This window comes from Vulpes lagopus, chromosome 23, assembly GCF_018345385.1.
Source record: "Vulpes lagopus strain Blue_001 chromosome 23, ASM1834538v1, whole genome shotgun sequence".
Classification (NCBI taxonomy): domain Eukaryota; kingdom Metazoa; phylum Chordata; class Mammalia; order Carnivora; family Canidae; genus Vulpes; species Vulpes lagopus.
This window is the reverse complement of record NC_054846.1, coordinates 57,594,104-57,835,878: the sequence shown is the minus strand read 5'-3', so window position 1 is coordinate 57,835,878 and position 241,775 is coordinate 57,594,104. Positions and strand designations below refer to the sequence as shown.

At 43.5% G+C, this 241,775-nt stretch overlaps 5 protein-coding genes across 14 annotated transcripts; 1 reads left to right on the top strand and 4 right to left on the bottom strand.

The window, feature by feature from the left end:
* Positions 1-9,476: 9,476 nt before the first annotated feature.
* COL8A2 (collagen type VIII alpha 2 chain) lies at positions 9,477-29,274 on the top strand. Of its 5 annotated transcripts, XM_041738674.1 has the most exons (4): positions 9,477-9,585; positions 16,264-16,307; positions 24,577-24,769; positions 25,726-29,274. In XM_041738674.1, exons 3-4 carry the CDS (start codon positions 24,592-24,594, stop codon positions 27,642-27,644), a joined length of 2,097 nt encoding a protein of 698 aa, XP_041594608.1. In that variant the 5' UTR covers positions 9,477-9,585; positions 16,264-16,307; positions 24,577-24,591; the 3' UTR covers positions 27,645-29,274. The 5 variants fall into 5 exon arrangements, with proteins under 5 accessions (XP_041594608.1, XP_041594609.1, XP_041594606.1 ...); XM_041738675.1 differs by lacking the exon at positions 9,477-9,585 and having other exon boundaries at positions 16,252-16,307; XM_041738672.1 differs by lacking the exons at positions 9,477-9,585; positions 16,264-16,307 and adding an exon at positions 18,827-18,950 and having other exon boundaries at positions 24,580-24,769.
* Positions 29,275-30,277: 1,003 nt separating this feature from the next.
* On the bottom strand, positions 30,278-35,627 carry ADPRS (ADP-ribosylserine hydrolase). Its single transcript, XM_041738676.1, has 6 exons — positions 35,374-35,627; positions 32,712-32,808; positions 32,326-32,533; positions 32,022-32,206; positions 31,605-31,705; positions 30,278-31,044 (listed from the first exon to the last, which is right to left on the bottom strand). Exons 1-6 carry the CDS (start codon positions 35,582-35,584, stop codon positions 30,752-30,754), a joined length of 1,095 nt encoding a protein of 364 aa, XP_041594610.1. The 5' UTR covers positions 35,585-35,627; the 3' UTR covers positions 30,278-30,751.
* Positions 35,628-35,919: 292 nt separating this feature from the next.
* TEKT2 (tektin 2) lies at positions 35,920-39,231 on the bottom strand. Of its 2 annotated transcripts, XM_041738749.1 has the most exons (9): positions 38,847-39,231; positions 38,627-38,752; positions 38,251-38,456; positions 37,387-37,530; positions 37,198-37,312; positions 36,989-37,096; positions 36,762-36,905; positions 36,538-36,617; positions 35,920-36,411 (listed from the first exon to the last, which is right to left on the bottom strand). In XM_041738749.1, exons 1-9 carry the CDS (start codon positions 39,000-39,002, stop codon positions 36,198-36,200), a joined length of 1,293 nt encoding a protein of 430 aa, XP_041594683.1. In that variant the 5' UTR covers positions 39,003-39,231; the 3' UTR covers positions 35,920-36,197. The 2 variants fall into 2 exon arrangements, with proteins under 2 accessions (XP_041594683.1, XP_041594682.1); XM_041738748.1 differs by lacking the exons at positions 36,538-36,617; positions 38,251-38,456; positions 38,627-38,752; positions 38,847-39,231 and having other exon boundaries at positions 37,387-38,243.
* A 7,430-nt stretch (positions 39,232-46,661) lies between these two features.
* On the bottom strand, positions 46,662-170,498 carry AGO3 (argonaute RISC catalytic component 3). 4 transcript variants are annotated; one of them, XM_041738193.1, is made up of 19 exons: positions 170,220-170,498; positions 144,135-144,306; positions 127,744-127,864; positions 123,477-123,685; positions 122,270-122,406; positions 93,514-93,648; positions 89,441-89,528; positions 89,165-89,312; positions 88,627-88,746; positions 85,698-85,820; positions 85,239-85,372; positions 82,280-82,464; positions 77,583-77,742; positions 76,371-76,461; positions 71,504-71,698; positions 71,032-71,166; positions 67,885-67,986; positions 60,836-61,035; positions 46,662-59,867 (listed from the first exon to the last, which is right to left on the bottom strand). In XM_041738193.1, exons 1-19 carry the CDS (start codon positions 170,236-170,238, stop codon positions 59,759-59,761), a joined length of 2,583 nt encoding a protein of 860 aa, XP_041594127.1. In that variant the 5' UTR covers positions 170,239-170,498; the 3' UTR covers positions 46,662-59,758. The 4 variants fall into 4 exon arrangements, with proteins under 4 accessions (XP_041594127.1, XP_041594128.1, XP_041594129.1 ...); XM_041738194.1 differs by lacking the exon at positions 170,220-170,498 and adding an exon at positions 134,667-134,731 and having other exon boundaries at positions 144,135-144,273; XM_041738195.1 differs by lacking the exons at positions 122,270-122,406; positions 123,477-123,685; positions 127,744-127,864; positions 144,135-144,306; positions 170,220-170,498 and adding exons at positions 112,649-112,730; positions 114,030-114,091.
* Positions 170,499-176,510: 6,012 nt separating this feature from the next.
* AGO1 (argonaute RISC component 1) lies at positions 176,511-212,254 on the bottom strand. Of its 2 annotated transcripts, none has more exons than XM_041738510.1 (19): positions 212,003-212,254; positions 206,875-207,058; positions 203,736-203,856; positions 203,121-203,302; positions 202,596-202,732; positions 202,237-202,371; positions 202,000-202,087; positions 201,228-201,375; positions 197,387-197,506; positions 196,890-197,021; positions 196,628-196,761; positions 193,126-193,310; positions 186,861-187,020; positions 186,586-186,676; positions 185,132-185,326; positions 183,116-183,250; positions 182,473-182,574; positions 181,528-181,727; positions 176,511-181,288 (listed from the first exon to the last, which is right to left on the bottom strand). In XM_041738510.1, exons 1-19 carry the CDS (start codon positions 212,025-212,027, stop codon positions 181,180-181,182), a joined length of 2,583 nt encoding a protein of 860 aa, XP_041594444.1. In that variant the 5' UTR covers positions 212,028-212,254; the 3' UTR covers positions 176,511-181,179. The 2 variants fall into 2 exon arrangements, with proteins under 2 accessions (XP_041594444.1, XP_041594445.1); XM_041738511.1 differs by having other exon boundaries at positions 196,899-197,021.
* Between the last annotated feature and the right edge of the window lie 29,521 nt (positions 212,255-241,775).

Below are 241,775 nucleotides of genomic sequence, written 5' to 3'. Positions count from 1 at the left end.
GAGTCAGAAGAAAGGAGAGGGGTTCCTTGCTGGCTCAGTCGGTAGAGCATGCGACTCTTGACCTCAGGGGCGTGAGTTCAAGCCCCCTGTATGGTGTAGAGTTTACTTAAAAATAATGACAATGAAAGCCAGGTTGGAGAAGGTTTGAGAGAATAAATAAAGACTAAGGGTACCCAATTTTTCTTCTTTTTATAAAAGATTTTATTTATTCATAAGAGACACAGAAAGAGGCAGAGACACAGGCAGAGGGAGAAGCAGGCTCCATGCAGGGAGCCGATGTGGGACTTGATCCCGGATCACACCCTGGGCCGAAGGCAGGCACAACCACTGAGTCACCCGAGCTGCCCCCAATTTTTCTTTCAAAGACTTTTTGCTCTTTATAAAGAAGAGCTAAGGGGGTACCTGAGTGCTTCAGTCGATTCAGGCTCCAGCTCTTGATTTTGGCTCAGGTCTCGATCTTGGGGTTGTGAGATCAAGCCCAGTTTTGGGCTCCCTGCCGTGCAGTAGAGTCCCTGCTCGGTGGGAAGTCGGCTTGGGGTTCTCTCTTTCTCCCCCTGTCCCTCCTGCTTATGTGCACACATGTGCTCACACTCTCCCCTTCTCTCTCTCAAAATAAATCTTTAGAGAAAAAAAAAACCTAAGAAGTAGGGTAGTGTCTAGAGACAGGAAGTCAGAGGAAAGTTAAACCCTGTGATGTTGGGTACGATCTATTGAGTGCTTACCGCATGTCATATTAACACTTTACTTAATCCACAATAATTCCATTATTCACAGTGATTGCACTTTTAGAAGACTGCAAATTGCCCGAGGTCATTGAGCCATTAGGTGGAGAATCTAGGGCACCAAGCCCACGTTCTTAGTCCTGATGCCCAGCTGGCACTGAGGGAGGAGGGGAGCAGTGCTGCAGCCCACTCTCCCAGCCTTAACGGAATTTAGGAATGCTTTTCGGGCACCCGGGCAGCTCGGTTGAACTTTGGACTCTTGGCTTGGCTTGGGTCATGATTTCAGGGTCATGAAATCAAGCCCCATGTTGGGCTTTGTTTTGTGCTCAGTGCCATCTGTCCGTCTCCCTCTGCTCCCCCCCTGCCCCCAAATAAATCTTGAAAAAAAGACCTCAGGATCAGAGGTTGTCAGACCATATTGGTAGCATTGTTCTTGGAGACAGTCTAGACCTTTGAGGTCCAGATACTCAGGTTTTTGGGGTGGGGGATGGGGTCCCCAGGCTCTTCTCAGGATTAGAGCACAGGCCTGAGGTGAGGAGAGTCATTATAGATGCGGGGGGTGTCGGGGTTGTATAGGTTAGGACTGGGGTCTGGGACACCCAAATAGAGGCAGTTTGCACACAACCTGCCTCCTCCAGCTGGGTTAGGCCACTAAAGGATAGGGAAAGGTCACCTTTGTGTTCCCAAGTATAGGGACACGCCCACGGGGATCCTGTCCTTCTCTGAGCCTCTTTACCTTCCACTCCAGGTACAATTTGAGGCCTTAGGGCAGGTACCCCCTTTGGTCAACTGTATCCTTAGCACCCATCATGGGGCTGGGTCCAATCACACCAGAGCAGGAGTGAATGAAGGAAATTAAGGGAACGGATGCCGGGGCCCAGTTGTGGGAGCACCGTGTGGTATCCAGGCTCCACGGAAAAAGTGAGCGGCGCCACCCTTTCCTTCTCCGGTGGGTGGGGGGATCTCACCCTTCCTCTTCTAGCTCCACACCTACTTTCCGGCGGCCCAGCAGCCGTTTGTACGGTATGAGGTGTTAGATACTTCCTTTCCCGGAGTTCAGCACAGGCCGCACCAGAGTGGGCAAGCAGTGGAAACAAGGCCCCCTTGGTGATTTTTCCCAGTGACAGCCCCACAATTGTGTGATGTGCACGCAGATGCTGAGGGAAGGGAGGGGCTGCAGACCACGGAGCTGTTTGGAACATCACCTCGTCATCTCTCCCGAAGGAGCCCAACACACAAGTCCCAGCAACCTAACCTCGGCCCCCCCCCCCCCCCACCGCTGGAATCACTGTGGATTGTATAGGCCTCTACTTTTACTACAGCTCTGAGGGGGGAGACAGCCCCCCAGGCTAGGCCGCGCCCCGCTCCCCACGTTGCACACCTGCAGGAGGGGCAGGTCTGCTGCCTTTATAGGACGGGCTGAACGCTGGGGTCAGCAGCCTGCTGGCAGTGGAGATCTGGGGCCCTAGGGGCCCTGCTGGTGGCCTTTGGGCTTGGCACCCGCTAGGTGGACCTCAGAGAGGTGTTGCTCTGCAGCCTTGGGCCACCAGGGGTCCCCAGATCCCCACTCTCCTATCCCAGGGTGACCCTTGGAGCCCTGCTTTTCATAATTTGCTGGGAGACGCACCTGATGGCCGGACTCCAGAGGCTGCTCAGGACCTGGAAGCGCCCCCTTCTCCCCCTTCTCCGGGGCTCTCCCTAGGGTCTGACAGCAAGGCTTGCGTGCTACCGGGCCCGAGGACCTGCCTCCTGGGCCCAGGGCAGTGGGAAGAGCCCTTTGTGCGTCCCCCGGACTCCCCTGCTGGCCCTAGTTGCACACGCTAGCCCTGAGCCCTCCCCTCATCAACCCCCTTACTTCCTGAGTGGAGCCCAGAGCACCAGAACTGGCCCCCTCCCGCCCCACGCCCCCCCCCCCCCCCCCCCCCGGTAACATTTCCTCGGTGGCTTGGCCTCCCCTGTATTTGTGCTGGGCATCCAGAGAAGGAGGTGGCAACAGAAATTGCATTAAGTAAAATTAAAACAGTCTCCTAACAAGTAGTTCATTGTGGACGGTGGGGGGGGGGGGGTGCAGGAAAGCATCCTCCCGTTCTCTGGGAGCTTAAGTGCTACCATGTGCTGCTCCCTGGAAGCCAAAGGGCCGGTGGGAGGGGCGGGGAGCCTTGCTGTTACCGATCCGGCCTTTGATGGCGCGCCAGGCCTGACCCTAGGACAGCCGAGGGCCACTGCCAGGGGAGCTGTGGGACTCAGCGCATTCCTGGGGGTAATTTACGCTCCTGGCAGGAGGAGAGGAAAGTTTCTACTGTGGGGATGGGGGTGGAGGAAGGGCGCTGCCGAAGAAGTCAGGGGCTGGGTGTTGTGAGGGGCAACGGAGGAGCCAACGGCAGCAGGCAGCACCGTCTTACCTCTGCTGGAGCTGGCTCGCTCCGCTGGTTTGGGTGGAGGCCTCCTCCAGGAAGCCCTCTCTGATGCATCCGGAGCTGCAGAGGAGCAGCCCCTCCCTCTGCGTGGGCCTGTCCAGGTACAGCCCCCAGGGGCGCCCAGAGAAGCCGCTGCTCTTCCCTCCTGGCTCCGGAGCCTGGCCTGTCAGCCATGGACACAGCTAGGACGGAGCCGGGCTTGGGAGGGCCGGGAGGAAGAGGTGACGGCAGGAGAGGGCGCGCGAGTGAGTGTGGATGACAAATGTTACTCGTAGCAACAGCTAGTATTTATCGAAGTGTGACTAGGTGCCAATCAGCGCCGGCCTCAGAGCCTCGCATGTATTTCTCCTTTAGCCTTCACCACGCCCCTACCCCTGTGTCCATTCTGAAGGTGGGGAAACTGAGGCACGCCGCTGCGGCCTAGTAGGTTCAGGACTCAAACCCAAATCGTCCAGTATTGGACACCAAGCTCTGCGATATGTGTTCTGGGTGTAAGTGTTTGGGTGTTAGTGTGCGTCTGTCTCCTTGTGTTCCTTTCATTTAACAAAACTCCTTCGGGATCCCTGGGTGGCGCAGCGGTTTGGCGCCTGCCTTTGGCCCAGGGCGCGATCCTGGAGACCCGGGATCGAGTTCCACGTCGGGTTCCGGTGCATGGAGCCTGCTTCTCCCTCTGCCTGTGTCTCTGCCTCTCTCTCTCTCTCTCTCTCTCTCTCTCTGTGACTATCATAAATAAATAAAAAAAAATTAACAAAACTCCTTCATTTAACAAACGTGGAGCCCTGTGCCGGGGGCACTGGGCCAGGGAGAGGCTGGTGGCTGCTGTCGCTCGGGGAGCAGCCTAAAGCAGGGGTGGTGGCAGGGAGGGGACGAGAGGTAGAGGTGAGTCCTGACTCTGCTCCTTACTGGCTACGTGACACTGAGCAAAGGATTTGAACTCTGAGCATCGGTTTTTTTCCGTCTGATTATGGGGAGGTCCGGTGGCTCCGTCGGTGAAGCACCTACCTTCGGCTCAGGTCATGATCCCGGGTCCTGGGAGGAGCCCTGCACTGGGGGAGCCTGCTTCTCCCTCTCCCCCTCCCTCTGCCTCTCCCCCTGCTGTGCTCGCTCTCTCTCTCTCTCTCAAATAAATACATATTTTTGTAATGGGGATTATAATAGTGCTTACTTTACGAACTGTTTTGAGGATAAAACAAGATGAAGTGTGTGGAGTTCCCTAACTGGCAGGTAGGATTATTAGTGTGCTGTCTTGGAAAACTACTGCACGTGCATCTCTGAGGGGCTCAGTGTGTGCAGAGAGGAATTTTGGGAACCCAGGGCTGGGTCTGCAGTGTTCACCCCTGCATCCCCAAGCATCCAGGGCTACTTTTCAACATGAAGTAGGTGTTCAGTAAATGTTTGTTGACTGCACATTGACTGAGAGTGAGGAGGAAGTGAGAAGGGCCCCTAGAGGGTGGGGAGGTGTGGACCTCCACCGGGACCAGCTACACAATTTATGGGGCTCAGCGCAAAATGAAAATGTAGAGCCCCTTGTTCGAAACTCGTTATGAATTTCAAGATGACCCAGCGGAGCAGTAAACTGAGCCCGTCTGAGCGGGGAGCTCTGTGTGACCACACAGGCGGGCATGGCCGCGAAGCCAGCCCTGGCCTCCATTTGTGTGAGTCCCCAGCTGTCCCCAAGCCCAGATGTCCAGGAGAGAGTAGAAGCAGACTCCAAGCACGGTCTGCCATGCTTCCCGGCCTGCCAGAGAGGAGGTGAGGAAGGGAGGGCAGGCCAGGGGAAAGCAGAGGGAGGGCCCAGCGACCAGCAGACTTCCTCCCCAGGAGCCCTTCCAGAGCCAGCCCTCGGCCCTCCAGCCCTTCAGGAGCTCGCCACTCCCCCCACCAAGCCACCAGCTGGGGCCTTGGGTGGTCTGGGCACATGTGGTCACATTTAGACATTGATTGAAGCAAAATTGTTATAAGATTAGAACATTGAAGGTAACTTGAATTTCCACCGCATTACTGGGATTTTTGAGGATGGGGCTGAGAGATCCCCTGGGGTGGACGTGAAGGAGGTGGCGGGGGTTGCAGGAGGGTCTCTACTTCTCTAGGCCTGCAGGAGAGGCCTCTGGCAACTGAAAAGAAGTAAGGAAGGCGAGACAGAGGGAAGGACTTCCCAGGACTTGTCAGTCCTCCAGCAGATGTGCAAGTTGGGGGGGTGGGGACAGGGGGTGGAGTGCAGAGTGGCCAAGGCCCTGGTGCAGCAGGAATTTGTCAGCACCACAGCCCTCCCCAGACTATCTGCACACCCTGGGCCACACATCTGTGCAAACATCCCTCCCCCGTCCTCAGCTTGCCAGACAGATGGAACGGTGGCAAGAGGAAGGTTCCATCCAGGCCCTCCCGAGGCTCCAACCTGGGGTGCTTGGAGCCTCGAGAGTTTTCTTACTGGCAGATCAAGATAGAAATTTAGAATGAATGGGGGAATCATGGTAACAGCAATAAAGATTATGCACATTAACTGAGTCACTTCTATGCGCCTGGCCTGTGTAGACTTTATATTAAGTCTGTCTTCCAAGAGGCCCCGCGGCACAGCGGGTCAGCCTGGGAGCCAGCTCGCCCACTTCCCAGCGATGTCACTGTGGGTGAGTCAGTTAACCCTCGGCACCTCAGTTTTTCCATCCACAAAGTGGGTCCTGCGATAATAGCAACCTCAAAGGGTTTGTGAGGATTAAATAGTGCCTGGCGTGGAGGAAGAGCCTTGGGAGACTTCGCTGTTATCTTTCGGGACTATCATTATCCCTCTTTTAAAGAGGAGGAATTTGAGGTTTGGAGAAATGAGGTCACTTGCCCACAGTCACAGAGAAACAGAACTGGGATCCAAACCCAGGTCTGCTCGACTCCTCAGCCCATGCTCTGAACCATCGGGCGGCTGCCAGCATTGGCTCCGCCAGGGGCTGCGCTAAGCAGGTTACATGCCTCGTCTGGTTCATTTTATTTTTCTTATTTTTTATTTCTTTTTTATTATTTATTTTATTTATTTTTATAAAAGATCTTATTTATTTATTCATGAGAGACACACACAGAGAGAGACAGAGGCAGAGACATAGGCAGAGGGAGAAGCAGGCTCCATGCAGGGAGCCCAACGAAGGACTCGATTCCGGGTCTCTGGGATCACACCCTGGGCTGCAGGCGGCACTAAACTGCTGAGCCACCCAGGGGACCCTCATCTGGTTCATTTTAAACACCCACCTCATTTGATAGGCCTGCTCAGGTCTAGACCAGTCCTTTAAAATTTTTTTTTTATTTTTAAATAATAAAATTAAAAAAAAATTAAGTAAGGGGGCCTGGGCGGCTCAGTCAATTAAGTGTCTGTCTTCAGCTCAGGTCATGATCCCAGGGTCCTGTGTCGGGCTCCCTGCTCAGCGGGGAGTTTGCTTCTCCCTCTCCCTCAACTGCTCCCCCTGCTTATCCTCTGTGTGTGTGTGTGTGTGTGTGTGTGTGTGTGAAATGAATAAATAAAATCTTTATTTAAAAAAAAAATTTTTTTTAAAGATTTTATTTATTCATGAGAGACACAGACAGAGAGAGGCAGAGACACAGGCAGAGGGAGAAGCAGGCTCTGTGCAGGGAGCTTGACGTGGGACTCGATCCCGGGTCTCCAGGATCACGTCCTGGGCCAAAGGCAGCGCTAAACCACTGAGCCACCCGGGCTGCCCAAATAAAATCTTTAAAAAAAAAATTTTTTTTAAGTGATGTCTGTGCCCAATTTGGGGCTCGAACGCACAACGGCAAGATCAAGAGTCACATGCTCTCCTGCTGGAGCCAGCTGGGTATCATAGGAGAGTCCTTGAATCATCTCTGCCAGCCTAACTCTTGTGGCTGAGGGAGCTGAGGCCCAGAGAGGGGCAGTAATTTGTTCAAGGCCACACAGCAGGTGACCCCTGGCAGAGCCGACCCTCTGCTACCCAGACACCACCAGGGACAAAGCGAAGGTGGAAGCCCCTGGCGACTGGGACGGCCTGGCCCAGAGGTGAGCCCTGATGGGAGAGTCTGCGGACATCTGGCTCTAGGACACTCATTTCCTGCCTGGAAGTTTGCTATGCAAAGTGCTGGTGGACAAGCAGGCAGCTGTGGCAAGGTCATGGCGAGGCTGTGCCAGCCTCTGTGCGGGGGTGGGCAGCTGAGCCCCACCAGGAGAGTCCAGTGAACCCCAGGGCTACGGGACAGCAGGACTGGGCCCCACTCAGGCTCGTAGGGGGCGTTGAATGAGGGAGCTGCGCTCCTTCCCCCTGCAGGGCATTTGGCAGAAGAAGAAGAGAGGGGGTGGGGACCCCGTGTGCCACAGAGCATCAGGCCCCAAGGCCTCAGGGAAGTTCGGGGAGTGAGTCAGGAGAACCAGGGGTGGGACCGGCAGGGCCAGGGCGAGGGTGCGATGCTCACAGGACCCCTTCCTCAGCACAGCCACCCCATCGCCTGCGCGCCTCAGTTCCCCCTCCTTCACTGAGCACCCATCATCGCTCTAAGAGCGGCTCGCACTCAGAGCTCTGCTCTCGAGCATTGGGGGGTTTCATCCTCACAGCTACCCCCACCCCCGAGCTTTGCAGATGAGGAAACGGAACCCAGAGAGGTTAGGTGACTTGCTTAAGGGCGTGCAGCTGGGGACTGGAGCACTTGGACTTGAACCCAGGCAGTCTAATTCCAGAGTCCATGCTGTCAACGTCCGGCCCCTGCTCCTTAGCTCCCCCCCCCCACTGCCCCCCCTACCCATCGGATCCCTATCAAGGGCCTGGTTCTCGAACCAGCTCTGGGGGAGGGCGCGGTTCTCCACCCCAGCCAGTGTCCTCTCAGGTCCCCGGCCAACCAGCCCCCTCCCCTTCCTAGGGCACTGTCCCGGCCTGGGCCCCTGTGGTCCCTTCCAGGGTGCCTCCCCCCGGGAGGCCAGAGCCAGAGACCTCTTGCAACTCCCCCCCCCCCCCAGTCAGAGGAGAAGGACAGGAGTGGGCCCAGGCCCTGGAGGTGGGCAAGGGTGAGAGGCCCCACGGAGGAGCGGTGGGGCTGCTGTGTACCTTGGCCGGGGGACAGCAAAGCGGGAGGTCCTTGGAGGGCAGGCGGGAGGAAGGGGAGGGGACGGTGGAGGTGGGCCCAGACCCCAGACAGGCTGCCGCTGGCCCTCCCTGCTCCTTTCCTAGAACTGTTGACGGCTCAGCCATTTCCCGCTTAGAACACGCACACGCACACGCACGCACCCCAAGCCCCCTGCTCCTGGCCCCAGTTCATCTGACCTCCTCCACTTCACTTGCTGCCTCTACCTCCCCTGAGGCTGTTCCTTTAGCCTCTGCAGCCTGGCTCCTCCCCTGTCCCCCCCCAACAGTCCCTAATCACTGGTCCCAAAGATGCTTTCCTGTGACACCTGACCCTGGGGGGAGGGGCACTCCCTGGCCTTCTGGAACACTCCATGCCTTTGCCTTCTGAGTCACTGCTCTCCTGGTTTGCCCTGTCCCCTTCCTGGTCTGTTTTGCTGACCCTTTTCCTCTGCATACCCTTTGAATGTGGGGGTCTCCCGCATCCTGGTCCTGGCGTAGGCTTCCTCGTCTCCCTGCACACCTTCCCTAGGCATAGCCTAGGTGGCGTCAGTCATCGGTCATCGGTCATTCGGTCATCGTCTGTCACCACAGGCCTTGAATCTCCAGCCCCCGCCTCTCACTTCCCTTATGGATACATGGAAACCCCACAGGCATGTTCCACGCACCGGCTGACCACCCTCCTTGCGGCCCACCCCGCCCATGCCTAACCTCAAACCTGGGCGCTGTCCTTGCCCCTCCTCCCTTCACCCCTGTCCTTGCCCCTTACCCCTACACCCAAGTCCTACCTGTTCCACCTCCTTACCTCCTCCCCTGACCCTTCCCTCCAACCCCCACTGTGTGGACTAGCCCCGATGATTCTAGCAGCGTCCTCCAGGGGGGTCCCGGCCTCTTGTCTGCTAAACAGACGTGGGGGGGCTCTTCCTAAGGCACAGCCTGACCGGGTCACAGCGCTCCGCCCCAGCTTCTGCGGCTTCCCGGTCCCCTGGGGGGAAGTGCGGCCAGCTCCAGCCGGGGACCCCCCAGGGCAGGCCGCGGGCGGGCCCAGGGAGCCGAGGGGAGCGGGGGCGCCGTCGAGGCCCGGGGCGCAGGCCTGGCGGAGGCTGCGGAAAGAGGAGGGAGGGAGGAGGCAGGAGGGAGGAGGGAGAAGGCAGGAGGGAGGAGGGAGGAGGGAGGAGGGAGGAGGGAGGAGGCCCCGCCCCCGCCCGCCCGCCGCGCCCCGCCCTCCCCCGCGCACCCCTGCAGCCCGCGGGCCGCCGGCACAGGACGCGGAGCCCTGCCCGACCCCGACGGCGCCCAGCCCGGAGCCCGCGCGCGGGAGCCCCGGAGGCCCGGGAGGGAGGCCCGCGAGGCCCGCAGCGGAGGCCGGCGGCGCCCCTGCAGGTAACGGAGGCTGGCGGGGGGCGGGGGGCGGGGGGGGGGCGGCTCGGGCCGGGGTGGGCGCTGGGATGCGTATGCCCATCCCCATCCCGCTCCCGCCCGGCTCCCCGCAGGATCCCGGGTACAGGCTTCTCCTCCCTTCCCCTCCCGGAACGGAGCGTGGCGCCCCAGATGCTGAGGCTCCTCCGGGCACACCCCCACCTGGGGAGCCTCCCTCCCCACCTGTGACCCGAGAGCCACGCGGCTGCCCCGCTGGAGGCGCAGGACAGGACGGGCTGGGCTTAGGGTCCCCCAGCCCCAGCCCCCCCGGGCCCCCAGCCCGCCCTCCCAGCTCCCCGTCTCTCTGCCGTCGGGCTTACTGGCCCCCGTCCAGACCCCTGGTTTGCCCCACTGGGACCTGTAGGGCTGAGAGGACTGCCGCCCAAGCGCCCCTGGGTGTCTGTTCCGAGGCTGGGGACACAGTGGTCCCGGGAGCCCCAGGGCCAGTGGCGCTCGGCAGCCAGAGGAGCCAGAGGGACTCGGGAGTGGCCGCCTGGGGAAGGCAAGCCCCGTTGAGTCCGCCCGTGTGTGTGTGTGTGTGTGTGTGTGTGTGTGTGTGTGTGCACCTGAGTGTGAGCCTGTCGGGGCGTGGGGAGCAGTGAGCGTCTGCCAGGGTGTTGGGAGGCTGTGCGTCTGTCGTCTGTCCGTGTGTGCTGGGGTGAGCCCCCCGGGTGTGTGACAAGGTTCCCGTCGGCCCGCGGGCCCTGGCAATGCCGTGGGCCTCCGGTGCCTCCGGCCTAGAGCTGTGCCTGGGCTGGTGGCGGGGCCCCGCCGTCCTGGGAGCGCCCCTGGGGACAGTGGCCTCCAGGGAGCCGCCCCAGGCGTTTGCAACGGTGGGCGGCTTGGTGGCAGCGGCTCAGGCAGCCTGGGGGTCCTCCCTGGCGGGCCAGCGAGTGAGCCGATGCAGTGTTCTCTGGGGCCACTCTAGACCCTGGATGGGGCTGGGGCCTGGCGGGCACGAACCCCGCGGGACGGCTGGCAGCCCTGGGCAGGGCCTGGGCGCTCCGCCGGCCTCCTGCTGGGCCGTGCACACCAACAGATCCCCGGACAATCCCCCCAAAACGAGGAGGGTGCACCCCAGACACACACAGTCACACGCGGCTACCCTCCCTCCCAGTGACGGTGACACGCAGCCACACATGGGAACCTGCTCTACTGAACACACACGGCCACGGCTGCTAAAGTGACTGGGCAGGCGTGTGCGCACACGCACACCCAAACTCCTACAGACACACGGCAGGCCCCCCACAGCCCAGCCAGACATACTCAGACAGGACAACACACGCACGCACTCTCTCACACTCACACTCAGACACGGGGTCTCTTTCTCCGGTTTCACTCTGTCCATTGGAGTGAAAATGAGTGTTTCCGCTCTTGGGCTCAGTGGAAGGGGAAAGAAACAATGGAAGTAAATGTGTCTGCTAGTGAGAGGGAGGGAAGGATCCCGAACAGGGCTGTTCGCCTAACTGCCCCCCGTGCCCCAAGACCTCCCCTGCCCCTGCTCCGAGCCAGGCCCAGGGTTAGCAGAGCCCCAGTCTCCCAGCCCTGCTGGCCCCCAGCCCCTGCAGACCCCCAGTGGCAGACATGGGGCTCTCCTTGTGGGACAGTGGGGCCTCAGTGAGTGGGTCCCATCTGTGGCCCGAGGCACTTACAGAGTTGGAGTGGAAGCCAGAGAGGCATAGGGGCCTCTCATATGGGGCGCAGCTGTGTCTCAGGGTGCCCATTGAGGTCCACGGCAGGGAGGCCCCCTGCAAGCCGAAGTGCAGACGGGAGGGGCTATGAAGGAGGCAGCACCACAGAGGGGACTTCCGAGGAGAACGTGGACTTTGACAGGTGCAGGGGGTGGAAAGGGCGATTGGAAGCCACCCCGGGCAGGGGGAGCAGCAGGTGCCAAGGTGTGCAGGTGGGGAGGCTCCTGTAGGGGACAGTGAGTAATTGGTGGCTGACATAATGGGGCAACGAGTGTGTGGGGGGGAGGGAGTGAGCACTGCTTTGGGGTCAGGTTTCCAAGGGCGTTGACCAGAGAAAGGATGCAACCTGGGCGTCTCTGTGGCTGCTCTGGGGGCCTGGACGAAAGGAGATCCTACAAGGCCAGGACCTCACGGAGGAAGCTGGGCCGTTGGAGGGGAAGCCATGGGGGCTGGGGTGGGTGGTTGCCATGGGATGAGAGAAAGAAATAGATGGAAAGGAGGAAGGGGAGAGACTGGTGAGGCCTCAGTGACTGGCCGTGGGGGTGAGGAGAGGGTGGGCCAGGACCTGTGTACCGGGTGACTGTGGCCTGTCCCCAGATGAGGCAGGTGAATATGGGTTTGGATGTGGGTTTGGCCCCCCGCGCCTGGTATGCTGAGATGGCGAGGGGCTGGGTGTCGAGCGTGGCCATGAGCTGCAGGGCGTAGTGCCTGGGAGGCCTGGGGTGTGTGCGGAACCCTGAGTGGGTGGTGAACCCAGATGTGCGCACACGAGTGCCCAGACATCAGCCAGGGGAGTCACACTCCCAGGAAGGGAATTCCGGACCCACTCTGTTCTGTGGGTGCTTCCAGGGTGCTGGGGTGTAGACCATGGGTCTTGAGTGCAGGCTCGGCTTCCCATCTCTGGTAGCCTCAGTTTCCCCATCTGTAAAACAGGAATGCGAATGCTTGTCTCTGGGGTCATTTTACTTGCAGAGAGCTAAGGAGTGGCCCCGAGTCACACACCTGGGACTTTCACCCAGACTTCTGCTCAGTGTTGTTACCCCTCTCCGGGCGGATCCTGGGACGGGACGTGGGAGGACTTGGCCCTGCTTCCATTCAGATTTTTGGAAAGGTTTGAATTGGGAGGTGACCCTCCCCATGCAGCCTGAACTGGCGGAGCTTCCTGGCTCCTGGAGGGCAGGAGGGGGGCGGGGTTAGTGCCTCGAGCCATGGGGTATCACGGGCTTGTCTCACGGGTGGGCTCGTGGAGACTCCTAGAGGAGCCTGCCTGAGGCCTCACAGCAGCCAGGGCAGAACTGAACCAGCGGCCCCGAACCCGGCCTCAGGCCTGCTTCCTCGCAGAGGCCGCCCCACTAGCAAGGCCCATCGGAGACTTTGTCACCCAAGCTTCTCTAACATAAATTCCTTCTGTCCCCTTGAAGGAGGGTCACATTAAATTTATTGGGCACCTGCTGTGTACCCGGTCCTCTGTTCACAGGTCTCATTTGGTCTTTATCGCAATGCTGCAAGGCAGGAATCAATGGCCCATTTAACAGAGGGGAAAGTGGCGGCTCGGTCAGCAATCGGGCCAAGTGTCGCCCTGCCGAGTGCCGCATTGGGATTCACTCCCAGGTCTGTGCGGACGCCTGGCTTGTGTGGGTGGTGTTTTCTAGTATCTAAGAGCTGCTGTGGTCCTGGCGGGCCCTACGAGGGAGGGCGGCCCCTGGAAGGAAGGAGCCCCAGTTCCGGGTCTCGATTTTGCCACTGGCTGCTGTGGGACCTGGGGGGCTTCTCCTCTGGGGCCCTATAACCCCATGTATGAGATGGGCAGGGGTGCCATCGGTGGGGGAGTGGAGGGGTCATCTCTCTGTTCCCGGAGGATCCCAGGGGCGCGGCCCTGCGACGTCCATCCCTGTCCCATCCCTGTCCACACTCTCGCCCTGTGTCCGGCTCCCTGTCCCCACCGGCGGCTGCTGGCGGCCGTGCACTCTGCGTGGGCCCTTCAGGCCATGCTCCTCTGACAGGCGACCACGGCTCAGCTCGTGGCAAACATTCTTTTCATAGTTCCGGGAGCACAGCAAATCCAGCCGCTTAGCCAGGAATGCAGAGTCCCCTCCTGCAGCGGCAGCAGAGTCTGGCGGGGAGGGGGAGCTCACGGGAGGGGCCAGGGACCCCGCCCCCCCCAGGGCTCCCTCAGCTTAGCCCCAAGGGGGGACCAGCCCCCACCGGCTGCCTGGGTGATCCCTGGGTCTTCATCTGTGAGACAGAGTTTCTGATACTAACCCCGGGGGGCTTCGTGGAGGCAGCCAGGTGATGATAACTATAATAAGAATAGTGAAATAATAGTGAACGTTTATTGGACGTTCCCAGGAGGCAAATTCGGCAGGAAGGTCCCTCTATGAAATGAGCTCGCTTCATCTTCGCACCTGCTCCAGGAACAGGATTTGATCCCATTTTATGGATGAAGCTGCTGAGGCGCAGGCACGGATGATGCTAGCAAGGGGTCTGGGGCGGGGAGTCGAACCCAGGCCGCTGGGCTCTTGACCCTGTAGGATTTTTCAATCGACACTCAGCCTGGGCCTGCTCCAAAAATGGGGGACTCCCCCCATGAGCGCATCTCCAGGGGAGACCCACTGTTCTGAAAGTTGGGGTGGGGCGGCGGGCGTGGGACCCTGGCCAGCCTCTGCGGGGACCCTTTGCGGAGAGGCTGGTGAGGGGCGGGGGTGCATACTGTCCCCCCAGCCTGGCCTGGAATTCAGCTGGCAGCGGGCGGGCTCCATGCAAACAGGAGATGTCGCCAGGGGAGGAGCTCAAGGAGATTAGGGAAGGCTGGTGGCGGGTGGAGGTTAGGAACAGGCCCCCTGAAGTGCGCTCGGGGCGCTGCCCTGGCACACCTGCCCACCCAGCCCAGCGTCCCGTTTTGGAGGGAGCCTGGGTCACCTGCAGGAGGTTCCCTAGGCCCTCGAGGGTTGCCTCCGTCGTGTCCCCAGCCCTGCCTGTCCCCAGGGCCAGTGGGTGCGGCTGGCGCACAAGTGGGGTGGAGGAGACGCGGGCACGGGGCCCCGGGGCTCCAGGGCAGGAGGCTCCAGGAAAACCAGCTGTCCTGGGTCTGGCCCCAAAGTTCAGATCGGGCCCCTGTGCGTCCCAGCCCCATAACCTTGCAGGATGGATGTCACCCCCCTGGATCTCACCACTTCCTCCTCAGAAGAACGCACAGCAATTCCCAGCTCCCAGGGTTAGGCTACAGTTGGGTGACATGATGCCGGGAGCATGCCTAGTGCCGTGTGTCAGGTGCATGAAACGTACTTGGGACTTAGCGTTGTCACTAGGGGCTCCGGGGGTGGGCTGGGGAGCCAGCGGCAGGTGGGCCCCGTGTCTCTGTGTCTGACCCGCAGGCCTCTCCCGGGGGGCTGAGCCCCGCTAGCCCTCCTCACTCCGAGCATCCCTCGTGGTGCGGAGGCTGAGGGGCCCGGGGGGGGCCAGCAGCCTGCGGTCCTAGGCAGCCTCTACCCTCCCACCCCCCCTGTGCGTCGTGTGCCCTTGAGCCAGCCGGGTGACCTCTCCGTCCCTTGGTTCCTCCAGCTCTAAAAGGGGAAGACAGTTCCTACTTCCCTGGGCCGTCGTGAGGATGACAGGAGATAATCCACGACGGGACCCCAGCACCCGGCTCTTCGTAGGTGCACACGGAGCAGTTGCTGGGATTCGTTGGTTCTTCTGTTTCTTTGTTTTAATTTTCCTCGTCCTTTGGGGGGGCTGCAGCGCTCGCACGTTCCTGCCGTCCCCTCGGCCCTGGCCACCACCCCAGTAAATGGCCAGGTCAGACACCTGTCACTCCCGGGGCCTCCTGGTGGGGCTGGAGGTGGGGGCCCCAGAGGCCCTCCCATTCAGCCTGCACCTGCCAGCCTGCGCCCTCGGGGGAGCCCCCTAGCCCCTGGGGGGTCGTGTTCAGTGGCCAGATGGAGGCAGGTCTTGGCCGAGGCGGAGGGGAGGCCTGGGAGCTGCTGGCTTCGGCGTCTGGCTGCTTGTGCAGCAAGACACAGGGCCGAGTGTCAGAGTTTCCATGGGGGAGGCAGAGGCGAGCTCGCAGCTAGGGAGAGAGTGACGCTGCCGCTGGCCGCCCTGCCAGGTGGGCTGGCGGGGTGTCCCCTCCCCACCCTCTTGGGAGTCGCATCTGGCCTGGACGACACCTCGGCTTCCTTGTGCACGGTCGCGTGACATGGACCAGGCGTGACTGATGGAGGCAGGAACGGGGACCCGACCATCCAGGCCCCATCACGCGGCCCCCCCACTCAGCAACCTGTGGCCTTCCAAAGAAACGTCAGCGCGGCCTTCGAGGCTCCTCCCTCGGTGGCCCCGGCATGTCCTCTGAACCCCAGGGCGCTTCTGGACCTTCCCGGGTGCGCGGGATTCCTTGTCTGACTTGTCAGCTGTTCAGGCTCCTAAGCACCGTTCAGGATCCACATCCCATCCCCCATCCTGTGTGCAGCCTCTGGGGAGGATTCAAGGCAGAGGCAGTGTCCCCTGCTTTGTGTGCCTACAATGCAGGGCGGGGGGTTGTAGCCAGTGGGGTGAAGGCCCAGCAGGTTCTCTGTGCGGCCTGGGCTCCCCACAGCGCAGGAGCTTCCTCAGATAGGAGCCCTAGCCTGTGGCAGGGGTCACCTGGCCCAGGGTCCGACAGCCAGTAGGGCCTTCTCAAGCTGGATCCTGGTGCGAAGAAAGAGCTTCCTGAGCCTGGGCCCTGGGGTGGGAGGAACTCTGTCCCCACAGCCCAGCACCCGCGGGCAGCTGCCAAGTGTGCCTGGACTAAAGGGAGACAGTGCGGGGGCGGGGGCTGACTCCATGAGGTGAGGGGCTGAGGTGCCAGTTTCCAGCAAGGGCTCCTGCAGCAGGGCCTGAGTGGCTGTGGGTCAGGGGCATCAGGCTTCCTGGCTTCTGGCAGCTTCCTCACTGTCTCCCTCTTTCCTGTCCCCAGGCTTTGGCTTTGCCGGGACCTTCAGAGGCCCTCCGACCTGAGAGGTAAGCTGGATCTGGGGGCACACCTTCCTGACATCCCCCCCACCCCCCACCCCCACTCCCGCACTGTCCCCCTTGGGTCCCTCCCACTGCCCCCGAAGCCCCTCCCAAGCCAGGCTGTCCTAGCATCCTAGCATCCTAGCAGCAGGTGACCTCACCTCCCTGCTGCTGCAGGTGACCTCACCTCCCTGCTCTGCAGGTGACCTCACCTCCCTGCTGCTCTGCAGGTGACCTCACCTCCCTGCTGCTCTGCAGGTGACCTCACCTCCCTGCTGCTGCAGGTGACCTCACCTCCCTACGGCCTGGGCTTTAAAACCTCAGCCCAACTCGGAAGCAGCTTTTTCTCATTTGTGAGCTATTTCGCCCCGGCTCCTTGGCGCGGCCCGTGTTTGCTTGGCCTGCCCCGGTGCAGTGGCCTGGCTACGCTCCCGCCGGGCCCCCTCCCAGCCCAGCCCGGCTCCTCCTGCCGCCGCCACTGATCGCGGGGAAGCCGCGAAGGCTCTGGAATCTTGGCCGGCTCGCGGAGGCAGCGGGCGGCGGGTGGCGCTCCGGAAAAGGCTGCAAATGTGAACCAGAAGGCAAGGGATTGGCTGCCGTCAAGGCCCTGCCCGCAGCCTGGGGCTCAGGGTGGCTGGGGCGGTTGGGGGGGACATTTCCATGTTCAGTCCTGCTCAGAAGTTCAAGGCTTCTGCTGGGAAGTGAGCGATGTCACCAGCTGAGGCTGGAGCCCCTTGGCAGGGAGGACCGGTCCCCTGGCCACCTGCCTGAGGACACATTTTGCCCTGAGTCCTGCCCTCTGCTGGGCCTCCTCCTGGTTCTTCTGCCCCCAGCTGGCTGTTCCCACCTCCCTGGAAGCGGTTAGGCCTCAAGCTGCCCCTCTCAGGAGAGCGGGAGACTTCTCCCCCTCTCAGAGCCTAAGAGGCCGACCCGATCCCCCGTGGGAGGGAGGGAGATTCGGCCCAAGCCCCCCCTGTGCCCCAGGCCCAAGGCCCCCCTGTGCCCCAGGGCTGAGCAGGGTGCTGGAAGGACCCCAAAGACCAGGGGGCCCTGTGGGAAGCCATCCTGCAGGCGGGGCTGGAGGTGGGAGGGGGTTGTCGGAGGCCTAGGCTGGGGCACCAGGCTGCAGACCCTGTGAGCACCTACTGTACCCCGGGCAGGGATGAAGTGGGGGGTGGAGAAGAGGTACCCCGGAGGAGGAGCTATTCCACCTGAGGGAGGCAGGGAAGGCTGCTCGGAGGAGGAGGCATCTGAGCTGTCCTAAAGGAATAACATGCTGGCTTCGAGGACAAAGGCAGGGACTCTGGGCAGAGAGGCCTGTAAGGCACAGGCAGACAGGCGGGTAGAGGGAAATGGAAGGTTGGGGTGTCTGGGTCGGAGGATGCTGGGGCTCCGGGCTGCGGTGGCGCCTCTCGCCTTTGCATGCGCTGTTCTTCCCAAGGGGGCGGCGTCGGCCCCCCTGCGGCCCCAGAACCCTGGCTGGTGAAGCCCTGGTCTTATCCCCTATCTGTGTCTCTCCCCATCGAGCTCCAGACCCGAAGTTTTGTGCCTGTGGGGGGCCTGCCCCCGGGGGCCCCCGCCTTCCCTGCCCAGTGGTGTGCTCTGCTCTCAGTTGGAACGTCCCCCGTTACTCCCCGGGGCCCTGGCGCTTCGGCCTGGCCCCCACCTCCTTAGGGTGCTGCGTCCCAGACGGGGGTCCTGTGGTCTGCGAGCCTCACCCGCACAGGTGGGGGTGTTGGGCGTCTGGGCAGAACGGAGCCTGGTCGGCGCGACAAGCTGGGCGGGGAGCAGTGCCCCGGACCATGAGGTGGCCCCCAGCCTGGCTGCTCCCCGCCACCCCTCAGGCCCCAGATCCCAGGCGGCTCTGGTCTGGGAGCGATCCTCCGGCCTGGGCCCTGAGCTGTGAGGGGCCCAGCGAGTCCTGTTGGTCCCGAGGTCCGCGAGCTCCACGAGTCTCCACCCAAGGAGGTGAGACCCAGGCCTGACGTTAGCGTGGGCATTAGGGCCACAAATGCTGGCCTTCCAGAAGGTTCCATCAAGTGACTGACAGCCAGAGACTTACAGAGCCTGGAACACAGGGATCCAGGTTCAAGGACATGGGAGAGGAGAGGGACAAATGGGGTTGTGGAGATGAGCAGAAACGCAACAGTGAGAGTGGATGAGGTGCCTGAGAGGCACAGGCAGGTGAGCATCCGGGTTCAGAGACACAGAGACCAGAGGAAGGGGACAGGTGGGCACACACCCGCGTGGCTCCTGTAGCAGGTGGGCTCCCCTCCTCCCCCTCCCCCTCCTGTCCTCCCCCTCCCCGTCCTCTCCTCCCCTTCCTCCTCCTCCCCTCCCCCTCCTCCATCTGACTGTCAGTAGGCATGCCCCACTTGTGAGCTCAGGGTTTTGCCAGGCTCACCCTCAACCGCCGCTCTCCGTGGGGCATATTCGTTGGTCCACGTCCAACTGGGTCCGAGCACGGCCTCCTCTCCCAGGAGGTCCCGCCAATTGCAGCATAGCATAGGATTCACTGAGTCGGTACTAGGGAGCCAGAGAGGATCCAGAGCAGGGGAGGGCCGTGCACACAACTGTGCCCAAGCGTGGTCCACACACAGAAGAGAAGCTGAGGGTGAGGGCAGGAGAGACGCTGCTATGATAATGCAGGTGAGGATTTGACAATGTAACATAACGGCTGGGAGGCACCTGGGCTGTGTATTGGGAAACTACAAGGTCTGTAGAGACTTTGGGGAAGGAGGGGAAGGAATAAAAGTGAGAAAAGTCGAGGAGAGTCTACAGGATTGGATTGAGGGTGTACAGATAAAGGAACAGGGCTGTCCTGCACAGTTGTGCAGGTTGGTTACTGTACAAGGGCACCCGGGAGAGGCAACGAGAGTACCGACTGTGCTGGAAGGAGGGCAGTGCTAAGGCGTTGTGCAGGCTGCAGAGACGCCTCACAGCCCTGCAGGGATGGAAGGTCAGACTTGATGTCCAGTATCTGGCCTGGGCCCTTGGGAGCCGGAAAGAAGCAAGTAATGGGGACAAGATAGTGACAGCAGTTGTGGTGGAGGCATGGGGGGGGGCAGCCGGTGAAAGTGCTCAGGCTCAGGTGAGGACGCAGGTAGAGGCAGATGTGGGAGCCCTCAGGGGTGGGACAGGGACTGGGCTGGTGACAGCCGCAAACTGCAGGGGAACATCCGGAGGAGAGGTGACGCCGGACCCAGCAACTTGGGGCAAGCCTGGGTCTGCAGAGAGGGCAGGGGAGAGGCCGGAGCTGGCTCCTTGGGGGAGCCTGGGTCTGCACAGAGGGCAGGGGGAGGAGGGAGGAGGAGCCTTTCCAGCAGGGAGGGGAGCAGGGCCACAGGCAGGATTCCTCGCTGGGGGCAGGAGGGGGTGAGGGTTAGAGACTTCCTGTCCAAGAGCTTGGCTGAGGTGGCTGGGGAGGGGTGAGGGCGCTGGGGAGCTGCGGTTGGCCGGTTGGTTGGCCGTGTGAACAGGAGACGGGTGCACCCACAGACAGTGGGAGGCCCTGACACCCCTCCCGTCTGAGCCTCAGTTAAGGAGGACAGGAGAGGGCGCCCCAATGCCCAGGATCTGGGAAGGAGGGGGGCTGTAGGGGGAGGCCTGGCGAGTCTGGAGCTGCCGGGCTGGGCCGGGGTGGGCACCGCGCCCAGTGGGTGAGGACGGCCGCTCCTCTGCTCCTGTCTGGGGCCCGGGCTGCATCCTAGTCCTGAGCAGCTGGGGGACCCCTAGTCAGGCAGGGAAGAATTTTCTGGAAGGCCAGAAAATTGGCTTTGAGACTTGCCTGAGGTCCTGGCCTTTGGCTGGCAGCCAGTCACCTGAGTGTTGGAAGAGGAAAAGGTGCTGCTTTGCAGGAGGAGAAACTGAGGTTAGATGGAGGAGATCGTTGCGGCCACCAGGGCCGGGGGACAGAGCGCACTTGGGGGGCCCACTCAGCTCCCCTCTGTTCACCCTTGCACTCGGGAGGACACTGGGGTTCAGGAGGTTAAGTCACTTGTGAGTCGCACAGCCCCCGGGCGCTGCGCCAGAGCAGGGCCCTGAGGGCTCCCCGGGGCTGGACCCCCAGACGGAGGGCCTGTGGGGTAGCAGAGACGGGCGGAGGGGCCGGGACAGGGGGTGGGGGCCCGAGGTTGGGGGGCGGAGGGGGAGGCTGAGCGGGGAGGCGGGAGGCAGCAGGGAGCCGATCCCTGAGAAATGTCTCCACAACAGGAAGCGCCTCATAACATACCTGTGGTTTGGCCACAGGGCCCTGCTGCCTGCTCCTCGCCTGGGTGGGGGCAGGAGGGGCTGGGGCAGGGGGGCAGGAGGGTAGGAGGGGCTGGGGGGCAGGAGGGCAGGAGGGGCTGGGGCAGGGGGGCAGGAGGGGCTGGGGCAGGAGGGGCTGGGGCTAGGAGGACAGAAGGGCAGGAGGGATTGGGGGCAGGAGGCGCTGGGGGCAGGAGGGGCTGGGGCAGGGGGGAGGAGAGCCTGGGGCCGGGGGGCAGGAGGGGCTGTGGCAGGGGGGCAGGAGGGGCAGGAGGGGCTGGGGCAGAGGGGCAGGAGGGGCTGGGGGCAGGGGGGGCAGGAGGAGCTGGGGCAGGAGGGGTTGGGGGTAGGAGGGCAGAACGACAGGAGGGGCTGGGGGCAGGAGGGGCTGGGGCAGGGGGGCTGAGGCATGGGGGCGGGAGGGGTCGCCCCAGCCCTGATGGGGCCAGGCCGCAGCGCGCGTGCTCCCCGGGAGCCTCCTCCATGGGATCGCAGGGCTGGGGTGTCTGCAGGGCAGGACCCTGAGGCCGGGCGGGTCACCGTCAGCGGGCGCCCATGGCGGGCTCTGTATGGGGCCACCTCCGCCGGCCACGCCCCAGCCTGGTTGGAGGCCCTGGAGCCCACGCCCCACCGCCCGGGGAGGAGGCCCAGGCGGCCGCAAAATGCTGACTTGGGCAAAACGCCGTTTTACGGGGATTTGCTGAAAAGGGGGAAATCCCCGCTGAGGACTTGCAGCTGTGCAAACACCTTGGCCTCACGATGCCCCGGATCAGCGCCTCCTTGCGCACCCACCTCACCCGCCTCACGCCTGCCAGCCGCACCCAGGGTCACCCGAGAGGCTGGTGGGTCGCCTGAGGTCCCAGAGCAGAGCCCCAGCGCCCTGCCTGAGCCCTGACGCCCCCGCCTGGCCTGCTCGGCTGTCCTCAGCCCAGGGCCTCTGACGGAGGCCAGCGTGAATGCTCCCCCTTCCCGTCTAGTCCGCGCCCCTGGCCCGGGGAGGGGCTCCTGGGGGGTGACACGTGTCCACTCAAAGGGAAGGACTGAGTGACTTTAGACTTGACAGTGACTTGAGTTCAGTCGACCTGCGCAAGCGGCCCTGCGCTGAGCACGCAGTGGGGACACAGTGACACAGCCAGAGGGCCAGGGCCCGACGGGGCGGGCACCCCGTGGGCTCCGGATGCCCAAGGATGTCGAGAGTCTGCCTGCCGGTGCGCGGGGCCCCAAGTGGGGGAGCCGGGGCCGGGGGGGACGCGGTGCCCGTGAGGGAGGCGGCCGGGCTGGGGCCAGTGTGTCCCACGGGGGGCGCCGTCGCCCTGGGCCACCCGCGGGCAGGCTCAGCCACCTGGCCTCAAGGCTGCGGGCTCATGTCCGCCTGGCCCTCCAGGCGCTGGCCTGCTCTCTCCTCACACCCGCCTGTCTGTCCGTCCGTGTCTGTCCTGCTGTCCTGTCCCCTCTGCCCCACCCTGGAGTCCTGACGCCCATGCTCAGACCCTGGCTGCCCGCTGGCGCCCTTGGGCACCTCATAGGGGGACAGGAGTGGGGGGGCTCCTGCTTCCCAGGGGCCTTGTGGGAATGAAATCACTGAGCAAAGCCCCGGGTCTGATGGTGGGGGTGGACCGGGAGCCTGATCCCTCTGGGGTCCTGCGGCCGGCCTGTCACCCTCGGTGGCAGGAGTTGCTGGGACACGGCCAGGTTAGGGAGCCCCAGGGTGAGGCAGGGAGGCTTTGCGGCTGGCGAGGACGTTGGCAGGTGGGGAGCTGGGGGGGCTCTGCCTGGGGTCCCCCTGGACTCGGGGTCTGGCCCGGGGGTCCTGCCTGCCTGGGCTCCCCCACGTCCTCTGCCTCAGGGCCCTTTCCAGCCAAGCCTGAGGCGCCTGCAGCTGCCCTGCGCACCCACAGGGCACCGGGCACCCACCGGGCCAAGCTTCTGGCTGGGTGGCTGGGTGGCTGGGTGCGCGGGTGCGCAGGGGGCCGGTGCAGGACGGCCCTGCCCCTCCCGGAGGCTGGGTAGGGGCTGGGGCTCGGGAGCGAGACGCCTGGTTTGTGGGCGCTGTGAGGCTGGGGCGAAGGTTAGGGCCATACCTCCCTCGGCCTGAGGGCGCCCCCGGCTGTGGAGGCCCATCCTGGCAGGATTCCCACGGCCCCGCGCCTCCCTTTCGCCATCTGTAAAGTGGGCCTATAAGCACGTGAGCCTTGGAGCGCATCGAGAGGGCTCTGGAGGCAGAGCTGCAGCGCCCTGGGTTGGGGAGCCCCAAGGCGGACGTTCCTGCGCGGGGCGGGGGGGGGGGGGCTCAGGGTAGCTCCAGGGACCTGCCTGCCCGAGGTCACCACGCGGGTCGCTGGTGGACACTTTCGTGGCCTCCTCGCCCCGCGTTCACTCCTCCCACTGTGTGACCTGGGCTTGGGGGAGCGCGGGGCGGCACCTCCTGACCCGGACCCAGCGCAGCACAGGGGGGCCTCGCTCCCCGCCTGCACCGTCGGGTGTGCACCCCCCGACCCCTTGTTCAGTTGGCACGATGTGCAGAGGCCCCTGGGGGTTAAGGGAGCCCGGGGCAGGGGGCTGGGGAGAGGGGACTGTCCTCGGATGTTCAAAATGCTCAAAGTGCCACGTAGTCTCTCCTTGCAGTGTTGAGGGGTGAAGGCACCATGTCCACAGCACAGCCGCCCTGGGGAGCAGCTTGTTAGTCCGCCTTTTTTTTTTTTTTTTAAAGATTGTATTTATTTACTCATGAGAGACACAGAGAGAGGGAGAAGCAGGCTCCATTCGGGGGGCCCATGCGGGACTCGATCCCAGGACCCCGGGGTCATGACCTGAGCTGAAGGCAGGCACCCAACCCCTGAGCCACTGGGGCGTCCCTGTTAGTCCGGCTTTTTACGAATAACATCTTGGAGGCCCTCTGGGTGCCTCAGTTGGTGACGTGTCTGCCTTTGGCTCAGATTGTGAGCCCGGGGTCCTGGGATGGAGCCCCCACATCGGGCTCCCTGCTCAGTGGGGAGCCTTCTCCCTCTCCCTCTGTGATATCTCTTGCTCTCACTCTCTCTCAAATAAATAAAGTCTTTTTTAAAAGTTAAAATAGAAATAAATAAATAAATAAAAGTTAAAATAGGGCAGCCCCAGTGGCTTAGCAATTTAGCACCACCTTAGGTCCAGGGCCTGATCCTGGAGACCCGGGATCGAGTCCCATGTCGGGCTCCCTGCATGGAGCCTGCTTCTCCCTCTGCCTGTGTCTCTGCCTCATTCTCTCTCTCTCGCTCTCCCTGTGAGTGTCTCTCATGAATGAATAAATAAAATCTTTAAAAAATAAAATCAAAATAAGTCAAAATAAGAAATGTATTGAGACAGTTCCCATGCTGTACGGCTGGCCCTTTTACTGTGCTGATTCAACAAGTTTGTTTGTTTGTTTGTTTGTTTGTTTATTTATAAAGATTTTATTTATTCATTCATGAGACACAGAGAGAGACAGAGACGCAGAGACCCAGGCAGAGGGAGAAGCAGGCTCCATGCGGGGAGCAGGACGTGGGACTCGATCCCGGGACCCCGGGGTCACGACCTGAGCCCAAGGCAGGCGCCCCACCGCTGAGCCACCAGGTGCCCCACAGACTAGATTTTAAAAGGCCTCGGACGCCACCCAAGCACCGCAGCGTCGACCGTTCCGGGCGGAGACCCCGAGGCGGGGGGAGACCCCGCAGGCAGCACCCCTGACGTCACGCGCAGCCCCGCTCGCTGCCTTTTGCGTCCGGCAGCTCTGTCCCCTGGGAAATGGGGCTGAGGGCGGTAATGAGCCGCCGCCGTCAGGGGGCGGGGGGCACGGAGGGCGGCGGCCCGGGGCAGCACCGGCCCAGGGTGTCAGGCTCAGCGGCGGGGGGGCGCGGGGCAGGGGGCTGCTGGGGGCGCTGGCGTCGGGCAGGCCGGGAGCCCCGGGGCGGGGGGGCGGGGGCGCAGGGAGCGGCGGCCTCGGTGCCGACCCGGGAGCCCGGGAGCCCGGGAGCCGCGCCCGCCCGCCTGACGCCCCGCGGTCCTCCCGCAGCAGGTCGGCGGAGCCATGCGGGGGCCTCTGGCGCTGCTGCCGCTGCTGCCGCTGCTGCTCGGCTGCGGGCCCCGCGCGGCCACCGGAGGCGGGGCAGGCGGCGCCGCGGGCTACGCGCCCGTGAAGTACGTGCAGCCCATGCACAAGGGACCCGCGGGGCCGCCCTTCCGCGAGGGCAAGGGCCAGTACCTGGGTGAGCCTAACCCCGCCGGCGCCCGGCAGCCCCGCCCCCCTCCAGCCCCCCTCCTGCCTCCCACCTCCCTGCCCCGGCCCCCGCGCTCTCCCCCCACCAGTGCTCTCCCCCCACCAGTGCTCTCCCCCCACCAGTGCTCTCCCCCCACCTCCCTGCCCCACCCCCCGCGCTCTCCCCCCACCAGTGCTCTCCCCCCACCTCCCTGCCCCGCCCCCCGCGCTCTCCCCCCACCAGTGCTCTCCCCCCACCAGTGCTCTCCCCCCACCAGTGCTCTCCCCCCACCTCCCTGCCCCACCCCCCGCGCTCTCCCCCCACCAGTGCTCTCCCCCCACCAGTGCTCTCCCCCCACCTCCCTGCCCCGCCCCCCGCGCTCTCCCCCCACCAGTGCTCTCCCCCCACCAGTGCTCTCCCCCCACCTCCCTGCCCCGCCCCCCGCGCTCTCCCCCCACCAGTGCTCTCCCCCCACCAGTGCTCTCCCCCCACCTCCTGCCTCCCGCCCCCCCCCCCCGCGATCTCCCCCCACCTCCCTGCCTCCTGCCCTCCCAGCGATCTCCCCGCCCCCCCCACGCGTTCCCTTTTCTTCCTGACACCGCTCCAGGGCTCCAGGGACCCCTGAGCGGCCTGGAGCGGGGTGCGCCCCAGACAGGGGTGCTCTCCCGCGGGGCGGGGCGGGGCGGGTCCGACTGGCTCCGAGGAGGGCTGCTGGCGCCACCTGGCGGCCACTCCACCTCCAGGTCGTGCAGGGATGAGCGTGACCCCAAGCTCCCCCGGGCGCCAGGCCTGGGCAGGTTGGGTGCTGGGAGCCCTTGGGAGGGCCTCTGGACCCAAACGCCTAACCCCACCTGCCGCGAGTGCGCGGAGGGGCAGACATGGGGGGACCCCGCGGCGGGGGTGGATGGCCCCGGAGTCTGCACCCGCCAGGCCCCTGACTGCCCCTTCTCTCTCTCTCCCCCCAGAAATGCCTCTACCGCTGCTGCCGATGGACCTGAAAGGCGAGCCCGGTCCGCCTGGGAAGCCGGGGCCTCGGGGCCCCCCTGGCCCTCCTGGCTTCCCAGGAAAACCGGGCACGGGAAAGCCGGGGCTGCATGGGCAGCCTGGCCCCGCCGGCCCCCCTGGCTTCTCCCGGATGGGCAAGGCTGGTCCCCCAGGGCTCCCAGGCAAGGCTGGACCCCCAGGACAGCCAGGGCTTCGGGGGGAGCCGGGGATTCGGGGGGACCAGGGCCTTCGGGGGCCCCCAGGACCTCCTGGCCTCCCTGGACCCTCAGGCATCGCTGTCCCTGGGAAGCCAGGCCCCCAAGGGGTGCCGGGGCCTCCAGGGTTCGGGGGGGAGCCAGGGCCCCAGGGGGAGCCTGGGCCCCCAGGTGATCGAGGCCTCAAGGGGGATAATGGAGTGGGGCAGCCAGGGCTACCGGGGGCCCCAGGGCAGGGAGGCGCCCCTGGACCCCCTGGCCTCCCTGGTCCAGCTGGCTTGGGCAAACCAGGTTTGGATGGGCTTCCTGGGGCCCCTGGAGATAAGGGGGAGTCGGGGCCTCCCGGGGTGCCAGGACCCAGGGGGGAGCCAGGGGCTCTGGGCCCAAAAGGGCCCCCTGGAGTGGATGGTGTGGGGGTCCCTGGGGCAGCGGGGGTGCCAGGACCACAGGGCCCAGCAGGGGCCAAAGGGGAACCAGGAGCCCGGGGCCTCCCCGGCCTGATAGGCCCCACGGGCTATGGGGTACCAGGACTGCCAGGCCCCAAGGGGGACAGGGGCCCAGCTGGGGTCCCAGGACTCTTGGGGGACAGGGGGGAGCCAGGGGAGGATGGGGAGCCAGGAGAGCAGGGCCCACAGGGCCTTGGGGGACCCCCGGGACTTCCAGGGTCTGCAGGACTCCCTGGCAGACGTGGGCCCCCAGGGCCCAAGGGGGAAGTGGGGCCTGGAGGACCCCCAGGAGTGGCTGGTATTCGGGGTGACCAGGGACCTACTGGCCTGGCTGGGAAACCTGGGCCCCCAGGAGAGAGGGGACTCCCTGGGGCCCATGGACCCCCAGGACCAACTGGGCCCAAAGGTGAGCCAGGTTTCACAGGCCGCCCTGGGGGACCGGGGGTGGCAGGAGCCTTGGGGCAGAAAGGAGACTTGGGGCTCCCCGGACAGCCCGGCCTGAGGGGCCCCTCAGGAATCCCCGGGCTCCAGGGCCCAGCCGGTCCTATCGGGCCACAGGGACTGCCGGGCCTGAAGGGAGAACCTGGCTTACCTGGGACCCCTGGAGAGGGGCGAGTGGGGGAACCGGGAGTGGCTGGGCCCGTGGGGCCCCCGGGGGTCCCTGGCTCCCCAGGCCTCACTGGCCCTCCTGGGCCTCCCGGGCCCCCAGGGCCCCCGGGCGCCCCCGGGGCCTTGGATGAGACTGGGGTGGCCGGCCTACACCTGCCCAACGGCGGCGTGGAGGGCGCCGTGTTGGGCAAGGGGGGCAAGCCGCAGTTCGGCCTGGGGGAGCTGTCGGCCCACACCACGCCCGCCTTCACCGCCGTGCTCACGTCGCCCTTCCCCGCCTCTGGGATGCCCGTCAAGTTCGACCGGACTCTGTACAACGGCCACAGCGGCTACAACCCGGCCACCGGCATCTTCACCTGCCCCGTGGGCGGCGTCTACTACTTTGCCTACCACGTGCACGTCAAGGGCACCAACGTGTGGGTGGCCCTGTACAAGAACAACGTGCCGGCCACCTACACCTACGACGAGTACAAGAAGGGCTACCTGGACCAGGCGTCGGGCGGGGCGGTGCTGCAGCTGCGGCCCAACGACCAGGTGTGGGTGCAGATGCCCTCGGACCAGGCCAACGGCCTCTACTCCACCGAGTACATCCACTCCTCCTTTTCGGGCTTCTTGCTCTGCCCCACATAACAGCGCGGGCGCCCTGCCGCCTCGGCCGCCGCCTCCTTAGCGGTAGAGACCTCAGTTACAGGAACCTCCATTTAAAGGAAGACACCAAAGGCTGAGCGGACGCGGAGGCAGGGATGGCCGTGGCCGTGGCCCGAGGAGGCTGGCCTGGTCCCTCCCTCCACGGGGCCCGGTGGTTTACAGGAGGGGCTGGCCTGCGCTCCTGTCCCCCCGCGTCTGTGCCGCGTGGGCAGGGCCCCAGGACGCTCAGCCCAGTGGCCGGAGCCCCCAGCCCTCAGGTGGTGGGTGGGGAGCTGCTGCTTCTCAGCTCCGGGCCGAGGGGGACGGAGCCCCCAGGGAGACATGGCCCACGCCTTGGCCCTCCCTGCGCGCCCTCTGCCGGGGCTCTACCATGCCCCTGGCTCCGCCAAAAGGGGTTTTGCATGGGGGGGGAGCAATGGGTGGGGGCATTGAGGCGGCCCGTGGGGACACTCTGCCAGGACTGCAGCCCCGGGTGATGCGCTGGCATCACGGCAGGTGCAGGCGGGGGCCGTGGGAGGGGCACACCCCTCTTCTGCTCCGGCTGCGACCGCAGGGGAACACCAGTGCCTGCCCTTTGTCCCATCACCTGCGGGGGGACGGCCCCCGGCCCCCGCCGACCCAAGCTCCCCGAGCCCGGAGCCTCCGCCCCGGCCCTCGGCCCTCAGAACAAGGTGCACAGGAGCCTGGGACGTGGGTTCCCCGAGGGGCAGCCTGCGGGCTTCCTCTCCTTCCCCCTGCTCTATGCGGGGTGGAGGCCTCCGAGGCTGAGGCCTGAGGATGGGCTCCAGGAGCCCCCCCTGCAAGGAGCAGAGTCCTGAGGTTTCTGCCAGTCTCTTAGGCCTCCCCAGGCTGGGCCTGGCCCACCGCGCCCGTGGGACCCAGGTCACCTGTGGGGCCCCGTCTGCTCGGCTGCCCGCGGGGGAGACGGGGTGGCGGCGGCTTCTGGTTCAGAGCTGCGCCCCGGCCACGCCTCCCGACCCGTTTCCCTGACATGGGCTGCCCGTGCACAGGGACACCCGCACAGGCTCCAGCCAGGGCTCCTGGCGAATCCCGATCCCGGGACCCAGGGGAACCAAGGGGCGTCGAGCCAGCCTGGTGGGGCCCTCGCTCCGCCTCCCCCGGGCCGAGGCCCGGCCATCCGGGAGGCCAGGGAGGGGCCGTGGTGGGGAACTTTGCTCCCAGGGAGCCCGGGCCGGTGCAGGACTTGGTTTCTGCCGAAGGCCGTTCCGCAACCTCGCGGGAGGGGTGGCCAGGGTCCCCGGAGCATCGGGGGATGTCAGTCCCACGTGTCCACTTGACGAGCTTTGATGAGCGACGCCAAGTTTGAACTATGAGAACTGCAGCAGCTCGGCACGGCCCGGGCCTGACCCTAGGGCGTTACGTTGTTAAGATTAAGGTTTGAATGTTTTCCTTAGTAATTTCATGTCTAACTTGGTATAGGAAGCTTTGTGCTCTGCGTAACCTGTCACGTGCCCTGTGTCACAGAAGATTCGGAAAAATGCACTTGGGAATCGAAAGAAAAAAGAGGGGGGGCACTTCTTTTTGAAAAGAAAGACAGCAGTGTTGACTGACTGTATGGACACAATCTCAATAAAACTTGTCGTATAAAACAGCCATGCGGGCCTGGAGCTGGGCTGGGGCCCAGGGCCTCCCGGCTCTGGCTCAGCGCTCCTCTCGGGGAGCGTGCGTCCCTCGCCAGGCTCCTGTCACCAGCATATCAGGGGAGCTCCGAGTGAATGCCAACAGGCATGATGCAACTGAAGCGAGGCGGTGACTGGAGCTGGGGGTGATTCACGCTCCCGCCGAATATTCTGGCCGGCTCTCGGGCAGTGGGGCAGGACAGCAGGCTCAGGGGCCCGAGAGCAAGTTTCAACACTTGATACAAATTATGAATGAAATCCTGCATCTGTAACCGGGAGCGGGGATGCGCACGGCAGGAGTGGGGGTGCCGGCTGGGCGAGCGCGCCAGCCCACAGCCGCGAAGAGCAGAGCCCGGGCCTGGAAGCTTAGCTTTGGCCCAGCCGGCAGGCCGGCGGCAGCACAGCGTGCCCATCGGGGGAGCACAGCGTGCCCATCAGGCGGGCTGCGGGGCCACGTGGGCCTCGCTCTCCGCGGAGGCCGCCAGGTGGCCGGAGGATTAAGTGGAGAGGACAGGCCTCCTCCTCTTCGGCGTCCCTGGCTTCGGACGAATCACTGCAACACTTCCTTTCAGGCCAAGGCCTGCCTGGGGCCCAGGACACAGAACGAAGCACACGCACGCCGCCAGCCCACGCAGGGCACTGACGCGATGCACCCACCTCACCTCCTCACCCAAGGGCAGGCAGTCAGGTGAGACCGGGGCCCTGAACCCGGGCCCAGGCCTATTTGGGGAGCACCCTATGAAGAAGTCCACCCCTGAGAGCAGGGACGCAAGGCTCGTCCTGCCCGCCAGGCCGCCTGCGACGACCTCCCCAGGAAGCAGCCCCAAGCCGGCTCTGCCCTGCCCAGCCACGACGCCCGGCCTGTGTTCCTGGCTTGCAGGAGAAGGTGGAGTACCGGGTTCAAGAAGGCCTAGGTGTGCGCTGGGGCGGGGGGAGGGGCGTCTGTCCAGGGCAGAGGAGAAACTGGCAGCAGTGGCAGAGTCACCATTTATTGCTGTGACCTCGGCTGGTGACAGCCCCTGCTGGCCCCGGGGCCAGGTGTGTCCGGAGGTCCACCAGATGCAGGTGCCGGCCTCCCGGACCCCGAAACCCCACTGCACAGGGGCTCTGCCCAAAGACACGCTTCTGGCAAGGTGGCCACATCTCGCCAGGGAGAGACGGTGCCTCTGCCCTTCACTGCCCCCACGTAAGCCAGGTAACGCCGCGGGCTCCCTTCCACAACCACTCTGTCCTGATCCGTCCGTCCACCGAGCAGGTGGGTGGGCCCCAGGCTCTGCACTGAACCCCGACCCCGTTCCAGGGAGGCAGCGATCCTCCACTCGAGGTCCAGCCCCGGCCCTGGGGCCGAGCTCCGCCCGCACTGCAGGGGCCCTGCCAGGACCTCAGTGTCCCCAATCTGAGCAGGAGGCGGGCCTGCTGGGCACGGCGGAGCCCCGGCTGCTGCGGCCCTCATGGACTCTTCTGGAAGAGGCGGTGCAGGTTCTGGGCCAGGACGTCAGTCTCCTCGTAGCCCTCACAGCTTTGCTGCCAGCTCTCTGGCACCTGCTCCATCCCATAGTAGGCACCAGCAATGGCCCCGGCCATGGTGGCTATGGTGTCGGTGTCCCCCCCGAGTGAGATGGAATAAATGAGAGTCCTCTGGAGGCTGTTGAAGGCAGAGGGGATCTCGGGGTCAGGCTCCATGCAGCGCAGGAAGCAGTAGATGGCGGTGGGCACAGATTCGAAGGCAGCAATGCCGTTGCCTGTGGGGAAGCCACCGTATGGGGACCCTGCACTCTCCCGCCCCCTAAGTCCCCAGGCTGCTTCTGGCCACGCCCCAAGGCGGTAGGCTCAGGCTGGGCTGTGACGGAGACCACAGGCTCCAGAGTCAGACTACCCAGGTTCAAATCCTGGCTGTCCCTCCTTAGCGTGGGACCAGGAAAGTTCCCTCGTGGCTAAGATTCCGGTTTCTGGGATTGGATTCCTTGGGCAGGGAGGAACAGAGGCAGAGACTCAGGGCAGGTGTGGGGGTGAAATGGGCCATGGGCAGGGCGCCTGTATGGTGCCCAGAACCCAGCACAGGTACCAGCACCCGCTGCCAGAACTCGTGGCCCGTGGCCATCCCCGGGGACATTCACCCGTAAGGCCCAGGAGCGACGGCGGGCGCGGAGGCGCTGTGCCCACAGCCCTGCTGAGGGCTGCACAGGCTGGCTCTGGTCACAACAGCCTCGGGCAAGAAGTGAGGGAAAGGGCACCCTCTGGGCTCCTGCATGTCCCCCAGCCCAGGACGAGCCCGGAGGATGACGGGGGAAGGGCTACCCACCTAGCTCAGACACCACCTCCTCCCTGGTCACCGAGTCCTGCTCTAGAAGAGCGCCAATCTTCTTCAGGCGGCTGGAGTAGGGATGCTCCTCCATGCCCAGCCTGTGAGTCAGGGGTGAGGAGTCAGCGAGGTCGGAGGCGGCAGGGGGGACGCAGAGAGGGGGCGCAGGGGGGATGGGATCAGGCTGGCAGCCAGCACAGCTGTCCTGACAAGAAGCCAGGAGGACTAGGCCTGAGCCCTCTCATCTGCTGCTGCCCTAAGGGCCTTGGGGCGGAGTCAATGCCAAGGGGCTCCTCCCACCCCTCCTAAGAGTCTGCAGTGACAAAAGGGAAGGTTCCGGGGATGGGGGCAATGCCCGAGGACCCCATGCTGCAGGCCTCCCGCGGACACCCAGCTTGCTCCATCCCACATGCTCACTCCCTGGCATCCGAGACAGACTGCGCGTCACTCTCTAGCTCTTCCATGTGGCCCAGGAGCTGCTCGAGGAAGTGCTCACTCGACGACTCCCCCTGCAAAGCCAGGTGCACTGCCAGGGCCTGCAGGATGGCGCCGTTGTAGCCCAGGGAGGAGGCGTGGGTCAGCTGGGCCGACAGCCGGGCAAACTAGGGCAGAGGCAGTGGGGGCAGAGACGTGCTGTCACAGAAGCCGGGCTGCGGGGCGGGGGACGAGGGGGAGGGGGCGGCGGGGAGGTGGGAGCCAGAGGCCAGCCCGCCCAGCCTACCTTCTGCACATCCTGGACGCTGCTATAGGCCAGGGAGATGCCGGCCACCCGCATGGCGCCCCCGTTGCCGTAGGAGCCCTTCCCGTTGAACTGGGCGCGGGCAGGCTCAAAGACGTCGCGGCACTTGGGGCTCAGCAGCTTCTTGAAGACGGTAATGACCCCGGCGCCATAACCGCGGTCGGGCTCTTTCTTGTACTCCTGAGCAAACCTGGGGGAGCCGGGAGCCGGGAGTGCGGTGGAAAGGGTGCGCGTCGAGGCAGGGGGCTCGGGGACCCCAGGGACCTGTCCCAGCAGCCCCAAGGGCGTCAGTGTCCTGCGGAGGGAGGGGGGTCCCAGCACGCACTGCCCCTGCTCTGCCCCCCGCCCCCCCGGACGGGCATCCTCACCTGTGAGCCATGTCCACCTCGTCAAAGGCCTCCTTGGCCAGCAGGGACTGCACGAGGGCCCGGGCCATGGCCGTGTCGTCCGTGTAGTACAAGACTTCTGTGGGGAAAAGGGGGGGGGGGGCGAGCGTGATACCACACTGCAGGGCTTCCAGGCGGCGGCCTTGGCCTCCTGCTTTTTGTCCGTCTTTTTTAAAAGCAAGCTCTACACGCAGAGTGGGGTGTGACCCCACGACCCCAAGATCGAGTCCCTGCTCCACTGGCTGAGCTGCCCAGGTGCCCCAGTCCCCCGCTTTTCTTTACCTCCTCCGGGATGCCTGCCGTCAGCCCCTCATGGCACCCCACTTCCTGGGATCCAGGCCTGGGGAGCTTCAGCAGCTCTCCATTCCAGGTCGCCGACCTGCTGGCTCCCGAAGGAACCTGGTCTTCCCCCATCTGCCTGCGTGACCCTAGCCCTCCTGCACCACCCCCACCCCCCACTGGCCTCTTCACACAGCCAGAAAATTCTTTTTTTTTTTTTGCTAAAGATTGTATTTATTTATTCATGAGAGACAGGCAGAGACACAGGCAGAGGGAGAAGCAGGCTCCCTGCAGGGAGCCCGATGTGGGACTCGATCCCGGGACCCCAGGGTCACACCCTGGGCCGAAGGCAGATGCTCCACCGTTGAGCCCCCAGGTACCCCAGAAAATTCTTCCTATAAGCAGACTAGCGATTTCCACATCTCACTCTGCGGCTCCAAACTCAGGTGTCGGCTGCTTTCAGAATTAGGCCGGCCCTGCTGCTCGGCATCCAGAGCCCTTTCCCAACAGGCCCCTCCGTCCTCACCTCCCTCGGATCCCACTACTCCCCTCCACGTCCCCAGAACCAGCCGCACAGACCGCTCCTGGGTGCCTGGGGGGTGCTGCCCTGGGCCTTGCGACATGGCAACGGGGCTGAGCCAAGATGTCCGAGGAGGCCGTGGGCTGGCAAGGGCTGCTGGGACTTGGCTTTACTGACGGCAGAGATGCTGCAGAGGCGGCGGCAGCCCTTGGCGGGCCCCACCCCTCCTCTCTGGACTGCGAGCCTCCTTCCCTGCTTTTTCTCTTTCACTCGTGGGAGACTCCCATCCTAGCTTCTTTTTTGATTTTTATTTTTTTAACTGAAATCACTTTTTAAAAAATTTAAACTCTTCCCATCACGCGCCCTTCTCAGGCCCCGCTCCCACGCCCCCATCCCGGCTTCTCTAGAAGAGGGGTGGACAGGCCTCTAATCCACAGCCTCCCCTTGACCCAGGAGTCCCTGGTCCAGTCCCACCCACACCAGCTCCCTGGTGGACCTGGTTCTTTCTTCCTCCCGCCTCCTGTGCCCTCAACCTCTCCTCGTGTGAAGTAGCACCCATTCTCCCTTCTTTGGCCCCTGCACCCTGCTTTGCCCCCGGGAGCCATTCCTCGGCCATTCTCAGCCGTGACTAGGGCGTGAGGGTTACATCCACTGGCCTCCTGTGTTCAGGGGTGGACAGATGGCCAGGCCAGGCTGAGGACGGACTGTCCTCCGCTGGCCGCTGAGCTGGGAGCTGCTCGGGCCACCCCGGGGAGGCTCTGCCGGGGGGGGGGGGGGGACGGGGACGTGCATCTGAGTAAGGAGAGGAGCTGGGGCTTGAGGACGTGGCTCGAGCCCCGGGATTCAGCTCCACGTGAAGCCACATCTACCTGGACTTCAGTTCCGTCGTCACCGCCATCTCTCTCTGCTTAGCTTGTTCTGCGTGTCCCGCTACTTGCGTCTACAAAATTCTAAATCACCCATCAACCTAAGACACTTTTCCCTCAACGTGAGAGCAAAGAGGAAATTAAAAGACCATGCCCCCACCTTTCCCTCAACCGAGGCTCCGGTCTCTCTTCCCATCAGGCCAAACCATGCCAACCACATCCCTTCTCTGCGAGCTCCGAGGCCCACCGAAGTCCCACCCCGGGCTTCATCACCCTCCTGAAAAGGGCCTTCGGAATGCAGACGGGCCCTCTCCTGCAGCGGACACCAGCGGCCGGGCCTCACCTTCACCTTCTCTCCGCTTTGTGCATCCCCAGACCCCCCCCTCCAACTCCTCTCCAACCCTTCCCAGATCCAGCTCCTTTGGCTCCTCGGGTTCTGAGCATCGGCCCCTCCTCCTTCCTGCGGTACCTGCAAAACCACCCCCGCAGACCGAGACCTGGCTGCGCACCTGGCTGAGCACCTGGCTGCGCCGCGGAGGGAGCAGCGGGCTCGGGGACAGCGCTGCACAGGCGCGGGTTGGGCTAGAGCAGGCCGCTGCAGGGGAGCCGGCAGGACCACGGGGCAGAGCTGGGCCTCGGAGGGCCAGGTGTCGGCCGGCCAGGTGTGACGCGGCCGGCCAGGTGTGACGCGCGAAGGAATTTGGCTCTATCCTGAGGGTAAAGGAAAATCACGGCAGAGCTGCGGGCGGGGAGGCCGTGTGCGGAGGACGGCCTGGCGGGGCTGACTCGGGAGACCTGGGCCCCACGGGCAGCGGCGCACTCGGCGGACCCGGCGCCAGGCGCGAGAAGGACGCCCGGGGCCGCTCGCGGGGCTCCGAGGACCGGCTTGCCAGGCCCGGGCCGGGGACCCTGCGGGGCCGGAGGGGCTCGGTCTCAGCCCCGCCCCCGCCCCGCCCCCACGTGGCCCGGCCCCGCCCACCTGTCCGCGCGCTCCCGGGCGAGCTCGGGTCCGGCTCCAGGCTCTGGACGTGACGCAGCACTGACGTCAGGGTGACGGTGTCGTGCGCCTCGTACAGGGAGCCCACGCAGTCCCCGAGCAGCGCGCCGGCCAGGCAGCCTCGAAAGCGGGAGAGGGAGCGGGCCGCCCCGGCCCCCGCGCAGCCCGCCGCCGTCATCGCCGCCGCCGCCATCCGCGCCGAGCAGTCGCCACTTCCGGCGCGGCCAGCGCACCCCACGGCACCGCCCCCGCCGCCCCACAGCGCCGCCCCGCGGCCCGGAGCCGCAGCGCCTCCCCACCCCGCCCACAGCGCCACCCCCCGGCCCGGAGCCGCAGCGCCTCCCCCCTCCCAGCGCCCACAGCGCCACCCCCCGGCTCGGAGCCGCAGCGCCTCCCCTCCTCCCCCCGCCCACAGCGCCACCCCCCGGCCCGGAGCTGCAGCGCCTCCCCCCCTCCCCCCGCCCACAGCGCCACCCCCCGGCCCGGAGCCGCAGCACCTCCCCCCCTCCCCCCGCCCACAGCGCCACCTCCCGGCTCGGAGCCGCAGCGCCTCCCCCCACCGCCCACAGCGCCACCCCCCGGCCCGGAGCCGCAGCGCCCTCCTCCCCCTGCCCACAGCGCCGCCCTCCCCCGGCCTCATCGAGAGGCTCCAGGGGCGCAGAGCTGCTGAGGGGCGGCGCTGCTGCCCGAGCCCGAGCCCGGGGCCCCTGGGGACGGAGGAGTCATCAGGTTCGGGAGCTCCTAGCTCCTCGCGCGCAGGAGGCGGCACATTTATTAGATGTGACCCCCCCACCCCCTACCCCGCACTAGACCGTCTCCAGCGGGCAGGTTCTGAGCGGACTCAGGGTGCGGTTCGTGGTGCGGGCGAACGTGTCCACCTGCGGCGCGAACGTCGCGGCCGGCGTGGCCAGCTTGCGGCGGGTGTCCATACACTTGGCGTCCAGCAGCATGGAGCTGGCCTTGCAAGCGAGGTCGGCCTGCAGCCTGGCCAGGTGCCGCTGCAGCGCGTCCAGGGCGTCCCTGGAGAGGAGGCACGGCGTCCCATCAGCCCTGCAGGCTGCGAGGTCGGGGCTGGGGGAGCCAGGAGGCAGCCCGCGGGGGGCAGGGTCTCCCCCCACCCCCACCCCCACCCACCCCCCAGCTTACTGGGCCTGCGCCAGCTTGTGCTTCAGCGCAGCGATGGTTGCCTCTAACTGGTGAACCTCGTCAGTGAGGCCGTGCTGAGCCTGGAGGCCGGGTGGGGAGGCCGGGTCAGCGCAGTCCCTGTGCCTCCGGCACTGCCCGTCGCCAGCACCCAGCACCCGGGCTCCTGCCGGCAGCAGGTGCAGGGGGAGTGACCTGAGGACGCGAGCCAGGGGGTCCCCGCGCACCTGGTCCCGGCACAGCTCCACGTTGGGCCGGCGAGTCCGGGACTCTAGCCGGGTGTGGCATAGCTTCAGGTTCTGGAACTTTCTGCGCAGATCGTTCTCCAGGTGCCGGATGTCCTCCTGCAGCTCGGAGATCTCCTCCAAGGTCTGTGGGGACAGAGGCACCGGTCGCCCCCCCATCCCCAACGTGGCAGCCCGCCCGGCCTGGGGACTCCGCAGACTGGGCTCACGTTCTTCTCCTGCCACCTGAGCTCGCCGTACACTCTCTCCATCTCCCGCAGCCGCTTCCTGAAAGCGAATTCTGTGGCCACCCTCTGGGCTTCGAGCTCATTGTTGGTCTGGAGAATGGGGTGGGCAGCCCAGCGGAGGGTGTGAGCCAGGGCCACCCCAGGAATGGCCCGCGCTGGGGCAGGGGGCCCACGGGGGACCCGGGAGTCACCTGGGAGATAGTTAGGGCCATGGCCTCCCGCAGCTCCACCGCTGCTTTCATCTCAGCCTCCGCCCGGCTCCTGTTCAACTGGCTAAAGCCGTCCCACTGCTGGAGAGTGGAGGAGCTGCAGGGTGGGGGGGGACGCGGTCAGGGCCCAGGAGGCCGGCAGGACACGGCCACGGCCCCCAGGCTTCTTACCCGTCGGGGACACGGGTGGGATCGACCTTCAGGGTGATGTTGGGGGACATGAGGCTGAGGGACAGGCAGCCTCGGTCGATGTCCAGAGTCTCTACCTTGTCCCGGTGGTCAGCGCTGAGCTGCTGGCGGGCTTCCTGCAGGAGGCTGGGGACGCAGGGGTGGCACGCAGCGTGGGGACACCACCCCCGGCCGGGCGCCCTGGACGCAGCCGTGCTCGCCCCGCTCCCACAGACACATTCCCGGGAAGGGACACAGGGGAGGTGGCAGGTGGGGGCAGGCGGGGGCAGGTGGCCCAGGGGCGCCCGGGCGGTGGGGCCTGTGCCCTCGGTGCAGGCCGTGACCCGGGCCGGGATCGAGTCCCCCGCGGGCTCCCCACGAGAGGCCTGCTTCTCTCTCTGCCTGGCTCTCTGCCTCGCTCCGTGTCTCATGAACAACTAAATAAACCAAGGAACACAAACAGACAACGGTGGCCTAATGCAGGGTCTGGGCAGCGTTCTGAGCCTACGACTAGGCTGTGGGACAAGCGCCACCATCGGGTTTGGGCTTCGGGCAGAGCGGGGTCAGGAGGAGCCTGAGAGCCAGTTGCTTATTGTCCACAATACACGTGTCGCCCGTGAGACCCGCAGCCTGGGGCTCCTGGGGCGCAGGGGGTTGGGAGTCTGACTCCATTTCACTCGGGTCCCGATCTGACGGGCTCCTCGCTCAGCGCGGAGACGGCTCGCCCCTCTCCCCCTGCTCCTGCACCTGCGCGTGCGCGCTCTCTCTCTCTCTAATAAATAGACTTGAAAATCTTAAAAAAAAAGAAAAAAATGACAAGCAAGCCTTCAAGTGCAGGTGAACGCGGCCAAGAGGGCTGCCCCTTACCAGAGCTTCTCGAAGGCCTGGCTAATCCTCTGCTGTAGAGCCTTCTTGGTGGCATCAATGACCTCCACCTCTTTGTGCAGCTCTTCCTCCACCGGATCCTTCACCACATCAATGTCGCGCCGACTGTCCCTCAAGGTCAGGCACTCGACTGCGACATCCAGAGGCAGGTTCTTGGCCTGCAAGTTTTGCTCTGCGGATTCTTTCATCTAGAAAAGAGAGGGCCGGGGACACTGGTGGGGCCATCCCCCGGGAAGCAGCCCAGCCCCGCCTTAGCAGAGGGCCGTGGAGTGACTCGATGGATGCGCCCCCCCAGATCCCCGTGCAGGGGGGAGGCGGGGAGGTGCTGGCGGCTGGGTCTCCAGCCCGGACTCCCTGCCTGTGTCAGGGCATCGATCTCCGCGTCCAAATCCGTCAGACACTTGTCCAGCGTCTCCTTCCAGCGGTTGATGCTGTCGATCCTCTCTGCCAGCCGAGTCCTGTTGTCATGTTCGTCCCAAATGGTCTGGGAGAGACAAAGCCGGAAAAAGAGAGTGCTGCGGGGCGCGGCCCCCCCCCCCCCCCCACTGCGCCACAACCCCCGGTCCCTGGCCTCCAACCTGGTTGCTGGTCTCATTGCGGAGGACCCGGGCCTCCTGGCGGATCTGGTGCGAAGCCTGTCGCTGTTGCTCAGCGTTGGTGGCCAGCAGGTGGCTGTTGGTGTGCCAGTCTGGCAACCGGAACCGTTGACTGGGCTTGAAGCTCGGTGTGGCCATCGCGCGGGGGCCAAGGGACAGGGCACGGTCACAAAAGGCGGCTGGAGAGGGAACACGGGGCTGCAGGCCGGCTCTCAGGAGATGCTCACCTGCGGCGCGCCCCCTTCCTGCAGGCCCCGGGGCACAGCCTGGCCTTGCTCCTGTGTGGGAGCAGCAGTGCTCCGGAGCCCACCTGCAGGTGCTGGCCGGGGTGAAAGGGGACGATCGATGGGCTCCCTCCGGATGTGAGTGTGAGTGTGTGAGTGTGTGTGAGTGTGTCCAAGCCCTTAGTGGGGCTGGGGGCGTGCCGGGCAAAATGACCCAGTCGGCACTCCTCCTTGCAGCGACCAAGTCTTGCGGCAGGTTCCCTGCTTCGGGCAGACCCTGGGGCTGGAGGCGGAGCCACTTCTCCCTCCGGGAAGGGGACGCGCATTGGCCCGGGGGTGGGCGGTGGGGGCTGAATCCGACCCCATCTGCCCCCCAGGAGGGCGGGCGGCTGTGTGCGGGTCCCCCCTGGCAGGAGCAGGGCGTCCTCTCCGTCCGCGGGGTCACCGCCCTGGGTGAGGGTCAGCCAGGGCGGGGAGGGGAAGGGAGGGGGGAGGGACCCGCCGCCCCTCCGCTCTTGTCTCACCTACGCCCGGTGTCCAGCGTCCCCAGCGCCGTGTTGGGCGTCCCGGTTGCCAGGCAACCCCAGCCCCGCCCCCCCCGCAGGCTTCAGTTGGACACGCGCAGGTCGGGGCTTGCGGCCGCTCAGTTGACACGGTGCACATTTGTGCTTTGATATCAGTTGTGCTTCGACACGGTATAAAAAGAAAAATTGCAAAAAAAAAAAAATATAGTGCATAGAAAAAGTACCCCCCGCCCGGGGTCACGCCTTGCAGGTCTCCTTCCAGAAACTACGGCAGAGCCCGCATCCTGCCCTGGACGCAGAGGGCCTCGGGAGAGGCCGCAGCCCCAGGAGCGGGGAGGAGGGTTTTGGGGGTAGGGGGATGGGGGATGGGAGTGGGGGGATGGGGAGGTCAGGAGCAAAGCTCAAGATCCAGCCTTTTTCTTTGTCTTGTTTTAGGTTTTTTATCTTAATGCCTCTAGGGTTCACGTGCAGAGCGCTCTTAGTTTCAGGTGTAGGATATAGTGACTCAATGAGTCCATACATCACCAAATCCAACCTTTTTTTTAAGATTTTATTTATTCATGAGACACACACACACACAAACACACACACACAGGCAGAGACACAGGAGGAGGGAGAAACAGGCTCCATGCAGGGAGCCCAGCATGGGATTGGATCCCAGGTCTCCAGGATTGAAGAACCCCCCCGCCCGCGAGTGGGACAAGGCCTAACCCTGAGGCAGCTCATCCAGGCGCCTCCCATGAATTCAAGTAACAAAAACATTCTGTTTTTGCGAGATAAAAAAAAGAAACTATCTCCCTTCGCCCTGACTGGGAAAGTCCCTGAACATGGTCGTGCTGACCTTCAAAGAAATCAATGCTATGCTACTCCCGCGGTTTTTTGCCTTTAAAAGATGCCTGTAATTGCTAATCGGGGCTCTGCCACCTCGGAGAGCCCGTTTGCGCAAACGTCCAATAAACCCTCTTGCTTGTTGCATCTGCCTGTCTGGGGTCTGAGTCTCTGGGGCGTCCACCGGGACGCGTTGGCACCCACGAGCTAGGGTCCAACAGGATCACACCCTGGGCCGAAGGGAGACACTTAACCGCTGAGCCAGCCATCCAGGAGTCCCAGGAAACTTTTATTTTAATTAATTAATTAATTAATTAATTATTCATGATATAGAGAGTCAGAGACACAGGCAGAGGGAGAAGAAGGCTCCATGCCAGGAGCCCGATGTGGGACTCGATCCTGAGACTCCAGGATCGCACCCTGGGCCAAAGGCAGGCGCCAAACCGCTGAGCCACCCAGGGATCCCCCGAAACTTTTGTTTTTTATATATATATTTTTATTTTTTAAAAGATTTTATTTATTATTATTTTTATTTATTCATGAGAGACACAGAGAGAGCGAGAGAGAGGCAGAGACACAGGCACAGGGAGAAGCAGGCTCCATGCAGGGAAGCTGATGCAGGACTCGATCCCAGGACCCCAGGATCAGGCCCTGAGCTGAAGGCGGCACTAAACCACTGAGCCCTCCCCAGGCTGCCCCAGGAAACTTATTTTTAACAAACGCTTGCGGGCAGCCTTAGCTCTGTATTCAGTGATTGTGATGACGTCTGGTCATCTGGTGGACTTTTCTAGAAAGAGCCCCATTTGCTCATGGGGATCCCTGAATGGGACACACATCTGTCTGAGCAGCGGCTTACACTTCAGTTTCCGGCAGAAATGCACGTCGTTTGAGCGTTCAAGGTGCACTACCGTGGGGGTTGTGCCCTCGATGAAGCGGTCACTCCTCGCACGACCATGGAGCATAAGGCAGGGGATGAGCTTGCCTGGCGTGAGTCTGGCCGGGTAGGCTTGAATCTACGAACCCCATCAGCATTCTCATGGCTTGTAAGGGATACTAGAGGTCTAGACCATGAAGCAAGACTTTTTTTTTTTTTAAGATTTTATTTATTTATTCATGAGAGACAGAGAGAGAGAGAGGCAGAGACACAGACAGAGGGAGAAGCAAGCTCCATGCAGGGAGCCTGACGTGGGCCTCAATCCCGGGTCTCCAGGATCACGCCCTGGGCTGAAGGCGGCGCCAAACCGCTGAGCCACCCGGACTGCCTGAAGCAAGACGTTTTAAAAAAAGATTTTATTTATTTATTTGAGAGAGAGCCTGAGCATGAGCAGGACGGAGGGGTGGAGGCAGAGGCGGGAGCAGATGCCCCGCTGAGCAGCGAGCCCAGTGCGGGCCTTGAACCCAGGACCGGGGATCACAACCTGAGCCCCAGGCAGACGCTTAATGGACTGAGCCACCCAGGCGCCCAAAGCGAGACATTTTTTAAACTGGGGGGGAGGGGGGGAGGGGAGAAAGAAAAAGAAAACCTCGAGAGAGAAGAATGTGAACTGACAACTTTTCTTTTTCTTAAGTGATTGAGATTCAGCCCAGGGAGAGCGCAGGGCCTTGGCAGCAACAAGCCATTTTCTTTCAAAATCTGTGAAGTGTGATAATATGTATCTTCTCTGTTCTCAGTTTCCTCCCCCCAGGAAGTGTCAGATGATCTAATTTGGTGAGTTCCACGATCGGGCTCCTCTGAGAGGCACGACTTGTGTCCAACGGGCCGAGGCCGAGAAGGCCTTGGCCTGCAGGTTGGTGGCTGGGCTCGGGCCACGGTGACCTGGCGCCCGCAGGGGGACCGCCACCCAGCGCCCCTGCAGGTGGCCTTGGACGCTGGCTCCGGGTGTCCCGATCCGCCATGTAGACTGACCCCCAGCCCTGACGGTCGCTCCCCCTGACCGGTAATTTCCTGGTCCCTGGAGAGACTTCACGTAAATTAGTTTTTCTTCTGCTTCCTACTTTTTTCAAGTGGCCAATCTCTGACAAAACGGCAGTTCCCATTTTAGAGTTGACTTGAGGTTGCTTTCTATTTAATTTTTTTTAAGATTTATTTATTTATTTATTCATGTTAGACATAGAGAGAGAGGCAGAGACCCAGGCCGAGGGAGAAGCAGGTGCCCCGCGGGGAGGGGACTCGATCTCAGGACCCTGGGGTCATGACCTGGGTCAAAGGCAGACCCTCAACTGCTGAGCCACCCAGGGGCCCGTTTTCCATTTAATTTAAACCTCACAGGAAAATGGGCGTAAAGACAATTCACAGGATGAGCGATTATTTCGTTCCTCCTTTTCTATTTAGCAGCGTGTGAAAAATCAGTTGTTTCCAATATGCAGAAATACCAAACTGAACATCCTAAATAAAAGCTGTTCTATTTCAGCCTTTCTTCCCTTCTAAGCGGAAAAACAAAGTACAAATGTGAAGACAATTTTTTTTCCGTTTTCGGTCTTCGTGGTCTTGCACGGATAATCACAGTGAAGTCCTCGACGGCCGATGTGCAGGGCACGTGGGGGCGAAGACCCCAGTCGAGGTCTCTAGTGCAGGCCTGGCCTTCCCTCCGGGAACCGCAGTTTTAGAAATGTGACAGCCGTGCTTGTGAACATGTTTTTTCAAGCAACGACAACTTGGTGTCACATGAAGATTTTGCTTTAAATTGGACCTGGCTTTGGCTAAGCACAGTTGAGTAACCGTCCTCCAAAGTCTGGTGGAAGATCTCGAGGTTTTATGTAAGAGTTGTTTGCCAGCAGGGCTGGGTACTGTTGTCCCAGAGTAAAGTACTTTTTTTTTTCTTCTTAAAGTAAGGTCTATGTCCAACGTGGGGCGTGAACCAGAGTTAGGTGCTCTACGTACAGCCTGAGCTAGTCAGGGACCCCCTGTCTTTTTTCTTTTCCTTTTTTTTTTACCCAAAGTGGTGGAAATACTTGATCTCTCTCACGCTGGCTATCTTTTTTTTTTTTTTTTAATTCATTTATGATAGTCACACACAGAGAGAGAGGGGGGCAGAGACACAGGCAGAGGGAAAAGCAGGCTCCATGCACCGGGAGCCCGACGTGGGATTCGATCCCGGGTCTCCAGGATGGCGCCCTGGGCCAAAGGCAGGCGCCAAACCGCTGTGCCACCCAGGGATCCCCTCACGCTGGGTATCTTTTTCTTCGTTTGTACATATTCTCCAAAAGGACCTGCTTGACTCTGGCCTTTTTTCCAGTTTATTTTCAGCTGGTCTTGCACTTGTGGGTTTTGCACAGCTCGGTAGTCAAGTGGCTGCTGCTCCCAGCACATTTGCCCTGGAGGTTGAAACAATTTTTGTCCCCCCTCCCCCTTGATTTTTCTCTTATCTTCAGAGGCTACTCTTCTTGCATAAGAAAGACAAACCTCTCAGTTAAAATGAATGGAAAGAAAAAAAATAATAAAATAAAATGAATGGAAAGTAGCTTGCCGTATTCAAAGTAAAATGTTAGGTTTTTAATGCAGATTTTCAAATATCTAAAGGGACTTAACGTAGACACTAGTCATAGTTTTGTATTAAAGGTTTAGACAGCACCTCCTACTAGATTTTGAAAAATACTATTCAAAGGGATACCACCGATGGCAAACTTTTGTAATCTAAAATCTTTATGAAAGTACAAAAATAAATTAGAAAAATTAGACTCGGGATCCCTGGGTGGCGCAGCGGTTTGACGCCTGCCTTTGGCCCAGGGCGCGATCCTGGAGACCCGGGATCGAATCCCACGTCGGGCTCCCGGTGCATGGAGCCTGCTTCTCCCTCTGCCTGTGTCTCTGCCTCACTCTCTCTCTCTCTCTCTCTCTCTCTCTCTCTCTCTGACTATAAAAATTAAAAAAAAATAATTAAAAAAAAAAAGAAAAATTAGACTCATAAAACAAAATATGTAAAGATGGTTATACAACCTTAATGTTACATTTGCATAAAATACGAAGAACATTTTGAATTATGTGTGAACGATGGTGGTTACTGAAATCCTGTCTGGGGCAGCAGCAGAACTATTCCTATGGTCCTACCTGGGGTACCAAAAAAACCCCAAAACCATTCCTATGATTTGTTTTTGGTATTGGTTTTTTGCAAGAGAATGTGCATTTAGCAAGATATGAGTGATACTGTACGTTTAGCAGTTTCAAGTACTTTGGGCTATTTCTAAATCACTTAGTAAAAAAGTCTGTTAACGGTTTTGTTTCAGTTGAGAATCAGATGTCATGTTAGGCTTCGTGATCCTAAGCCTCTAATGTGTCAGTTTTGTTTACAAACACTTTTTGAATCCAAGCATTATTCTTACCAGGAACTACTTTATTTATTTATTTATTTATTTATTTATTTATTTATTTTTTAAAGACTTTATTTATTAATGAGAGACACACACAGAGAGAGAGGCAGAGACATAGGCAGAGAGAGAAGCAGGCTCCATGCAGGGAGCCTGATGTGGGACTCGATCCCAGGACCCCAGGACACACCCTGGGCAGAAGGCAGGCACTAAACCGCTGAGCCATCCAGGGATCCCCAGGAACTATTTTAGTAGAGACAAATATGAGAAAAGTGCTGCTCTATAAAAGCATTGCAAAGATCTTTATAAAACTGTGGAGATTGTAGAAGTAACAAAAGTGATGGAAGGCAGGCAAAGAATCATCTTCCTCCTGCAGGTAAGACTAAAGTTTGTCCTCTTTATTTATTTGTTTATTTTAAATAAATTTATTTTTTATTGGTGTTCAATTTGCCAACATATAGAATAACACCCAGTGCTCATCCCATCAAGTGCCCCCCTAAGTACCCGTCACCCAGTCACTCCCTAGATTTGTCCTCTTTAATGATAAAGACTCCCCACCCACCTCCCCTAGATTTGTCCTCTTTAATGATAAAAACAGCAAATATGGTAAAAATGATCACATCCTTTCCTGGCATTGACCGATAAATTTTTCTTTTAAGATTTTATTTATTTATTCATGAGAGATGGGGTCGGGGGGGGGGGTGGCGGCAGACACAGGCAGAGGGAGAAGCAGCCTCCAGGCAGGGAGCCCAATGGGGACTCGATTCCAGGACCCCAGGATCACGCCCTGGGCCGAAGGCAGGTGCCAAACCACTGAGCCCCCCAGGGATCCCTTGACCGATAAATCTTAATTTTCTAAAAGCCTCTGCAAGGTACGCAGGTCTCAACAGCCAAGAGGAATCTGTCAAATGATCGGGCAACACGGAAACCACGAGAACTGAGAGCTCGAGAGGCGTGGGCCGCGGAACTCTCCTTTGGGTGGCTCCTGGCTCCTGCGCTTAGACGTGGGGCCCTGAGGACCCTTTTCTACGAAGAAAGCTTCAAGCCGCTGAGCCCAGTGGAACTGGTTTATTCTATCCGTTTGGAGCCTTCATAACCGTCAGAGCAGTGGGCTGTGGGCCTGTACCTGCTTCTTCCTACCCTTGCCCGTGTTGTGGGAAAGCCTCTGATTTTTCAGAGCATGGTCTCGGAGTCCTTGTTGTACCAGTTTCCCCCATTGACCTGTATGCACTTGGGTATAATTATTGATTTTTTGCAATTTTTCAATACCAGCGTAGTTACTGGGCAGAGGCTGACATTAGGGTGGATTCTCTTCAATTGATCGTCAAACTGATCAACTGACACCTTAGAGTTAAAAACCCACCACCCACCAGCATCTGATGGTCAGCCAACTAGTTCTTGGTGTTGGTGACAAGATCACAAAGTGTACCGTTGGGGTCGTACAGAGTCTGGGGACGTGTCCCCGGGAGAAGGCTGGGTGGGGAATACACGTTAGGAGGAAAGGATTTTCTGGAAGACAAATAGGCTCAGTGGAAATTATGAAGAGACAAGCCTTTCTTCTTTTCAAAGCTCCGTGCTCACCACGGGGGTCAAACTCATGACCTCCAGCTCAGGAGCTGCGTGACGGCCTCCGCCTCCGAGTAGTGAGCTGTCCCCAGGGGAGGAGCACATCCTCAAAGGGACGCTCTCATTTCCTGTCCCAACAGCCCTACTAGTGTCTCCTTTTAATGGAGGAAACTGAGCCTTAGAAGCACCAAGGAACTTGCCTGGGGGGCTGGGGTGGCGGGGGGGGGGGGGTCACGCAGTCAGGGTTCGGGGCAGGACTGTGTGACTGTGCAGGTGTTGATCGTGGCCACCGCACAGGTCGCCTCCCTGTACCTGAGCCAGAGGAGCTGTAAGGATGACCAGACACACAGTTTGGAGCAAAGCTTTTCTTTTTATTGCAATTATTAGTGAAATTTACACTTCAAACTGAAGCTAAGCAACACTAAAACTATGATCATCATTATTTTTTTTTAAATTAAGGATTAAAAACAAATACAACACAGAACCCTTCCAATGTGCAGAACGGCAGAAAGAGAGGAGTGGTTCTGTCACGGGGCATTTTAGTGACAGTTTGGCTCAAGAAGAATTATGACAATTTCTTTAACAGAAAATATTGTAAGTGACCGAACTGCTTAAAAAGCATCTTCTTCAAGCTTCTCAATCTCAACCATAAGTATTTTGTAGTCATATTTTTTTTTTTTTGGGGGGGGGGAAGGTAACTGTTAACTGAAAGTAGAAAATTTGCTACCAAACTTTAATTACCGAAAAAAGCACTTTTGTTTAAAAACTTTATTTGCCTTCTGCTCATCATGATTATAGTATTCAAGGAATTAAAATGACAACCAAACCCGAAGCCTGGCCCCCAAGTACACAGTGATAGGATCCGGCGTTTGGTGTTTCCGATTACACACCGATTACATAAATCGTAGTCCGCTCCCACCTCCACTTCCCTCTTAATAAAACGTGGCCGTCACGTTGTGTATTGTTCAGCGTCTTCTCTGGTCTTAGAGCATGTTACAGATTTAGACCCCATTGTTTGAACTGGTGTTAACTGTGTAACCAAACATTAACAAAGAAAGGCTTATAAACATTTTTGAAATTCTGCAGTCTTTGTATTAGGACAGTAAGTTGTTATTTATGAAAAGCCAACAAAAAAATCTAAGGCCAGACCAGGTGTAAGACAGGATGGGGAAGAGGAGGAAGGTGGTTTGAGAGAGTCCATCATTTTCCCATGCTGGACCTTGGTTTCAGCAGAAATATTTGGCAAGAATAGTTAGTGTGGAAAAGGAGGATGGAGAGAGAGGTTACTCTGATTTTGTGTAATCATTCAGTTTCAAAACATACTGATATCAACCCCCAAAAATAGTTCACATCATCTGCAATACAAATAGGCACACACGGTCAAGATGGTTAAAAAGTAAAATTTAAAAGGCTATTTGTCCATCTGCAGGACATTTGCAGGTGGTCCCACCCTCCCCACATGTCCTATATTTATTTACATCTTACTTTTTCAGAAAAGCCCCCTTTAAAAAGAGTGCTATTTCCTTCTCCATTACTTAGGGTTTAAAAAAAGCAGCAATTATCTGAAGTGGGAGCAGTTAGCAACGCTTTAAGGGTGTGCATTTGTGTGTGATATAAATGTTCTCTAGAGTGAGTTGTCAGATTACACTGGGATGGTTATATTACAATTTTAGTCCCCCAAACACGAAAGAAACACATTATTTTTTTTCTATATAAATTTATGTAATACACAGTGTTATAAACATAGTTTATACACACACGCCCCCCACACATCCCCACCGCTTCCCACGGCCTACGGACGCATCCGTATACTAGGCTGCAAGAACGATCTTCACTCACAAGATGCAGTAATACTTTTATGGGTGTCCCCGTAACTGAGAAGACACGAAAGCGACGCGTTAGGGCACAAATTGCTTCATTGCCAGTATTCCTGATGTACCCGTGTCCTCAGCTGTGTCACTCAGCGAGGCGGACTTTGCGTTCATTTTCTAAGCCCGGATCCCCCCAACTTTTCCCTTTCGGTACCTGTAATTCTCATTATCCTATAAAACTGAGCCGGTACCCCCGATGCTAGTGAAGAGCTGGGAAAGCGCCACAACGAGGCGAGGTCAACACCTACCGGTTAGGGTAAGAGTTGAAGCGTCCACACCCTGTGCACCTGAAATGCATTTTTTTCCCCCTTAACAAACGAAAAAGCAAACAAAACCCCCCAAGCTTGTCTGTTGCAAAAAAGGAATTGCCTACGCAACCTGCGGTCATGTGCCCTTTATTACTTCCTAGAATCAGGAGCCCCTTCCCTCCCGGTCGGCCTGTCTCAGTCTAAGTGTGTGTGTGTGTGTGTGGCGGGGAGTGCCGAGGAGGGCCAGAGGGCCAGACGCCACCGCAGAGGCTCGAGAAGGAATTAGGATGAAGGAGACCTTTCTCCTGAGGCTGAACTCCTACGGACACGGTGGTTAGAGAGGAAGGCTCGAGTGCCAGCGAGTGAGATGCTCCCCCTCCCTCTTACAGACCAGGCCCCCCCCGCAGATGCCCAGGCCCGACAGGCCCCGCCCGAAGGCCCAGGCAGAGTGACCTTCTGATCATCTGATGGTTTTACCACATTAATCTAACTCAAGATACAATCGTACCTGCCATAGCACCACGACAAGGAGTTTGGTTTTAGAAGGGATACTTCTGCCCAGGACTATTAGAGGAAAACTCAGCCCGGGCATGTGGCGGGGAGCAGCAGACAGGGTCCGCGTGCAAGGGCACAGGCGCCAGGACTGATAGGATGACCCACGGCCGTGACCGACATCGGCTGGAGGCCAAGCGGAGGCGAGCCCCTCGCTGCTGGGTGCCCCTGGCTCCGGAGAACCCGAGCACGGGCACAAGCGTCCCCCGATCCTTACAACTCGGTGAGGTAGGTGAGGGCGGGCATGATCACGACCCTCGTACGGGGGGAACGAGGCCGGAGAGACCGAGGGGCTCGCCCTACACTCCAGCCCCCTTTCTGCTCTCAAAGGCAACACGTCCCTCAACAGTCTTTTCCTAGTGGCGACCCTCTAGAGAGTTCTTGCATTCCAAAATAGCTTCTACTTTCTCCCTTACAGCCCAGGCTTGACTACGAATTGGGTTAAAACTTTTTTTTTTTTTTTTTTTTATATATATATGGAACTGTGTGCGCACCAGGAGGCCTATGGGAGAGATGCATCCATGTAACTGAACTCTGAACAAATCAACACGTAAATTAGGAGTAGAGTCTTAAGTGTTCGTTGAATATAATTTTGATATGTTTAAGAAGCCGTGTCAGAATAAAAATCACAAGCATTTTAAAGTTTAGTCTGTCTGATTCATGAAAACCAGAAGCTACATTAATTTGCCTTAAGAATATGGGGATCTCTGTTAGAGAAGGTTGAAGTATTTCTTTTTTTTTTTTTTTTGGTTGAAGTATTTCTTTCAATAGTTTTATCACTTTAGCATATTTTTGATATATATCCTGTTCACTTTATCACTCTAGCAAAAAAATAAATTATGGCTACAGATCATATCTGCAGCATTAACACTTTCGATCTTAATCCTCACTGTACGAAGTTAAGTTTCCATCTGTACACCAAAGTTACATTCTAAAGATACTGATTACATTGTCTTTTTTTAATTATTTCTCCCCCTTATTTTTGAAAGAGAAGGAGAATGAATATGGGTCAGGGTGGGGAGAGAATCACACAGTTCATCAATGGCATAAAACATCGATTATATCACAAAACAGAATGGATGGCGCTCAAGCAGAACAAGGAATGGTACGTTCAAAGGAAAGACTGTGGAACCCAAATATGAAAAAAGCGCTCAGTCTCTCAACCAACCTATAACTTGTGGTGTGTGATCCTCCTTCCCCAAATATTTAAAAGACTGTTGTTTACTCATAGTGGAATTCTGTACAAATGACTTTTAAATGCTTTCCCTTTTCCTTTTTTAAAGAGGAGAAAGGGGTTACACCCTAGGCTAAGAAATGAGAAAGCCCCTGGAAAACATCTTAAGAATCTTCTTTCAGGGATAGAGTTTCTCGTAATGCTTACTTATTCCTGGTGTGAGTCAGAAAAAGCGCATGCACATTTGCAGGGCTGTCTCCAATAATCTGGGATCACTCCCCTTCTTTAAACAGAGCTATTTGCCGTTCATTACCTTTGGAGATCCGAGTGTGTTGCTACCAAACCCAAAGCTTCCTCTTGTTAAGCAACCTGGGCGCGAGTTGCATCCACTAACCTAGCTGAACCATGTGAAGCAAGATTCCCCTTCATTACAACGTATCTGTGTTTCCCTCAAATCTTTCACCAAAAACATTTTCTTTGCAGGAAAGGCTACCTTGTCTGGAAAGGCCTGTTGGGCGTTTTCTATGCAAAGGGAAAAGCCATATCGGTAGCGATGCCAAGGCTCTATTTAAGGATAAAGACTCCACTTAATTTCTTGGTTATAAATTCAGAAGCAACTTTCAAGATTTATCGGACTTAAAGAGAAGAGATGCAGCTTTAGGTCTGGGACAACAGCAGCAGATCAATTTAGGTTACAAGGAACTCTTCTCAGGTCTCTTCTGTAGGTTCATAGAGAGCAAATCCCTCTTTTACAGTGTGGTTGTGAGAACTAGGGAAATATGACATCCTTAGAAACCTACAGCCGTGTCAGGAGAGAAGCCTTTCCCACGTTCCCTCGCTACACACAGCTCACAATGCCACCAGTTCATTTCTTTACAAAGACCTCCTGTTTCCACAGGTTCTTAGAATAAAGATAGTCACATCTGCAAGATTTAGTAGAAAAAGTTTTTCCTTGTTTGGTTCTAAAAATATTATTAAAGGCCCAAATTAAGGAATCTTCCAATTAAAGCATGGAATAAATAAGAATGGAAAGTTTTAGGCATTGAATACCAGAGTAATTGCCTTCTCTAATCTCTGGCCACAGCCTGTTAAACTTCAAACATAAAATTATAGATGCGAACAGTTAATTTTTGGAAATAATAAAACCCAAACTAGCAAAGTTCTAATGACCAACACATCCATCTGTTTTCTACTCATATAGGACTGTTCACGACAGTTCTTTTTTAGGATGAGCCATTACTTACTGCACAAGTTATTTCTTTCTTAGGAGGTGGACTATAAACAAGAACAAGCCACCAAGTACTTCACTGTGGTAATTCAGAACTGATGCCAAGTACTCCTTGATTTATGGAGCCAACAGTTAAAAGAGAAAAATAAGCTCTATGTGTCAGGTTCCTATGAATTTTCAGAAGGAAAAAAAAAAAAAAAGAAATGAAGGTCTATTTCTACTCAAGCTTGCCTTAAAAATGTTGGCCTGCAAGAATTACATGCCTGTCAACCTAGAACAATGTTGAAACATAATGAATAAAACTATTAATGTTATAAGCACAATAAATATCCTCAAGAGGTGTCATATACTTGCAACAAAAATATACCTTGACTGCTTGAAACATACTTAGTAGCAACAAATTCCTATAACCAGAGTACCAGTCTTCAATTAATACTTAATGTGGGGGTGAAGGAAGTAGCTGAGAATAGTACATAAAAAAAAAAAACCCAGAAAAACAAAACCAAAACTACTGTAACTGGCAAAAATGCAGAAAATACATGACTAGTGTCTATATGACATCATATACTGATTCACTTTAAGTTTAAAAATCTTACATAATATAAAAATAACATTTTCCCAATTATAATTACTTGAAACTTTCTCATTTACCCCCTCAGCAGAAAGAATATAGTACAGCAAAATGTCATACACTGAGCCGTGATAATTTAGAATTTAAAGCTCAAGAGGATGGGATAAAATGCATCTTTTAATTTCTTACAGAAAAGTGGCTTACCAAGCAAATCCACAATGTAAAAATACTATGGAAATATTTTACTTGCTTAAGAGAATTCACTCTTTTCACATGCCTTTGTAAAAAGTTAGTGTGCACTGTAATACAAATAATCTTATCTATTCACTAGCAAACTGGAGTGACCACAATTGCTTGAAATTAATATTTTACAATCAATATTTTTCACTGCCTTCTAATTGCATCCATAAGTTATTACTTAGATTTTTTAATTCACTGAAATTCGGTATTACTCAGTCTATCTGCTCTTCTACCCGGATGCCTGTTTCTTCACTGATGCTCAGGGTTGAATCAACTTTGAAAGTATGCTAGGGAAACAATCAAGGTCGCAAATCTCTCATTTACTGTAATTATGGGAGCGTGGAGGAAATCTCATTTCAAAGTCAATTATCAATGACTTCGCGATCATTTCTTATGTTTCCCAGGTCTATAAAAACATCATAATCCTAATGCTGGATGATGTGACCATTTAAGTAGTTTCAATGTTGTTCAAATTAAAAAAATAAATTTAACAATCATTTATTTGACAAGCTGCCCCCAAACTGCAGATTAGGTAAAATAAATCCAATTGGTTAGTGTTAGTTTGCTACTTAAGGGAAAGAAAGCTGATTTACAGAAAAGCCCCACCTCCCCTCCACATTTAGAAATCTGTCTAAAGACTGTCTTTAATGCCCACTATATAAACATTAAATATTCTAAGTTAGAAAATAGTGTTAACGGTTTATTGGTAAAAATCCAAACTCTAGACTTTATGGAATTAGTAGTTTGGTTGGTATATTAACATTCCATCTTAATCTTTGCTAATATTACAAAGAAAGAGAAAAAGCTAGAAATATCTATAAAAATAAAATACCTTAAAACCAACATCTAAGCAAAATATAAAAGTTGCACACAAATTGCCAATAAATATAAACATCACAATAGAAAAATTAATATTAAAAAAATAAACTCATAATTGCTATTAAGACATTATAAAAAATGAAAAAGTTTAATGTGCACGTATATTTGCAAACAGACACAGTACACTCCAAACAATTGATATAATTTTACTATCATTATTACATAATGCAGCATACAAGGTTACTGAGGTGTGGTGTTTTTTGTTTTTAGTGTATTCTTTTCTGGAGAAATGCTCACCAAATTCACAAGCAAGAACTGGTTAGGTGATCATTTACTGCTGTTTACTAGTACTAGTAAACAGTCCAGGGGAAACCTGTTTTCTGGTAGATTAAGTCTGAATGGTTCTGCTACTACCCTTTATATTGCTTATTTCCTCCAAAGCCCAATTTTGCACGTTGCATTCTTAATTAAGTGACCATACCCTTTTAGATGTACTGTCATCATTTTTCATAGTTTTCCCCCATGGTTAAAAAAAAAAAAAAAAAAAAAGAGAGAGAGAGAGAGAGAGAGAATCACTTAAAATATTTCTTGGTGCCTAAAAAAGAGAATTTCCCTAAACATACAGATATAATCACTTTTTTTTATCTTAAGCTAATTTCCATGGTGACTTGTCTCTCCTTTTATATATAAGCAGTCTTCTTTAATAAATATTAATTAGGAAAATGATGCCAACAGATATTTACAGAGGGGTCAATCTATGCTGGGAAAAGAAAAAAAGGTAGCCAATGATATGTAATTCCCTGGCAAGTTACCTTTGCCTTCGGGCACTCGCAACTATACCCTATACTCTTGTTCAGAAGTTGAGCAGATTTGCTGTTTTATGTGCCTTCTAGATTACCTTAAACACAGCTGAGAACTGAAAGGGTTAATTTTGTTAAAAATTTATTTTTCAAACTTACAAAATACATTTGGTGAGCATTTACCTAGATACTTTACTGAATAAAACCTTTATACTTGGTTCCCTTGGACCAGATTCAGGACAACGGATAACATTATTTATATGAAACTGTCACACTCTTGGAGTTCTAAAATAATTTATCTTTTAAATTTTTAGTCTCGTGCTATTTGAAAAATAAAAATCTACAGCACCATCTTCTGAAAAGGCACTTTCTAAGAACCGCCTTGCTTTAAAAAATGATTTAAAAATTTAATTCAGCGTCTACCCTGAAGAACATCTTTGCTTTACTGAGACCCTAACATAGATACATTAGGTTTTGGTTACTTCAGACATTGATTTCAAGAAGGAAGGGAGACCAATGGCTAGAGAGAATGATTAACAGGATCTTAATTTTGTCACACTCTTTGTTACCTGATACGTCACAACAGGGTTTCTTATTGGTAAATCTCAACCTTCCATATTAAATTTATTATCTATCTTTAATTCAAATTAAAATATTTAGCTTCCATACTTTAAGAGGATTAGATTCTTGAGGTTTAATGAACAATGTAAAAATCTAGAGTACTATCTTTGCTGGGTAAAGAAAAATAAAATTTAACTAGCAGTAGGTATTATTAGCACAAGCCTTGACCATTATTCGTTAAAAAAAAATTATTTTGATCGACATGGAAAATTATAAACTGAAGTGTACCATTTTTAAAAGTAGGAAAAAGTCAAAAAATATTTTTTCCCTTTGAGATATCTATATAGAGAGAGTGGGAGTGAGAGGGGGCGAGAGAGATTAATTTTTTTCCTCCTGAGAGTCAGCTTAGGTTTCACTAATCATGGTATTATTTCTAACACTGTCACTGATCAGGAATGTTTTTAGTACAAGCAGAATCTTTTTTTTTAAAGATTTTTTTGAGAAAACTCATTTCCACATTTCTGTTCTGATTTTACACATCTATTCTTGGCTTATTTTATTTTTTTACTTTGAATCCTATAGAATCACGAAAGTGCTTTATATGATCAAATGGGAGGGATACAAGAAAATAAAGACAGACTGTAGAGTCAGGGAGGCCTCACTTGATATATATATAAAGTCTCCCAACTATTATTATTATTTTTTTTCTCCCAACTATTATTATTGAAGCTTTAAGACATCCATGAATTCTCAAAAAGAATGTATAAAGGATTAAAACTTTTTATGGATTAAAAAAGCAAAATAAAGATGCCAAGCCAATGATGTCTTTTTGCAGCTTCACTGATAACTCAAAAAAGATAATTTAAGTGGCAAGTTACTGATGGAGCAACCTATCTTTTAAAAATACTCAGGAAAACATCTAACAGATGATCTAACCAAATATTTAACTCAGGTTTAATAATACTGAATAAAAACTATACAGAGTTATCAGTTAAGCTTTCTGGCATAATATTTCTATCCAGTTTGAAATACCAGGACTGTTACAAATTCTTCTAGCTGAATCCAAGTGGCTAGCTTGATGGATGTCATAAAAATCACCACCCTTGGCAAATTCATGTTAGCCTCTGAAAACACCAACTTTCTTTCAACAATGGTCTCTAATTCTGGGACTATAATCCAATTACTTCGGATCTATTACCGTCACTCTTGAGTGTTGACCTCTTTCTTTCTTTTTTTTTTTTTTTGTTGACCTCTTTCTTAAACAGAGATCCTCTGCCAGCCATTTCTACTGAATGGCAACTCAGATTTAATTTCCTCTAAGTCTGTCATACTAAAATCCATTACATAATATACAAGTAAACATTAGGCAGTGGTGGGTCATCAGAGAACCTAGTTTGGAAAACTAGTATTGGTCTTTAGAAGGCTAGGAGTCCCTATGCTAGAAGGTAGAGATGAATCTTTTATCAAATGCCTTCCAAAACACCCGGTACATTCCTACTAGAATCCCTTCTAGACTCTTTTAGGAAGAGAAATAAATTAATAGATTACAAACAGGTAGATTTCCATAGAGGAACTTTTTTTTTTTTTTTCTGAGTAACTTGTTAAAAGGTAAAATATTAAAAAATAAAGGGCATCTGTACTTCTGTGAAAATATGCCAAAAACCAGTACTGAGGAGGTTGAGGTACCCTTTTGCAAAACCCCTAAAGTAAAAACCCACACGTCTAAAACAAAGAGTATCCTAATACTATATTGAAACTAAAATGGCAGCACCCTTTGTTACCTTATTTCATGTTCTTAATCTTATTTAGGAAAAAAAAAAGGGGGGGTGGTATCTAATACTAGCCTCCAATCCTGCTCATCTCCCTATTGTTTAGTGCAGTAACTGTCAGACTCTACATAATTAAATAAATATAGCAGCTACAGTATTATGAATGTATGGTCCTCAATGCCAGTAACTTGATACTGTAATAACATATATCAGCACTCTACCCAGACACATTTGCCATCCAGAATATACATTAAACTCCCAACTCTTCTTCACATGAAAATCAATTATACCAGTGGTTGGGACTGACATTTTAAAGTCACTCTTATGCATCATAGAAAACAGCAGACCAAAACTTAGCATTCATTATATAGTTTAGTGAGCAAAGGCAGGAACAGAAAGGTCATTGTTGAGTTTCATGACCTTTAAATCCAAAACAATCTTTAAAAAATTTTTTTTAATAAAAAAAGATCAAGAATTCTATACCAGAAGTGCAATAATTAAAACAAATCTCAAAAAGTATTTGCCACTTAGTCTTTTATCTTAAAATTCTAAGCACAAGGTTTCTTTTAATTAAGTTTGATATACCAATTTGTTAGTAAGCAAAATATACTATACATATTCTTTCAAGTTAACCAATCTTAAACTAGCAATGTGAAACTGTAAGAAAGAAACCCTAAAAAAGAACTTACTTTAAAGGTAAAGCTTTATATTTAAAAAAATGGTTTTTCCTCAGTAAAAGTCCTAAATAGATTTAAATTACGGGTTTCATTCTAGCACATGGAAAGCTAAGTAACTGAAAATTAGGTGAAGCAGTAAATAGGAAAAAGGTATCTACAGTTCTTCCCTGGGCCCTACAGTTTTCCACATAAGTCTGTGCAACTTCTATTGGTAAAGGAAGGTATATTACTCATACTGAGAGAGCATACAGCAATCAAGTTTTTACCATCTAGGATATACTGTTTTCTTTTCCTAGTCATGTTCCTGACTATATTCAGTGAAATTTCAATGTAAAAAAAAAAAATACATGCTTTATAGGAAATTTTTGTAGGAGAAGGGGAGGGTTGGGAGAAAAAATGTATATACTATACAAATATTACTTCATGTAAAGAGCTTTGAAACAGTGTTGTAAATTGCATTTCAGACACTTCAATAATAAACATACAAAATACAGTACTTTCTTAGTTTTCTGGCAGAGGAACGAAAGATTTCATACCTGTTGGAGGACATGGGCTCAGATTTTAGGCTCAAAATACAGTAAATTGGCAAATAAGAGTGAATTATAGGTAAGAGAGAAACTAAAGAACTAATCCATTTGTTATCATGTGCAGATGGAATTCTGAAAGGTTTAACAATGCCCACTGGAAACAATCTGTAGTATCTATACTCTGAACCAGTGCAAAAAAAAAAAAAAAAAAATTAAAATGCAATTTTCATGAGTCACAAAGTGCAAAGCTCCCCTGAATCCATGTTACTGATGAACTCGATTTTGACAGCTCTATAATACTTTTTAATATCTTAAAGTGAATGAAACCAATAAAACAAGTTTTATAAAACTTTTTCCACATTTCAGTGATTTAACTTATTTAAAATGATCAAAGTCCTAACTTCCTTTGCCATCATAACCCTAATTTTAAAAGGAAAGTTACACTGCTGATAAATTGGCAAAAAAATGTTTTTAAAGTATCATTTTACATTTTCCTGATTAATTTTAGTAAATGAAAATGGGCACCTAACCAGTATGATTGTTCAATAAACACGATCTATTTTCAAAGAATTAAATGTCTTCTAAATCTTAAGCTATTTTTGTAAGTAGGCTCCATGCCCAACATGCGGCTTGGACTCACAAATCCAAGATCAAGAGTCACATGCTCTAGTGACTGAGCCAGCCAGGTGCCCCTATTCACCATCATTTCTTAAATCAAAGCTCATCTCTGTCTCTAATATTCAATGTCAGACTCACTTAGGAAATTCAACTTCCTTCATTTTCATTTTGATTTTTAAAAGACATTGCTTTAAACTTGAAAAATTACAAAAAACTTTCCTTCTGAAATTAAGGCTGTATTACTTTGCCCTTTTAAAATTATGGAGGTGCCTGTTTCTCCCACTATCTGTGGTAAAGATATCAAACAGACACAGCTTTCCTTTAAAACTGCTTATTGCACTAAAAGACAGCAAAAACAAGTTGTCAGTTCTTAAAATAAACATGATTACATTTCTATAAAAGATGTTGCCAATACAGTTCTCTAATTATTAAAGCACTATTCTAATAAATATAAAAGAAAAGGAAGCTGTACTTCAAAACACATACATATATGTTTATATATACACACATATATATAAAAATATATATATATGAAAATCACATTAAGGTATGAGAGGCAGGAAGTAAACTAGCAAAAAAAATTAAAATTAAAAAAATCCTCAATAACCCCTTCTCTCTCTCCACCCAATTTCAGAGGCCTCAACCCTAAAGAGTTCCAATCATTTAAAATATTTGCCCTTTATAAAAGCTATAAGGGATTTTCACGTATAACCCATAGAAACAGAAGGTTTTAGGATACATATCACTTATAGAGGGAAATTTTTGAGTTACAACTTCTGACAAGGTTTTATATTTATAGCAGCTTTAACAAACTAAAGAAAAAGAATAGTTTAAGGTTGCTACTGCTTATGTACACATTGCACAAATGGCAAATGTTAAGTTCGGAGCAGGAGGGGGCAGACAGTACTCTCACAGAAACATTATATATTATATATATATATATGTATATATATATATATATATATATAATAATTTTGTTTCTTAAGAAAGCAGTATCAAGAGTTGAGGACTTAGAATTGTGTATGAGACAAGAGACAGGAGTATGATGTGCAAAATAAAAATAAAAATCTAGTTTTGCCATGCTTTATATCCAAATGAACTAAATACATGAACATCTGAATGTCACTGGTAGCATTAAGAAAAAAAATGTAGATGATGAGGTTGCAAGGGAGGTAGAGAGAAAAATCAAAGTGGTGGTGGGAAGATGATAAAAGGGAAAGTTCCCCAATGGAATGAACTATAAAATACACGCACAGACATATATATCTATTAGCAATGTAGATCGAGATATATATGCATATGAAGTATACATGTATATATTTAAAATATACACAGATACTTTTTACAAGAATACACGAATGCACATTAATTTTTTTGCACACATAATCGTGAACAATCACTGATTATTCATGTAGGTGTGTTTTTTTTTTAAAACTGTCATTTACTTTTTCTTTACTTTTTTTTGCAAAGATAGTTGTGCTGCCAAGCAACTTGAGGTAAAGGCATTAAAAGGGTTAGACTACAAGAAAGTGAAAACAAAACAATGGCGATACTTCCTAAGGAGACCGCACAAAAAAGCAGTTGGCTGGTTTCATATTGCATAATGGTGCTGTGTTCCTTGATGAAGTAAACAATCTTCCTTGTATCAACATAAAAATCAGACCCTGGTCCCCACACAGTGTTGGTTGCTGTATGGCTGGAGGCATCCCCACTCAACTGACTCCACTGGAAACATATGCTGTATGTCGATGCATCTTTCAGTTCTTCCTCTCACAGAATATTCTTGGACTTTTTAAGCAAAGTACATTGTGCGTAAGGTATCTTGGTGAATCTGTACAGCCTTGGCGAGAGCTTGTGGATCTCGCCCGTTGCTCTGTCCTGAAACATGACTTCCTTCAGCACTGTAAGAGAAGTGGCAATGAACACAAAAACAAACCCTATTCTGAAGTAGTAATTTTGAAAAATAATACTTGTAGAAAATTTCAAAAATATTAAAAAAAAAAAGACGGGTATAATGAATATCACCCAGGTTCAATAATTATTAACTCAAGGCCAATTCTGTTTTACTTCTCCCACCGCCCCAGGATTGTTTGGAAGTAAATCCCAGGCATACTATCATTTTGTCTATTAGAAACAATCTCTCCTTTGAATTTTTTTTTAAATTTTTTTTTTTAAATTTTTTATTTATTTATGATAGTCACAGAGAGAGAGAGAGGCAGAGACACAGGCGGAGGGAGAAGCAGGCTCCATGCACCGGGAGCCTGATGTGGGATTCGATCCCGGGTCTCCAGGATCGCGCCCTGGGCCAAAGGCAGGCGCCAAACCGCTGCGCCACCCAGGGATCCCTCTCCTTTGAATTAATCTGGTAAAGCAACTAAATCACTATACCAGTCTAGTACTAATAAGCCTAAAGTGCACATTTTATTTTTATTTTTTTAAAAGCTTTTGTCAGAGAGAGAGAGAGAGAGCGAGCATGCACAGAAAAGCAGGGGGAGAGGCAGGCAGAGAGAGAAGCAGGCTCCTCGCTGGGCAGGGAGCCCTACGTGGGGGCTCGATCCCAGGCCCTAGGATCATGACCTAAGCTGAATGCAGATGCTTAAACTGCCTGAGCCACCCAGGTGCCCCTAAAGCGCACATTTTAATGGGAACTCTTATCTTGGGCACTCAGTTCTGCCTACTGCTGCTTTTCACATGGATCAAAGACTCCTCTAACAGCTTGTGGAACTTTAATTCTAAATGGCAGTACTTTATGGTAAACAGGGAGGTACACACATGGAAACATTTAAGAGAGATTTCCCAAGAAAGTCCTAACATGCCAACCATATGTGGATTTAGGTGAAAATCTCTATTTGTTGTGCTTTTATATTACCTGTCATGTTCTTTGTCCACGAGATGATATCTGGCTCTGAATGCCACCAGGTGAGCATAATACGCTGGTGCAGGGATAGAAACAGATCGTGTACAGCGCACATAAGTGTGGCAGAGCTGGTAAGTTAGCAGCTGAAGTTCATCTGCAGTAAAGCAGTTATCATCCCATAAAACATGATAGTGTGAAGGACGGCTGGTACCCTGTAGAGAAGGCAATGGCATATTTTATTGATTTCTAAGCTTTTAAATAAATACTCAGGACAGACTAAGTTATATAAAAAAACTAGCTTTGTACATTAGTACAACATATCCTAATTTAATAATCCATTAAAAATATTTAATTGACTCTGGGAATATAGCCAAAAGAAATGAAAGCAGGGACTCAAAACAAGTATCTGCATACCCTTGTTCAAAGCAGTATTATTCACAATAGCTCACAGGTAGAAGCAACCCAAGTATCCAACGAAGGGTGAATTGATAAATAAAATGTGGTATACACACACACACATATACACACACAATGGACCATTACTTGGTCTTAAAAAGGAACACATGGATGAACCTTGATGACATGATGCTAGAAATAAACCAGTCACAAAAGGACAACTACTGTAGGACTCATGTGTATGAGGTAACTGGAGTAGTTAATTTCAGAGAGAAAGTACAACGGTGGCTGCCAATGGCCAGGGGAGATAGGGGGAGTTAGTGTTTGATGGGTACAGAGTGTCAGGGAAGGTGAAAAAGTACTGGAGATAGATGGTGGCATAGCTGCAGCATACCAGACTTAGAAGTCATTAAAACTGTAAGTGGATGTTATGTAATTTTACTGTAATAAAAATCCCAGAACATTTATTGAGTTCCTCTGTATTACTTACTATGTTGGTTAGGTATTACAGATTCAAAGAAAAATTGAGTCAACAAAGTCAGTTTTCCCTTCTTTTGGAAACTTAATTTAGTAGAGGAGACATAGCATCTATAGTTATAAACCAACTAGAGTCCTAGTGGCACTTAGTCCTCCACGAGAATACCAAAGAAAGTAACTTCTTCACCAAGGGGAGACAGAGACATGGCCTTGTTTAGGTGGTTAGGGTGAGGGCACAGCAGAGTAAACAGCCTTACCAAAAGCACACGCAGCGTAACATTTCATTGTATACGTGAGGAATCGTTAATTAACCAGGACGAGCAGAGCATGGGACACGAAGGAAACAAGATGAAGTGTCGAAGTTTGGAATCAGACTGAATGACATGCCCAGGAATCTGGACTTTGACCTATAAACAGCACGGAAAGTCCTACAGTTTTTAACAGGAGAGACTGCAGGTGTGATGAGATTGGAGTTTTAGAAAGTTACAGTAATAACATGGAGGCTGGCTCAGAAGAGGCAGGAAGATACCAAAAGCAAGGGAATAGCCAGGAGGCTGCTGCGTTAGCTCGAACATGAGATGACGAAGGTGTGAAGCAAGGAAACGGCAATGGCAAAGGAGAAAAGGAGAAAGATGAGCCAATACTTTAGCAAATATTTGAGCATTATTTGTCAGATACTGTGCAAAATTCTGGGGATAAAATTCAAATTATTACCAAATCTTATCCCCCCCCCAAATTATATGCTTATATGGCATTTATTTTTTTATTTTTATTTTTTTAAAGATTTATTTATTTATTCAGAGAGAGAGAGAGAGAGAGAGAGAGAGAGAGAGGCAGAGACACAGGCAGAGGGAGAAGCAGGCTCCATGCAGGGAGCCCGACATGGGACTCGATCCCGGGTCTCCAGGATCACACCCCAGGGTTCAGGAGGCGCTAAACTGCTGCGCCACCAGGGCTGCCCTTATAAGGCATTTAGATTGTACATTCACACATTCACTATTTACTGAACACTCACTATATGCCGTGTCCCGTATCGGGTGCCAGGCAAGCAGTAATAAATGAGGAGGAGACATAGATGTGAGCTCTGAATGACAAAGGAGGGCTTGTGAGATGGGGGAAGTGCATTTCAGGCATAGGGAAGAGAGAGCAGAAACCTTACCTATGTGTGCTTCATTCGGTTCTCTATCACTGTTCTTGTCCCAATCACAATCGTCTTTTGCCTGAACTATGTTAACAGATTCCTAGTTTTACTCCTCAGTAGAATTTGTACATCAGTAGAGGGAATTAACACACACACACACACACACACACACACACACCCCTAATAACATTAACATCCAGCTTAAAGCCTTTTAATGGCTTCCCAATGCACTTTGACTAAAATCCAGGTCCCTATCTATGCCCCACAAGGCCATACATCCAGCCCAGGCTGGTCTCTCTAACACACCTCCATGCTGTGGTCATATTTTCCATTTGATCCCAATGCATAATGTTTTTTTCCACCAAAGAGCCTGTACGTGCCTGTCAGGATCCCCCTACCCCTTTTTTTGGCTTGGTTAACTCCAACTTACTCCTCTAGATCTTACCTTAAATGTCATTTCTCAAAGCTTTTTGTGATCTCCCAATCTATATCAGGTCCCCACTAAAATCTCTCTTCCTATCCTTATTTTTCCTTTTATTGGGCTTATCCCAATTTATAAATATGTACTTGTGAGATTACCTAGTATATGTTGTCTCCCAATAAACTATAAAAGGAAGGGATTGTATTTATTTGTTCACTCTATACATGGTATCAACACCTATCTTCTAGGAGGTAGACACAAACCATCTGTTGATTGAATGGATGAATAGCCTCTGCCTTTTGGGACCTTACAGACTATGGGAAGGAGGAGAGAAACTGGTTAAATGCTGTCTAATTAATGCAACAAAGAGGTATACATAGGGTGCTCAGGCAGTGCAGAAGATGGGCATTTGTCTTGGGAAAGGGTACAAGAAAGGCTCTGGGAAGACATGATACCCAAGATGGGTCTTAGAGGATGAACCGGAGTAAGTTAGGGAAGGAATAATTAAGAGAGCAACATGGGCAGGAGAGAGTTATGAGAACTACCTAAAAACAGTTGAGTGGCTGCACTCAAGGTGTGTTTACATGTGTTTGTAGGTGTGAAAGGGAGGAGACATAGAGAGGAAGAGAAACAGAGAGTGAAGGAGGAGGAGGAGGAAAGAGTGGGAGAAAAAAGCAAGATAGACTGAGGGTGTAGCAGAATTGAAGGGAACAGGATGCAGACATTAGGAATTGAGTCTATATGTTGTCCTAAGAGAATGAGACTTTACCTTCAATGGCTATGAAGCATGAAGTAGATGAATGACAGGGTCTTACCTATGTTTTAATTAACCTAAAGGAGAACAGATTAGATGAGGACAATTCGGATCATTCTGCAACTGTTTTTTTTTTTTTTTTTTTTAAAGATTCTGTTTATTAATCATGAGACACACAGAGAGAGGCAGAGACACAGGCAGAGAGAGGGAGAAGCAGGCTCCATGTGGGGAGCCCGATGTGGGATTCGATCCTGGGACTCTGGGATCAGACCTTGAGCCAAAGGCAGTAGCTCAACCGCTGAACAACCCAGGCATCCCTCATTCTGCAATTGTACAGGAGGGTAATAATGAGAGCTGGAATTAAGCAGGGGGAAGTGCAGATGAGAAGGGTCCGAGAGTGGGAAGGTAAATTCCACAGGGCTGAGGAATTGCTTAGATAGGAGTGGCGGGTGAGTCATACATATTATTGGAACTTAAACATTTAAACCAAACCAAGAACAAATGGAAAGGCAAGATAAAAGGAGAGAAATGAGTGTGGAAGTCAAATGGCAGATGGTTCAATGAGTGAATGACAACAGTATTATGTTACAGAGCTGAAGAAAAAACAGTGGCATGCTGCTGTAAAAAAAAGAGAAAAGAGCCAAGGGTAGTCTTTTCTGTCTTAATGTAAACATTTTATAAAAGTATAAATATACATAGAAAAGCCCATGGATCATAAGTACAGAATGAGGACTGTTCACAAAGTGAAAATACCTATGAAACTAGCAGCAAAATCAAGAAATTGAACATTAACTACAACCATAAAGCCCCTTGGTGCCCCTTTCCTGGTCATCACACCCGACCTACCCTGCTCTTGGTAGCCAGACTTTTCACAACATAGATAACATTAAGGATTAGGTCTGCTTTTAAACTTTATAATAAATAGCATCATAGGTTATGTGCCCTTTGGGTCTGACTTCCTTGGTTTGACACTGTGTTTGTGAAATCCATCCACATTGTTGCATCATTCTCTTTGTTGTAGAATACTGTTATATAAATATACACTATTTATCCAATCTATTGATGATTGGCATTTGAACCATTTGTAGTTTTTGACAATGACCAGTGCTACCATAAACATTAATGTACTATCTTTTGGTAAACACAGATATACATTTCTGTTGGCTATCCTGGAGTAGAGATCCTGGGTCACAGAGCACACATATATTTAATTTTAGTGGATAATGTCAGACAGTTTTTAAAAAATGTTAATTTATACTCTCATCAGCAAAATGCGAACTTTCAATTGCTCTCTACCTTTAATACTATTTGTCTCTTTAAATTTCAGGTGAGTGCCTTTAGGCTATTGTTTTTTTTTTTTTAATATTTTATTTATTTATTCATGAGACACAGAGAGAGAGAGACACAGGCAGAGGGGGAAGCAGGCCCCTTGCAGGGAGCCCGATGCAGGACTCGATCCTGGGTCTCTAGGTTTACGCCCTGGGCTGAAGGCTGATGCCCAAACAAAAAGCTGGGCAGCTTGGGTGGCTCAGCGGTTTAGTGCCGCCTTCGGCCTAGGGTGTGATCCTGGAGACCTGGGATCGGGTTCCACGTTGGGCTCCTTGTGTGGAGCCTGCTTCTCCCTCTGCCTATGTCTCTGCTTGCCTCTCTCTCTCTCCCTCTCTCAATCTCTCATGAATGGATAAATAAAATCTTAAAAAAATAAATAAATAAAAACAAAAAGCTAAGAGCCTGCTGGAAAGAGAGACTAGCATCTCATACCCCAGTTGGACATTTCCTGAGTTTAGAGCCCATAGGCCCACTCTGCCAACTTCAAAGGCGAGAATTCCTAGAAAGAGTTTTGGGAGCCTAAAGGAATGAACCTCAACCTTGAGGCTGTAGCATCAGAAAGAATGAGAATAGACTACAGAAAGACTTGTGTCAGCTCCTACTAGCAGGTTGACAGTCAGGAATACCAGATGAGTTAGAGTCCAAGAAGAAGGAGGGGAAAGAGGTATCTCAGAGTCAGGCTATGGTCTCTACCCTCTATTCAAAGCTACCAGGACCAAAGCTCTAGCTTGTCCCAGGCAGGTGAAGGGTCGAAGGGAGTAGCAAGCTTTGACTTGATTTGTAAATTTATGTTTTAAATTTGAGTGGGGGGATCCCTGGGTGGCTCAATGGTTTGGCCCCTGCCTTTGGCCCAGGGCGTGATCCTAGAGTCCTGGGATCGAGTCCCACATGGGGCTCCCTGAATAGAGCCTGCTTCTCCCTCTGCTTGTGTCTCTGCCTCTCTGTGTGTCTCTCATGAATAAATAAATAAAATCTTAAAAATAAATAAATAAATAAGTTTGAGTGTAATTTTACCGTAAAATAAAATGGGTAAGGGAGAAAACAACACCAATAAAACCAATAAAAATATCAAGAAGCTATGGAATTTGGCTAAAATCTTGAAGGATCTGTCAATTACTGATAAAAATAACAATATGAAAAAAATAATCTCCTATACTGGTTAGAAACAATTGGACTTTTAATTCTAGCTTGTAAAAAATAAGGGTCCTGTTTTTGATCTGAGAATTTTGAAAATTTTAATAAAGCTGGGAAGATGTTTAAAAACCAATCTTTAGTCCCCGTGAACTATTCCTTGTTATTTGCTGACTAAAGCAGTTTCTTTCTTTCTTTTTTTTTTTTTAAAGATTTTATTTATTTATTCATGAGCGACACAGAGACAGAGACACAAGCAGAGGGAGAAGCAGTCTCCACGCAAGGAGCCCAATGTGGGACTAGATCCCAGATCCCAGGATCATGCCCTGCACAGAAGGCAGATGCTCAACCGCTGAGCCACCTGGGCATCCCTAAAATTTCTGGTTAAATACACTATGGAAACAACCCTGTCGTTAAAGACTTATAATGATCACTTGCATATCAGTGGCATCCAAAAATTATAGAGGGAAAGCTGTCTAACCAACATTTTCAGAATTCATCTGAACAGAGTATCTTTATTCTCCTCTATAATATTTATTGAGAAGGCAGGGCAGTAGTGTTCTGTGGGATATATGGATAGAAACACTGAGTTAAAAATACGTGCTCCAATTTTACAGATTTTATCTCTGGAAGGTACTTTTAACTTTTGTTTTGCTAACTGACTGTTACTACCCATAGTGAAAAGGAACAACACTGAAGAGGAGCAGATATTAAGACACAGATAAATGAGTGGGATAATAATTTTAAAGCTATAAGAGTGGAAGGGAGCTTAGTGTTATCTACGACATACAAAGCCTTAAGATACAGCTGTTCAGTACAGTACACCTACCTACAATTTGTTTTAATCAATGGCAAGTAAGCTAAAATAGCTTTGGGCTACATTCTCTCAGACAGCTGAGGAAGGAGGATTTACTGTGCTGTTATAAAGTTCGAGAAGCACTGAATTAAAGCTTATGTTCTCTACCAAGTTACAAAGCTAACAAATTAACAAAATGGTTTTATGAAAAGACTAAGACTCTTAAAATGACTTAACTGAAACTTTAAGCTCTAAATCTACAGTGAAACTCTTTGGCATGCTCAATACCTGCCAGTAAATGCCAACATTTTCTGTTAAGTATTATCAAAAGAAGCAAATGTCAAAGGAAGAATCAGGTGTATTAAAATTTTTTTAAGTTTTGGGGAAATTCATTCTATTAGACTACTTATATTCTGGTATTGTCATAAAAAAAAAAGTGCCTTACTCTAGGTAAAGAAGAAGACATTTATTTACTGTAAGTTTCACCTTATTTCATGTGGAAACAATTTGGAGTGCAGAGAACAGTGTTTCTTTCTCCTTTCTCTGAGATTTAAGAAAATACACATAAGAATGGTACTTCCTTCTTTTGGGAATATTACCCAAAGAGTAGTCTTACCTGTATTCCAGCATGGCTACAGAGGTAAAAATCAAACTCATACGGGTGTGTGATATCCGTATCGACTGTTGTTCCAGCTGGGATATTGCCACTTCTTCCAACCTAGATTTGTTTGGTCAAAGTTTAAACAAACAGGACAAAGGTAAAGAACATATCTGAAAGCACTTTTAAAAATATATAAATATATAGCCTGACCCTGGGTTTCACTACTTTCAGCTTCAAATATTACTTGAGCAGGCATTAATTGCAGACCTTAGGCTAGTCCTGGTTCCTATTCTTACATGTTGCTGAAGTGGAAGTTGCTAAACAACAGAGTTACTAGTATCTACTGGTGCTTAGCTAGGAGGTGATCCCAATAGGAGTGGAACACTTAAAATTTTTTTAAAAAAATTTACTTTAAAAAAAAAAATTTACTTTAACTGCTTAAATTTATGGTACCTGGGAATAGCAAGTGCTCTTGAATGTGTAATTTTTGAAAACTAGCATTATCCTTGGAGAACACTGTATTTTCAGAGAGAAAGAATGCTGACAATAATATCAATCGTAGTTACCATTCGTTAACGATTCACGGGCCAGGCACTTAACGTACATTATTTCCAATCCTAAAAATCCTGTGGGTTAGGTATTATTCCCACATGTTTGGGAAGCTTGGGCTCATGAATATGAGATAATTTGCTGAACTGCAAACACAGAACTCGGAGTCAAACCCTATTCCTTTTATTTCATAGTAGCAGTTTTGACATCTTGTAAGGAATACAGCACCTTGCACAGCTATGATGTGAATATGAATGAAATGGTTCAAAATTTCTGATAACGAAAGCCTTCTAATAAAACACTTTAACATGCGTATGTATACTCACCTGTACTTCCCTATCTCTAAACATGTTTAAAACAGTATCTCTAAGTCTAGATTTATAAGGCTAACAAATTAGAGACTATTTTACTATTCAGGTATTCTTTCTGCATATGAGGGACTATCAGGTAATGGCTTGAGTTATAGCTGTGTATACCAGCTAGCCTTCACCAAGCACAAAACAAAGAAAATAGTTCATAATCAACTAATTTATGCTTATTCTTAATACATAAACCAAATTAACACATAAAAAAGTTTTACTCTTAGAGAAGTAGGAGGATGAGTTCTTATCACAGCTCCACCAATTTCTAGTTATACTATCGAGGGCATAGTTCTTTACCCCTCTATGTCTCCGATTCCTCATCTATTAGTAGTAGTAGTATTTAGAACAAAGGTTTAGAAGCAGACAAAATGAAGGAATAGCAAGACTAAACATCAAATGCTAGTAATCATTAAATCTAATTTCAGTTTTCCTAATTCTACGTTTGAAGACACATTTGGTTTTCTAGGTACAAAAATGTACCTAGTATTTTGGGGGTCAAAGGTCTCACTACTATTAGAGAGGTGCTATGTGATTCTGAGTACTCTGGAGCCAGACTGCCTGACCTGAGTCCTACCTCTACCAATTACTAGCTTTATAACCTTGCTCTTTAACCTCACATGCCCCAATTTCCTCCTGCGGAAAATGATGATAATAACAGTAAATAAATACTTCATGGTGTGGCGAGGATTAAATGAGTTAAATTTATGACACATGCCTAGAACATGTCTATTATTTTTGCTATTATTTCTTTTATTTTATGATTTTTCTTTTTTCTTTTCCTTTATTATGACTACCATCACCACTACTCTACAACTGCTAGCCAAACTTTATTGAGCGCTTAGTATGTGCCAAGCACCGTTCTGAGTACATTACATATTTTAATTTACTTAATCCGCTTAACAACCCAATAAAGGAAAATATTAGTATCACTCAAACCTTGTTGGGAAGGAAATGAGCAGAGATGTTAAGTTACTTGCTCAAAGTTACATGGACAGTGTAACCAAAGACTAAACATATACCAAAGCCAAGATATAATCCTCTCTCCTTCAGTCTTTTCTGTTGAACCCTTTACCCAAGGAGACACCAACACTTGCAGTCCTCAGATTTCTCTGCTCCAAGGTTTGAAAAATGGGAGCCAAGCACAGAAAATGACAGCAAGACTGTTATACTTGCTTATGCTGCATGCAGAGAAAAAGATTTTCCCAGGCATTTATCCCTTCATTTCTAATTATAAAAATACAGTCATACTACAAAATATAAAAAATAATTCTGTGAGGGATGCCTGGCTGGCTCAGTTGGTAGAGCATGTGACTCTTGATCTCAGTGTAGTGAGTTTGAGCCCCACACTGGGTGTAGATATTACTTAAAAATAAAGAAATCTTTTTTTTTTTTTTTTTTTTTTTAAGATTTCATTTATTTATTTGACGGGGAGAGAAAGAGCACAAGCAGGTAGAGCAGCAGAGGGAAAGGGAGAAGGAGGCTCCCCGCCAAGCAAGGAACCAGATGTGGGGCTCGATCCCAGGAATCTGGGATCATGACCCTGAGCCAAAGACAGATGCCCAAGTAGCTGAAACACCAGGTGCCCCCAAAATAAAGAAATCTTAAAAAAAAATTTTTGTGAATTTTAAGGGAAACATTTAAAAGTTGGTTTGCATGAATTTCTACTAATCACTCTACAAAGTCCCTAGTTGCTGTTGTTTTTTCAAAGATTTTATTTATTCATGAGAGACACACACACACACAGAGAGGCAGAGACACAGGCAGAGGGAGAAGCAGGCTCCATGCAGGGAGCCCAATGTGTGACTCCAGGATCATGCCCTGAGCCAAAGGCAGATGCTCAACCACTGAGCCATCCAGGTGCCCCAAGTCCCTAGCTTTTATAAGAACTAATTTTTACAAGATATTTTAAAAAATAAATGCACCTTTCCCCCTCTGAACATTTAAGACATATAGGGTTAGAAAGAACAATTTTAAAACTATGAGTTTCTTCACAATAACAAAAAGCACTAAGGGGATTTTGAATACTTGGAGTGTTAAGAGAAATTCTAGTAAGTTAAAGAGTAACACCCCCCCCTTTTTTTCTTTTTTGGTAACACCCTATTTGATGCTTCTTTACTCAAAATCTGCTATGCTGAGACCGGCTACTATATATAGGAACCTCTGATGTTGGCAGAGAGTCTTTGTTCAGTGCTCTATGAACTGTGTGAGATAAGCTTGTTTTATAATAGTATTACAACAGATGTAAGATTACCCTTTCTGTCCTATCAGCACAAAATAATCGAGTGTGATGTCTCTTCTGAACTACAATGTAGGTTATTCCAGGTTGATAGTCTTTCTCCAAACTGATGCAGGCTTCTCGAATTGCTAGTAGTTCATAATATAATACCTAGAGGAGATGAAATGGAAAGATATGATATAGTTAGCTGTCCTCTTATATATACTTCAAAGTAAGATCATGATTTAGTTTCAGGACTTCTTAATCTTATCACTTTATAGCTAAATATACTTCTCTATTCCATTTTAACTATTATCAGAGCATGATCTTAGCAATCAAGGGCTATTAACTCTACAGCAAACATTTTAGAAGAGAAAATCTAAGAAGTATCAAATTTTGACTTTAGGAATTCTCAACCTAATTATGACTTCTAACTTCAGAACTAGACACACATTATAAGCACAGTACGTGATTTAACCAAGCCATGATGAAGTCCCAGGCAACCAACCTGCCTAAACTGTCCCTCTGAAACACCATCCCGATAAAAGATGATACGAGTAGGTTTGAACCGAGTTGACTTATAAAACTGAATGAGAAGTTCTCGAACCATGGAGGCCAAGTCCTGGATGATCTCCTGTCGGGGTCTCTGAACTCTTACTGTGGCACAGTATCTGCTTGGGTGGGCATCCATACTACCTACAACCTAGGTTGGAAAAAGTAAAGAAAAATAGAAATTAAGACAATCAAAACTACATTAATATGAATTATTCCACAATAAAAAAATGGAAGAAAAATACATGGATTTCATCTAAATTTGTAGTTTACTACAACCTTATTATTTATTTTGAGAGTAATAAAAGTTTATTTTGAGTTCATTTTGAGAATAATAAAAAAATCAATATTTCCCAGGGAAGAACAGACTAAAAGACCCACTACAGGGTTAAAAACTATTTTCTGGGGTGCCTGACTGACAGATGGTAGAGTGTGTGACTCTTGATCTCAAGGTCATGAGTTTAGAAGCCACATTAGGTGTAGAGATTACCTAATAAAATCTTAAAAAAAAAAAACCCAATACACTATTTTCCTGTAATTAGGCTACACTTTACATTAAAATTTTTTTAAAAATATTTTATTTATTTATTTATGAGAGACACACACAGAGAGAGAGGCAGAGACACAGGCAGAGGGAGAAGCAGGCTCCCTGTAGGGAGACTCGATCCTGGGACCCCGGGGTCACGCCCTGGGGCGCAGGCAGGTGCGAAACGGCTGAGCCACCCAGGGATCCCCCCCAAAAATCTGTTTTTATTTTTTTATTTTTATTTATTTTTAATTTATGATAGTCACAGAGAGAGAGAGAGAGAGAGAGAGAGAGAGAGAGAGAGAGAGAGGCAGAGCTAGAGACACAGGCAGAGGGAGAAGCAGGCTCCATGCACCGGGAGCCCGATGTGGGACTCGATCCTGGGTCTCCAGGATCGCGCCCTGGGCCAAAGGCAGGTGCTAAACCGCTGCGCCACCCAGGGATCCCTGTTATTATTTTTAAATACTACGCCCCAAATGGGGCTTGAACTCATGACATTTTTTTTTTTTTAAGATTTTATTTATTTATTCATGAGAGACACACAGAGAGAGGCAGAGACACAGGCAGAGGGAGAAGCAAGCTCCCTGCAGGGAGCCTGAAGTGGGACTTGATTCTGGGACTCCAGGATCACGCCTTGAGCCTAAGGCAGACACTTAACCACTGAGCCATCCAGACATCCCTCAAATTCATGACCTTGAGGATCAAGAATTGCATGTTTTACTGACTGAGCTAGCCAGGCGCCCCATGCTTTACATTTAATAAGATTCTAATTTATAGATGTTGTTGGTATATCTGAACATTAGTAAGAAAAGAGACAAAAAGACATTCATAAGGAGAATAAAAGGAGATAAGCGGATCCATTCAAACCCTGGATTTCTCTTTATATCTTTTCTACATTAGTAAACCACCCCAGAAACCATACTTGAGACTCTGACATCATCTTAGAACTATTAAGCTTCATAAACTTTAAAAGAATTTTCCCTCCCTTACTGCAAGGTCATAGACCAGAGTCTTGAATCCACAGTCTCTCTTTTTCTCTTTTTTAAAGAGTTTATTTGGGGCACCCAGGTGGCTCAGTGGTTGAGCATCTGCCTTTGGCTCAGGTTATGATCCCGGGGTTGTGGGATCTAGTCCCACATCAGGCTTCTTGCAGGGAGCCTGCTTCTCCCTCTGCCTATGTCTCTGACTCTCTATGTCTCTCATTAATATATAAATAAAATCTTTTTAAAAAAGTTTATTTATTTGATAGCATGCACTCGTGCGCATAAACATAGGGAACAGCAGAGGGAGAAGAAGCAGGCTCTCGGCTGAGCAGGGAGCCTGATGTGGGGCTCCATCCCAGGACCCTGGGATCATGACCTGAGCCAAAGACAGACACTTAACTGACTGAGCCACCCAGATGCCCCCTCCATAACCCCTCTTATGGGCTGTGCTTGTGTTTTGCATTCAGTCCTTAAAAAAGTTAATCTTGGTTTTGAGAGCAGCTATCTTAATTTTTTCTGTGTGTATACTGTTTAATATTATTATGTGTTTGGAGTAGAGGAAACTTTGAAGTACGAACTTAAAAAAATTCACCTTGACTATAGTTACAGACTTACTGAACCATGGATTTTTTATTTTTTTAAATTTTTAAAAGATTTTATTTATTTATTCACGAGAGACACAGAGTCAGAGAAAGAGGCAGAGACACAGGCAGAGGGAGAAGCAGGCTCCATGCAGGGAGCCCGACATGGGACTCGATCCCAGGTCTTCAGAATCACACCCTGGGCTGAAGGTGGCGCTAAACCACTGAGCTACCCGGGCTGCCCAGCATGGATATTTTTAAAATGTCTACACATCATTCTGATCAGAGCCAAGGCTGAGAACCAGCTAGGCACTCTGCCTCCAGTTTCTCTTTCTTCCAGAGTAGTATTCATACCAGTGCTTCAAAAATGGAAGTCTGCACCCCCATTTACAGTAGCTACAATGTGAAAACAACCTATTCATCAATGGATAAATAGATTTAAAAAAATGTGGCATATATACACAGTGGAATATTATCGAGCCATAAGAATGAATGAAATCTTGCCACTTGTGCAAACAGGGATGGACCTTGATGGCATTATGCTAAGTATAAAAAGTCAGAGAAATAAAAAAAAAAAAAGTCAGAGAAAGATAAATACCATATGACCTCACTTATATGTGGAATAAAACAAAAGAACCAAGCTCATAGATACAGTGAATAGATTGGTAGTAGCCAGAGGCAGGGAATGGATGATGGACAAAATGGGGAATGGGTCAAAAGGTACAAACTTCCAGTTATAAAATATATTATGTCACTGACACGGACTGTATAGCACGCAGTATAACTATCATTAATAATACTGTATTAAATATTTGAAAGGTGGTAAGAGAATACATCTTAAATTTCTCATCATAAGAAAAAACATCTTAGGGCAGCCTGGGTGGCTCAGCAGTTGAGTGCAGCCTTAAGCCTAGGGCGTGATCCTAGGGACCCAGGATCGAGTCCCTGCAGGGAGCCTGCTTCTCCCTCTGCCTGTGTCTCTGCCTCTCTCTGTGTGTCTCTCATGAATAAATAAATAAAATCTTTAAAAAATAAAAACCTTAGAACTATGTATGGTGACAGACATTAATCAGATTTATTGAGGTGGTCTTTTATTTTTTTAAATATATATTTTTAAATTTTTATTTATTTATGATAGTCACACACAGAGAGAGAGAGAGAGAGAGAGAGAGAGAGAGAGAGAGAGAGAGGCAGAGACACAGGCAGAGGGAAAAGCAGGCTCCATGCTCCGGGAGCCCAACGTGGGATTCGATCCCGGGTCTCCAGGATCGCGCCCTGGGCCAAAGGCAGGTGCCAAACCGCTGCGCCACCCAGGGATCCCGAGGTGGTCTTTAAAAAATATATACACACATTGAATCATTGTGCTACACACCTAAAACTAATATATGTCAGTTATATCTCAATTAAAAACAGATAAAAAAGTACCTCAAAAAAAGTACCTAACTTTCTGTCAGTAATTTTATGCCTTATTACTTGAAACCAAAATAGGGAAAACTTGGGCAGCTCTGGGTGGCGCAGTGGTTTAGAACCGCCTTCAGCCCAGGGTGTGATCCTGGAGACCTGGGATCAAGTCCCACGTCAGGCTCCCTGCATGGAGCCTGTTTCTCCCTCTGCCTGTGTCTCTGCCTCTCTTTCTCTCTCTCTCTGTCTCTCATGAATAAATAAATAAAATCTTAAAAAGAAGAAAAAAAGCAAATTTCCTCCACTAATGAAAATAACTCTGGAATCTTAGGCGAAAATTTTAACATTAGTACAATTTTCGTAGATAAATAAGATGTACTAGATTGTTAAAATTTATGTAAAGATTATAATGGGTGACAGAAAAAATACATAAAAAGTCTTAGTTTAATTTCTGAAACTTACCAAATATGCCTATAATATGTTGACATTTAAAAAAATGTTGGCAATTGTTAAAAAGCAAGCCATTTCAAGTGGGGTAAAAAATTATCTGGCTTTCTGAAGTTTGTAACAAATACACTTAGGGGCGCCTGCCTGGGTAGCTCAGTTCACTAAGTGGCTGACTCTTGGTTTCTGCTCAGGTCACAATTTTGGGGTCACGAGACAGAGTCCACTGATGGGCTCCACACTCAGTGTGGAGTCTGCTTGAGATTCTTTCCCCCTCCCTCCTTCCTCCTCCTCTGTTCCCACCCTCTGCTCGTGCTAGCTCTCTCTCAAATAAATAAAATCTTAAAAAAGAGAAATATACTCAAAAGAACTGACAAGGAAACTTTATCAAATATAAAGGTGGGCAAAAACATAAACGGCAAATGTTAAAAGTAGGAATGGCAGTATTAAAACAAAGAATTCAGGTGAGAAAATATTAGATTGGACAAAGGTAGAAGATATTTTACACCGAAAAAATGCAATCTACCAAGCTCTTATGTAATGCATCTTTCTATAACAAAGACACTACTGAAATACATAAACTCTTGGAACAAAAACTAGCTGAAAATGTATAATCATAGAGAGGTCAAATAGATAAAGTAGGAAACAAAAGATTTGAGTAATACAATTAATAAGCCTCATTTTATAAATATATATGTAACTGTAGTCCCCAAACCAGAGAATGATCATTTTTCTCAAAAATCTAAAGAATACTGAAAGTTGATTCTAGATATTTATATATTTATAAAAGTTGGTTTCAAAGAGATTATCACTAAAATTCAAAAAGCTGAAATCAAAATGTTGATCATCTACACTTTAGACAAGGTAAACCTGCCTAATGACACTCACAGCAGCAATAGAAGGCTTCTTCCCATCACCAGCTGGTGGATGAGTGACATCTGCTCCCAAAAAGATCACTGGTTGCTGGAACACAGAAGGTCTTAAACACATTTTTAAAAAGAGTTAGATAATTCATTTTTCATTATGCATTTATCTGTTTATACTACTGCAACACAACTGCAAGCTGCTGACATAGCGAAGAGGTGGTCTTAACAGACTCCCTCAAAGGCCTGAACTAGTTTTAGTCTCTGAATTTCTAACTCCATGAAATAAAAGCAATCACAATGGGTGTATGAAATATCTTATTCAGAACAATCTTCTGCTTTAAGCAGTGGTGCTTAAGGCATATTCTTCATAACAGGCATAAAATGATAAACTTCCTCATATTAATCCATGTTTGTATCAATCTTTCTGTAATCTACTTACATTTAAACTATGTAATCTTTCAATGAGAAAAAGAATCATTAACCTTTACACTAAAAAGGATTATGGGAATCTACTACTGCCTCTCCTCTGGCCGAAAGTATAAATCTGAGAACATATTATTTTAAGCAGCTAGCTGTTCATCTTATTTTAAAAAACTATACCCTTTAAGATTCAAATGAGTGTCTCTCAGTTTTTGGCCTTGTTGATAAAATACTATATTCGTCTCATTTATGAATCTCATCTATTTAACAGAACAGGAAGTAGAGGCAGCATGGAAAAAGAGAAAAAGAGGGCTTTTGTGTCAAACACACATGGGTGGATCCTTATTCTAATGCTGATTTGTAGTGCATACTGGTCAAGATATTTAACTTTGGCGGGGTTCATATGGCTTACATGACTGATTTACTTAATTCATATGCCCCACTCAAGACCATCCCTTCTTTCCTTACTTGCTAGGTGAGTAGCCTCATAACTCTGGGTTGAAGAGGACTATCAAATAATGAGAAAATCCTTCAAGCTGAGGTCTCTCTTTAGTGAGAAGTAAACAAAGCTCTCAATACTTTCTAGGTAGGCAGGAGGTTCTCGGCATATACTAAATAAAAATGGAAGTGGGAGGGGATTTTCACAAGGAACCTCTTAATCTTGCCTGAGACTTTTTTTACTAAAATGTTTACTTATCTCTCATAGTAAGAATCATCAAAATTGTCTCTTATACTGATCTTAGGTATGGCAATATACAGAAAAATTAAGATATAAAAATAACTAAAATTTAATTAAGTGGTTAGCTTATCTTACCTTTGATGAGGTACAAGAATATTATTGATCCCTCCGAGTTTAACATTTATCTTTAGGCACAGGTTTGAGAGAGTTTGAGGGGATGTTTTTATTACATTCTTCACTTGGACACACTGTGTGGCCATACCCAGAAGTGTATCTCCTACACGTTTCACTTCCGCTATGGAACAAATGCAAATACCACTAGTTAAAAAAACTGTCAACTTTTTTGAAAATTAAGCTACTATACTTCCCCGCTTGAAATACATCATTGTATTACAAGACACCAAAAATTTGAACACTACTAAAACAACGCTGCTAAAACTTAAAGTGTATTGCCTTGAAGATTAGCTTACATATTTAGTGATTATTTCCCTAGTTGTTTTCTTTAGATAAGAAAAAAAAATATATATATATATATTTTTTAAAGATTTATTTATTTATTTGTTCATGATAGAGAGAGAGAGAGAAAGGCAGAGACACAGGCAGAGGGAGAAGCAGGCTCCATGCAGGGAGCCCGACGTGGGACTCGATCCCAGGACTCCAGGATCGCGCCCTGGGCCAAAGGCAGGCGCTAAACTGCTGAGCCACCCAGGGATCCCCAAGAAAACATATTTTTAATCATAAAAATAGTATAACCATAATAACTGAAAAACCAGAAAGAAAAATATACATAATCCCTTGTTAGTGTTTTATTGTACTTTCTTCCAGTAATTTCCTCATTTATGTTATTTTAAGGCAGTTATACTCATAGTATATTTATAACTTTCAATCTTATTTCCCAACTTTTATTATTATTTTTTATTTTTATTTTTTTTTAATTTTAATTTTTATTTATGATAGTCACACACAGAGAGAGAGAGAGAGAGAGAGAGGCAGAGACATAGGCAGAGGGAGAAGCAGGCTCCATGCACCGGGAGCCTGACGTGGGATTCGATCCAGGGTCTCCAGGATCGTGCCCTGGGCCAAAGGCAGGTGCCAAACCGCTGCGCCACCCATGGATCCCATCCCAACTTTTAATTTAAAAATAGAGTCTTTGGGGGCCTGGGTGGCTCAGTCAGTTTAGTGTCAGCCTTCAGCTCAGGTCATGATCCCAGGATTGGGGGATCGAGCCCCACATCAGGCTCCCTGCTCAGCAAGGAGTTTGCTTCTCCCTCTCCCTCTGCTCCTCCCCCTGGTCGTGCTCTCTCTCAAAATTAAAAAAAAACAAAAAAACTAGAGTCTTTACAGTGTACAGAATTGGCTGTAACTTTCCCCCCTCTTTGCCATTATATCTACCAGAAAGAGTTCAGTGTAGATACCATTTTTCTTATAAAATACATGGAAGACTTTTTTTTTTTTTTAAAGATTTTATTTATCTATTCATGAGAGACACAGGGAGAGAGCGGCAGAGACACAGGCAGAAGAAGAAGCAGGCTCCATGCAGGGAGCCCGATGCAGGACTCGATCCCGGGACCTCAGGATCACGCCCTGGGCCAAAGACAGGCACTAAAACTGCTGAGCCACCCAGGGATCCCCCATGGAAGACATTTTAAAGCCAAACTTACATTCTATTTTGCAAATTGTCATTTTTACTCAATAATATAGTATATTCTGAATCTTAATATATAAATTACTCTTATATGTAATAATAGCAGTTAGCCTGTTTTTTTTTTTTAAATTTTTTTTTTAATTTTTATTTATTTATGATAGTCACAGAGAGATAGAGAGAGAGGCAGAGACACAGGCAGAGGGAGAAGCAGGCTCCATGCACCGGGAGCCCGACGTGGGATTCGATCCCGGGTCTCCAGGATCGCGCCCTGGGCCAAAGGCAGGCGCCAAACCGCTGCACCACCCAGGGATCCCAGTTAGCCTGTTTTTAAATGCCATTTTTCCTAACCAGTCATACACTGATACATTTTTTGCTTGTTTCAGGTTATCATTATTTCAAACAATGCTACAAATAATATCCTTGCATATTTATTTTTGTTTTATATAGAGGTATATATTTTCAACATTTTATTTTTAAAGATATTTATTTATTTATTTATTTATTTATTTATTTATTAACTCATTCATTCATTCATTCATGAAAGACAGAGAGAGAGGGAGGGAGAGAGGCAGAGACACAGGCAGAGGGAGAAGCAGGCTCCATGCAGGGAGCCCGACATGGGACTTGATCCTGGGTCCCCAGGATCAGGCCCTGGGCGCTAAATAAAGGCGGTGCTAAACCACTGAGCCCCCAGGCTGCCCCAACATTTTTGTATCAACTGACGAATTGCCCTCCAAAAAGGTTTATTCATTCATTCAACAAAATATTTAATGTGCACCTAAGACATGCTAGTACTGTGTAAGGGTCTAAATATATAATGTCTCTGAAGATGATATACAAACGGCTAATAGGCACATGAACAGATGCTCCACATCACCAATTAAGAAATGCAAATCAAAACCACAACGAAATACCACTTCACACTCATTAGGATGGTTATTATCAAAAGGAAATAAAACAGAAAAGAAAAAAAAATAACAAGAGTGTTGCCAGGATATGGAAACAGTGGAACTCTTCTGTGTTAACTGGTGGGAATGCAAAAAGGTACAGCTACTGTAAATAAAGCAGATATTGTTGACCTGAGCAGCACCATCAATTAACTGAATCTAAAAGACATTTAAAATACTTCATTTAATAAAAGGATATCCTTCTCAAACTTACATAGAACATTCAGCAATTGATTTTGGACCATGTTCTGGTCCAAATACGTACCTTAACATATTTAAAAGAATAGAAATCATACAAAGTATGGTCTGAGACCACAGTGGAATTAAACTAGAAATCAATAACAGACAGCTGACTGGGAAATCCCAGTATATTTGTACATTAACATAATTCTATGTAACACATGAATCAAAGAATTCTTGAGAAATTAAAAAATATCTTGAACTAAATGGAAATTAAACACAATTTATCAAAATTTTGTGGGATGCAGGGTACCTGGCTGACTTGGTAGAGCAAATGACTTTTTTTTTTTTTTTTTTTTTGAGCAAGTGACTCTTGATCTCAGGGGTGTGAGTTTGAACTTCAGGTTAGGTATAGAGCTTACTTAACTAAGAAATTTTTTTTTTTGGTGTGGTGTGTGTGTGTGTGTGTGTGTGTGATGCAGTAAAAGGAGTGCTTAGAAGGAAATTTATGGTATTGAATTCAACATATTAGAGAAGAAGAACGATCTAAAATCAATAATCTATGTTTTTACCTTAGGAAAATAGAGAAAGAAAAAAATATAGACGTGAAACAAGCAAAAGGAAAAAATAATAATGAGAGCAGAAGTTAATGAAATTGAAAATAAGAAATCAATAATCAGGGGTGCCTGCATGGCTCAGCTGATTAAGTGTCTGCCTTTGGCTTGGTCATGGTCCCAGGGTCTTAGGATGGAGTCCCACATCGGGCTCCCTCCCCCTGCCACTTCCCCCTGGCTTGTACTAACAAATAAATAAAACCTTAAAAAAAAAAAAAAAGAAAAAAAAAAAAAAGAAATCAATAAAGAAACCAAAAAGTTGGTTCTTTGAAAAGATCAATGAAATTGACAAACGTCCAGCCACACTAAGCAAAAAAAAAAAAAAAAAAAAAAAAGAAAATATGAATTACTAATTTAGAAATGAAAAAAAGGTCATCACTTGGTTCCGTGGCAATTTAAAGCCCAGGTGGCTCAGTGCTTTAGTGCCGCCTTGGGCTCAGGGTGTGATCCTGAGGTCCTTAGATCGAGTCCTGCATTGGGCTCCTTGCAGGGAGCCTGCTCCTCCCTCTGCCTGTGTCTCTGCCTCTCTCTGTGTCTCTCATGAATAAATAAATAAAGTCTTTAAGAAAATATTATGAAAAAAAAATTATGAACAATAGTCCACAAACTTGCTAACTTACATGAAGTGAGTCAATTCTTTGAATGACACAACCAAAACTTATATAGAAGATATAGAAAATCTGAATGGGCGCTTTTCTTTTACTTAATTAATTTTAAACATTTTATTTATTTATTTGAGAGAGACAGAGAGAGTGAACACAGCAAGGAGGAGGGGTAGAGGAAGAAGGTGAAGCAGAGCCTTGGCTGAGCATGAGCCCAATGGGTTTAATTTCAGGACCCTGAAATCATGACCTGAGCTGAAGGCAGATGCTCAACCAAGTGAGTCATCCAGGTACACCTCCTAATGCTATTTTATAGAAATAATTCTTTCCTTAAACATTGTCTTTTTTTTTAATTTTATTTTTTGTATGTTTTTTTAATTGGAGTTCGATTTGCCAACATATAGTATAACACCCAGTGCTCATCTTAACCATTGTTTTGTGATGTCTCTCTTACTAAAATTCTTCTCACAGCTCTCTTCTCAGACTATTTAGTTTGCTCTGATTTGTCTTTTTTAGGGTAACAATACATGGTTTTATTTATTTAAAAGATTTTATTTATTTATTCATGATAGACATACAGAGAGGCAGAGACACAGGCAGAAGGAGAAGCAGCCTCCATGCAGGGAGCTCGATGTGGGACTCGATCCCAGGACCCTGGGACCACGATCCAAGCTGAAGGCAGATGCTCAACCGCTAAGCCACCTAGGCACCTCCATACATGGTTTTAAATACTGTAGCTATTAAAATATGTTTTAATGTTTCAAAGTTTTAGGACACGTTTTAGCAAAATTCTAAGAGGACTATCAAGTACTTGAGGAGAAATGTAATCTTAAGATATCTTTACCATACACTGGCGTCTTTCCTGGAAGGATGACAATAATGAGCTGTAGCCCAGAGTAGGTGTTTTTGAGATGCCGGAACATGGGCTCCACGCTGTCTGCCCCCTGTGCATATTTGCAGAAGCAAGGCTGGCCCTGGATGGGCATCCCTGCATCCTTGGAAATCTTCCGCAGCTGGTCTGTGAAACCCCTAGAAAGAGAAATCACTAAAACTAAATCCTTTGTCGTCCATACCTACAAAGCAGAATGGAATATTTGAGAAGTGAATGGAGAACAAAGCAAAGATTTGTGTGCTCCATATATGAAGAGGTCACCAAGACTACTGATATTAAAGGTGGTGGTGGGTCAGTTATGTATTGTGCTAAGTAAGAATACTGCTACATAATTAGGTGGCATTCTGTAGTTTACAAAGGGCATTAATAACAGAGTGTGCTGGTTGAGAGTTCAGTTCTAGAGTTAGCATAACAGGTTTCAGTTCTAGTTCTGTTACTTGCAGTATGAAATTGTAGGCAATTTTTTTCAGTTTCTCTCATCTGTGAGATGATTACTTTATGATAATGGGATTACCAATCCATTATAGGGTTGGTGGAAGTATTAAATGAGATAATACAGGAACTCAGCAAACAGTGGCCAAGACATAGTAAGAGCTCAATAAATTTAAGCTTAACATTCTCTATTTGATCATGATGACATTCATAAGGTGGTCGGTGAGGTACTATTCCCATTTTATAGATCAAGATACAGTTTCAGGTACATAAAATATTTGACTGATGTAAAATGGTTAGATAAATGGCAGAGTCAGAAGTATGATCTAGTCCAGAGTTTCTTTCTACAATATTAGGAATCTAAAACTAGGATGGCAGGAAAGATTGTATTCTCAGAAAAGATTTTTAAAAATATATGAAAACAACATTTAAAAACAAATGAGGCAGGCGGCACTTCAATGTACTTTTAGCCACATTAAAAACAACAAAAGACTAGTAATTTCATATTTAAACAGAATTCTGCATATAGCCCCAGATAAATAGTAATGATATGATTTAAAATGATTTAAAAATCACTTTGTTTTTAAAACAAATAAGGTCCCAAGTCAAGGATCTGAGTTATCTTTACTCAAAAACACTCATTCCCTCAGAGATGAAGTTTATAGGAATTCCCTTCTTCTCTTTTTCCATATTAGTGTTTAATTCAAGAAGTAAGAAGTGGTATATTTTCAGTCAGCCCGAGCAAGAGCCAAAAACTGAAAGATTGAGTTCTATCAAGCCATAAATAACAAATGTAAAATGAAAAGAATAACTCTAAGCCTGAAAAAACTATTGGGGATGTTTTCTTTGGCCTCTGGAGGTCAAGCAAGATGATCACAGCTTGTAGTAAACTGTTCTTATGACATTCTACTTGAGAGCAGGGAGGTAAAAACCTTGAAGAAAAATGTGTATTAAGTGAACCTTAAAATATACATATACATATACATTTAGAAATTAGGAGCTCATAAAAAAAGTAAACAGAATTAAATAGAAAAAGTATTTTATTTTTTATAAGACAAAGCAAATTCTGAATTGACCTGGTTGGTAAATTGGCCTCTATATCTTTCAAGAACTATTCATTATAGGCATACTTTATAGGACCTATTAGTGGAAGTTTAAATTAGACAATCATTTTCCTAAGAAAATCAGATTTTAGAGAGATAAATTTACACAAATAATCACAGTACAATTGTATTTTATGCAGAAAATGGCAAGAGCAAATAGAGAGGATACTGATAAACTAGTACGCTTGTAGTTACGACAATTTCCAACATCACAAATCACAGAAGATTGGGTATTAGATAAGTAGGGATAGGAAGGAGACATTTTCAATAAAGAGAATGACTGGAAGGAGGGAAAAAAAATGCCAGGGAGATAGAAGGAATATAGTGCTCAGTTTCTTTGTCCAAAATATGGGAAAAGGGGCTTAAGAGGCAGGTGAAAAATTTTCAAAGTTCTACTGATTTTTATTGTTATTCCTTGTTAAGAGAAGCCTGAACGTTTTGGATGGGCGGTGGTCACAAGTGAAGCTGGTACATTTTCATGATAGCATGGCTCCTTAAACAAGAATGACAGCAGAAACCTTTGAGGTTGCCTAAATCTCAAATGCTTGAGGGTCCCAGGGAGAGGAGACAAAGAAGAGAAGCCAAACTGATAAAAAGAATGAAAAAGACAAGAACGGAGTCAATGTTAAGAAAGTAGTCAATTGTATCTAATGCTGCACAAATTTTGAGAAAAATAACGGCTGAGGAAAGACCATTAGAATTGATAAGCACAAAGATGTTGGAGATCTTCCAGAAACAGTTTCTGTAGGGACTAGGATTTCAAGAAGGGTGAGAAAATAGAAGCCTGGAAAAAGTTAGGTAAATTGAAAACTGACAAATTTTTTGTTTTAAATTTGAACAGAAGATTATTGAGTACTTACATGCTGAGGAAAAGAATCTGGGGAACAGAGAAAGTGGTGGAGATGAAGGCCAAATTTTTGAAAGCAAAAAGTGAAAATGAGGAGTTAAGTCACTCTTTCAGGGAGCTCAATTGAGAAATAAGGATCTTCCTTAATCCTCATCCAAGAGATAGGTATTTTTATTTCTAAAAAGGTGAAAACTGAAGCATAATGAAATGAAATAAGTTATTTATGGTAATAACACTACGCAGTGGCAAGGCTGGGAATTAAACCTAACCTATTTGCCATCAAAAGCCAATGATGCCCTCATACTACATAAGCCAGACTGTTAGGGTGCCTGAAAGAATGAATCAATGACTTTACTAAGGAATAAGAATATCTCCATTCAACTATGGGGAAGAAACATTTTCAAAGATTCAGTGATTAAATATATGCCATATTGAGGCAAACTGGTTAGAACATTGACTGAGGAGTTTAAAATTGAAACAAAATTTAAATACACAAAGTTCCCCAAAGCAAACTAACGACATGCCTTACTTCAGTATTTCTTCTCTGCACTGCCTCTGTGTGGCAAAGCAAGCTATAGCCCACATTTTTATCTCAACTCCTGTGTGAAACTGCTTCCCCCGCATGTCCCATACTCCATGGCTTGGTGTTGCTACTGTCCGATTCTACAGAAAAAGGAGAAAGGGAAATAAGGCAAAAAAGAAACACTTAACAATTTATTTCACTGAGTTGAAAACCATTTTAAATTGCTGAATTAATATATATCTTATATTCTACATGTAATAAGCTGCTCTAAATCAGTATTACTTATATGTTGTTTTATCATATAGACCAAAAATTCTAAATTCAAGCAAAGATACCTTGAAACAAAAAAGTACTTCTGGAGGAAAAAAAAAATCACTTTTGCAATCTCAGACTTGGCTAGGATGCTCTTCTCTCTGTAAACAGAAACTGTATGTTTATAATTAAAAAACTACCAAGAGGTTTTACCCGTCCTCCATACTGTAGCATAGGTGCTGGAAGTACACGTCCGGTTACATGGGCCATTTCATCCCGAACTTTAAATTGAAACTCTTGAACAAATGGATCTGTTTCATAATTTGCACTTCTTACCTAACAGAAAAAATCTGTAGTTATTTTCAGAATTTCCCACCAAGTTCCTGCTTCATTTATTAGAAACCTCTGTTTTCTTTTCTTTACACTGTGCCCACAATGTTTTGGATCTAGTCAATGATGCCCTAATCATAGGGCAGGGGATCTTAACCTGGGACCACAGATCATGAATGGACTATAAGAAGTCTGTGAACCTCCTGGTAATTTATAAAAATTTGAATGTATTAGGTTGAATAATAAGAAACTTCGACTATTTACAAGCTGTGAAGATGCCAATTTTATATGATAAAACCTAATACATTTTGGAGAGGGTGGTCTGGAGATTACAAGAGAAAGAGATTCCTGCCTAAAAAATGTTAAGTTTTAGAAGATCCAGATATATATTATTAAAATTTATTTTACACAGAGTTTGATGGCAAATATTGATGATTGTAAGGCTTTTTTCTCCTAATTCCTTGATTTACAACTTACATAAAATTATTTGAATATTTTCAAATAAAAAGTAGCATATTATGAAATTTACTTAATGTGATACATTGAGACAGATAAGAAAGCAAATATGATATAGATGATAATTTTTACATAATATATCTATAGATACAAAGATAAAGAATTTATTTTTTATTTTTCTTTTAAGATTTTATTTATTTGACAGAGAGTGAGAGTCAGAGAGATCACAGGGAGAGAAGCAGACTTGCTGCTGAGCAGCGAGCCCAATGTGGGGCTTGATCCCAAGACTCTGGGATCATGACTGACCTAAGCTGAAGGCAGATGCTTAATCAACTGAGCTACCCAGGTGCCCCAAGACTTTTTTTTTTAATTTAAATTTTGTTAGTTAACATACACTGCAATACTGGTTGATAAAGAATTTAATTCAGGGATGTCTGGGTGGCTCAGCGGTTGAACATCTACCTTCGGCTCAGGGTGTGATCCCAGGATCTGGGGTCAAGTCCCACATCAGGCTCCTTGCTTCGGGAAGCCTGCTTCTCCCTCTGCCTCTCTCTTTCTCTGTGTCTCAGGAGTAAATAAATAAAATCTTTTTTTTTTATAAAAAGAACTTAATTCAGTATAGACCTGGACCTCAGAATATAATTTATGTTTATAGCATGCTATATAGTAACTGTGTTTTTCAAAAACATATTTACTTAATCTCAGGATAAAAGTCAAACAAGGTTACAAAATGAAGGTGGTGTTCAAGTGTTTAACAATTCATTAAAAAAATACCTAATATAATCTAAATATGTAAAAACAATCTTCCCACAATAAGCAAGAACGGTTGTTTTCTAAGTTAGGCACTAATACTTCCTCAAGCTTAAATGCCATTCATTTCCAGTGTATATAGTCATAGTACGGTTACAAAGAATAACTACTATAGTATAAAAATGTGCTGCATGATGTGCTTGGTGTTAAGTTTTATAATTAATTTCCACAATAACCTTAAACTATAAAAGGAGATCTTTATAATCTTTACAGAGGATAAATCTAAAGCTTAGTAAACTTAAATGACTGGCTTAAAACTATCTAGCCAAGCAAGTGACAGAGAATCTGAAACCACGTATGTTCTGATTCTAGAGTTCCTACTATCAATCATGACACTAGTGTTCTGGATGCTATAATTGTAGTAACAGTAACAGTAAGTAAGTGAAAAAGACAGACTTTGGACCCAGAGCTGTTAGATTCCAAAGCCTGTGCTTTTAACCACAGTACGATATTTTCTCTTTGGATAGACAAACTCTCATAAATGAGTTAGAAGTAGTTATGGAGATTTTATCTAGAGATAGTGAGAGGGTTAGCCTCTTAAAGGTTTTAAAATCCTGTCATCATAGATCAGAAAAAAATCCATAAAGAAAACCAACCCATATTCTCCTAATTAAATATCATGTAATAACCTTTTTTTACTCTTTATAAAATCATACAGGAAAAAGGCTCCTTTTCCCTCTAACTGGCTTAGAAAATAAAAGGGCCAGTTCTATAACCCCTTTATAACAGTCTTCACTACTACCCAAATAATATTCCTATTTCTAGACTTCTTTCTCTTCATTCACACAATTTAAATGGTATTCAAGGGGCGCCTGGGTGGCTCAGCAGTTGAGCATCTGCCTTTGGCAGAGGGCATGACCCCGGGGTCCTGGGATCAAATCCCCATCAGGCTCTTTTGTGGGGAGCCTGCTTCTCCCTCTGCCTGTGTCTCTGCCTCTCTCTGTCTCTCTCATAAATAAATAAATAAAATGTTAAAAAAAATGGTATTCAAAAAGAGACTAAGATAAGATCAAGGTGCCTCTTTTCATTTTGCTTTATTCTATCAGTTTTATAAAGTGGTACTGACAGTCTTCCTATCCATTTAGAACAATGACAAAGCATAGAGATCCTACATGTTTGGAACAGTCTCATATATCTTTATTCATCCTATACAATCACCAGTCTGAAACTGGGGGCTAAGCAATCGTACTGAGGGTTAAGACTCACTAGTCTTAATTTGTCATAATACATTGACTTTTCTTCCTTTTCCCTTTCTCTTTAAGGCAGGGGTAATAAACTGCCAGTTCACTAAACTGAGACATTGGTTCTGAGAGCATCTGTTCTAGATCTAATTAAAGAGCTTCGGTTTAAATTAGAAGGATCTAATCCTTCTCACAGAATCCATTAAGGTTCACCCGTAGAACACCACTGGATGACTTCTTCCATTATTCCTTTTAATTCTGAGTCTGTGAAATGGTAATAAAGTATGAGCTGATAAGGACATGGCCCTTAGTAGTAGCTCATCCTAACACGTTTTTAATTCCCATTTCTAGGGTCAAGTACTAACCAATCTGCTAATTTCCTCTTGTCTATCTGGTGCAGATCTTGCTGTTGCTTTGATCATAGTGGAAGTCTGATTGTCCGTTAGCTTCTTGATACATCGTTGCCCTGCCACGATATTACAGACCTACAAACAGAAAAAAGTTTTGTACTACATGCATATATCTTTAAGTCTCATTGCCAATTACAAAAAAAAATTAAAATTTTAAAACCTACTTCACTAAACTGCTTCTTTTTAATATCATGCAAGTAAAAAAGTAGTAAACAATACTCCTTTATACTATGATTATCACAGGGTGAAAAGTACACTGGATAAAAAAAAAAAAAGAAAAGAGGTGTACCAAAATGTTGACAGTGGTTACTTTAGAGTGATAGGATTATGGATGAAAATTTCCAAATTATTTCATTATGAAAAATTTAAAATAAAATAAAATAAAAGTTCAATCTCCAAAATAAATGTGAGAACGTAAAGTAAGTTATATGCCATAAAAAACCCAAAAGAATGATGAACAAGAGGATATTAAGAAACAGCCTAAACACATTACTTCTAGCGGCAGGTAGGTATGTTTCTGTTCCTGCCCCACTTGCAGACAAGGAAGGTGTGGGTACTTGAGCTGAAGAGTATACTTTTCTCTGAAATACTGTGCTACTGTTCTCTCCACAGTTTGCCCGTTTTCCAACTGTAAAGGAAAGCTGGAAAAAAAAAAAAGTACGTATTAACAACTCTCATCTCAGGATGGTGAGCAAAACTCCCAGTCCACACTAACTAGAGCAAGCTGCCTCACATCATCTCTGCTCTGACAAACACCAGCTTTTCTTACGTTTGATGACTGGCAGGCCTTCTTGTTACATTACAAACGCGGTATTTCCGTCTCATTGTTCCACAATGAGTCACTTCAACCTTCAGACCTGTTCCCAAAAAGAAAAACTGAGGTTATAAAACTGTCACATTTCAAATATTTATAAAGCCTGTTCGTTAGTATACAAACTCAAATTCTAAACAGACAGAAAATCTGTGATGCAGGTAATGTTATATTAATAAAAGATTTTATATATAACGTTGCTAGTAAGGATTACAATCATGATAGATCTAACTCCAAACATTTTCCCTATCCTATCAGGCTCTACACATTAAAAAACAGAATCATAAAATTGCAAAGCCTATAGAACAGGGGGCAAAGTTCTGCATTAATTAAAAAAATCTGTCTATCATAAATCTAGGTATTTATGCTGGGACAGGGAAGGAGGATTGAGAAAGGAGTTTAATAATTCTCAACATACTCTAATTTTCAAAGTATGTGATATTTGAATAGCCCAGTCATCACATAGTGACTGAAGATTAGATTTTCATGAATCTCAAGAAGGAAGTCCTTCAAAGATTTTCAAAGCAGGAAGAAAAAAAATTCCAGGCCCTTTTAACAGAAGCAGAGTAAGTTTTAGTTGAACTATAAGACAGCTCTCTCTTACTACTGACTATCAGAACTTAAATGCAACCAAAAAAATTCTTAGGGCAGGGGATCCCTACATTCTTATGGAATCACTGACCCCTTTGAGAATCTGAGGAAAGCAATAAACACCCAGAAAATTACATATACACATAATTTAGCATATGATTTTAGATGTTCCTGGCCCTTGCAGTCCATCTGTGGACCGCAGGAGTTTGAAGATCCCAAGCCTGCTTTAGAAAGTGAAGCAATGGTTTTTTAAACTACTGGTTAAATTCTGTGGGATTTCTTAAGCAGTGCTGTCCAATAGAACTTTCTGAGATGATGGAATGTTCTACATCTATGCTAATATGTGATCACTAGCAATATATGTTATGGAGAACATTAAGTGTGGCTAATGTGACTAAGAATGTGAAAATTTATGGAATTAATTTAAATAGCTACATGTGGCTAGTGCTACTGTATTTCCCAGTGCAATCTTGGAGCTACCTAGAAAAGAGTTAACAAACATATGGTGGGCTTTTAGATAAGCAACTCCATTACTATGGCCAGGGCTCCAAAGGAGTAGATGAAGGACAACTTTTAGTTTCCTGATAGTATTTATGGTTATTACTTTTGCATTATTTCCTTGTTATATTTGTGATTCCTATTGTGCAGTGGTTCTCAACCACAGGCAATTTTCCCCTCCAAGGAACATTTGGTAACGTCTGAAGACATTTTTAATTGTCATGACCGGGGGCATCCATCTAATGGATGCTAGGTTTAGGGATTCTTGGATCCAGGGATGGTACTAAATATCCTACAATGCATGGGACAGCACAACCTCCCACCCCAGGCCATAACAAAGAATCACCCAGCCCAAAATATCAATAGTGGGAAGGCTGAGAGAAACCCTGCGACAGTGTAACTTATTTTCTTATCTAATTACTAACTGGAGTGCCAAACACAAAGTTCATTTATAGTAATATTTTCTTCTGATATATCAGTTCAAATTAAGATGTTAAATGAACATAGTGTCACTGTACCAGATTGGTACGGATTTTTCTTTATAGGTACTCCTGATTAATCAGTGATAACTAGTTTTTATTAGTAATTGCCTCTGTATTATAAAGGAGACTAGAACATATTATAGAAGCAATAAAAGGCTGTAAAAATTATGTTCAGAAATATTATGTTTTAGAATTTTTTTCTGTTATCTATACCACTTAGCAATTTGTTTCCAATTCTTCCTCTGAATTAAAGAAGCTATTATTAAGATTCTAATAGCCTAAATAAGTTTTTACCAAAAATAAATTGGTTCTTTTATAAACTTATGATAGTTTTACCATACACTTTCCCCAATATTTCTGTTTAACCATGATGAATAACTATACAGAGGAATCACCCTAAAGTTATTATTAAATATTAAGATAAAAGTTTAACTGGAACCAAATGAATGAACTAAGGGAATCTATTTATTATAGCATAATTTGTATCACTATTTAACAGGTATCATTAAATATCTTATGCTAGCTAAAAATTAAGCCCAAATATATAGCACAGAACACATAACTGTTTTTCCTGAATTTCCATGGTAGGATTACATGATATATATTAAAGAACTCTTTTATAAAACAAAACAAAAACACCCCCAAAAAAGTCAACCAAGCCTTTCTGACTTTGAATGGAGGAAAAAAAACCCATCAGTTGTTCAGTCAGATCCAACTCAGATTTTTCTACCCCAAATCTAGGGTCATAGGTGCCTAAGGATTTGACCCAACCCAGGGCTTAGCAAAAAGTTTAAATTTTAAAAAATGGACTAGATATTTCTCTGCCCAGGTCCCTCCCGAAACCCTCCATCCAACCAAAAAAATTTTTGGCTTTAATAAATCAAATATTTAACCTATAAATTTGGCTTTACCTTCACTATAACATCAACTTTATAATGCTTTCTAGTCATTTTTTCAGTCATTTCTTTGGGCCCCTGAGCAGTTGAAGTTAAGATCGAGTCCATGCTCTTCGGGCAGCAGTTTCATCCTTGTTCTGTACATCTTGTATTTTCTGTGATAGAGTGGTGATATGAGTTGATTGCATAGTTACCGCAAAATAATGTAAGTGACTTCATGATATCAGAGGTGGTAACTAAGCAGCAACTCCACTGGAAACCATGGCATTTTGATGATCACACATTAATGGTGGGTAATGCACTAACCTCTCGACAATGCTAACTGTGCAGTTAATACAGATTATGAAAGGACAATGGTATGGTTGCAATACACTAATATGTAATACTTCATTATTGTGGCATTTAAATAACTTGAGATAAATGGATGCTCATTTTCAAAGCAGGAAGGATTTTCCTTTTAATGTTTTATTACAATGACTCTCTCTCTCCTGGGTATTGAATGGCAAAGAATGAATGATTACTGGAGCAAGCCGGATGCACTGGGCTATTCTAACTGATTTGGGGAACTGAATGTCATTCAAACCAGAAGCTGAAAATTATCTGCAACAGTTAAAATCTTAAAATAAAAAAATAACTATTTCTGATAATTTAATACTTAATATAATAGAATTTATACTACTCATTCTAATGAGAGAATATCTAATTTTTCATCATGACTAAATAATAAAAAACTACAGTGGAGTCACATCTTACTTGAGGATTAGGTTCTAAGTTGTGATTAAGGTAAGAATATCACAAAATCAAAATTACTCTTGAAAAATTCCTTTAATTACTGATAAAGTACAGTGTTTATGGGTTTGCATATGAAAGTATACATGTATATTTAAATGTATATAGAAATCTACACTTAAAGATGAAATAAACACAAATTTTATATCACTATTAAAATTATTTTTTCTTTCTAGAAGACCATGTAGAGATGAATTTATATTAGTAAAATATACATAGGATGCAACACCACTGTAGAGATTTCAGCTACTAAAATATGCAAGATCAATGATCAACTATATTATGTACACAAAATAACGAAGTTCCAGCTCTAAAATAACACATGAAACAGGCTAGCCCCGTGTCCATAAAGTTTCTTTTTTTTTCCATAAAGTTTCAAAGGAATAAAATATTCTATTATTTCAGAAAAATAAGGAAGTCATTATTTTAACATATTCTAAAATAATGACTCCAGTTCTGATATAATAATTTTTTTGGAGTAAGTTTCCTACTTTTAATGGTATTATAGAAGCATTTTCCCATGAGACACTCTTCTTATACCTTTAGCTACTAATATAAAGTATTAATGAAAAATTAGCTGGTATCAGTATTAATTTCATTACTTGACCTTTCATTCAAACACTAAGATGTAATGGTAATGAATTTAATGTAACATTTTATAATCTATATTTTCACAGATGATGTTACATGAATACACTTAAATTTTTTTTTCAATAAGAGCTTGTTATATTCATGCATTTTAAAGTTAAGTTGTTCCAAATGCTAATTAATTCACCTTTTATCTCTTTGGTGAATTTTACCCGATGAGAATCAGTCAGAGGTCTTGGTTGCTCATCAATATTATGAATGTCAAGAACTTCACACATGAACTGAATTACAGGTTGTGCTTTATAGAAGGCAGTGGCAGAAACTAAAAAGAAAAACACAAATAGTATGAATGTTTCCATAAAACGGATTCAGAAATTTGTGTTCAGTTTCCATAATTAATTACAGAGTTATATTTATCCTTTATGTATACTTATGTATATATAAAATACCATTTCTGAATTGAGTAGTTTCAATTGCATGGGTGTCTTAGTGGAAGACAGGCATGAGAAGAGAAAAGCCAAATTCTACAGTTTTTATAATCTAGCTTTCTTCATGGGCAACTAATACCATTCTCTACTACATGTACAGAGAAGTGTTCTGGGTATCAGACAAGACCTGAAAGGGACATATGCCAGAGCCCCTTAAGATGAAAAGATAAGGTATCATTTCTTAAAGCTTTCTATGCCACCCTGGCCTGTTAATCTATCCTAGTGAATGCTTTCCCTGTCTTGTAACAGATCTAAGACAGTGGGGGGGGGGGGGGGGGGGGGGGGGGAGAAGACAGTGGTATTACAGGTAATTGGTGTTAATCCAAACTATAGGAAGTAGTAAGTGAAGAGTATTTGCCCAATGTCATCCAGTTACAGCTGGTAGTTCTGATAGTCAACCACCATGATTTCTCAATCCTGGGCTTCAGAACTGGAAGAGCTTCACCAATGGTTAACCTGTTAACCATCACTCATTTAACACATACTTACTGGGGGCTAATAGGTGCTATAAAGGCACTGAGGATACAATGAAAAGCAAAATCAAAACCAGTAAGAAGTTAGCTACACACTATCATTTTATTTTTCTGCTTAAAAAACATCTCTATTGTCTGCTGAGCTAAGTATAAACATTTTACATGGTGTTTTCTTTCCATCTCCTTGATTTAAGGATTAAATGTCCTCCACAAAACATCCCTCACCTCTGGGAGGATGTTTATCAAGGCTTTAATAGTAGTTATCTCAGGATATGTGTGGGTGGTGAGGCTACTATGGATATTTTTTATTTTCTTCTTTTTAATTTTGTATCTTCATTTATTATACTGATGACTTATTACTTTTTCCTTTATTACAGAATATATATGAATGATGTCTCATCACAGAAAATTCAAATATCGATGTATAGAATAAAGATTTCCTTCCAACTCGACTTCCACCCCTCTTCAAGTATCTTTAAGAAATAACCATTATGGAGGCACCTGGGTGGCTCAGTGGTTGAGTGTCTGGCTTTGGCTTGGGGTGTGATACTGGGGTCCTGGGACTGAGTCCCGCATCAGGCTCCCCACAGGGAGTCTGCTTCTCCTTCTGCCTATGTCTCTGCCTCTCTCTGTATCTTTCATGAATAAATAAAATCTTAAAAAAAAAAAAAGAAAGAAATAACCATCATCATGGGGTGTCTGGGTGACTTAGTTGGTTAAGTGACCAACTCTTGGTTCCTGCTCATGACGTCCAGGTTGTGAGATGGAGCCTTGCATCTGCTCAGCGCTCAGTGCACCATCTGCTTGAGATCCTCTGCCTCTGTCCCTCCCCTAGCTAATGCAGGTGCATTCTCTCAAATAAATAAGTAAAATCTTAAAAAAAAAAATCATTATTAGTTAGGTATGTATATATCCTGCTATTTTGTTTTTTTTTCCTGATATTTTGATATGCACTTACAAAGATAAGAATGTACATGCTATTTTTTTTTTTTTAATTAAGGAAGTTCTCCACTCAATATGAGGCTTGAATTCACAACCGGAGATCAAGTTGCATGCTCTGTGACTGAGCGAGACAGGCGCCCCCATGCAACTTTTTTTTTTTTTACATGAGATCAGATAATAAACGTTCCGTGACTTGTTTTATTGTTTTTTAAATTAACAGTATGTCTTAGAGATCTTTCCATGTTGGTACATTCTTTTTAATGGCTTCATATTATTCCACAGTATTGATGCCTGATAATTGAGTATCTTTTGCTCTTAATAAAAAAGAACACAAATGGTAAAACATGAGAAGCACTATTATGGGCTTTGATCTTTTTTTCTCATTATAGATCTTATAGATCTATCTATCTATCTATCCACACACACACACATATATGGAACCATATCATTCTCTTTCACAGCTACACTATATCTTATTACATGGATATACTTCATGTTCCTAATGATGGATTAAGTTGATGTTTATTTATAAAAAAGATTTATTTATTCATGAGAGACACAGAGAAAGAGAGAGAGAAACAGGCAGAGGGAGAGAAGCAGGCTCCATGCAGGGAGTCAGATTCAGAACTTGATCCCAGGACTCTGGGCTCAACCATTGAGCCACTCAGGCGTCCCACATTGCTTTTTAATATTATAGAAAATTTTCTAAGAGATGTCCTCATATAATCTTTATACCCAAAGTGGGGTTTGAACTCAACACCCTGGGATCAAGAGTTGCATGTTCTTCCAACTGACCCAGCCAGGCACCCCAAATTGTATTAGCATTCTAGATCTCTTATTTGAATCCATAGTACTTTCAAATATGTATGTATTAGGGGCACCTGGGTGGTTCAGTTTGACATGGAGCTCCAGTGGCACAATCGGTTAGAGCACAGTACTTATCTGACAGTCAGTCTGCCTCTTAAGTTTTGGCTCAGGTCATGAGATCAAGTCCTTTCTCAGGCTCCAAGCTCAGCAGTGGAGTCTGTTTGAGCTTCTCTCTCTCTCTGCCCCTCCCCACTGTGTGCTCTCTTTCTCTCTCACAAACAAATAAATCTTAAAAAAAAAAAAAGTATACATCATGTTATTCTATTAAAAATGTGAGACTATTTCTGTGTAGTAAAAAAAGCTGAGAGGATGCATATCAAATAAGCACATACTGCTTCTGGGTTAATTTTTTAAAAGTAAATAGGTAAAGGTAAATAAATATGTGGTAAGTAACATGCTTCTTTGCCTTTCCTTTAACCCTACAGGTAAATTTTCTTCACTGGATTGGTATACTAGCATTCCCAACTAGTATGTAAAAACAAAACAAAACAAAACAACTAATATGTCTTACATCACTGAACTGTAACTACTAAAACAAACATTATTTATCTTTTTTAACATTCTTCAATTATTTTTCCTTACTGTTTATACCACTGTGTTTCTAATCATTTTATTGTTTATCATCTTTACTGTTTTTCATCTGGGCAATTCAGATGAAAATTAAAGTTAGTTAAAAAAAAAGTTCCAACAAAAAATGAGTTGAAATCAGTGATTACAGCTGAATTAGGAGCAAACTTCAATAAGCAAAGTTCTGCTTCTCTCCATCAAATCCTTAACATTTTATAAACCTACATGTATATGCATTTTATTCATTCTTGCTTTTTCAAAAATAAGCTAATTTTAATTGAAAAGAAATGTTTATGTTTGACATTTAAAAAAATATGTTAACAAAACATACCATTGTGGTGTAATTAAGGAAATAAGCATACAATTATATCTACAGATGATGGTCCCTAAAAGGCAGTAAATAAAATTCAGCACCATAGCTAATACTCAAACTGTATCAGGATCAAAAAAGAATTTCCTTAATTTGATAAAAGTTATCTATCAAAAATCTATGGTAAGTTCAACTTCATTTATTAGGAAGTTCTAGCTAGCGCAGTAATATAAGTTAGAGAAGTAAAAGGTAAAAAGACTGGAACAGGAAAATTATTATTCTTCACAATATATGACTATCTACACAGAAAATCCAATAAAATCTATAGATAAATTAGAGAATGAGAATTCAGCAAGGTTGCTACTTAAGATCAATATATAAAAATAAATGACATTCTTGTAAATACTGGCAAACAACTTAAAATGTAACAAAAAAGGGATCCCTGGGTGGCGCAGCGGTTTAGCGCCTGCCTTTGGCCCAGGGCGCGATCCTGGAGACCCGGGATCGAATCCCACGTCGGCCTCCCGGTGCATGGAGCCTGCTTCTCCCTCTGCCTGTGTCTCTGCCTCTCTCTCTCTCTCTCTGTGACTATCATAAATAAATAAAAATTAAAAAAAAAAAATGTAACAAAAAAATACAAGTCACAATTACAACAAAAAACAGAAGGACTTGGGATGGAATCCAAACAAGGTATGTATAAGACCTATAGAAGTAATAGGTATCCTTACTATTGGAAGATATTTCCTAAGATTTAAAAAATGTCATAATATACTCTATTCATGTAAATTATTCCTAAATTAATCTGTAGATTTAAAGCAATTTCAATCAAAATACTGACAGGATATAGCCCCCTTGACTTCTGGAAATTAAAAAGAAAATTCTAAAATTAACAACATAAGGCAACAAAACAAGAACAGCCAAGGCAATTTTTAAGACTAAGGTCTGCTCTATCATTCATCAAGATTTGTTAGAATCCCACTCAAGTCAAGACACTGTGAGGATAGAACACAGACCAGCAGAAGAGACTTGAGAGCCTACTATATACACTATATATAGTAAATATATATACAAAAAGAAATTTTTTGTATATATACAAAAAGAAATTCCTGTTGAGAAAATTAAATATAAAAAGAAAAATAAACATTTAGAAAAACTTATAGAATATCTTTATGATCCTGGAGGTAAGGATGGATTTCTTACCTAAAACAAGATACAAAAACTACAAACCAGGGATGCCTTGGTGGTTCAGTGGTTGAGCCTTTGGCTCAGGTCCTGATCCTGGGGTCCTGGGATAGAGTCCCACACTCTGCCTAGGTCTCTCTTTCTCTGTGTCTCTCATGACTAAATAAACAAAATCTTAAAAAAAAAAACAAAAACTACAAACTATTGAAACTATAACAATTTCTTAAAATACACAAACTATAAATGAGTAAAATTTTAAGAAAAAAAACTACGAAAGAAAACTGGAAGAAACATACAAAGTAAAACAAAACAAAAACCAATCAAATCCCCAGGCTATAGATTAGTAGAGGACATGTGTAACACCTGTAACAAATAATTACTATCCAGAATATGTAATGAGTTCCTACAAATCAAGATAAAACAATAAAAGTGGCAAATGATATCAGCTGGCATTTCATAAAAGAGAAACCTAAATGTCAAAACCTATAAATTTTCAGGAATTCTCTTATATGTTATTAAGGAAATACACGTAACAATACTGACTTATCATTTTACATCATTCAAGACCCAGAATACACACTGACAACAAGCCAATGGAAGAATGAAAGTTCTTGTATAGATTGTAGGCATATATTGATACAATTAATTAGGGGAGCAAACAGTTCATACAGCAAATCTCAAATATGCTTAGTTTTCAATCTAGCAGTTTCACTATATTGAAATACACTCTAGAAAGAAATTCCCTATCTGCAAAAGAAGGCATGAGTAAGTGTTTTTTCTTAACAGAAAAAGAAAACGAAACAACCAAGATATCCATTAGTAGAATGGATAAATTTAGAATATATGTATACAATTAAAACTGATTAGGCAGGTAATAAATAAAATTGAGGAATAAAATACAGATGCTACTGAGAGGACTTTGATGGAAAAGGAGATATTATCTACTACTTAGATTGCCAGGATCTAAATATGTGCAATTTATAAATACAGAAAAAAAAAAACCACAAAAAAGAGACTATGTTGAGAATACCAGTGGGATACTTTTAATTCATCAACACAGATCTCTGAATTTATTAAGGCCATTTAAATTTCATTAAGGGTTTATAATATACTCTACAATTCTCCTGTATCTTTTAATAGATTAATAAATAATAAAAATTTTTGTTGTTGGAAATGCATCCTTTAATTTTTTTACTGTTCGTTGCATGTTTGTTTTTTTAACTAAGTTCATTTTCGTATTTTAGAATAATGAAAAAAGGATAGGCTATAATATAAAATAGACACAGATTTTGATCCTAGGTCCAACACTTACTAATTATTATTTCTCTGAACATCTATTTGTTCATCTGTAAAATTAGAAGAATACCTACTACTCACAGCATTAGGGTAGAGATTCAATGCAAAGTACCTACTTGTACCCAGAACATGATAGAAACTCAATAGAGCTTCTTTCTGTTCTCACTTTTTTTTTTTTTTAAAGACTTTATTTATGTATTCATGAAGAGACACAGAGAGAGAGAGAGGCAGAGATACATGAAGAGGGAGCAGGCTCTCTGTAGAAGCCCAATGTGGGACTCGATCCCGGGATCCTGTCCTGAGCCAAAGGCAGACACTCAACCGCTGAGCCACCCAGTCATCCCATTCTGTTCTCATTTTTGAAGAACTGTCTACTCATGTCACTTGTTCACTGATAGATTTGTCTTAATTCTAGGCAAAACCATTTTGTTAATGTAAACTAACTCCTTGAAGAGATTTTATGGGAGAATGTTCCATGAAGAAGGGATTAGAATTCTTAAGTTTGGGGAAGTCTTGCTCAGTGGTTGAGCATCTGCCTTTGGCTCAGGTCGTGATCCTGGGGTCTGGGGATTAGTCCCATATCAGGCTCCCAATGGGGAGCCTGCTTCTCCCTCTGCCTATTTCTTTGCCTGTGTCTTTCATGAATAAATAAATAAAATCTTAAAAAAAAATTAAGTTTATGTTTTACCATTTCCAAAGCCAGAAAATAACAGATATGAAAAACAAATATTTGCCGTATTTAAAATAACTAAGAATACCAAATGAGTCCACGTCCAAATGAACAGTACAAGGTAGAGCAGTAAATAATATTGGTGCTGGTAAAAACATAATCACAATTATTTTTTAATGTACACCTACAACCTCCTAAGAGGTTCCATGGTATGGATGTTATCTGCCTCAATTTTACAGGCTTACTCCCATGGCTCTGAAAGTAGGAGATAAGAATTTAAGACTACTCATTACATAGTGCCTTTTTATGGTTATATGGTTTATAATTAGTAAGCACTTAAGAGACACCACATTAAACATCCTTGTATTCCCTATTATCACCTACCAAAATATTATTAACAGAGCACTCAGGAGATATTGACAGATTAAAGAATTGTTTTATTTTTTCTATTTTTAATATAATGTATCACATATTTAGTAAAGTATATAAAACACGAATGTGTCACTTAAAGTATTATACAGTAAGTATCTACAAAACCAGCAGTGGATCAACAACTAAATATTGCCAATATTCTAGAAATCTCTTCTCTAGCCCCTTCCCAGTCCTTAACTTCCTGTTTCCTTTAAAGGTAACCAAAGTCCTGGTTTCATGGTAATCATCTCCTTTTCTTTAAATTCAGAACATAACTACAGATTCCTAAATAGTTTGGTTATCTTAGTTCTTGAACTTTATGCAACTGGAAATATAAAGCATGTAGTCTTTTGAAACTGTTGCTAAGAACTGTCTCTAGCTCATTGATTTTAAAGTTTTTTTTTTTTTTTAAATTTTTTTTTAAATTTATTTATGATAGTCACAGAGAGAGAGAGAGAGGCAGAGACACAGGCAGAGGGAGAAGCAGGCTCCATGCACTGGGAGCCTGATGTGGGATTCGATCCCGGGTCTCCAGGATCGCGCCCTGGGCCAAAGGCAGGCGCCAAACCGCTGCGCCACCCAGGGAACCCCTAGCTCATTGATTTTAAATGTAAATAGTTTCTTCATTTCCACTTCTCTAACACTCTGGTAAAGAAATCTAGTTTACTGGGGTGTCTGTGTGCCTCAGCTGGTTGAGTGTCTGACTCTGGATTTCGGCTCAGATCATGATCTCAGGGTTGTGATATTGAGCCTCTGTGCTGGGCATGGAACCTGCTTGTGATTCTGTCTCTCACTGCTCTAAAAAAATAAATAAATAAATAAATAAATTAGATTTTTTTAACAGAGGGGAGAGAAGGAACAAGCAGGGGAGAAACAGACTCCCCGCTGAGCGGGGAGCCCGATGCGGGACTTGATTCTAGGACCCTAAGATCATGACCCGAGCTGCAGGCAAACACTTAACCAACTAAGCCACCCAGGTGCTTGCTTTTATATATATATATATATACACACACATACATATATATTATTTATTTATATTTACTATATAAACTACACACACACACACAGTTTACTATTCTAACATTGGACATTGGTGTTAGTACTTTCCTTAGTTACTAGAATATCATGAACATTCCTGTAATTGTGGTCTTTTTTGATGCACATATACATGTAATTTCTCTAGTAGAAAAGGCTCGAAGTAAAATTGCTGAGTCATGAAGGATATGTATCTCTAATTTTCCTAGACAAGGCCAAATTCTTTCAAAGTGGTTTTAATAACTGACCCTCTCATAGGTAGTGTATGTGATTTTTGTGCTCAAGTCTCACTGTCAGTACTGTGAGACTTGAATTTTAGTCTTTCTGTGGTTTATATAGGAATACCTTCCTTTTAAAAAAGGATTTTCAGCCTTACATATAATAAAATACACCTTAAGTATAAAGTTCAATGATTTTGAATATGTATACATTTATGCTATTACCACCCCAATTGCAAAAGAATTTTCCATCACCCCAGAATGTACTTTCCTGCCTCTATGCAATCAGTTCCTTCCACATCTGCCCTTAGCAAACACGCATCAGATTCCTTTCTTTTTTTTTTTTTTTTAATTTTTTAAATTTATTTATGATAGTCACACACAGAGAGGGAGAGAGAGAAGCAGAGACACAGGCAGAGGGAGAAGCAGGCTCCATGCACCGGGAGCCTGATGTGGGATTCGATCCCAGGTCTCCAGGATCGCGCCCTGGGCCAAAGGCAGGCGCCAAACCGCTGCGCCAGCCAGGGATCCCTCAGATTCCTTTCATAATAGATTAACTGGATCCAAAATTTTACATAAATGGAATTATGTATATAATTATATATATCATTTTAAGTTTGGCTTCCTTTGCCTGTTTTACTTAGTTGAGATTAGTTAATTAACTCCGATTCATATTGCTGCATAAATTAGTAGTTCTCGCTCTCTCTCTTTTTTAAAGTAGGCTCCATGTCCAGTGTGGAGCCCAATGCAAGGCTTGAATTTATGACCCTGAGATCAAGACCTGAGCTGAGATCAAGAGTCAGATGCATAACCAACTGAGCTGCCCAGGTGCTCCAGCACATTTTTCTAACTGCCAGGTAGTATTTCATTGTATGAGATTATAATTTGTTTCTCCAATCACTTGTTTTTTAGAGATTTGGGTCATTTCCAGTTTCTAGGTATTATGAAAATATTTTTTTTTAATTTTTATTTATTTATGATAGTCACAGAGAGATAGAGAGAGGCAGAGACACAGGCAGAGGGAGAAGCAGGCTCCATGCACCGGGAGCCCGACGTGGGATTCGATCCCGGGTCTCCAGGATTGCGCCCTGGGCCAAAGGCAGGCGCCAAACCGCTGCGCCACCCAGGGATCCCAGTTTCTAGGTATTATGAACAAGCATATATGCAAAGGAGGTCATACCAAGATTTGTGCACACACACAAACCTTGGTATGACCTCCTTTTTCATTTATCTTGGGGAAAGGCCTAGGAATAAAACTGGTGGGTCATAAGGCAAGAGCATGTTTAACTTTAAAACACTATGACAAAATATTTTTCCAAGTGGTTGTATAATTTACACTCCTACCATTTCCAGTTGCTCCACATCTTTGCCAACATTGGTATTGCCAGTCTTTTTAATTTAGCCCATGTAGTGGGTGTGAAATGATATCTCATTGTGGCTATTTGCATTTCTCAGATGAGCAATGATGTTTAACATCTTCTCAAGTGCTTACTTGCCATTCACACACATCTTTTGTAAAGTCCCTGATTTTTTGACCACTTTTTAAAATTGTCTAGTACAAGTTTTTCATATATTCTGGATACAAATCTTTTGTTTAGATATGTTTTGCAAATGTTTTCTCCCAGTAGTTGCTTGCCTTTTCATCTTAAGTGTTCTGAAGAGGTTTTCATTCCAAGGACATGAAATTGTTCACTCCAAGGACATGCATATTTTTCCTGTTTTCTTAGCAAATTCCCAGCTTTAGTTTTAGGTTTTGGCCTGTGATATATCTAGAATTTGGGTATGGTGTGAAGTAGGGGTTATGTTTATTTTTTTCATACACATATCCAGTTATTCTAACATGATTTAAAACTATCCTTTCCTCACTGAATTATATTGTCCCCTGTCAATTATCAATCAACCACATGAATGAGTCTATTTTTATATCTATTCGAATTGCTTCTCAGCCTATGATAATGTAAGATTAAGAATCTTAGAAAAAAAAGATCAAGTATCTTAGTATTTGAATCTATTCTATAACTCATTTTACAGGTCTTTCACCCCAATGTCACAGTTTTGATTACTATAGCTTTACAGTGTATCTTTAAAACCAGGTAGTATAAATCTTCCTACTTTGTGCTTCTTCAGAATGTTCTTGGTTATCCTAAGTTCTTTGTATTTTCATATAAATCTTAAGACTCAGTTTGTCAACTTAATATTTTTAAAAAACCTGATGAGATTTCCATTGGGACTATGTTGAGTCTATAGATCGATTTAGGGAGAATGGACTTTTTTTTTTAAAATGATCTATTATTGGGATCCCTGGGTGGCGCAGCAGTTTGGCGCCTGCCTTTGGCCCAGGGCGCGATCCTGGAGACCCGGGATCGAGTCCCACATCGGGCTCCCGGTGCATGGAGCCTGCTTCTCCCTCTGCCTATGTCTCTGCCTCTCTCTCTCTCACTGTGTGCCTATCATAAATAAATAAAAATTTAAAAAAAAAGATGAATAATAGATCATTTATTTTTTTTAAATTTTTATTATTTATGATAGTCAGAGAGAGAGAGAGAGAGAGAGAGAGAGAGAGGCAGAGACACAGGCAGAGGGAGAAGCAGGCTCCATGCACCGGGAGCCCGATGTGGGATTCGATCCCGGGTCTCCAGGATCGAGCCCTGGGCCAAAGGCAGGCGCTAAACCGCTGCGCCAACCATGGATCCCTTATTCATCTATTCTGAAGAGAGAGACAGAGAGACTCCTGTGTGAGTGGGGGAGGTGGTATAGAGGTAGAGGGAAAGAAATCCCCAGACTCCTTGCAGAGAGCAAAGCCTGAGGTGGGGCTTGATCCCAGGACCCAGAGATCGTGACCCAAGCTGAAACCATGAGTTGGATGCTCAACCAACTGAGCCACCAGGAGCCCCATAGGAAAAATGGACATCTTAACAATCTGAGTGTTCTGGGCAGCCCTGGTGGCTCAGTGGTTTGGTGCTGCCTTCAGCCCGGGGCGTGATCCTGGTGTCCTGGGATCGAGTCCCATGTTGGGCTCCCTGCATGGAGCCTGCTTGTGTCTCTGCCTCTAATAAATAAATAAAATCTTAAAAAAACAAAACAAAACAAAAACAATCTGAGTGTTCTGATCCAAGGACATGGTATCTTTCTCTATTTATATCTTCCTTATTTTTCTCAGGAATGATCTGTAGCTTTCAGTATAGAAGCTTTGCATATCTTTCTTTAAATCTATGCCTAAGTATTACATTTTTGGTATTATTAGGAATGGTACTTTAATTTTCTAATTGCTGAATGCTGGTATTATTTCTTGTTATACTGCTTGTATGGATTTTTGTATATGTTGTTAGTATTCTGTGTCCTTGCTAAATTCATCTATTAATTCTAGCAGGGTTTTGTTTGGGAGAGGGGGTAGCTTAGCATTTTTTAATGTAGAGAATTATGTCTCCTCCAAAGAGGGATAGTCTTATTTCTTCCCTTACAATATTATGTCTTTATTTTATTTCATTTTTTTACCACACTGCATTAGTTTGGACCTCTAGCACAATATTGAATCAAGTAGTGAAAAGTATCTTTGCCTCGTTCTTGAGCATTCAATCTTTGTACCTTTTATGATGATGCTTGTTATGTTTTTCTAGGTGCTTTTATCAAGTTGAAGAAGTTTCCTTTTATTGTTAGTTTACTGCAAATTTTTGTTATGAGAACGTTAAAATGTATCAAATGATTTTTCTATTGAGTGGGTTATACTGTTTTTGTCAAGTGTCTATCACAAGTATACTCTAGCCGCATAAAACGAGTTGGAAAGTTTTTCCTCTGTTTTCTGATTTTGTGAAAGATTGGTACTATTTTTTCCTTAAATGTTAGATAAAATTCATCAGTGAAATCACTGGAGTTTTCAAGGGATTATGAACTTAATAGATACAGAGCTATTCAGATTACTCTTTGAAATCAATTTTTGTAAAGTTTTGGTAATCAAATAATTGATATAAATTCCATAATGTTTCCTTACTAATCTTTCAATTCTGAGGAATCTTTAGTGATACCCTCTCTTTCATTCCTAATACTAGGAATCTGTTTTTCCTATTTTCTTTGATTTGTTTTGCTAGGATTTTATTAATTTTATCAAAAGAACCAATTTCTGGCTTCATGCATTTTATGTACTGTTTTCTATTTAATTTTTTGCTCTGACTTTATTATTTCTTACCTTCTACTTAACTTGGATTTTTCTTTAGCTTAAGATAGAAACTTTGTGTGATACCTAGCCTCAAAGATGTCCCTAGTAAGTGTCTTTCCTACACTGAATATGCATAACTAATGGGATATTATTAAAATGGCAGAATGTAACTTTCAATGCTAGGCCTTAAAATCATTATTATGGATTACCTGCTCCAGAGAAAGATACCCACAATATTGTGAGGACACTTAATCAAACCTATAGAGTTTTCCATGTGGTAGGAAACTAGGACTTCATCACAAACTTGTTATCAACTGAGTTTTATAGATATTAAACAAGACTTAATCATCCATGTAAACATTTATTAAATACCTACTCTTCATGGTCTCCCTTATGGGTTCAAATTTAGAGATGACCCAGACAAAGCCTCTGCACTTTAAAAATAGATTCTGGGTTAAAATAGATTAAAAAACAAGAAGCTCATTTCATTCCTTCCCCAATCCCCAAACTCCACTATAACTATGGTGAGGAATTTTAAAATAATCTTAGAAGGAGTGAACAGAAAAGAGGAAATCCATCAACATTTTAGAAGATGAAAAGCAAGTGGACAATAACTGACATAGTAGATCCAAGAAAATGAAATCTCAAGGTAGCTCTGTTGAGAAAGATAAGAACCAATGGCATTTACACTATAAAATCTTCAAAAGGCATGAGAAGTGGCAGCACTAAGTGCCTCTGAACTGGTGACAGAATGGGGGAGATGCAGAAAGATAAAGAGGAAAGCTGTTTGTGAAACAGGTAGAGTCCTAGATCCCTTGTCTAGCTCCACATTGCTGAACAACCATCCCTTTGTCATCCCTGCATGAATCTGGAGGTTTATTCTCTGGGAAAAATAAAGGAAAGGCTCTTTGGAGGGAGCATGTCAGGCACAGTTGAAGGCATAGGACTGCACCAAAAACAAGGGATTAGATAGCTATAAACATTAAATGCTGAATGTAGACATTCTCCCAAACAGAATGTCCAATTTGGCTTCCAGAATGTAGACCATGAGATTGTTACTCTTGAGGTAGGAGCTCAGAACACTCATCTCTGACCAGCCAAGCAAAGAGATTTGAGGATACAAATGTAGGTCCCCTAACATCAGCGCATTGAAATCACCCCACGATGAAGCTCACCCCACAGATGCACTGATGCATTCAGAGTATCTAGTCAGTGTTTTAGACTCCCTATGAATCATGAGTAGATACTCAAGGATAGCGTATTATCTGAGGAAAGCCTCCAATATGGAAGATAAGAGATCAAAACAAAAGGAATTTGGGTGAAGCATAAACATGTACTGAAAAAAGAAAGCTCCAGAATAAATTATTCTCAGTGAGCTAAGAGAGGATACTGCAACTGTGAAACAAGAATAGTACAGCACAACATTTAAGGAAAAAAACAAAAAACAAAAACCAAAAAAAAACTACTAGAAGAACATTAAGAGCAGAAATGAAAAAGTGAATAAAGGGTTAAAAGATGAAGTTGAGGAAATTTTCCAGAAGGTAAAGCAAATTAAATGAAACAAAGACAATGGATACATACGTAAAATAAGTACATTTTATGGTATGTACAAAAAAAATCTCACTAAAACTCTTTAAAAAATGGAGCACTGCTTTCAAATCTGTGAAGGAATATTATTTCCAACACAGAAACTCAGCTAAACTACCATTTAAATTTGTTTTCAAGTGTGTAAAGTGTCACAATATTTGCCTGTTGTGTACCCTTTTCTCATAAAACTTTTGAACATTAAAAAAAGGGCAGGAGAAGAAAAAGGATGTAGGAAACAGAAGATCAATAAAGGAAAAATACAAAATTCTCCACAGGGTTAGTGATGTGTGATCCAAGAGGACGGCTCAAACATAAACTTGTACGAAATATGAAGGGCAAACTCACTGAGACTGAAATAGGGTGAATTAAAAACAGAGTGGATGGAGACTGTCACTGAGATTTCTGCTGCCATTATTTTGCTTTTGTAATGTGAGGATAGTCTAGGTAAGCCTGACACAGATATATTTACCTTGCTTAGCTAGACCATATGGTGAAAAGTTCCTGTCCTGCTGCCTGAAATCAGACTCTCATTATACCCTCAAGAAATGTTCTGCTTTCATCTACTGCTGAGAAAACTCATTTTAATATTATAAATTATTTCTTAGTCTTAGAGATCTTATACCTGAACTCAAACATATGAAGCAAACGACACTATTATTGTGATTAATAAATTACTTAATACAAATATGTTTTCCTTGCAAACGAAGCATATTCTGGGTGAACTTCTCTGACTCTTATGCAGAATAAATTACAATTACTAAATTCTACAACAATATATATATATTCCATTTTCTTTTAGGAGTAAATAGTGACTGTTTTACAGAAGGATACTCTTACTGTAAAGCACAGAAAGTAAATAAAAATAACAATGTTTTTCAATTCAGATGTTCCTGGGTCTGAGATCTGTCTGCCCAGAATCTTGCTTCTTAGGGATGCAGTATAGAGTTATGAATATTAAGGACATGACTTTGGAGTCAGAAGCTGGCTTCTATCATTTAAAAGTAAACTGTGAATTTGAGCCTTAAATATAAGCTACAGTTTTATTCAAAATAGGTTTAATAGGTTATATTACATTGTTAAAATCAAAAGCAAATGAATACCAGCCTTGAAAATTCCCTGAGCAGACAAAACCAGTTTAGTCATACAAGCAAAGCTTAATGTAGCTTATCTCACAAGCCCAACTTGGTCTGGGTCATTTCTTGCTCATGTCTCTGAAAATCATAAGCAAAACTTACATTGTTTCCCAAGATTAATAACCACTGACCAACTCCCTACCATTTAAGAAAAATTTAATATTATAAACAATCACTGAGGAATTACTGCTTTCTCTCCATATAAACTGTTTTATGATATTTTCCTGAGCGTCATTCCATGTTTTGGGTTGAATGCTCCCAGTATGCAAACTGTTTTTGGTGTGTGCACAATAAACTTTTATTAATTATTACTATGGTAATTCATTGATTTTTCTTCTGTTATTTCTGAACTTTTCACAAACACATAAATTATTTAATATAAATATTAAACTATGTGAACTTTAGAAAGAGAAAGCCAATTTAGAGAGAGAAAGTTTACACAGATTTTCTCTCTCTAAACTTAACTCATACAACTGTGGTAGAGTTCATATGAGATAATTAATGTAAAATGCTTAGGATTCTATCTGTTATATAATGAGTGGTAAATAAAACTATTTTAAGGGAAATACAACTAATAAATACCAATTCACTGTGATGGTCTTAAAAATGCAAGCTGCAAATGAGTTTGGCTTAAATGCAGGCTAAACTAAAAATATATTCTCACATATCTTCCAATCCAAGTTATCAGTGATAGTAAGGTACATCAATATTTTATGTATCCTAAAAAAGAAACATCAATTAAAGTGTGACAAACCATCAACTGCAAGACATCTCCCAATTTCAGAGATGACGAAATGTGAAGAAAAAATATTTTTGAATCTTAGATTGGTAAAATTACAGTAAGTTTAACTACATAGTTGAGAAAATATTAAATACCACAAAAGCAATCATTTTGAAGACAAGATTAAGTCACATCATTAGAATTAAATTTCTCTCTGTTTTAGAGTAATTTTCACACTTCCTTTTTTTCTTCCACTACCAATTTCACCTAGAGGTAGGTAATCTGTCACTTTGGAGACTAAAATGGATTCCTGTTATGTGCTCCCATTGTACTCAGCACTTCCTCTTCATAATACTTGTATTGCTCAATACTAGTGTTTTCCAGTAGATTTCAAGTTCAACAAGCGCTGTTTTGTTCAGAACAATATACCAAGCTCAAGGGATGCAAATTCAAATCACACAAAAACAAAAAAGGGAAACATAAACAAGTAGGCTGGTGAGCGCAATATTTTCACTCATTATTTTTCATAGCAGTACTACATTTTACTGGCAATTAAAACTTTTAGGCTTTATTTTCATTTCACTAACATACCATAGATCTTTTTTAAAAAATGCTATTTTCTGACTTCTTTACTTCACAATGGCACCATAAGTTATTTACACTTTGTTCACAAAAAATTAACATACTCTCACATTTTTCTTGAAACGTGCAGCCCTTTATCTCTTCTCTCTATGCCAACCAACCTATTCCATTCTTCTTCCTTCTTCCTAAAGGTAACCACTATCCTCAAATTGGTGTGCATTTGTCTCATCTATGTTTTTCACAGTTTTACTGCATATTTATGTACTCAGTATAAATTTGTTTTAAATTTACATAATAACCTATCCTTTTAATATCTGCTACCCCTTCAACACTGTTTTTGGGGCAGCCTGGATGGCTCAGCGGTTTAGCACCGCCTTCGGCCCGGGGCCTGATCCTGAAGACCCAGGGTCAAGTCCCACGTCAGGATCCCTGCATGGAGCGTGCTTCTCCCTCTGCCTGTGTCTCTGCCTCTCTCTCTCTGTGTGTGTGTGTCTCTCATGAATGAATAACATCTTTAAAAACAAACAAAAACAAAACAAAAAAACCCACAGTTTTTAATGATAATCTATGTTGATATCTGTAGATCTGGTTCACTCAAATTTAGTTGTCATACAGTACACCACAATATCATATAATAATATATGTACTCATTCAGAATGCTTTCCAAGGAAACACTGATAATTAGGCTGATTCCAATTTTCTATTAACAAATAATGCTTCAAGTACATATGCAAGCTTATGGCATGCTACGGATTTTAAGATATGTACAATTTCATCTTTTCTAGATACGGAAAACTGTTCTCCAAGGTTGCTGTACCAAATCATACTCTGACAGTGTGTGAGTTCCTTTACTTTGGTATCCTCACCAACATTTGATATAAGACTTTAATTTTTACAAACCTGATGGGTATGAAATGTAATCTTTTATATTTCATTTGCATTTTCCTGATTACTAATGAATGAGAATCTGATATTCATGTGTTTACTGGTCATTTGGGTTTCCTCTTTTCTGAACTACCTGTTTTCCTACTGATCTATCCTTATTTTTATAAAGCTCTTGGGTGTATTTGCTGCAAATATTGTCCTAGTATTTTAATTAACTTTATGATTATCTTTATAACATACAAGTTTAAAAGTTTGATGCAGTCAAGCTTGTATTATCTTTTATAATTTACATTTTGTATTTTGTCCAACATTAGAAATATTCTATTTTTTTTCTAAAAGAATTTTAAAGTTTTGTATTATGGCTTTAGGATTAAAATACACCTAGAAATAGGGGTGCTTGGGTGGGTCAGGTCATTATCCTAGGGTCCTGGGATTGAGCCCTGCATTAGGCTCCCTGCTCAGCGTGAAGCCTTCTTCTCCCTCTCCCTCTTCCCCTCCTCCTTCCCCTGCTCTCTCAAATAAATAAAATCTAAAAAAAAAAAAACAAAAAAAAAACCTAGAAATAGATTTTGAACATGACGTGAGATGTGTTTAATTTATTTTTTCATGTAGTTAACTTTATAAACACCATTTATTAAACATTCTTTCTTCAATGATATGAAATGCTGCCTGACATTTTACTAAGTTTCCATATACACATGGCTTATTTCTAGGCTCTGTATTCTGCTTCATTGATCTGTCCCTGTGCTTAAAGCAATGTGGAATAATAATCGTTATAGTTTTTTTATTTTTTTATTTTTTAAAGATTTATTTATTTATGATAGACACAGAGAGAGAGAGAGAGAGAGAGAGGCAGAGACACAGGCAGAGGGAGAAGCAGGCTCCATGCCAGGAGCCTGATGTGGGACTCGATCCCGGGACTCCAGGATTGCGCCCTGGGCCAAAGGCAGGCGCTGAACCGCTGAGCCACCCAGGGATCCCTCATTATAGTTTTAAAATAAAGAGGGGAATTCCTCCTTCTTTATTTTTTTTTAAAATTATATTGGCTATTCTTGGCATTTATTTTTCCATATAAGCCTTAATAGGGATGCCTGGGTGGCTCACTGGTTAAGTGCCTGCTTTCGCAGCCCAGGATGTGATCCTGGAGACCCAGGATCCAATCCCACATCGGGCTCCTTGCACGGAGCCTGCTTCTCTCTCTGCCTGTGTCTCTGCCTCTCTCTCTCTATGTCTCTCATGAATAAATAAAATCTTAAAAAAAAAAAAGCCTTAATATTTACTTATCAAGTTTTATGATATACTCTATTTGAATTTTATTTAAAATTTCATTTAGAGATTAAATTGTAGAAAACTGACATCAAATTGAGTCTTCCTAATTTCATTCATTTAGATTTTCTCTTATGTCTTTCAATCAAATTTTTTATTTTAGAAACCTCTCAAAAATCTCTTACTCCTGTGTACCTCCTTTTCAATCCAAACTCTTGATCTCATCGTATTTGTTAAAGCTTGGCTAAGGCATCACATACTCTTCCAAATATTCTTCTAACTTTCTAGGATGATTTAGATGTTCCTCCTCTATGCTCTTAGTTTTACCTATTCATTCTTTCCTTAATATGACCCCAAATTGTGCTAAGCATGGAGGGTACATACACTGGTGAATAAGATGGACAATCCCTAGCTCTGTGGAGTTTTCATTCTAACAGGAGACACAGAACAATAAACAGTTATAATTCCAAGTGACATGTGCTATATTAGAGGGGGAGTACACTGTGCTGTGGGAATACATAAAAGAAATACCTAACTCAGACTTGGGGGATGGCTGGATGTGGGGGGGAGAAGGGTGTCAAATACTGCTTCTCAAGGAAGTAACGTGTAGAGTGAAACCTGTAAGAAGAACAGAAGTTAGCAAACACAAAACAACTAAAATATCATAGTCCTGACATCCTGGCTTTACTCTTGATTTTACTGGAAAAGCTCCCACTGCTTAACTGTGAAATCATCTAATCTTTGAATATGTTTCCTCCCTTGGCCTCCGTTACACCACTTTTTTTGGATCTCATACCACCTGTGATAATCATTAACTGCTCACTGGTGCTTCTTCCTTCCTTAAATGCCACTATTCCCCTATGGCTTTATCCTCCTCATTCCTGTTTTTTATCTAAATATTATTCCTAAAGAAGTTTTTTCATTTCTACAGTTTCAAATATGGATTTATATACTGAAGTGTTCTCTAACTTTTGCTTCCACCATCACAGATTTTCATATATGCATTTCTAACTGCACAGTAGTATCTATCCATATGTCTGTCCCATAGGCTCTCCAAGCTTTGGACATATTAACATTCGATCTATTTAATATATGATGCATATCGCCAACTAATCAGCAACAGCAGATCTATCTTCCAATTCAATTGCCAGCATCACCATTCACACTTAGAATGAATCACTATTCTGACTGTATGTTGGTGAGTATGCCCTTCTTAGAAGCTAGTTTATAATACAGCAGTCACAGCCTGAAGGGTTGGGAACATGAAGGTTGTTTCAAAGACTGAATAACTTTGCAGGGCACATATGTTTTTGTTTTTTTTTTTTAATTCATTAACTTGGCAGGGCTACTAGTTGTCAGCTATTCAAACATTAATCTAGTTATTGCTGTGAAAGTGTTTTATAGATGTAATTAAAATCCACAATCAGGTGACTAAGTAAAGGAGATTATCCTGGATAATCTGGGTGGGCTTCGTTCAGTCAGTTGAAAGGCTTTTAAAGCAAGGCTGGTGCTTTCCCAAGAGAGACAGAAGAGGATTTCCACCTGCGAAGAACAGCCTCAGCTCATGCCCATGAGTCCCAGTCTGTCCTTCCTGACAGCCTATTGTAAGGATTTCAGACTTGCCTTCCTAATCCCTACAAACTGTGTAAGCCAAATCTGTATATATAGATCTCTCACTGGTTCTGTCTCTTTGGTTGAACCTGACAGATATACCAGGTTTATAGTTTATTTCCAAAAACAATTTCTTCAAAAACCTAGTAAACCTTCTGATCTACTCATTTCCAATCAGTTCCATGTGCCAGTAACTATACCCAAAGTTTTTTTCTGGACATGGGTCTTAAACCTACTTTTTCAACTTATTCCTTATAATATGGTTCCTTTCTCTCCATCCCACATTAGACCATCACCATCTCTTACCTGAACTAGTGATTGAAAAAGCCTCCTAACTGGCTTCTGAGATTAGTTTTTTCTCCTCTATCTATTCTCCACACTGCTGCCAGAGGTCTCTTTCTGGAAAACAAATATGATCATGTCACTATCCTTCTTAAAAACTTTTCAAGTCTCTCTACCTACAGAATAAATTTGTTTTCTATTTCATTAATTTCTGTTTTTAACTCTTATTTCCTTCTATTTGCCTTGCATTTATTTTTTATTTTTATAACTTATTGAGATGAACACTTAGGTCATTGATGCTTTTCTTCTTTTCTAATAGGCATTTTAAGGTTTTAGATTCTCTCTAAGCATTGCTTTAGCTAATCATACCAAGTTCTGATATGTATTATTTTCATTATCCTTAAGTTTAAAATACGTAAAATTTTCTTTGTGATTTATCTGACCAATGGGTTATTTATATATTATTTAATAATATCCAAAGCTAGACTTTAAGTTCCTGTAGGAAAATAGCAATTTACTTCCAAATTTTCCTACTTTCCTCCTAGAACCCAATACAACAAAGAGAATGTTTTTAAAAAGAAAAGAAAACCTTTCTACATATTTGGTGAACCCAGGAGACAATAAAAATGGAAATGCCAAATTATAAGTAAAAATGGCCCAAAGTACTAGGGGCTGGTAGAGCCTTTGCAGGGGAGAGGACAAGTATGAAAACAGCCTGGCTGGGGAATAGCAAATTTTCACTCCCAGAAAGAGAGGATCCTATCCTAAGTGGGAACTACAATGTTTAGAACGGAGACTGACCAGGGGAATCTCAGAAGTAAGTAGAAAAAGGAGGTGTAGAAGTGCCATGAGAATGAGGAGAGGGTGGTCTAGAAGCGACAGATCTCAGATACTATGACTCCTCTAAAAGTAAGCCAAGTACTTTTCATCTGTCATTTCAAACTTAAATGTTCAAAGAATGCCACGAAGAACTCCTATATACCCTTCACAAATTCTCTATTAATATTTGAGCAGAGAAACCTGGGACCACCCTGCTCCCAATGTCCTGTTCCTCCTCCCCATCCCCCTCCAGAATCTTCCAATAGGTGGCTTAAGAAAGTTCATCTAATTCAAATATGAGTAATAAAAAAGTGATAAGTATCCATATGAAGAAACCATAAAAAAAGTAAAATCGTATGACATCCTTGACAAAGAAAACTCAACAAAAAATTATCAAAAAGTAGATGAAAACTGTGAAACTACATTTTAAAAAATATTTTATTTATTTGAGAGAGAGCGAGAGAGAGAGCGCGCATGCACAAGTAGGGGGAAGAGGGAGAAGCAGGTTCCCCAGTGAGCAGGGAGCTTGACAGGATGTGGGGCTCGATCCCAGGACCCTGGGATCATGACCTGAGCAGAAGGCAGATGCTTAACCAACTGAGTCACCCAGGCGTCTCTGAAACATTACTTTTTAACATGAATTCCAAAAAATTTTTTTTTAATATTTGAGAGAGTATACAAGTGTGTGGATGTGCACGCAAAAAGGTGGGGGTACGGGGGCACAGAGGGAGAGGGAGAAAGAGAAACAAGCAGATGCCCCACAGAGTGTGGAGCATGACGCAGGGCTCGATCCCAGAACCCTGAGATCATGGCCAGAGCCGAAATCAAGAGTTGGTCATTTAACTGACTGAGCCACCCGGGTGCCCCATGAATTAAAGAATTCTTAATATAGCTTTTTTTTTTTTTTTAAATATAGCTATTAAAATCTCAGAAGGGTGCCTGGCTGGCTCAGTCAGAAGAGCATGAGACTCTTCATCCTGGGGTTAGGAGTTTGAGTCCCCAGTTGGGTGTAGAAATTACTTACATAAACATTTAAAAAAGGAAAGAAAAAAAAATCTCACAATAGAAAATTAACTCAGGGAAGAGATAGTCAATAGGAGGAAGAAAAAACAAAAGTACTACGGATCTGATTCATGAAAGAAATGGAAGAAAAATATTTTTAAAAATTGGAAATATAAGCACATGGTAAAAAATATACTACAAAAGGCACAGTAAGGAGCAAACAGAACAGTAATGTTTTAAAAGAAAATTTAAAAATTAAAAAAAAAAGACTTGAACCTATATTTTCAAAGGGAATTCTTTGAAAACTGACCCAAAGTGGTCAATAGCAACAAAATAAATCTACTGAAATAAGTGTAAAAAACAATTTTTGCAATCAGACCAAAAAAAAAAAAAAAAAAAAAAGCAGATCCCTCCTGGGGAAAAAAAAAAATCAAGCTGGTATCATACTTCTCTACTGAATATCAATGTCAGAAAACAGACGATTACTTAGAAGACATTCAAGAAAATATAAGTCAATAATTTTTTAAATAATTTATTTGACAGAGCGAGAGAGAGAGAGAGAGAGAGAGAGAGAGCGCGCACAAGCAGGGGGAGCGGCAGGCAGAGGCAGAGGGAGAGGCAGGCAGAGGCAGAGGGAGAAGCAGGCCCTCCCCTCCCACTGAGCAGGGAGCCTGACAATGCGGAGTTCCATCCCAGTACCCTAGGATCATAACCTGAGCTGAAGGCAGACCATTAACTGGTTGAGCCACCAAGGTGCCCCTATTAATTAATAATTTTATTGTCTTAGACAAACAATCCTTCAGGAGTAAGGCTATAGGCAAATGGTTTTCAGTATGTTAACACTTAGTTCTTAACTCTCCTTGAAAAAACAACTGAGGACAAACTCACTAATGGATGATAGGAAAAGTTTCAGGAAAAGGACTGACAGCACAAATACACATAATTGTAGATTTAAGAAGAAAACCAATGGATATATACAGGTGACACAATGGAATGCAACTCTTAAATGCTCTAATAATATAGAAATAATAATATATACAAATAAATCAATGATAACAGAAAACATAAAAAGCACAATGAACTCACTGGTTGTACCTTATAGTAATAAACAGGAGTCAATGTTGAAAGTGAAATAGTAAAAGTTTAAGCAAAATTATAAAGAATAAAATAATGCTATATTTGCCAAAATTAGTTAGTAAAGAAGAAGGAGGAAAGAAGGGAAGGAAGAGAATAAAGCTAATATAATTGTTATTTAGTAAGGAAAAAAGACTCTGCTTTAAAAAGAGCTAAAGATGAGTGGTTAGCATAGCACAATATACAAACTTGTCCATAATTATGTTGTACACTTGAAGCTAATGTAATACTGCATGTCAACCACACTTCAACAAAACCCTTTTAATATCAAAAGTATTATTTAAAGCACAGAAAACAGACCACTTGAAATTTCAAGAACATATATAATCAGGAAATATAAAATGTGACAAACTAAGACTAAGCATGTATATCCTCCCTATCTATCTGGCTTAACTCATCCATTAAAAGAAAAAAGCTTTAGACTGACCCACAAAGCAAAACCATTCTATACTATCACCGAGATATATCTGTCATTCAGAAAATATTAAGAAAGGAAAAGTTAATAGATAGGATAAGGTCCACAAACATATGGATTGTAATTGTTTCATTAGATTATGCAGACTTTTAGTCCAAAGTATAAAAAGAAAGTCACTTTATCATTGTAAAGGGTATAATTCACAACAAAGAAAACAGGTATATGATATATGCTCTTAATAACACAGCAGCAACATTAAGAAAGCAGAAATCAAAGGAGATATGAAGGAGAGAGAAACACAATAATAACAGAAATTTTAAAATTATTTCTCCCAGTCTGAGAGAACAGTAGACAAAAATAACTCAGAAATGATCTAAAACAGCATAATCAAAATGGTAGGCACTGATGGATATTCATTTAATTCTACTCTCATAGTTGAATATATCTATTTTCAAACAGCTATTGAACCTTCACAAAAATTGACTATGTATTAGATGACAAAATATATCTCAACAAATTCTTCCTTCCTTTCTTTTAGAAAGATAAAGAGAGAGAGAGCGCGCATGTATGTGTGAGAGCACCTGTGAGCAGGGGGAGGAGCAAAGGGGAATGAGTGGGGAGGGGCAGAGAGAAATAATCTCAGATACTGCATCAAGTACAGAGCCTGATGCAGGGCTCAATCTCATGACCCCTGAGCTGAAACCAAGATTCAGTCACTTAACTAAGCCCCCAAGGCACCACTAGACTCCAAAATATACCTCCACAAATTTTAAAGGGAGAAATACAAGCCCTATTCTCTGATTAACAACCCATAAACTAGAAATTTATAATAAAATCAGAAAATAACAAGTTCTTCAATCTGAAAATTGAAAAAAAATCAACATTTGGGTAAGAGGGAAAATGCAAATGAAATTTGTGGTGTTTCTAGACAGTAATAAAATTACATATTAGAGGCTTTCGGATATAGCTAAAACAGTGATCAGAAGAAAATCCATTACTTTATTTTTTATTTTTTGAAAATCCATTACTTTAAATAATTTCATCATTAAGAAAAAATGAAAGCAAATGAGTTACTAATATGGCTTAAAAAGTCAGAAAAACAACTAAAATAACTAAAAAAAATAGAGGAAAACATTTATAAAGCTAAAAGCAGAAACTGAGAATTTAAAAACTAGAAGGCCAGAGAGCTACAAAAAAAAAAAAGAAAGAAAGAAAGAAAGAAAAAAAATGATGTTTTAAAAACTCTTTTGCTGGGGAGCTTTAGGGAATGGTGAAATCTGTTGTTTAAAGTACTACCTCTCCCAGGAAATATGGAATAAAAATTGGGATTTATTTAAACTTTATTCAAAGTTTTCATTAAAATATAAATAAAGAAGTACTCCTCTCTTAAGAGTAAAATGGACAAAACACAAATACAGAAAATAAATGGGAACTCAGAGAAGTAGGCATTATTTCAAAAAACAAGAAAACTACATAAAACTCTCTATAAAAAATCACAGATAAAATTATTTTTTAGTAAGATATAACCTCCCAAAACTGAGCCGCAACAAACTCATTTTCACAAAAATAAATGGAAGTTTTCAAAGAGCAGTACTCTACCTATCAGGCAAAACACATTACGCCACAAGATTTTATAAAATTCTACCAAATCTTAAAAGAGCTGACAAATTTAATACTATTTAAAAACTGTTGTACATTTTAGAAAATGAAAACTTCTAAAAATTTTATGAGATATACAATTAATACCAAAACTTGAAAAAGATTACACAAAAATTATAGATCTGATGATCAAACTTACATTGATTAAAAAAATAAAATATTAGCAAACAGAATACAATATCACATTAAAAGAATCCAGAAACACAAATTTGGTTCAGTGTTTGTTAAAAAGACAAAATTCAACACCCATTCTTGAATAAAAGTATTTAATAAAACAGGAATTAACAGATGCTACTATACATACATGTATCTTACTTAATGTAGAAACCTTGGGAGCATTCCTTTCCATGGTAAGGAATAAAGAGGATGCCAACTAACTACTACTGCTTAACATTGTCTACTTAGTCAATATAATCTGAATAAAAAAATCAGAAGGAAGAGGTAAACCTATCACTATCTGTAGATGAAATGATTATAACTTACTTAGAAATGATAAGAAAGTTACTTGAATAGCTAAACAAAAATGAATTTAATGAGGCAGAGAGAAAAAGGTATACAGAAGTGAAAGGCCTAGGTGGCTCAGTTGGTTAAGTGTCTGCCTTTGGCTCGGGTTGTGATCCTGGGGTCCCAGGATCAAGTCCCACATTGGGCTCCCTACAGGGAGCCTGCTTCTCCCTCTGCCTCTGCCCTCCTCTGTCTGTCTCTAATGAATAAATAAAATCTTTAAAAAGGGGGAAAAAAATGTGGCAGCCCTTCATTTATATAAGCAATAACCAGTTAGAATCTATAAATCCATTTAACAGCCAAAAAAAAAAAGGAGGGAGGAAATATGTGCAAGATACATGCAACTTCTATGTGAGGAAAACTTTAAAACACTCCTGAAGGAAACAAACATAACCTTGCACTAATAGAAAGGTACAGTGTTATCTTGGACAGAAAGACTCAGTATCTTAAAGATGCCAATTTGTCTTAACAATTTATAAATGTAGCAAGATTTCAATAAAAGTAACAGTCCATCCTCCCACACCCACTGGTGTTTCTACAGGCTTACATGAAAGAATAAATAAGAATAGCATGAAAAACCTGAAGAGAAAAATGAGACTAGCCCTAGAAGAAGATATTGCAAGTCATAAAAGAAACGATTACTATATTTGTTTGTGTATATAAATTTACCATCCCCCCATCAATAAAAACATAAATTTCCACATGGCAAATAACAAACCCGTACCAAAGGTTAAAAGACAAATAATCAGGGATAAATGTCTTTCAAAACACAAGGGGCTAATCTCCTTAATTTAGAAAGCTCTCAGTAAATGAGAAAACCAAAAATCCAACAGAATAAAAAGGGCAAAAGACATAAACAACTAATTGAAAAAAAAAAAAATAAGGTGACCCTTATACATGTGAAAAGATGGCCAAATGCAAAACAGAAGTACATAAGGAAATGATTTCTTGCAAACCCAATTAATAGAATCTAGAGTTTGACACTTCTAGTGGCAAAGGCACAACTAAACAGCTAGTTTCATTCACTGATGCACAACATTTAGAACTTTACAGAAGGCAATCTGCCAATGATCAGAATTATAAATATATTTGCCTTTGACCCATTAATCTTCCCACCTGAAATCTATCCTAAAGGTACATCTACATATTTATAGGAAATGGTGTTATGAAATGGCAAACAAAACAGCCGTAGTATACATCGAAAGAAGACTTGTGAGATATAGCTCCTCAAGGGCATATCTCCACAATGGTAGAAGCAACTGAAAATAATGCAGAAACTATGTAGTGCTCTGAAAAGATCAAGGGATCCTTGAAGGAAAGGCCAATTCCAGGTATAGGGTAGGAAATGTAAGATGAGCCTGAAATATCCTGCTGTGCCAGAAAGCAAAAAAGCTATCAAAGACTAATAAACTGTTAATAGGACATTGTGATGTCCCATATAAGAATTCCATCTAATTCAAAAGGAGTAATAGAATCAGAAAAAATACCACGTGGTAATCACCAGTGAAATAAGTGATTTGGGCAACAATGATTATTGAATAGAATATTAGTAACTGAAAGGTTGATTGGGAAATTTACAATGGAGAGATCAGGCCTATTGACCTCTGAATCTAACAATCAATGGTAGTATCACTAAAATTGGAACCACTAGATACTGTGTGCCTCCTAATATGATACAATATGAAGCATATATAACGTATTCTGAACCAGGACTGAATCAAACTTCTAGGGCCAATTTTCATTTTCAGGAAATATATGTATTTTGAGGAAATACAGAGGAACAAGGTAATGACACCACAAGAACAAAGACAAACGTGGATTTTTGGATATTCTTAGGACAAGTGACGGAGTTTCTCTAAAAAAGTCAATGAAGTTAAAACAAAAAAAGAAAAAACAAAACAAGAGGAAGGAAATAGGACTACTAAATTTAAAAAAGCCTATCAGTCAAACATGTTACGTGGATCTTGTTTGGATCCTGATTAGAACAACCAACTAATAATAAAATGACATATTTGAGACAATTAAGGAAATCTGATTATGGACAGGGTATTAAAGGCTACAAATAAATGAATATTTAAAATTTTTTACATATGATAATGGCATTATGATTGTAAGAAAACACCCTTTTTCTGAGGTAAAGTAGTGGAGACAAAATAACTTACTATCTGGGATTTGATTTAAAAATACTCTAATAGAGAAGTAAATGTAGAAAGTTTAAGGAAAGGTGGAAAGCTCTTGACAGTTTGCAGGCAGGTGGCATTTTATCATACTATTCTCCCTATTTCTACATATGCTCAAAAATATTCATGAGCTAAAAATGCTTATAGCACCACTGTAAGCATCAGCTGTAGGTATAACACCTGGGGTCACCAGGACCAACAGACTTTTCCTTTAAAACATGTATTTCATAATGAAATACTGACTTAAGAGTGAAGAGGATAAAAGTGAGATTGTTCAGGTAATAATGTCAAGGCTTTTATATATGCTTCAATGTGCATACTTCATGCTCAGTAGCATTCCAGGACAACCTCTGTGTGAAGGGTCTCTAAAAGAAATTAATAAAAGTACAAAGGTTTTTCAACTTTGGCTTAATATATGTCCCATTTACTTCAAGATACTAGTACATGTAATTGCATATAGAACTGCACACATACATACACATATGCACAGATGCATGTGTGCAATAGAGAAATCAAGTACCCAATACAGAATATGCTTTTAGTTCCCTTACCATCAATATTAAGCATCATTTTCCACATGGCAGGTCGAACAGATTGATGGAATCCAAACCATACTTCCCTGCCCCCTCCCAGGGGGTGGTCATATCCTTCTGGAGCTGAGAAAAAGGAACGCCCCACAGGTGTATATCTACAAAAATTAAAATGTCATATTCAGTCATTTCCATCCCATATAGGTATTTAAATTTGCAGAATAGGAGAGTCTAAGGCACATAAACTTCATTTATCATAATGATGCTTGTCATTAAGAATATATGAAAATAAATATATTCCAAATTTGTGAAAGCAAAAACAGCCATTTTAAATGAAAAACAAAACCAAAACAAAACCCCTTAGCATCCTTTACTGAAATTCTCTATTCCTAAAACTACTGTTAGTTTGGGTGAGAATAAATTTTATTTGAAATACTTTGAAATTTGCAGAATAGGAGAGTCTAAGGCACATAAACTTCATTTATCATAATGATGCTTGTCATTAGGAATATATGAAAATAAATATATTCCAAATTTGTGAAAGCAAAAACAGCCATTTTAAATGAAAAACAAAACCAAAACAAAACCCCTTAGCATCCTTTACTGAAATTCTCTATTCCTAAAACTACTGTTAGTTTGGGTGAGAATAAATTTTATTTGAAATACTTTCTTAGAAACAGATGAAAAGAAAAAAAAAAAAAGAAAGAGATGAAAAGAAAAATCAGTTCTAACCTTAGGAAACGCTAAAGAGTGAATAAATATCAATCGAAAGGTTATTTCCATAAACGTGTTACCGAAACATATTTTTCTTTAAAAAGACACATTGATCCTATATATCCAAGCACACAAATATAAACATACACTTGTGGTAGTGTAGCAATTTCAATACAAATTGATACTATTGTATAAACAATGATATTACCTTTAAAATAAGGGGACTTAACTAAATAGGTCAGTTATTCAAGGTTTATAGCTTCTAAGATAAAGGGTTAGACATTTTTCTGAAAGGTATCCACTAGAATAGCTAACGTAATGATGTATGTTTTCAAAAACCAGAATTTATTTAACTTACTTCTTCTGTCAATGAACTTGTATGCATGCTATTCTTTAAGTGAAGTAACCAAAATATACATATGGTTATTCAAAAAGGGCCTGCACAACTTATTCTTGGGAGGAAAGCCTTCACACTGAAAATCTAAAAAGGAAAAAAAAAGCCAGAAGCACCCACTTCATGGAGGGCAGATGTCGTAGCACCACATCAACAGCATGGACAGGATTAGTGCTGATTGGCTTGTCTAATTCCAGTGGCTCAGGCAAGGTCCGTCCTGTCAGTACTTCATGTAGTAGGTGCCAACTCACCCGAGAGACAAATTTAATTGATACCTTGAACGGTCGATCTTTTCCACCTTCCCCAGGTAAAGTAACATCTAAATCTACCTGTTGATGGGAAAACAGTCCGTTGATAAGTTGAAAAGGATAATGTACAATTATTTTTAAGTTACCAAGGTATTTAAGAAAAAAGAGAGCAAATATAAAAAACCAACCTCAATGTTAAATCAATAGATAATCTCCAAGCTATACTGTTAAGCAAAAAAAAGCAAAGTACAGAAGATTACAAATAGTATGCCATCCTTGTGTGAGAAAAGAGAATGGGAAAATATTCATATATCTTACTTTTGCAATAAGAAACACAAGAAGTATGACCAGAAACAAAGAAACTGGTTACTGAATTTCAAATGATGGGAAGAAACAGACTGGAAGAAATAAAGGAGGAATAACAATTATGAGTATATTTTTCAGTATAGTTTTGATTCCTGGAACCATGTTTAAAAAAAGCTTTTCTTAAAAATAAAGTTTTATCAGTTAAAAAATTAAAAATAAAATCAAGATCAAGTGTAAAACTTAAAATATAAACAAAATCAAGTGAAACCAAATGTATTTCAAATGTATAACCTAACATAATAAAAGAAGGGGAAAAAAAGAAAACATTAACGCAAAGAACTCTTGAACACAGTATACTGAGTATATTCTCAATTGGGCATGTGGAGAAGGGGCGGGTGGGAAAGAACCACATACAAAATAAAACCTTAACTCTCATGAGTAAGTTTGTTTTCTGTAGTGGTATGGTGTAGCAATTCAGAAATGATTTTTTAAAAAATATTTTATTTTTTTATTCATGACAGACATAGAGAGAGGCAGAGACACAGGCAGAGAGCGAGAAGCAGGCATCATGCAGGGAGCCTGATGTGGGACTCGATCCCGGGTCTCCGGGATTCTGCCCTGGGCTGAAGGCGGCGCTAAACTGCTGAGCCACCCAGGCTGCCCCAGAAATGATTTTATAAATGTATGGTACGACTAAACAAATGAGTAAAAGTGATGTTTTGAGGCTCAAAAAAGAAGGAAGATACAAATATGCAAAGTGGAGAGTAAAGGAAGGATAGATTTTGCTCTGGGGGGTAGACTGAAAATCAGTTTGAACTCATGATTTCCACTATAAATTGTATATTGTACATTGAGTAATACTTGTGTAGACTACTTTTGGTAGGTTCACTATATGACATGTAATATTTATTATATATTGTCTTATTTATTTATATATTTTTATTTCCTATCTCTGTCCATTTTAGAAACGCCTATATCCCAGCAGCAATGAATATATTCAGTATTCAGATTTTGGTTTCTAAGTTGCATCCCCCAACTAAAAGAAATTATTACTCCTGTGAGAAAGGGTCAGCTGCATGGTTGCAGCAGGGAAAACATAAAATAAGCCTGGATAATCTTGTGCCAGAAAGTAAGGAAGTACTAAAAAAAATAAATAAATAAATAAAAATGGGTGTAATGTAAAAAAGAAATAGGAACCAGCTTAAAGAGGCTCCCAATGGCCAAATCTGGGACAACTGGGGCAGTGAAATAAATAAGAATAAATAAATTAGGAAGAAGAAAATGCTCTTCCTTATAATCAGTACCAACTAATAAATGTAGAAGGAATAAGATAATTAGAAAATCACCATTACTATATAGTAATAATCCTCCCAAGCAAGAATCATAAATTACTTAAAAATCTAATAAGAAACAGGATCTCTTTTCTTCTTTTTCTTTTTTAAAGATTTTATTTATTCATGAGAGAAACAGAGAGGCAGAGACATATGCAGAGAGAGAAATAGGCTCGCTCCTGCCTGATGTGGGACACGATCCCAGGATCTTGGGATCACAACCTGAGCCACCCAAGTGCCCTGAGAAACAGGATCCTTAAAGTATTTCTCATATCAGGGCACCTGGGTGGCTCAGCTGGTTGAATATCCAACTCTTGATTTCAGCTCAAGTTATGATCTCAGGGTAATGAGATCAAGCCCAGCATCAGGTTCCCTGCCCAGAGGGGAATCTGCTTGAGATTCTCTCTTTCCCTCTGCTCCTCCCTACTGCTTGCACTCTCTAAAATAAACAAATTAAAAAAAATCATTAAAAAAGTATTTCCCATATCAAACTTAAAGACTTCTTAGGGGAGCCTAGGTGGCTCAGTAGGTTAAGCTTAAGCTCAACTCAGGTCTTGATCTTGTCAGGGTCAGGAAATCCACCGTGTGGAGCCTACTCAAAAAACAACCCAAACAAAACCAAAAATACTTCTATGCACCAGAGGACAGAATCCACAAAGTGAAAAGGCAACCTACAAAACGTGAGAAAATATTTGCAAATCATCTAACTGATAAGGATATATAAAGAATCCCTAAAATGCAATAACAACAAAAACTAATCCCAATTTTAAATAATGGGCAAAAAAAAAAAAAAAAAGCAAAAGACAAAAATGTACAAAAATGTACAAGAGTCATGAAAAGGTGCTCAATTCACTAATCATTAAAGAAATGCAAATCAAAACCACAGTGAGATATAATCTCACACCCACTTGGACAGCTACTATCAAAAAACCCCAGAAAACAAGTATTGGCAACGGTGTGAAAAATTTGGAACCCTTGTGCATTGCTGGTGGGAATGTAAAAAATGGTGCAGCCACCGTGGAAAATAGTACAGTAACTTCTCCAAATATTAAAAATAAAATTACCACATATACAAAAGAACTGAAAGGAAGAATTGGAACAGATATTTGTACGCCCATGTTCATAGCAGTATTATTTGTAATAGCCAAAAGGTGTTCATCAACAGATGTATGGATAAATGAAATGTGGTATATACACATTGGAATATCATTCAGCTTTAAAAGGAAGGAAATTCTGATACGTGCAACAACGTGGATGAATTTTTTTTTTCTTAAGATTTATTTATTTATTCATGAGAGACACAGACTGAGAGAGAAGCAGGCTCCTTGCAGGGAGCCCAATGCAGGACTCAATCCCGGATTCCGGGAACATGACCTGAGCCGAAGGCGGGCACCCAACCGCGGAGCCACCCAGGCTGCCCAACATGGATGAATCTTGAGGACATAATGATAAGTGAAATAAGTCAGTCACAAAAACACAAATATTTTATGATTCCACTTAGATGAGGCACTGAAAGTAGTCAAAGTTATTGAGACAGAAATTAGAATGGTGGCTGCCAGGGGCTGAGGGGAAGGAGAATGGGGCCTCAAGTGCTTCATGGGTACAGTTTCAGATTTATAAGATAAAAAGAGGCATGGAGATAAATAGTAGTTGCAAATGTACTTCTTGCCATTAAATGTACATTAAATGGTTCAGATGGTCAATTTTATGTTATATGTATTTTACCACAATTAAAATCTCTCCACAAGAGTAAAGAGAAAAATCTGACAGGAGAAACCTGGCAGATACCAGCTTAAACAAGTGATCAAACTTAATATCAACATTAATGGAGCAAATACGTATTAATGTCCCCTGATATGATCCACTGATAAGAACACTTGTGTAATTATTCCTGCCAAATATGCTTAATCAGAACCTAATCAAGAGGAAATACCAGACAAACCCAGATTGAGGGACGTTCTACAAAACAACTTGACTATAATCCTCTACCATGTTAATACTATGAAAAGAAAATAAGAAGGCTGGAAAAATCTCGTTCTATATAAGTATCTATTAAGTATGTATGTGTGTGTGTATACACACACACACACACACACACACACACACACACACATAAAGTATCTATAAAGACAGCAAAAAAGAGATTGATAAAACAAATGTGGCAAAAGGTAAGGACACTGGTGAATCTGGGTAAAAGGTCTACTACATGAGTTCTTTGATTCTTACAATTTTTCAGTATGTTTAAAATTATTTGAAGGGGTGTGTGGGTGGCTCAGTTGGTTGAGCGTCAAACTCTTGGTTTCAGCCCGAGTCATGATCTCAAGATTGTGAGATCAAGTCCTGCGTCAGGTTCCAAGCTAGGTGTGGGGCGGGCTTGAGATTCCCTCTCTTTCCCTATGCCCTCCTCCAATTCTCTCTTCGAAAATAATTAAATAAATAAAAATTAAAAATAAAGGGAGATACTGTAAAAGAATACCTTTCCAATAAAGGAATGCATCTTACCCCAGTAGTTGCCACAGGAAGTGGATTGGCTGTGTAAAGGCTTCTTTTTCCATCATAAACTGGTCTACGGTCCCCAAATATAGTCACTTTAAAATGCTGAACCATTGAGTCAACCACCTCCCTACAAAAGGGAAAAAATATATCCACATAATCCTCTGCATGACGAAATACAAAATACAAAATACAGTAATTCTTGTACTATTTAAAGCTGCCAAAATTCTAAAAGACAATCATACATAATAAAGATACTGCTTTCAGGACCATATCTTAGGATACCAGAAAGACTGACTTCTGGCAAGAGATATGAATTTCACAAAAGACAGAAAAGAATGAATCCAGTGAATTACTTAATCATTCTAGACTTCAGTAAACCTGCAAAATATTAACCTTAAAAAAAAAAATGATCCCAAGTCCCTTTTACCATCTCTGCACATTACTCGATACATAACACTTCTCTATCGAAGAATTTGATGCTCTTCACTCTGTACTCAAATACCACCTAGTGTATATATCTATTAGAACAGCTACTCCACTGTATTATAATCAGAGTACACATCACTTCTACTAGACTGTGAAGTTCTTGAGAGCAATAAACATACCTTTACTCCTCCTCAATCCTTTTCAACCTCCTTCTCCATACTTACATTATCTAATCAGTAAGAACATTCGGAAACCTGTTTTCACCCAGCAAATATTTTTATGTGATATGTACTTACATTGAAAGATATTTAAATTTAAGACTTTTACATTTAAAAATTAGCCTACATTGAGAATAAAACAAAATATCCACAAATCAACATTTATTTTTGTACACACATTACTTGTAAAAGCAGTGGAAAGATATCTCAATGGTGGTTACCTCTGGAGAGAGAGGTGAAGAATGATTTTTGTGTCTACATAATCTAAATATATTATGATAAGAGTATCCTTACATATTATTGGTATAATACACAATACATTTAAAGGAATGGGAAAAAGATTAAATTCTAACCTATGGGTAGTTAGGTGAGAAAAGGGGGAAAAAGGCATTCTCTGGTACAAAATAATCGAGCTAACTTGATACCTAGAGCAATTTTCTACAAGCTCAAAATTTCTATTTTTCCCCTTCTTCAATTTTACTTTGCTGAAACTAAACCAAGATCAAGCCTCTACCACAGTAAATTTTACAAAAAAGATTTGATTCACTGATCTGTTTTTACATACAAGACAAATTTCAGATTTTTTTTTTTTTTTTTGTCACTTAAGGTATTCTTCTGCAGCCACTGTCAAGTCCAGTTTCTTAGGTGAAACTTTACAGATCTAATTTGTCAGAATGTTTTAACTATTTTGTCATTTTTTCTCAACAGTAAATTGGTGTGACTTTAAGCTTACCAAATCCTCGCAAGCCAATCAAATCACTCTAAGGATTAAAATGGTGGAAGAGATTAAAATAGCTGTGCCAAAGACAATTTAGGGATAAAAAATGTTCTGTTTCAATGTCTACCACAGTATATTCTTCATGAATGTTCTAACAGCGGACAATCTACCTCAATAAACTGCTAGAACCTCCAACGGAATCAAAAGCTGAATTCATCATATCTCCCCCCATGTTATCTGGTTATCCTATTCATTGCTCCTCTTTATTGGGAACTTCATCTCTCCAGATTCAAATCTGGCTCATCTCTTCACCCAATTAGTTGCGGACCTCATCTCTTTGCAGTATTTCTCACATCAGTCCTTTACTTTTCATTCCCAATTACCACCATCCTAAACTACAACCTCATGTTCCAGTAGCTGGATTATTTTAAGTCTCCTGTTTTTTATGCCTTTAATCTTTTCTTCTCCAACCCAACGTACATATCACTGTCAAATGTAGTCCCCAAACCCCACTTTTATGTTCCAGATACAAAAGGTTAATCATACTCCTCAAATCATGGCTTATTAGCATTAATCATCTGTACGAGACCTCTCTTCTTTCCTTCCACCTCCATTTCCTAAGCTTTTTTCCTCTTCCCAATAAGTTATTTCTTCTAATGTGTTTGATGAACATCCTTCTGTTTGTTTATATTACCATCTTTATCCTCTGGCACTAGGTTTTAAAAATGTATCGTTTTTGGTTTGGTACACTTAGTTCATTGTTTCTGATGCAAAGTACTCCTTATGTTGTCTATCACCCAACAATGCAGACTTTAACTACCAACCACTAAAAACAATGTTGCAATGCAGTATCTCTTACCATACCCTTTTATGGACTTGTGTGAGAGAATTTATCTCTGGTTATATACCCAGGAACAAAATTGTTATGTCCACGTGAATTTAAACAACTAAATGATGAAGAACTGCTAAACTGCTCCCCAGAGTGGCTGTCTAATCTACATTCCTGGAGATTCCTATTTCCCTATATACCAGACAAGATTTGGCATTATTCAGCTCTGCTTTCTAATTTTTGCTAGCGTAGCAGGTAAAATTAAAAGGTTATTTTAATTGAGATTTCTTCTATTACTAATGAATTTGAACATTCCTTCATGTGTCTGTTTCTTTTCTTTGCTCATTTTTCTATTGGGGTCCCAGTCTTCTTGTTGAATTGAAGGAGTTTCTCTGATAGTCTGATAGTCCAGATATTAATTCATTAACAGGTTTAGTTATTGCAAATATCTTTTAAAATTTTTATTTATTTATGATAGTCACAGAGAGAGAGAGAGAGAGAGAGAGAGAGAGAGGCAGAGACATAGGCAGAGGGAGAAGCAGGCTCCATGCACCGGGAACCTGATGTGGGATTCGATCCCGGGTCTCCAGGATTGCGCCCTGGGCCAAAGGCAAGCGCCAAACCACTGTGCCACCCAGGGATCCCCAGTTATTGCAAATATCTTCTTTCAAATGTTATCTGCCTGTTAATATCTATCTATTTGTTGAAATAATATACATATAACAATATCTATATATTTGTTGAACTGAAATCCTTAATATTATATCATAAAATGAATCACTTTTTACATTATGGGTTTCATGCTTTTGATGTTTTAAGAAATACTTTCCTTTTTTTTTTTTTTTTTTAGGATAGTCACAGAGAGAGAGAGAGAGGCAGAGACAGAGGCAGAGGGAGAAGCAGGCTCCATGCACCGGGAGCCCGACGTGGGACTCGATCCCGGGTCTCCAGGATCGCGCCCTGGGCCAAAGGCAGGCGCTAAACCGCTGCGCCACCCAGGGATCCCAAGAAACACTTTCCTAATACTAAATCACAAAGTGTTTTATTAACTATAGTTTTATCTATATATAGTTACATATATAGTGTTTATATCTACCCATCTATCATTACCTATATATATATATATAGCTTATGTATGTATATTACTTTGGCCATTAATTCATTTGAGGTCCTTATTTATAAACAGTGTTATATAAGGACTCTATTTTATTTTTCTCCATATAGTAAGCCAGGGGTCCCACACCATCTACTAACCAATTTAAAATACCATTTTTTGGGATCCCTGGGTGGCTCAGCAGTTTAGCGCCTGCCTTTGGCCCAGGGTGTGATCCTGGGGTCCTGGGATTGAGTCCCGTGTAAGGCTCCCTGCATGGAGCCTGCTTCTTCCTCTGCCTGTGTCTTTGCCTCTCTCTCCCTCTCTGTGTCTCTCATGAATAAATAAATACAATCTTTAAAAAAATAAAAATAAAAATAAAATAAAATGCCATTTTTTGGGGGTGCCTGGGAGGGTCAGTTGGTTAAGCGTCTGACTCGTGATCTCAGCCCAGGTCTCGATCTCACAGTCATAAATTTGGGCCCTGTGTTAGGCTCCACTCTGGGCTGGAGCCTACAATAGATAGACAGATAGATAGATAGATAGATAGATAGATAGATAGATAGATAGATAGATAAATAAATAAATAAAATACCCTTTTTATCTTAATAAGTTCTCAATATATAAATGGATCTGGCTCTCTCTTGAGTTCTCTATATTGTCTCAGTGGTCTGTATTTAAAAAGTATCAATTACTAAAGTGTTTTATTATATTATAACATGGGGCAAGGCAAGTTCCTTTTCTTTTTCTAAGTTAACTAGGAGATTTATGGAAACTTTTAATCAGAATAAACTTCTAAAGTGGCCCCCCTATCAATACCATGAACAAAAGAAGTATGTCTAGTGCCCTGGGTCACCTCGGTGGCTCAGTGGGTTATGGGTCTGCCTTTAGTTCAGGTCATGATCCCAGGGTCCTGAGATGGAGCCCTCATTGGGCTCCCTGCTTAGAGAGCCTGCTTCTTCTCCCTCTGCCTGCTGCTCCCTCTGCTTATGCTCTGTCAAATAAATAAATAAAATCTTAAGATATATATATCTATATCTTATATATAGGTAGGATACATAATAAAATAGACAAAATAAAATATCTGTCAAGAAATCCTCCAATTTTTTTTTTTAAGATTTTATTTATTTATTCATGAGAGACACAGAGAGAGTGGCAGAGACACAGGCAGAGGCAGAAGCAGACTCCCTGCAGGGAGCCTGATGTGGGACTCAATCCTGGACCCAGGGATCATCCAGGGGTCCCAAGAAATCCTCAAATTATAAGTACTTGGGAGACATTGCTAGTATGCTAAAAACAAATGAGCATGCTAAAAGTTACTGAGACACTACAACAATGAACTCAATGAAGATGATAAATAGGGGTAATTTTAAGAGCTAAAGATTTGCTTAAAAATCTCAACTGCAAAAAGAACAGATTAGAGGATGTGAACTTACAATGTAAGGGGCTTTAGGTGACTCTAAGTCCAGAATGAGCAGATGGTGGGATGTAGCTTCCTCCAAATTAAAGAAATTAGGTTGTACATATTTAAGTGCCCACTATAAAGCATGTAACCACCCTATCACATATTATAGTGGTGATTTCACATTCTGAGGTACTCTGCTCAATTTGGAAAAATTTAAGACCATAAAAAAATGAAACATAACCAGAAGATGGTAATCTTGATAGAAATTCATGCAACATGAGTAAAAACAAATCAAACTAAAGAACTGTAGGTCTGGAATAGGAAAGACTCAAAGGGATTACAAAAGCCTTTGGTCCTTTGACTATTCTGATGGACTGTCATGCGATAAACTAAGAAGAAAATCTATCTTTGTACGAAAGGATAGAACTCACAAATAATTGGGAAGATATAAGGAGCTAGACTTTGGAACAAAAATTTCCCACATTTCCTAATCACCAGAATTATTCACAAGTAGATCACACTATCTTATAAACTACCTGACTTCATCCCTGCTATAACTGCTCAAGGAGCAGTTATGTCACAAAAGATACCAATTAGAAGATTCCAACCAGAAGACTGAAATGAATAATCTCTGCAACCCCCTTTAACAGTAAAATTTAATTAGGAGAATTTAATTAGGAGAATATCACACAATGAAACACTGCAGATTTTTACCATGGGATCAGATATAAAAATTTCTTTATGAATAATTACACTAAACATTGATTTGAACTCAAGCTCTCAGAGCCTTAAGAGAATGGTATTAGAATTCTATATACACTGGGCAATTCTAACATTAAACCATGTTTAAATTCATAACTGCTAAAACATATGTTTCAAAGGGAACCCACTTTTCTAAGGACCATCAATTATTATCATCTCTCTTTAATCTCTCATTAACATGATGTGATCAACATATTTAGAAGGTTATTTTTTTTAAGATTTTATTTATTTATTAATGAGAGAGAGAGAGAGAGAGAGAGAGGCAGAGACAAACACAGAGGGAGAAGCAGGCTCCATGCAGGGAGCCTGATGCGGGACTCAATCCCTGGACTGCAGGATCACGCCCTGAGCGGAAGGCAGGCGCTATACCGCTGAGCCACCCAGGCTGCCCGTATTTAGAGTTTTAATGAAAATTTCGTATTCAAGTTACAAAATAACAAATCAAGGAACTGCAAATTTTCACTTCTTATCTCAAAAGATACTGTGACAAAGGGTAATGTATTAGAATGTTCATCAGGCAGGCATGTGGAGCTAAAGAAAAAAACTACAATAGTAATTTATCTCGTCATTTATTCTGCTATAGCAGCAAAGGTGCTCACTGTATTATAAAGAAAGTTTGAATTGGGAAACTGCCAATTTGAGAACCTTTACATGTGCTAACATAAGCACTGGAGGAGAAATAAGTAGACATGAGTTTTTAGTCCCATTCTGCCACTAGGTTGTTATAAAAGTCACCTTGCCTCTCTGACTTTAGTTCCTTCATCAATAAAAATGGGATAACAGTCTCTAGCCTGTTACTGGGACCATTGGGATATTAGTGAAAGTACTCTTGGGGGGGAAAGCAAATATATATGATACTATTTTTATATAAAAATTTAGGCATAATTATCTCACAAATATACTTCAAGACTACACTGAAATACTGAAGTCTTCTAAACAACAAATATATCACAATGTATTAGTATCAGAGTAAATTAATACAAAGAATAAATCCTGGTAATTAACATAAACTATGAACTGAATTTCTATCATGTCACAGTTGTGGAACTATCTTTGTCTTATATGTAGCTGTCTTTTATCATAACAATGGGGGGAATCCTTTGATCTTTTGTTCAAATGTAGAAATTTTAGCACAACGTTTAAGTGTATATTTCAGTAAAATAATTGTAATTTTACCTTCTCTGGTAATATGCAAAATATTTTAACTTCTAAAGCAGCATTTTGGAAAGCAATTTGGGAAAGAAAATCTGAGCAAATGAGGATAAGAACTTCTAACCAATCTTTAGTGGCTTCCTTTACCTAATAACCTTAGTCTAGAAGGAAAGAATTCTTGCAGAATATAATAGGATGCATTTTTGTAGAACCTTGGGATAGAATTTAAAAATCCTTAAGAATATCTGGCGATTACTAGAAAAATGGAACCTACCCGAGTACATCAGGTCTTACAAAGGGCTACAGCCTACCTTTCCCACTCTTACCTCAACCACCACTTCCTACATTCTGGTACCAAGTCTTTTGACTCCATCATGCTCTGGTGCACAGACTGTAAAGTAAAATTTAATATTGGTTTCAGTAAGTTCCACTTAACCACCTGACTCATGCAGCAGAAAAATGGTAGGAAAGAGAAATTTTAATGTAAAAAGAAGAAATTGTTTTCATTAATTGTTCTATATGCTTATAGAGACCCACACCTTCATCTCATTTCTAGGTACCTCTCATCCTCTACTCCCAAAAGACAGAATGGGAAATATTATTCTAGTTGATACGAGAAGACATGAAATATTTTCCCCTGAAAGTGACTATTCATATTAGTTTAGTATTCATAGCTATAATAAATTAATCTATCACTATAGTATAGTCAGAAGGAAGACTGCTAAGGTGTAACAAGATGGTAAAGTCACCTAGAGGCTTGCTTATAAAACACAACTAAAACAGCTGGCAGTCTCTCCTTGTATCCTTCCAACCTTGAATTTATCTTCATAACTCTTCAATAAATAACAGAGAAGGTAGCCAATAAATACTTTTGCATCAAGATAAAGTTTAAAAGATACAGAGTAGAGAAAAAAGGGGTTATATTTTAGATCAAATTTTTCATATTTTATAATATGAAATCTGTAGTACACCAGAGCATTTTACTAAGAACTATCTTTATAGTCATTTCACATGTGTATGAAGCTTTCATAATTTTATGTCATCTTACTTGCTAATCCAGTGGAGTAAACATCTCTAGTATTCACAGGTAACTGACATTACTTTAGATCAAGAAATCATTTTTTAACCCAATCTGGCTTACACTAACAACTCTATTCTAGAACCCTTCTCCCTTAGGCCACACTGACTTCTTAAAAGACATGGTCTCTTAAGCTTTTATACCTCTAGCTTCTTGGCATTTGCCACTGTGATCAATACTTGAAAGTCATGATCCTTTCTTTATCTTCTCTGAAATAACTTATACTTTATCATAGTTTGTCTACTTTTCCAATCTAAAGTTTACTGGCAAACCTGAAACAACAGTGTATCCCCAGAGATTCATTCTCAATCTTATCTTGACTCTGCTCACTTTCTCTAGCTTTTATTATCACATATAATTCTCTATCTTGACTTACTTCCTGTGCTCTCAACACTTATTTCCAATAATCTATTGAGCCTCTCTACTTTGATGTTTCTTAAACAATTCAACCTCCAAATATCTGAAACAGAAAACAAAAAACTTTGGTCTTTTCACCATCTGTATTTCTGTTAAAGCCATGTCTATTGCACAGATTGGAACAATGCAGTCATTCTCTCTTCTTTTTCCCTCCATGTCTATATTATTCACTCTTCTTCTAAATATTTTATCTAAGCTCTCCCTTTATCCCCACTGCCACTGCTGTTAGTTAAGTCCTAGAAAACACTACTTCTAATCTAGAAAAGTAGGGGTCAGAGATGCTAGGGGGTATGCTAGAGTACGAGGGGAAAAAATATATTTAATTTTCATCTAATAATTAGAAATTAAGATTTACTAACACTTGTGAATATGGATTGACACTGGTATCTTTACTTAGCCCATGTCAGATGATCAGGTGTAACATATGGTACACCTGGAACCCTAAGAGAATGACAGGACTTCTGCAACATACAAGAGTTAACAGTGTACTGTAGCAACATTATGGTAGCAAACTACACTTATCTTGACGAATACAACATAATGTATAGAGTTGTCTTATCACTATGTTGTATACTTAAAACTGATACAACATTATATATCAACTACACTTCAATTAACAACAATCAACAGTGTAACTCATTTTCACCACCTTGCAACTTAGCTCAAGTGCCTGGCATATATTCGATCAGATTGTTGGTATCTGAAAATTTCAAATTATTAAATATATTTTTAAATAGTTTATTTCAAAATATTTTCCTGCCTTTTTCTATAGTTATATGTTAGAATAGTAGTATATTTCTATAAATTTAAAAACTCCAAATATGGGTGCATATACATTTATTTATTTATTTATTGTTCAGTCCACGGTCAAACATATTTTAATGGAGATGAATAATCAAAGATTTAAAGACCACTGATCTAGACTACTGCAAACAGCCTTCCCAATGTTCTCCAGACTCTGGTCTTTCTCTTTTCTTTTCTTAAAGATTTTATTTATTTATTCATGAGAGACACAGAGAGAGAGGCAGACACAGGCAGAGGGAGAAGCAGGTCCCATGCAGGGAGCCCGATGCAGGACTCAATCCCAGGACTCCAGGATCATGCCCTGGGCCGAAGGTAGGCACCCAACCGTTGAGCCACCCAGGCGTCCCTGGTCTTTCTCTCTTTTCTAATTTATTCACCACACTGCCATTAGTTATGCTTTTAAATACAGACGTTCCTCATTTGCCCTAAGCCTCCAATGGCTTTCCACTGTTTCTGAAATCACAAGCCTTAGCATGGATTTAAGACCCTTCATTGGGGTGGGGTGCCTGGGTGGCTCAGTCTATTGAATGTCCAACTCTTGATTTCAGCTCAGTTCATGAGATTGAGCCCTGCATCCAGCTCCCTCTCAGCAGAGACTCTGCTTGAGATATTCTCTCTCTCTCCAACCCCACCCCCCACCCCCCAGCTCTCTCTCTCAAATAAATAAGTAAATCTTAAAGAAAGAAAGAAAGAAAGAAAGAAAGAAAGAAAGAAAGAAAGAAAGAAAGAAGAAAAGAAAAGAGAAAAGAAAAGAAAAGAAAAGAAAAGAAAAGAAAAGAAAAGAAAAGAAAAGAAAGAAAAAAACCCTCCATAACTTACTCCCTGGCTATTTTTCAGACTTGAGCTGCTCTATTTATACTGGCCTATTTCTGTTACATAAACATGTCATAATTTTGCTATGTCCACTCTATTTATTCTTCTATTCTACTATTTAGCTCAGACACCATGAAATCTAAACACATGGATAGATGTTAAGAATAAACCCCTGATTTTTAGGAATATTTTTATTTATAGAAGTATCTTTGAACTTCAAATATATTGTAGAAATATTAGTTAGAAGACTAATTACCACTAATTTATTTAGATGCTACTCCGAAGAGTTCTTGAAATCTAAAATAATCGTGTCAGCTTTCCTATCTTCCAAGTGATTAACTAACAAGGAAAATAAAACTTGCTCGTTAACTGACATATACTACACATGGCACAGTTTCCCTAAATAACTCAAAACTACACTTTGATTTTCATTAGCAATGTTTTCTGGGTTATGTTCTCTAAAGCATTTTAATCAGAAGTATACTCCTCTATAGGTATGACACCAAGAGGCCACTGGCAAAAAAAAAAAAATTAATTGTTCTTAATCAAAATAAAAAATGTGTAGGTCACCATCAAGAAAATAAAAGGCAACAGGCAGAGAGGAAGAACATTTTTGCACATCATTACATTTGATAAGGGACTTTTAAGTATACCAATAAAGAATTCCTGGAACTCAATAACAAAAAGACAAATCACCTGACTTAAAAATGGGCAAAGGACCTGAAGAGACATTTCTCCAAAGATATACAAACAGCCAATTAGTACATGAAAACATGCCCAACATCAACCATCAGGGAAATGCAAATCAAAATAACAATGAGATACTACTTAAAACTCCTAGGATGGCTATAATAAGAGACAGATAACAAATGGTGGTAAGGATGTGGAGATGCTTGAATCATCACATACTGCTAGTGGGAATGTAAAATGATGCAGCCAGCGTGGAAGAGAGCATGGCAGTTTCACAAAAGTTAAAAACAGAGTTATCAAATCATTCCACTCTTAGTGATACACCCAAAAGAAATGAAAACACATGTCCACACAAAACCTGGTATGCAGATGTTCATAGCATTATTCATAACAGCCCCAAAGTGCAAACTCACATCAACCAACTGATAACTCGATAAAAATGTCCACACAAAATATTATTCAGTAATAAAAAGGAAGTACTGATACATGCTACAACATGGATGAACCTTGAAAACATGTGGAGTGAAAGCAGTCACTTCACACAAATGGCTAGGTATTACATGATTCCATTTATGTGAAATGCCCAGAAAGGGCAAAATCCAGAGACAGAAAGTAGATTAGTGGTTGGCAGGGTTATGGAGTGGGAGTGAGGAGGCAATGGTGAGTGACTACTAAGGAGTAATAGTTTTGTTTTGTTTTTAGGATTTTATTTATTCATTTGAGAGAAAAAGCAAGCAAACAAGCAAGGGGGAGGGTCAGAGGAGGAAGCAAACTCCCCACTGGGCAGGGAGCCCAACACAGGGCTTGATCCCAGAATCCTGAGATCATGCCCTGGGCCAAAGGCAGTTGTTTAACCAATGGAGCCACCCAGGCACTCCTAGTGGGGTTTCTTTTTGGAAGGATGAAATGCTCTAAAATTTGATTGTACTGATGGCTGTACGTCATCTCTTTAAATATACTAAAACCCGCTGAACTGTACACTTTAAATGAGTGAATTGCATAGTATGTGAATTTCATAAGTGAAATTATTTTTAAAAAGTATGTCCCTCTCTTGGCATATTACCTATTTACAACACTATGCCAATGACATTCCTGATAACAGCAGAAAGGGAGTTGCTTCCAACACTCTAAACTGAGATTTCCATTTAAAAGTCAAAGTGGAGGGGATCCCTGGTGGCTCAGCGGTTTGGCACCTGCCTTTGGCCCAGGGCTTAATCCTGGAGATCCGGGATCGAGTCCCGCATCGGGCTCCCTGCATGGAGCCTGCTTCTCCCTCTGCCTGTGTATCTGCTTCTCTTTCCATGTCTCTCATGAATAAATAAAAAGTCAAAATGGAATCAATATAATTTATTTTTTCCTTCTAAAATTCAATCATCAGGGATCCTGGGTGGTGCAGCGGTTTGGCGCCTGCCTTTGACCCAGGACGCGATCCTGGAGACCCGGGATCGAATCCCACGTCGGGCTCCCGGTGCATGGAGCCTGCTTCTCCCTCTGCCTATGTCTCTGCCTCTCTCTCTCTGTGTGTGTGACTATCATAAATAAATAAAAATTAAAAAAAAAACTTTAAAATTCAATCATCAGTATTACATGACAACTGTATGCAATATGCACAAATATTTTGCACTCTATCACAAATCATGATAGTAACAATAATCACAACAATACGACTATAAGAGGTTTCATTTATAAAAGAAAACTGAACCAAAAAAATTCAGCCACAATCTCATACTATTTCATGATTCCTTCAAATCTTTATTCTTGTTTAAAATAGATCTTGCAGTTATAATCATGATTTTATACAATTTTTCCCAAGTATCTATGATACTACTTAATGATTTTGAGTAAGTACCTAACAACCTTCTTAAGGTTTATCCTCATACATACTAGCAGTTGGATAAATCAGCACAAATCTTTAAGTTATGGAATTTATACTCTAGGTCATAATAGTTCTAAAAATATTTGGATTTTAGTTATTGAAATCATTCACTTGTTTAAAAAAAAACAACAACCAGAAACATTCAAAATTTGCTTAACAAACATGCTCTCTTACCAAATGATCATTTTCAATCAAAATCTTATTGGCAAAAAAACAATACACATCCATATCCTAAAGGGGTGAGGAAAGGACAAAACAAGCAACAGACAGAAAATCCGAAGTAGAGAAGTTGACTCACAAAATGACTCACAAGCATTTCCTGGGTATTTTGTCCAAGAAAACTCCTCTGACTAAAGTGGAAACTTGTTTGGCTACAACCCCTCAGTCTACTATTATGATTAATGCCATGGTGCCAAATATTTGAGCATGTGGCATATGGACAAGAAAAACCTCCTACGTGTTGATTTAAACACTGGGGCATTTTAGCCCATAACTGTTTAGCTAATATGGAATAGGAATTGTCAAGTTTTAGCTAGTTTCTTCTAACTTCTTGAGCTCTAGCCATTGAAGTGTAGGAACTGAACCAATTCAGAAGCCCAGCAACAATTTTAACTAGTTATGCAATAATATTGCAAAAAGTGAAGATAAAAGCTAGCCTTTTGAAGGAATAAAGGGAGCAAGTTTTGCAGATGTTGACATAAAATCAAGTCCATATTATTAACCAAGTAGAAAACTGATTTATGTCATTTTAAGATTCTCAAAGAAATCCTATAGCTCCTGTGAAAACTCAAAAGATACAGAATAAAAATTTCCACATGGAAACATCTAAATTACAGATCCTTTACTTCTATTGGCAAACAATGTAACAAAACAAAGCAACCTGAAGACAAAATATAATAAGGGAAGTCAACAGGATCATAAATTAAAAACCAGAATATATACAACAATTTATTACATATGTTTTGCTCCCAAACTTAAGTAACACATTGAGCATCTACATGTGAAATGTTATACTAATTAATTTTTTCTTTCTTTTTCTTTTTTATATTAGGTTCCACACCCAACATAGGGCTTAAACACATAACCCCAAGATCAAGAGTTGGATGCTTTACCACCTAAGCCAGCCAAACACCCCAATTTCATACATACTTTCATAATACACAAATAACTCCCTTACCCCTATCAAAAATAAGTTAGATAGAAGGAACAAATCTAATAAATAATTTGGTTTCTTTTTACCTAATATTACTGCCTCTGTTATTAGTCCCTTAGAACTCTTCTGAAAAACAAAAAGACCCTCAGCTGACATCCCTGTAAACCCCAAGCCTCCATCTCCCATTAGTCTGCAATTTCAACACATTTTGTCTTTAAAGCAGTTTTATTTTCCTACATTTTCATCATACAATTCTCCTACTTCATAAATAGCCTACAATAATCCTTTACTATATACTGCTAAAATTAGGGGCGATTCTTTTGAGCAAAGCAAGGGCAAAAGGCAGTAGGTAAGGAATTCATGTCAGAAATATCTGCCTTAGGGTGTCTCAGTGGCTCAGTCAGTTAAGCATCTGACTCTTGGTTCTAGTTCAGGTCATGATCTCAGGGTCATGAGATCAAGCCCCACGTCATGCTCCACGCTGAGTGCAGAGTCTGCTAGAGATTTTTTTCTCTCCCTCCACTCATGCTCTTTAATAAATGAAATCTTCAAAAAAAAAAAAAAGAAAAAAGAAAGAAATATCTGCCTTAGGCATCCTATCAAATGCCCCCCACCCCCGCCTTTTTAAAGTAGGCTCCACATGGAGCCCAACGTGGAACTGAACTCATGATCTTGAGATTGAGACCTGAGTTGATAACAAGAGTTGGATGCTTAAATGACTGAGCCACCCAAGTGCCTCAATAAATAAATGCCTTTTTAAAATGTAAACATCATACAGAAGGATCAGGGCGTGCCTGGGTGGCTCAGTCAGTTAAATGTCTGCCTTTGGCTCAGCTCATGATCCTAGGGTCCTGGGATAGAGCCCTACATCAGGCTCCCCACTTAGCTGGGAGCCTGCTTCTCCTTCTCCCTCTGCCACTCTCCCTGCTTATGTGCTCACTCACTCTCTCAAAATTTTAAAATCTAAAAATAAAATAAAAAACCCAGAAGAGTCAGGATTATCCTTCACATTTACAAATTTTAAGAACAAAATTTGAAACACCCCAATTTTGAGAAACAAGAAAAAGTGAATCTGAAAGTACAGCATGAAGATAGGTCCCCATACAGGGATGATGGCTAGCAGTAACACAGCCAAGAGAGAGGAATGAGTGCAAGACAATGACTAGACTACAGACTGTAGGAAAGAAGCATAGAGCACTGAAAATCTGTCTAGGCATACATAGCTCTTTATAATGTCCAGTTCTCTTTCTGTCCTCTACCATCATGCCCATTTCATTTTACTTTTATAAGCCTTTCATTTACTCTACTGAGTATTATGTGCCAATCATCAAGCTAATAACAGGGCTACAAAGGTAACAAAAAAGGTAACATCTTTCATGAAGATGTTATACTGGGAGAAGAAGGAAGCAACAAGTAACCATAATACACTAAAAACACTGTAACAGGAGTATACATCAAATACTGTAGGGTCACAGAAGAATGAATTACCTCTGACTACAGAGTTTAAAAAAAAAAGACATTTTGGGGGTGCCTGGGTGGCTCAGCTGGTTTAGTATCTGTCTTCAGCTCAGGTCATGATCCCAGGGTGTTGGGATCAAGCTCTGCTTCAGGCTCCCTGCTCAACGGGGAGCCTACCTCTCCCTCTGCCCCTGCTTATGCTCTCTCACTTGCTGTCTCTCTCAAATAATTTTTTTTAAAAGGTATGCCTTGAAAAATAACAGAAGTTTGCCAGATAGACAAGGGCAGAGAAGGCATTCTAGGTAAGAGCTGCAGAGTATGGAAAAGGCTATAGATTAGAGCCAAATTATGAAGGGAATGCTAAATTTGGGATGTCATTCTGTAGGGCACTGAAGCTAAATAAATTTTATAGTAGGGGCGTGATCTCAATATGAATTCTGTACTTCACATTAATCATAACATTCATATGGTGGTTTATTTTTTTTTACATGCTATCGCAAAGTGTCTTAGTGCTCATTCACTTTGTATTTGTGTCTTATCTAAATTAAGAATTTCTTAAAAGTAAGAACCACCTACATCTTAAATGAAGACTCTTAATAATATTTATTGAATAGGAGAAGACTGGGGTATTTGATAGTACAAACCAAAATGCTAAGTTGAACATCACTGTTTTCTTTTTTTCTTAAAGATTTATTTATTTATTTATTCATGATAGAGAGAGAGAGAGAGAGAGGGGCAGAGACACAGGAGGAGGGAGAAGCAGGCTCCACGCTGGGAGCCTGATGCGGGACTCGATCCCAGGACCCCAGGATCGTGCCCTGGGTCAAAGGCAGGCGTTAAACCGCTGAGCCACCCAGGGATCCAGAACATCACTGTTTTCTAAATGTTTTTTGTCCATACAATGTTTTGTCTTTGTTCTTTAAAATTTCTTTCATGGTGTACATCATGTCATAAATTCCTTTTATATTCCCTTATTTACCCAAATCACAATTACACTTACACACACACACACACACACACACACATTATTTGGGGGAGGTGAGAGAAGCAGCTTACTGAAAGCAGATTGATAAAATCTTTATATACATATGTACTTGGTTCCTATATGAGAATGAGAAAAGTTAGAAATTAAGGATCAGAACAAAATGCATGAAACATGAAACCTCTAGCTCTACCCACTACTGCTACCATCCCATCATAAGTAAGGTGGGAGTGGAGAGGGGAGGAAAAATGAAAGCACTGCTATATTACCTGATAGCAATGGAACAGATGCTTAGTCTGATTTCAAGAGCATATAAAAAGGACTTGAATCTCTCTTATCAGAGAAAACATGTGACCTCATGATATAATGAGAAGACTGTAGATTTTTCCCAACATCATGTACAATTTCAAAACAAATTATCACCTGTTTCTGGTCAAACTGTTAAACATTAGCACTGTTATTAAATATGAAAAATAAACATAATTACTAAAGCAAATAGCAAAATAATTTCCATGATTCTTACCTGTTCACTCTTCTAGGACACTTGTCTGGTTTAATATCTACCTCATAGAGGTAGACATCAATCTTTGGGATTTCAACTTGAAAACAGTTAGCCAGCAATTTAATGGGTTTGCCCATGGTGCCATAGCCAGGTCTTCTGGGCACCATGAGTAGGGGCTGGGCCCCAACGGGTCCTGCCAGGAAGAGGGAAAAAAAGTAACATTGTTATAAGCTGTGTTTGATAATCTTGCCAATCAGCGTATATTAGAATTTTAAGTATAGCTGATAATGGTTGAAGCCTAGTGATGAAACACGACATTTCTAATGCTTCAACTTTTTTCTCCCTAACTCACTCTCCTCATTTAAATAGATACACAAAAAACAACTGGTTATTTCTGGAAAGTTGTTTTAGAAGGGGTAGAAAATAGGGAGAGCAATCATATAAACCCAGATGAGCATGAGCAAGCACAAACCAGACCTAAACAGTGTGAGATCAAACAACAATATAAATTTAATTTTTTAAAGATTTATTTATTCTAGAGAGAAAGTATGTGTGTGTGGGGGGGGCACTGAGAGAGGGAGTGAGAATCTTTTTTTTTTTTTTAAAGATTTTATTTATTTATTCATGAGACACAGAGAGACCCAGGCAGAGGGAGAAGCAGGCTCCATGCAGGGAGCCTGACGTGGGACTTGATCTCGGGTCTCCAGGATCACACCCTGGGCTGAAGGCAGCGCTAAACCGCTGAGCCACCTGGGCTGCCCGGGAGTGAGAATGCCCGGGAGTGAGAATCTATCTATCTATCTATCTATCTATCTATCTATCTATCTATCTTTCTTTCTTTCTTTCTTTCTTTCTTTCTTTCTTTCTTTCTTTCCTTCCTTCCTTCCTTCCTTCCTTCTTCTTTCTTTCTTTCTTTCTTTCTTTCTTCTTTCTCTATCTATCTATCTATCTATCTATCTATCTATCTATCTATCTATGATAGTCACACAGAGAGAGGGGGGGGGGTGCAGAGACACAGGCAGAGAAAGAAGCAGAGAGAGAAGCAGGCTCCATGCACGGGGAGCCCGATATGGGATTCGATCCCGGGTCTCCAGGATCGCGCCCTGGGCCAAAGGCAGGCGCCAAACCGCTGTGCCACCCAGGGATCCCCAGGAGTGAGAATCTTAAGCTGACTCCAGGCTGAGCACAGAGCCCCATGTGGGGCTGATCCCATGACTTGTGCTTGTGCAGAAACTAAGAACTGGATGCTTTGGGGCACCTAGGTAGCTCAGTTGGTTAGGCCTCTGAGTCTTGATTTCAGTTCAGGTCATGATCTCAGAGTTGTGAGACTGAGCCAGCCCTGTGCCAGGCTCCACGCTCAGCATAGTGTCTACCTGTCCTTCTCCTTCTGCTCCTCCTCCCATCTGTATACTCTAATAAATAAATAAATATCTTAAAAAAAAAAAAGTTGGACACTTAACTGAATGCCCACCCAGGCGCTCCGATAACATAAATTTAAAGTACAATATAAGGATAACAACAAATGAAAAATATAAAATAATAAAAGGATCAATAAGAAAACAAAGTACAAATTCAATATTTTGAAAATTACTTGAAAAGATAAATAAAATTGACAAACGCCAGGTGGATGGGTGCCTGGATAGTTCAGTCAACCTCCAACTCTTGATTTCAGTTCAGGTCATATCTCAGGGTCGTGGGATCCAGCGTGTAGGACTACACACTCAGCAGGGGGTCTGTTTGAGATTTTCTTCCTCTCCCTCTGGCACTCCCCTTTCCCCCCACCTTGAGTGTGTGCGTGCCCTCTCTCTCTCGCAAATAAATCTTTAAAAAAAAAAATAAAAGAGGAGAAAAAATCATAGAAGTGGAAAAAATGCTATCATTACAGATACTGAAGGTACAACATTATGTCAATCTGGTGAAACAGAAAAGTTACTAGAGCAATACACCTTACTGACACACAAAAGTATATATAATTTGAAAAGTCCTTTGTTGGTAATAATATAAAATGGAAAACGATATTGTGGTTCCTCAAAACATTAAAAATAGAATTACTATATGATCCAGCAGTTCTACTGCAGGATACACATCCAAAAGAATTCAAAGCAGAATGTTGAAATAACTGCACACCTTTGCTCATAGCACCATCATTCACAACAGCCAAAAAATGGAAACAGCCTAAGTGTCCACTGATGGATACATGGATAAAGAAAATGCAGTAATACATATAATAGAACACTAGCCTTATAAAGGAAGGAAATTCTGACACATCCTAAAACACAGATGAACCCTGTAGAGTACGTTACATGAAATAAACCAGTCACCAAAGGACACTGTATGATTCCCCTTATTAATACCTTTAGTAATCAAAGTCAGAAAAAGTACAAGGGTGGTTGCCAGGGGTTGGAGAAAAGGGAGAATGGGGAAGTGCTGCTTAGTGGATGGAGCTGCAATTTTTTAAGATGAAGAAAGTTCCGGAGATTAGTTGTACACAATGTGAATGTACTTAAATACTATTGAACTGTATGCCAAAAAACTGTTAAGATGGTAAATTTAACCTTATGTGTACTTTATCACAGTTAAAAAAACAAACAAACACCTTAAGTGATATATAGCATTAAGATTTTAAAGCCCAGGGCAGCCCTGTGGGGACGCCTCTCACTCCTGAGAGCTCTCTCTATATCTCTGCTTAATAAACCTCCATTGCTTTGCTTAAAAAAGGGGGGGGGGGGGGGGCAGCCTGGGTGGCTCAGTGGTTTAGCGCCGCCTTTATTTAGCCCAGGGCCTGATCCTGGAGACCCACGTCAGGCTCCTGCATAGAGCCTGCTTCTCCCTCTGCTTGTGTCTCTGAGCCTCTCTCTGTCTCATGGATAAATAAATAAAAATCTTAAAAAAAAAAAAAAAAAGATTTTAAAGCCTAAAATGTAGCTGTTAAATGAAGTTCAAACAACAAATTCAGTTAATAAATTAATAACGATTATCTAAATGAACTGACATTTAAAATTATCTGAAAAAAAAATTATCGGAAAAGTCCTTTACCTATCTGAAAAAATGAAATCCACAATTAAAAATATTTCCAGGGGCCACCTGGCTGGCTTAGCCAGTAGAACATGTAACTCTTGATCCTGGGGTTCTGAGTTTGAGCCCCACATTTGGTACAGAGATTACTTAAAAAAATAAAATCCTAAAAAAAATTTCCCTGCCTTTGACTCAGGGCATGATCCTGGAATCCAGGATCGAGTCCCACATCAGGCTCCTGCAAGAGAGCCTGCTTCTCCTCCCTCTGCCAATGTCTCTGCCTCTCTCTCGGTCTCTCATGAATAAATAAAATCTTTAAAAAAAAATTTGCACACATACACTAAGATTCCAGATCCAGATAGTTCCATTAGAGAATTACAGCAAACATTACAGGAAAAAAATGCTGATCTTTTAAAAACTCCTCTATAGAATAGGAAAAAGTTGGGATGCCTGGGTGGCTCAGTGGTTGAGTGTCTACCTTTGGCTCAGGACATGATCCCAGAGTCCCAGGATTGAGTCCCACACTGAGTCCCACATCAGGTTCCCCATGGGGAGCCTGCTTCTCCCTGTGCCTCTCTTGGTCTCTCATGAATAAATAAATAAGATCTTTAAGAAAAAACAGAAAGAATAGGAAAAAGCAAGTATACCCCAATTCAATATATGATGCCAGAAAAACTCTGATACTAAAACCTGACAAGACTATTTTGAAAAAGAAAAATAAATCACAGGACAGTATCATTCATGAATATACCTAAAAAATTCTAAACAAAATGTTAACAAAATCTAGCAATGTATCAAAAGGATAATGCATCTTGACCAAGATTAATTTATTATCAGGATTAAAAGTCAACAAGTCTTCTTTCACTGTGGATAAAAGTACATTAAAGTGCTGCCTATATTATTATTATTTTAGTTTTGTTTTCATACATTTGTAAAACCTCTTCTGAGGACATTATCTTTCCTGCTATCCTAGATAATACTGATAATATCCCAGGTATCACTGAGTAATTCTAGACTAGGTCATAATTGTAGCTTTGCTATTTATCTAACCACTTGACCTCTGTCAATTATAGGTGGCCCTGAAACTCCTATTTTCTTATCTATAAAATGGGAATAATATCTGCTCTGCCACGTTCTTATGAACCTTATCAGGTGAAATTAGAAAATGTACAATAGGGATGTCCAGTGGCTCAGTGGTTGAGAGTCTGCCTTTGGCTCAGGGCATGACCCCAGAGTCCCGGGATGGGAGTCCTGCATCAGGTTCCCTGCAAGGAGCTGCTTCTCCTCTGCCTATGTCTCTGCCTCTCTCTCTCTCTCTTATGAATAAATAAATAAAATTAAAAAAAAAAAAGAAAGAAAGGAAAATGTATGATAGTGGGGTGCCTGGCTGGCTCAGTTAGTATAGTATGCTGACTATAGATCTTAGGGTTTGAGTCTGAGCCCAAGATTGAGTGAGGAGTTTACGTAAAATATTTTTTTTTTTAATTTTTATTTATGATAGTCACAGAGAGAGAGAGAGAGAGAGAGAGAGAGAGAGAGAGAGAGGCAGAGACACAGGCAGAGGGAGAAGCAGGCTCCATGCACTGGGAGCCCGATGTGGGATTCGATCCCGAGTCTCCAGGATCGCGCCCTGGGCCAAAGGCAGGCGCCAAACCGCTGCGCCACCCAGGGATCCCTAAAATATTTTTTTTAAATAAAGAAAATGTATAATAGCTAAAATTTATCAAGCTCTTACCATATCTCAGGCAATGCACTATTTGCTTTAGATGTATTCTCTCATTTAATCTTCATACAAACCCTAAAATAATTTTATAGATGAGGAAAACTGAAATGATTTGCCTAAAATGTCATAGTAGCAAATAGAACTGGGATTGGAACTATCCTGTTGAGCTATTTTGTTCCACTGGTATATCTGTCCATCCTTTTGCCAGTAACACACCGTCCTGATTACCAGTTTTGTAGTAAATATAGTTTTGAAGTAGTTTTGAAGTCAGATAGTATCAATCTTCTGACATCATTCTTCTTCAATACTGTGTAGCTATCCTGGTAATTTTACCTTTCCATCTGGACTTTAGAATCAGTATCCACAAAATAACTTACTGAGATTTTGACTGGGATTATGCTAAATATATAAACCAAGTTGGGAAACACTGACATCTTTACAATACTGAGTCTTCCTATTCATGTACATGGAATATCATCTCTCTATACATTTAGGTGTTCTTTGATTTCTTTCATCAGAATTTTGTAGCTTTCCAAATATCTCGTACCTATTTTGTTAGATTTATACCTAAGTAATTGGGGCTACTATAAATAGTATTGTGCTCTTAATTTCAAATTTTAATTGTTCATTGCTTGTCTATAATTCAAGATCTACTATAAGATTACAATCAATCAAGACAGGGTGGTATTAGTCAAAAAACACATAAAACAGAAAGTCTCAAATTGATCCACACAAATACAGTCAACTGATCTTTGACAAAGGAACACAAGCAATTCAATGGAAAAAAGATAGCCTTTTCAACAAATGGTGACGAACAAGTGGATATACACATACAAAACAACAATAAAGGAAAAAAAAGAATCTAGACACAGACCTAACATCTTTTTCAAAAGTTAACTCAATGGGGCACCTGGGTGGCTCAGCATCTGACTCCTGATTTCTGCTCAGGTCATGATCTCAGCGTCATGGGAACAAGCGTGGCATCAGGCTCTATGCTGAGCGTCAAAGCCTGCTTAGGATTCTCTCTTCCCCACTCTGCCCCTCTGCCCATCCTTGCTCTAAAACAAAGCAAAAAAACCTCAAGATGGCCCACAGACCTAAATATAAAATGCAAAACTATAAAAGTCCTAGAAGATAACACAGTTGAAACCTTTGTGTTTGGTGATGACATCAAAAGCACAATCCATGAAATAAAAAGACTGGTAAACTTTCATTAAAATTAAACTTCTAATCTGCAAAAGAGAATAAAACACAAGCCACAGAGAGAAAATATCTGCAAAACACAGATCTGATAAAGAAATGGTATCCAAGATACACAAAGACCTTTTAAAACTCAAAAATAAAAGCAATTAAAAATAGACTGAAGATCTGAACAGATACCTCACCAAAGATATACAGATGGAAAGAAAGCATATAAAAAGATGGTCAACATCATATTGACAGTAGGGAATTCCAAACTTAAAGAAATGAGATACCACTACACACCCATACAAATGCCAAAATCCAAAACACTAATACCAAATGCTGGCAAGTCACTGCTGGTAGAACTGCAAAGTGGTACAGCCAGTTGGGAAAAAAGTTAAGCCGTTTCTTACAAAACCAAACATACTATTATTATACTATTCAGAAATCATGCTCCTTAGTATTTACTCAGTTAGTTGAAAACTTATATCCACAAAAAAACCTGCACATGAATGCTGATAGTGGCTTTAGTCATAATTGTCAAAACTTGTCCTTCAGTAGGTGAGTGGATAACTAGTACATCTAGACAGTGGAACATTATTCATCTCTAAAAAAAAAGAAATGTATTATCAAGCATGAAGATACATGGAGAAATCTTAAATCCATACTACTAAGTGAAAAAAGCCAATCTAAAAAGGCTATGTATTATATGATTCAATTATATGACATTTTGGAAAAGGTAAAATTACGGAAACAATAAGAAAATTAGTGGTTTCCAAAGCCTTATGGGGTGGAAGTGATGAATAGGTGGAACACAGGGGATTTTAATTCTACTCTGTAGGATACTGTAATGATGGATATAGGTTACCACACATCTGTCAAAACCCACAGAATGCACAACACAAAGAGTGAACCCTAAGATAGACTACAGACTTCAGATAAGAATAATGTATCAATACTGGATCCCTAATTGTAATAAATGTAACAAACTAAAGCAGTAATACAGAGAACTGGTTGGAAGGGGAACAATGGAATATATGGGAATGCCTGTTACTTTCCAATTTTTCTATAAACTCAAACTACTAAAAAAAAATCTCTTGGGATCCCTGGGTGGCGCAGCGGTTTGGCGCCTGCCTTTGGCCCGGGGCGCGATCCTGGAGACCCGGGATCGAATCCCACGTCGGGCTCCCGGTGCATGGAGCCTGCTTCTCCCTCTGCCTGTGTCTCTGCTTCTCTCTCTCTCACTGTGTGCCTATCATAAATAAATAAAAAATTAAAAAAAAAAAAATTAAAAAAAAAAAATCTCTTAATTTTTACAAATGCATGTACATTTTGACCTAGTAATTCCATTTCTAAGTATTTATCTACACATATACTTCCACAGGTAAAAAAAAAAAAAAAAAAGACATTTGTACAGCATTGTCTACATGCCTTGTCTACAGCATTGCTTGGAATAACAAAGAACTGAAATGTAAGCCCAATGAGGGTGGGAGTTTTGTCAGTTTCCTGTACTGATCTATAATGTCCAGAACTATTCCTGGCATACAGTAAATAATAAATGTGTTAAATAAATGAGATGAATAAATCAGAGCCCAATTATTGTTACAACCATGCAATGGAAACATAACCTTTAACTATTAACATTAAAAAGAAGAAAAGAAAAAGAACAGAGAACTTCCTTAGTATCAATAGAGGTAGGTTATATGAAAAAAACAGTGCAGGATAGGATATAAAATCCATGTTCATTTGGATGAGAAAACAGAATAGACACTCATGTTAGACATATACAACCTACATTCATATTATACAGTGTACACACTATTAGAATATATTAGGACACCATGATAGTGGGAGCAATGACTGCCTTCAGAGAGGGAACTAGATGGCTGGGGGCCTAAGAAAGAAGATTGATTTTTTTCTCCCTATATAATCTATTCTGATACCCAACACTTGTTGCTGTAACACAAATCAGCTATCTTTTTTTTTTTTTTTTAAGATTTTATTTATCTATTCATGAGACACACAGGGGGTGGGGGTAGGGGGGCAGAGACACAGGCAGAGGGAGAAGCAGGCTCCATGCAGGGAGCCCGATGTGGGACTCCCAGGGACGCCAGGATCACGCCCAGAGCCAAAGGCAGGTACCCAACCGCTGAGCCACCCAGGCGTCCCAATAAATCAGCTTACATGCAACTGTAAATAGGGAAATTATGTATGTCACTTTGGCACAGACTTACTTTGGTTCATATGTGGTTTTCTTCAGCCTATTAATGCTTTTGCTTTAACAAGCAACAGCAGTTGAACACAAGTACGCCAACAATGAATACAACAAATAACAGAGTAATACAGTATTGTCCATGAAACTCCTTATACCTAAGGTCTTCCCTCTGGTTAAGCCACATGGTTGGACTTAGAATAGCTTTTGCATGATTTCCTCTGAAGTTTGTATTATTTGCCTTTCTCTCAGCAATTCGGCTGTCTCAAACCTTCCTCACAACCCATTTCATCGAGCTACCATCATCTTTTTTAAATATCTTAATGTAAAGCCTTATGCTTATAGTACTTATTTACTATAACTTTTTTTTTTTTTTTGCTTCTAGTAGTATTTTTTAAGGGATATCCACATCATACAATTTACCCATTTAAAGTATACAATGGTTTTTAGTATATTCACAGATTTGTGCAACCATCACAATCAATTTTAGAACATCTTCCTCATCCCAAAATGAAACCCTGCACCCCTTCACCATCACCTCCCTATTCCCCCAACCAGAGACAACCATTAATCTACTTTGTCCCTATAGATTTGCCTATTCTGGAAGTTTCACATAAATGGAATCATGTAACATGTGCTCCTTTATAACTCCTTTCACTTAGCATGTTTTCAAGGTTCATCCACCTTGCAGCATTTATCAGACTTCATTCCTTTTTATTCCCAATATTCCATTGTTTGGATATTCCACCTTTTATTTACCCATTAACCATTTGATGGACATTTTGATTGTTTCCACTTTTTTGCTATTATAATAAATAATACTGTTATGAATTCTCATACCACGCCCTTGTATGGACATAGTCTTTTTTTTTTCTTTTTCTAAGATTTTATCTATTTTTTTCATGAGAACACAGAAAGACAGGCAGAGACACAGGCAGAGGGAGAAGCAGGCTCCTCACATGGAGCTCCATGTGGGACCCATCCCAGGACCCAGATCACACCCTGAGCCAAAGGCAAGAGCTAAACTGCTAAGCTACCCAGGCAACCCTGGATATAAGTTTTCTTTTCTCTTGAGTAGATTCCTAGGGATGGAATTACTGGATCATTAATTAGCCTTTTGAGGAACTGCCAGAATGTTTTCCAATCAATATGAATTTAATATGTTTAATGGTTGCGGTATTTTATTAGAATTTTCAGTTTCTATTATATTCTAGTTACAAAGTTGCATAGATTTTTAAGATTTTTTTTTAAAGCAATCTCTACACCCAACATGGGGCTCAAACTTACAACCCTGAGATCAAGAGTCACCTGTTCTAGGGGATTCCTGGGTGGCTCAGCAGTTTGGCGCCTGCCTTCGGCCCAGGGCGTGATCCTGGAGACCTGGATTGAATCCTGCATCAGGCTCCTTGCATGGGGCCTGCTTCTCCCTCTGCCTGTGTCTCTGCCCCTCTCTCTGTGTCTTTCATGAATGAATAAATAAAATCTTAGGAAAAAAAAAAGTCACCTGTTCTACCAAATAAGCCAGCTGGGAGCCCCAAAGTTGCATAGGTTTTGACTCCTTAGCTTCAAGTCTATTCCCATCCCTGGCCCCATTAAGGTTTAGTATGACTGCATATATTACACTATCACAACACTATGTCTTTTTTTTTTTTTTTCTTTTTTTTTTTTTTCTATGTCTTTACTATAGCAGAAACACCTGTGTATCCCTTTATATCTTTTTGAATTTTGAATCATATGCTATTATGGCCTACTTTAAAAAAAAAATCAAGATAAAATTCACCTTGCTAACGAAACAAGGTATTCACTAAATGGAACGTAGAAGTTTTGTTTAGTCTATTCCTTTCCAAATTACATTCTAGGAAAGAGATCATAATCAGTAGTTGAATATCTCATGTGACAATAAAAGACAGCAGTACATCTTTACCACTCTTTCCATCAAGAAGTGGCGGCTTTCCTCTCTCTTTGAATCTGGGCTGTCCCTGGACTTCCACTGTGTGACTTCTGAGACTGGGCTTTAAGAGATCTGCAGCTTCTGCTTTGGAATGCTACTTCTTGAAAACCAGCCTCCATACTACAAGGAAGTCCAACTGGCCACATGGAAAGGCCAAAGTGGAGCCGAGCCCAGACTCCCAAACTCTTCCCTCTTTTCTCCCATGTGACAGTACCAGTTGAGCTTCTAGCCACAAAATCTTGAGAAATGCTAAACTGCTGCTGTTGTTTTAACTCCACTAACGCAGTAATGGATAACCAAAACATTCATCATTGTAGAAAAATATGGAGAAAATGTCTCATTATAAGAAAAACAATGGCATAATAAGTTACTGTATTTATATGGTTTCTTTGCTCACTACTAATCCTCTCCAACTCAATAGTCTCCCTTCTTGAGGTTTCAATTTCATCTTTTGTTATTCCACTGCATATCTTTAAGTAGTGTTATATAAAAACACATTGGAGGGGGGCAGATTTTTCCAAGGCTTTACACATTTAAAAATGTCTGTTACCATTATATACAAACTACCTAAAATGAACCCATACATTCAAAACTTTGATTTTCAAATTTCCATAGACATTATCTTCTAGTATTTGGTATTGTGACTGCTTTTTCTGTATGCATTCTTTGTATCTGAGACTTGAGAATCCATAAATATGTCCTTGTGTTAGTTCAAAACATATGTTCAATTTTCTTTTATTATTTTATTTTATTTTATTTTGTTTTTGTTCAATTTTCAATTGAGATCAATATTTCAGAAAGGTTCCATTATTTATTTGTATCTTTCTCAAACACCTCTACAATTTGCCCTCAGTGGGCTGCATGCATGGATTCTATATCCAACCCCGTTGCTACTATAGCCCTGTAAATACAGTTGTTTAGGCGTCTCTGGGTGGCTCAGTTGGTTAAGTATTTGACATCGGCTTGGGTCACAATCTCAGGGTCCTGCAATCGAACCCCATGTTGGGATCCCCACTGAGCAAGGAATCTGCTGCTTCTTCTCTTTCTGCCCCTTCCACCTGCTTGTGCTCTGCCTGCCTCTCATATAAATAAATAAAATCTTTAAAAAATATATAGTTGTTCATAAATTTTTTTTAATTTGCGACCAATAGCTTCCATATCTGAAGTCTGATTTTGTTTTCACTGTCTATTGTCTTTCTTGCTCATGGTATCCTGATAGCATGTATATCCTGAAAAATAATTTGTAGAAATAATTTGAGAACTAGGATAAAGATATATTCCCTAAGAAAAGATTTGCATTTGTTTCTATCAGGTTCCTGGGAATACTACCGGTCCAATGCAACTTAAATTCAAATTATAGTTTAAGCTTCCAGTGAGGATCATCCATTTCAAGATTACTCTCACCTTCAGTATATAGCATTTGAGGGGCCCAGTTTATGCTACAGAAGGTCTCCTGTATTCTCCTCTCCATCATGTGCAGACTCTGGACTTTAATTTCTGTTCACTTTACATTTTCAGGCATCAAAATTTAGTTTCCAAGATCAGCAAATGCCCTCAGGGGAAAAGTGGCTCTTATGGTCATTACTTCTCTAGGTTTCCATTTCTCTTCCATTTTAGCCTGGTAATTACAGGCATACACCACAGAACTGATTTTTTTCCTGTAAAATACACCTTGGTTTTTAAAATTTAAACTTAGAATATGTTTAGACATCTTTCAATGTATTTTTTTCAAATTATTCTTATATAACAAATGTTTACACTATGTTCCCCAAACTCATTACAACTTTTTTTTAAAGCAAGACAATGTATAAAGAAAAGTTTCAAGTTACACTCCAATGCAATTGGTAGACTATCAGACATCATACATACAAGTTTTTTTTTTGCTTTTGTTTTAATTAAAGTTAGTTAACATGGAATGTATTAGGTTCAAGGTACACACACAAGTTTTTTAAAGCCTGCTGAGTATCAACAGAGTGACTGTGCTGGTGATAGAAAAGAAAAAAAAGAAAAGAAAAGAAAAGAAAAGAAAAGAAAAGAAAAGAAAAGAAAAGAAAAGAAAAGAAAAGAAAAGAAAAGAAAAGAAAAGAAAAGAAAAGAAAAGAAAAGAAAAGAAAAGAAAAGAAAAGAAAAGAAAGGAAAGGAAAGGAAAGGAAAGGAAGGGAAGAGAGGAGAAAAGAAAAGAGAAAAGAAAAAAGAAAAGAAAAAAGGAGAAAGAAAGAAAGAAAGAAAGAAAGAAAGAAAGAAAGAAAAGAAAAGAAAAGAAAAAGAAAAGGAAAAAGAAAAAAGAAGAAGAAGAAGAAGAAGAAGAAGAAAAAGAAAAAGAGTCATGAAACCTCATGGTAACCAACAAAGCAAAACCCTACAGTAGATATACAAAGATAAAAAGAAAAGAATCTAAGCGCCCATTAAAGAAAATCACAAAGACAAAGGAAGAGAGCAGAGAAGAAAGGAATTTTCTTTTATTGGCATAAAAATAGAAACATTTTTGTTGGCATAAAAATAGAAACATTTTTCTATTTTTATGCCAATACCATACTGTTTTATTAACACAACTTTGCAATATAGTTTGAAATCAGGGACTATGATTCCTCCAGTTTTGTTGTTCTTTCTCAAAGTTGCTTGGCTCTTTGTGGTCTTTTGTGGTTTAACACAAATTTTAGGACTGTTTGTTCTATTTCTGTGGAAAATGCCAATGGAATTTTGTTTGGTTTGGTTTGGTTTGGTTTTGCCAATGGAATTTTGATAGAGATTGTACTGAATCTGCAGATGCTTTAGGTAGTATGGCATTTTTACAATATTAATTTTTCTAATCCAAGAGCACCTTCCATTTGTGTTGTCTTCAGTTTCTTTTATCAATGTCTGACAGTTTTCAGTATCCATGTTTTTCACCTCCTTGGTTAAATTTATTTCTAGGTATTTTCTTCTTTTTGATTCAGTTGAAGATGAGACTTTTCTTAATTTCTTTTTCTGTTAGATTACTAAGCATACAAAGTATAACAAATTTTGTATATTGCTTTCACATCCTGCAACTTCACTGAATTCATATATTAGACTGGATAGTTTTTTGGTGGTCTTCCAGGTTTTCTATACATATGTAATATGTCATCTGCAAATAGTGACATCTTTACTTCTTCCTCTTAGGAAGGATGCCTTTTATTTCTTCTTGCCTAATTGTTCTGGCTAGTACTTCTAGTACTATATGGAATAAAAGTGGCGAGGGTCGGCATTTTTGTCTTGTTCCTGAACTTACAAGAAACATTTTCAGCTTTTTACTGTTGAGTAGGATAGTAGTTGTGGCCTTGTCACATACAGACATTATTATGTTGAGGTATGTTCAGCTGTCTTATCTTAAAAATGAGATAAACCTATACGTTCTAGATGTGCTTGGCTTTAAGCTATAAAAAAATATAGCTCTTTAACAAATATTAACAGGCATTTACAACAGGTCATACAATATACTTAGTGCACTTCTCTGCACTGAGCACCTAGTATTTGGGGGGAGGTAGAGAGGGAAACAGGCATAAAAAAAAGAAAAGAAAAGAAAAGAAACAGGCATTAAAAAAAACAGGTCATACAATATACTTAGTGCACTTCTCTGCACTGAGCACCTAGTATTTGGGGGGAGGTAGAGAGGGAAACAAGCATAAAGAATTTTTTCCCTTCATATCAATTTCAGAAGTAGACATACCAAATCAAAGGATATGAAGAGAAATGTATTTGACTCCTGATACTTACTGCCAAACAGCATATGAACACATTAATATCATAAGATCTCTCTCTTATCCTTTCTAGCATTAGGCATTACAATTTTAAAATATCTTTTATTTGTTAATAAAATAACCTTCTGCTATTTTATTTACAAGTGATTACTATCAAGATTGGCTTAAAACTAATATGTAATGTTCCTATATACCCCATTCTCTAATGAAACTCACTGCCCCCATAGGTAATTAAAAAAAAAAAAAAAGCATGCGGCTCTTGATTTCAGGGTGGTGAGTTTGAGCCCCATACTGGGTGCAGATTGCTAAAATAAATAAAACTTAAAAGAAAATAAAAAACATAAAAGGTCATTTATCTACTTTATTTATTAAACAATTATTATGTTCAAGTTTTTACAGATACAGAGATTAATAAGTCAGCTATTTGCTTTAAGTAGTTCCTAATATATTGGGGGGGGATATTCCATCTTAATATGTAAGGAATGTTAACAACAATAGCTATCTTTATTAATAAATGCTTTAAAGATTTATTTTAGAGAGAGCAAGAGAGCATTCATGCATAAGTAGGAGGAGCAGAGGGAGGAGGGAGAAGGACAGACTCTCAAGCAGGCTCCACGGAGTAGGAGCCCCAGGTGGGGTTCAATCCCACAACCCTGAGATCATGACTGAGCCAAAGTCAAGAGTCTGGCACTTAACCAACTGAGCCAACCAGGCACCCCTACCTTTATTATTAAATACTTGAAACACATTTTGTGATTTCTTGCAACATAACTTTTGAGGCAGGTACTATATTATACTGAGAAAACTTGAAGCATAGGAAGATTTAAAAACATGTTCACAGTTAGAAAATGGCAAAGCCAGGATTTGCAATTAGTCAGTTTGATTCGGAGCCTCCATTTTTAACCGTTACACTATACCATTCATTATACCATTACACTACTACAAACTAACATCTGCTGAAAGTCTATCATTCACTAAATCATTCATTCATTGACTCATTAATCTGTTCAACAAATCATTGCCTCCAACTGTCAAGCATTGTTCAGGCCCAGGTGAAGAATAATTTTAAAAATATTAATAAAGAGCTAATCTTCAAGAAGCTTTTATGGGAGGGTTGGATGGGTAGATTATATTGCATTTCTTTTTTTGCCAGTCGTGTAGTATTGAATGCTGTAAAGAAAAATAAAATACAGTAAGGGGATAGGGGCACCTGGGTAGCTAAGTCACTTAAGCATCTGACTCTTATTTCAGCTCAGGTAATCTCAGGGTTGTGAGATTGAGTCCCGCATGGAGCTCTGTGCTGGACATGCAGCCTACTTTAGATCCTCTCTCTTCCTCCCCCTCTGCCTCTCATCCCCCCACAAAAATAAATGTTAAGGGGATAAACAAGGGAAGGGTTGGAAAATTAACATTAACAATTTTAGACGGGTTTGTTAAAGACTTCTAAGAAAGGGTGACAGGTCAGCAGAAAACAGAGGAAGTGAGAAGAAGAGTCATGCGGGCATTTGGAAGAACATTCCAGGCAGAGGAAAAATTAAGTTTAGAGGAAAAAGCAGAAGTTTGCTTGGTGAAGAACGGCAAAGAGACCACTATGCCTGGACCACAGTGAGCAAGAAAAGAATAAGAGATGAGGTCAGAAGATAATGGGAGATCAGATCATACGGGATTTGTAAACCATGATGAGTTCTTTGGATTGTATTCTGAAACATAAAAACCAACAAAGGGTTCTACGTCAAGAAGCATTATGATTTGATTTTTTTTTTTTAAACAATCACTCTGGCTGCTGTATGAAAAACTGTATGTAAAGGTACAAGCAGAAAGACCAGTTAGCAGGCTAGCTGATTGTCCAAGCAAAGTATAATATTGGCTAGGGATGGGGTTGTAGCACTTGGGGGAGTGATGTTGATGTGGAACACATTTATAAGGTAGACCTGATAGGAACTGCTAATGGATTAGGGGTGTGCATGTGGTGTGAGAGAAAAGATCTCTCAAGGATGTTTGTTTTCAGTCTAAGCAACTAAAAGAACGGAAGTGTCATTTATTGAGTTAGGAATGACTCAGGATCAAATTTGGAGAGGAAACAAATTTTTAGGACATGCTAAGCTTGATGGGTCTATACAATGAGGTGTCTAGTAGGCAATTAGATGTGTGTAAAGTTCAAGGGAGAGGTCCAGGCTAGAGTCATAAATGTGAGTGTCCTTGGCATACAATGCTATTTGAAACCACTGGACTGGAGATTACCCAAACTGTGGTAGGATACAGAAGAACACTAAGCCCTGGGATACTCCCAATGTTCAGAGATTGGGGAAATGAAGAGGGCATAATAAAGGAGGCAAAAAAGTGATATCCAGTAAGGTTGAGAAGAACCTGGAAAGAGTGGTACCGAGGAAAAAGTGAAAAAAGAATGTTTCAGGGTGCCTAGGTGGCAGAGTGGATTAAGTTTGCAACTCTTGGTTTCAGCTCAGGTCATGATCTCAGGGTCATGAGATAGAGCCCCACATCAGGCTATGCACTCAGTATAGAGTCTGCTTGAGATTCTCTCTCTCCCTCTCCCTCTGCCCCTCCCACTTGTGCTTTTGTATCTTACTCTCTAAAAAATAAATCAATCTAAAAAAATGTTTCAAGAAGGAAGCAACTTAAAGTCAAATAAAATGAAGATTTGGGTATTGACTATTGAGTTTAGCTAACTCTATACTGATGTTGATAAGAGCAATTTCAGGGCACCTGGGTGGCTCAGTGGTTTAGTGTCTGCCTTTGGCTCAGGGAGTGATCCCGGGGTCCTGGGATCGACTCCCACATCAGGCTCCCCAAGGGGAGCCTGCTTCTTCCTTTGCCTGTGTCTCTGACTCTCTCTGTGTCTCTCATGAATAAATGAATAAAATGTTTAAAAAAAAAAAAAGAGCAATTTCAGCAAAGTAGTGGGAACCAAAACTTCACTGGAGTAAGTTTGAAAAGAATCCCCTGCATGTGATCAAGACTTTAAGTCCTAGCAGTTAACAGTAAATTGAAAGGAACATGTTAAATTACACAATGAAGATGGAACCAGCAAAATCCAGACTGTGATAACTCTAAAAGAACAAACAATCCATAAACTGCATAGGATAAAAGGATAGAAAACTTACAGATTAAAAAAGACGCTTAAAAGACATAGCAATCACGAACGCATAAAAAAGAAGGGGAATATATATGCACACACACAATGGAATATTAGCCACAAAAAAGAATGAAATCTTGCCATTGCAACAACATGGACAGATCTAGAGAATATAATGCTAAGTGAAATACATTAGAGAAAGACAAATGCCATACTTTACATATATGAGGAATTTAAGAAACAAAACAAATGAAAAAAAGAGACAGACTTTTCAATATAGAGAACTGATGGTTACTAGAGGGGAGGAGAGTAAGGGATAGGTGAAATACGTAAAGGGGATTAGGAACACACTTACCATGATGAGCACTAAGTAATGTATAGGATTGTTGAATCACTATACTGTACACATGAAATTAACATAACAGTGTATATTAACTGTACTGGAATTTTAAAAAGACAATCATAACATGTGAAATTTATTTGGATCTGAACTCAAAAATGAAAATAAAGGGCAAATTAGAAAAAAGTACAGCCAAGTAGAAGTTTGAACACTAGATATTTGATATCAACAATAATTATTACTTTGCTGTGATAATGGTACTATGGCTTATGTAAAGAGCCTGTATCTTTTGTAAATACTCAGCAGCTATTTATGAATGAAACAGTATTATGAGTAGAATATGCTTCAAAAAAATACAAGGGACGGGACATTAGAAGGGACACAATTGGATATGAGTTTATGATTGTTAGGTTTGGGTGATGGGTACGTGGTAGCTTATTACATAATTCTGCCTATTTGTAAGTATCTTCAATTCTCTATTACAAAAGTCTTAAAAAAATAAGAAAATAAGTGCCATTTCCTCTGCATACTTAAACTCTTTACCATCCCATTGTACAAACAAGGAAATTAAAGTTAAGGAAGATTAAATGTACCACTCAAAGTCACAGTTAACTTTTTAAATAAACTTTTTTTAAAAATGTATTTTATTTATTTATTTATTTGAGAAAGTGAGAGAGCAAGAGGGAACATGTGTACATGGGCGTGCACAAGCAGAGCGAAGAACAGAAGGGAGAGGAAGAGAGAATTTCTGAGGCTAGGAGCCTGATGTAGGGCTCAATCTCATGACCCTGAGATCATGACCAGAGCCAAAACCAAGATGCTCAACTGAGCCACCCAGGCACCCCTAGGCATTTTTTTTTTTAGAGCAGTTTTAGGTTCACAGCAAAATCAAGCAGACGGTAAATATGCCTCCTACCCACACACAGCCTCCCAATCCACATCCCCACACCCAAGTGGTACATTTGTTACAATCACTGAATCTACAATGACACATCATTATCAAGTCAGTTAATCTGAGAGCAAGATTTGTCTCTAAAACCCATGCTTTGTACACTATATCACACTGCCAATTTTTTTCCCATCATTTTGTCGGGTGCTATTTATACAAACTGGCAAAAAAAAAACCAAAATTGTTTCATGAATAAGCAATGTAACAAACTATCGTTATTATAAAATCATCAAGTTTAAGTATCCAAAAAAAACTTTAATATAAGTTAATGAGGCAATTCTGTCAATGCAACAAATTATACTCCCATGAAGCATATTTCAGTTATTTAACAAATACATATACTGCCCACTAGATTTGAAGATATAATTACATGGAAATACAAAGCACTATCTGGAACTTCTCTCCACCTCAAATGTTTCTTTCAGTAGTTATAGTAAGTACTGGCTAGTATCAACTGACCAGATTAAACTTCGAACATAAAACAATATACATTCACAGGATGTTATGTTATTCAGGGATCTAACATCTAACTTGTATTAGTTTTTTGAGTCCCAAGCTAAATAATGGCCTACAGCAAATGAACGATGAAAAACAGTGGATAAATCAATGATAGCATATACTATTGCCTATTATGAAAATAGTAGATTTTCACTGGGAACTTCTCCTCCAATATTTATGGAATACATCTTGTTTCAACAATTCTACTTCTAGGAATTTATCCTAAAGCAATTAGGGCACCGCGCGTGCGCACACGGATACTTAGCAGTTTTATTTACGATGAAAAATAATAAAGAAACCTAAAAAAAAATAAAAAATAAAAAATAAATTAAAAAAAAAAAAAAGAAACCTAAACCACCATCAATGTGACTGATTAAATAGGCACTGAGTAAAGATCATCACAGTGCCGTAAAAATGTAAGTATTACTAAGGAAAAAATGTCCAGGCCATTTTACTAAGTAGAAAAAGCAGGTTAAAAACAATTAATGAAAAAACAAAACAAAACAATTAATGATGGATGGAGAGATGGATGGATGTCTGGGAAGACAGACAAAATAATTAGCAATGATTTTATCCAGAGCATGGGATATTATTTTCACTTTCCACTTTTTTTTTTTTTTTTAAGATTTATGTATTCATGTGAGAGACAGTAAGAGCGTGCAAGGGAAAGGGCAGAGGGAGAGGGAGAGAAAGTCACAAGCAGGCTCCACGGTGAGCAAGGAGCCCATCACGGGGCTTGATCTCACAACCCTGAGATCAGGACCTGAGCTGAAACCAAGAGTTGGAGGCTTAACCCACTGCATCACCCAGGCACCCCTTCACTTTCTACTTTACTCTATTGTTTGCTTTTTAAAAACAATAAATAAGTGTTTTTATACCAAGGAAAAAATTTGTTTTTTGTTTTGGAAAAATATATTGTATGGCTTCAAACTTTGACATAATAAAACATCTGTTTACTACATGAACTTACAAGGATAAGCAGTAAACATTAGCATGAAATTTTAGTAACCTCCCGCCTACTAGTTCTACGTATTCATTCAATGAACCTGTACAAACAGCACACTTATTACCATGTTACATTTATTATTTCACTATAGCCAAATAATCCCTTGTAGAAATTCAGCTTGCTGAGGGTAAAATTTCTCAGATGGCAGTACTGGGGAACAATTGTTTTGTTTTGTTTAAAGATTTAATTTATTTATTCATGACAGACACCGAGAGAGGCAGAGACACAGGCAGAGGGAGAAGCAGGCTCCCTGTGGGGATCCCAGTGCGGGACTTGATCCTGGGTCTCCAGTTTCACGCCCTGGGCTGAGGTGGCGCTAAACCACTGGGCCACCGGGGCTGCCCCAGGGGAGTAATTGTTAGAAAGGCACTTTGCTCCTTGAAAACCAGAGAGCACGCTATCCAAAGAGGTCCCGCACTACAGAAATGCCTTGAGATTTACTTCATAATTAAAGGTGGGTAACTTCTGAAAAACTTTGGTCAGCCAAGCAAAACTTTTAGGAAAATTTTGAGTAATTTTAAAGTAATGCCACTTTTATGTTAAACATACAGACAGAAATCAAGTCTTAATTTAGAAATCAGAAGTTTCTTTTAAAAAAAGGAAGACTTAATTGCTAAGATATAAGCCCATTTTGCAATCTACTCTTTGAAAGCTTTTAAAAAAATTTCGATACATTAATGAACTTCTTTTGTTAGAAGATTTAGAAATCACTTAAAATATCAAGTATTGGGGAGGTGCTGAGTGGCTCAGTTGGTTAAGCGTCTGCCTTCATGAAGCTCAGGTCAAGATCCCAGAGTCCTAAGATCGAACCCTGCACCAGGTTCCCTGCTCAGCAGGAAGCCTGCTTCTCCCTCTACCCCACCCCCCTGCTCGTGATCTATCAAATAAATAAATAAAATATTTTTTAAAAATCAAGCACTGATGATAACTCAAAAACAGTATTATATAAGCTGTAGGCTTATATAAAATAAGAAAACATTGAGAACATTTTCTTGCAAAATTTCTTCCATGAGTGAAAAACATAAAAATATTCCATGTTAGTATTGTACAGATTGCTTCTAATTTCTCGAGAACTTGACAATTCAGTAACAAACGTAGAAAAAAAAAACTGGCTAATTAAAAACAAAAAATTCCTCCAAATTACTTCACTATTACTTCAGAATAATGTAAACAATTTTTTATTGTAACCAAAAGACAAAAAGCCCACATTAAAAGAAAATACCAGTTATGTGACATTGCTAAATCTCAATAGTCTTTTTTTAAGCAGTGGTAGCCAAAGAAAGTTATTAATATTAACACAGATAATGGCAGAAAACTACAGAAACTCTAAATACAGAAAGGCTGTTCATGTATCCTAACAGCATAACCATTATGGTTGAAAAACCACACAATATTCTTTCTCACATCTGTTTTGTTAATGAGCCAAGAATGGGGGTCTATTGGGTATCCTAGACAACTGAATTAGAAGTAGGAATGTCTGGTGAATGCTATTTACCCCAACAAACTGAGACTATATAGGTTTGGAAAGGATACTATTCTTAAATAAATTGTATTTTTAGTTTTATCTTCTCAGAAAATGAACTATTACTTGCCTTATTCCCCCATCTATCAAAAAAAAAACTTATAAATTATTCTATATTCCAAGTTTTAAATATTAAAAGGTGTTTTGTTAGATTAACAAAATATTTAATTATTTTATCTTTCAGATAGACTCTCAAATATTTAAAGACTATAAAGATCTATGTGAAACACGATGGCTGCTATATGAAAAAACTAGAAAACAGTATCAATTAGAATACAACAGTTTATGACAGTTTAGCAAGAACTGTATTCTGAACTACAGTTTTCCTATATACGACAGAGAACTCTTCCAGGAAATGTCCCCTCTACAGGGCCCCAGGTCTCTGCATGCTATCAGCCTGGCTTACAGAACCAAATAAACACAATGTTCCCACTGGAAAACATAAATGAATATAAACTAAATCTAAGTTACCAACTTAGTACATAAAATTCTCCAAAAAGAGCAAAAGGAAGGAATATCTCGAAATCATTTCATTCTAGCAGCTTTTTTAAATTACTTAATTCCTTATTATTATTTTTAACAAAGAAATTTACTAGTTTGAAACCTGGCTTAGAAATTTAAAGAGTGATCAGGATGATGGAAACATGGCTAACATGATTTTAAAAGTCTTCATTATGTTACTCAAATTACATTTCAGGGTTACCTATATGTTCTTTTTCTCCTTTAAGTCTTTGTTTAGAAGAACAAAATTGTTTCTTGCCTCCTTTTCAATTTTCCCTCGGAAAAAAATTTCCATCACTGTAAGAGAAATTAAATTCTAAAACAAAACTCAAAATAATCTTGCATATTTTTAAGTCCCACTGCTAGTCAAGAGCAGCAAATATCAGGAAAAAAAGTCATGATGGCCACTCAAGAACAGCACAAGTTAAAATTTAAGTGGCAACCAAGGGATCCCTGGGTGGCGCAGCGGTTTAGCGCCTGCCTTTGGCCCAGGGCGCGATCCTGGAGACCCGGGATCGAATCCCACGTTAAGGCTCTCCAGTGCATTAGGGTACCTGTTCTTTTCTCCTTGCTTGTGCTTCTGCCTCCTCTCCTCAAAAATTCTCCTGTGAACATCATAAATAAAACAAAACAAAAAAAAAAAATAATATAAAAAAAAAAAAAAAAAAAAAATTTAAGTGGCAACCAAGTAGAAAAACCTTTTGCATGTTCAAAATTCATGCCCTGTAGACAGAGAAGCATTTTGACGATTTTTTCTTCAAGACAAAAATCCACAAGCGAGAAAACTTATATTCCAAAGTGATTTTAAAAAGATTAAGTACCAAAATACTAAAAGATTAAATACTTTATTCATCTCATTCAAACTTGATTTCATATATGCAACTTCTGTTTCTTTGGAACTTGTTCTCAAATGATTTTTTTTTCTAGTTTTTTTATTCTATTATTTTTTTTTCTAGTTTTTTTATTCTATTATTTTATTTTTTATTCTATTATTTTCTAGTTTTTTTTATTCTCCATGCATGGAGCCTAACATGAAGTTTGAACTCAGGACCCTGATACCGCGACCTAAGACTCAGATATTTGATGGACTGAACCAACCAGGCAACCCTAGATTTTTAGTATTTAAAAAAATCCAGAGCCTTGAAACCACTTTGCAGATCCAAACATGAATTTAAGAATATCACTAAGAAACATGGTCTATTTACTCCTGCAACACTGTATAAGACTGCGACCAAACGTTATCAAACCACTTTGTGCATCATTAATTTCAAGTAACAGCAAATGTTTTTCTTCCTTGGCAGGTAAGTACAATTCCTTCTCCCTTAAACAGTAGTCTAACTACACCTAAAAATACCTATAGAATAGGTCCTAAAACCCTGCTACAAAGGAGAAGTGATATCCTAATGAATGTTTCTGCAGCTTCCATTCACACTTTATTTGGAATTAAAACAAATACTTTTAATCCAATTGTAACTAAACTATAAAAAAAAAAAAAAAAACAACAACCAGAATTTCATTAGAAGTTTTCCTAACTAAAGAGTCACAGGCACAGATGAAAAACTATTGTTATATTTAAAAACCAACTGTGCTAGCTTTTCTGGTTAAAGTTTACGCAGTTCTTTTTTTTTTTTTTTTTAAGATTTTATTTATTTATTAGAGACAGAGTGAGAGGCAGAGACACAGGCAGAGGGAGAAGCAGGCTCCATGCAGGGAGCCTGACGTGGGACTCCATCTTGGATCTCCATCAACACCCTGGGCTGAAGGCGGCTCTAAACCACTAAGCCACTGGGGCTGCCCAGTTCACCCAGTTCTAAATCAGTACAATGAACAGGACACCCTAAAAAAATCACTTAAAATATTACATGCAAAAATGGACAAATATTCATTTTTAGTAATGATTCACCCAGAAACAATTAACATAGCATTTGTATCCAAAGTCCAAGTCCCCCATGTAAATAAATGTAAGTTTCCTATTTATCTTCCTAAGAACTAAAATTTAAAATATCCTGTCATAAGGTAAATACCTAAGACTTTCCACACACAAACCAAAACCTTAGAAAAAATTGGAGCAAAGATCCAACATTTACTCAATAGACTATCAAAACATTTACGTCTAAGAAGATGTTTTTAAGAAATCTCTACACCCAAAGTGGGGTTCAAACTCACAACTGAGTTCAAAAGTCACAGGCTCTACCAATGAGCCAACCAGGCACCCCCATGTCTAAAATATTTTAAACCAAAATATGGACCTACCTATTTTTTTTTATGTTTTATTTTTAAGTAATCTCCACATCCAACATGGGGCTCCAACTTACAACCCTGAAATCAAAAGTCTCACGCTCCAAAGACTGAACCAGGCAGGCACACCCCCCCTTTACCTCTCAAACTCTTGATTTAAAACTTAGTTGTGTATTTTACCCAACTATGCTTTCAGTTACACATGCAGCATTAACAATTACACATAAGACCCAGGAAGAATGGAAACTTTGTTTTTGATGATGACAATTCTGAGCCATATTATACTTTATCTCCATTATTAGATTAATCATGTATGAACTGCATTGAAGAGCAAACGTTGAGTTTCAAAAGGTCTAAGCATACGGTCGATATTATCTAATTCTACCTCCCCAGATGTGAAGATAGTTAAATGTGTATATATTTCAGCAATGGCACATGCAAAAAGAAGATGTAAGACTTATCTATAGCTCAAGAACTCACAGGAGTGTTTACTGAATCACACTTGGCTAGTTGGACCAGTTGGCCAGGCGACTGGACTTCAGAAATATTTTTGAGGATGTTGTCCATACGTTGGGCCATAATTTCATACAAAAAACCCAAAGGTGAAAAACACTTAAAATTTTTTTTATCTTTAAAAGTCTTAGGGTGATTAATAAAGTGTTTAATTTTCATGTTTTGTTTTCCACGCCTGATAACAGGACAGTTATGTAAAAGTCACCTATAACCCTAGATCATCCTATTCACTCAAGAGTATGGTACACAATTAAAAGACAAAGGCAGGGCACAGTTTCAGAAATATACAAATCAACGATAAACAAATGAAAATCTAAAACTTCACAAACTCGGGGCTCAGCAGTTTAGCACCTGCCTTTGGCCCAGGGCGTGATCCTGGAGTCCCAGGAGAGTCCCCCATCGGGCTCCCCCCATCGGGCTCCCTGCGTGGAGCCTGCATCTCCCTCTGCCAGGGTCTCTGCCTCTCTCTGTGTCTCATGAATAAATAAAATCTTTAAAAAAAAAAAAAAAGTAACTTTAAGAAAAAAATAAATAAAACTTCACAATCTATAAAGTATCCCTTTTAAAGAAAATATGAAGATGACAGAAAAAAGAATGCAAAAGAGAAACAGAAGAAACTGATTAGAAAAAATTTCAGGTAAACCTTGCAATAATCTGCTCGCCCCATCCCCCCCCCCCCCCCCCGCTGCTACAAATTGAGCGCTGTTTGCATCTAATGACAATTACACTTCATAACCTAATCAACGAAACCCCTCATTATCGTTAGGTCACCGATCTCCTTTATCACTTAACTTTTTCTTATATTCAAATACCTCCCAGACTAGCAAAACGACACGTGAAATTCAGGAACTTGTGATCTCCATCAGCAACGAGACAGCCCGTCCCCACCTCAATATTCTGAAAATCAACTTGTAAATGTGTTACCGTCTGGATGAAGCGTACTTCCAAATCTACCACGTTATAAGTATGATTTTTTGGGAAGCAGATCATTATGTAACACCTACTTTGTGTCTCCTAGTTACTTTAGAATCGTAAAAAAAAGTGCTTGTTTATTTAATTAATTAATTAATTTATTTATTTATTTTCCCCCAAGGCAAGTACTGCCCATGTTGCAGATTTTTCTCAAAAACTGCCGTTTTCCCAAGAGGAGAGAGAGCAGGTTGTTTTAATTTCCAGATCTCCCGGAATAGGAGAGTCTTCTCCGGGGACCAGGGAAGGCGGAGGGAGTCCGAGCAGCAGCTCGCGGATCCACGTCGCCGCGGGAGCGGGATGCGGGCCCGGGGGCCGGAGGCGGCGGCCGGAAGGAGCTGCGACCGGGCCGTGACCTCGCCCTCGGCCGGGCCCGCCCCGGGCTCCCGCTGCCCGGCGGCTCCGCGGGACGCGCACCCCGCACGCCGGCCGCCCGAGCAGCGAAGGCGACGCCGAAGCCCGCCTGCTCGGGGGAGGACCCCGAAGCCCGACGCTGCCAGCGGCGCCCCCCGCCGTCCCGCCCTCCGCGCAGCTTCGCGTCCTCCGGGCCCGGGACCCGCGGCGGGGCTGCGCTGGGGCGGAGGGGGCGGGGAGGGGAACGACCGCGCGCTCCGGGGCTCCGGGGCTCCGCCCGCCCCGCCCGCCCGCCCGCCCGGCAGCCGCGGCTCGCTCACCTGCGGAGCCGATTTCCATTCATGGAGCTGGGGGGGTGCTTCGGCCGAGAAGGGCGCCCGCCGCTGGGGGCGCGGAGGCAGCGCAGGGATGACGCGGGCGCCGGGCCCCCCGGCGGGCAGCGATGGGCGCACCTCGGGGACGGCCGCCGCGGGGAGGCAGCGCGCGACCCGGCGGGCGGAGGGCGAAGCGGGAGGCGGCCCGGACAGCCCCGTGGGAAGGCGCGCCGCCCGCCGCCGCGTCCGCTCCCGCGGCCCCTCCACGACTGCGGCGCCGCCGCCGACCTCGCCGGGGGCCGCCCCCGGAAGCCCGCTGCCGTCACTTCCGCCGCCCCCGCCGCGCCCTCCGCCCCGAGCCGTGCGGCCGCGACGTCGCTGCGAGCCGCGGGGAGGGGCGGGGCCGGGCGGGCCTGGGTGGGGGCGGGCCTGGGCGGGGCGTGCCGGCCGGAGACGAACCGGGGGAGCCGCACTCGGCACCACCCCGCGCCGGGCGGAGCCTTCCCGAGGCAGTGGCGCTTACCTGGGCGGGAGCCTACCTGCGGCGCGGCCGCTCGGGAGCGCCGGCCCGGGCCCGCCGCCGGCTGAGGCACAGCGCACCCCCCGCCCCGCCCGGGCACCCCGCCCCCTCCGAAAGCGGTCAAGCGGCCACTAGGATCACTCCCAAGTCCGGGGGCGGGGGACGCCCTGACGACCCTGGCGGGGGGGAGGGCCGTACAACTTAGCACGGGAAAGGAGTATTAAGGAGCAAGACTTGACACAAACACCACATCGGATAATGTCCTCGTTTAAAACGCTTTAATAGCGTCCCGGCACGCCGAGATGGACTCTTGGGGGCCAAAGCGCGCCGCGCGCTGACCCCTCCTTCCAAGCAAGACTCACTAGGCTGCAGCTACGCCGTCCGCTCCCGGTCCCCGCTGTGGGCAAGCCTCTTCCTTTCCCACGTGGCGCCCCTCGGCTCGGTCCCCTAGGCCAGGAACAGGGCCTCTCCTTTCCCTCCCCCCTCAGCTTCCCTTCTTCCCTTCCGTGCCCCAGAACCTTCTTACACCGCAGCCTTAGTTCAGAGAGGTCTTTTCTTGATCACTAATGGGGGGAGGGCAGGCGTTCTTCTATTACAGCATTTCCCTAAGAATCCTCCCAACCGTAGTTTTACTTTAGTTTGTGTGCCCCCCACCCCCCACCCCCCACCCGCACAGGCTTCTAAGCACTAGTTTACCGCGGCCAGCACACTCACTAGGGAACAGTAGGTCCTTAATATGTTGCCTTAATGAAAGGTGATGCTATTCAGATTAGAGATTCGTGATTTTTGCCTGTGTCCCTAAACATCAGTAATGTCATTTAGACCTTTAAAAATCAAAGTGCTTTTTGTTTTTTTAAAGTTTGGGACAAAGAGAAAAAAAGAGAAGTATCTTCAGTCCCCCCCCGCAGTCACAGTGGGACTTTGGATCAGTTGCTTGAGCCTCTGGGTTTGTTTTCTTATCCGAGAAATGGAGAGAATAACGTACCTTACACAACTGCTGTGAGGTTAGGGAACGTACACAAACCAGAGCAAAGCCTAACTAAAAGTTAGTGAAGAGAAAGTTTGCGACCGTTAACATTTTAAAGCACTTATTAGATGCACCTACTTTACAGTAAACGTTTCCTAAATGGATGGGATTCAAACCCTCTTCTGTCTTGACTTCAATTCCACCTTCTTCCTACTCTTAACCGTTTTTACAGAATACATGGAGTTCAAAGTATCAAATTGTCACCAGATGAAACACTGTATCCTAAAAGTTACTTTCAATGCCTGACTATCCAGAATCCAAATCAGTAGCAGCATCCAACAGGGTAAATACCAACGCTTGTGCAAGGGACTATCACACCCTCAACCTCCCGTTCTGGAACTGATTCCCTAAGTGACTGCACGCTTGTCATCTCCCAGAACATAAGCATGGTGATGAACCGCTGAGGAAGGTCACTGTCTTGCTGACCTTGATGGAGGAGGACTTGGATCTCCTAATTCAGTTTAATGTCAATGAGGCCTTCCCATCTACTTCTGCTATTCAGGGACACCACCACCTCATCATAGAAGGAGCCCAGGTGAAAGGTACATTAATTGCAATATCAAGAAGTGGGAAGGCAAAAGGTCTAATGATTCTGCCAAAAGCAAATTGCATGAGGCTCTCTCTGGACCACCCTATTTATGGCCAACCTCATTCCCAAATAAGTTGGCTTTCAAGGCCATAGAGCAGGGTCCTTGTGTATCTTGTTAACTGCCATAGCCCCAGGGTCTAGAACAGTGCCAGTGCCTGGCTGTGGGATGGATGGATGGATGACTGGGCTTCAAGAACAGGGCTCGGGAAGCAGGCTAAAAACTGTCCTCATCCCTTGTGACACTGGTTGCTTTCCGAAGGGAGAACTATAAAATAGTACAGACCTCTGAGGGACAAGGAAATCAGTGCCCTCTGAAATTGCATTCCTAGGCTTCCTGTGCTAGGTAAACATCACGACTGGATGATGAGAGCAGCTGGATAGAATCCTCTCTTAAACTTGGATTGAAGTAGTCAACTTGACTGGAGTTCAAATCTCTTCTCCCAGACCATCGGTTTTTACATAGCAGAGAGAGAGTTATTCTGTACTGCAGCAGAACACGATATAAAACACATTGGCCTTAGGGACAAAGCTGAGACTGAAGGCCCTCTGCTGCTGTATGTGATTCCAAAAAAGTCACTCTCTGAACCTTGTACTCATCTCTAAAAGCCAAAGTACTCAAGTAGAAAAGACACTGCTACATACCTACCCAAGAACCCTTATCCCCTTCTTTCTTGCCTAGCAGACCAGACTTGTCTTTCTAAACCACAGATTGATGAAGCAGGATAACTGCTCAAAGATAACTCCTAGTTAATCTAAACCTCTCATGATGGATGATCTCATTTGCTTTGCCAATGACAAGAGTGGGAAGATGACCCATTTCTAGTGCAGGAGATAGGAGGCCAGATCTGCGGGGCTTCCAAGGATTTCCTTACTTTAATATGAAATGTAAGGAAAAATTAGTCCTTTTTCTGCTAGACATTATTCTGTCAGCATTTCCTTCCTGGAATTACAATAAACACCTTGCAACCCTGAGGGGAACTAGCATAAACCAACACAGAGGAGCAGAGGAAAGTCACTGTGAGAACCTGGTTTGTTGGTATTATCACTGAGCCACTGAATTATTAACCAACCTTGTAGCCATATTAAATCAAGATTTCTTTATCATGTTACTGGTTTCTTATTTAAGCCAATTTAATTGGGGGTTTGTTATGTGCAATTAAAGCTAACAAACTACTTCACACAAATGCTGTGAAGATGCAATTAAATAACAGATAATGTACAAAACACCTGCTCAAGTACTTCAAAGGATCCAAGCCCCTCCCCCTTTTCAGATCGCTTCCATTACGAAGCCATAGGCCTTTTCCAAAAACATGGCTGGGAACTCCCAATGTCTCTTCTAAGACGAAAGTTCCCTGCCTTCAGAAGGTGGGGAAAAGGAATGGAGGGCTCCCTACAAAGGTCCCTAAGACTTCTTTGTCCAAAAAGGACTTTGCCAAGAGGATAGTCCCGAAGCTCCTACATCTGGAACAAATGGGAGTGTATTCCTGAAGGGTAAGCCACAGTGGTTCAAAATCCTTGTTATGGTATCCTGAGGAAGGAAGGCAGTCGTGGTACTAACGTGGAGAACTTTTAAACGTGCCTCAGCCCCAGAAAGTCCACTTTTCCAGTTTAAAGTTAAGAGTACTTCTGTCATGCTCTGCAACTTCTAAGCTTGCCAGGTTTCCTCAACCTGTAGCCAGAGGAATAAATTGGCTTGAAAGCTAGGAACAATTAGGGACAGCTGTTTGGTACAATTCAATGCTACCTTCCATTCAAGCGGTGCAGACACCAGTCTAGGGAAGGCCTGGGATCAGAACCTAAAAGTCTTCTCTTTGCACTATAACCCTTTCATTTAACCACCAAACCCTAACTGCCATGAGATTCTGGGGTTAGCTACGCCAAAAGATACCCAACAAATACCCTGCCTCACTCTGCTCCAAGGCACTTCCTAGACAAGAATGTGCTACAGTTTATGTTGCCAACTGACACAGCAAAGGAAAGGCTGCTCAACCAATACTGAAGAGGGAATGTCCAGGGGTATTCAGACAAGCCTTTACTCAAAATCTTGAGCTCCAGGACCAGACAAATCAGGATAGTGGAAGCCCACTATCTTTTTCTCTTGAGCAGCAACCAACAGTCAGAATCTGAAACCTTTAGAATCTCAATCATTTCTAAAACTAAAATTTATGGCAAAAATGTGTCATAATGATTACCCTCCCACTTAACTCTACTAAATACTTTATTTCTGCTTCATTAAGGGTCATAGTTTTATTTCAATTGGGAAAAATCTCCATGTTCCAATCTGCTCAAGTTCGATCAATCTCACTAACCCTGGCTGCTGAAAAGAAGCTGGGTATGGCTGGCTTGCTTCCTAGGGCATCTGACAGGTGGTAGACACAGGTTAGCTTTGCAATTTGAAAAGTCACAACACTTGGCCTCCAGAGGAATGCTAGGCCCATTTATGTACACACTAGCTGCTACTGAAAATTTCTCACTAGGTCCTGTGCCAGAATCCATCTCTGAGCCATCTTCCCCCAGTACACAGAAATAACAGTGCTCTAGCAATACCAGGGAGGAATGCCAGAATTTACATGCTTGACAACTGTACCATCAGCTTAAGGTACAAAACCATAAAACCTCCAAGCTGGGGTGAGATTAGGAAAAGATGATGGTAATCTGGTTAAGTTTCTACTTACCTGAAGAGTCAGGTCCATCCTGTGCACTCAGTATCACTTCTTGACTCCCTCTCTGTATTCATGAACCACAAATTTCTAGATCATTTCAATTCTATTCACAAATATTGATCCCTTGATATATGCTACAGCCCTGAGGTGACAAAAAATGAACAATGTAGTTGTGGCTCCTAGAAGTTCACAGGCTCTGGGAAAACACGTCATGAAAATAAATAAAGCAAGCTGCTAAGTGCTATCAAGTGCACTGGAACACCATCTAGGACACTGGTTAGGAACAAAATTAGGTTTGTTTATTTTATTCTTTTACAAGTATCTCCTGAGGACAGGAGGGAGGTGGAGGTGGAGGTGGTGGTTGTGGTGAACAATTCGGAAATCCTGGTCTTAGCCTTATTTAAATTAGGTTTTTTCAATGCTCATTTTCAAGAAATACTGGAGAATGACCACATAGTTGTAAGATGCCTAAGAAGATGGAGTGGAGGATGGTAAACTTAGTAGAAAAAAATACCTCCTCCTCAGTGCAGCAGTTCATGTTGTTAATTATGCCCTTCTTGGATCCTATTGCATTCTAACTTTTCTCCTACCTCATTAAGTAAAAACTAAACAAGGTATCTAGTAGTGATTTAAGTCTTCTTAGGCTCAGCTTCCTCTCATCCTTAAAATTGTGTTTCCTGGAGTTGGACACTATGTTTTTCTTGATCTACTCTTTTTCTAAGCCATCTTGTTCATTCCTACGGCTTTACCTACCATCCCATCTATAGGAGTATGAATCCCGTTATCTACAACTGCAGTTCTGTAGTATTCCCTGAGAACTAAAATATGTGTTTACTGGAAACCTTAAACTTGTTGCCTCATGGGAACCTCTAAACTCAGTCTTATACAAGGCGGTCTTCACAAAATTCACCATCTTTCTTCTATATTCTTCCTTCTCCCCCAGTTTTGGTTAGAAAAATGTCCCAATATACCCATTGCTCAAGCAGAAACCTGAGCGTTATTAGCCTCTGCTCCTCTCTTTCCCTTCCATCTTCTATTGAGTACTATTAATTCTATCTTCTGAGCATCTCTCAAAAATCTTCCCTTTCCTATTTCACTGCTACAGCTCAATAGCCTCGTATCAGTCTCTCACCATTTGGCCAGGGAATCATTTGGCCACTCCTCTCCCCCGTGAAACTTTAAGTTCCTTAAGGAGAGAGACACGGTTTTCCTCATTTTTGATCTGTGCTTTCCTCCTCCCCCAACAATACTGCTGGACACAATGCTTTGCATGGTTTGTTGAATGAAGAATAAATGGAGGGCTTGTGAAGGATTACATATAATCTGTAGTTTCAACATTCTGGTATTTTTTTATCCACTTTCCTATATAAGTGATGGTTCTGCTCTTATAACAATCTATTAGTCTAACCTAAAATCTATGAGAGATATAATTAATCCCAACAGTTTGTTTTGCTAATGGGGCTGGGGAAAAAGAGAGAGAGAGACCGCACTTTAGAAATAGAAGCCACTGTTGTCTTTATAAAACACAGAATTGTGCTGCTGTTGCTTGCTTTAGAAGGAACTGTACATTACAGCTGTTGGGAAAATTTTACAATGGACTGGACAAGGTACAGCTCAAAGCAGGACACAAACACAAGTCTCAAAGGGAAACAAATGCAAACAAGTACACAGCTGTGGGGCTCCAGGGACATTTCCCCATCCATGCTGGACTTGAGAGGGATAAAAAGTTTAGAAACTAAAGTGAAACCCAGAGTAGTCACACATGCCCACCAGATGGCTGCTAAGTGCAACATCACACACCAATCGGGTTGGACTGTGTGCACAGGAAAGTCATTTCATTTTTCCTTATTGCTACTACACCAGGGGACTCAGTGCATTTGACACATTGTCTTTACTTGCACAATCCTTGGAGGGTTTCCTATTTTCCTTTTTAAAGAAGGAAATCTGCCTTCCCCACCTTATTCTGTTTTATTTTGAGCCCATTCCCTCCACTCCCATTCTTAGGCTCCCAAACAGCAGCCAGAGGTTCTAAGTCAGTAGGAATAGAGTAAGGGGAGAGCACCAACCTAGCCTCTCTCCCTGCCTAGGGAGAAGGCAAGTCCTAATAAAAGGGGGGAAAGAGAAAACCAGAGAATCCCTTCTCCCCAATCTGCTTAGAAGGCTAAATAGGAAAGAGTGCCCTGCATATCCCTGCCATGATCAGACTTTAAAAGGAAGGCATCCCAGCTACCATCCTGGATTGGCCGAGGCCCAGTAAATATAAAAAATAACTTCCCCCAATGTAGTTTCCAAAACTGCATTTTGGCTAGTTTGAGATGACTTTCCACCTTGAAGGGGAAGGAACTTCCATTCTTCTTTGTTACACATGATGCCAGGTCTAAAACACTGTCCACCAGCCTTGCAGATAGATACCCCATGGGCCAGCAAAGAAGTCAAATTGTCCCCTTGGCTGCCTATCCTGAGTGCTAGCCTCATTTACTGAATTCTGGACCCCAAAAAACCAGAAACAAAAACAAAAACAAAACCCATCCAAGAACATTGTTGCTTAGCCAATGAGGAGGCCTTAGTGGGACTATCTAGTAGGTGGGAACCAGGAGGTTTTTAGGGAGATTTCATGCTTTTAGGTACCTTCCTCATTATTCTAAACCTAAGTTCCCATCAACAATAGCCCCAGGCTTATCCCAAGGTTCAGCAATAGCACCTCAACCCCCAATGGGTCAGACTAGACTGGAAAAATGATCAATAAACAGTGCTCTTTCCCGTCTTTTATCCAAATTCTCTCCCATTTTCTTCCGATCACTCTCTTCTTCCCCCATGTCCATCCCCTAACCCCCCAACACCGGAAACCAAGTAGCTCAACCCTAGGACATCCTCAGAAAAGGGAGGCCCCATAGAGACATGGAACCAGATCTAGAAAAAGCAATGAGAGAAACCAACCCCAAGGAATGGACAGGTGTGGAAGTTGTCAGAAGCCCTCCTGATTTCATGCCAGGTAGGCAGGCTTGCTGATCTGCCTTTGTATAACATTGATGGCAGTCAAGCCCAGAGAGAACATCACCAGGCTTGGAGAACAGATTCTTGGTCTTCTGCAGCCAAGGAGTATTAAGCCTGACCTTGCTAGCTAACAGTGGGATTATCATAGCCATGCAGCAAATTCATCATCACGTAGGCAGGCAGGCCAGCAAACAAGCTTAGTGAATTGAAAAAAGGAAAAGGACACCAGGGAAAGAGATAAGTAGAAAAGAGAGGCAAGAGAATAGAATGAAGGGAGCAAGAGACCTGTCCAAAGGATGAGGCTGGGGTCCCCCCAAAACTTTCTCAGAGCACAAGTAAGAAGCACCACTTAACCAAATCCAAGAAATCCAAAGCTTGTTGCTAACACCACTTCTCAAACTGCATGCACCATCTTTCAAACAAGAATAATCCTCAAGGTCAAGGATATTTTTCAAGTCTCAAAGATTAAAAAAAAAGAAATCAGAGCAAGAAGTCATTTTCTTGTCATTGCCCAAACTGCTTCTCTTGCTTTTTTATTTCGTGAATGGCATGTGCAATGCCCAAGGGCTAAAAAATGCTTTTTAAGCCCCGGCTCAAAATCCAAATGGAGAGAGTGAGGCAAAGAGAGAAAAAGGAGAACATAAACTTGTTGCTGAGAGTAGGTGGTTACCACCAGCTCCCTATGGATATTTGCAAATGCTGGTGAATGACTGGACCCTCCAGGAACAGTGCCCTGATCCCAGCCCCTAAATGCACCCAAAGAAGAGAACATGCAGAGCCCATTGTCCCAAGAGAGCTCCCCTCCCCAAAGGGTGACTGAACACGAAGTAGACAGTATATGAAGGCGATGGACAGGGCAGATGGAGTGTTGGCATCACTCTCTTTAGGCACTTGTGTAAGGAATGTAGGCTCTCCAGTGAGCTGCCTCCTCCCAGAGCCCTCCATTCTGTTCTTCAGCTGGGCTGTGCCCATGGGGCATCCCATGCTGTAGCCAGTAGGAAAGAAGTAGAGGAGGAGTTACTCAACAGTCCTGATGCCTTCTCCATAATCAATGTTTGTGCTACGTTTTGTGAAGTTGCTGAACAAAGTAGCCAACCAGAACAGAACCTGGGATAGACTGTTTTGCATAGCAAATCTGGGTCTGTACAAGGGCTGCTGGAGAGGGGAAATGGTAGCTCTAAGCACACAGGCCAGGATTCAGACTGGCCTCCAAGCCTGAGCTAGGTCTAAAGTGTCATGGCTTCATCACCAGATTGGGGCAAACCCAAGCCCAGGCTCCTCACAAAGAGGAACTTCCACACTGAAGCTGCAACTCCTCATCCCAAGCAGTGGGACAGGAAAAAAATGAACAGTTAAGGAAAGAGGGGGCCTTGCCTCAAGGCCAGCAGGCACCAAGCTAGAAACCCCCTACTTTTCCAGTTCTGCAAGACAGCCAAACCCCATCTTTATCCAGGGAGACAAAAACAAAACAAAACAAAACAAAGGCCCATGCCACCCACTCACATGCCCTAGTGGGAAACTGGGAAAAATTCATTTGTGTAAACAGAAGCAATAGGGAGCAGCAAAATCCCCCAGCCTGTCCACAGGACACACTGGAATCTGGGATGAGCCAAAGTGTCAGAGGACAGTCTAGAGAAAGGGAAGATGCACTTGCAGGAAGAGTACAGGGCAGTGCAGAGGAGGGTGCCTACAGCAAGAAAACGATATTATCTGCACAGGGGAAGGGTGGAGCCTGAGCCCCACCTTGGGGAGATAACCACTCTCCCTACCTAGCCAGGCCAAAGAATAAGTCAGGTACATAGTTCCTTCTGATGGCTCAATGTTTCTGGGATGTAAACTTACTGGGCATGGGAGGGATTTCCAGATTTTGGCAACAGACTCAAGTTATGGTATAAAAATAACATTTAGTTTTTGCTTTTTTTTTCTTCTTATTTTAGACCTAAAGATCATTTGTTATAAGACACCCCAGTTAAGAAATATTGAAACATAATCGACTTGACCATCAGGGGAAAAAAGAAGCCAAGAATGAGAAATGCAATGTAAGTAACTCCAGACCCAGGCAGGTGGGAAGGCTGGGGGGGGGGGGGGGGGGGGGGACAGGGAGAAAAGGAGGCATCAAGTGGAAAGGCCAAGGGCCAGTCATCTCAGCAGCTCCTAGACTTGTCATGTCTGAAAGTGCAAATGTCAATGGACTTTAACCATCTTGAGGTTGTGATCTTTTTAAAAGCTCAATGAATATGGAAGTTAATTCCTTTGAATGCAAAGTAGCTGGCGCTCTGGCTGGAGGCTTGTTGGGTTAGGGGTATTTCTTCCCCACCTACCTCCTCTCCCACCCCCACCCATCCCCCCAAAGAAAGGTACAAAAGGTTGCAGTTCTGCAGCATTACCGTTACAGGGAAGGCACTGGTTACCCACCAGTAGGCGGAAGGAAGACAGGGTCGTGTCACTTCAGAGCTAAGTGCCATAGTGCCTTAAGTCTTACTAGGGGCTGGATGTCTGTCAGGGAGGAGGTGTAAGGTGGGGTAGACAAAGTAGAAAGGAATAAGGGAAAAAGGGGTGGCAGCTGGGGGAGGAGCAACCAAAATCATTAGCATTAAAAATCTTCCTACAAACTGGATTTTCAACCCATTAAAACATCTAGTATTCTAAAATATTGATCTGGGTCTGGTTTCGTTTTTCCTCTTAAACAAATCTAGACCTTTTCTGATTAAGGCTCCTAAAAATTCCTTCCCTCCTCCCACCCACTTTCTCAAGCCCCTCACTCTCCCATCTAAAGTATCAAACCCAAACCTACCAGCTTTTGTCCACGGGGCTGCAGAGCCGACCTTACCAAGCTGTCAGGCATGAGTCTTTAGCACTGTTGAGTCACATGAGACACCTGTGTGTATGGTGGGCACCAGTGCTGCCCCTCTTGGTCCAGTGGGGTCAGGGCCAGATGTGACAAGATGGGTGGAGGGGTGGGGGTCATGAGGTGGACATCAAAGATATCTGGCTGGTGGTCTGGCTTACTGGCCCTGTTCCCCACCCTTTTGCCCCCTTTGTAGAAGGAAACAAGGCCTTCTGAACTCCTCCCTACCCTCCCTCCTCCTCCTTGCTTCCTCTGGATTTGGGCGGCACAGCTCTTAGGGCTTGGAAAGCTTTCTTCTGTCCAGTGAGGTAACAGCGTTCTGCCTTCAAGCGAAGTACATGGTGCGCAGAGTATCCTGGTGAACCTGCACGGCTTTGGCCAGGGCCTGGGGGTCCCGCCCATTGCTCTGCCCCGATATGTGGCTCCCCTCTCCACTGAAAAGCAAAAATGAAAGAAGTCCTTCCTGGTGCACTGAGCTGCTGCTAATCCATTCCCCCATTCAGAGTACCAATTCCCATACCAAGTTAAGAGAAAGCCCCAACCCAGATTTGGGCATATGAGCCCAAAGATACCATATTATATAATATTCATTTCCTTCTGCCCAAGGAAAGTTGAGAGGATCCAGTACCAGAGGCTGATGCAAAAGAGAAGCCACCTTGATCCTAGGCCTCACCTGTCATGTTCCTTGTCCACTAGGTGGTATCGTGCCCGGAAAGCCACCAGGCGGGCATAGTAGGCAGGTGCTGGGATAGAGACGGAGCGTGTGCATCGTACGTAAGTGTGGCACAGCTGGTACGTCAAGATCTGGAGCTCATCCGCTGTGAAACGGTTGTCATCCCAAAGGACATAGTAATGTGACGGTCGGCTGGTGCCCTGGGAAGATAGGAAGGTGAGGGGGCTCCAGGTTGGGCAGAAGGGATGGCCAATGCTAAGGAATAGGATCACTATTAAGATTGTGGTTGGGGGGGGATCCCTGGGTGGCGCAGCGGTTTAGCGCCTGTCTTTGGCCCAGGGCGCGATCCTGGAGACCCGGGATCGAGTCCCACATCGGGCTCCCGGGTATGGAGCCTGCTTCTCCCTCTGCCTGTGTCTCTGCCTCTCTCTCTCTCTCTCTGTGTGTGTGTGTGTGACTATCATAAATAAATAAAATTAAAAAAAAAAAAAAAAGATTGTGGTTGGGGGGATCCCTGGGTGGCTCAGCAGTTCAGCACCTGCCTTCCGCCCAGGGCGTGATCCTGGAGTCCTGGGATGGAGTTCCACATAGGACTCCCTGCATGGAGCCTGCTTCTCTCTCTGCCTGTATCTCTGCCTCTGTGGTGTATGTGTGTGTGTGTGCGCATCTCATGAATAAATAAATAAAATCTTAAAAGAAAAAAAAAAGGAGTGTGGTTGGGTTGGAAGACGCACACACAAAGCTACCTATGTCACAAAATACCCTTGTTATGGGCAATCCTGCCTAAGATGCTCAAAATGTACTTCTGTTCATATATGCTAAGAGCTTATTAAGAGAATAATCCTGTTCTGAATGCCCTCAGTGACACCTGATATATTTTAGAGACAATGGGAATAATCAATTCATTTTTGACCCATTGGAAACCCCTGGACATAGCCCGGCTACCTGGATGCCTGCATGGCTGCACAGATAGAAGTCGAACTCAAATGGGTGGGTGATGTTGGTGTCCACAGTTGTCCCAGCTGGGATGTTACCACTCTTCCCAATCTGTATAGAGACAAAGACAACCAAGATCCCAAGATCCCAAGGTCTGCAGGGCCCACCAGAATCTCAAAAGTAAAGCAGAAGTTGCTGTTCCTAGAGGGTATTAGATATTAAAATAATGGGCTTCTACTGTCACACGGACCTGATTTTACCATTCATTAGCTGTGTGACTTTAGCAAGTCATTTAACTTTTTTGAGGTTAAACTGGAGGTAATAATACCTACCTCACAGGGCTGCTGTGGGGAAGACACCTCGTACAGTGTCTGACATATAACAGAACTTCAATAAATAGTACTTCCCTTTTCTTCTCTGGGAGCTGGTCTATAGAGGGGTCTATAGGCGAGGAAGCTAGGAGGAAGGAGCCGGAGTATAAAGGCAGGAGGGGACAAAAGGAAAAAAGGGAAGGACAAGAGCTGGGGGAAGGGGCCAGAGACAATAGACAAACCAAGGATTAAATCCCCAAATTTATCTCAAGGGCTTTTTCCATATTAAGAGAAGGGAGACAGGATAAGGGTATGAGTGGCTTCCTCAATCTCTTACTCACTCGTTCATTCTTGTCAGCACAAAAAAGGCGGGTATGATGGCGTTTCTGCACTACAATGTAAGTGATCCCAGGCTGGTAGTCCTTTTCCAGTTTGATGCAGGCATCACGAATGGCCAGCAGCTCATAGTGCAGGATCTAGGCACGAGTGAGAAGGGAGACAAAGAGACATATAGCTTCTCCTAAGTCACATCTGTGTGAACTACGAGGTTGCCATTTGTATATGGCTTTTTGCTCAGTTTCTTTATAAGCTGACACTCAACCATCACAGATGACAGAGCCTTCCTGTAAAATTAGTCTTATACTCAGTTGCCATGATATGTTGCTAAAAAACCTTGGTTGGGAGGCTGGCATCAGCAGAGAGCACTCACCTGGTTCCTATATATAAAGACACAGAACCAAAGCACACAGACATCACTAATATCACAATGCCCAAAGTAAGGTCAATTTCAGAATCAGGAGGATAATAGGAATTCCCCCTGAGCTCCAAGAGCAGACAGTGCTGAGATCACCAGAGAAGAGCAGACACATAGTTCAGGAATTGGTACAGAGGGAGTAGATGAATTCAGTCCTACAAAGAAGCAGGATTATAAGAAAATGGGCTAAAGAAGAACCCACAGGTAAATAACCATATGCAATAGTTGCCTCGTGGCCTTAGAAGTCAGATATAGGGAGTCAAAACTGTATGGTAGAAAATGGACAGAATGGAAGTCAATTAGAACTAGGTTTAAACCCAAGCTTTATCCAGTTATATTTCTATTAGCAAGCTGCTTAACCCTCCGAAGTCTCATTTTCTCCAAATCTACTAAAGTTAGCCTCACAAAACTGTTGTGAAAAGTGTAACAGATTAATTAAGTAAAAGTATAAAAAACCTAGTAGGGGCTTAATAACTCCTGATTGCTTTGCTAAGCAGTTTGAATTTTAACCCAAGACTATGTGAAGCTACTAGACATTCCTGAACAGAAAAATGATAGTATAAATTTGTCTGCTGTTTTAGGGAAGACTGGATGACTTAGAGAAAACTGAGAAATGGATGAGAGCATAAACTCAAATCACACCAATTTGTCTGAATCCCAGTTCCACCATTGTTTAGCTTGGTTGACACTGAAGATATCATTTAACATTTCCAAGCCTCAAGTTTCATCATCTGTCAAATGGGATAATTATTTCATAGAGTTTTTCTAACCATTAAGTAGAACACATATGAAGTGCTTACCACAATTCATAGTACATAAGAGGTGCTCAATAAATAACAGCTGTATTAATATTAAGTGGTAGTCAAGGAGACCAGTTCATTATATACTCTAAACAACAGAATATGAAGACTTGGCAGGGACAAAGAATAGGAGGAACATTCTGAAGGAAGGTCAACAGCAGTAGTTCTCAAAGTGTGACCTCCAGACCAGCAGCATCACCTATGTAGGAACTTGTCAACTACAAATTCTAGGGGCACCTGGGTGGCTCATTCAGTTAAGTATCTGCCTTTGGTTCCGGTCATGATCCTGGGGCCCTGGGATCAAATCCCACATCAGGCTCCCTTCTCGGTGGGGAGCCTGCTTCTCCTTTTCCCTCTATCGCTCCCCCTACTCGTGCTCTGTCTCTACCTCAAATAAATAAGATCTTAAAAGAAAAAAAAAAGGAACTATAAATTCTAGGGACCATCCTAGACTAACTGAATCAGAAATTCTTAGAGCCTGCAAACTATTTTAAGCAGCTCCTCATGTGATCTTGAAGCATGCTAATGTTTTGAGAACTATTGGTCTAAAGAATCAGTCTTCAACATGAACCAAAGAGTAAATAAGCACTGAGGGTCTTATGTTATAACAAAGGTCTGTAGATGCTTGTGCACACGACCTCTCAGTTGTGATGTCTGTTCCTAAGCCTTACTGCCATTTAGCAAAGCTCTCAAAGTACCACCTCCCAATGCCAATAGCTTTAAAAAAGGGAGCAGTACTCTCTGCACCCATTAGGCCCTTTGGCCCCAATGTGAAGGTTTTCTTCACCTACTTTGGGCCCTACCTGGGGGAGCTGGCCTTCAGGAACCCCATCTCGGTAGAAGATGATGCGGGTAGGCTTGAAGCGGGTAGACTTGTAGAACTGGATGAGCAGCTCACGCACCATGTAGGATAAGTCTTCAATGATCTCCTGCCGGGGTCGCTGCACCCGCACAGTAGCACAGTAACGGCTGGGGTGGGCATCCATACTGCCTACCACCTAACAATCAAAGAGGCAGGATCAGCCTCCAGAACTTCCACCCTCCCAACACTGTTAGGATGTGGATTTGGGGAAGGCTTCTTAGCAAGAAAACTATGCAATCAAATTAGTAGGGTTTGGGATACAATGAGTCCTGGTTTCAATCTCTATCATGCATGCAGAAGTTATTTAATCCACTTGATCTTCTTTTTCCTCTCAAATAGATAAGAATGCCACCTGCTTACAGTGCTACTTCTTGCAGGGATGCCTGGGTGGCTCATGGGTGAGCATCTGCCTTTGGCTCAGGGCATGATCCCAGAGTTCTGGGATCGAATCCTACACTGGGCTCCCTCCGGAGAGCCTGCTTCTCCCTCCACCTATGTCTCTGCCTCTCTCTGTGTCTCTCATGAAAAAATAAGTAAAATCTTCTAAAAAATTAAATTTAAAAAAATAAAACACCTTGCATAAGACCTAGCCCACAGTAAATACTTGGTAAGTTCGATTTTCTTACCCCTTGCAGGAGGGTAATGTGAAGGTCTGGCACTACCAACTCAAAGAGCTACAAGTTTGTCCTTTTCTCAATTTAAGTACTAATCTACCCAGTAATCACAATGAAGAATGTTCCTGCAGGAGGTAAGAGTAATATCATTTTCAAAGGGGACGTGGCCAGAGCCTAGGATGGACGGCCACAAGGAAAACAAGGATAAGCATAGCATAGTATTTACCTGCATTTACTGTGATTAGCCCCGTTTGCCTAGAGAAATGTAAGGGTTGAGAAGAGAGAAGTGGGAAGAAAGGCCTGATCCCTAGCAATTCAGAAGCCCCTAGGGATGGGGAGCAGAGAAGCCAGAGAGGGATGGGAAAGACAACTAATCTATTAGATGGATCAGGGGTAGGGATGGGGAAGAGGAAAGAACAGTCAGTCCCAGCAACTAGGTAACCACCTTAAAAAGGATTTCAGAGAAGAGATATGGTCTTTCCTATATCCCAAAAGTGGGCATGGAGAGAGAGAGAGAAATTTGAACACAGAGCAAGAGTGATGGAGACTGGTCAAAGTCTCTGGCCACCGCCTAAACTCTCACTGCTCTCTCTGAAAAACAGATACCATACAGAGTTAGTTTAATGAAGATACCAAGGGAGTGGTTAATGGGGATGATCAGCTGGAAAAAAGTTTTTATGAAGGGTCAAGCATCAGAGCTGAGGCAAGGATATTATGTGCAGTCTTCGAAGCTCAGAGCTAAAATGAGAACCTTAAGAAGAAGCTGGAGAGTATCACTCACTGCTGTGATAGAAGGTTTTTTCCCATCCCCTGCTGGGGGGTGTGTAACATCTGCTCCCAGGAATATCACTGGTTGTTGAAAGACGGCAGAGCTAAACAAAGAAGAGAAAACAAATGGTGAGGAGTTGGATCTTCTCTTCCTGGCACCATCTAGTACCCATTTTGGTCATCTCTCCCTTGTGTCTGATTCACTCTGCCTGGCCAGAGTCCTATCGTTTTGACAATCCCCGACATGGTACCTTGCTTGACGGGGCAAGTGGGCAACAGAGTTCATACCGCTGGTGTGGGACTAGGATGTTGTTAATGCCACCAAGTTTGACATTGATCTTCAGGCAGAGGTTGGATAGAGTCTGAGGCGAGGTCTTGACCACATTCTTCACTTGCACACACTGTGTAGCCATTCCCAAAAGTGTATCTCCAACACGTTTCACTTCAGCTATAAGCAGGGAGAGAAGTAATTAGTGCATTCAACAAATATTTACTGAATGCCGATTAGATGTCAGGCAGGATATAAGAAGGTAAGAATACAATGATAACCAGAAACATAGAGTCCCTAATCATAGTGGTTACTGTCTAGTGACTAATCTAAAAATCATGAGAAGTACAACAATGATAAATGCTACAATAAAAAACTTCATGAAGGTATGAGAGCATATATCAGGAGATAATAACTCAGCCAGGAAAGGACTAAATAATGATAAAAATGAAACCTAGTGGTGGAAAATCATTAGAAGAGGGGTGGAGTTGGGGGAGAGCATTCCAACCAGAGGGAACGGCATGCAAAAATGCACTCTGATAGGAGTTCTGCTTGAGAAACTGAAAAGCTGGGTAGCCCAGGTGGCTCAGCAGTTTAGCGCCGCCTTCAGCCCAGGGCGTGATCCTAGAGACTCGGGATTGAGTCCCATGTCGGGCTCCCTGCATGGAGCCTGCTTCTCCCTCTGCCTGTGTCTTTGCCTCTCTTTCTGTCTCTATCTCTTTCTGTCTCTCATCAATAAACAAAATCTTAAAAAAGAGAGAGAGAGGGATCCCTGGGTGGCGCAGCGGTTTGGCGCCTGCCTTTGGCCCAGGGCGCGATCCTGGAGACCTGGGATCGAATCCCACGTCAGGCTCCCGGTGCATGGAGCCTGCTTCTCCCTCTGCCTGTGTCTCTGCCTCTCTCTCTCTCTCTCTGTGTGACTATCATAAATAAATTAAAAAAAAAAAAAAGAGAGAGAGAGAGAGAGAGAGAGAGAGAAACTGAAAAGCCAAAGTAACTAAAAATGAAAGTAAAGGACAAATTGAACACCAATAAAAAATAAATTTATTATTAAAAGAAAAAAAAAAAGGAAAGTAAAGGAACCATGGTGTACGAGAAAGAATGTGGCTATCAGACTGACCTAAGCAAGAACTGAGGGTTGTTTGTACTAAGAAGACAGTTACTTAAGATAGAAAGAAACCATCAGGTTCAATAGAGATTTAAGGGACTCAGAGATGATATACATAAGGAAAAAGAATTTTTATGGATAAATTTCAAGTTTCTAGCTTTTGTAATAAAACAGGACATAAATTATTTTTGAAACCTTTTGAGTTTGAAGTGCTTTTTGGTTATCCCAGTGAGGATGTCAATTAGGTAACGAGAATAGTAGTTGAAAGTGCAAAAGCAGTCTGAAAGGACATGCAAATGTGTTAGATATTTTGTACAGAGGTAATTAAAGGCATGATCTTGATGAGATCATCAAGGAAGAGAACAGCTGAAAGGAGGAAGGCTTAGACCTGAATCTTGAGGAACCCCCAGCATTTGCAGAACAATTAAGAAGATGAGTCTGCAAAAGAGAAATATCCAGAGAACTAGGAGGAAGACAGAGTTGTATCATGAATACCAAGGAAAATGAGAGTTTCAAGGAACACGTGTTCAACTAAGTCAAATGCTACTAAGAGATCTAGTAAAATAAGGACTAGAAATGTCCTTTGTTTTTTTAGTAGCCTCTATGCCCATCATGAAGCCCTAATGCAGGGCTTAAACTCATGACGGTGAGATCAAGACCTGGGCTGAGATCAAGAGTCAGACACTTAGCTGACTGAGCCACCCAGGTGCCCCAGAGATATCCTTTGAATTTATCATTTACAGAAGAAATTAATGTATAGAAGCAAAAACTATTTTGCTGATATAAAGTGCCAAGGTGGAGATGTGGGATCAATGAAAGATTTAGTATGTTTTCGATGAGACAGACCTGAACATATTTAAAAAGCTTAAAGGATCATTTCCACTATCAAGAGAGACAGAGTAGTTAGTGGTCAACCAATGCTTCTGCAGATAAAATTCAGAAAAGCCAGACAAAATACAGAAATCATCTTTTGAAGGCAGCAGAGAGGTGCTGAGACAAGAACTAAAGAGGCAAAAACTCCAGAGAGGAAGAGAATCTCACCAAGTTGAGCTATCTTCTGCAGCTGCTTTTTGCTAATTCTAGATGTGGACAAGAGGCTGAGATTCTAAGCTTTGCACAAGCAGAAGAACCACTGCCAGGGGACAGAGAAAGCAAGAGTTTCTGGAAGAGACAGACTAATTCTAAATGTGAAAGGTCAAAACACATACATACATTGATTTAAAAGAAAACATAGACTAGTATCTTATGATCTTGGGATTTCTTAAAAAGGACACAGAAATTACTAATCATAAAGAAAAAATATTATACAAATTGGAGTACATTAAAATTTTAAATTTCTGTTCAACAAAAGACTCCATTAAGAAAGTAAAAAGGCAAGTCACAGAGAAGATATATGTATGTATATCTTCTATATGTATATATAATACACATACATATTAAATAAAGGAATTATAAATCAGTAAGAAATCAATCACCTATAAATCAGTAAGAAAAAGGTAGTTAAGGCAACAAAAAGAAAAGGGAAAGACTTGAACAGGCACTTTACGAAAGAGCCTTAGTGAAATGGCCAATAAATATATAAAAATACACCAAACTTTATTAATCATCAGAGAAATTCTATTAAAAGCACAACACATGGGACCCCTGATAGATCAGCAGTTGAGCATCTGCCTTTGGCTCAGGGCATGGTCCCAGGGTCCTGGGATCGAGTTCCACATTGGGCTCCCTGCTTCTCCCTCTGCCTATGTCTCTGCCTCTCTCTGTGTCTCTCATGAATAAATAAATAAAATCTTAAATAAAATTAAAAAAAAGGAACACACACAAGAAGCACAACACAGTATCACTAGACACCATAAAAATGGCTAAAATGAAAGAAACAACACCAAATTTGGTAAAAGTAAAGCATCTATAATTCACATACAATGCTGGTAGAAGTGTAAACTATATACTCAAAATTCCTCCTAGGTATACAACCAATGGAAATGAAAATATATATGCTCAAACAATATGTATAAGAATATGTGCAGAGGCATTATTTAAAACAGTAAAAGAAAAAAAAACAGTAAAAGCAAAAAAAACAGTAAAAGCTGGAAACAACACAAATGTATCTGCATTGATAGAATGGATAAACACATCTAAATTATGTTACATAATGTTAACATTATGTAACAAACTACAACTAAACAAACATGGATGAACTCACAAACAATGTTGAGTGAAAGCCAGATACACCAAAAGTACATAATAAATGATTCATTTACATAAAGTTCAAAGACTGTCAAAATGAATCTATGGCACTAAAAGCCAAAAGTGATTACCACTGATAGGAAGCTGTAGTGACTAGAAGTCTGAGGTGGTGGTCATGTTTTGCTCCCAAAACTGGGTACTGGTCACCCTGCTGTGACTTTTTGTAAAAATTCACAGAACTGAACTCTAGATACTCTAGATTTCTAGATGTATACTACAATAAAAAGTTTACATTTTTAAAAAAGGATAATAGTACCGATTTAGTGGAGAGGAAAGAGTTAAATATAAAGCACAGGGTGAGATATGGCACCGGATTCGAAACGGACAAATGTGACACTGTCCCCTTCTACACTCTCAGGGCAACCACAATGCAACTGGATCTTGCTCTGTTTGGCCTCCAAGAAGGCAAGGTGAGGGTCTTAAGAGGAGCAGTTAGATTCTTCTAATCTGCTGGCTTAATTCCTAGGCAACTGTCTTCATTGTCCAAGTGGTATATAATCAAGGAAGAGAATGTAAGTAGAAGAAACCCAAGGTCCTGATCAAGGTTGAAACTTGACAGAGGTAAAGCATCACTGAGCCCAGGGTGGGGAAAAAATCTCTGAGTGAGCACTGCCTTCCTCAGGCATACTGCAAAGTTAGGTACTCCCCAGGTAAGCCAATAATGGATTCTCCCTTTAATGAAAGGAACTAGAAATGTGGATAATTACTCAAAGCAGTTCTAAAAAGTATCCTTAGTTTGCATCCAAGGATATCGATTAAAGGCCTAGAGACATGGATTGGAGGTTAATCAACTTCCCTCCATTATCAATTATTGAGTATGACGTCAGTGGAAGGCTTTACCTTAGATTCATACGTGCAGATGGAAGAAGGTTTCAGAGCAAAAGAAGATCTACTCGACACTCAAAATAATATCAAAGAAGGCAGCAACTGATCAATAGCCTGATAAAATTTCCAAAGGAATCTGGAAAGATTTATCCTCTAGGTAGGACGGTAAAAGATGGCTTCCAGAAATAAGTATATTTAGATTGAGGCCTGATGGATAGAATTTTAAGGGCAATATGGGCAATAAGAAGAAGAGTACTTAAGATATTCTAGAAAAAGGCAAATGATGTAAGCAAAGCCAGAGACTAGAAAGCACAGGCATAAAAATAAGCATGTAGAGTATCTCCAATGTGCCAGGCACTGGGTTAGATGTTGCTTGTTATATAATTAATTCATGACTCAGAAAGGTTAGCTAATTTGTATTAGTAAACTGGCATAGCCAGGACTAAAATCCATTTCTTTCTAATTCCAGAACAAGTGATGTTTCCAGTATGTGTGGCAAAGGGAACAATACAAGATAAAACTGAAAAGGTTTAATTAAGATCAGGGCCCTGAAAAATTGTTATTTTGTGAATTCATCCAATGAAGTTTTTATGGGGAGTAGTCACAAAAGGTCTCATCCAGTAAATGAGAAATCTTTCTTATTCAAGAGAATATATCTTAAGACTGTAAAAAAGAAGAAGGTGGAGATGGAGTAAAGAGAACACAGACTGCCTCCAGAGTTTGGGTGAAGGTACCCAAAAGCAATTACAATGCCAATACAGAAGACGTAAAGACAAAAGCTTACTAATAAAGACAGAGAAGAAGCTACTAAAGAGTTGTCCAGGGGTCGGGGGGAAAAGGGTAGGGGAAAAAAAAGAGTTGCCCACCAAAACACATCATAAGAGCAGAGACTACATCTGTTTTCTTCACCAATGTATTTAGGACCTAGCATAGTGTTTCACACATAGTAAGTGATAAATAAATGCTTATAGAAGGAAGAAAGGTCAAAGGGACAGATGGGAGTGGCAGAGGTCAAGGGTTGGACCAAGATTTAATAATACATTATAACATATTAATAAGAGGTGATGACTTTAAGCAACTGAAATAAATGAAAATATATTCTATATTCACTAGAATATAAAGATAGAGAAGGCAGGGTATAGAAACCTGGAAAATAACAAGCATATCTGGTAATGACAAAATAAAGCGAGACAGAGAAAATCAAGAGAAGTAAGAAAGGTCACCGATGGGTCTCTGTGGGTGAAGTTTCAGAGAAAGTCAGAGGTAAGACAGATGAAAGGAATAAGCAGCTAGTGAGGAAGTGGGTCTAGAAAATGCGGAGAACTCCTTCAAAAAGTATGATGAAGAAAAACAAAAAAATAGGAAGACAAAAGGTAAAGGAGATGGCCTGACTGGTAACGTACTCTTGGATGGGGAATCTGAACAAGTTTGAGGGATAAAGGGTACGAAGTCCCACAAGTGGCAGGATGAGATGGGAACAAGAGCATATATGGGTTGAACCAGGAAAGTGGAGGGACACCTCTTCCTTTCAAACAGGAGAGGTGCTGGGAAAACAGTAAAAGAATTGAGCCAGATATATATATATATATATATATATATATATATATATATATCCATATAGCCAGATTATATATATATATGTATATATATATATATACACACACATATACACACACACACACACACACACACACATATAGTCGGACCTACTCTTAAAAGTGGGAGAGAAAGAAAACTTCTCGGAAAGTCCAAGTCATTCCCAAGCAACAGACAACTTCTAGAACCATCACAATTTCTGCTTGAGTATACTGCACAATGTCCTACACCCTCCTAGGGGTAGGAAGGAATCTGGACTGACCCATATCTGTGTTTGGCTCAGCTTAGCCTGGCATTAAGACCAGCACATAGAGGACCCCAGTAAATGTTACTGGGATGGAGTGTGAGCAGGTAAGCGGAACCTGGGATAACTCAATGGCTCACACGGGCTAATATTTCTCCTTCAAAAGGAATACCAATGTTAAGGAAGAACTCTGACTACAGCAAAGAACCCACAGGAGCCTCCAGGGAGTCCTATCTTCATTATCATTGTCCCCAGAGAACTGTACCATACACTGGCGTCTTCCCTGGCAGGATGACGATAATGAGCTGCAGCCCTGAGTAGGTGTTCTTGAGATGCCGGAACATGGGCTCCACGCTGTCTGCCCCCTGTGCGTATTTGCAGAAGCAAGGCTGGCCCTGGATGGGCATCCCTGCATCCTTGGAAATCTTCCGCAGTTGGTCTGTGAAGTTCCTGCAGCACAAGTATGGTCATGACAGGAGATAATGAGTCCCACTTTAATACTTCTGAACAAATGCCTCCATCTTAGGTACCTAGCACTGATAGCCACTGAGACATTCTGAGATAAATGAGACATGATCACAGCCAGTATAAAAAAACCACATTTATAAGTTGAGTAGGACAAAATCAAGCTTGCTAAGTATTCAATGGTACAGGCAGAGAGCCAAGGGAAGGGACCTGTGGGAATTCTGAGTCCCCGCCTTGTCCCACTCAAGTAGCTGATTCCTGTGCACTAAGTCTGTAGCAACAGGCAAATGCCTGAGAGAAAGGTCTCTGCTCATATTAAAATAAGCTCCAACAGTGATTAGAACACAGGAAGTGCTCAGTAAAAATCAGCTCCCTCTTCTCCTACTGATTCTTTGTAGCCTAACAGCAAACAGAAAAAAAAAAAAATTTAGGATTTTATTTGAAAGAGACAGAGCATGCAAGCATGAGCGGTGAGAAGAGCAGAGGGAGAAAGAGAATTTGACTTTCCACTGAGCAGGGAGCTGACCTGGGGCTCCATCCCAGGGCTCCAGGATCATGACCCAGAGCTGAAGGCAGATGGTTTAATGGATTGAGCCACCCAGGTGCCCTCCTAAGAGCAAATAATTAAACAAAGCTTTTTTCCTTTGGCTTTAGGGCTTTACCCTAGGAAAGGAAGACAAAGTTGGAAGAAAGGGTACACATGCAGTAGATTTAAAAAATCAAGCTACATAAATATGATGACAGACTGAAATGAACAGCAGGAAATTTAACTTGTGAAAATCATACATTTAGATTAAAAGCAATATACAAATAGAGAATAAAAGCAATTATCTAGGGGACATTTTATAGCATATAAATACCAAAATGATAGATTCAAAAGTCTATGTAGTGAGAAAGTATTTCTTCAAATATTTAGTAAAAATAAATAAGTAAATAAATAAATATATAAATAAATAATTAAAAAGGCAAACACAAGATAAATACAATATGATACTATTGTGTAAAATGTAAAATCTCCTAAGGGGTGCCTCGGTGGCACAGTCAGTTGAATATCTGACTCTTGGTTTTGGCTCAGGCTGTAGGGTCAAGCCTGGAGTCAGGCTCCATACTCAGCTTTGGAGTCTGCTTGGGCTTCTCTCTCCCTCTCCCTCTGCCCCGGCACCCCCCTCCCACCCAGTGGGCTGTCTCTTTCTCTCTTTCTCTAAAATAAGTAAATAAATCTTTTAAAAATCTTATAAATCATTTGTATGTAGGTATATAAAACATATAAATTAGATGGAAGGTCACATTTCATGACAGTAGCTGCATCCGAAGGGAGGAATAGAATGAGGCTGGAGGATATAAAGGAACAACAAATTTAATCAGTCAAATTTAGTAAGTGGGTCTCTACTGCACAGGAAGTGGTATTCCCAATCTTCTCTCTCCACTAGATCACACTTGGCATGCTGTGTCCTGTGCTGGGGGCCAGATGTTGAAAGAAGTCTAGAATGGGCAAGATTTTGAAATCCTCTCCTAAAAGTGATATAGTTGAGGTAAGAGAATTTCTTTAGCCAGAAGGAAAATTCTGAGGATTGACCCTAGGACTTCATCCAATCCCAATTACCAATTTCTCCACCTCCACAGTCACCTTCACTTCTCCCTGTCTCACTAGAGGATGCCTTTTCCTGTGCTCTGGATCCCATCCCCTCACACACCTGTAGGAACTTATTCTATTTCCAGTTTCTCTCAGTTCTTACTCTCAGCATCTGTTCACTATCTACATTCTCCCTGGACAATCTCATCCACGGCCATACCTGAAGACTCCCAGATTTTAATCTTTAGCCCAGAACCAAACATCCAACTCAGTACCACCGACCCAGGTGAACAAGTCATATTCTTACTCCTTGCATCCGGGGATCACTGATGAACAGACTCACAACTCCAAGATTCTAGATTTATCAGTTTCTGTACCCCAAAAAAGCTAAAACAATGGACTGTTTCTCAAGAGAACTGAACAGGGAAAGAACCTGGGAATAAGAGAGAAGCACACAGGGAACAGAGCTACCAGCAAGCTGACACAAAGGCGGACGGCTGGGAGCCTTTCCTTTTTTTTTTTTTTTTTTTTTTCTGGGAGCCTTTCCAATATTGCTAAGGACCAGTTCTTCAATACGAGTGGCCTGACCTAAATGGCGGGTAAAAACCCCCCCAAACCCAGGAAAGGGACAAAAGGAACTCATTTGAAAGAAACTAGAAGTGTGATGGTGGTAGTTGTGGGTCTGTGGGGGGAAAGGAGAGATGCACAGGGAGGGCAGTCAGAATTCCCACAATCATCAGGTGCTGATCCTGTAACTAATTCTTATAAAAACCCCAAGACCAGCTGAACCTGCCAGGACACACAGCTATTATCCTCATCAATACCCAAAGTGGTCAGCTACACCAACTTTTCCTCAGCCTAGGTGTACACTGATCCTACTCCAGATCCAGAGAGTAAGAAGCCATCACTTCAAAAGACTACGCGAACTACTTACTCAACTAGAGGGGGTTAATTTTGCGGTATTTGGAACATCTCAATTAAAAAAAGACTGCAGGGGGTCAGTTATTTCTTTACTATTCATTCATTCACTCAGGACCATTACTCCCCTAACATGCTCCTTTAAACCATTTGGCTCTACCATTTTCTTCATTGTTGTCATCTATTCCTAGTCCCTCAGCCACAGGTAGCTAAGAGGCCCTTACAACTCCTGTTCATCTAATTCAAGTCACTTGGACCTGAATGAACAAATTCTGTGTATGGGAGAGGACAGCTCAGAGAACCAACTGAGCTTTTGTTTCCAATGAGGAATAGAAGCTTTGAAGCCTCAGATCTGATTCGATCCCAACTCTGACACTTTCTTCATATGCAAACCTTGTACAAGGTACTCTTTGAGTCTCAGTCTCCTGAAAATGGAAATACCACCACCTACTCACTGTGAAGATGAGAGAAGAGAACAAAAATTAGGTAGAATGTTGGTTTAACATTACAGTCATCACTACTACTATTTATTTCCAATGTTAATAATTATAACAGTAACTCAGGCCTCCCTTAGGAGATTCATGCCCTAAATCATCATCTCTGACACAAATACAGCTCCTTAGCGAGATTTCTGACCACAGATGGACAGAAAAGGAACAGGGAGAAGTTTGAGCCAGAAAACACAGGGAAGCAGGGTCAAGAGTCAGAAAGAAGAGACCACAAGCTGAATCTTGGCCCCCTGTGGGTAAGGGAAGGTAGGCAGCTCTGGGGTCCTTCCCACCCTTCCACCCATAAACCCAACCCTCCTTACTTGAGCACCTCTTCTCGACACTGTTTTTGGGGTGCAAAGCAGGCGATGGCCCAGACTTTGATCTCAATCCCATTGTAGAACTGCTTCCCTCGCATGTCCCAGACACCTTGATTAGGTGTGGCAATGGCCCGGTTCTGGGGATAGGAAGAGCGGGTGCCCAGGTGAGCCTCAGTAGAGCCAGGTAAGTAGAGGGGCAAAAGCCCCTGGCTATACAACCCAATTCCCCCTCCCATATGCCCCAGAGATGTTGTCTGGCCCTGACCCTGCTCACCCGGCCGCCGTACTGCAAGATGGGCGCCGGCAGCACTCGCCCTGTCACCTCCGTCATGTCATCCTTCACTTTGATCCCAAATTCCTGGATGTAGGGATCTAGGTTGTAGCTGGCATTCTTCATCTGCAAGACAAAAGAAGGGGATGTCAGGGGAGCAGCAGCTTGGCAATATGCTCACCCTCTAGGTCCCAAGGAGAAAGCCCTGAAGAGCAGCTGGGGCTGGAAAGTAATAGCCCTAAAAAAGGGGGGAAAGTGGAAAATGAAGTAAGTGGGAGTGGATAACACAGGGAAGTAATACTGGAGGGAAAAAGAAATAGGAAGCCAAGTAGCTACAGGGTCAAGAAACAAGAGCAGTCCTATGGAATCCCGGGCAACAAATCCAGACTTGTGTTCTCCTGAGGATCCTGCCAAGGCAGAAAAGCATCTATGCTACCAGGGGCCCCAATGACTGAGCAACCAAGCATACATTTCTCTGCAGCCCTACTGACCAGGCGGCTAATCTCCTCCTGTCTGTCTGGGGCCGACCTAGCTGTAGCCTTTATCATGGTCGAAGTCTGGTTGTCGGTCAACTTCTTAATGCAGCGCTGCCCAGCCACAATGTTACAGACCTGAGGAAACGAGAAGGACAGGTAGCTCTGGCTTGAGTACAGTCCATCCTGTACCCAGAGCCCCACAATAAGGGAGGAGATCTTGGCTGTCAGCCCTGGGAAGGAGACTGCAAAATCTCTTGTGCAGAGACAGGTAAGTTAGAAAATATCCATGTGCAATACGAAAGGCAATACAGCCACTCTGTCATTAACAGATTGGGATCCAGAGCCAGATCTGGGCTCAGGTCTCATGTTAACTGGGGAGAACAGTAACAATCTCATAGGGTTGTTCGGAGACTAAATAAAATAAAGCACTTAAAGGACTAAGAATAGTTCTAAAACACAGTAAACAGTAAACTCTAACATAAATTATTATTTACCAAAGGACCCAGCATGGAGCTCTTCTGAATAGTAAAAACTCAAGATACACAAACTGGATTCCTAAGGTAGTAGATAGCTCTTCAATGATGACAAGCATTCAGTTGCTCCCCTGCAACCTACCACGGGAACTAGGGATGGCTCTTAACTTGAGCCCTAACCTACAAATGATCACTAAGCTCTTGGACCACAGAAATCACGGTCTCCATTGGCTGATAGTGTCCTTCATTGGCGTGAGGGACATCTTGCCATGCATTCCTGTTTTGAGCCCAAGAGAACACAATGGAGATCAGAATAGATTTTCTAGTGATAAACAAGTCTTCCATTCCCCAAAATACTATATTCAGAATGCTGGGAATGGGAAGCCTTTTGGCACAGTAGAGAGTGCCAGTAATTTGCAAAGACTTGAGTCTGAAGCCCACGTTTGCCATTTCCAAGTGATTTACCTTGGGCAGATCTCTTAACTACTCTGAAACTCTGCTTCTTTAATTTCAGTCATGGGATAAAACATTGGCTGTCTATGAAGTTGCTGTGAGGGGTTAGAGAAAATGAAATATGTGACTTGTTCCCATAGGGCCAACACTATCTAAGTACTGGTTTTCCTTCTAATTTCCAAAGTTCATTTTTTATTTCCAAGGTTCATTTTGAACAATGGTAAGGAAAACCACCCTGCCCTTAACCTCACATGCTCTTAAATTCCATATCCCAAAGAATATACAAATTACGGATTCAATCAATAAAAATCCTTAATTGTTAGAATTTATATGGTTGTACTCTTAAAAGCAGCTTAAAGTTGTAGCACTCTTGAGAGATGATTTCAGCTACAGAATCAACATTAGGAAAAAAACTAAAGCAGGGATGTGGAGAAAATGGAACCCTTGTACACTGCTGGTGAGAATGTGAAATAGTACAGCCACTGTGGAAAACAATATGGTGATTCCACAAAAAATTAAACACACAATTACGATACGATTCAGTAAATCCACATCTGAGTATGTAGTGAAAGTAGGGATTAGAACAAATATCTGTACACCTATATTCACAGCAGCATTATTTATTATAGCTAAAAAAGAGGAAGCAACCTAAGTTGTCAATCAATGAATGAATGGATAAAAAATGTGGTAATATGTGTACAAGAGAGTATTATTTCGCCTTAAAAAGGAAGAAAATTCTGACACATGCTAAAATATAATAAGCCTTGAAGACATTATGCTAAATGGAATGTGCCAGTCAAAAAAAGACAATTATATAATTCCATTCATATGAAATGTCCAAAATAGACAAATACACAGAGACAGAAATGGATTAGTGATTACAAAGGGCTGACTGGTGGAGAGAAGGAGTGTAAGTGACTACTATTGGGATGGGTTGTCTTTTGGAGATGACATAATGTTTTAGAATTAGATAATAGTGATTGTTATACAATTCTGAATATACTAAAAACCACTGAATTGTACACTTCCTAAGAGGATAAATGTTATGGTATGTGAACTTGATAAAGTTATTCTAAAAAACAAAACAAAACAAAAACCCTACCTGGCTATAATAGCCTACATGATTTGACCCTGCACCTCTCTCCAAATTCATCCCCTATTACTTTCCCCCCCTATACCACACACCAGCCACTATGGCCTTCTGGCTATCTTAAAAAATCCAAGCTCCCTACTGCTTTAGAGCCTTTGTACTTACTATTTACCTCCTGCCTGGAAGACTCTTCCTTTGGGTTATTACGAGGTGGTTTCTATCTCATAATTTAAGACTCAAATGTCTCCTAAGAGAGGCCTTCCTTGACCATAATAACTAAAGTGGCTCTCCAATCCCCTCCTCCCTTATTTGTCCCCTTAATCTTTTATTATTCTTTTATCACTTAAAACTATCTGACACTCTCTTATTTATCTATTTATTGTCTATCTCCCCCCTTCTAGAAACGATAATAAGAATAAAAATATGTCATTATATAAATTATTCACCTTGGAAATTAATGTTTCAACAGAAGTAATGTTAATTTGCTAAAAAATCTCAGCTTGCAGTAATATTAACTAAACGCCCATCTACTTAGCTGGGGTTGTCCTAAGGACTCCCGTTTACACCTCAAGAGAACATACTGTCTTCATCCCAATTTCCATGCATCGACACCTATTAACTAAAGTCAGAGTTCTTGGGTTTTGGGATCTTATCTCCCCTCAGCCTAATTTCCTTCTGGTTAGTTCTGAAATCCCAGAAGCTCACATAAGGCTTGAGCTTTATAGTCCCAGCTATCTGACTCCTGCCATGAGAACAAAGAGTAAGATGTTATTCTAGGCTAGTGCGTCTCCAAATTTAATGTTCACGTGAATCCTTCTTTGGATTCTGTTAAAAACTACTGACTCAACAGTTCTAGGTGGAACCTGAGATTCCACATGTCAAACAAGTTCCACTCAGGTAATGCCTGTTGCTGTTGGTCAACTGAACACACTTTGAGTAGTACTGGTCTAAACAATGAAGTCAGCAGTGGTTTCTCATTAGACATCTTAGCTAGTATATACCAAATCAAATACAGCCCAATGGTTCTGCATTTGTATTCTATGACTTAAATAATATTTTTATTCTTTAATTGCAGGATTTCAATGCTAAAGCATAAAAACATGGCAAATCTTGGGGCTAAAACTTTTTCAAAAGAAACACACTGATGGGGGATCCCTGGGTGGCTCAGCGTTTTGGCGCCTGCCAAGGCGTGGCCCAGGGCGTGATCCTGGAGTCCCAGGATTGAGTCCCACATCAGGCTTCCTGCATGGAGCCTGCTTCTCCTCTCTCTCTTCCTCTCTCTCTCTCTCTGTGTCTCTCATGAATAAATAAAATCTTTTAAAAAAATAAATAAATTAAAAAAAACACAGTGTGTTCCAGAAACACACTGATTATCACATTGATAACATGAATAGGACTCACATTATAGCTAAAATGTATCTCCATTTTCTGGAAAATAAGGTATACTTGTATTTCTAGGTCATTTAGGATCCCCAGCTCCAGATAAGGTTAAGAGAAATTAAAAGTCAGGACAGGGTAAGATAAATAAAAATTAAAATGAATGTAGATATCTGAAATCTCGGTCCTGAACAAACTAATTATTTATTAAACATAAATACAGCTTTCACCTCTGCCTGGCAGTCCTAAAAGAACTTGAGAGCAGTATAGGATCTAACAAAAGAAATTAACAGGTTAAGAATGAGGCCTGCACTTCACTGAATGACCTCAGACCTCTCAGAATGTCAATTTTCCAAACTTCAAAATGGGAATGAGAGATTACGAATGGAAGAACAGACCTCTGATGATCTGTGTGCAGGTACAATACTTGTTCTCCAACCCAGCCATTACTTGGCAGCCTCACCTCTAGGGGCAGGTAGGTATGCTTTTGTTCCTGGCCAACTTGCAGGCAGGGCAGGTGGGGATACTTGAGCTGAAGGTTGTATTTCTGCTTGAAATACTGTGCCACTGTGCACTCCACAGTCTGTCCACTCTCCAACTGCAAGGGAAACCTGTTTGGGGGAGGGGAAGGAAGTGTCAGAGCTCAGCATTTAATGCCCTCGCTTTAGACTTAGAACCATGGGAAGCCCCAGATTTGTCTTCATCCCTAACCAGCCTCTTTGAGCATTTCCACTCATGGGAAAACAGGCAATACAGGGCTCCCAGAATGAAGCTAAAGATGTGAGAAGTTCCACAACACTGAAGACCATAACTGACTCATCTGCATTTCTAGTGCTAAGCATAAAGTCTAACACACAGCAGGCACTCATAGCCCAGTAGTCTGAGGTCAGGAAAGTGGATGGAATCAATGACAGCTTCCTAAAGGCCTAGTCCAGGAGCCCCGCTTTCTTTTTCAGGAGGAGTAACAGGCTGTGAGAGAGAGATCCTAACACTTACAGAACTGACATACCAGCCAGGGTAAGACTCTTGTTCTAGAGGAAAGGCGGTAAAAATGGTAAGGAGAGTACCAAGGATCTGGGAAGTTTGGAAGAGGGATAAACTCTCACAGCTTATCTTCAAAAACAGGGCTCATCCTTAGGGATGGTAGGGGTCAAGGAAGGGAAAGGAGTGAAAGGAGTATGTTGGCATATCAGCCCTCTTCCATCAAGGTATGGCTCAGCAGCCTGTCAACTCACGTCTGATGGCTGGCAGGGCGGCGGGTAACATTACACACTCGGTATTTCCTCTTCATCTGTCCACAGTGGGTCACTTCCACCTTTAGGCCTGGGACACACACACTGCTTGTCAGGGTTGGAAAAGGCTGCTCATGTGCCCAGGCTTGGCCTCTCCCCTGAACATATCCCAAGGGGATCTCCTTTTAGGACTGAAGAAAAAGCAGTGCCATTCCCTTCCCCACCTGGTTGGGCCCTCACCTTTGATCTCCTTGGTGAAACGCACACGCTGAGAGTCTGTGAGGGGCTTAGGCTGCTCATCTATGTTCCTGATGTCCAGCACCTCACACATGAACTCAATCACCGGCTGCGCCTTGTAGAAGGCAGTGGCTGAGACTGTGGGGACAGGGTGGGTATAGCTCAGCTCAGGTTCAGTCTTCCAGAATAAATGGAGGCACTGCTCTTTACACCCTCTTCCTTATAGGGTATTGGGGTGGGGGAGGGGTCCCAGGGCTATAGGGATTAGACTAGGAGTGTGGTTGCAGAGCTGGGAGGGATGAGGCTGGGAGTGTGGTCACTGGACTCAGGGTGCCCCTGGCTCCATAGCTCTCCCCACTCACCATCAATGTTGAGCATCATCTTCCACATGGCAGGGCGCACAGACTGGTGAAAGCCGAACCAGACCTCGCGCCCACCCCCCAGCGGGTGGTAGTAGCCCTCAGGCGGTGAGAAGAAGGAGCGGCCCACGGGGGTGTACCTGGCAGGGACAGGCAGAGAACTGGTCCCTCGGGCACAGGCCCCCACCCTGTGAGGCATCCTGGGCACGGAGGAGCCCTGGCCTGGAAGGCAGGACACCAGGGCTTTAATTCCAGCTCTGATCTTTTACTGGTTTTATGACTGACCTTGTGCAAGTCTATCCTTTCTCTGTCCCACAGGGACAGATGGGGTAGAGGTCCAAAGAGATCTATAAGGGACAGGGCCGAGGCTTTAAATGTAAATGCATACTGCTTGGCATATGCCAGGGCTTCAACAAATGTTTTACTTGAAAGGCATACACTGTGGGACTTTAGTATGTGCTCTTCCCCTCCTCCCCACACAGCAGTTTTGCCAAGACTAGTAGCCCAGATACTAACTACACCCAGTACCTCATGGATGCCAGGTGCCTCATGGCGACATCCAGGGCTTGCACAGACTCCAAGGGAACAGGGATCTGGCCACTGACAAGGGCCTCATGCAGCATGCGCCAGCTAACAATAGCTAGCCATTTGATGGAGACCTTGAAGATTCGATCCTTCCCTTCCCCAGGGATTGTCACCTCAAAGTCAACCTTCAGAAGAAAGGAGTAAAGGATTGCTAGTGCGTTCCCACAGTCCAACATTCCTCCCCCCTGCCCTAGCGGTTCTCCACCACACGGATTTGCCAAGAATCTGCTCCTGAAACTGACAGGGGCTCTCACAATGAAAATTTCAGAGGAAATCCAGCCCTTTAGTCTGTAGCCACCTTAGCTGAGTACTGCTATCCCTCTCGGTCTAGCAGAAAGTCCTTCAGGTCTGTTTTAAGTCTAATCTCAGTCCATCTGGGACAGGGACAGACATACAGTAGGCTAAACAAACATCAGCATCTACTCATCCCTCACCCTAAAACACACTTTCTCATCATAAAAGATGAAGGAATTTCTGGACTGCCTGGCTCCAAAGAGGCCTACATGAGTTCTGACCCACCTCAGACCACTAACAGGTCTAGCCTGACTCCCGGCTTACCCGTTCATTGCCAATGGGCAGGGCTGTGACAGTGTAAATGTTCTTCTTTCCATCATACACAGGCTTGCGATCACCAAAGATCTGAGGCTTGAAATGCTGGACCATGTACTCCACCACTTCCCTGCAGGGACAGGAGCAGCCTGTGGAAACTGAGAGACTACTCGGAGCTCTTGGAAGCAATTTGATGTTCAAATAACGGCCATCCCCTCCTAGCAGCCACTCTAATCTCATCTACTCTATGGTAGCATTTCTCAAACATCAACATTCATATGAATCAACTGGAGATTTTATTAAAATGCAGATTCTAATTCAGGTCTAGAGCAGAGCTTGAAATGCTACAGTTCTAACAAGCTACCAAGAGATGCTTCTGGTTCTCAGATCATCAAGGCTCTAAAAAGGATCTGAAAGAGTAGGTACAAGTGCCTTCTGAGCAGAGCGGGAGGCAGAGAGGAAAAATGCTTATTCCCAGGGTCTATGTAGAATCAGGAATAGAAAGAATCCAGGCTATTCCAATCCCCAAGCTGAGACATAAAAAAGGTAGATGAGGTAAAGATATGAATTGGAATAGGAATAAACTGTGGAAGAACCCCATCTCTTTTACCTCTCTGAACCCCTTAGTCCCACCACCCCATTACCACTCCATTATAATCTTTTTCTTGATTTTATTTCCTGTCCTCTGCCACTAAGATCCCAGAGTGTCCATCTAACCTTCAAAATACCATCCCATCCAATTATCTGACCTCTTCACTTTCTAAACAAAAGCTCTTGAATGTTACTGGACCTCTTCACTTTCTAAAGCAAAGCTCTTCACTTTCTAAACCTCTTCACTTTCTAAACCAAAGCTCTTGAAAACTACTGGATAAAAAGACTCAAATTGTACATTGTAAGCAACTGTAAACAAATGGTTTCAATACCAATTAGGCTTTAGTACTATCAAGCAATTTTATGACCCTGATGGTTCCATCCCTCATAGATTGTGTCAAACTTTCTCCTCTACCCTCTAACTCCAGAACCCACTCCTACCTCCAATTAAAAGCAACTCTACTGACTTTAAAAAGAGTAGTGCAAGACAGGCAAGTCCACCTTCAAGTTCCCAGACATACGTATAAACAAATTTATATATGCATACCTCTTTTCCTTTTTTCCCCTCTCACATTTGAAATGTCCCTTCTATATATAATTTTTAAATATATGAAGATTTGTTCAACTTCAGTCATTAGAGAAATATGATTAAGATTAAGCCAAGATTGGGGAGCCTAGATGACTCAGTTGATAGAGCCTGCAACTCTTGATCTCGGAGTTGTGAGTTCAAGCCTCACATGGGGCACAGAGCTTACTTAAAAAAAAAAGAAAGAAAGAAACTGTGGGATGCCTGGGTGGCTCAGAGGTTGAGCAGCTGCATTTGGCTCAGGGAGTGATCCTAGAGTTCCGGGATCAGGTCTCACATCGGGCTCCCTGCATGGAGCCTGCTTCTCCCTCTAAGTCTCTGCCTCTCTCCTGTGTCTCTCATGAATAAATAAATAAAGTTTAAAAAAATAAATAAAATAAAATAAAATTGAAAAAAAAAATTAGGGATGCCTGGGTGGTTCAGTGGTTGAACATCTGCCTTTGGCTCAGGGCGTGATCCCAGGGTCATGGGATCAAGTTTCACATCAGGCTTCCCATGGGGAGCCTGCCTCTCCCTTTGCCTGTGTCTCTGCCTCTCTGTGACTCTCATGAATAAATAAAATCTTTAAAAAAAAAAAAAAGGAAGAAAAAAATTAGACCAAGATATAATTTTCTACTTATCAGAATCCAAAGATCAAAAAATCCAACATACTGGATTGGTATAGATATGGGAAGAGGCACGCGATATTCTGATAATGAGAGTATAAATTGGTACACTTACCTTAAAAAAAAAACCCACTGGTAATATTTCAAAATTTCTCAACATAGTATGCCAGCAATTCCACTCCTAGTAATGTATCCTATAGTTACACTCATATTTGAGTGCAAAAATGTATCTATATTTAATAATATTCAACAGTTTCACTTTTGTAGCAAATGTTTAGGCTAAACCTAAATGTTCCTCAATAGGTTTATTAAAGAAGTTATAATACAACCATTCAATGGAATATCTATGGAGCTATGCAAAAGACTGAGGCAGATATACCTGTACTGATAAATACTGTTTAGTGGAAAAAAGCAAAGTACAGAACAAGGCATATAGGATTCTATATTTTGTGTGTTTTAAAAAACGTTTTATATACACATATCCTTGCATACACATACAAAAATATATGGAAACGTACTTAAAAATGGTAACAATGAATCCCTCTAGAGAAAGAGACTAAGGGACTGGAGACCAGGGTAACAGATATTTTTTGCTGCTGTTCTTTTTGCAGTATTTTATTTATTTATTTTTACCTTGTGCATATGTAGTTTTCAAGTAATAACAAAATAAGTTAATTTTAAAAAGAAATATTGCCTCAGGACACCCAGATGGCTCAGTTGGAAGAGCATGCGACTCTTGTTCTTAGGGTTGTGGATTTGAGCTCCATGTTGTGTGTAGAGATTACTTAAAAATAAAATCTTAAAAAAAAAGAAATACTGCTTCTTCCAAGGCTAATTTCTCCAACTCTATGTCCTGTAATGTCTTCCTGTTTTAGCAATGAATAGGAACACATTCTTCTCCTCTCTGTCCTATACCTTTAACTAGCTTCTTCTCTGTTTATAAGCATATCCATGTCTCATTCTTAAAAACTCTTCATTCATTTTAACAAATACCGCAATGCACAATGCACTGTACTAGATCCCAATAAATCCCCTCTAACCAAACATGCTTCACTGTCAAGCTATCTAGAAAAGGCTATCTGCTCTCACTATCCCTACCACATTACCTTCCACTTATTCCTCAACTGACTGTAGTTAGATTACTAGCCCAACTACTCTGCTGAAACTGCTTTGCAAAAGGCACCAATTATCTCTTGATAGCCAAATTCAATGGTATTTTTCAACGTTTACTTTACCTGGAATTTCCGCCTCAAAAATGTCCTCGAATCTGATGATATCACCCTCTACTGATTTTCTGGATATTCTTTCAAGAGTCTAAAACTCAGCAAAGACTCCTGGACTTGGGACTTAGACATGCATCACTTACCGGTTGACTCTGCGAGGACACTTATCCGGCTTGATATCCACCTCGTAGTGGTAGACATCAATCTTAGGGATGTCCACCTCAAAGTAATTGGCCAGGAGCTTGATTGGTTTCCCCACAGTGCCAATGCCAGGCCGGCGAGGTGCCTGGAACACCTGCTGCAGGGGGGGCAGGTAGGCGCCTGCAGCTACAAGATAAAGAGGCTCATGAGGATACAGTCTCGCAATTCCTTACCATTCTGATCAGAGAAGACACAAGGCCTTCCAGAACAGGAACAAGAGAGTATAGGGGCAGCCTCTTTCCTGCCTATCCAAACCAACTGAGGGGTTCTACTGGCTCAGACAATCCATGTTCACTTTTTTTAAACCTCTCTACAGTTAGAAAAATTATCTTTGTTGTCTCTCTTCAATTCATCAAGTGAATACTTAATATGTTTCTATTAAATGTTAAGTAGAAGAGCTAAATCTGGCTCCCAATAATAAAACTTTTTTTCTTGTACCAGGTTAAGACATCTGCCTCCACCAGGTATCTGGTAAACCGAGTAGCTTCTCTTCTCTGCCAGCCAGATGCTCACTTCACTCATCACCATCCTGAACATGAAATAACAACATCTTAATGCTTCTCTGCAATGTAGGCAGGAGGAAAATCCAAAGAAGGTCAGGCTAGTGGGATGTGAGGGAGACAATGTTTTAGAAAGGATGAATGCAACTGAATGGCTGAGGTTGGAGAGACAGAAAAGTAGAAAAGGCTAAAAAAAAATAGAGCTGGGAGACAAAAGAAAGGAGAGAGGCTGAAAGAGGGAGCTGACAAAGAGGCCACAACTAGAAGTCACAGCAGAAAGAGGCTTGATCTAGGAAGGAAGGAAGGCTGGAGTTAAGGCCTAGGCAACATACAGGTTAGAGTTGGGAGTTTGAGCAAGCAAGACTGCGATTGGGGAAACGAAAAAGAAAAGGTTCAAAGGAGAAAAAGCTAGGCAATGAAGACAGGCAGAACACAGGAGGAGTCAAGAATAGGCTAGAGCAGAGGACTTGGGAAGGAGAGGCAGCCATTAGCATGCTGGAGAAGACGGAGATACTGGCTCTGAAGAAGAGAAGAGGTGCTCTGCACAGCCACAGCTCCCTCCACACAGAGGGCCCAGACAATAACAGAAGGAATCAATTTCAAGATCGAGCAGGCCCCTGGGAAAGGGCTAGGGCAGGGCCAGCTTCCACCACTTTCTCCTCTCTTGCCACCAGCTAGATTGCTGCCCCTAGTTTTATCTTCTAGCTTGAGAGGAAAGGGCGGAAAAAGGGACACTAAGAGAAGCCTTTGTCCACAGCTACTATTGTCCTTGCCAGTAGAGGACCAGCCCAGGTGGGAGGAGAGAGGGATAAACCAGCCCAGAATCTCCCATCATCATAGCTCTGCTTTCACAGTCTGTCTGGCTGGGGGATGGGGCATATCCTCAGCTGGGGGGTCAGGAAGAGGTCAGAACCATTCATGGGAGGGGCATGTTTCCCAGAGCTAAGCGGCTACGTCTCCTTCTAACCACCTGTCAAGCCCAGCCCTATCTGCAGACCGGGAAATGGAAACAGAAAGGGAGGCTCAGCCTGGGGGGGACAGGCCTTCAAGGAGTCAGCTCCAGGGGGAAGTGAAAGCCTAACTACTAGCACCTGGGTGCCTTCTCCACAAACAGCTGGACAGAAACTGCACACGAGCGATAGATGCAAACACCTAGTGAGACACGTTCCTGTCATGTATACCCAAACACACACTTAGACCTAGATGATTTACCTTTATACACATATCCCTCACCACTCTAGATCGTGAGTTCTTCAAGAGCAAGGGCTATATCTTGCCTCCTAGCCTACAGGAGGTGTTCAACATAAAGATATTAAATGAATGAACAAACAGATCCACAGACACATCACAAAGAACACACTAGCATACATAGCACCCAAACACCTGTAAACTGCTCAAAAACAATGATAAGCCTTGCACAAGATAAACATCCTGGCGGATATAAGAGATATTCTTCCCCTCCCCAAGCTTTTACATTCCATTCACCTCCTTAGCCTTCTAGGCTGAATAATCTTTTGGAGTCTTGGGAAAAAGACATCCCTTAGAGCTGGGGGGCTGGGTAGAAATGATGGGGGATGGGACAGGCACTCTAGCCTCCAAAGGCTTCTCTTCCCCAGAAATATAACTACACACCAAATTCAGCCTTAGGCACCCTCCACTCCAAGGAGGCTTTGGGAAAACAGGAGAACCCCCACCTTCCCCTTCATCCCCAAACTAGGGAAGGCGAAAGGGAGAACCTCTCTCCCATCCCATCCCCCTGCAAGCCTTAGACAGTACAAAGTTCCCCCCACCCCTTACCCCACCCTGCCCCCAGCTTTCAGTCTGAGAAAGGGAGACACTTCCCTTCAAACCCAGACAGGGACAGACGGCCACTTTGTGATGCAGATGAGGGCCCCAGCACAGAGGACAAAGCTTGGGCCTTGGGGGAAGGGGCGGGGCCCTTCCTTGCAGACAAAAGCAAGGAGGGAGGGGCCATGGAAAGGACACTCCCCCTCCCCCATCCCCAACCAGCCCTGAGAAGGAAAAGTAACAGAGCTCAAAGGCCTGGCCCAGGGATTTCTTCCCTGCAGTTTTGAGGCCCACATACCTCTTTAGGAGCCAGACTGCCTATTCAAAACACAAACTCAAGGCTGGGTTAGCTGTACAGTAAGACTAAAAAGCCAAACTCTTCTAAAAAAAAACTTGTCCACACCTGAGTATCACAAATTACTAAATATCCACATGTATGTGCTTAACCACTTAGGTTCACACTGGAATGTGATTCAATTCAATTACTAAATGTGCACTTTGTGTCAGGACCTAGGCATTTGCTGTTTCCACAGGTAAATTAGACATTACCTCTACCGTCCTGGAGCTCCCAATCCAGTGTATGTGCTTAGAACACATCTGAGCACAGAAAGCACATCAGGACACAAGCCCAGAGAAGCCAGCAGCAGTACCTTTAGTTTTGTGTACTGTGTCCTCCAACTTCCAAGAGAATAGTCTGGGCCTAGGAAGGAGGCAGTTATAGGGTCCCTCCATTCACAGCTTCCAGACTGAATTTTAATTACACCTTCTGATGAGGCAAAGCCTGTCCCACTGGCCAACTCCAGATACCAGGCTCTAGTCCCCTTCCTAAAAGCTTATCTCCTATAACAAGCAAGAAAGTCAATTTTTTCATCACTCCAGAGTCCATTAGGAATTCATCAGAATGAAATCATTAGCAGTCTGGTATGGGTGCCAGCTCCCAGCAATCCATCTGGACCTCTGTGACTTACTCCTACACAGGTTGCTGTAAATAGTCTCCAATCTTAGAAAACCAAGAGAGTTCCTAGAATGGAGAAAGAATCCTAAGGGAAGGAGAAATAGTTTTCTGAAGTCAGTTGCTCCTTGCACTCTACATGAAGACCTACACAGCCTTTACAAGATTGTTTTTGTTTGGGGGGGGGTAAAGCAGTCACTAAGTACTTATAGATTACTAAATGGATGCCTTGAATAAATTGGCAGGAGCTATTTCCTTGAGGGAGGTAAGATCTGGCATAAAGAGATGATGATTCTTCCACCACCAATGCCAATGAAATTCTTGTCCCAGATGAAATTCACATCCTGAATAGAAATCCTATGTCCACCCCTGGAGCAAATGGAAAGAGGTAGTGAGACAAGACCTAAAGGACTCCCAGGTCCAGAATGCTCCTCTGATCAAAGGGTAAAAGACCTAGGACACAAGCAGGTGTCACCATCCCACAGCCCATCCTGGAGACTCTGGTCTTCTTGAAGCTGCCCTACCCCAGTCTCTCCTCAGTTCTCATGTCCCTTCCTCCAGACTGCCTGTGGATAAGGAGAAGTTAAGGCTAACACCTGGGACTCACCAGGGTAAAAGCTATAAACCCCCCTCCCCCAAACGACTTATTTGTGACAAAAGCCTAGCTCGGCAACCTTGGGTCTAGTAACACGACCCTAACAGTTTCTGGGGAGCAGAGAAACAAAAAAGAAAAGATACCCAGTGGGGGACAGAAGCCACTAAAAATATTAAAGTACAGAAAGAGATTAGGCTATCACTTGAGGGGACATTTCAATGAAAAAATCATTATCTTTGAATTAAAAGATCCCATCTCTACAAAGTATTGGACCAGAAACGAGGAAACCAGGCAGACAGCCCCTTCCAGGTACACCTGGTACTCGCCTTGGTCTCTCGGTAACCAACACCTTTTGTGAGTCCTCTCTTCAGGGGGGGCTTGCCCCCAGTACATTGCCTTGGACCCAGTCTTTCCTCACCCCAGGGGCATAAGGCGGCAGCTTCCGTCAACCCGTTTTGGCAAACTGTGACTGAGGGTTTCCAGGATCAAGGAAGAGCCCCAGAGACGGGGAAGGGGTCCATTTCTATTTGCACTCTGCCAGCTGAAACTTAGAACGCGCCCCATCAGCGGGCTCTTTTTCCCGAGCCAAACCGGGCGGGGTGGGGGGTTGGGGGATCCGGGCAGCCACGCCCCCACCACCCCGGGCAGCCCCTTCCAAACGCCACCTCCGCGCATGCTCGGGCGCCTCCGCTCCATCTCCCCCGACTCACGGGGGGGAATCCCGGGCTGGATCCCCACCCACCGCCCCCTGACCCTCGCCCCCGCGTCAGGCCCGGCCGGGGCGGAGCTCACAGCCCAGCTCTGGCGCCTTCTCCCAGGAGACACCAGCCCAGCCCAGCCCCCGCCCCCCCGGCAAGCAGCAGCCCCGGGCCCATCTGTGCCGACCCCCTCCTCTCCTGGACACCTGGAGCCCGCCCCCTGCCACCTGCCGGGCCTCTCCCTAGGCCTCCCGGGACCTCCGGCAGTCCTTAGGTGCGTCCAGGCCCTCCTCCCAGACTACTTCCCACCTCCAGGAGCGCATACAGCCTCCGTGGGTAAACAGCCCCCGTCTTAGGGCTTCCTTCACAAGGTTTCCCCCGGAACTGCATACAGCCCCCTTCAAACTGGGCCCCCCATCCCATAAGAGCCCCTCTCCACACTCAGGAAGCCTTTCCTCACTCGGAAATCCTGTTCTTCGCGAGGGAGTCCCCCGGTCCGCGGAGCACGCACCGGCCCCCACTCAAAGGGGCCCTTACCTGCTCCCGAGGGTCCCGCTTCCATCCCATATACCCGTGCGGAGGTCAGGCGGCCTGGAGACTGTGGAGTCCAGAGTGAGGGGCCTAGGGACCCCGCACTCCGGCTGCTCGGGCTTCCGGGCCGGGCTCGGCACCCCCCCCAAGCCCGGCCGCTCGCGCCGCTGCCCCCGCAGCCTCCGTTGCCGCCGCCGCCGCGGAGCCTGCAGCAGCTCCCCCTGCGAGCGCCCGGCCAGCTGCCAGTGCGCAGGCGCGACCGCCAGGCCCAGGGGGCGGACGGGAACGAGTCAAGCGGGGCGCTCCGACGGCAACAAAGGCCAATGGAGAGGGGCGGGAGTGCCGGGGACCCGAGGCAGCGGCCCCTGGCGGTCACCCATCGCCATGCAGCCCGGCGGGAGGGCTCCGGTAGAGGCGCCGTGGAACCGCGCCGCGGCGTAAGCGGGGTGGGGCGGCGGGGGGGGTGTCCCCCCGCCCGCAGCGGCCTCTGGCCCTGTCTCTCTTCCCCAAACAGGTCCCTCCAAGCCTACACACCGCCTTCCCCCTTTGCACAAGCCACCCGCACATTACGGGAGCCCCACCTCATTCCCAGGCCCCCCTCTCGCACTCGGTGAGCCCCATCACCCAGGGGCCCTGCCTCCCACCTCTCCTCCCAATCACCCTCATCCTTCAAGCCTCGGCTGCAAAGCGACTGCCTCCGCGAAGCCTTTCTCCGTCCCTAGTCACTGAACTCACTGACGCCACCCCCTCTTCCAGGCCGAGTGCTGGGCGCTGGGACCACAGATGAGAGAGACCCTGCCTACCCTGGAAGATGTCACAGTCTCAACTTAAGTGAGGCACAGAGTTCTATCTTCGGGACCTGGGAAGCACCTGCCTCTCCTTTCTCATCCCTCTCATGAGGGGAGAGCTTACCCCTCAACTCAATCGGCTTCTGTCCTCACCGCGTCACTTAGAATACTTTTTGTGTCAAAATTCAAAGGAAATTTTTTGATTCTTATTTCTCCGCAACATCTGGCACTGGCCTCTCCTTCCTTTTGGGGCCTTACTTGGCTTTAGAATTTTCTGAGCTCTCCTATTGCCTAAATCTTTGTCAGTCTTCTTGAAGGGCCCCATGTTGGCTTTTTTGCCCCATTAAATAACAGTGTTCACTATGGTTTCAAATCCAGCTCTCTTCTCATTCCACTCTGCTTTTCCCTTGAAGGTTTCATCCTTCTTATGGCTCAACTATCCCTCCAAATCTCGATCTCCAGCCACGTCGTAGACTCATATTTCCAAATGTATGCTGGACAGCTCCACCTGGATCTCCAGCACTGCTAATTTGAAGTCCAAAATCAAACTCTTTATCTTTCTCCCACAAATGTGCTTGTTCTGTACCTCCCTTCTCTACAAATGGAGACGATTTCCAAAAATAATAGTTTCTCTCCCTTGCTTCTTGCCCCCATACAGCTGTTCACCAAGTCCTGACATGTTTACCTCCTGACTTGCTCTCACATGACCCTTCACCATTCTGCAGGCTCCTTGTGCTACTGCAGATCCTTGGTGCTGGTACATACCTTGCCAAAAGTAACATAGCCACTTCCTTGCTAGTCTTGCAGTTTCTGGGAACATTTCTCTCATTCAGTTTGCAGCAGTTGAGAGGTGGTAAGATACCCATTTCAAACACCACGTTCCCATATATTCATATGTATTCATCCATATGTATTTTTTAATGCCTACTTTACACTAGATGCTATGCAGAGGGCTAGGAGCTAAATAGATCATACCCAGTCCCTACACAGGAGATTAATTTCTGACACTTACCATAGTGTGCCTTGCTTCTCTGCAGCAGGGGTTCTCAAATAAGCAAGCATCAAAATCATCTGGAGAGCTTGTTAAAACATTGCTGAGCCCCGCCTCCAGAGTTTGTGATTCAATAGGTCTTGGGTAGAACCCAAAACTGTGCTTTTTTTTTTTCAGGATGCATTTCTAATAAGTAGCTAGATGAGGCTGATGCTGCTGATCTAGGGATGAACTGCTCTACAGCATAAAGTTAAGAAGAAAGGCTCTAGAGCCAGCCTGTTTTGGCTTTAATCCTGGTGCTGCCATTTACTAGCTATGTAATAACACAGGGCAAATTACTTTTGCTGTGTCTCAATTTCCTCCTTCCCCATTTTCAGGGATGGAAATAGCACCTACCTCAACTGGGCTGCATGTAAAGACCTTAGAACAGTACCAAGAAGAATGCAAAGTATTAGCCCATACTGTAATCACTGTCTGCCTCTTGTACTATATTCTAAGTTCCTGAAGAAAAGGGACCAAATCAGATGCATCTTGTCCCCCTTTAGTGCCTGGAACAAGCTGTGCCTAGAATTATCAGTGAATATGGGCTGATCTGAATCAAATAGATGGCATCAAAACATCCTCAGAAATACCAAGACCTTTGCCTTGGTATAACGAAGCTAGAAGCTCAGCATTCCATTAGAAGAGCTGGAATCCCCTGTTCTAATTACCGTCTCTCACTTAACTTTGCAGAAAGGCACTGACCACTATCTGGCTCATCTCCAAAGTGGCCAGTGAAATCAAGCCTGGCTCTGGCCTTCCTGAAGACCATCTCCACCATCAGGGGTTTCACCCCAGGCTAAGCAAAGAGGTAGAGTTTAAGGGAAATTCTCATAGCATTCTGGTATTTTTAGGCAGACAAATTTCTTCCAGTAACTCCTGATGTACTTTTCTCAAAAAGCTAGTGGATCCTTGGCTATTTGAAGTTCAATCCTTGCATCGCAGTCCACTACTAAATCACAAAGGCCTCTGTCATGTGGGGCCAGAGCCCAGGTCTTTCCAACTATACACCTTCTCTACAGCAAGAGTTCCCTGGCCATAAAACAAGAATGGCCTGGGGAAAAAATTGCATCTCCATCTTTATTTTCCTCTTTTTATATTTATTTTTTTTAAAGATTTTATTTACTCATTCATGAGAGATACAGAGAGAGAAAGGCAGAGACACAGGCAGAGGGAGAAGCAGGCTCCATGCAGGGAGTCCAACGTGGGACTTGATCCCAGAATTCCAGGATCATGCCCTGAGACAAAAGCCAGACACTCAACTGCAGAGCCAACCAGGTGCTCCTCTTTTTATTTTTATTTTTTTTCTCCTCTTTTTATATTTATTTATTTATTTATTTATTTTTTAAATTTATTTATTTATTTATTTATGATAGTCACACAGAGAGAGAGAGAGGCAGAGACACAGGCAGAGGGAGAAGCAGGCTCCATGCACCAGGAGCCCGACGTGGGATTCGATCCCGGGTCGAATCTCCAGGATCACGCCCTGGGCCAAAGGCAGGCGCCAAACCGCTGCGCCACCCAGGGATCCCTCCTCTTTTTATATTTAAAATACAATCTAGGAACAATGGGATCAAGGCCCATCTATATTTTCCTCTTTTATATTTAAAATGCAGTCTGAGAACAATGATATCAAGGTACATAACAGACAAGAAACAAATCATATACCCTATCAGGAAATGAATCACCAACAACTCAGGCTTGCACCATCTCTTTTTATCTATAATAAAATATATTTCTTATTTAAAAAAATAAATTTCTTATTTCAGAAAATAATTTTAAAAACCAGAAATGAACAGTGATTAATAAATATCAACTGGTACTTTGAAAAGACTTATGAAGTTAGTAGACTTTTTAAAAATTGCTTTTTAAGAAGATTTAGTTGAGAGTGCACATACATGAGCAGGGGGAAGGGCAGAGGGAGAGAATCTCAAGCTGACTCCACATAGAGCTCTGAACCAGAGGCACTGCTCAATCTCACAACCCTGAGATCATGACCCAAGTGGAAATCAAGAGTCTAACACCTAACCAAGCCCCCTTAAGGGCCCCCCCACAAAATTGCTCTTTTTAAATCGGGGTATAATTGACATACAATAAATTGCACCTACATAAAGTGTAAAGTTTAATCAATTCTAACTTATCTGTCAACCTGTGAAACCATCACCATAATCAAGGCAGTGAACATATAACTCCCCAATTTTAAAACTTATCACAGAGAATAAATAAAAAGTAATTTTTTACATAACTATAGGCTAATGAAAAACCCTAAGTAAAATTTAAAATTACATATACACTTTTTCTTTAAAAAAATAAAAAACAGGGCGGCCTGGGTGGCTTAGTGGTTTAGCGCCGCCTTCAGCCCAGGGCCTGATCCTGGAGACCCGTGATTGAGTCCCACGTCAGGCTCCGTGCATGGAGCCTGCTTCACCCTCTGCCTGTGTCTCTGCCTCTCTCTCTCTGTGTCTCTCATTAATAAATAAATAAAATCTTTTTAAAAATAAAATAAAACACAAGGATCAAAAACAAGAATTGAGCAACAACTACAAAAGCCATTGAGAAAGTTATCAAGGGATCCCTGGGTGGCGCAGCGGTTTAGCGCCTGTCTTTGGCCCAGGGTGCGATCCTGGGGACCTGGGATCGAATCCCACATCGGCTCCCGGTGCATGGAGCCTGCTTCTCCCTCTGCCTGTGTCTCTGCCTCTCTCTCTGTGTGTGACTATCATAAATAAATAAAATTTAAAAAAAAATTAGGTTCATTTGCTTGGATGTAGCAAATCGCTATTTAAAAAAAAAAAAAAAAAGAGAGAAAGTTATCAAAATTGCCCAAAGAACATCTGGCCCAGCAGGTTCACTGTTTAATACTTCCAACCATTCCTAGGGTACCTGGCTGGCTCAGTCAGTGAAGCATGTAACTCTTGATCTCAGGGTTGTGCATTTGAGCCCCATGTTAAATTACTTAAAAATAAATCTTAAAAGAAATACTTCCAACCATTCCAGAAAGAAATAATTCTGTTCCATGTTATACGAACAGTTTTTGGACATGGGAGCAAGAAGATTTTTCCCAATTTGTTCATAGTTGTAGGTAAAGATCTTCATCTCTTATCAGATGATGATATTATAAAGAGATTTCAAGAATATGGAGGATGCAAAAATCACAAGTCAAATACTAGCGTACAGAATTCCCTAAGAGACTAATTAAAATATAACAACAGCTAACATTTTTTTGTTATTTTTATTTTACTTTTAAGTAAACTCTATGTCCAATGTGGGGCTTGAACTCACAACCCTGAGATCAAGAGTCACATGTTCTACCAACTGAGCCAGTCAGGTGCCCCAACAATAACTAACATTATAAAGTATTTACTTAATGTTAAGTGCCAGGTAAGATTTCAACACTCTTGATTTCAGCTCAGGTCATGATCTCAGGGTCCTGAGATAGAGCCCCATGCCATGCTCCACACTGGACAGGGAGTCTGCTTAAGATTCTCTCTCTCTCCCTCTCCATTTGCCCCTCCCCCTACTTGTGCAGTTGCTCTCTCTCTTTAAATAAAGTCTTTAAAAATGAATAAAAATGGAAACATAGATAAGTAATTTGACTAAAAATCACATAATTCGTAACTAGCAGAGGCAGAACTTGAACTCAGGCTGGAGGGTTCCAGGACCAACAGTCTTAACCACAATACTATATGACATTATTAAAACCATACCACAAACATAAAAGTAATGGTTCAAAAATAAACATCTTAATATACCATGAAGATAGATTAATAAAAAAATAAACACTGTAACTCTAATAGATAAAAATATAAATTTTAATACCCATTCTTAATAAAATAATTAAAATCACTTATCCTTAATAAGATTAATTTTAGCTAGTGAGGAAGCAGTAGATATTTTCCCTTTAAAACAAGAATAAACAAGGTCACTCTATACCACTAACAGTATTTTATTTCTTTTATTTAGAAGGTAGGGGAGAGGGAGAGAATCGTAAGCTGGTTCCATGTCCAGCACAGAGCCCAATGCAGGGCTGGATCTCACAATCCTAAAATCATGACCTGAGCCGAAGTCAAGTTGGAGGTTTAACTGACTGAGCCATGTCTAATACTGGTTTAGATATTCTAGCCAGGACAGAGAGAGGAGGGGCAGGGGGCAGCAGAGAAAGATAAGTGTAAGAATGCATCTTTTTTGTAGCTGATTCAATTATGTAACAAGAAAATATAGTCTTACTAAAACGTATAGTGATAAGACTAACTAAATGGAAAGATTCAAGAAAATAAGCAAAAATCCATAGCATTCACTGCTGGCACAAGTAATAATTAGAAAATATGATGAAAAAATATCCAATTCAAAATACTTAGAAATAAGGGTGCCTGAGTAGCTCAGTAAGTTAAGCATCTGCCTTCAGCTCAGGTCATGATCCCAGGGCCCTAAGATTGAGTTTCACATTGGGCTCCCTGCTCAGTGGGGAGTCTTGCTTCTCCCTCTCCCTCTGCCCTTCCTCCCTGCTTGCACTTTCTCTTCTCAAATAAATAAAAAAAAATTTAAAACTCAAAATATTTAGAAATAAATTGGGTAAGATATACTTGTTCTAATCTATGAGAACATCTATAAGAATCAATGAAGAGACATATAAAAGCCTAAGTAAAGAGGCCAACTTCTGAATGGAAAAACCAAATAATGTAATAATGTCTGTTGGACCCTTGCTAGTCCAGTCCCAAGTTCTGAGGACTAGCATCAGGTATCCCTTCCCATCCCCATGTACTGCACTCCAGAAACACAAAGAGATAAGGATGGATTCCACTAGTCCCTACCCCTAGGAGATAAATACATAGATCAGCGCTATCCAGTAAAAATATCATGGGAGGTACATGTTTAGATTTTCTAGTAGCTACATTATAAAAAGGAAGAAGTAAACAGGTGCAATTAATTTTAATAACAATTTATTGGGATCTCTGGGTGGCTGCCTGGTGCAGGCAGCAGTTTAGCGCCTGCCTTTGGCCCATGGCACGATCCTGGAGACCCGTAATCGAATCCCACGTCGGGCTCCCGGTGCATGGAGCCTGCTTCTCCCTCTGCCTATGTCTCTGCCTCTCTCTCTCTCTCTGTGTGACTATCATAAATAAATAAAACTTTAAAAAAAATAACACAATTTATTTAATCCAAAAATAGTATTTCAACATCAATATAAAAATTCTTAATTTTACATTTTTTTAAAATATAAGTCTTTGAAATCTGGTATTTTAATTTGTAACACATCTCAATTCAGACTAGCCATGTTTCAAGTGCTTGACACATGTAGCTAGTGACTACTATATTGGATAACACAGATGATCATTTCAAAGCAATTCTAAGTGCAATGACAGAGGCAACACAAGTGTCATGGGAATTAGGAAGATATATACCTAATACAATCAGGGTAATCAGAGTAGGTTTCCTAGAAAAGATAGCTACTTAAATAGGCCTGGGAGGGTGAGCAGGAATTTGCCAGGAAAAGGTAGGATGAGAGGAAGGCATTAGCAGAGGGCATAAAGGTGAGAAATAGCACATACTCCAGGAACTATCAGTGGTAATACTCTAGCATAAAGATGGAAGCAAAAGCAGTGAGAAGAGCCTAAAGAAGTACACTATGCTCAAATCTGCCCACTCTCCCCCAAGCCCAAGCCAGGGGAGGGGCAGCAGGGGGAGGGACAGAAGGAGCTGTCCCTGGTTCTGACACCCAAGGCAGACTCACAATGTAGTTCCACCCAGATTCATATTTCAGTTCTACCGGATTGGAGGTGAACTGACTCAGACGGAGTCCCCAAAACATAAACTTGGCCTAGCAGAACAGGAGATCCTTTTACACAGGCTAGCCCTAAGTGGGCTGGAGAATCTTAAGAACATCCAAGTCTAGGAAAAGAATTGTAGGATACTGAAGTCAGGTATGACCAAGAAAGGTGTTACCTTTGATGTAAAAGTAGATGTAGATTTACTATAACAAATGACCCCTAAAGATGGTAGTGAGCCTGTGGTGTTCTATCTTTATCCCTTAAAAATGTAAACTAACAATTCGAATTTCAACCCAAGGTCTATCTGGGTGGATGTTACCAAGCTGTTGATTAGCAGTAAGGCTGGGGCAGAATTAATTCCCACTATCTTCCTTCACCTCCATTAATCCACAAGGGTGCCCAATGGAAAAATATTTACAATAAATATGGCCTCGATCTATCAACGGGGCAAGGAAAAGGACAGTCGGCCCAAGTAGGACTATATAATTATCATTCAAGAGAGTCAATATACAATAATAATTATATACCCATTAACTTAAAAAACTTATTACATACTTAATGATCAAGATATTGTTATGGAACTGGTACAGTGGCATTTCATACCAACATGATCCTTTGGAAAGCAACCTGGCAATATTTATCAAATTTATCGTAATGATGTTTCTGCTCTTTGACTTCTAATTCTACCCAGTTACATACTGAAACATTTGGAATCAGACAAACCTGGGTCAAATCTCAGCTCTACCACATGTGGATGTGTAACCCTGAGCAAACCATACTACCATTATTAATTGTAATTTCCTTATCTGTAAAAATCTCATAGAGTTGTGAGGACTAAATTAATTAATAAATGGCAAACACCAAGCACAGAGCTTAGTACTTATAGGTGCTGAATATATAATTCCTATGATCCTCTGCTCCATTCCTGGGTCAGGTCCTTGTTTTCTTTTCTCGTGGTTTTACTTTCCTTTAACGTTTTAAAAATAGTAAATAAAAATATAACATGAATAGGAAAGTAAATAAGAACAGGAAAGAAGCCACACCTTTATTTTTTTTTAATTTTTTATTTATTCATGAGCAACACAGAGAGAGGCAGAGACATAGGCAGAGGGAGGAGAAGCAAGCTCCATGGAGGAACCCAATGGGCAGGAGCCCAATGGGTAGGAGCCCAAAGGGGAGGAGCCCAACGCAGGACTTGATCCCAGAACTCCAGGATCATGACCTGAGCCAAAGGCAGATGCTCAACCGCTTGAGCCATCCAGCTGTCCCTAAGCCACATCTTTAAAGGGCAGATACTTCTATCCCTATTCTCTCCTAGGCTGGACTCCCAAGAGCCCGTAACAGGTTCCTGGCTTGAGCTAGTAGGAGGTTGGTGATACCATACCCTGACATAGAAAACATTAAAGGAGGAATAGGTTTAGCAAGAAAATGAGTGTGGTTTTTGACATACTGAGCTTGGGCATCTGCAAGATACCCTAATATGGATGTCCCATACATGGCTGAATATGTGGCGTGGAACCCAGAAAAGATAATCACACTTAAAAGACCCACATTTGAGTTAGAAGCATACAGATAGTAACTGAAGCCACAGGCATCAATGAGACTCTCAAAGAGAGTATGTTACCTGGAGATAGAATAGAGAAAAGAAGACAAAATCCTAAAAAAAAAAACAAAACACCCTCTTAGGGACACCTGGGTGGCTCAGCAGTTGAGCGTCTGCCTTTGGCTCGGCCGTGATTCCAGGGTCCTGGGATTGAGTTCTGCACTGGGCTCTCTGCATGGAGCCTGCTTCTCCTTCCTCTTCCTGTGTCTCAGTCTCTCTCTCTCTGTTTCTCATGAAAAAATAAAATTCTGGAAAAAAACCTCACTTAACTCATGCCCTCACATTGAAATGGTAATAAAATCCTGTGGATTCTACTTCCTAGTATCTGTCAATCCTCTCTACTTTTCTCTGTATCTGCAACTATTGTCCAAGTCCAGGTTGCCACTTAACCCTTGCCTAGATTAAGCGCAACAGCTTCCTAACCCCCTACATCAGGTCTTGCACCCGAAGATTCATTCTTCAATTGCATCCAAGGCGATCTTTCCAAAATACAAATATAAATTCACTCATACAATTAACATCTATTCAATGCTCACCAGTTCTAGCGAACAAAGTAGACATGTATATTCCTTGCCCTCCCTCATGAAGATAATAACAGTGATACAGACAATAAACCAAGTTTTATATATATACATATATTTATATTTCAAAGTAAGTGCTCTAAAGAAAAAAAACTAGGTTTCTGTAAGACATAATAATATAATAATAATAAAAGTAAATGAGAGGGACACCTGGGTGGCTCAGTGGTTGAGCATCTGCCTTTGGACCCTCGGATCAGGTCATGATCCTGGAGTCCCAGGATCGAGTCCCGCATCTGGCTCCCTGCATGGAGCCTGTTTCTCCCTCTGCCTATGTCTCTGCCTCTGTGTGTGTCTCTCGTGGATGAATGAATGGAGAAAGAAGAAAGAAAAGAAAAGAAAGAAAAGAAAGAAAAGAAAGAAAAGAAAAGAAAAGAAAAGAAAAGAAAAGAAAAGAAAAAAGAAAGAAAAGAAAAGGGAAGGGAAGGGAAGGGAAGAGAGGGAAGAGAGGGAAGAGGAAGGGAAAGGGAAAGGGAAAGGGAGAAAGAAAGAAAGAAAGAAAGAAAGAAAGAAAGAAAGAGAAAAAAGAGAAGAGAGAGAGGGAGGGAGGGAGGGAGGAAGGGAGAGAAAGAAAGAAAGAAAGAAAGAAAGAGAAAGAAAGAAAGAAAAAGAAAGAAAGAAAGAAAGAAAGAAAGAAAGAAAGAAAGAAAGAAAGAAAGAAAGAAAGAAAGAAAGAAAGAAAGAAAGAAAGAAAGAAAGAAAAGGAGATGGTGACTATTTTATATTGCTTGTCAACAAAGATGGAGGCATTTCTTTAACAGGATAGAACTAATATACTGGTCACTGGCATGTAACTTGGGAGACACGGTGATAAGAGTTAAAGCATTCTAAAGTATTCCTACTGTTTAGGACAAAGACAAAGGCGTTGATTCACTTTAGACATTGGTAAGGACATATGGTAAGGTGTTCAAAAAAGCTATCAAAAAAAGAAATGGGATAGAATAGAAATAGAACTTTCAAACTGTTAGCTAAATATCTCTACAATGATTAAGGAAATTGAGTCAGTAGTTTATATATCAGATTGGTAGGGAGTCGGCTTGTGGATTCTCTCCCTCTGCCCCTCCCCCCGCTCTTATGTGCACGCGCGCGCTAATAAATTTTTTTAAATCTCAGCAAAGAAAAAAGGGTATTTCTTCAACTGTTAAAAAGTACCTACTAAGGGGCACCTGGGTGTCTTAGTTAAGTATCCAACTCTTGATCTCAGCTCAGATCTTGATCTCAGGATCATGAGTTCAAGCCCTGTATTGGGCTCCATGCTGCGTGTGGAGCCTATTTGAAAAAAAAATTTTTTTTTAAGATTTTATTTATTTATTCATGAGAGACATACAGAGAGAGAGAGAGAGAAAGGGAGCCCAACGTGGGACTCGAACCCGGGTCTCCAGGATAGCACCCTGGGCTGCAGGCGGCGCTAAACCACTGCACCACCCGGGCTGCCCTGAGAAAAAATTTTTTAAAAAGATATCTACTAAAACTCTATAGCAAACATTGTTTAATATTATAGGGGTGTGTGGGTGGCTCAGTCAGTCAAGCCTCCAACTCTCGGCTTCAGCCTAGGTCATGATCTCATCAGGCTCATAAGAATGTACCTCAAGTTGGGCTCTGCACACTAGGCATGGAGTCAGCTTGAGATTCTCTCTCCCTCTTCCTCTGCTTCTCCCACTTAAATCCTCTCTCTCCCTAAATTAAATAAATAGGAGACACCTGGGTGGCTCAGTTGGCTAAGTGCCTCTGGCTCAGGCCATATTCCCAGGGTCTTGGGATCAAGCCCCATATCTGGCTCCCTGCTCAGCAAGGAGCCTGCTTCTGCTCCTCCCCCTGCTCCTGTGCATTCGCTCTGTCTACCCCACATGCGCTCTCTCTCTCTCTCAAATACATAAATAAAATCTTAAAAAAATAAAATAAATCAGGACCAAGACAAATAGGCCCTTACTTATTTCAACATTGTACTGGAGGTCTAGCCAGTGCAGTGGAAACAAAAGAAAAGTTATAAGACTAGAAAGGAAACAGTAAAACTTATTCAAAAATGGAACAATTGTCTACAAAAAACCCCCAAAATAATCTACAGACATATTATTGTATATGAAAAAGAAGAATTCAGCAAGACCAAGGAATGAGAGTAATATTCTTAAAAATCCATTGCAGGAAAAAGATAACTTAAAACAGAAATAAGTAGGTACCACGGAATAAATATTACAAAAGCTGTACAAGACCTGTATAGAGGGATCCCTGGGTGGCTCAGTGGTTGAGCGTCTGCCTTTGGCTCAGGGTGTGATCTTGGAGTTTCAGGATCGAGTCCCACATCGGGCTCCCTGCATGGAGCCTGCTTCTCCCTCTGCCTGTGTCTCTGCCTCTTTCTCTCCATCTCTCTCATGAATAAATAAATAAAATCTTTAAAAAAAAAGACCTGTATAGAAAAAAATTACAAAAACTTTATTGAAAAACATTTTAAAAGACCTAAAAAATGGAGGAAAAAACACTGTCCCTAGATAGAAAGTCTCATTATTTTAGTCTCAAACTCATCTACAGATTCAGAAGAATTATAATAAAAGTTCCATGAAGTCTCTGTGACATTGTATTTTATAATCTGAAAAGCTGGGATACCTGGGTGGCTCAGTGGTTGGGCATCTGCCTTTGGCTCAGGTCATGATCCTGGGTCTGGAGATCAAGTCCTGCATCAGGATCCCTGTGAGGAGCCTGCTTCTCCCTCTTTGTCTCTGCCTCTCTCTGTCTCTCATGAATAAATAAAATCTTTTAAAAAAATAATAATGAGGGACACCTGGGTGGCTCAGTGGTTAAATGTCTGCCTTTGGCTTAGGACGTGATCCTGGAGTTCCATGATCGAGTCCCACACTGGGCTCCCTGCCTGGAGTCTGCTTGTCCCCCTGTCTATGTCTCTGCCCCCCTCTCTCTCTCTCATGAATAAATACATAAAATCTTTTAATGAACAACTTGAAAAGCTTATTTTAAAATCTATATAGATGAATAGAGTCCCAAAGAATAGTAAAGACACTTAAGAAGAATAGGGCAGCCCAGGTGGCTCAGGGTTTTAGCGCCGCCTTCAGCCCAGGGTGTGATCCTGGAGTCCCGGGATCGAGTCCCACGTCGAGCTCCCTGCATGGAGCCTGCTTCTCCCTCTGCCTATGTCTCTGCCTCTCTGTTTCTCGAATAAATAAATAAAATATTTAAAAAAAGAAAAATAGTAAGATAGAGGTATTTGTCCTATCAGATATCAAGTTTTATTATACAACTATAGTAATCAAACACAGGTAGTAGCTTAGGGTTAGATAAATTACCTTAGAATTAGATAACTCTGTAGTCTGGAAACATACCCATGCATGTATATTGCGGTACTAATGGAAGTAGCATTTCAGACCACTAGGCAAAGGGCAAATTAATCAATAATGGAGCTTGGACAATTAATTATCTACATATGAAAATTAAAAACTGGAGACCTACCTCACTCCATACAGAACAATCAACTACTCTGAAAGGTAAGTTTTGAAAAATGTGTAGGAAAAAATATAAGTAACCTGAGAAGAGGATGATTTAATCATAAAATACTAACTAAAAACATACTAACCATTTTTTTAAAAAAGACTATGAATTCAACTAGATTAAATTTAAGAACTTTGATCAAAAGACATTATAGGGCAGCCCGGGTGGCTCCACAGTTTAGTGCTGCCTTCAGCCCAGGGTGTAATCCTGGAGACCCAGGATCGAGTCCCACGTTGGGCTCCCTGAATGGAGCCTGCTTCTCCCTCCGCCTGTGTCTCTGCCTCTGTGTGTGTCTCTCATGAATAAATAGATAAAATATTTTTAAAAATATATTTTAAAAAGGGAAGACAAGGCAAAAACAAGTACTTGCAATACATATAACCATCAAATTGTTAAAAATGTTAAAAATTCCTAAAAATCAGTAAGAAAAAGACAGTTATGTATATTTTAAAGGCAAATCTCATGAACAGCCCTTTCACAGAGGAAACATGCAGAACAAAAAACCATATAAAAAGTTCAGTCACATTATTTATGAGAAAACACAAAATTAGAGCACAGTGAGACATCAATTTCACCCACTAAAGTGGGTGAAACCTAAGGATGTAGAAAAATGAGAACTTTCAGATCCTGTTGGTGAGTGTAAATTGGTACAACCAACACTATTTTATAAAGTTGAAAATGTGCATACCCTACAACCCAGCAATTTTGATCTACAGAAACTTCTGCTTTCACCAAGAGGAGATATACAGAAGAATGTTCTAAGCACTGTTTATAACAGCAGAATATTGAAAACACTAACTCCATCCATAGAATAATGTAAGAGATATATAAATCTCAGAAACATATTTAGTGACAAAACAAGCTGCAGAAGCATGCATACAATATAAGTCTACAAAAAATTTAAAATATGCAAAAGTAAACTATATGTTTTAATAATGCAATTATATATTTTAAACAATATAGTAAAGCAAGGGAGGGACACCTGGGTGCTCAGTGGTTGAGCTTGTGCCTTTAGCTCAGGTCCTGATCCTGAGGTCCTTGGGTCGAGTCCTGCACTCGACTCCCTACAGGGAGCCTGCTTTTCCCTCTGCTTGTCTCTCTCTCATGAATAAATAAAGTCTTTTAAAAAATTAAAAATAATAAAAATAAAAGCAAGGGAATAGTAAATCCAAATTTCAAGATGGTAGTTATATCTATGAGGAAAAAATAGGATTGCATTTTGGAAGATTAAATTCAAAACAGAACAAAAAAACAAGGAAAAGTAATAGTCTCCCTCTCTTTTCCTTTTTTTTTTTTTTAAGATTTTATTAATTTACTCATGAGAGAGAGAGAGGGAAAGAGAGAGAGGCAGAGACACAGCAGAGGGAGAAGCAGGCTCCATGCAAGGAGCCCAATGTGGGACTCGATCCTGGGATTCCAGGATAACGTCCCAGGCCAAAGGCAGGTGCCAAACCTCCGAGCTACCCACAGATCCCTCCCTTCCTCTTTTTTTTTTTTTTTTTTGATAACTAAATGGTAATAGGTGTTCATTATAGCATTTTTCTTTATATCATACATACATTATAAATATCCTTATCACAATAAGCTTTGTGTGATCTTACACAACCAATTTAGTCTCATCGTGCTTCATCTGTAAATCTCAGAAAAATAATACCCACTTCTGTACTGATTTGGGAGAATGAAATTGTTTAATACACATAAAATGCTCAGAGCAATGGCTCAACTTAATGTGTACACATTCACTCAGTGCCTATTTTCAGTACAGTACTTTTTTTTCTTTTGCCAATGCAGTACTTCTAACCTCATTTATACTTAATGTCTCCCAGACTAAGATTTTGTCTTATCCTCCCCAGAGAAAAAACCTTCGATCTTCTATCAGGTTGGATATAGCCCAGATGGGCAGTCAGCTGACTGGTGTAAAGGTAAAGAACATGTGGGCAGACTTTTAACATTCTTTCAACACACCTTCTTTTTTTAAGCCCCACCTTCATCCCCATGTCCAGAGGTTCCTGGTGCCTCCAATTCCTAACCTGTGTGTGTCTGTGTGAGAAAGAGCTTGAGAGATTAAAAAAAAAAAAGTGGTATACAAGTTAAATTGGTTTGCCCATTGACATTCTCTCACATCACTTTAGGATTTAGCTTTCTAGGATAAGCAAAGTCAGTTACCACTGGTCCATAGGATTTTTAGCTTACAAAAATGTGTTTCTATTTCCTCCTCACCTTACTCTATGTCCTTATGGATCTGTATCTTTTTTTTTAAAAAAAGTCCATTTATTATTGTTTTCGTGGGGTTTGTTGAGAAAACAGGTAAATGTGTATGTATAATCCACAATCTTCAACCAGAAGCCAGGTCTCACTCTTTAATATGAGGCAGTATATAATAGTGGTTTAAGGGATGCTTGGGTGGCTCAGTCGGTTAAGCATCTTCCTTCAGCTCTGGTCACAATCCCAGAGACCTGGGATCAAGCCCCACGTTGGGCTCCCTGCTCAGCAGAGAATCTGCTTCTCCCTTTCTCTTTTTCTTTCTGCCTCTCTTCCTGCTCCTGCTCTCTTTCAAATAAAAAAATCTTAAAAAAAAAAAAAGAACAGTGGTTTAAGAACATAAGCCCTAGAGTGCCTTGATAATTGTCTTTACTACTTTCAAGCTGTGTGACTTTAAAAAGCTACTCAAAGCTCTCATTTCCTTCATTTCGGCATTTACAAATCGAAGGTAATGGCATCTACTTCATTAGTTGTTATGAAGATTGAGTAAATTACTATTTGTAAGAGCTTAGAAATTTGTCCATAACACTGTTAAGTACTCAATAAATATTAGCTACTACTATTTTTCTAAATATTTTGAGAGAGAGAGATCACGAAAGAGAGAGTAAGCAAAAGAGAGAGCATGAGTGGTGGGGAGGGACAGAGGGAGAAGCAGGCTCCCCCCTGAGCAGGGAGCCCCATGGGGGACTTGATGCCAGGCCTCTGGGATCATGACCTGACCAGAAGCCAGGCACAATCTACTGAGTCACCCAGGCGCCCCTGTTAGCTAATACTATTATTTGAGGATCCTCCAACACGAAAGCCAGAGAACAAAACAAACAGTAAACACAATTCAAAAAAAAAAAAAAAAAAAAGGTGGGCAGCCTGGGTGGCTCAGCAGTTCAGCGCTGCCTTCAACCCAGGGCATGATCCTGGGGTCCTGGGATCGAGTCCCACATCAGGCTCCCTGCATGGAGCCTGCTTTTCCCTCTGCCTGTGTCTCTGCCTCTCTCTCTGTTTCTATAAAATCTTAAAAGGAAAAAAAAAGGGAATGCAAGAAAACTAACCCCCCAAATTATAATTTATATTCTCCGAAAGATAAAAGATAACTACATTGGCTAAACAAGAGGAGACTATAATAGCAGTGATTTAAGGAAAATATAAAAGCACGGGGTGGCTCAGTGGTTGAGCATCTGCTTTTGATTCAGGTGGTGGTCCTGGGGTCATGGGATGGAGCCCCACATTGGGCTCCTCGTGGGGAGCCTGCTCTCCCTCTGCCCATGTCTCTGCCTCTCTCTGTGTGTCTCTTATGAATAAACACAATCTTAAAAAAAAAAAGAAAAGAAAATATGGGCAGCCCCGGTGGCTCAGTGGTTTGGCGCTACCTTCAGCCCAGGGTGTGATCCTGAAGACCCAGGATCAAGTCCCACATGGGGCTCCCTGCATGGAGCGTGCTTCTCCCTCTGCCTGTGTCTCTGCCTCTCTCTGTGTGTCTCTCATGAATAAACCAATAAAAAATTTTTTTTCAAAAAAAAAATTTAAAAAAACAGCATAAATTCATACATGAAAGGAAAGAAAAAAATCCCAGAAAGTCAAACAACAAAAAACATAGATGGAAGACAGAAATGAAAATGAAATAAAATCAGAAGAGCCATTCATTAGGTTCCACATCTGAACAATAAAAGATCCATTTGAGGAAGGAGGAGGAAAAGGGGGAGAAGGGGAAAAAAAAAGGAGAAGAAATCAACAGAGTTCTAATACAAAAAACTTTCTCAGAACTAAAGGGCACGAGTGTAGTCAGCACACGGGCACCATTAAAAACAAAAAACAATGGGATCCCTGGGTGGCGCAGCGGTTTGGCGCCTGCCTTTGGCCCAGGGCGCGATCCTGGAGACCAGGGTTCGAATCCCACGTCGGGCTCCCGGTGCATGGAGCCTGCTTCTTCCTCCGCCTGTGTCTCTGCCTCTCTCTCTCTCTCTCTGTGACTATCATAAATAAATTTTTAAAAAATTACTTAAAAAACAAAAAACAACAAAACACCACCATCACCACGCATCAGAGCACGAACTTCAAATTTTCAGGAAAGTAAAAAAGGGAACTTGGAGCTTGCTCTCTGAGCACTTAGCACACCTTTTCTGTTATTTGTTGCTGTTTTCTAGGAGGGTGGGGAAAACATCCACCCTCCTCGTGGACACGTTCAGCGCCAAACACCGAGCCTGGAAAATGAGGAGCGGCCCCACCCACGGCGCACTCGACCTCATGGCATCTTCCAAGGACAGCAGCCCCCTCCGCACGGCCTGGGAAACCCCTCGTGGTCGTGATTGACGGCGGGTGTTTCAGGGCCCGCCAAGCCGCCGCACTGGCCAGACGGATGAAGCCCCAAATGAGTCCCAAACACGGTCTCGATTTCTCACCACCCTTAGAAGGAAAGGCCTCGGGCAGCCCGGGTGGCTCAACGGTTTAGCACTGCCTTCAGCCCAGCGCGTGATCCTGGAGACCCGGGATCGAGTCCCACGTCGGGCTCCCTGCATGGAGCCTGCTTCTCCCTCTGCCTGCGTGTCTCTGGCTCTCTCTCTCTCTGTCTCTCTCATGAATAAATAAATAAAATCTTTAAAAAAGGGTGGGGGAAGAAGAAGGAAACGCCTCGAGGTCCCGAGACAGAAAAGCACAACGTGTGAATCCTGGCTCCTCCTTCATGAGCTGAGGGTCTTCGCCGCACCCCCCCCCCCCCCCGCCATGGCCCTCCACTGACGTCCGCCCATCACCAGCCACGGGGCTGGGACCACTTCGGCCACAAGTGCAAAACGGTCGTCTCTCCCTCGAGTTCATGGACGAGGAGGAGCCCAGCAGGGAAAAGAAAAAAAAAGAAGAGAAAAAAAAGAAAAGAAAAGGAAAGAAAAAAGAAAGAAAGAAAAGAGAAAAGAAAGAAATAAAATGGCCGCCGCCGCCTCCCGACCACCCTTCGGTCCCCACTCCCAAGCCCACTCCCCACACGAATTCAAAATACCACTTCCAACCGAGCACAGGTTACACCACTTGCCTGGCTGGAGTCCTTCAAAGGCTCCCCTGGGCCCTCACGGTAAAAGCAGCACCGAGCTCCGGGAGCCTCGAGCAGCCCTGCACCGCGCGCTTCGCCAACCTCCCACGTGCCACGGCGCCCTCCTACATCTGCACGCTGCTTCCGCAGGCGCAGGCACAGGCGCAGCTGCGCCCGGAAGCCCGACGGGGTCCTGATTGGTGAGTGTGGACGGAGGACTGAGCATGCGTGGCCTGGCTCCGCCCCATCCCGCCTTCCCGCCACCCGCGTGTGCTGAGAGCACGCTGTTTGCAGCGCTGCTCCTGCACGGCTTCTATCGAGGTGCCTTTGATGTTCGATGAGCTGCACGGATTTGAAGTGTGCGATATGATGAGTGTGGACACATGCAAACACACGTGAATCTGTCACCACAATCAACACAACGTGCGTATCTGTTACCCTCAAAAGTCTCCTTGGGCCGCTCTGTAATGTGGCTTCCCTGCCACCCCAACACCGACCTGCTTTCTTTCTTTTTTTTTTTTTAAGATTTTATTCATTTATTCATAGAGACACAGAGAGGCAGAGAAACAGGGAGAAGCAGGCTCCATGCAGGGAGCCCGACGTGGGACTCGATCCCGGGTCTCCAGGATCACACCCTGGGCCAAAGGCGGTGCTAAACCGCTGTGCCACCCGGGCTGCCCACTGACCTATTTTCTGTTTAGGTTTTCCATTTTCACTTTCCTGTATTTTATATAACCAGACTAGATTCCTTTTTTGGCTGCTTCCTTAACTATGATTATTTTGCAATTATTATTATTAATTATTATTTTGCAAGATGGGTCATATACCCATCTTGTATCAATAGTCCTTACTTTTATTTTTTTTTAATTTTTATTTATTTATGATAGTCACACATAGAGAGAGAGAGGCAGAGACATAGGCAGAGGGAGAAGCAGGCTCCATGCACCGGGAGCCCGACGTGGGATTTGATCCTGGGTCTCCAGGATCGCGCCCTGGGCCAAAGGCAGGCGCTAAACCGCTGCGCCACCCAGGGATCCCAATAGTCCTTACTTTTAATGCTGAACTGTATTGCATTACATGGGTATATGAGCCTTTGTGTATTTATTCACATGTTGATGGGCATTCGGGATGTTCTCGGTTATAGGTCTTTGGAAATAAAACAGCTATGATAGAAAAAGACTAATTCAAAAATAGAAGTGCATCCCTATGTTTATGGCAGCCAAATTAGGGAAGCAACCCAAGTGTTCATCCATAGATGAATGGATAAAGAGGATGTGGTATGGAATGGAATATCAGCTATATATATATAATGGAGTATTAGCTGTATATATATATTATGGAATATTAGGCATAACAAAAAAGAATGACATCTTGCCATTTGCAACAACATAGACGGATCTGGAGGATATAGTGCTAAGTGAAATAAGTCAGAGAAAGACAAGAACCATAGGATTTCACTCATACGCGGAATTTAAGAAGCAAAACCAAGAAAAAGGAAATAAACAAACAAAAATCCCCATACTGAAAGGAGAGAAAATGAGTGAGACTATCAGTGAGGGTGACAAAACATGAGAGACACCTAACTCTGGAAAATGAATAAGGGGTGGTGGAAGGGGAGGTGGGCAGCGGGTTGGGGTGACTGGGTGATGGGCACTGAGGGGGGCACTTGGGATGAGCCCTGGGTGTTATGCTATATGTTGGCAAATTGAACTCCAATAAAAAAAATTTTTTTTTTAAAGTAGACAGTTGCCCTGGTGTCTAAATCTGTGGTTCTTGGATGCCTGGCTGGCTCAAGTTAGTAGGGCATGCAACTCTTGATCTCAAGGTTGTGAGTCAAGACCTATGTTGGGTGTAGAGAATACTTAAAAATAAAATCTTAAAAACTCCCCACACTCCTAAATACAGAGAACAAACTGGTGGTTGCCAGGTGGGGGGTGGGGAATGGGTGAAATAGGTGAGGGAGATTAGGAGTACACTTACCTTGATGAGGCACCAGTAACGTACAGAATTGTCGAATCACTATATACCTGAAACTAATATGACACTGTGTGTTAATTTTACTGGAATTAAAAGCAATAGCAAACAAACAAAAACCTGTGAATATTTGCCTACAAGTCTTTTGGATATTTGCTTAATATCCAAAATTTGCCCTATAAATGGAATGGCTGGATCTTAATGCAGGTGCATAACTTTTAAAGATTTATTTTTATTTTTACTTTTTAAAAATGATTTTATTTATTTTTTCATGAGACACACACAGAGAGAGGCAGAGACATAGGCAGAAGGAGAAGCAGGCCTCATGCAGGGAGCCCGACGTAGGACTTGATCCCCGGTCTCCAGGTTCACCCCCTGGGCTGAACGCAGGCGCTAAACTGCTGAGCCACCAGGCATCCCCAAGATATATTTTTTAATGTTATTATTTACTTATTTGAAAAAGAGAGAGAGAAAGCAGGGGAAAGAGTAGGGGGAGAGGGACAAGCCGACTCCCTGCTGAGTGCAGGGCCTGATGCGGGCTGAATTCCAGGACTCTGAGATCAGTGACCTGAGCCAAAAATCAAGATTCAGATTCTTAACAGACTGAGCAACCCGGGTGCCCCACTTTTAAAGAAGATCTTAAAGAACTTTTAAAGAAACAGCCAAACTGTTTTCCAAATGATTGCATTATTTTACATTCTCACCAGAAGTCTGTGAGGATTTTAGGTGCTCCACATTTTCCCAAACACTTGGTATGCTCAGTCTTTCTAATTTTAGTATTCCAGTGGGAGTGTGGTGGTATCTCTTTGTGGTTTCAGTTTACACTTTCCTAATGACAAATTATGTTTAGCATCTTTTCAAGTGCTTATTTGCCACTTGTATATTTTCTTAGGTGAAGTGTTCAAATCTTTTAGGCATTTTTAAATTGGGTTATCTGTCTTGTTAAACTGTAAGAATTCCTCATATATCCTAGATACAAGTCTTTTACCAGATATATGCTTTGCAAATATTTTCTTTAGGTTATAGCTTGCCTCTTTGTTTTCACAGGAATGTCTTTTGAAAAACAAAAATTTTTAATTACCATAGAATCCGGTTTATCGAGATTTTTTTCTGTTATAGTTGATGCTTCTTGTGTTATGTTTTAAAAATCTTTGCCAAGGGCTGCCTGGCTGGCTCAGTTGGTGGAGCATGCAATTCTTGAAGTTGGGGTTGTAGATTTGAGTCTCATGTTGGGTGTAGAGATTGCTTAAAAATAAAATCTTTGCCAAATGCAAGGTCACTAAGGTTTTCTTCCATGTTTTCTTCTCGAAGTTTTATAGTTTTAGAAGTTTTTAGCTTTTACATTTAGGTCTATGATCCATGTAGAGCTATTTTTGTGTATATTGAGAAATAAAGGTCAAGGTTCTTCTTTTTTCTTTTCCCACAGCCTGTATAGTTGTTGAAAAGATTGCCCCCATTAAATTGTCCTGACATTTGTGTTGAAGATCAATTGGCCATATACATATATGGGCCTATTTCTGGACTCTGGTTTTTTCACATATCCATCCATGTATCTTTATTTTTTTAAGATTTTATTTATTTACTCCTAAGAGACACACAGAGAGAGAGAGAGGCAGAGACACAGGCAGAGGGAGAAGCAGGCTCCCTGGGGAGATCGTGATGTGGGACTCGATCCCAGGACCCAGGGATCACGACCTGAGTCGAAGACAGATGCCCAACCACTGAGCCACCCCGGGTGACCCTATCTGTCTATCTTTATGCCAATACAACACTTTATAAAAAGTCTCAAGATCAGGTATTGTTGTAGTTACCTACTTTTACATAAACATTGTCACAAATTTGGTGGCTTAAAATAACACACATTTATTATCTCGCATTCTCTGTGGGTCAGGAGTCCAGGCATAGCTTGGCTACATCTTTTGCTTAGCATCTCATAGGATGTAGTCAAAGTGTAGGCCAGGGCTGGGTTCTCATCTAGAGGCTTGACAAGGAAAAAAATCTTTTCAGCTTGCATGCTTGTTAGCAGCATTCAGTTCATTGCAGCTGTATAAGCAAGAACTTCCATTTTTTGTTGGCTAGCAGCTGGAGGCCACTATATTGGCTCCTAGAGGCCCCTCATAATTCCTTGCCACTAAGCTTCCCCAACATGGTTAAAAGCAGTGGTAAGGGGGGACAGATAGAGAGAAAGAGGCACTTTAGAGCGAGTCTGCTAGCAAGACAGAGTCTTGTATAACTTAATATAATCACAAAATGACACCCCATCACCTTTGCCACATTTTATTGATTTGAAGCAAGCCATAGGTCTTATCTACCGTCAAAGAGTAGGGATTATACAAAGATCTGAACGAGGAGGTAGGGATCATGGGGCCATCTTAGAATTCATCCTCCACAGGTAGTTTAAATTCTCCAACAATGTTTTTCTTTTCAAAGTTGTTTTTGGCTATTTTAAGTCTCCTGAATTTCAATATAAATTTTAAAATCTGCTGCAGATTTCTACCAAAAGCCTGCTACAGATCAATTTGGGTACAAACAACACCTTAATGTCTTTAAGTCTTCTGATCCACGATCATAGTATATCTCTTCATTTATGAAGGCCTCTTTTAATTTCCATCAGCAATATTTTCTAGTTTTCAATGTTCAGATCTTACATATCTTTTTCAACTTTTAAAAAATTTATCCCTAAGTATTTTATATTTTTGAAGCTGTTTAAATGGGATTTTTTTTTTTACATTTCAATTTTATTCTAAAGTTTTTAATCACTAAATCTGGAAAAGTGGACTCTTTCCTTGAGGGGAAAACCAAGGTTGTCTCGCTTTTGCTGTGAAGGTAAGCATGTTAAACAAAGGGCAATGTTAGCACTCCCATTTGTCCTCCCTTCTAAGCAAGGCCTCTTATCTAAGTCTTACCAGCAATAAAGCTGACATCTTGCTTTTTGTCCAACTATGTGATATTACATCCATTTTTCAGTTGGTTCTGAACAGGTGTAGAGGAGAGGGTATGATTTATTAACCCCCTGAAACCTCAACATCTTCTCCATCTGACTGGCGAAATCTACTTATATTTCAAAACTCAGCCCAAGGCTTCCTGCCTTCATGACAACTTCTGATATTCCCTCCTATGTGTCCCTGCTTGCACTTCCTGTGGTACATGTGGAAACACTTAGCTGCTCTCCTTTTTTGACATAGCCTTCCCTCTCCTTCTCCTCCTCTTCCTCCTCCCCTTCTTCCTCTAAGCCTATTAAAAAATAATTTTAAAAAACCCTCACAAAAGCATAAAGAAAAAACAAACTTTATCTTTGCAGCCCCCAGTGCCTAACACAATGTCAGGCAAGCAGTAAGTATTCAATAAATGTTAGCCAAATGAACTATTATGACTGCAAAATGACGGGACTTTGGTCTTGAAAAATGAAAGCCATTCATTATGTAATAGTGAAATAACAGAATACAAAATCCTATATGCATTAAGATTACAACTGTATAGAAATGTGTGTGTTTTGAAAGATAATATTTGAAATAAATTGCCATTGTGTGTGGTATCTTTTTTAACATGAATTTTAAAACTATCATTCCTAATGTCAGAATTGTGACACACACACACACACACACACACACACACACAGGGTTGGGGGTGGAGGATTAATGTCACAAAGGACACTGAGACTCTGAGGGCAGCCAAGTGAAGGCATTTGGAGAAAGCAAGATTAAACATAAGAGAAAACAAGTTCAAATGACAACCAAGTCTAGGGGCCAGGAGCAGGGTCAAGGAAAGAGACCACAGAGACTAGAGTTCAGAACTAGATAAGACAGGATCATGGGGAGAGCAAAATTTAGGGTGGAGGGGTGTTCAAGTATTATTTCCTTAAATATCTGTGGTAATCTGTGGATTTCATGTGTGTAGCATACATTAAAGAGCACCTACTGTATGCCAGACACTATGTGCTGCATTCGCAAAATGAATAAGATAAAGTACCAAGCAGATTAAATATAAAGGCACCTAGGCCTTTTATAGTAAATGTGTTGAAAATAAAAAAGTAAGAGAAGAAAAAAATAAAAAATAAAAAAAAATAAAAAAGTAAGAGAAGATACTAAAAGTAGTCAGAGGAAAAAGGGCAGTTACCTTCTATATTAGGAATCTCCAGAGAAATAGAACTAATGGAAGATATATAGAGAGAGCTACAGATTATATATATATATATATACATGTATATATATGAACTATATATATGATAGGAATTACATATATAATAGGAACTACATGTATGAAATAGGAATATAGCACTCATACAGTTATAATCCCAAAGTCCCACAATCTGCCCTGTGCAAGCTGAAGAACCAGTCTCAGCTTAAAATTTGCCTGAGAACCAGAGTCCACTGGTGTAAGTCCCCAGAATCAAGAGCTCCGGTATCCAAGAATGCCTTAGCTCAAGAAGAAAGAGAGGAAATTTTGCTGTTTTTTGCCTTTTTTGTCCTATTTGGAGTCTGAATTCATTGGATGATGCCTGCCCACATTGACTAGTACAGATCTCTTTACTCAGTCTACTGATTCAAATGCTAATCTTTTCCAGAAACACCCTCAAGACACACCTCGAAATAATGTTTTACCAGCTACCTTGGCATCCCTTAGTCAACTTGACATATAAAATTAACTATCACAGCTTCAAAGGAGCTTTTAGGTGAATTCCCAGCAGAACAATGGAAGTGGGAAGCCTGGGTGGCTCAGCAGTTGAGCATCTGCCTTAGGCTTAGGGCCTAATCCGGGGCAGGATCCAGGATCAAGTCCCCACATGGGGCTCCCTGCAGGGATTCTGCTTCTCCCTCTTGCCTATGTCTCTGCCTCTCTCTCTGTCTCTCATGAATAAATAAATAAATCTTTAAAGACACCAAAAACAATGGAAGCTAAAAGACATCTTCACAAATTAAAAAAAAAATCAAACTACATATTACCTATGACAGTTGTCCTTCAAAAATTTAAGGGTACAATTAAAAAATGGGCAAAATACTAGAATATACATTTCTCCAAAGAAGATAGACAAATGGCCAATAAGCACATAAAAAAATGCTCAACAATCACTAATCATTAAGGAAATACAAGTCAAAACCACAATGAGAAGCCATTTCACACTCATTAGGATGGCTATTATTTAAAAACAAAACAAAACAACAACAGAAAATAACAAGTGTCCCCAGTAAGGATGAAATGGAGGAAGTGGAGTGAGAAATAGAGAAATGAAGTAGAGAAATCGGGCCCCATGTGCACACTGCTGGTGGGCATGTTGAATGGTCCATGTGCTGTGGAAAACAGTATAGTAGTTCTGCAGGAAATTACACAGAATTATACGATCCAGCCACTTCACTTCTGAGTATATACCTAAAATAGTTGAAAGCAGGGTCTCGAAGAGGTATTTTTACATCCATGTTCACAGCAACATTATTCACAATAACCAGAAAGGAGAAGCAACCCAACTGTCTCCAACCTGGCTAATGGATGGTAATATATCCAGACAATGGACTATTATACAGCAATAAAAAATGAAACACATTTCTGTTATGTGAAGGAATGTGGACAAATATCACAAATGCATAACTGAGCAAAAGAAGCCAGAAACAAAAGAATACATCCCAAATGATTCCATTTTTATGAATTCCAAAACAAGCAGAACTACCTAAGTCAAGATAATGATTATCTTTGGGGAGAGTGGGCTCAGGTAATGACTAGGAAGGCGTCCTGTGAGGCTTCTGGGGCACCAGGAAACTTCTGTTTTGAAATATGGGTAGGAGTTACATGAATGTGTTTGCTTCATGGTGAAAATTTGAGCTGGATACTTTATTATATTTCAAAATAGTTACAGAAGACCATACAGTAAGGCTTCCCCCTTTCCCAGTTTTTTCCAACTTGTATATTAAATCTCATTCCCCCCAATTCCTTCCAGTTCTCCCTCCAACAAACAGCCCCCTCTGCCCTCAGATGGTGCACCCACCACAGTCACCCATGACCTCTGTGCTACAAATTCTGATGGGCACTTTTCAGATTTTGTCTTGCTATACGATATTGGATGGTTGAACCACTTCCTTCTTTGTAGCTTGTATCTAAATGGCTCCAAGACTTTACCTATATTATCTCATTTAATACTTAAAACCCCAAGAGGTAAGTTCTAGTACCACCCCTGCTTTGTGAATGAGAAAACTGAGGTTAGAAAAAGTTAAGTCACTTGTCCAGTGCCACACAGCAACTCCCTATCCTACGTATACTTAGTGAAATGTTTTCCTTTGGTTTCTAGGACAACTGGTTCTCTTCTGTTTCTTTGTGCATTTCTTATTCTCCCTCAGACATGCCTCTTCCTATGTCTACCCTGTAAATATTTGACTTTCTTGGGAATCGATATTTTTCCATTTCTTCTTGCCCTGAATAATCTCCCTGAACACATACGTGAATGGTCTTATGCACCACCAATATGCTGATGGCTCCCACACTCTTTCTCCAGTCCACATGCACCATCTTCAAATCCAATTTGCCCAAAACCAAACTTACCACCTTCCTCCTTTCCACAAAGCACAAATTTGCTTCTTCTTCTTCTTCTTCTGCATTCATTCTCCGAGGGGTATCATTGTCATTCCAGCTACCCCAGCCAGAAACCTGGGAGCCCTAATGAATCTGCTTCCTTCCCCTCGTTCTCCATATCCACCTTCAAGAAGTTCTGCTTCTATTTTCTGAGTATCTCTTGAGTCCATTCCTTCTCTCCAACTGCACTCTCACTGCTCAAGTACAAGCCTCCTCATCTTTTGCTTGGGCTGTTACAATAAAACTCTAACCTCCCTTCAGCTTCAACCTACCCCACAACACTACTGCTGGCTTAGCTGACATGGGTCAGACTGTGCTACACGCCTGCACCTAGGGACCCTCTAGCCCTCTTGGCATGCCATCCAAGTTCTGTCCTGTCAGGAGCTAACGTTTGAGTCCGTCATCCAGCCTCATCATCTCCTCTTCCTCCCTCACCCCTTATAATCTAAGAGTACTGAAATCACTTGTGATTCATCCAGATAAGTCATGGTCTCTTTTTTTTCTGACTTTGCCCATGATGAGAATTCTCAGAATGTCTTTTTCCACCTTGTTCATTGATAACATTTCATATTTATTCTTTTTTAAAAAAATATTTTATTTATTCATTCATGAGAGACACAGAGGCACAGGCAGAGGGAGAAGCAGGCTCCATGCAGGGAGCCCAATGCGGGACTTGATCCCAGATCCCAGGATCATGACCTGAGCAGAAGGCAGACGCCCAAACCACTGAGCCACCCAGGCGTCCCTCCTATTTATTCTTTATAGGACAGCCCAGTCATCACTTCCTCTAAGAAGCCTTCCTTCATCTCCTGTCTCTGTTAGGAAACTCTCCAAGTGATCCCATGGTTCTGTGTATATATTTCTCATGGCCCTTAACTCTCAAAGCCACCTTGTCGCATATGTGGCCCCAAGTTTACAAAAGAAACTTTCCATGGTCAGAACTTGTGTCTTGGGATCCCTGGGTGGCGCAGCGGTTTGGCGCCTGCCTCTGGCTCAGGGCGCAATCCTGGAGACCCGGGATCAAATCCCACGTCAGGCTCCGGTGCATGGAGCCTGCTTCTCCCTCTGCTATGTCTCTGCCTCTCTCTCTCTGTGTGACTATCGTAAATACATTTAAAAAAAATTTAAAAAAAATAAATAATTTGTGTCTTTTATCTTTATAGTTCCTCCTGCATAATAGGAGTTCCAGAAATGTTTGTTAGACTCACTTATTTTCTCTTCTCCAATTTGTAATATAGTTGCTCCTTTCCTCATCTGCTTGTGTCCCTTTTCTCCTTAAATATTTGCCACGAGCCTCTGGAGAATAAAGGCAGTTTAGAAGAAACCAGAGCCAAGAGGTGGAGAGAGAGGTATATGGCTTACAACAGTGTTGACCAGTCTGTGCCTTCCCTACTTGCTGGCCGCACACACACAGACACACACACACACACACACACACAGACTCACAGGAGTGGACACGTATTTCTAGCTGGTGCACTTCCCCCAGTGACTGATTCAAGGATAGACATGACCATGACACACATGGTGGGGGAAAAGGTGGGAAGGTCATTTGGACTCACCTGAAACACACAAAATAATGTGATTCCCATAAGAGATATTCCATCACCCAAAGGAAGAATAAGGGGAAGCATTTGGATAGACAAAAATTGTAGCTACCACAATCAACTATCTGGGAATAGTGTGTTTAGCATCCCCTCATCCTCTCCTCCTTCACCTTGCCAACTCCTGCTCACCTACCCCCAAACTCCCCACCACTGTAAAGTCTTTCCTGACTCCCCACAGCAGAAGTTATTTCCCCTTCCATTATTTTGTGCTCAACCGCAGGAATAATAGTTAGACGGGCCTGGGCTCAGTTCTAGCTATGTCATCCAGAAACCGTGTTGTTTAACTTCTTTGAAGCAGACTCGTCTTTAAAAAGGGGACACCATTGTCAACCTCAAAGGACTGTGGCTGGGATTAAAGACATCAATATAAATTGACTGGTTATACTAGGCACTCAGATAATGTAAATCTCACTGCCTCTCCACTCCATGCCACATTAGAATGAACTCTTTGAAGGATCAAGATTTTACTTTTTAAAAAAATATTTTATTTATTTATTTATGAGAGACAGAGAGACAGAGACACAGGCAGAGGGAGAAGCAGGCTCTCCACAGGAGCCCGATATGGGACTCGATCCCAGGACCCCAGGATCACCCCGAGTCAAAGGCAGACACTCAACTGCTGAGCCACTCAGGTGTCCCAATTCTTTTTTTCTTTTTAGATTTTATTTAATTATTTGACAGAGAGAGAGAGAGAGAGCACACGCAGGTGGAGGGGCAGGCAGAGGGAGAAGGAGAAGCAGGCTCCCTATGTAGCAGGAGCAGGAACAGGAGCCTGGATATGGGGCATGATCCCAGGGCCCTGGGATCATGACCCAAGCTGAAGGCAGATGCCTAAGTGACTGGGCCACCCAGGCACCCCTAGATTTTACTCTTCTATGTTCCCAGCACCTAGGCAGAACTTGGCATGTATTGGGTTTGTGATAAATGTTTGACAATGGATAAATACAGAGGGAGAGAAGATCCCCTCAGGCAGTTTAGCGCCTGCCTTTGGCCCAGGGCGCGATCCTGGAGTCCCGGAATCGAGTCCCACGTCGGGCTCCCTGCATGAAGCCTGCTTCTCCCTCCTCCTGTGTCTCTGCCTCTCTCTCTCTCTCTCTCTCTCT

Bases quoted from the DNA above. Each gene is read 5' to 3' on its own strand.
- ADPRS (XM_041738676.1), bottom strand. From the start codon at position 35,584: ATGGCGGCGGCGGCGATGACGGCGGCGGGCTGCGCGGGGGCCGGGGCG. The intron at 32,207-32,325 runs GTAGGCTGGGCG...CCTCTGCCCTAG, and splicing joins GCGTCCAGGATGTGCAGAAG to TTTGCCCGGCTGTCGGCCCA. The intron at 31,045-31,604 runs GTGGGTAGCCCT...GCTTCCCCACAG, and splicing joins GGAGGTGGTGTCTGAGCTAG to GCAACGGCATTGCTGCCTTC.
- AGO3 (XM_041738193.1), bottom strand. The intron at 77,743-82,279 runs GTAAAGATATCT...TTTGTTCCATAG, and splicing joins AGGAAAGACGCCAGTGTATG to CGGAAGTGAAACGTGTAGGA. The intron at 67,987-71,031 runs GTAATCTTACAT...AAACAAATCTAG, and splicing joins GTGCTGATAGGACAGAAAGG to GTTGGAAGAAGTGGCAATAT.
- TEKT2 (XM_041738749.1), bottom strand. From the start codon at position 39,002: ATGGCCACACCGAGCTTCAAGCCCAGTCAACGGTTCCGGTTGCCAGAC. The intron at 38,457-38,626 runs GCAGGGAGTCCG...TCTCTTTTCTAG, and splicing joins AGATCGATGCCCTGACACAG to ATGAAAGAATCCGCAGAGCA. The intron at 37,531-38,250 runs GTAAGGGGCAGC...CTGCGTCCCCAG, and splicing joins CAGGCCTTCGAGAAGCTCTG to CCTCCTGCAGGAAGCCCGCC.
- AGO1 (XM_041738510.1), bottom strand. From the start codon at position 212,027: ATGGAAGCGGGACCCTCGGGAGCAG. The intron at 202,088-202,236 runs GTGAGGGCCCAA...TGTGTGTCCCAG, and splicing joins TTTCACCAAGGAGATCAAAG to GCCTAAAGGTGGAAGTGACC. The intron at 181,289-181,527 runs GTGAGGCCTAGG...TTTGCTTTTCAG, and splicing joins GTGGACAAGGAACATGACAG to TGGAGAGGGGAGCCACATAT.
- COL8A2 (XM_041738671.1), top strand. The intron at 24,770-25,725 runs GTGAGCCTAACC...CTCTCCCCCCAG, and splicing joins GGGCAAGGGCCAGTACCTGG to AAATGCCTCTACCGCTGCTG.